At 51.0% G+C, this 213,328-nt stretch overlaps 9 protein-coding genes across 45 annotated transcripts; 3 read left to right on the top strand and 6 right to left on the bottom strand.

Moving 5' to 3' along the window:
• Nucleotides 1–349: 349 nt before the first annotated feature.
• Nucleotides 350–6,405, top strand: GPR173 (G protein-coupled receptor 173). 2 transcript variants are annotated; one of them, XM_072626179.1, is made up of 2 exons: nucleotides 350–438; nucleotides 3,228–6,405. In XM_072626179.1, exon 2 carries the CDS (start codon nucleotides 3,303–3,305, stop codon nucleotides 4,458–4,460), a length of 1,158 nt encoding a protein of 385 aa, XP_072482280.1. In that variant the 5' UTR covers nucleotides 350–438; nucleotides 3,228–3,302; the 3' UTR covers nucleotides 4,461–6,405. The 2 variants fall into 2 exon arrangements, with proteins under 2 accessions (XP_072482280.1, XP_072482279.1); XM_072626178.1 differs by lacking the exon at nucleotides 350–438 and adding an exon at nucleotides 1,485–1,573.
• A 6,271-nt stretch (nucleotides 6,406–12,676) lies between these two features.
• Nucleotides 12,677–25,523, bottom strand: KDM5C (lysine demethylase 5C). Of its 2 annotated transcripts, none has more exons than XM_072627353.1 (25): nucleotides 25,374–25,523; nucleotides 24,393–24,470; nucleotides 22,414–22,536; nucleotides 22,103–22,273; nucleotides 21,619–21,750; nucleotides 21,324–21,447; nucleotides 21,064–21,245; nucleotides 20,723–20,881; nucleotides 20,494–20,613; nucleotides 20,236–20,394; nucleotides 19,621–19,802; nucleotides 19,361–19,523; nucleotides 18,802–18,921; nucleotides 18,512–18,706; nucleotides 17,238–17,419; nucleotides 16,911–17,035; nucleotides 16,540–16,820; nucleotides 16,051–16,409; nucleotides 15,631–15,769; nucleotides 15,316–15,495; nucleotides 15,084–15,224; nucleotides 14,328–14,918; nucleotides 14,158–14,221; nucleotides 13,874–14,073; nucleotides 12,677–13,789 (listed from the first exon to the last, which is right to left on the bottom strand). In XM_072627353.1, the coding sequence occupies exons 1-25, from the start codon at nucleotides 25,521–25,523 to the stop codon at nucleotides 13,382–13,384; spliced, it is 4,728 nt and encodes a 1,575-aa protein (XP_072483454.1). In that variant the 3' UTR covers nucleotides 12,677–13,381. The 2 variants fall into 2 exon arrangements, with proteins under 2 accessions (XP_072483454.1, XP_072483453.1); XM_072627352.1 differs by having other exon boundaries at nucleotides 21,619–21,753.
• LOC140516409 (uncharacterized) lies at nucleotides 25,522–32,177 on the top strand. 9 transcript variants are annotated; one of them, XR_011971349.1, is made up of 5 exons: nucleotides 25,589–25,998; nucleotides 26,265–26,702; nucleotides 29,259–29,619; nucleotides 30,666–30,842; nucleotides 30,969–32,177. XR_011971349.1 is itself a non-coding variant. In XM_072627363.1 (2 exons), exons 1-2 carry the CDS (start codon nucleotides 25,522–25,524, stop codon nucleotides 26,271–26,273), a joined length of 486 nt encoding a protein of 161 aa, XP_072483464.1. In that variant the 3' UTR covers nucleotides 26,274–26,987. The 9 variants fall into 9 exon arrangements, 1 of the variants encoding a protein (XP_072483464.1); XR_011971351.1 differs by having other exon boundaries at nucleotides 30,671–30,846; XR_011971346.1 differs by lacking the exon at nucleotides 26,265–26,702 and having other exon boundaries at nucleotides 25,522–25,998; nucleotides 30,666–30,846.
• IQSEC2 (IQ motif and Sec7 domain ArfGEF 2) lies at nucleotides 26,518–61,111 on the bottom strand. 5 transcript variants are annotated; one of them, XM_072627351.1, is made up of 16 exons: nucleotides 59,916–61,111; nucleotides 54,344–54,373; nucleotides 47,873–48,079; nucleotides 39,880–40,192; nucleotides 39,227–39,622; nucleotides 37,753–38,768; nucleotides 37,245–37,406; nucleotides 36,762–36,884; nucleotides 35,212–35,378; nucleotides 33,152–33,291; nucleotides 32,876–33,001; nucleotides 31,592–31,691; nucleotides 31,300–31,461; nucleotides 30,174–30,347; nucleotides 29,678–29,727; nucleotides 26,518–29,140 (listed from the first exon to the last, which is right to left on the bottom strand). In XM_072627351.1, the coding sequence occupies exons 1-16, from the start codon at nucleotides 61,037–61,039 to the stop codon at nucleotides 28,067–28,069; spliced, it is 5,364 nt and encodes a 1,787-aa protein (XP_072483452.1). In that variant the 5' UTR covers nucleotides 61,040–61,111; the 3' UTR covers nucleotides 26,518–28,066. The 5 variants fall into 5 exon arrangements, with proteins under 5 accessions (XP_072483452.1, XP_072483448.1, XP_072483449.1 ...); XM_072627347.1 differs by lacking the exon at nucleotides 47,873–48,079 and having other exon boundaries at nucleotides 59,916–61,109; XM_072627348.1 differs by lacking the exons at nucleotides 47,873–48,079; nucleotides 54,344–54,373 and having other exon boundaries at nucleotides 59,916–61,109.
• A 9,891-nt stretch (nucleotides 61,112–71,002) lies between these two features.
• Nucleotides 71,003–75,663, top strand: RIBC1 (RIB43A domain with coiled-coils 1). Of its 4 annotated transcripts, none has more exons than XM_072627355.1 (8): nucleotides 71,424–71,604; nucleotides 71,841–72,232; nucleotides 72,997–73,125; nucleotides 73,502–73,583; nucleotides 73,661–73,987; nucleotides 74,661–74,779; nucleotides 75,058–75,449; nucleotides 75,518–75,663. In XM_072627355.1, the coding sequence occupies exons 3-8, from the start codon at nucleotides 73,009–73,011 to the stop codon at nucleotides 75,597–75,599; spliced, it is 1,119 nt and encodes a 372-aa protein (XP_072483456.1). In that variant the 5' UTR covers nucleotides 71,424–71,604; nucleotides 71,841–72,232; nucleotides 72,997–73,008; the 3' UTR covers nucleotides 75,600–75,663. The 4 variants fall into 4 exon arrangements, with proteins under 4 accessions (XP_072483459.1, XP_072483456.1, XP_072483455.1 ...); XM_072627354.1 differs by having other exon boundaries at nucleotides 71,468–71,604; nucleotides 72,095–72,232; XM_072627357.1 differs by having other exon boundaries at nucleotides 71,481–71,604; nucleotides 72,131–72,232.
• Nucleotides 75,664–75,681: 18 nt separating this feature from the next.
• Nucleotides 75,682–77,987, bottom strand: HSD17B10 (hydroxysteroid 17-beta dehydrogenase 10). Of its 4 annotated transcripts, none has more exons than XM_072627360.1 (6): nucleotides 77,771–77,987; nucleotides 77,325–77,489; nucleotides 76,992–77,156; nucleotides 76,702–76,830; nucleotides 76,502–76,610; nucleotides 75,682–75,985 (listed from the first exon to the last, which is right to left on the bottom strand). In XM_072627360.1, the coding sequence occupies exons 1-6, from the start codon at nucleotides 77,801–77,803 to the stop codon at nucleotides 75,795–75,797; spliced, it is 792 nt and encodes a 263-aa protein (XP_072483461.1). In that variant the 5' UTR covers nucleotides 77,804–77,987; the 3' UTR covers nucleotides 75,682–75,794. The 4 variants fall into 4 exon arrangements, with proteins under 4 accessions (XP_072483461.1, XP_072483460.1, XP_072483463.1 ...); XM_072627359.1 differs by having other exon boundaries at nucleotides 77,586–77,785; XM_072627362.1 differs by lacking the exon at nucleotides 76,702–76,830 and having other exon boundaries at nucleotides 77,771–77,951.
• Nucleotides 77,988–81,854: 3,867 nt separating this feature from the next.
• On the bottom strand, nucleotides 81,855–90,170 carry LOC140516214 (uncharacterized). 3 transcript variants are annotated; one of them, XM_072627249.1, is made up of 13 exons: nucleotides 89,977–90,170; nucleotides 89,575–89,749; nucleotides 88,815–89,059; nucleotides 87,744–87,889; nucleotides 85,923–87,654; nucleotides 85,652–85,823; nucleotides 85,115–85,383; nucleotides 84,708–84,841; nucleotides 84,400–84,628; nucleotides 84,104–84,239; nucleotides 83,619–83,866; nucleotides 82,565–82,698; nucleotides 81,855–82,382 (listed from the first exon to the last, which is right to left on the bottom strand). In XM_072627249.1, the coding sequence occupies exons 1-13, from the start codon at nucleotides 90,032–90,034 to the stop codon at nucleotides 82,110–82,112; spliced, it is 3,951 nt and encodes a 1,316-aa protein (XP_072483350.1). In that variant the 5' UTR covers nucleotides 90,035–90,170; the 3' UTR covers nucleotides 81,855–82,109. The 3 variants fall into 3 exon arrangements, with proteins under 3 accessions (XP_072483350.1, XP_072483349.1, XP_072483351.1); XM_072627248.1 differs by having other exon boundaries at nucleotides 89,575–89,996; XM_072627250.1 differs by lacking the exons at nucleotides 81,855–82,382; nucleotides 82,565–82,698; nucleotides 83,619–83,866; nucleotides 84,104–84,239 and adding an exon at nucleotides 83,873–84,068 and having other exon boundaries at nucleotides 89,575–89,996.
• A 134-nt stretch (nucleotides 90,171–90,304) lies between these two features.
• Nucleotides 90,305–94,399, bottom strand: LOC140516215 (uncharacterized). 2 transcript variants are annotated; one of them, XM_072627252.1, is made up of 7 exons: nucleotides 94,229–94,399; nucleotides 93,765–93,956; nucleotides 93,166–93,374; nucleotides 92,552–92,807; nucleotides 91,263–92,116; nucleotides 90,938–90,984; nucleotides 90,305–90,770 (listed from the first exon to the last, which is right to left on the bottom strand). In XM_072627252.1, exons 1-7 carry the CDS (start codon nucleotides 94,307–94,309, stop codon nucleotides 90,367–90,369), a joined length of 2,043 nt encoding a protein of 680 aa, XP_072483353.1. In that variant the 5' UTR covers nucleotides 94,310–94,399; the 3' UTR covers nucleotides 90,305–90,366. The 2 variants fall into 2 exon arrangements, with proteins under 2 accessions (XP_072483353.1, XP_072483352.1); XM_072627251.1 differs by having other exon boundaries at nucleotides 94,196–94,399.
• Nucleotides 94,400–95,471: 1,072 nt separating this feature from the next.
• HUWE1 (HECT, UBA and WWE domain containing E3 ubiquitin protein ligase 1) lies at nucleotides 95,472–204,629 on the bottom strand. Of its 14 annotated transcripts, none has more exons than XM_072627235.1 (84): nucleotides 204,533–204,629; nucleotides 198,838–198,962; nucleotides 180,068–180,132; nucleotides 178,526–178,624; nucleotides 177,615–177,821; nucleotides 174,502–174,654; nucleotides 168,915–168,977; nucleotides 167,432–167,509; nucleotides 166,610–166,657; nucleotides 166,432–166,500; nucleotides 166,013–166,112; nucleotides 163,368–163,468; nucleotides 162,676–162,826; nucleotides 162,435–162,562; nucleotides 161,879–162,019; nucleotides 161,582–161,687; nucleotides 159,728–159,853; nucleotides 158,110–158,211; nucleotides 157,446–157,526; nucleotides 154,742–154,848; nucleotides 154,404–154,581; nucleotides 152,217–152,308; nucleotides 151,348–151,559; nucleotides 145,382–145,439; nucleotides 144,615–144,791; nucleotides 142,573–142,818; nucleotides 141,852–141,985; nucleotides 141,155–141,258; nucleotides 140,374–140,565; nucleotides 137,950–138,166; nucleotides 137,390–137,512; nucleotides 136,490–136,724; nucleotides 135,767–135,997; nucleotides 134,877–134,999; nucleotides 133,552–133,647; nucleotides 133,087–133,356; nucleotides 131,034–131,186; nucleotides 130,817–130,944; nucleotides 130,548–130,629; nucleotides 129,970–130,146; nucleotides 129,465–129,627; nucleotides 128,882–129,240; nucleotides 128,318–128,513; nucleotides 127,344–127,511; nucleotides 126,821–126,966; nucleotides 126,153–126,219; nucleotides 124,815–125,032; nucleotides 123,744–123,955; nucleotides 122,115–122,297; nucleotides 121,383–121,555; nucleotides 120,882–121,030; nucleotides 120,354–120,429; nucleotides 119,639–119,737; nucleotides 118,961–119,094; nucleotides 118,700–118,868; nucleotides 116,710–116,938; nucleotides 114,379–114,557; nucleotides 113,916–114,005; nucleotides 113,671–113,813; nucleotides 113,201–113,246; nucleotides 111,371–111,646; nucleotides 110,554–110,800; nucleotides 110,331–110,464; nucleotides 109,256–109,473; nucleotides 108,446–108,734; nucleotides 108,246–108,348; nucleotides 106,200–106,746; nucleotides 105,401–105,956; nucleotides 104,881–104,999; nucleotides 104,639–104,795; nucleotides 104,034–104,166; nucleotides 103,548–103,750; nucleotides 103,302–103,429; nucleotides 102,552–102,648; nucleotides 102,032–102,187; nucleotides 101,699–101,944; nucleotides 101,238–101,355; nucleotides 100,237–100,377; nucleotides 99,286–99,573; nucleotides 99,071–99,176; nucleotides 98,343–98,460; nucleotides 97,937–98,118; nucleotides 96,142–96,332; nucleotides 95,472–96,044 (listed from the first exon to the last, which is right to left on the bottom strand). In XM_072627235.1, exons 3-84 carry the CDS (start codon nucleotides 180,110–180,112, stop codon nucleotides 95,942–95,944), a joined length of 13,188 nt encoding a protein of 4,395 aa, XP_072483336.1. In that variant the 5' UTR covers nucleotides 180,113–180,132; nucleotides 198,838–198,962; nucleotides 204,533–204,629; the 3' UTR covers nucleotides 95,472–95,941. The 14 variants fall into 14 exon arrangements, 13 of the variants coding, with proteins under 13 accessions (XP_072483336.1, XP_072483338.1, XP_072483341.1 ...); XM_072627237.1 differs by lacking the exon at nucleotides 204,533–204,629 and adding an exon at nucleotides 204,392–204,472; XM_072627240.1 differs by lacking the exon at nucleotides 204,533–204,629 and adding an exon at nucleotides 204,035–204,170 and having other exon boundaries at nucleotides 159,728–159,847.
• Between the last annotated feature and the right edge of the window lie 8,699 nt (nucleotides 204,630–213,328).

Raw genomic sequence — 213,328 nt, forward strand, 5'->3', positions numbered from 1 at the left:
CTCGGTTTCCCTCTTTCTATTTCTATGCATATTTTTTCAGCCAAGTCCTGGGTCTGTTTCCTTCTGGTCTAGGACAAAAGGGAGGTAGGAGCCAGAGCCTGGGTATACTGGTCTCAAGCGGAGTCCTTCTGGACTTGGGCAGAGCTGGAGCCTGGTATAGGATCCAAGGCCTGTGGGCCATGTGGGATCCATGTGATGTACGTGTAATACCCATGTAATGTTGTGATATATGTGTGCCCCCCTCCCCACCCTGTCAAGAGCCGAGCAGCCCCCTGGTCTCCGGGACAACGGGAGGGGGGGGGGGGAGGAGAGGCTGGTGGCCTTTGAGAGCCCTTCCCCCTGGGGACCACAACAAGGAGGCAGGAGATTCAGCTGCTTCTGCCACCGCCGCCGCCATCTCGGTCCGCGTAGCCGGAGTTGGGCGCCCAGAGCTGCCAGGTGAGAGGGATCCCGCTTCTGTCTGCCCCCCACCCCCGCTCCGGCTGGGGGTTTCCTTCCTCTCTCCTCGCTCTCCCGACTCCTTCCCTTTCCTTTGTCACTCTACTCTGCCCTCCCACCCCCCACCCCCACCCCCTCCCTCACCTCCCTGCCGCTCTCTCGGTTTCCCCCAGCTGTTCGCCTTCCATGGCCGCCTCTGGCTCGTTCCATTTCGGCCTCCGGCGCCTGCCGTCTCCCCTTTCTCTCTGTCTCCACTCTCTTCCTCTTCGTTTGTTTCTTTATCTCCCCACGTCTTGGCCTCTCCTTCCTGTCTGCCTTCTGTCTGTCTCTCCTGTAATGCAGGTATAGCCCCCGCCTTCCTGGAGCTGTCCCCCTCTCAGTCCGTCTCTTTCACCTTCTCTTGTGTCGGTTTCCTTTGGGATTCTCTGACTCTGCCTCCCTGGGATTTATGGCTTGGTTTATTTGGGCGCTTTCTTGCTTTGTCTTGTCCTGTTCAACATCTTGGTCTGCGTCTGGCGCCCGCTCCCTTGTGTCTGTCCTGGGTCGGACTCTTCTTCTTTCGTTCCCCCACCCCATCTTTTCCTTAATTCTCATCTCTATTTTCGCCTTTGACCGTGTTTCTTCTCCCACTATCTTTGGGTTTTTCTTTGTGTGCCGCCAACCCCATATGTCTCTCTGGAGTGCCCCCTTCTTCCATCTTCTCCAGAGCTTCTTTGTTTTATGCCCCCCCCCCCCCCGTCCTTACACTCTCTGTCTCTCCGTTTCCTTCTTTCCATCTCTCAGTCTGTCTCCTTCCTTCCTTTTCCCCTCCCTCCCGTCTCTGCATCTCCTTACCATTTATCCCTCCCGACTCTACCCATCCTTAGAGTCTACCTCAGTCTCTCTCGCTTGCCCCCCACCACCCCAAAATGGAGTCCTGCAGAAACTCTTGGTCATCGGTGCCTCCTCCCCTTCCCCCACCCCCCTCGCCCCCGCCCCCCATGTTATTCTCTGTCTCTTTATCCCTGGCTGTTCTCAGTGACTGTGGGTGGGCAGGAAGTGGGTTGGGGAAGGAGACCAGATTTTCCCTTCGACACAAAGGCTCTGCTGCCTGTCTGACCTCAGGCCTAAAGGACGGGCGCATGTGTCTGGTCAGGTCTGTGATCCGCAGCTGTGGGGTGATGGTGACTGAGGTGCCCACGCCAGAGTCACAAGCTGGGGGTGGGAGTGGGATGGGGGCTTGGCTTCTGTGTTGTTGTGTGGTAGGAGGCGGGCAGAAGCCCAGAAGGTCCTCGCGGGGCTGTTTTGAAGGGAACCCCAGGCTTTGGCTGGCCCAGCTTTCTCCCTTCCTCGCCCCTCTCTGGCTCCATTTTTCCCTCGGTGCCGGTGTCTCTACCACTCTCTTTCGGTCTCCACTGAGTGGGGGAGGAGCTACCAGCTTGTGGGACAGGATTGGGGAAGGGGGGTATCCAGTCCCTGGCGTTGATTGAAAGGAGAGATGGGCTAGGGGTCGGGCAGGCCGACTCCTCTCCCCTTTGGAACCTCCTAGCCCGCTGCTTGTGCGCACCCAGGATGGCTTGGGAGTCGGGTCTCCTATTGTGTGAGTACAGATGGAGGCAGACATCGCAGTGACAGCCGATCTCTGTATTCTGTGTGTCTGGGCACTGGCTTTGTGGGATCTTTGGCACAGTACTGCGTGTGTCCTGAGGTCGCGAATCCACTGTGTCGTGTGTGTGCATGTGTGTGTGTCTGCGTGTGTGTATATGTGCGTGTGCATGTGTGTGCGTATGTGTGCGTTTGCGTGTGTGTCTGCGTGTGTGTGCGTGCGCGCGCGCGTGTGCGTGAGCGTGAGCGAGAGAATCTCTATGTCTGGTCTGGTTTTTTGTCTCTTACAATGGGGAGCCTGTGCGCCTGGCAAGGGCCAATATGCCCACGGGGGAGGAAGGGGAAGGAGGAAGGAGAAGATGAGAATCGGAGGGGAAATAGGCGATTCTTGGCTCCAAATGGTTGAACCTCTTCTAGAAGGTTTACCTCAGGAGCTCACAAAGACACACGTGGAAACTCACATCAGAGAAATACAGGCTTGCACATACACTCAGGACAGCTCCCCCTCTCCACAAAGAGCCAGACATGGTAACACAAACATACTGGAGTCATCACCACAAAAACAACACAAAAAAAGCAGCCCAGAAACACACATACTGAAGATGGAGGGAGCTGTGGCTCCAGGACCTTAGGTGGGGCTATGGGGGTCGAGAGCTGAAGCTTGGACTAACCTAGCTCTACCCCATTTCTGTCTGTCCTTTCCCTGATGCACACACCAAAGTCTCTGTGTCTGACTGTTTGTGTCTCTGGCAATCTCCACCATTCTCTGCCTCTCTCTCTCCCTCCCTCTCTCTTCCTCCCTCCTTCTCTTTTTCTCTCTGCCCTCTCTCCCCCTCTTTCTTTCTCTCTTCTCTCTGTCTCACTGTATCTTTCTCTTTCCTTCTCTCTTCCTCCCTCTTTCTCTGTCTCTCTCTTCCTCCCTCCACCTCTCTTCTCTCTCTCTCTCTGTATCTGTCTTTGTCTCTCCTGTCTTTCTATCTCTCTCTCTTCCTGTCTCCCTCTCTTTTCCTTCTTTTGTCTTCCTCCCTTGATCTCTCGGTCTCTGTCTCTCTCTGTCCCTCCCTCTCTATGCCTCCCCCTGTCCCTTGTTTCACTCTCTCCCTCATCCTCTGCCTCTCTTTGGATCTTTGCTCCTCTTTCTGTCTGGGTCCATCTCTCATTTTTCTTCTTTCTCTTTTCTGTCTCTATCTGTGATGTCTCTGCAGGAGGAGCCTGCTCTCTCCAGCACATGGCAGCCCAAGGGACTCTCTGATCACCAGCCCTTGCCTCCTAGTGGCATAATGCCCAACGCCACTGGGCCAGACGGCCTCAGCGGCAGCAGGTCCTCCCTGCCTCCTACTCCAGCTGCCACCACTGCTGCCTCCACCTCTATCAAGTTGGTTCTCTTGGGCGCCATCATCTGTGTCAGCTTAGTAGGCAACACTCTCCTGTCACTGCTAGTCCTCAGGGAACGGACCTTGCACAAGGCCCCATACTACTTCCTGCTAGACCTGTGCCTGGCGGATGGCGTGCGGGCTGCTGTCTGTTTCCCCTTCGTACTGGCTTCCATCCGGCACGGCTCGGCCTGGACCTACAGTGCACTCAGCTGCAAGGTGGTGGCCTTCATGGCAGTGCTGTTCTGTTTCCATGCTGCCTTCATGCTCTTCTGTATCAGTGTAACACGCTACATGGCTGTGGCACACCACCGCTTCTATGCCAAGCGCATGACCCTCTGGACCAGTGCAGCAGTCATCTGCATGGCCTGGACCCTCTCTGTGGCCATGGCCTTCCCACCAGTCTTTGACGTGGGCACCTACAAGTTCATCCGTGAGGAGGACCAGTGCATCTTTGAACATCGCTACTTTAAGGCCAATGACACACTGGGTTTCATGCTCATGCTGGCTGCTCTCATGGCTGCCACCCATGCTGTGTACGGGAAGCTACTTCTCTTTGAGTACCGCCACCGCAAGATGCGCCCTGTCCAGACCATCCCAGCAGTCAGTCAGAACTGGACGTTTCATGGGCCTGGTGCCACGGGCCAGGCCGCCGCGAACTGGATAGCTGGCTTTGGCCGAGGCCCCCTGCCTCCTACCTTGCTGGGCATCCGGCAGGCCACCGGAGGGGGAGGTGGTCACGTAGCCAGCCGGCGCCTCCTAGGCATGGAGGAGTTCCGGGGGGAGAAGGAGCTAGGCCGCATGTTCTACGCCATCACTTTGCTGTTCCTGCTGCTCTGGTCTCCCTATATCGTGGCCTGCTATTGGCGGGTTTTTGTGAAGGCCTGTGCTGTACCTCATCGATACCTAGCCACTGCAGTGTGGATGAGCTTTACACAGGCTGGGGTCAACCCCATTGTCTGCTTCCTCCTCAACAAGGACCTCAAGAAGTGCCTGAGGACTCATGCCCCTTGCTGGGGCGCTGGAGGCCCCCAGGCCCCTCGGGAGCCTTATTGTGTCATGTGAAAACACACCAAGAGACAGGAGGAGGAGGAGTAAAAGGGAAAAGAGGATGAATGAGGGCAGAGGAGGATTGGAGTTGAGGGCATGGAGAGTGGGGATCCAGGAGTGGGTCCCTAAAGTTACCTGATTCTCTGTGCTCCATCAAATGGCGCTCCTCCATTACTGGTGGTATGTGGATGGGGGTCCCCTGTGGCCTGGCCCTGTTTCCAGTAGCTTTCAGGGGAAGAGTGAAAAAGCCCCTTCTGATCTGAGGGATCCATACACACATATGCCAGATTGTTGGGTTTTTTTCTTTTTTAAAAACTAGAAACAAAAACCCAGGGTTTTCTATCAGTTGTGAATGTTCTGGGTTTTCATTTACATTAATTCCTCTCTGTTGGATTTGCTGTCTCCAAGGAGAGATATTGTTATGTCCTACATAACTTCTGTCCCCCAAACCCAGTAACACTGACTTAGTAATGAATGTCTCCCCCAAGTGGGCAAACGGAGGGTGACAGTCCCTCCAATACTAGAACCCATCCAGTGGCGCCCCTGCCTGAGGCCTGAGAGCCAAGCCCAGGAGGCCAAAGGGGAATGAGGCCAATGAGGCCTCTGGGGGGCGCCAGCAAGGATGCTCTTTAGACTCAATCATTCCTCTTCCCACATTCTGTTCCCACTGGGAATTCCAATTTGCCCCCCTGTTGGGGCACGGGGGTGGCCGAGGACCAGCACACACACACACACACACACACCCCTTGCTTCCAGGCTCCCTCCAGTTGCCTCCTTGGGGACAGGCTAGGTGACTCTCCTGCTGTCATGGCAGGGGACTTAGCTTCCTGGTTCTCCAGGGGCCTCATGGGAGCCTCAGTGGTCCTTAGACCCCAGCTTGTCCATGCTGAGGATGGCTTTTCATCCTCAGTCTTCCTTTTTGCAAACTGGCCAGCCCTGTCTTTTTTTCCAAGGTGATCAATGGTCCATTACATGGGTCCCAGTGGTTCCAGAACCCTCATGGATGTTTTATCACCTTGTCCTTCCATTCTCCTCTCAATCCTCCCCTTTATTCACTGACCTGGCTCAGTGTGTCTCAGGGACCCTCCTCCCTTCCCTAAGAACATACCTCTCTGGAGGTGCCCTGTAGTGGACCTCCTCTCTCACATGACCCCTGGGAGCAAACAGGCTGCCATGGGTGCCCCTGCACCAGAGAGTTAACTCCAGACTGTCTTGCCCTCTGTTTTGGAGGAAGACAGGCCCCCCCCCTCCCCCCCCAGTTTCCCAAGGAACTGCCATCTGCAGGAGGTTAGAGAGGAAGGTGTGGGCTAAGAGGAAGGAAAAGACTTGGAGAGGGAATTCAGGAGAGAGGCCAGCTGGGTCTAAGGAAGCTTTCCTGGAAGAGGTGTTATATGTGAATGGGTGAGGCTCTGAGAGGGCCTGAAGAGCTGGCGGTATGTGTTAGGAACTGCCTGAGGCTACAGAGAAATGGGGGGGGGAGGGACTTTAATGCCAAGAGGAGAGGATCAACATTTGATCCTGTGGCAGCTGGGAAAGCTGTTGGGTCGCAGAGGAGAAGGAAGGGGTAAGACCCTGAGGTCCTGCAAGTTTTCATGTAGGGGACTTGCCCTTCTGCCTTTCACCTCCTGGCTGGGGAGCACATTGGCTGTAGCTGCCCTGTATTTGCCAGCCCTACCCGCTGTCCTTGGCCTCCTTCCTTCTCAGCGTAGACTTGGCCCCTCCTAGGTCAGTTGGAAGAAGTTGAGGTCCAGGGCTGGACGAGGTAAGGAGAGCCTTGGAGGTCCTCCTGGGGGAGTCAGGGCTCTTTGGGGCTGGATGTGATGGGAGGAGGTACAATGGGAGGGATGGGATAGGAGCTCGTGCTGGGCCCATGGGCAGCCACCCTTCTGAAAGGGCCTCCATTTTGCTGCCTGTTTTTTGTAAACCAAGATACTGAAGTAAATAAAATCTCTCAGCCTTGTTTGTTTTCTTTGCAAGAGCTTGATGGGGGTTGGGTTGGAGTCTTGGCCAGGCCAGGGTCGGGAATGTGCTGAGATGTGGCCAGGAGACTTAGGGATCTGGCTTAAAAGTTTTCCCAAGATTCCCTTTCCATGCCTCCCTTCAGAGCACGTGCCTGGGGCAGGGTTTGCTCGGGGCTGTCTTGGGCTGAGGATATTTTGCTCCAACTTTCACAGTAAGTTGAATGAATGAAGCATTTATTAAGCCCCTACTGTGTGCCAAGCCCCGTGGATCCAGGCAGAAGAATGGAGCCACACCAGCTAGGGTCCTTACGGGGAGCGGCCCTGCCCTGGAGGACGGCTGGGGGGCCTTCTCTCTGCCCATGTCACGCAGGGTCCGAGCTGCCCGTTTCGGACGGGGTCAGAGGCAAGCCCCGCAGGGGACCCAGGACAACAGGGAAGGACTGGCGTTTGGGGACTTGGGGTACTCGAGGACCCAGGCGGGAAGAAGCAGGGGATGCCCTGGAAGGGTGAAGAGGCCCCTCCTCCCCACCGTTCTCTGATTGGCCGCCTCCGGACCGGCTCCCAATAGACTTCTGGGGGTGGGCCCAGGATGCGGGAGGAGGAGCTAGAGGAGGCGTGCGCGAGGGCTGGATAGGCGGGGGGAGGGGTCCAGGGGTGGGGCGGCCCGAATGCGCATGCTCGGGGTCTGAGGGCCTCAGGTGGGTGACGCTGGTGCCTCCGGGAGGACGAGCGGAAGGGAAGTCCGAGGGCTGCGCTCTAGCCCTTCCTCTGACTCCGCCCGTCCGCGTGCTTTCCCCCTCTTCTGCTCCAGCTCGAGCCTTTCCCTCAGGGAATAAGACACCTGGGAGAAGGGGGGACGGGGGGCGGGCGGCGGGCACGGCGTGAGCACAGCGAGGGCGGGCTTCCGGCCTCCCCCGGGCCCTGGATGAAGCTCGGCCTGATCACACAAAGTGGAGGAGTCAGATCCCTGGGGAGAGCTTGGAAAAGACGAAAGAGCCCAGCAGCCCGCTCAGGAAGGGCCCCCCCCCAAGGCCAGGTGCGGGCCTGGGGCTCTCCCGGGCACTTGGAGCCCAGTGGGCACCGTGTCCTCTGGATCCTCAGGGTTTTTATTGCACAGCTGTGTCACGTGCTCCCTGAACTGGGCACAAAGTGAGCCAAGTCCAGCCTGGCGAGGAGAGGGCAGAGACCACGGTCACAAGCAGGCCTGATGGGGTTCAGCGAATCACCAGCTTCACACCTGGGGGGGGGGGGGTCTTCCCAAAGGCTTTTATAACGTGGGGGCTAGAGCCCAAAACAGGCCCGAGGGAGGGCAGAGCTCCAGGCCCCTCGGGCTTCTCAAGGGACTGTGGACTCTGTGGACTGCCCTACTAAGCTCTGTGACCCAATTTATCCAGCCCTCAGGTTCTCCCTGGCCCCTGGCAAGAAGCCGACAATTGTCTAATTCCTCTCCTCTCCCCCCTTGTCTCCCTCCCATATCTTCTCCTGTCCCACCCCCTCCCCACCCAAGGACTAGGGGGAGACCTGAGGCAGGCAGACCCCCTCCCCAGCACCTATTCCAGTAGTGTAGACATAAGGAGATGAGGGGTTACGCTGGGGGGGGCCATGTCAGATAACCAAAGGCTACTGGCTCCCAATGCCAAGAGCTAAGCCCAGGGCTTTGCTAGAGCAACACTGTTTTCCTAGAAATTCGACTTCTCTTTGGAATGACAAGAACTTAGAAACTGAGGGTTCAGAGAGGAGAAACTTGACTCAGAAAGAAGAGACTTAGGAAGCTAGCTCTCCCCTTCTCTGGGCCCCAGATTCCCTTCCCGTGTGATTTAGGAGATAGGGTGCTTTCTGGCTTTAGAATCATACACCTGGGTTCACATCCTGACTGCCAACTACTACACAGTTGACCCTGGATCATTCATTTACTCTATTGGGATCTCAGCGGGCCCCACATCTCTCAAATCCAGGGGCTGCAACAGATGACTGGGAAACTCTTCATCTCGAAATCTAAAATCCTGTGAGTTAGATGTAATGAAGGCCCAGGTGCTATGGAGACAATTCGCTCAAGTCCTGTGCTCTTATTGACAAAACAAGAGACTGAGGCCTTGTTGTCTAAGGCTACTTCTTCACAGGGTGGGGAAGATTAAGGCAAAGGCCTTTTCCACACTGGGCCTCAGCCTTCCCCTATAGCCACAGAAACAATTGGCTGATCCCTCCCTAGCCCAAAGACTTCCCCAAATCCCTGGAGGCTACATGTGTGTCCCAGCACATAGTAGGCACTAAACAAATACTTACTGACAGATGCACACAACCCAGAGCCCAGAGGATCAAAAGGGCAACTCCAGGGTGTCTGGGGATGCCACAGGCTGCCACCTCAGCAGAGACAACAAGGCTTCTGGAGACTCTTCCCCCCAAACATAGGCCACAATGCTCCAGAAAAGCAGGCAAGGCACCTAACCTTTTTGGTTGAAAATTTTCCTTTTTTTTCTTCTTTTCCCTCAATTTATTTTTATTTCATTAAATATTTCCCAATTACATGTAAATAAATTTTTAACGTTCATTTTTTTAAACTTTGAGTTTCAGATTCTCTCCCTCCCAGCCTTCGCCTTGCCTTAAGAAGGCAAGCAATTTAATTCCAATAACACATGTGCAGTCATGCAAAACATATTTCCAGATTAGCCACATTGCAAAAGAAAAAACAAGAAAAATAAAGTGAAAAAAAAAAAAGCTTCATTCTGCACGCAGAGTCCATCCATTCTCTGTCTAGAGGTGGAGAGCATTTTTCCTTATGGCTCCTTGGGATGGTCTTGGATCATTGTTTCGAACAGAGCAGCCAAGGCTTTCACAGCTTGTCATCACACAGTGTCCCTTAGTGTTCTCCTGGTTCAGTTCACTTCACTACATCGGTTCATGTAAGGCTTTCCAGGTTTTTCTGAAATCAGCCTGCTTGTTGTTTCTTATAACACAATAGTATTTCACCACAACAATAGACCATAAAACCATTCCCCAATTAAAGAGTAATTTCCAATTCTTTGCTACCACAAGAAGAACTGCTGTAAATATTTTTTATACAGATAGGTTATTTTACCTTTCTTGATCTCTTTGGGATAGAGACCTGGTACAGTTTTTGCTGAGTCAAAAGGTATAAACCGTTGTATAACCCTTTGGGCATAGGTCCAAATTGTTCTCCAGAATGGTTGGACTAGTTCACAACTCCACCAACACTGCCTTAGTGTCCCAATTTTTCTACATCCCCTCCAACATTTGTCATTTTCCTTTTCTATCACGCTACCGAATCTGGCAAGTGTGAGGTGGTATTTCAGACTTGTTTTAATTTGCATTGTTCTAATCAGTAGTGATATAAAATATTTTTTCATGTGACAGTATATTTGATTTCTTCTGAAAACTGCATTCATTTATTTATTGGGGAATGAGTTGTATTCTTATAATGTTTCAGTTTCCCTGTATAGCCTTTATCATAGAAATCTGCTGTAAAATGTTTTATTTCCCAGTTTCCTATTTTCTTTCTAATTCTGGCAGCATTAGTTTTATTTGTGGAAAAGCTTTTTTCATGGAATCAAAATTATTCATTTTACTTCTTGTGATCCTTCTATTTCGTTTGGTCATAAACTCTTCCCTTATCCAGAGATCTGACAGGTAAAACATTCCATGTTCCCTTTATTCATGTTTAAATCCTATATCCATTTTGACTTTCTCTGGGTATACAGTGTAAGATGTTGGTCTACACCTAGTTTCTTCCAAACTGCTTTCCAATTTTCCCAGAAACTTTTGTCAGATGTTGAGTTTTTACCCCCAAAGTTGAGATCTTTGGGTTTATCAAACACAAGCTCACCATGGCCATTTACTGCTACGTACTGATCTGCCACCCTGTTTCTTGGCCAGTGCCAGACTGTTCCGGTGATCACCGCCATAACAGGTCAGGATTTGGCTTGGCCAGGCCACCTTCCTTCAGTCTTTTTTCCCATCAGTTCCCTTCATATTCCTGACCTTTTGTTCTTCCACATGAATTAATTTTTTTTCTAGCTCTATAAAATAACTCTTTGGTAGTTTAGCTTAGGTAAGATTGTTATTTTAATTATATTAGCTCAGCCTACCCAAGAGCAATTAATATTTCTCCAACTGTTTAGATCTATATATTGTGGGAAGTATTTTGTAATTCCGTCCATCTAATCCCTTACCAGGTTGATTTCCAAGTATTTTACATTGTCAACAATTATGTTAAATGGAATTTCTGCACCTCTTCCTGCTAGACTTTGTTGGCAATATATAGAAATGCTGATGACTTACTTGGGTTTATTTTATATTCTGCAACTGTGCTAAAGCTGTTTACTGTTTCAGCTAATGTTTTCAGTTGATTCCCAAGTATACCATCATATCATCTACAGAGTTAGTTTTGTTTCCGCATGACTCGTTTTTATTCCTTCAATGTCTTTTTCTGATCTTATTGCTATGCTGGGCATTTCTAGTACAATACTGAATAGGGGCAGTAACGGATATCTTTGCTTCACGACTGATCTTATGGGGAAGGATTCTACCTTATCCCTATTGTGAATAATGCTTGCTGCTGGTTTTAGATAGATAATACTCATCATTTTAAGGAAAGCTCCATTTGTTCCCATGCTCTCTGGTGTTTTACATAGTAATGAGTGCTGTACTGTCAGGGTTTTCTGCATCTATTGAGATCATCAGATGCTTCTTGCTGGTTTTGTTTTGGTCAGTTATGATGATAGCTTTCGTAATGCTGAACAAGGCCTACATTCCCTGTATAAGTTCCATCTGGTCATAATATATGTTTTACTTAAACTTTTTGCATTGATATTAAAGAAACTGGTCTCCAGTTTTCTGGGTTTTGCTCCCCCTGGTTTAGGTATGCAAACCCTATTTGTGTGGTAAAAGGTGTTTGGTAGGACTCTTTTACCTAGTTTTTCAAATAGATTATAATGCAGTATTGGATTCATTGTTCCTTAAACATTGGGTAGAATTTACTTGTGAAAAGGAAGTTCATTGGTGGATGGCTTGTTCAAGATTGGGTTATTTAAGCATTCTCTTTCCTCTTCTGTTAATCTGGGCATTTTATATTTTTGTAAACATCCATTTATTTCACTTACATTGTCACACACTTGGGCAAAGTAGCTTCTAACCCTTATTTCACCTTCATTTGTGATGCAGTCACCCTTTTCCTTTTTGAAATTGGTAATTTGCTTTTCTTAAAATGAAATTAACCAATGGTTTGATTTCAAATTGGGGATTTTGAGAGTGTGTGTGTGTATGTGTGTGTCTCTGTTGCATCCCCAGCTGATTCATCTCATTTTTCTCTTTTGTTGCCATATTCTTCACACAGGTTCCCCTTAGTGCTTTGACTGCAACCCCCAAATTTGGTAATGTTGTCTCCTTGTCATTCTTTTTAATGAAATCTTGTTTCTATCATTTGTTCCTTTGACCCACTTGTTCTTTAGGATTACTTTCCAATTAATTTTCAATCTGCACTTCCACAGCCCTGAACTGGAGTTCTTATTACATTATGGTTTGAAAAGGGTACATTTCATATTTCTGCTTTTCTGCATTTGTTTGGCAAGTTTTTACGTCCCAACATATGCCATGTACAGCTGAATGTAAAAACCAACTCCAGACAGGTATGCATGAGAAGGCAGGGCCCGAGTGGGTTGCCTGGCACTGCCTGAGGTTCAAGATAGGCAGCAGAGAGAAAGGCACCTTCCCTAACATTGTTGGCCTTGGGGAGATTTGAATCCTTGCCTTGGGGGGGTGGGCCTCTTCACCAGCTTGTACAGTACACCTGGGTGTATTCCCAAATCCCAGTGTTGAGCAGATCCCAAGCCATCAGTTCCTCTCCACCAGCCTTCCTGGCCTTGCATTTGCCCATGGCAGTCAGAGGAAGCCCAGGATGTGGAAGGGTACTGTGCTCCCAGGTGAGAATCTTGGTGTACTGCAAACCAGGGGGTGGGGCAGCAGGCAGGCCTTATTCCCTATCCCAAACCCACATCACAAGCTGTGGCGGGGAGGAATCCCCCAGTGTTCCTGGAGCTTCCCTGTCCCCCTCTACGAGCAGTGGAGGAGGCTGGAGGCCAAGGGTCTCATCCAAGGCCAGTACAGGGAGATGAACCCCCTATCCAAACAATCAAACCATCAGTTACACCTCCTGGGGCTTTCCTTCTTACCTCCCAGGGTGTGACCAAAGGAGTTCTTTCCCTGCCCAGCCCCACCCTCAAGGGCCAGAGAAGGAAAGGCCAGGGCAGAGGCAACTTTCCAAAAACCATTGCTAAGTTTTATTTCTAACAAGAGGAAAATAATAAAATAAAATTAAAAGAGGCAACTGTGGGAACATCATGTTTCCTGTTGGTTTGCTTTGTTTTGTGGGGGAGGGGCAGTTCATTCCATTCCTCCTCCCAACCAATAGATGAGGTGGCGGCAGTGCCATCCCTTGTCCCCTTACAACATAATCTCAGGGTGTGGGGGAGGGGAAGGAGGGGATCAGAGGGCAGGCTGCTGAGGCCTGTGGGAGCAGCACCAAAGAAGCTTTCTTTCAAACCCCCTCAGTTTAATTAAAAAGATAACCATGAGGGTTTGCTCACCAAGGGCTAGTTCCCCCAGGCAGGGAGCAGAGGGTCAGTGGAAGCCTAGCCCAGAGGAGAAGGGGCCAATGGCCCAGGCCTGCTGGCCTCTGTCCTTCCCCACTCTTGGAATGGTGCTGGCTGGGGCCAGAGGAAGACGGGAGGGGGCAGACCACAGGCCTGCCCATCCGAGGAAATGAATGCTGGTAGGAGGCCGGCCCCCTGGGGGGGAGCAGGAGAGGAAGGCCCAAGACCCCTAGAGGTCAGCCCTGCCCCCCACCCATCCCCAGACTGGCAGGTTGCAACCCGAAGTTCTCTCTCCCTCTTCCAAGTGGGGGGATGGGGACCAGCAGGTGGGAGGGGACACGGGACTGTGCACATGTCCAGCTCCAAACGGTCACAACTGTTGTTCAGAGGGACAGGGGGAGGTGGGAGGGGGGCAGCCGGCAGAGGGCCCACCTGCCTGGCTCCCAGGTCTCCCCTCTGGCCTATTCTGGCTCAGGGGAGGGCTGGAACTCTGCAGGCCGTTGCCACCACCAGGGGGAAGGGCGTCGTCCCCAGCTCTGCTCCCCTCAGCTTCCCCTTCCTCTTCTTCTTCCTCCTCCAGCATCTCCTCCACCTCGGTGGTCACTGGGCCCCGTGCCCTCTTTGGCTCCAGCTCCTCTCTAGTCACATCGGTGCACTCGCTGCTGCCGGCACACTCACCACCAGCGCACTCCCCACCAGTGCGCTCCCCCTTCCGCCGCCGCCGCTTCTCTGGAGCCCGGCTCCGCCCACGAGTGCCCTGCCTCTCAGCCTTCTCCAGCTGAGGATGTGACAAGCAGTGGGGGTGGGTTGGTGGCTTCGGGAGACCCCGCTCCTCTAAGCTCCCCAGCCCTGTGAACCTCACCTCAATCAGTGTGCGGAGCCGGCTCAGATCTGGGGGGCGGCCAGCCTGCAACAGCTGCCAGATGCTGTGGTTCTCGTCCAAGGTCACCTCGAGCAGATCCCCCTCCATCATGAGCTCCTCCAGGGGGCCACGGGCTGCCTCAGGCAGCTCAAGCACAGGGCCTTCCAGCCGGGGCAGCATTAATGCCAGCAGCTCCAGGTCTGCAGAGATGGCAAGGCAAAAGCTCGGCTTCCCCGGGCCCCCACCCCAACTCCCTCTTGCCACCCAAGCCCAGAGAGCCCTACCTGAGCTGCCCCCAGGGCTGGTCTTCTCGCCACTTTTCACATCATCTCCATTCTCCAAAGACAACTGAGGCCAACGAGGAGCAAAGGGACAAGGTAGGAGGGAGAGAAAAGTGAGCAAGCCAAGGCCTCCCCTTGGCTCCCTACCCCAGGGGCACAGCACAGGGCCTCACCTGAAGCTCATTGCTGCTACCTCTGCTCTCCCTGAGTGGGGGTGGGGCCAGGCTGCCAGGTTGGGGGCGAGGGGTGGCCGAGGACCGGTACAGTCGCTGCCGGAGCTCAGCTAGACGACTCAGCAGCGCTGACACGTCCCTGGAAGCCAGGGCCCTGCGGGCCCTGCCCTGCCAGCCAATGGCCCGCTCAGTCAGACACTGCAAGGCCTCTCCCTCAGGCAGTCGAACTGGCAGCTTCTGCAGAGCCACCAGGAGGGCCAAGATGGTTTCCAGGCGAGGTCGGCGGGAGCGCATGCAGAGCGGGCAGAGGAATTTAGTGTCCCATTCCCACCAGGCCAGGGGCCGGAGCCCACTGAGGCGCGGGGCCGACACACAGCAACCATGGAACCAGTCCCTACACAGGTCACACTGCAAGGCCCCCTCGCCCACTGGCGCCTGCCCACACACACAGGATGGGGCCTCCGGTGAGGGCACAGCTGAGGGGGGCCCAGTGAGTTTGGGAGCCGATGGACAGGGCTTGGCTGCATTGGCACGGCGCAGATGTAAGATGCCCTCTTTCTCTTTCTGTTCGCCCTCCTTGAAGGCCAGGATCTGGGCCCCAGGGAAAGAGATGGATGGCCCTTCAGGAGGCTGAGCCAGCCCTTCTGTCCATCCCAACCCGTCCCATCTTCTGGGCCACAGGGAATCAAGAGGAATAGCTGGAGGACTGACACAGGTGCCCTGCGCCCCACCCCCACCCCCAGCTCCCCTCCTCACCACAGAGCCCGGGTCTCTGAGGTCCTGGGCAGACAAGCCCAGAAGCTCAGTGTCTGATCTGTAGAGGCCCTGTTCCTTCTCTCTCTTCCATCGGTCCCTCTTCATGCTCTCCGAGCCAGCATCTGCACATGGACACAGCACCTGGGCGGGGGGAGGCAAGGGCAAAAAGTAAAGTGAGGCCCACCAGGTGGGTAGCAGGCTGGGAGGAAGAAGAGCCCAGGGCCTGCCTCACCTCGAGCAGGGTGTAGCAGGAGTTCTTCTTGAGGAAGGTCTTGGAAGCTTTCTCCCGCCAGGAGTGGGCCATGAGTACCTGCAACTCCAGCTGCCTTAGCTCCTCCAGGCCCACAGGCAGGTCCCGGCCCACAGCCACCAGCCCCTCCAAGTCATCCAGGCATGGGTAGTGATCGCCATTCTGAGGAGGAAGAGAGGGAAGCCCAAGCCCTTGTTGGACCCCCTTGCCACCACAGGGTCAAAGTGCTGCCTTCCTGACCCATCTCCCTACATAGCAGGCCAAGGGGTGTGGGGGGGGGTTCCCAAAGAGCCTCACCTGGATCTCATCCACGTCCGCAATCCAAGCTCGGGCTTTGCCAAGGGCCTCCTTCAGGGCCAGGATATTGGGCAGGTGGACAGGGAGGTTTTCAGCTTCTCGGATTATGGCCTCAAGGGTGGCAGGAGGATGTTTTTGCCTGGCATGGAAAGGTGAGTTGTGGAGGTGGCTCCCTCTCAAAAGAAGGCCTGGGGTTCCTGGCGCACAGGGGCTGGGGGAGGCAGCAAGTGCCTGATCTGGAAGCTGGGAGAGACCTGCAGCCCAGAACAAAGTGAGCAGGAACTTGGAAAGGCTAGGGGAGACCAGGAGGTGGTTGAGGGAGCACTGGACCCCCAGAACCATGGGCCCTCTCCCTGCAGTGCTCAGTAGGGCCGAGTGGCACAAAGGGTAATCGGGGAAGGCTGGGGGGCAAGGGAGCACCTGGCCTCGAGACAGAGATGGGCCTTCTCCTCCCAACGCTCAGCAATGGCCAGCAGCTCCTGCAGTTCGGCCCGGGCTTTATCCACAGCAGGGCTGGGTGCCACATCAGCCCCAGAAGCCAGCAGCCCCCGCATGACAGCCAAAGTACCCCGCTGGGCAGGGGGCGCCAGGGCCCTCTTCACCTCATCCAGCCAATGGGCCTGCTGCACCTGTAGCTTAAGCTGCTCGGCCTCGGGCACCCCCACACCCAGGCGATGAGCCTGTTCCAGCAGGCCTGGTAGGTGGCCCAGGCTGGCTGGCAAGGAGGCCAGAGCTGTTTGAGCCTGGGCCTGGAAAGCCTCCACCTGCTCCAAGATGTCCTAGGTTTGGAAAGGAAGGGGAGAGGGGAGGGAGAAGGGAGGGGCTGACTCCCCAGCCAGGCCTGCCCCCCTCCCCCCAGCTGTCCTCAGGTCCAGCCCCAAGGCCCACCCAGGAGGGCTCCCTTCTCACCTTGACTTCCCCAATCTGGTGCATGGCACAAGGTAAGCTGCTCATCTCCTCAATGAACTCCCGGAGCTCCTCCAAGGTCAACTGGGGGGGCAGCACCCTGGGGACCCAGCGTTCCCCACTGGGCTCCACGCCCCCCGGCTCCCGGCTGCTGACCAGCCTCAAGGCCCGAGAGATGCAGGCCTCAGCCTGACGCAGGCAGTCCTTCAGTCGCTGCAGGAGCTCACTGTGGGGGAAGCGGCGCTCCCGGGCCTCAGACTCCAGAGCCCTGAGCTCCTCCAGGCCTGAGGAGAGTGCCAGTCTGTGAGCTCCTAGCTCCCAACCAAAGCCACCTCCCCCCCCCCCACCCCCACCCCCAGCTGCCATCCACTTACTGCGCTTCCGCCCATCCTCCAATTCCAGGGCGGTGCGCACTTGGCTGGCCCAGGTATCGAAGGACTCAGCCCGCACTTTGAGCTTATGCAGCATGGCAGGTAACTCATCCAGTGTGTATCGGTATCTGAGGGAAGAATGTGGCCAGAGCTGGGCATCCCATCCTGGGCTGGTTCTCTGGCCAGGAATTCCCTCCTCCTTCCCCAGCCCCGCCTCTGCTGAAAGACTTTAGCCAGCCTTCCCCTCACCCTGACCCTGCTCCACTACACTGCAGGCAGTTTCTGTGGATGCTCTCTCCACTGTCTCCCTGAACCCACCAGCCCACTGACCTCAGATACTGCTTGCTGGTAGGGCATTTGCAGAGGTCATCAATGTGGGAGAGGCAGACAAGCCCATCAGGGCAGTCATAACAGGCCAACGCGGATAGGAAGCACGTCGTCTTACACTTGGCACACTGACGCTCATCATCGGGGAGCAGTTCAAAGGCCTCCCGCTCTGCCTCTGTGATGCCCTGTGCGCACATGGGAGTGGAGGTGTCATAGGGCGCTCAGCTCCCAGGGTCTCACATGTTCTCAGTGAGAAGCAGAGAACATATGTGGAAAACTTGCAGCAAGGCTTCAGGAAAGAATTGGGACCCACGGTGGACAGACCAAGAATGGAAGTGGGGGGAGGGGGAGGGGGGCAGGAGCTTCACAGAGCAAAGTTGCTGAGGCCCACCCTGAATTTCGCTTGCTGCCAAGGCCCAGTGAGGTCAAGAGAAAGTGTTGTTGAACCAAACCAAGCCATGCACAGAACAGATCCTCCCTAGGCCCAGGTGCTCAGGGTGAATCCCACCGACCTTGACACATGTATTATAAAGGATGTAGAAGATGGAAGGAAGCTGAAGGCAGGGCCCTCCAAGACTTACAGGGCAGAGGATAGAAAAGGAGAAGCCCCAGCCCTCCCCTATTCAGCACCAACACGGGCAAGGGGGCTGGACAGGTTGGTGCAGAAGCAAGGCCAAGCATGGCCCCCTCCACAGAACACCAGCAACAAGGGACCAGGCAATCTCTCATAATGTCACTTATTTGGGTCTGACTTCTGCTGTCAAATGTGGGGGCATCTGTCCTTTCAGCCCCTGGCTGTCAGGGGCAGGTGACTCCACTGCCTGACACTGGGCTGAAGCCCACACAGCACTCCCACCCTGAACTCGCCCAGGGTCTCAGACCCCTTGCTTTAGAGACCCAACATTTGCACCTGCTCTCAGAGCTTGTAAATCCAGCTGCAGGCCGGAGATCTCCCCCACCTCTGAGCTTACAGACCCTTGTAAACTTCCAAAATGACACAGTGAGGTTAACATTTGTTACCACAGCGAGATGCCACCCATCCACCCCCACTCCCAAACTTCACAAACTCAAGGTAAGCTTCTCCTTTCCCTACAGGTGGGCCCTGGGCCTCCCCCGCTGGATGGCCATGGACCAAAACCTCACTTGGAGTCAGAAGGTGGGGACCTGTGTCTAGTAGGCAGATTCTTGGCCTACGGGCTCACCCCAGTCTCCTGGATATTCTCAAGGTCTCCTCCAAGATTCCCTGCTCAACCAAGCCACCACCCCCTAGTTGTCACCTTCTCAAGCAGAGCCTTTCGTAGTCGGCGCTCCTCCTGTACCATGATGAACATTTCCTTGTGCACTGCTGCAGCCAGGTTCAAATCCAGCTTCTCAGGGCAGGCTGCCATCTTGCAAATGAGCTCTTCGTGGGAGAAGACACAGTAGCGCCGGAGCCGCCGATAGTGCTCAATACACTGACGCCCTGCAGGCAGCTAGAGAAGGGGGAGGGTGAGCCTAGTTTGGGCCAACTCCCCACCCTGCCATGCCCATCCCACCCTCCTTGGAGCAGCCCCAGGCCCCAGCCTACCCAGTCAGCAGTGCAGAAGTTGACTGCCTCGGCAAAGTTGTAGCCCTGGTTGAAGCCGCTGTGGTAGGCTCGGGGAAATGTGATGACAAATTCTCCTGCGCACTGGTTGGTACGGACAACCTGAGGACAGACTCATGGAGGCAAACACTCAGATTCTGGAAGGTGAGCCCAGCCCTAGCCTCATGGAGCTGCCTTCCTGGACCCCAGAGTGGCAGGGCCAGAAGGGCCAACTGACCACAGAGGAATGGGGCTGGAGATATCTGGGTTCAGAGAAACTCAGGCAGAAGGCATCCTAAGGATGGTTCAGCTTTCCCTTGGCTTCCCTGGAGGCCGGCAAGGATGGGAGTTTACCAAGAAGGCTCTTCCAAGAAGCTCAAGGGAGGAAGTAAGGGGAAGACTGCTCTTGGTGAGTGGCATAGGCCAGCAGCTGGGCCCTAAAGGGAAGCGTTCCTACCCTCGACCCCCACGGAAAAAAGGGCAGAAAAGATGGTCCAAGATGACCAACTCGGGATGGAGCCCAGGCACAGGGGAGACATGGGGAGGAAGAAGGGGCACTGACCGGCACACCATGCGCCATGAGCGTGTTGGGGTTCATGAGTGTGACCAGCTGATGGAGAAGGTCGGGCTGGCTGTCAAAAAGCTCAGGCGTCAGCTTTTTCATCACCTCCTCCAGGTGCTCGGCTGCGAATGACGGGACACCGTACCACGTCTTAGGCTCTCCCCTGCCCACAGGGTAGAAGGTGGTCAAGGGCAGGGCACAGGCACTCAGGGACAGCCTGGCCCTCCCTGAGCAACCCTGCTGGGTGCCTGCCTGCTCACCAATGGAGGTAGTTAATGGAGTAGCTCCAGTGATCCTCAATGTGCCAGCAGAAGGCTGAGAAGACCATGCCCACATATAGCCAGGGCACCTTCATGCCAGAGATGTCAGCATTGATGTGGCACAAGACCGACTGTTCCAGGACGGGCATGACGTTGAGGTTCCAACCACTGGCCGCGTACTCCTGGAGTGGGCCAGAGATGGGCTAAGCCCCAGGGCCTCCCCAACTAGAGGGTCCCAGAGGCTTTACTGTGGGCCTCTGGGCTGGCCTCCCTTCCTTCCCCAACCCTCCAAACTCTAAGGGATCCAGCCTCACAGATGGTATGACAGTGGAAAGCTTCAGAAAGCCCTGAGACAAAAGGAATGCATGCGGCTTCCCCATTTTTTCCAGAGGCTTCAAGATGAATCAGTTTGTGTTGGAGTACATGTACCCGCTAGGTAGGTGGCAAGAAGCCAGAATGTGCCCCCAGGGCCTTCTTGACTCCCTGGGAGCAATCCCAGCCTGGCAGCACTTGAAAGAAAATGGCCGCCAGCTGGGAGGGGGAGAAGCCCAGTCTGGGTCAAGGGAGGAAGAAACAGTGAGCACAGTGCAAGTGGACCCAGCCCCTGACCCGCACCTCCTCCTCAGGGGACAGGCGCCTTGTGCTGTCACTAATGGGAAAGCCACTGCCAAACTCCTTGGAGTGGATGTCTGCCCCATACTCCACGGTCACATCCTCCTCAATGCTGTTCACGAGGCGCCAGAACTCCTTTTCCACTAGCTCTGTGGGTACCATCTGGGGGCACAAAGTGGGGCATGTGTGTGTGCGCTGATTCTGGCCTTTGAGCCTTGTGCCCAGAAACAGCCCAGGACCCACCCAGCCCAAGGCACGTACATGCACAGGCATGTTGAAGTAGTCAGCCTTGAAGGAGTCAGCCATCTCACCAAAGCTCTGCAGCGTGTATTCCCGTGTGGCTTGCTCAAAGCCAAAGGCCTCTGGAGGGCGTTTACATTCCTACAAAGCAAGGCACAGCCATAGGCTGTGTGGCTTGGGGGCGAGGATGGCAGAACCAATGGCAAAGGGCCCAGCCTTCCTACCTCCCCTCCTGCGTGGAGCACCTTACCGCCATGACACACTTAGGGCAGCGCCAGATGCCCTTAGGGATCTCTGGGAGGGGAGGCAGGAGGCAAAAGATGTGGTAGTTGTCATCACAGCCATCACACAGCAGGAGCTTGTCATCCTCATCCCCTCGGGTACACATCCGGCACACATAGGACTCAATCTAGTCATACGGAGGGAGGGCTCACCACTAGGCCAGGCCTCAACATCCCCAATTCCCTCAGTCCTTGCCAACCTGGATCATTCATCCTCTGCCTGAACTCCCTTTTGCTCATTAGGCATACGTCTAGCACGGCCCCCCTCCTTCTTAGTGTGACCCCAGGGCTGGGGGATGCTCTTCCTTACAAACTGGGCATTGCTATGGCTCCTCCTCAGACGCATGGTCATCTTGGTGCAGGGCTCGGGGCTGTGGCTCAGCTCCTCTTTGCCATCCATGAAGGCTTTAGGGGAAGCTGGCTCCAGCTTTGGCTCGGTGCCCACCTCTTCTTTCACCACCACTGTTGGGGGGCATTCAGGGCCATCCTTATCTGTGGAGGACAGTGAGTCAGCAGGTCCCAACAGCAGCAGGCTCCCCACTCCCAAGGTAGGTCCTGATGGCCTCTCACCCTTCTTTCGAAGACTCTTGTCCTTGGCCATGAGGCCCAGCCCCATCATCTTAGGGCCGGCCCCATAGATCTGCAGCTTCTTAAGCTCCGGGTTCTTCTCTATGTCCTCTTCAGTGGGTTCCGGCTGAGGCAGTGGAAGGAACGGATAGCAGAGGGAGACATATCATGTGAGAGAGGCAGGGAGAGGAAGGAGGGAGAGAGAGAGAAGGGAAAAGAGCAGGCAGACCCCTCCGGACAATGCCCAGGCCAGCAGCCCCAGTGGGCCGAGCCGCAGGTTGGCAGGGGTGGCACTCACATCAGGCTGCAGCCTCTTGGCCCGCCGTCCATAGCTATTGAACTTGGAGGGCTGCACCGACTGCCGCAGGGGGATACTGTGGGGCTTGTATTCCTTGTCTTTCTCTTCGCTATCAAATGGACGTGTGTTACACTGCTGGGGGAGACCAGGACCTTGGCATCAGTGACCAGCAGCAGCCCTTCTCCCCTTCATTCAGTTCCCTCAACACAATCAGAGTAGAGCCCAGCCTAACAGGCCAGGGAATGGTGAGAGTGGGGAGCCCCTGGGTGACACTGGACGAGGTAGGTCAGGAATGGCAAAGGCTCTGAGCTTGCCAAACCAGTTCCAGGATGGGTAGGTTTATACCAAGCTGAGGTGACTTCCCCACCCATTCCATCCTTTAAGAGCAGAGCCTAGCTTCGGCCCAATGAGATAACAGGAGGTTAGGGATGGGTGGGGTGTGTGTGGGTGTAGTTGTACTATGTGGACTCTCTCCCTCCCTTACCACCAGATTGGCTCCAGACTGGTACATCTCATAGGGGTAGACGATACGCTCATAGTGAGAGCGCAGCAGGGACCCAATGTTCTTGCCGGCTGGGTAGTTGAGACGCTGGGCCACACGAGCCCAGCGGCGGTCCTTGCTGATGGCTTCATAGCCCCCCTCCTCTACCACAATCTGGAAGTGAAAGTATGGAGGAAAGAGAAATCACAGGCACCCACAGACCCAGTGGAGCTGAATCCCCTCCCACCCCACCTGCCCACTATGTGCCCACCCATTTTCACACCCAGAGACCCAGGAGGAAGGATTGAGCCTACTTTGCTGAGGCTGTAGAGGTCCAAGATACGTCGCTCCACATTCGGGATCTTCAGGGAGGAGCCCTGGATCTCCCAGAACTTGGCAATCTGGTCCAAGTAATTGAGCTTCACTCTGGTCTGGGCCTGGAAAAGTGGGTTAGAGCCACATGTGACCCACCTGTCCTGACCTCCCATGGGCACATGTGCCAGCCTGTGGGCCACAAAGGCCACAGTGATATGGCCTCCTATTCCTAGGAAGCTGCTAACTAAGGAATCCTTGTGAGAAGTTCCCTGAGTCCTCCCCTCTGAGCATAGTGGCATTCACAGCATGCCCTTCTTGAACATGAATCAGAGCAAGGTGGCTAGAAGGTGCTGCCTGTGTTCCAGGAAGTACGAGGCTGATGTATATACTGCAGCACCACGTAGCTGAAGCGAGGGATAATGGCAAGGTGATGAGGGATTTGGGAATAGGGCTAGAAATGGGAAGTCAAGCATCTGCCCATCTGAATCGTTTCCCCTCCATCCTTGCCTGGGGTGCTCTACCCAAATACACTTCCATGGCCAAAAGCTGCCTTTTTTCCATTGAGTTTACCAGCTAGATTTCTTGCTCAAACACCAGGCCTTAAGCCCAAATTCACTCTGGAGCTCAGAGACTGGACGCCAGGTCCCCACCCTCCTAGCGCAGAGTGAATGTAAACACTAAATAGTGACTGCTTCTCTTTTACCCAGGAATCATGAGGCTCTTCCCCTCCCAGTTTGATTTTTTTTTTTTTATCAAAGGGGCTATGCCTAGAGTAACTATTTAAAGAAGCATATTCGTCGAATGGGTGTATCTCACTCAAAGTGAGAATGTGATAAGATCTTAGCCTGAAAGGGCCAGGGTCTCCCATTGAATCCTGGGCCATCTCCAGTCCTCCTGATGAATATCAGGCTAGTGGACCCAGATGGCTCAGGAGAAGAAAGTGAGGCTGGTAACCTTGCACAGCCCTTCCTCCCTCAAATCAAAGTCAACTGCAAGTCAAGTCATCATCTTGATGTCACGGTCCTCTTTGAGAACGAAGGACAAACACAACCTGTCAGTGAGCAGCAGCTCCTCTTCTCTCCTAGGACTGCCCATGTTGCTCTCTCTAACTCTCCCATCCTATATTAGCAACTGCCCCTACCCCTAAATGCGTCACCTCGTTTTTTTCTCAAAACATATTAAATGTACTAAAAAATATGTTGTAATCTAAATATTAAAGTTTGATGAAATTATATCAAATGGATTCTTCTCTTCTATGTTAAAAGCGATTCAACTTTAACACTTCCTCATGTACGCAAGACTAGGATGCCCTAAGCACCACCCATGCTAATTAACATAAACAGTCAATTACTGGAGATAAGAAAAGGAAAGAGATGCATGGAAAGCCAAAAAAGGAAAACCTCACTGGATATCATATTCAAATCACTTAAACAACAAAATCTCATTTGTCAAAAAAAGAAAAAAGAAAAAAAAGCACCACCCATTGAATACTACGAGAAGTTATTCACTGAAGGGACGTTATATCACTCAAAATGAGGCCCTGAAAAGGCTTTAGCTCCAAAGGGCCAGGGTCTCCCACTGCCTCCGGGGCCATCTCCACTCTACAGGACTTAGGAGAACCCCAATGCTGAACACCACCTATAGCTTGTTCTCTGAACCCGAGTTTTCTCAGCCAGAAAATGATCTGTGAGATTCACAGGTAGCTGTCAGAGTACCTCTATTTAACAGCACTAAGCTGTCCCTAGGTCTCCCTGGCCACCCCAAGAGGACGGGAGGAGCTGGTCCAGCAGCCCTGCCAGAACCATTAGAAACAAGGGCTAAAAGGCCAGGAGTCTACCAGATTCCCCCCCAAGCAAGCAGGCCTGTGCTGGGACAGCACCACAAGGCATTTACCATAAACCTAAATATGCACTGCCCAAGGCATCTAGGACCCTCCCTCTTTTTCTCTGCCTCCGCAGCCCTAACCCTTTCTTTTTACCTCCAGTTCATTCAGCCTCTGGATCCGGGGGGTGAACCTGAAGTTGTCCACTTCCACAGCAAAGGGAGGCTGCCAGTCCTGCAGGAAGACAAGGCCCAGGTTTAGCTGGGTATGGCCCACCACGGACAGGGGCAGAGACAGCCATGGGGCAAACCCAAGTCAGGGTTCACCCCATGCTGAAGAGAATACTTAAGGGTTGTGTCTGGGTACAGGTCAGACTGGGGAGCACTGGGCAGTCTGAGGGCCTGGAGGCAAGTCTCTGGAGAAGGCACCTTTGGGGAGAGGGGGGCATTGAGCGAGCTCACCCGTCAGGTAGGAGGCCCCTTCAATAAAGTCCAACCCCAACCCCAACCCAAAGTGCCGGCGACGCTCTAGCAGTACGATGAGTTGTTGCTTCTAAGGCTGGTTCCTGCTTCGCTGCCACACTACCCTTCTGAAAGTAAAATTAACAGGGGCCAAGACATGGGTGCGAGGCACTTCCCAGGTCACAGGGCCCGGGGGGCCCAGCATTCTACTTGCCAAGGTCAGCGGGTCACGGCTTTACATCTGGAAGAGCCTTCGTGTGACAGGTGAGGAAAGGCCCAGCCCTGCGCTCCGGGCCGCCCGCGGGGAGGGGGCCTGTGATGGCGCTGAGTGCGCCCCCGGAAGTGCCAACCCCAACTGGAGGGGCTTCCACCTGTGCCGCCCCCCCCCCCAAGGGCAAGGCGCTGCCTCGACCTCCCTTCCGGAACTTGTCAGGAGTCAGGAGAACTCCCCCCCCCAAGCCGGTTCCGGGGGCGCACGCGCACACGCAGGCCCCGGTCCCGGGGGAGGGGGGGGCCGAGGAGGGGCGCCACGCGCGCACGCGCACACCCCCGGACCTGGGCTCGGGCTGGGGCCTGGCCTAGGCCCTAGGCCCCAGGCCCGAGTAGGGGCCTAGCGCGCGCCGGCCCGGCCTAGCCCATCGACCTCAGGCCCGGCCCGGCCCGCCTCCCCGCTCACCGGCGGCGGCCGGATCTTGCAGATGCCCGACTTCTCGGCGATGGGCCGGATCTTGGCGATGTAGCCCAGAGGGTCCCTGAACTCGGCCCAGCTTGGCTCGAAGACGGGGCACTCGGGCGGGGGCACGAAGTCCTCGGGCCCGGCCTCCATGGCGGACGCGGACGCGGACGCGGGGGAGGACGCGGACGCCGACGCCGCCGCCGCCGCCGCCAATGCGGGCGCGGACCAGAACGAGGCCTGGCGTGCGCGCGTACGTGCGTACGTGCGCGCTACCCGGAGCGCCCCCGGGCCGCCACCGCCGCCGCCGCCGTTGTCGCCGCGCCGCCCCTGGTCCCGACCACTGCCGCCGCCGCCGCCGCCGCCGCCGACGACGACGCCGCGGCTCCTGACGCCGCCGCCGCCATCTTGGGTCGGGCCGTTCCCTTCTGAGCGGCGGAGAATCCCTCCGCCGCTCTGGCTCGCGGCCCCGACCGCGCCGACTGGCCCTATCGGGGCCTCGGCGGATTCCGGGGCAGGGGAAGCTGAGGGATTCGGAAGGGGCGGGGCCGTGAAGCGGCCGGCGGCTCGAGCTTGTATGGGGAGGAAAAAGTCCCTGAGGCGAGACGGCGGAAAGGTACTAGGAAAGGTAAACAAAAGCCGGATCTTCTTGAGCCTGTCGCTGGCCGTGCGCGTTTAAAGGCCGATCTGCGCAGGCGCACTGGAGGCACGAGGGCGGGAGATGGGAATGGGAGAGGCGGGGCCAGGACGGAAGAAAGGGGCGGAGTAAAGAGGGATGGATGGTTGTCTGGTGGGGCGGGGAAGAGGAGGAGGAGGGATCCCAGCGATAAAAGAAAGTGTTGCGCTCTAAAACTGGATCCTACAGTGACAGTGTGGCCCCTCCCCCCCATGCAGTGGCAGTAGGTGAGGCAGGAAACCTGGCCCGCCTCCCAGTGTCTCCTCTCCAGTTTGGGAAGGCTAATGCTGGACTGTGTCTGGACTGAAGAACGAGATGAAAGAAGGAAGGCCAGGCAACCAGCAAAATGACAAATGATGCAGTGATCCCAACGGGCACAGCCAGCACCTGGCACAGCAAACCTGGGCAAAAGTCAGGTCCCCGACAGTCCCGCCCACCCAGACCCAAGAAACACACAGGAGGCAAGATGCGCACAGGCCAAAGACAGGAGCATTTATAAGACATCAAATATACATTCTTATGTACAACAAAGAGAACCAGACCCAACCAAGACAACAAGGCCCCTCCCTTGGGCTTGGGACCAGCACTTTTCCAGCCCCCCCATGCAGAGAAGGGGCTGGGCCCCTTGTCCACTCCCTGTAGGCAACTGGGGCCAGGTAGGCAGGGAAAAATGGTGAGGGCTGCAAGGACATGCGGGTAGGAAAGGAGAGAGAGGGCACACCGGGCACCGGGTTTTGTACCAAATAGACGAACATGGAGGAGGCAGCCGGGACTGAGGCCATCCAGGCTGAAAAGCGAAGGATTGTGATAGCTCCCCTGACTGAGCCTGGGCCTGGAACTTGCCTTTTCTCCCTTTCTGCCTTAGCCTGGCCTGCCCAGTCTTGCCCAGCCTGTAGGACTCAGACCTTGCTTCAGCCATCTCCCACCTCAACCATCAACACACACCCACACACACATACTCTCCCACCTTGCTCCCCAACACATACACCACACCCACCCACTCACTCTACTCTCCCAGGAGCTCGCACGGGGTGGGGGGTGGGGGGGTCTCTGAGAGGCCCTGTTTCAACATGGGGGGGGGGAACTGCAGTTCCATTCCCCCCGCCCAGGGCTATAAAGTGCATCGGCTCATGGGGAGTGAAATAGTGGGGTTTAGTGTCTCTTCCTGATCGGCATAAATCAGGATTCCTACTCTGGGTGGGGAAGGAAAAGGCAGACCCAGAAGCGGAAGTACCAGGAGGTCAGCCCAGCTCCAAGCCAGTAGCTCTTACCTTTTGCCAAGTGTATGTGGGGGGGGGGGGGGGGGGGGGAGGGAGAGTTAGGAGGGTGCTTCAGAAGGAGAAGGGGAGTAGGGCCAGACCCTAAACTCCTATGGCCCGAGGGATGGCCAGGCTTCCTGGGGGCACCCGAGGAAGAGTCCAACATTCTCCAGTAGTAAAGTCTAGAAGTCTAGACCATACCCCCCCAGTTTACACACTCTCCAGACCCGGATGAGTCTCTCTAAAAGCCCTAAATAGAACTTGGCTAAAACCCTCCCATGACTGCTCAGGCACTGCAAGGACCCAGGGATTGAAGACTGGTCCCTCCCACATCTCTTGCTCAGAAATTGGGTAGTTTGGGGGGAGCCCTGAGACCCTGAGGAGAACTCTGAGAAATGTGGATCCCAGGTAAAGATCCTAGGTGGATGCCAGATTGATTTAGATCCATCTAGGTGAACCTTCTTGTTTTACAGGAGAAACTGAGCCTCATAGCGGGGGGGCGGGACAGGACACTGAAGATTGTAGACTAGAAATCTGGCAGTAACCCCCTCATTTTACAAAGGAACTAAGACCATGGAGGGAAAGTGTGGGTTCACCCAACAGCCCCTAGGAATGGGACCAGGGATGGGGTCAGTTGGTGGCCACATCTCTCGTGTTCTCTGTACACGGATATATATATGTATATTTTTTTTTTCCACGAAGGGCAGGCAGAGAGTGTCCTAGGAGGATCCAAGGCCAACCCAGAAGGTTCTGCTTACAATTCAAACGACAGTGCTGATCCTACTTGCTGGCTTGGGCTTGGGGTTCCCATGACCATGGGGGTGGCCATGACTGTGGCTATGTGGTGGCGGGTGGGGAGAGGTGGGTGGTGCAGGCGAATGTGGGGTAAGTGGGGTATGGGGTGAGGGTGGAGGAAGTGGTGGGTATGAAGGGTGGGGTGGTATCACAGGGGAGTGAGGTGACAGTGGTGACTGAGGTGGGTGCCCTGGGCCAGAGTGACCCCCACCACCACCTCCACTCCCATAGGGCCCTCCAGGTGCTGAGCGAGACATCATTGGTGGGGGGTGCCCACCAAAGATAAAGTGCTTGGGGCCCTGTTTGGATGCACTGGCCACATGGTGCACTCCAGGTGGTGGTGGACCTGGTGGGGGGTATGCATGGTGGACCAGCCCATGGTGTGGGGCTGGACTATAGAGGGGCAGGGGTGAAGTGGGTTGGTGCAATGGGTATCGGCCCCCCATGGAGGCTGCCCCAGCTGCTCCTCGTTTGGCTCGGCCCCCAGCCCGGCCAAGTGTAAAGTGCTGAGGCCCGTGCCCACCTAGAAAGTGACGGTGTGGCCCCACAGGTGGTGCTGAGGCAGGTGGTGGTGGGATAGTGCCCACCTGGGGTAGAGGGGCTGGCTGAGGTGGGGGTGGGGGTGGGGCAGGCTGTGGGTGGTAGGGTGGGGGAGGTGGGGCTGGTCCCCCGGGCACATGGCAATACTGGGCATGGAGCGCCTGAAGCTTGGAAGGACCGTCAGCATGTATGTGGTGTGGGGCTGGGGCTGGGGTTGGCGGTGGGTGGTGGGGTGCTGTGGCTGCAGGGGGGTGGTGGTGGTGGTGGTGGTGGTGATGGTGGTGGTGAGAGGAGGAGGCAGAGGAGGAGGAGGCAGATGTAGGCCCTGGAGGGGTCTGGAAGGGGCCTTTGCCCCTTCTACTGCCGAACAGTGAGCCCAGAAAAGAGGATGAGTTGGATGCGGGGCGCTGTGGTGCCTTATACTCCTCAGGTGGCGTTGGCGCTGGAGGCAGGGGTGGAGGCATCCGCTGGTGCGGGCGCGGGCTGCTAATAATAGAGCCCTGGCAGGATGGGGGACACCAGGAAGTAGGGAAAGGAGGAGGGGAGAGGGAGAGGGGATCAGGCCCAGCTGGCCTCCCCACTCACGCTCCCATCTGACCTCCCTTTTTCTCATTTCAGCCTTCTTTCTATGGACTCATCAATCACTGGCTTCCAGAGTGGGGAGAGACACGAGGAAACAGGCTCAGTGTCTTCCTGCACCTCCCGATTTTCTCAACTGCAGCCACCACCTCCCCCTTTCCCTTATGCTAGCCCTCCTTCTCCTTCCTCTCCTCCTCTGTCTCCTCCAGGAAGACCCCCCCCCCCCCCCCCAACCCCATCACTTGGACATCACCAGAATCACTTCCCTGGAAAATTGGAGCAGAAAGAGAGAATGGGAAAGAAGGACAGACGGACAGACAGAAGGAGCAGAGACAGAGAGGTCTCATGTCTCGCCATTGTTCCTCCTCGGAAGGGGCAGCTAAGGGTCGGACAGGCACAGGTGGGCAGGCACTTGGCCCCATGCAGATGGGGGGGGGGGGTCAGGCCACCCCACTTACTTCGATGGTGCTGTCCAATGATCCCACGCTGTTACGTCGCCCCCGCTTCCCTGTGCCCGCAAGCAACGAGGGTCAGGGTAGGGCTTCGCACAACTGGAACCCAGGGCCACCCCTGAAGGATCATCTCCTCCCCCTTGGGCTCCCCTCCCTTCTTCTACCCCTCCCTTCTAGGAGGCATATGGAGACAGCAGAGGAAAAGGAGAGAGGCAAGAGGAGGTAGAGAGGACAGGAGACGAAGCGAGAGAGCACGTGGCCCATCCTGGGTCCCTTGCTTTGCCCCCTCACTCCCTGTACTGTTCTGGCTGCTAAGCTTAATTTCCGTCAAACCTTCTGTGGGCCTGGCTCTGGCTCTAGGCACCTAGATAGCATGGGACCCTCGGCCCTAGGCCTGGGTCAGAGGAGCAGGGGAGAAGAACAGGGGAGGAGGAGAGATAGCCCAGATGAGGAGGAGGGGATTCCTTCCCCCTTCCCTGCCCTGAGGAGGGGCAATCCTGACCTGCATCAGAGAGGTCGCGTAGGGAGCTGCTAAGGGCACTCCGCTTCAGGCCGTCACCAAGGCCATACGTGTCCTCCAGGCTGGACCGAGGCAGTGTGCCGTTCACTGCATCCTTGGAGCCAGTGGGCTGGGAGGTGTTGGGGCGCATCACCCCCTTCTGCTTCTCTAGCTCCGCTGTGTATATAAGAGCAGGCCTCTTCATTAATAACCTTGGACCTTCCCTCAGTCTCCAGGTCCCCTGAGGGCTGCCCTCCCTGAAGCCTTAACTGTCCCAAAGATGGGGGAAACAGGTCTCTATCCAAGTAGGGGGGTGAGGCCTGGGCCGGAATCTCTTAGACACAGAATTACAAATTTCAAGACGGTCAGACTTGTGGGCTCTGTGTCTTTCTTTCTCCGTGCATTCTTTCTCCCAATCGCTAGATGCCTTAGATACTTCAACCCAAACACCTGAAGCCTTTGAAACTTTGACAAATTCATCTTTGACTTGCTTAGCGCAGAACTCTTTCCACTCCACTCCAAGGCTAAGATCAGGGCGCCAATCCGGCTCTGCCACACTGAACAAGAGACTGTGCCTCAGCTGCCTGAGAATATGACTTAGACTCCTGACCTCTGGGATCCTGTAAGGGAAGAGCCTTCTGACTCTTCAGACACCTGAGACTTACTCCCCAGGCAGGTAGACTGTATGGCTGCTGTCCCAAGGCCCAACCTGGCTAAGTTTAGAGAGATTCATCACGTATTTGCCTACAGGAGGCATTTTTTAGCCCAAACACTAATCTCTCTCTCTCTCTCTTCCAGACTCAGAGTAAAGAGATCACATCAGTGATTCCTCCTGCTCCAGGAAAGCAGGTTTTAAAAGTGATTCAGCATCTATGATTTGAATCTGCTCTGCTCTCTAAACCCTAAAATTGAAGCACTTTCCCCTCAGAACCCAAGGAGGAAAAGGAGGGGGAGGAGACCTTCAAGCTGAGCTTGGCTCAACTTGGCCCAGTTTACCTCCTGCCCTGTTCAGGACCTTCCTTGCCAACTATTTGAAGGTACAGATGCGAGAACTCCATCAATGGCTGCATATAAGCTCGAGGCTGGCTAGCCCCCTGAAGGGTCAGACTTGGGGGGGGGGGTCACTCACATTCCACACGGTATTTCTCCATCTCTTGGACTTCAGCTATGGACTCTCGGAGGTCAGACGTGAAGCGCAGCCGGTCTTGGAGGCTGGGTGCATTGAATGTGATGAGCACCTTCCGCTCCCCGCCTGGCACTGCAGACAGCAGTTTGATGCCAAACTGGTAATCTGTCGGGTGCCAAGGAAAAGAAGGGACATGGGCATCATCAGGGTAGAAAGAGCCTCCAAGCTCAGCCTTTCCATCCTGGGCTGGATCTTTGCCCTGTCCCCTCCAAAGATCCTTCAGCGTAGGACTCACATGAATTCTGGAAGAGCTGTAGGTGCATTTCAACAAGGGGAAAAGACTGGCGGAAACTGTAAGTCACCAGGATCTTCTTCTTCTGGAAAATTTTGGTGACCTGTGGTGTAGAACAGAGCTATGGTAGTGATGGAGGGAGCTCACGGTCAGTGGCACCAAGTCACAAAAAATGCGAGAATGCCCATTGAAAGAGCTCCAAGCCTGGCTTCCTGTAGCCCTCCCGCTTGGCAAAGATGGTTCCGAAATCGAAAGGAGTCTGTTGGAGGAGCTGCAGGACGCTGGACACACTATGCTACCACGCTGGCACAAACTGGCTCCATTTAGCAAAAATGATACCAAGCAGCCTTGTTTGTGGAAGCCCAACACTGGAAACATGGCTACTTGGCTGGAGTATGGACTGTTGCTGCACAGCTTGGAATGAGGGCTGTGAGGGAGCCAGAGTAGAACGAGAGACTCTGATGCCACCCAAAGGTTGCTAATGGTGCTGTGGTCCTCCTGGGGCCAGCCTTCCTTGCTCCCCACTTCCCACAGGTATAGAATTGTACACGTGCTGCTGCTGCTGAACATGGTTGCTTTCTTTGTTGGACTTAGTTTGCTGTTTTGTTTGTTTGAGGGAAGATTCAGTGGGTTGCCAAGGGCATGTTGGTCACTTTTTTGATTGGTCCCAATTTGAGATTGAATGGGTGGAGTGGAAGGAGCTGCTGGTGTTCGAATGCTCCCTTAAAGCTCCAGTGCAGATCTGCTAGTTAACCTTCCTGACCTCGCCCTACCTGCTTGGGCCATGCAGGTCCTACCCCTAGTATGTGCATGTATGAAGCAGCCCCAGGGCTTCCTGATTCCAAGGCCATCCCTCCATCCATCCCCCACAGGGTGTGGGAATTTGTTCTTTTGGGTAAAACTACGTACTCAAGGGTTCTCTGACAAAAGAGGAAAAGAATCCCTGTCTTATACCACACTGCCTCTCATCAGGAGATGGGAGTATGAAAAGCAAAAGACATCCAGTGTTTTCTTAAATAAGAAAGGAAAAGAATCCAAACTGACAATCTCCATAAGACACCCCCCTCCTCCCCCAAAAGTTGGCTTCTGTAATCCATGGGTGTTAAATTTAAGGGAATCAAAAGTCTAGAAGGATACTTAGAAAATGAAAGGCTCACTGTCTGCCCCATCCTTGCCCAGATATGGAAAGGATTTGTCCAAGCAAGTCCACAACAGAACTCAACATATCTACCCCTCCCCACTAGCCCCATCCCCCTTTGACAACCCAGCTACCCCAAATGATCATACCACAAGTAGGTCATTGAAGAGAAAGACTTCACGCTGGTGAAGACCAAGCCTCTGGGGCCTGTTGGGGTCAGGCACCTCATACAGTTGGCAGCAACAGACCAGGCGCCGGTGGGGCAGGGAGAGCACCTGGATGGGTAGGGACCAAGAGGAGGGAAATCAGGGGAACAGTGAACCTCGATTACACTCCCCAGACTCCTCAGTTCAGCTCAGATATTCCCCTTAAACAGAAAGCCAATTTGTTGTCCATTTGGGCCAGGCACAGTTCTCCATACTCACTGGTTTCTTGCCCACGATCATGCGTTCCACCGCCTGCACCTGGGATACGTGATCATCATTGGTCCTCAGCTCTCGGCCCTGGATGCGCTGGTAAATGCCGACCAGCAGGTCCCGGGGGATGTCTTCTCCATTGTCGACTCCTGGAGGGTGCATGAAATGGCAGGATATTTCGCACACTTCCAGGTCCACTCACTTCAAAGCTCTGTTGCTTTTTCTCTCCCTCTTTTCCAATCTTCTGCAGTCAAATGAAGCTACTTTCTTCAAAGTCACCACTGATCTCTGCCTTCTCTCCATCCTCATCCTCCTGGACACGCTTCACTACCCTCTGCTCTTCAACAGTCTCTCTGGGTTTTCCTACCATTGTTCTTACCTGGCTCTCCTCCTACCTGGCTGATCACTCCTCCTCAGTCTCCTGGGCTAGGATCCTCATCTAGGTCATGCCCTTTGACTGTAGGCGTCCCAGAAGGTTCTATCTTACTTCACTGGGGGCGTCTCATCAGCACCCATGGAATGGATGGCCATCTCTATCCTGATGCTTCTCAAATCTGTGGGCCTCCATTTTCCTATCTCCACTTGCCTCTCAGACATCTCAAACTGGATGTCCAGTAGGCATCTGAAACTCCACATGTCTAAAACAGAACTCATTCTCTTTCCCCTAAACTCCCCACCCCCTGCCTTCTCTATTACTGTTGAGGGTCACACCCTTCCCCCAGCCCCTCAGGCTCCCCACCTAGGAGTCATTCTGGACTGTTCCTATCTCTCACCATCCCTCCCCATGACCAATATGGTGCCAAGGCCTGTTGATTTCACATCTGCAGTGGTTCTCCTCTGAGACTGCCTGGACCCAGGTGCAGGCCATCATCTCCTCATTCCTGCAGTATTGTAATAGCTGTGGAGGGCTGCCTGCCCCCAGTCAATGCCCTGGCCTGTCTGTTCTTCATTCAGCCACCAGTGGTTTTTCTAGGGAGCAGGTCTGATTATATCACACCCTCCCCTCCCAAACTCCAGTGGCTCCCAATCACCCCCACGGTCAAATACAGAGTGCTCTGTTTGGCCTTCAGTCAGTCATTGCCTGTTCCCTCCAATCGCATTTTCACACTGTAGCCTCACACATGGCCCTCCCATTTCCCACATGTGTCTGCAGCCTGTGCCTGGAATGCCTTTCCCTCTCCTCTGCTTCAGCCCTAACTCAGAGGCTGTCCTCTGCCTCCCTCGAGCCCTCCCTCCCAGAGCGCCTTGCACTGCACGATTTGAAATTCACTGCTGTTTACCATGAGCATATTATCACTCTGGTCTGTTTTCTCCCTTCTTTTTGTATTCCCAGCTTGGTGCCTAGCACATTGTAGCTGCTCCATCAATGAGCATTTAGTAAATGCTTGCTGTATGCTGGGCACCACCTTTATGTAGTTTGGGGAGGGAGGAAAAAGCTTCATATACATACAAGGTGATGCTTGACCTTAGTAGGGGCAAAGGTGATGAGGTGACCTGAGATGGGAGCTCACTGAGATGGGAGCCAGAGTCATCATAGGGAGGGACCAAGTTAAGTAGGGCTGGAAAAGTCAGACTGAGGCCTACATATTTGATCCCAAAGATACTAGGCAGTCATTGGAGCTTATTGGGATGAGGGGGGTGGGTGGGTATAGTCAGGACTTAGCAGCTGAGTAGAGGGTGAATAGGAAAGAGATGACATGAGGGGGCCACTGCAATGGTTCAGGTGACAAGGGGTGTTTGCAGGTTGACCAAATGACAAGATTCACAAAACATCAAGATCTCAGGCAATCTCCTCACATTTTCCTAAGTCCCAGAGAGGGTAACAACAGTGGGTCACAGGTGCCCGATGAAATACACTCTCCACTCAAGACCTGGCAACCTCTCAGACTTGCTATGCCTCAGAGACAGAAGGAGATTTAGATCAGTTAAAGTGGGAGAAGCTGACACAGGGAGCCTGGGAATGTCTTCATTCAACCTTCCTGATCTGCTACATCCAAGTCATGCTGGATCTGACTCATGGCCCAACAGGGGACTAGGACCAACTCAAGGTCACGGGACCAAACAGGTACCTCTGAGGTTCTTGATGAAGTCTTCAGGCTTCATCTTGCGTTCAGCTTTTACATTGGGGCTGTACATGTCTGTGTTGAGCAAGATGATGGCGAAGGCCAAGATGAAGATGGTATCTGGGTTCCGGAACTGCCTCACAAGGGCCGGGTTGCACACACAATACCGCTGGCTGCTCGAGGAAAGGAAGTCAGATGTGCTCACCACAGAAAGGACACACCGTGTCATGCCACCCGAGAACCTATATCTTCCAGACAAAGCCTGCCCCCCCACACCCCCCACCTCTTCACTCAGCTCCACCTCCAGTGGCCTTTCCATTCCCCACATTCCTTGAGAATAATAACACTTTGGATGTTTCGACTTCCAATGCACTTTCCTCCCTGTGAGGTCAGTCATTCAAGAAATATTATCACATGAAAAAGACTTTCTCAAAGAAATTCCAGCTATCAATAACCATGTGAAAAATGTTCCAAATTATGAATAATTTGAGAATTGCGCAATTAAAGTAACTGAGTAAAAGTAACCCATTAGACTAACAAGAGGTCCATGGAGATTTAGAGTGGGTTTGGCATGACACCTCCAAAGTTAAACTGGGATATCCTTTGACCCAGCGATCCTATTACTACACTTATGCCACAAAGAAAGAGGGAAAACCTCTTATGTACAAAGATATGTCTAGCAGCTGTGTTCGTGGTAGCCATGAGCTGGAAGCTGAAGGGGTGTCCATCAATTGGGGGATGGCTGAACAAGTTATGGTCTATGAATGTCATGGAACACTATGTATGATGTTGGAAGAAATGGGCAGGTGACACACTCCTACAGTGAGGCTGAGACTGCTGGATTACTGGAGCTACAAAGGTGTAAAATCTATCAGGCATCTCCACTGAGTCAGGCATCAACATGGTGAGCACCCAGAAGGAGGACCGAACAAGAACAGGTCAGAAATGGAGCAGGTCAAAGCTTCCTAACTGATTAGTCGTGGCATTGAGCCCATGAGTGCCTGATGTGCTTCTAGCCTGGACAAGATCAGGAGACCCAGCCTTGAAAAAAAAAAAGCCCAAATGAACGGTTCCAGAGTCAGTTGGCAAGACCTCTAAGAAGTGAGGTAGAGAAAAGTGAACAAAACTGGAAAAAATTATCCCCTGACAACATCACACACAGAAACAACTTTGGAAGCCTCTAGAACTGTGCTCCATGCCATGAGAAAGGCCCAGTGCAGAGGACCCAAGATCCAAGGCTCCCCGCCTCCTGCTGGAGACCCGGATATCTGAGGATTTGTTTGGCTGGATGCTGCTGATTTGTTAGGAGGGTTTGCTTTCCCAGGGGTGGGGTGGGGTGTAAAAGTGGGAAGGAGAGAGAAAAAATGACTGTACAATTAAAAACAAGTGAATATCCTTATTTTGCAAAGGCAGAAACTGAGTCCTAAAGAGAGGGAGGGTCTTATCCAACCAGCCTGTCCTTCCTCCCAAATGCACAAAACTTTCCCAAGTCCCCTACCCCTGGCAGCTTCTTACTGGCTCCTGCCTCCAGGGACGGGGAGGTGCCAGGGCCTTACCTGAAGGCCTCGATAAGCCGTTCCACTTTTTGGGCCTCTCCCTGGACTCTAATGTGGGACTGGAACCTTCGCAGAGCGTCGTCCAGATCCATGGAGGAGAAATCCATCTCGTCCACCACGCAGCTATTTGAGGACCCAAGAGAAAGAGGGTGTACGCTCTTTAGCTGGCTGTCGGCCCACCCCCATTCTCCTTCCCTTGGAATCTGTTGGGGAATGGGTATAGTATGGCAGAGGTGGCAGGACCTAACCCTAATCCCCAGTCCAGCCCCTTCACTGACAGGCTCAGAGAGAGGATGAGACTTGTCCAAGGTCAAACTGCTAGGAAATGTCAGAACCATCAAGGACCGACCTTCTCCACTCTCTTTTTGTAGAAGAAGGGAGTAAGGCCTTGAAAGTTAAAGGGATTTTCTCAGTCTGGGGGCACCAGACACCCAAGGGACCACCCTCAGGCCGCACCTTCCCTCCCACCCCACCCCTTCTCACTCGAGCACATCCCTGTTGAACTGTTTTTGACGGTTGCCTAGAAACTCCCCAATCATCTGACGGCTCAGGCCCTTCCGCTCCAGGATGAAGTGGGCCACCCCCACAGGCGTGTCTGACAAGAAGCCCCGCTCTATCAGGTACTGGATGCCTTTCTCTGGTTTCCTACCAATAAGAATTATTGTTCACGTTTGCAAAGTGATTGCCAGCATACCATGCACAGGTGAACATGTGCTACCGAGGCAGTACTCTAGGGCACATGTACACACTTCCAGATGTTCATACCCAGTGTACATCATATACGTATACACATATGACACTCTCGAGCATTAGGTTTCCAGTGTTTGGAGATTGAGGGTCAAGATCACACGGCATGTAATCACATAGGAACCCATGATACTCCCAGATCATTGGAATTCAGGGAAAGGAAGAGGTTGAAAAGAAAGAAGGGAGAGGAGGAGATAGTGGGAGGAAGGAGAGACACAGGGAAGCTGAGGCTAGGGAAACGTACTTGTTAAAGAGGTTGAGGCCTATGCGGTAATGGCGTCTCTGGACCACATCATTGTTGAAGGCTGGGGAGTCCCAACTGTGCCTGGTCTCCCGCTGATAAGTCTGGGATCCCAGCGGGGCAGGGGGCTCCCGCAGGCTGTCTCGTGACGAAGATCCTGAGCTGCAGTTGATGGTCTCGTTTGAGTTGGTGGTGCTGTTCAAGCTATCAGGCTCCCCGTCAGAGTTGTCCCCACCACCGCCACCGCCACCACTGGCCACTGGAGCCGTAGCAGGCTCACACTTGCCCATGAGGATTCGGTTGCCACTACTTCCAGGGGGACCACTGCTGTTGAGGGCAGAGCTTCCAGGGGGGGGTGGTGGGGGCCCCAGGCCACTAGCCTCAGGGGTTGGATAGTGGCGGAGGGGGTGAGGGGGTCTTCCTGGTGGCGGTGGCTCTGAGTGCTGTTGCAAGGTCCCATGAGGGCTGCCAGTCCCACCAGCCTCATAATTGCCCAGCTGCCGGTGAATTGAGCCCCGGTCAGAGCGGTCACTGAGGTCCACAGAGCTATCACTGGGTGGTTCAATGGTCAACAGTGGAAGGTGGGCTGCCCGCAGGCGGAAGTCCCTGCATTCGAGGCAAGGGGGCCCCCGGCGGGCCCCCATGTCCTCCTCCCGAGTATTGGCAGCCCCAGGTGGGGGTGGTGGCAGAGGTGGCTGTGGAGTCTCACCACTGCTGGCTGGGTGGTCTGGGGAAAGGGGGGACACAGGCCCAGTGGCTTCATCCAGGTAGAGGGTGACGTCACTGAAGGAGGTGCCTGTGCTATCCCCATGGTGGTCCCGGTCCCGGGCCTCCACCTGCTCTGGAAGTGGCCCTGACACCTCCACTCTCCCTGCCTCCACTGGCTCCTCGTCCTCGTCCTCCTCCTCCTCCTCCTCATCTTCCTCCTCGTCTTCTTCCTCCTCGTCCTCCTCCTCCTCCTCTCCCCGAAGGCTGTGGCAGTTGAGGGCCTCATCAATCGATTCCGCCAAGGACTTCACCTGCTCCTCGGAGGTTTGCAGGAAAAGGGGTAGAGAAAAGGGTGCAGGCCCCACCAATCAGGCCAAAGAAAAGAGGCTCTGGACTCTGCCCCTTCCTCCTCCTCACCCAAACTCCCACAATTCCTTTCCCAAGGGGTCACTCATGTTTGATTAGGTTGGGGCTTTCTGCAGGGTGGAGCACTCCTGGTATGGAAACTCCTTCCCCACTTGGCTTTCATTTCTGCTCTCAGGATGTGTCAGTGGGACTGGAAGCCAGGTCTGTCTGCCCGCCTCAGGGCCCTGCTCTCCCTCCAATCTGCCAATATTGAGTAACTGTTTGTGGGGGAATGAATGAACCTTGTCTTAGCCCAAATGACCTGGGAGCTCCATTGTTCCTCTCTGTTCCCAGTACAAAGCCCTGGGCCCAGCAGGGAGGACCCACTGAGGGGTCTCGAAGGAGGTGAGGGAAGAGGCCTCACCTGCTTGGAGAAGGAGTCTTCCAGTTCAGTGATGTCATTGGAGAATTCCCCAGAGGTGGTGGCAGAGCTGCCTCCATCCAGCCCACTGCAGGAACCACCGTAGGGGAGGCCATGATCTAGCCGATGGGCCCGGGCCCCTGCCATGGCGCCCTCATCCAAGGAGGCTGGTTTGCCCTCAAAGTAAGGAGCGGTCTGGCCCTTGTCATACTCTTCAAAGGAGAACTGCATACGCATGTTGGAGAGGATGATGCGCCTGGACATGCGGCTCTCTGAGGCTGAGCTACGCAGCCGCTCAAAGTTCTTGTTCATGCGGTATTGGCGGAAGGCTGTTTGGATTGTGCGTGCTGCCCGCCGACTGAGAAATGGGCCACCATACTTCCGCTCCAGCATCTCCACCTGAACAGGAGGAGAGGAAAGAGAGGAAGGAAGGAAGGAGGGAAGGAGGGAAGGAGGGAAGGAAGGAAGGAAGGAAGGAAGGAGGGAAGGAGGGAAGGAAGGAAGGAAGGAAGGAAGGAAGGAAGGAAGGAAGGAAGGAAGGAAGGAAGGAAGGAAGGAAGGAGGACAAAAAGAAGGAAGAGAGGAAAGGAAAGGTGGGAGAGGGAGGAGGCAGGAGGTGCCTGCCAGGGACTGGCCCCCACACCCTCTACACCTACCTTCTTATCCTGTAGGTCTGTGGAGAGCTCATAGCTGTCAGACAGGGCCTTAGATCTCTTCATTTCCTCTTCCTCCTGCTTTCGCAGTGCCAAGCTGGCGGGCTGGAGGCGAGCCCGCTGGGCCCAGGGCAGGCCAGTGGCAGCAGACGGACCAGGCATGTGGACATGGCAGGCAGCCGGGGGCAGGTCATAGGGGTCCGACAACTTGGCGAACTCGCTGACCACAGCACTGCCCCCGCAACGGTAGGGGGCCTGGCTTTCCGGACTGTCGGCCCCAACGCCCAGATCACTGGCAGGGGCATCGCCCTCCACACTGCAGGAGGGTAAGGGATGGATGGGGCCGGGGACCTGAGCAACCTTGCTCTGGGGTCCCTGATGGCCCCCCTCCCACTTCTAGCTGACCACCTGGTCTGAGCTTCCGCTTTCCCAGCACTCTCCCTTACCCACAGATCAGGGAGCCAGGGAGCGGCGAGAAAGGGGGGTTTGGAGTGAGGAGAGACGCGCAGGTACGAGGCCACGAGGCAGGGTGCCTCCCTTCCCTCCTCCCTTCTCCTTCCCTACTTTGTCAATGAGCTCCTGCCTCCAAGCCCCAGGTTCCTCTTTCCTTACAGGTAGAGGGCAGCTCTTCGGGACCATCTATCCCTCTTCCTCATCTCCCCCTCCTCCAGGGTGGGAACCCAAGAGAGCAGAAGGGGCATGGCAGAAGGTTGTCAGGCAAACTTCCCTCCTGCCTTTCCTGGGTCACTTGGGCCCCCAGCACCTTTGGGAAGTACCTGGCCTTATGCTGCTATGGTGACCTGGCTGCCAGGGAACAGAAAACAGCCAAGGATGCAGCCAGCCCAAAATCCTGGCCCCAAGACCGCAAGAATGTAGCCAAGGAAGGAGTGAGCACTCAGAGGGTGAGGGAGATGATCATGAACAAAGCACATGTAGGGAGAGGAGGGGACGGCAACACTGCCTCGTCAGGCCAGGGTAGGGGGGCACGTTGGTAGAAAGGTTGGGTAGACATGGGTCTCAGGCTAACAAGACTGGGGGGCTGAGGGGAACATGGCCTGGGGGGGGCCTACAACCCTCTCTCTCGCTCTTTCTCTCTGTCTCCCCCCTCTTTCTTATATCTCTGTCTTATTTTCTCTCTCCCTCCTTCTGATTTTCTTTTATACATCTCTGTCTCCCCTCTGTCTTCCTCTTTCCCCATTTCCTAACCCCACTGCCATCTTCCTCCCTCCATCTCTCTGTTTCCCCCTAAGTTCAGCCACCTCCCCAAACCCTGGTGGATAGGGGGGTGGGCTGGGGATGGACACAGTTGCCATGGAAATGGAGGAGGGGGTTGGCCAGTTGCCATGGCTTCTAAAGCAGGAAGGAGCCTCTGGATGAGGGGAGGCATCACCTTGGCAACCAGGGACCTGTCAGCCCCCCAGGCCTGGAATGGGGAGGCTGCTCTTCAAGATCCCACCCCCAAGCTCAGAGCTCCCCACACACAACCCAGCTTACACAAGCTCATCTGAGGCCCATGATGAAGTCCCCCTGCCTCTGGCTATCACCCCACACCCCCTGTCCCACACTTGGACTTTCTCTAGCTGGTATTCAAGGTCCCAACCTCTGGCTCCCAATTTCATCCTTGAGTCCAGTTCATGAACACCCCCTCCCACCCACCCCCAACAAGTCCCTTTCTCAGACTTGACAAGGAACAAGCAGCCCTCTGAATGAAATGAGGGAGGAAAGGCAGCCAAAGAGTTCAAAATCAGAGTGTAGGACACTGCTCAGCTCCAAAGAGCTGAATCTTGAAGGCCCCAAAACAATGAGGAGCCAATGGGGGAAATGCTCCCCAAAGCAGGCGGGAACAGGGCGTGCTGGCCAGTAGAGGGGGTGAGAGCCCCCAGGAAGCCTCCCTCAAACTTCAGGGCTGCTGACCCAGCCCACAAGAAGCCCCCATGACAAGCGTCTAGGGCTCATCCCCACCCAGTCCTTGGATTCCCGGAGAAGCAAGTGGAAAAGCGAATTCTGAAGGTGAGTGGCTGGGCCATGCCTGGGATTTCCTGGTGGAACCTGAGGCTCAAAGTTGATTCGCATCCAAATCTCTTTGGTGGAGACTAGACCAGTGGGTTCAGCACCTTGGAGCCTTCCAGGGGCTCAGTAGAAACAGTAGAAACCCTGGAGCCCTGAGTATGGGTCACTCCCCATCTCTAAGCCTCAGGTAGTGATCCAGAACTCCAATTCTGGGGGGATCCAAGAGCCCCTCACACTTCTGTGCCATTTAATGTCAAGGCCTAGTCACTAAGGCCTCAGAAAGGGTGAGCGACTGAGTGAAACTGAGTAATTCAACGAGTAACTGAATTCTCACCAAGGCGAGAGTGCTAATGAGTCTTCAGAACCGCCCCCCATACAGGCACACACACACCACACTGTTTACAGAATGCTTTCCTCACAACAACCCTGTGAGGTAGGTGGGTCAACTAGAACCCTGATTTTACAAATGAGAAGACTGAGGCCCAGACAGAAGTGACTTGTCAAAGATCTCCAGGAAGCAGTGAGTGGCATTTTCAGCCAACCCTAACCCACCTCATTTTACAAAGAACGGAAAGCGAGGCCAAGGAGGACTTGCCAAGGTGGAAGAAGGAAGAAGACAGATTTGTTTTTTATTGAAATGGGAGAATAGGGGGAAGAGAATGTCTGTCCGGGTCCAAGGCCTGGGAGAGGGCAACAGGCAGAAGCTTTGAAGTCAGCAAATGGTAGGAATGTGGGGAGGGGATGGGGTTCCCCGTAAGTGTCCACTGAGCCACCCTCAATCTACCCACTTCACTCCCCCCAAACCAATGGGACCAAGTTCCTAATCCAGCTCCTTTCTCCACCCGCCTTCCCTTGGCCTCTTCTCCTCCAGCCTCCCCTCCCCTGGCCTCCTTTCCCCTAGTCTCATCTCCTCTCCTCTCCTCAGACCAGCTACCTTCCAGGGTTATCGGGCTCCCCGAGTCCATGGGGGACCAGGGCAGAGAATAAGGGTTGGTTGAGATCCAAAGACCAGGCTCATCCTCGTCACCATCGGCAATGTTGTCCCTAAGGCCAGGGGAGAGAGGAGCCAGGGAAATGCAAGAGCCCTGTGCAGGCAGCCTCCAGACCAGAGGCCAACACCGTTCTTTCCAGTTAAGGCTTTAGAGACCTGAGGAGGGTAGAAATGGGGACCCTGATGGAGGGCTCCGGCCGACAAGGATGAAGCCTCCGGACTTCCAGGTTACCTAGAAGCAGGGCTACTGGACCCAGAAGGGGGGCAGCAGAACTGGTGGGCGTCCTCGTCATCCTCCATTAGCTCCTCGTCCCTGGGGTAGGGAGGGGGGGGAGGGGCAGGAAAGGTGAAGGGGAGTGGAGAGAGGTGGGACCATGAGAAAGAGGGAGAGCTGCTGTTAGGTGGGCAGGGAGCCAGTCCTGGGGGTGCTCTGGCCACAGGAAGGTGGGTGGGAACTGGGCTAAGGTAGGGAAGGACATGGCTAGACTTAAGAGGCCAACCCTGAGAACTCAAGGCCTCCCCCATCCTTGACACCCCCCCCTTCCAGGCCTCTTAAAGGGCTACATCCCCTCCCCCCAAAGAGCTTTAGGGCCAGACTGGGCCTCGAGCTCCCACCTACAGGAGTCTGGACACAAATAACAGTGCCAGAGGAAATACAGAGAACAGGATCCTAGGAAGCTCAGCACCAGAAAGGACCAAGGGCCTCCTCCTTCTGAAGGACATGTGAGGCCTAAGGCTGCGAGATGGAGAGGACCCTGCAGCTGATGCTCCCCCGCCCCCAGAGACGAGGCACTCTTTCTCTCTAGCGCTCTCTCATCTTCACCCTAATCTGAGCTCTCTATCTCTCTAGAGGGGTCTTAAAGGGACCCTTTTAAGGAGGGAGAAACAGGTTCAGAGAGAAGAAAGTCACCCAAGGCTACCTACTGTAACAAGCCTAGCTGAGACTAGAAGCCAAGTCTCCTAATGCTCACTTCAAAGTTTTTCCACTGTTACCCCATCTGTCACTGCTTTACTGGACCAGCTATAGCTCTGTTTCTCTGAGCATATGGACTCACAGGCCTGAGAAGGTAACCTTATGGCCTAGAAGCAACTATTCAGCTACTTAGGAATTCACCAATGTATGCCTCTATTCATCCATCCATCCAATCATCCATCCATGTACCCATTCATCCATGCATCCATCCATCCCTCCATGGACCCATCCATGAATTTGTATACCTAACTGTCCTTTTGTCCATTCACATTGCCAGCTTTCTGTGAATGCAGCCACGAGGTGATCTCTATCTGTCCAGCTGCCTCCTCAATTCAGTTATATTCAGCAACCATGCATGAAGCCCGTGCTATGTACTAAGTACTGTGCTAGGGGTCCTGAGGATACAGAGACAAAACCCGAGACAAGGCCTGGCCCTTAAGGAATTGCTGTTGGACTGGGATTGGGGTTAGGGTGAGTGGGGGGAGGGGGAGGGGATGGAAAGGGCACGGAAATTACACAGAAAAGTAAATACAAGTTAGGGGGAACCAGGCCTGTGTTTTCATCAATCAAGGGAAGTTGTAATGAGGAGGTTCACAGGAGCAGGTAGCACCTCCTCCACACCTCTGGGAACTGCCTAAGGTCCTAAGTGAGGAAATGAATTCCCCAAGTCCTGCCAGCAGCTAGTCTGTATCAAGAGGCTGCACTCCCCTCCCCCAAAACAGCCCAAAATTTAACACAGCAGGGGGTTGGGGGGCTGGTAAGGACCTCCGGTGTGCCCAAGCCATGTCTTAGAGAAAGCAGCAGATTAGGAGGGAGCAGGGAGGGGGAGGAATCACCAGCTAGTCTAATGGGACACAGAGCTAACATTTCAATAGCGCCTACTATGTGGCAGGCACCACATTAAGAATTTTACAAATATCTCCTTTGTTCCTCACAACGACCCTGGGAGGGAGGTGCTGTTGTTACCTCCATTGCACTGCTGAGGATACTGAAGTAAACAGAGGTTCAGTGACTTGCCCAGGGTCGCACAGCTAGGAAGGGTCTAAGAGCTGGATTTGAACTTAGGGCTTCCTGACTCCAGGCCCAGTGCCCTATCCATTGAGGATACATGGAGCTATCATAGGAAATAAGTGGGGAAAGGTAAATGGGAGGCAGTCTGTAGAAGGCCTTAAATGCCAGGCTAAAGATTCTGTGTCTTATCCTAGAAGCAATAGGGAGCCATGGGAAATCTGTGAGTAGGGAATGACACAGTCAAATCTGTTTTAAGAGTAATAATTTCACAACTTTAGAGAAGGGAACGGCTGAAGAAGCAATAGTCCAGGCCCTACCTGTCCCACAATCCATCCAGCCATCTATCCATCTACCCAACCAACCATTTACTTAACACTCAACCATCTATCCCACAATCCATCTGTCTGCCTAGCCAACCATTCATCAATCTACCCATCGAACCTTACTTCTATCCATCCATCTATCCATTCATCCATCCATCTGTCCATTTATCCATCCATCTGTCCATCCATTCATCCATCTGTCCGTCCATTCATTCATCCTTCCTTCCATCTACCTAGCTGACCATCCTTTCTTCCTTCCTTCCTTCCTTCCTTCCTTCCTTCCTTCCTTCCTTCCTTCCTTCCTTCCTTCCACCCACCTAGCTGACCGTCCATTCATCTATCCATACAGGCATCCATTCAGCAAGTATATTCCTAGATGCTGAGAACGCAAAGACAAAAACAGGAACCCCTCCCCTAACCAAGAACTTCCATTCCGCTGGAGGGAACCGGGAGCCATACATACATGGATGAGTCAAAGCTAGCTAATCTGAGGAAGGAGAAAGAACTTAACAATGGAGAGTACTCAGGATGCCTTCCCATGGGAGGTTGGGCAGAGCCTTGAATTTGAAGATATGGCAGGGGGGGGGGGCAGGAGCAGCCGCCTGGGCAATGGGGGCCACTGGGGTGAAGGCAGGAAATGGAAGGCTAAGGTTGGGGAATGGGGAGTGGCTTAGTTGGTGCTAGTGTAAACAGGGCTAAGAGGAGTGATGTCAAGTTAGTCTGGTAAGGTCATCAGGGGTCAGACTGGGGAGGCCTGAGGAAGCTAGACTTCATGCTAGAGGCCAAAGAGCATCCCTGAAGGTACATGAGTAGGACAGTGACCTAGTCAGAATTGTATGGAGGAGGCAGGGAGCCCAGCAAGGAGTAGCTGATTGCCATGGTGTAGGGGCTGAGGGCTGGCAAGTAAATGGGTATGGTAGGAGGAAGAGGAGGGAAGGGTGATGATGCTGAATTTGGGAACCTGAGAGATGGAAATGGGCAAATCGAAAGGACAGAGAGTTAGAAGCCAAGAGAATGATTTGGTCTGGACTTGTTGGGTGATGTCCAGGAGGTAGTACAGGATTAAATCACTGGAGCTTGGGAAGAGACCTGCATCTGAGAAACACATTTGGGAATCATATTCCTAGAAGTGAGAGGGAACTATGGAACCAAGGAGGTCACAGAGTCAGAAAGGAAAGTGGTGCAGGACAGAGCCTTGGGGGTTGCCCAAACACAGGAAAGCAGAAAGTGAGTCTTGATCCCACTGAAGTGGTTGAGAGGACGTGGTCATTCCAGTACGACAAGGGAGGGGAAGAAGGACTGATTAAGTGCCTCCAATGTGCCAGGCACTGTGCTAGGTGCTTGCCAAATATGAGCTCATTTGCCAGGAAGAGACTGAGGACAAAGGACTGTCCCAAAATCATGGGGGGAGGAAGGGGAGGAGACCAAAGCCTGGTGACTTCAGGACTGGGAGGGGGATGAGGAAGCAGAGGCCATAAGTGGGCTGGACTTTTCTAGGAGTAATCACTTGAGGGCTATTTCAGGATGCTGAGACCCAAACAGGTTTGTGGGGAACAGGGAAGGTACCAGTGGTTAAGGTGAAAGGTGAAAAGGGATTTAGGGGATGACAAGAACACTGCACACATTTCTATGGCTCTTTACAAAGTAATCATCTATGTGCCAGGCACCATGTTTTCAAACACGATCTCATCAGACCCTCGTAACAGCCCCGGAAAGTAGGTGCTATTATGACACCCACTTTACAGTCGAGGAACTGAAGTAGACAGAGGTGAAAGGGTCACACAGTCACTGTGTGTAAGGCCAATTTGACTTCAGGTCTTCCTAACTGGGCCTGGTGATCTATCCACTGCAGCACCCCCTAGCTGCCTAGAGGAGATCAGAGAAAAGAAGGTGAATGACCACCTCTTCATCACAGCATGGAGCAGAGGAGAGAAGGGCTTGGAGCTGAGGCTGAGTGACTCCTGGGAAGTGTGGGCCACAGCTCAACAGCACAGGAAGATGTGCAAAGGCAGGAGAGAACATGGAGTGGGGAGAGAGAAGCCAGGATAAGGGGCAAGGGGTAAAGACTTCAAGGAGAGAAGCCAGCGTCGACTTGAACTGGCTAATTATGGGCTCCAGACAGTGAAGCTAGGCCAAGAGCCGCCATCCTGAGAGCTCCCCACTCGTGTACCCATCTGTCCATTCGGTAAGCCTCCCACCCACAGCCCTGTCATCCACTCTGCCAGTCATTCACCCATCTGCTGGTCCATCTGGCTGGCCGTCCAACTATTCAGACAATCTACCCTTACCATACATTTCATTCACCTCTTCATCATCATCTGGCCATCCATTCCACTATCTGTCCATCTGCCCAATGAACAATCCAGCTGCATTCTAGTCTGTCCCTGCCTCCCTCTGCTTCAACCAGATTCATTTTTCTAAAGGCCTGATCACTTCTCCTTGTTCTAGCACCTTCCATGGCTCCCCACTGCCAACAGGGTACAATCCCTACTCCCCATTCTGGTGTCTGAGTTGGTCCCTTCACATGCCTTCAGCTCATGTGGTTCCCTCTCCCCAGCTGAGCTCAAAGGCTAATTCTTCTAGGAGCCTTCCTAGACATGGACTCCTCTGAAGCCTCCCCAAAGTAGGGCGTGCCTGGCAAGGTCCTGGAGAGCAGCACGGCAGGCAGGGGACAGGACTAACTCTTACCTGCTCTCAGTCGGCCTGCCTGGGGGGAGTGGCTGCATGGAGAGGAACACCCGGGCAGGACAGCAATACTGGTGGAGGGTGGGAGACTCTGTGGACCTGAGAGAAGACAGAGAAATATGGGGGAGAGACAGAGGGGGCGGAGACAGGGAGACACAGAGAAAAGGAAAGTAAGGTGGAGGTGACAGGAGGGAAACAGAGGCAGAGGAAAGAGAGCAAAGGGGAAGAGTGAGGCAATGAGTGCCAGGATAGAGAGAGACAGGGAGACGAGCAAAACACAGCCGCCCCCAAGGCAGATGGAGGAGGGAGGAGGAGAGCCGGATCAGGGCAAGGATGAAGGAGATGGTGAGAGGATGAAGGCAGCAGGAAGGAGGGGGAGACAGAGGGACAGAGAGGGGCAGAGTGAGAGATAAAGAGAGAAGAGGAAGGGATGGACAGAGAGAAAGAGGGTGAGGGAGACGGACAAGAGGAAGGAGGGAGAGAGACAGAGAGAAGAAGAGAGAGAGGGAGAGGGAGGAGAGAGAATGGAGGAAAGGGAGGGAAATGATAAAAGGAGAAGGAAGAGAACAGAAGAGGAAGAGAGGAGGGAAAAAGAAAACAGGAAGTCAGGAAGGGAAGACAGCACTGAAACCACAAAGAGACAACAACACCCAGGCTGGCCAGGAACACACACAGGGCACGCGGACTTGGCATCACCTGAGCCCAGGCAGCAGGGGGCCCTCTATTGCCACACCAGGGCCATGGGTCACCACAGAGTGAAGGAAGAAAGAGGAGACAAGAGAAGCAGAAACTCACAGACAAGAGAAACGGAGACAAGGAAGAGACAAAGAGATGGGGGGGGGGGGGGGTGACAGAGAAGCAGGAAACAAAGTGAGAGACAATGGGGGAGTGGGAGGCAGAGACTGACAGATGGGGGAGGGCGGGGGAGGGTCAGAAGGTCTCGGGTTCTTGGCTGGGGCTCAGATTGGGGCTGGGCACAAGGCCTATTCTTGGCTTCCAATGGAGGGAAGGCGGCCATCTAGACAGTACAAAGGTCCCTTCCCAGAAGGGGCCATTTGTGACTCAAGCCCAGGCAGCCCAGCTGGAGGCAAGGCCAAGTCAGAACTTCCCTGGGAGCACTGGTTTTGTCCTGAACCTGCCCCGCTATCTACCCCAGGGGAAAAAGGCAAGGACAGGGCCAGTACCCAGCGAACCCCAGGCCCATCCCCAGACAGAGAAAGGTGGAAAGACAGACCTGGAGAAGGGGAAAGACATAGTTAGGTATGGGGGGGAAGGGGGGGCGGGGTGATGGAGGGAAGAGACAGACACTAGGGAGAAACAGTGGGAGCCAGAAAGCACCAAAGGCTCTTGGGAGCCCCAGGCAGAGGAGGACCTGCTCTCTGATATTCCAACCCATCCTTTGTCCTTGACAATCCAACCTTCCAGTCAGAGAACGGCGGAGCCAAATGGAAGCTTAGAAATCATGTGATTCTCCCCTTTCCCATTTCACAGAGAAGGAGACTGAGACTCAGCGTTTATCTGTTCCTCAGGTCCAGAAGTCTCCCAGTTGGAAAGGTCCAAGGCAGGTTTGGGGAGAACTAGGGAACCAGGTATTGACTTACCTGCCCCTTCTTGGGGGCTCCATGGGGCTTACAGCCCCAAAGACAGATGAGGCCGGGCCAGGAAGGAGGAATCAGGGCGCTTGAAACCGAGGCTGGGCGGGGCTGAGGCCCCAGAGCAGGGCAGTGAGCCAGAAGGGAACTGGAAACTGCTCTGCCCTGCCTCCTTCCCTCCCTCTCTCACTCAGCCCCTCATTCCCTTGTTCAAGGTCAGTCCAGTTGCCTTCCCCCAGTGCTTCCTCTGTGAGCCAGATTTAAGTGGCCCTGGGTCTCAGTTTCCTTTTCTATACAAGGTTCACTAGAATCCCAGGAGCCCTAGACCCTTCCTTTAGGGCGGGGGGGGGGGGGGGGGGGGGGGGGGGGGGGCCGGGGTGTTGGCGGCGGGAAATGACACATCTCCAAGCTAGAAGTAGGATTTGGTGATTCCTTCCCTCCCAGAAGGGAAAGCCTTCAAATGGGGAAGGTGAGTACCAGACAGAGCCCCATTCCTCTTCCTCTTCTAAGCCTTCATTCCCTGCTGAGGAATATGGGGGGCATACCTGCTCCCCAACCATGTAGCCCTGAGGGAGGGGGGAAGGAGCCTGAAACCTTTGGACCTGACTGGGCTAGATCCCCACTGGATGGCTGCCCTCTTATTTACTCTTTTCCTCTCCTTTCTCTCTTTTTCTCCTCTGCTCTGTTCTCTCATCTGGGCTCCCTCTCATTGTCCTTCCCCAAGACCTGTCATGAGCACAGCCCCAACTTCTCTCTCCAAGTTCCAAGTCTCCAGTTCTCGACCTTCCTTCCACAAATCACCCCAATCTCCCTGCCCAGCATTTGCTGCCCATAGCTCCCAGACACACCCATGTCACCTTCAGGGCCTCCTTCCTGATGGAGGCTGGCCTTCAAAGTTCAGCTCTCAGCCTGGCCTCTTCAGAAAGCTCCATTACTCTTGACTCAAAGCTTTAGTCTCATCCCCTCACCCCCCCAAATGTATCCACATTCCCCCCTGCCCAGCTCACATGGTGACCAGCCTAGGCCCTTCTTAGCCTCTCAGCTTTGCCACATGCCCATACATAAGTTCACTCATCTCAGCTGGGTTGATCGGACACTCCCCATAATGTCTGTTCCAAACTTTCTTTCTCTCCCCAAACACCCCAACTCATCTCCAATTTTCCTGAAGTTTGGCATGGGTGGAGGAGAGTGGCCACCATGCCCCCAGTCCTGGAAGTTGCTGTGTCCCCCAGCACCGCCCCCCGCCCCAAGCCCAAGACCCCAGGAGCCGGTTGGGCAGCTTCCCCCTCCCCCAGACCATTTTCAGAGCAATTGCTGTCCAGTGATGCCTCATCCCAGATCTGTGAAGTCAGTGTTTATGGGAAGGCAGCTGTAGGCCTGGAATCAGGCAGGAAGACCAGAGTTCACAAATGGCCTCAGGTACTTCCCAGCTGTGGGATCCAGGGCAAGTCACTTCACTAATGCTGTCTGCCTCTGTTTCCCCATCTATAAAAAAAAAGACTAGTAAGAGCACACCCCTCCCAGGGTCGTTAAGAGATATTAGCAAAACTTAAAGCACTAGAGAAACATCAGCAATGATCAAACTGAGATTTGCCACTCATTCCTAGCAAGTTTCAAAAGGGCTAGCCTGCCGAGATGCTTCTGGATTCTGGCTCTGCCATCCCGTGTCTTCATTCTTTCTCCCAACTTCTTGTCTGACGATCTGATGAGCAGGCCCTAGGTAGGCCCTTATGGAAGGCACGGATGCAGAGCCATGGTACACGACTCGGGGCCAGCTGCAGATCCCTGGAGCGCTCTCCCAGAGACCCCCTTCTTCAGGCTGACGCGTTCTCAGTGACTTGATTTCTGACCATGGAAGTGGTTCCAAACCCATCTCCTTGTACTGTCTGTCACGTAGCTGATCCATCTTGTCCCCAAGAATGGGACGTGAGATTTGATCCAATGTTCTGTGGAAATCTAGGCACCCTGGTGCCATAGCACCTCCACCTCCCATCCTAGAAAAGCAAGCTCATCCAAAGAGGCCTGGCCTGCTCTGGAGGGAGGCTTTTGGACTCCCTGAAATCACCACTCCTCTCCTTAATAATCCTTTCAGGGATTTCTTCCCCCAGGAATCAAAGGCAAACTTCCCAGCCTAGAGTCTGTTCTCTTCCCTCTTTGGAAAACCGGGACTCCATCTACTACCATCCTGCATTCTTGTGGGCACTCTCTCATTTTCTCCCATTTTCTTTCGAATCCCCCTCCATAGTGCTCTGCGGCCCCATCTGCCAGTTCTCTCATGCTCCAAGGGAGGAGGGAAGATGTCCATCTCTCCTCTGGACCAGGTGGCTTGCATTCACTAGGGGTGGCCTGGCACCCTCTCCCTCCCTATCCAGGACATCAACTGCATTTCTCTCCTGTCACATCCAGGTCAAAGGTCATTCTTCCTCTTTGTCTGTGGTGTCTGGGAATCATGGTCCCATCCATCCCAAGCAGTAGTCACATACCTCTTCCATTCTCACCTTGGCCCCAGCCTTTTTGTCAGCCTTGGCTTCCCTGGCAGGCCTCAGTGCCCTGCTCCTGATTTTTCCGGTCTTCTATCTTACTTCCACTCTTGTAGTCTGGGATCCAGTGATGCTGGCCTCCTGGCTGGTCCTCAGGCACGTTTCCTGGCTGGCCCCCAGGCCTGAACGGCTCTCCCTCTTCCTCTTTGCTTCTTTCAAGTCTCAGCTAAAATTCCCACCTTCTCCAGGGAGCATCCCTCCAATTTAACCTGGATATATTTCAGTTGTATTGTTTGTATATTTTCCCTCCTCAGATCCCTGATTGTACCCTTCTTTGTATCCCCAGTTCTTAGCCCAGTGCCTGGCACACAGTAGGTTTGCTTAATAAAAGCTTGTTGACAAATGCATTTAAACTTTGACTTTCCAAATACTGTGTTTACACAGCCATCCTCCTCTGTTATCTGCCCTGGCCTCTATCTTCTGTACATGTTTCTTTAAAATCTCACTTGGCTGGAGAGCTCCCTGTGTAGCCATATTGCTTTCTTCAGGCAAGTATTCTTTCTTTTTTCATTAGACTTCTGGCCTCCTGGGTCTTCAGAATTTCCTTCGGGAGAGCTTCCTGCCCCTCCTGGGCAAACTTGCTTTGAATTTTAGTCCATGGGATTCTACTCACCTTTCCTCTGAAACCTTCAAATTTGGGTGTAGTCAGACCAACCCTATATTTCCTCTCCTTCTCTAGCACTTACCCTCAGGGTTCCCATCATTTCCTTTCTTTGGGTGAAAATCAACTTGGATCCTCACTTTTGTCATCTGCAATATGGTGATAATACCCCCCCTCCTCATAAGCCGGAAGTCAGCATGAAGGTAAAGTGCTTTACAACTAACTCTCTTCCTCCTTTCATGGAGATCATTCTGAGGTTCTAGGTTCTCTTTGGGCCTGGAGCCTTGTGCAGACATGAGACACCCCCAGATACCACTCCCACAGCAGCTCGGCCAGGAACCTGGCCAGACACAGCCCCTCACAACGATCCACTGGCACCTGACCCCCACGGGACTCCAGCAGGGCCAGGGCTATTCTGGGTATTTCTCTCTCTCTCTCTCTCTCTCTCTCTCTCTCTCTCTCTCTCTCTCCCTCCCTCCCTCCCTCCTTCCCTCCCTCCAGCTGCATGGTTGACTCATCGCCAGAGCTACTAATTACAGCCGTCAGAGAAGCCAGGGATGGGTGGGGAGGGGAGGGGGAAATGCAGGCGGCCTCAGAGGTTATTTTGGAAACTGCCTGACCTCCCTCCCCTCTGCCCTCCCTGCCCCCACCCCAGGGTCATTCAGCCAGACCCCTGTAGCAGGGACACACTTGAAAAACCTAAAAGGCAGACTTTCAGAGGAGGAAGACTGAGGCCCAGGATCCCACAGCTCCACCCCAAGGTCCAGCACCCAAAGGAGAAGCCAGTCAATGTAAGGGTATGTGAGAGAACATTCAGAGAGAGGAAACAGTTGGCTGTGCCTTCTTCTCCTCTCCCTAGCTTGGAATCCGAATTGTGGAGAAGGTCAGAGCTGGAAGAGGTCTTGGATGAGGAGGGGGGAGCTGGGAAGGGGGCCAATTTGCACCGAAAGTAGCCTGGGAGACTCCTGACCCAGCCTGCCAGGCCTGTAAGCCTTAGGGCTCTTTCTTTTCTTCCCTGCTTCTCCCCTTTTCCAAACTGGCATTGGGAAAGGGGTTGGGACCATCCTGAGAGAAGAGGGCAGGCCAGGGAAGGGGAGGACAGCCCCCCAAGGCGTAATGGAGTCCCTGCCTTTCTCAGCCCCTGGAAGCTGGGCTTTCTCTTGACAACATGTTTCTGTTACCAAGGGAACTCTGCAAGGAAGGGTCAATATTTATACCCCCCACCCTGCCACACAAGCATTCTCTCCCTCCTGCATCCCCTTAGCAACTCCCCCCCTTCCCCCAGCCTGGCTTCTCCCAGTGTGACCTTGGTGCCCTCCAAACATTCCTGAAGGTCCACCTCAGTCCAGCTTCCCACCCTCTCACTTTATAGCTGGAGGAACTCAAGGTCCACAATGGGCTAGAGACTTGTCCAAGGTCATAAAACAAGTCAGGAAGAGCCAGAGGTCTGGGGCCCTTCAGGCGGAGTCCACAGGAAGGATGCCTAGGGGGGCCAGGCCTTGCCCTGTCCCTCCCAGATGCCTGACATGTCCCCTGGTGCCATACTTCACCCTCACCCCTCCCCGTCTCCCCTGGCGCCGGATCTCCTTCTGTCCCTCCCCAGTACCAGATGTTTCTCCCCTCCAATCTATCCTTCCCAAATGTAGACCTCACGCTGTCCCTTCCAGCCATGCCTCACTCCACTCCACCCCACCCCCCTTCCCATACTCTCCCTCCCATCCAAAAGTAAACAGGGACTGACCTGACTGTTCGGGAGTTCTCCCCATCGGACCTGCAAAAGGGAGTTGGGGAGGCAGGGAAAGGGGGGAGAAAAGTAGACAAGGAATTAGGGTTATATTGGGGGAGTAGAGACCTGGCCCTCTCCCTGGGAGCCCAGCCCTAGACATTGGCTCTCAACGTATCCAGAGAGGCAGATTTCAGCCCTCTCAGAATGGCTGTCCCACCAGTGAAGCTAGATGCCCACATGTCAGGGACTTGGGTGCTTTTCAGTTTGCACTCTGCAGTTCTATCCCTCTGACTGACCTTTCTGTCCACCTCTCCCTCTCAAACAAAGATCATTGCCTTCCTGAGCTAGAAGGGACTTTCAGGGATCCATTCTGGGAATGAAAAGACTGAAACCCCCAAGCAAACCTCACAGTGAAACAGTTTGTGCTGCTGATGAAGAGGGAGGTGAAAGCATCTCTGTGAAGACACGAGGGACTACGAGAAGCTACGGACAATATGGGGCTTGGTTTCCTTGGACCGTTTTTATTCTTTCTTATAAGGGCCAGCTCTCCGATAGGCAGGGGAAGGTTATATTGAGAGATGGAGGGGAGGCAAAAAGAAGAGATACCAACCAAAAGTTGGCAATGAAAAAAACAAACCCAGAATGGCTAGGCAAGAGAAAAGCTTTGAGACCACAGAACCCAAGTCTCTCATTGTCCCAGGGAAGAAATGGGGCCTGGGAAGGGAAAAAGACCTGAGATCCTCGAATGTCTGAGAAGGAAGACCCCCTGCTCAGCTGGCATTCACCAGAAGGCATATTGGCTGGTGCTGCCAAGGAGAGGAGCTGGGGGCTACACAGCTTCCAGTAGCTGTGGAGGGGAAAGGGGTACACACAGGGTACACACAGCAGCTGCCCCAACCCCACACTTGCAGAGTCAATGACAAGTAGAAGAATGGAGAAAGACAGCCACCAGTGAGCAGAAAGGCTGATGGCTGGACAAGGAGGCCCAAAGGAGGCCTGGGCATCATCCTTCAAGCAGGAAACCACCCTCACTTCTAACTCCCTTTACCCCAGGGCCCACCCTCCACCCCACCACATGTGTCTAATTCTTCTCTCCCGAAAGGAAGCCCACCTACACCCACCCCCGCCCATGCCCAAGGCAAAGACCAGGACTCACTGGGACCCAGATCTGCAAACTGAGCAGAGCCAGCACAAGGATCACTGGCCTGGGCGTTGGGGGGCAGATGGAGCCCAAAGCAGAATCCTCAGCAGGAAGGGAAGTACACTCAGAGAACCTCAACTCCAGACAGACTGCAGGACTTGAGCTGAATTTGGGTAAACTGGGACAAGGCCCTTCATTGTCACTACAAATCCTGGCCACTTAACTGGCTCTGCTATGCTTCTGTTTGGGCTGGGTTTGAAGCCACTTTCACCCTCCTTAGGGTGTTCAGCACCCCTATTCCTGGGGGCTCACCATGTATACTGGGTACCAGACAGTGCAGATATGGGAAGGGAAGGGGATAAGTACCTAGATAACACTTTCTATGTGCCAGGCACTATCTCATTTGGTCCTCACAACACCCCTGGGAGGGAGGTGCCACCATCATCCCCATTTTACAGTTAAGGAAACTGAGGCAGCCAGAGGTGAAGTGACTTTCCCAGGGTGACAGATCCAGCAAGTGTCTGAAGTTGAATTTGAACCCTGCTCTTCTTGCCTCCAAGGTAAGTGCTCTGTGGTGCCCCCTTGGGCTTTATCCCAACTATTGCTCAGAGCTCCCCCAGCCCAGTGGCAGGGATGGTCTGACATGGTAGGCGACTTTCCCAAGATGCTGCCACTAGGGGGCAGCACGGAGGCTGGAGTCCAGGCTGTATCTCTACTGGGAGTCCAGCAGCCTTCCCACTGCGGTGGTGGGCGGGAGGGGGGGTCCCCATCCCCAGCTGGGAAGCCAGGCGCTTCTCCTCCACTGGCCGCCAGCCCCACCTAATTTAGAATTTCAAGCAACGACCTGAGACACGTGGAAGGCTCTGAGTTCTGTCTCTGTCTTGGTCCAGGGCCAGCCCTTCCCCATCTCTCTCCCTGGCCCCCACTGAGGCGCAAACCGCCTCCTTCCTGGAACCTCCCGACTCGCCGCCTGCACACCAGCTTCCTTTCCTTGGCTTCCTTTCCGGAGGGAACAGACTTGCCTGCCACTGAGGAAAATTATGTAACAGGAATAGTGCGACAGGCCCGCAGGCTGCCCACGTGCACCTGGGAGGCCCAGCAGTGGGTTACCACGTGAAGTGGCCCAACCGGGGGAAGGGAGACAGATCCCATTCACTCCCCTGAAACCAGGACAGAAAGGGGAATGAGAAGTTCCCATTCTCTAAGCCCCACTCACTCGGCCACCTTGGCAACGGCGCTCCCCCTCTTGGGGCTCTGTCTTCACCATCTGTCAAATAAAGGTGTCGAAGTGATGGAATATTTGCTAAGGTGACATCCTTCAATGCTAAATCCCCTGATGGGCCTCAACTTGCTTTTCACTCCAATGAGCAGGATCTACAAGGTCTCTTCCAACTCCAATGTCCTGTGTGTCTCAGCCTAAAATAGTCCTAATCTTGGCTTAGATTCCCAGGAACCACTGGGGGCCCCCCACTCCCCATCTAAGCAGTTTCCAGCCTCTCCTGGCAAACCCCACACTTGGTGCTGGCGACATGACTATGGCTCCTTCTGTCAAGGATCCAGAGTCCAAGACCAATATGTACTGGAGGAAGAGAGAGCAGGGGAGCAGGCCAGCTTAGCCCTCTCCCCACGGACCTGCTTGATGCCCACTCCCCTGGCCACTCAAGGGGTCCAAGGTGGGCACAGCAGTGGCATTCCAGCTCTTCATCTGTGAGTCCTCTGGTTTACACCCAGTGGGAGAGTGGTTGCAACAGCCTCTGAGGTCCTTATCAAATGGCCATGAGACTGTCACTGAGCAAGACAAAGGGGGAGTGGCCTGATGGAGCATCACCCCAGGCTCCCCCCCCCCATAGCAGAGACCGGAGGAGCCTTCATCTGGTCGAACTCCTCCCCCCATTTTACAGATGGGGAAACAAAGGAGCAAAGAAGGAAAAGGGCTAGTCCAAGGTCACTTCTGCTTTCTCTGCCTTTCTCATCCTCCTCTATGCCCGAACTTGTACCTCTCCAAGAGCTTTTGCTCAAACACTTCCAGTGGGCACTCATTCTTAGCTAGCTCCCCTCTAAAAAGTGGCATTGAAGGTCTTGGGCTTAAACACTGCTTCTGCCACTGAGCCAATGGTTCGGTCTGTCAGTTGTTCAATGAACATTGAACCTACTATGTTACAGCACCTCCTGCATTACAAGCTCCCTAGTGACTTGGTCCAACAGCCCTCAGCTCAGTGCTCCAGAGGGAAAAAGAAGTCTGTTTGCAATGCTTTCTTGAGGCATTCTGTCTTCAGCAGACTCATTGCCCAAACCCTCCCTACTCTTAATTCTGAGCCAGTTTCTCAGAGACAGGTCAGCAGGACCAGCCCATAGTAGGCTAACTACACCTCTCTTTTCCATAGGTGGTCTGTGTGTCCAGGTTTAACTCCAGTGCCAAATCTGAGGATCACAGGGATTTAGAGGGGTCTTAGACCAAAGATGACGTTGATGAGGATGACATTGAACAGGCCCCAGAGGGAATGGCTGCCTGCCTCCCCAGCCCCTGCACCCCTGGCTTGCCCTCTCTTCTCTGGCCAAGTGTTCCCAGCTCACTCCACAACTTCCAAAGAGGTGGTTTCTCAAACTGTGGCCTCCCTGGGAAAGTGGCTAAGCTGTTCTCCCCTCTTCTAGCAATGTCACTGCCAGGCATTTATCCCAAGGAGGCCAAAGCCAGAAAGAGAGGCCCGAGATGGATCCAAGTATTCATACTAGCCCTTTCTGTGATCACCGGGGAATGGCCAGACAAAAGTGTGAAGCCTGTGAAGGTAATCCAATGTTGCGCCAACAAGAAACAATGATATGAGAAATTCTGAGCAAGGTTGGGAAGACTTGTATGAACTGAGCAACCACGAAGAGATCCCATCGTCACCATCATCACTGTGTAACCAGCATTTCTATGGCTAACATACCCAGGAACCCCAATCGGAATTGCACAGGGCTATACAATAATCGACAACAGGAAAGAAGAAAAAGACAGGAGGGCTCACAACAGCCCTCTGACTGTTCCACACTCTGTCAGACCAGGTGTCTTTGTTTTTCCTTTCTAAGAGAGGGGACTGTGGGCACAATGTACAGTCAAAATCAACATGCATTTTTAATAAAACCTAGAAAATGCAAAAGCAAAAAAAGGTGGCTTCCTCTCGATATTGGATGCAGTCCTCAAGCAAGGGCTTGACCAGTGCGGAGGACAGTGGAACTATTCCCTTCCTTTTCCTTGATAGGACTGGGGACCCTATTGTCCCGTAAACCCCAGAGCTGCCACCCAAGCCTCTTGGGCTAGCGTTGAAATGGCAGGTAGATTTCCCCAAGACACAAGGCTTCCTGACCCCCAGCCCTGCTCTGGGGAGAAAGAGGGAAGTCAGGCAAGGCAGACTGGGAGAAGACCAAGGAAGCCCTCCAGGGTTTAGGGTCCCCCTCCCCAGCCTGACTGGCAGGGCAAACCAAGAAGCTGACCCAAGCTCAAAGAGCCCCTAAGAGCCAGAGCTGAGGGAGCTAGGGCACCAGCTTGTGTGGGAAGCTCCAGAAAAGCCCCCCACCCCCAGCCTTTCTTATTTTTACTCTCCCGTCAGCACATTAACACATCCCCTGCTTTTCCACCAAGACATACCTGTCTTGGGCAGTGACCTCTAAGAACCCATGTGAGCTCAGCTGCCATAACCTTCCTTGCACTCAGTATCAGATAGACAGACCAATACAACCAGAGACACACAGAGCAAAGACAGAAAGTTGAGGTCGAGAGGCCCCAAACACATACTATCTTTGGCTGCTGCCAGGCCAGATGGAGAAGGCCCTAGAGGGACCATAGCCAGGGCTGCCCATCCCCAGAAGCCATCTCCCCTACTCCCAGCAAAGGAGGAAATTTGCAAATCGACCCAGAGTGTCTCCTAATCTCTTAGCAGAAGGGAGACATGGGCTCCGGAGAGGAGTGGGTGAGGGTGGGCAGTTTCCGATCCTCTGCAGCCCCTCCTCCGGGGCTGGGGGCAGGAAGAGGGCCATGGGGCTCAGAGCTGAGGGCTCAGCCTCCCTCTTAGGGTCACAGACGCTTAGATCGAGAACCGAAAGGGACCTCAGAGGCATGACATCCAATCCCCTCATCTTCCAGACATGGAAACTGAGGCTCGGAAAGGGAAAGTAACTTGCCCAAAGGCACCAAGGGAGTAAGCAGCAGGTTTCCTGACTCCAGCCAAACGGGGCTGGGCAAAAGGAGGGGGGAGGAGGCTTCGGGGATCAGTGCCTAGGGGCCAAGGCCACCAGAGGAGCAAGGCCCCCAATCCATCGGCCTCCCCGCATGCCTGTGTGATCCTCGGGTCCCGGGCTGAATCGGGGCCAGCTCCCACGTGCGCGCAGGCACAGCCCTGTCCCCCGCACCCCCCAGCCCCGCACGGGAGCCCCGCACCCAGCCCCGACTCCGCCGGCCTGCCTTACTTTCTCCGAAGCGTCGTGGCCGGGCTCGTGCTTCCGCTGGTGCTGTGGCCCCCGCCCGCCCCCGGACTGGAGCTCCTGGAGGCCCCGCGGCTCATCTGGCCCCGGGGCGGTTGCGGGGGCTGCTGCTGCGGCGGCGGCTGCGGCGGCGGCTGCGCCTGGGGGGGCTGCGGCGCCTGGGGGGGCTGCGGCTGCGGCGCCTGGGGGGGCTGCGGCGGCGGGGGAGGCTGCTCCCCCCGGGCCCCGCCGCCCCCCGCTCCCGGGTACGGAGAGGGCTCCTCGCAGGGGCGGTGGCGCCCGCCGGGGCAGTCCCGGCCCGCGCGCTCGTGGTGCAGGTGGCAGGGGGCGCCCCCGAACGGCCCGTCCCTCTGGGGCTCGCCCCGGGCCGCGTAGGGCGCCTTGGCCGCGGAGGGCGGCGGGGCCCGGGGCGGGGGGCCCAGGCGAGGCTCGCGACGCAGGTGCAGGCGCTGGGTGTCCCGCAGGTTCTGGTAGGGGCTCTCCCGGGCCTGCAGCGGCCCCGCTCCGGCCGCGGCCGCCGCGCCGGCGCGCAGGTCTCGGTTCTCCCGGCTCAGGCGGTCCACTTGGCCCTCCAGCTCCTCGATGCGCCTCCGCTGCGTCTCCAGCAGCTGCTGCTGGCCCTCGATGATGTTGTTCAGCTCCAGGAGGTATTCCACGGCGCGGCTGGGGCTCTCCCCGGCGGCCCCCCCCGCGCCGCCCCCCGACTCGTCCATGGGGGCCCCGCGCCACAGCCCCCAGAGGCAGCCGCCTCGGCCTCCTCCTCCTCGCTGTCCTCCCCCCCCAGGGCCCGGCGCTGGCGCTGGGGCCGGCCCAGGGGGAGGGGGCCGCCGGGGGCCGCGGGCGCGCACGGGGGCTGCGGGCCCGGGGAGGGGGGGACGGAGGCCGGGGGGGCGGCGGGGGGCCGGCAGCCGGGCCTGGGCCGGGGGGGCAAGGAGGAAAGGAGGACCGGGCGAGGGATCGGCGCCGCGGAGCTCCCGGCTCGGCTTCGGGCTCCGGCTCCGGATCCGCTGCGGAGTCACTGCGCAGTGCCCCGACCGAGTCCGCCCCTGGGCCCGCCCCCTGGCGCTGGCTCCGCCCCCTGGCCGCCTTCTCGGCCCTCCTCCGTCCATCAGTCCATCCCTCCTCCGGGCCTGCCCAGAGCGCTGGACGCCGCGCCCGGGGCCCGATGAGTGGGGCGGCGCTCCCCCTCGGCAGAGCTTCCGGGGCCCGCCCACCGCCGGCCCTGCTCCTCCCCCTCGTGGGTCTCCCTGAGCCCTCCGTTGCCTCCTCCCTCAGGCTCGGTTGCACGGATCCCTCCCCAACTCGGCCACGGGACTGGAGGGGAAGCAAAGTTGAGCGGGCCGGGGATGGGGGGTGCGGGGGTGCCCAGATGCACCCCTCCGGTCTTCCCCTTCCTTCGACCCGGGCTTCCGGGCTGGGTCTTGGGATCCTGGACAGGTGAGAAGGGGAGGGGGGGGGGGCAGATTGGGCAGCCTGGGACAACTGGATTGAAAACGGGGATAAAGCGCCCACTCCGCCACCTGGCCTTTGCTCAGGCCCGCCAAGAGTGCCCTTCCGAAGTACCAAGTGCGGGGTGGGACCTTAGCCAATGAGTCGGTCAAGAAACGTGTTAGCACGCACTGCGTGCCAGTGCCAGGCACTGCGATCGCTTCGAGGGGTACCTAAAATACAAATAAAAACACAATTCCAACGCTCAAGAGGCTTATAATTTAATGGAGGTAGAAGCTGAAGGGAGGGCACAAGGTGAGTCCCCCCCACCGTGGAACTGGTGGGAAAAGAGGACGAAACCGTGGGCAGCCGGAGGGGCCAATCCGAGAGACAGAGGGGACAGAGGACAGGTGGCTACACAGGCACAAAAAGTCTTGAAGGATAATGACAAGTTACTTGGGGAAGGAAGCTGTGATGGCTCAGAGCAGTGCAGCTGGTGGGAAATGGGTCTCAGTTTCCCCAGAGGAGTTGGCAGAGATGCTCTGAGAATCAAAGCATCAATGCCTCCAGAGGGAAGGAGAGATCGGTGTTTAATCTGGAGGTCCGACTCAGCTAATTAGCCAGCTATCCTGAGGGCCCCCAATGGGGGTGGGGTTACCCACAGCCCGTCACAGAGGCAGGCTCTTATTTCCAGCCCAGCTCCACCACCTGCCGCCACTGCCGCCGCCGCCCGCCGCCGCCGCCGCCACCACCACCACCACCACCACCACCACCACCACCACCAAGATCACCGCAGCCACCACACCTGGCTGCCTCGGAGCATCCCAAGCCGGGGGAAGTCTTTTCTTCCCCAAGCCCTGAGCCTAGCCTTGGGGTCCCTCCACCAAAGACCAAACTCCCACATTACTCCGAAACCCCCAAGCAAGAGAGAGCGGAAGGCAGAGGAGAGGGAGAGACAGATGGACTGACAGACAGAACTCAAGTAAAACAGAATCCACCCATGAACATGACTAATGTGAAAATGTGTTTAATAAGAATGTATGTGTAGAACTCATATAAGATTGCAAGTCATCTCAGGGAGGGAGGGGGAGAAAATTTAAGACTTATGGAAGTGATTGTTAAAAACTGATAACAAACAAATTAAAAAAAAAAAGATCCACCCATGAGCCTCCACCAACTTCCTGGCCAGCTTTTTCACCTCTGTGCTGCACCCCAATCTAGACCCCCCTCCCCCTCCAGTCCAGCTCCCCTGGCCCTGCTTGCCCTTCCTGGTCTGTTGAGAGAGCCAGGCCAGACCCAGCCTCCACCTCCCCTCACCACATTCCCAGCCCTGGCCCTCACTTTTTCCTCAACCTTCCATGCCTCACCCCTTCCTTTGGAGGTGGGGTCAACATTGGGATCCCCTGGAATCCCCAGGAAGGGGGGCAGATCAGCAGGGAGAACTCCAGAGACAGAGTTCCTAGGGCAGTGAGCAGCAGACCAGCTCTCTACTGCAGTGACCATTTAAGCCTGAGATGGGGAATTGCCATGCCCTCAGAGTACGAGGTCCCACCCCTAATGGGGCAGACAGAAGGGGTAGTTAGCAGTGAGGATGAGGAGGGAGCTACAGGAGAGGAGGATCCGGCCCCACCTTTTTCCCTTTAGTGAGTCCTGGCCTCTGACTCTGCCAAGATCTTTCCCTGCAGACTTCTCCCTTCCCCTCCAGAAGGTGGGAGCTCTTTGGTAGTGGGGCTCCCTGGCTCATTGATCTCCATCTCCCTCTACTGGCAGGACCCAAGAATCAAAGACTGGCAGAGAACTGAAAGAGGACTTAAGCAATCACTCTCCTAGAACCAGGGCTCATTCAACTGCACAGAAGAATCCCTGGGGGCTGCAAAGTGACTTAGAAAACCACATAGCAACATTATCTCTGTTCAATTGTATGTTTTTTTAATTTTGTTAAATAATTCCCAATTACACTGTAATCTGATCTGTCAGCTCAGTGTTACAGGCAGCACACATGAGAGCCTCTTTCCTGGCGGTCGTCAATTTCTTTTGCTTCATCCTCATCCACAGCCAGATTCCTCCCAAATCTCTCTCGAAGGCCCTCCTCTCTCAACACTCTCTCACTTGGTAACCTCCTCAGCTCCCATGGGTTCAAGTCTCACCTACCTATCTACGGGGTCCTAATCTCCCTCCCAAGGCCCTATTCCACATCACTACCTAACTGCCTGTGGGACATCTCTTGGATGTTCTGTAGCTGGCATCTCAAATCCAATGTGGCAAAACTGGGGCACATTCTCTTTCCTTCCTCTGGGTTTCCTTATTTCTGGTGATGGCTCCACCTCAACCCTTCCAGTCACCTCAGCCTCAGGGTCATTCTCACTAGAGACCTAACTCGAAGGTCTATATTCCTCTTCTCTCCACTTACAACCCCCAAATCGCTCCTCTCTAACCCTAAATGCCTCATCCCTACTCACCTTATTCCTCCTCACTGAAGCCTCCAGTCCCTCCATCATTCCCTATTCTTCCTACTCTGGCCTCTCTCCTCTCTTCATGGCCTTGATGTCTAAAGGACCTCTTCCCTTGAATCCCCCGCCCTCTGGCCCCAGGACACAAGCCTGAATTACCCTCACCATCCATTTTCTCTACTCCTGCTTTATGAGAAAATCGAGCCCATCCATTTTAACTCCCTCTCCTTCCCCACTTTGTACAGCCACTCAGCCACGTCCCAATTAGTGCAAACAATGAATTCCATGGTCACATTATTCAAATTCCATTGGGCTAGAACCAATTACGAGACTGTACACAATCAAAACTTTGAATAGTCTAGATTCAAATGTGTGGGACCACTTCATGGCATTGACTGTTGACATCAATCAGGACCTGGCTATGCTTCAAACTACCTTGACATCATCCCCCACCTCTCTCCTTTTTTGCTCCAGTCTCTCCTCAGTGACGTGACTCTTCTCCTCACCAAGGTCAACCACTTGACATGTGCCCTTCATCCCATCTCCTCCAGATGCTTGCACCTTTGGATGGTCCCCACCCCTTAACCCAACTTCAGTCTCTTCCTTTCTCAGCCAAACTCCTAGAAAAAGCTGTCTACAATTGGTGCCTCCACTTTCTCACCTCCCACTCACTTCTCAACCCCTCACAATCTGGCTAATTCCGACCTCATCACTCCACTGAAACTGATCTCTCCAAGGTTATGAATGATCTCTGCTTAATAGCCAAACCTGATAGCCTTTTCTCAGCTGTCACCCTGACTCAGTTTCCTCAACTACAACAATGATATCCACATCCTAAAGTTACTGTGGAGTGTATCGAGGGAGATAATGTGTGTGAAGCACTATAGAAATCATCCCCACCTCTAAGACCTCTTTGCAGTTTGGGACAACCATAATGGTCTCCACCCTCTCCTGCTGGCCACTCTCCTCCTGCTTGTCTGCTCCTTCTCTGTCTCTGCTGGAGATGTATCTATCTCCTGCCCTCTCACTGCAGGCACCCCAATGCCATCCTGGGCACTTCCTCTGTGTGTGTGTGTGTGTGTGTGTGTGTGTGTGTGTGTGTCTTGGAAGCAGTTCCCACTTTCCTTTTGAGCTCCAGCTTTATGTCACCATCTTCCTCCTGGACATCTCCAACCTGACATGTTCATGAAAGCTCACTATTTCTGCCTGGATTTGGAACCACAATCATCCCCCCTCCCCAGGTCCTCCCTCCTCCATTTAATTCGCTGTCAAGTCCTACAACATTTCTTACGCCCCTTCTCCCCAGACTTTCAGCACTTCTCATCTGGTTCCCCCATCCCAGTCTCATCTTCCCAAGGCTATTTCCTTGCTCCAGAAGTTTCAAGTGACTCCGTGGGGTCCCTAGGGCCAAATCCAAGCTCTTGCCCTGCTTTCAGTGACTGCCTCTTCATGACCTATGTAGCCTGGCCTATTGACTGTTGACATCTTGCCATTCCCCTTCCCCAGACCCAGCCTTCTTCAGGATTCAGTTGAGGTGCTGCTTCCCACATAGTGGGTGGTCGTGCTGGTCTTGGGATGCAGCAGGTGCAGAAGAGATATGTAATACATTGGTTAGAGGGCCTATGGAGGCCAGAGTCTGCTTCCTGGTTTTCTTGAGGTCTCTAGCGCCTGTCAAAGTGTAGACGCTGAAGTCATGTCTGCCAATGCGCTGGAGGAATGTTTCTCTTCCCAGGTGATCAATTCCTGTTCCAGCGCTGGCGCTAGGCCTGGGGTCAGGAGACCTGAGTTCAAATAGAGCCTTAGACACTTACCATGTGACTTCAGGCAAATCACTTCCCCTTCTGCCTACCTCAGTCTCCTCAACTCTAAGATAATAATAATAATAATAGTACCTACTTCCAAGGGAGAGATTTGTAGAAGTGTTTTAGCACGGTCCCTGGCATACAGTGTGGGTTCGTCCTTCGTTGCCGAAGAAGACTGTGCCATCAGAGAAATAATGGCATGACTTGCACTTGACTTTGTTTTGAGTGAGGGAGGGCTGTGCAGGTCACCAGCCTCACTTCTCCAGAGCCATCTGAATCCAGGGACCATTCCTCAGGATGACTGGAGATGACCCAGGATGAGGCAATTGGGATTAAGTGACTTGCCCAAGGTCGCACAGCTAGTGAGTGTCAAGTGTCTGAGGTGAGATTTGAACTAAGGTCCTCCTGACTCCTGCACTGGTCCTCTATCCACTGCACCACCTAGCTGCCCCTCTGGCATACAGTAGGTGCCACATGAATGATTATTCCCTTTCTCCCTCCCCCTCTGTTGGGAGGAAAGCTAATGGCAGCCTTCAGTCCCTTCCATTTTTCCCTGCTTCCTTACCTCAGATTCCCTCCTTGGAATTGTCTGCTGACCTTCTCAGCTCAGGGTCACCCAAGACACCAGAGCACAAAGCTCACCCCTTGGCTAAATCTCTTAACCTCACTCAGGGCCTCAATTTCCCATCTGCCCAATGACAGAGTTGGACTTGACCTCTGAGGCCCTCTCCAGCAGAGCAGACTCAGCTGAACTCTAGGTATGGGGTGGCAGTGGCTGGGGAAGACTAAGAAAAGAGGGCAGGAAAATCTGCCAGGTGCCCACACAGGCAGGCATAAGGTGTGTGATCAACAACTGAGCAGCCTCCTCCCCTTCCAAAGCCAGGGCTCCTCTGGGCACGAGGCTGCCCAGCAGCAGCTCTCCCTTCCCTCCCACCCCCCAGCCTCAGACACACACATACACACACACACACACACACACACACACACACACACACACGTGTGTGCAGGCGTGACAGCCTCCCTCCTGGCATCCTAGCCTGCCCGCCTGCCCACCCACACGGCCAGCTCTGTGGGGGGCAGTAGCAATGTTGCTGGCTTTCGGGTGGGTTCCAGGGAGTTGGGCAGGTGACTTTGGCCCACAGCAGGGAAGGCTACGGGGGTGAGGAGCCGTGGCACAGGTGAGGCCAGGACAGAGCTGTGAAGGATAAAAAGGCAAGACGACAACAAGAAGGTCTAAGGTCTGTTTCTTGAAGGCTCCAATGGCACTGAACAAGCTATAAGCAGGAAATCCCCAGGAAAGGAGCCGAGTACAGGCACCAGGCTAGGCTCAGCTCAGCCACCTGTTCACTTGTGTGACTCTGGTCAAGTCCCTTCCCCAAGCTCAGTGAAACCCTTTCTTGATCAGTCAGTGTATTCTGAGATTGTGCCCAAGGACTACCACGCTTACTGAGGTGATGACTATGGCCTGGCTTCTGCAGTCCTAGGCAGAGCAGCAAAGAGCTCCAGCTCACAGGTCCTAGAGAAGAAACCCGAAGCCACCCACTGCCTGCCAGCCTGCCAAACAGACCCTCCAACCCCCACCTTAGCTCTGAACACCGTCTAGGCTGCCAAACTGGTTCCCATGACAATGGGTTCCAAAGAACTTGGCAGAGGGATTTTTAACTCTGCAGGTGCCAGACAGGAAGGCCCTGAAATCTCATTCCCTGAATCCCACCATTGGGCCCTCAGCCTAGCAGGAAAAGCTGTGGGCCTGGTTCCTGCCCCCCATCAGAGGAGGCCTTAGGACCACCTAACTTGCTATAACCTTAGAGAAGACTGAGGGCTTCAGATAGCAATCTGGCAGAAGCCTAGCCCCGAGCCTTCAAACTTTCAAGGTCTCCTGATTCTCTGGGCAAGGACCAGGCAATGGCTTCTGCTCTTCAGGCCTCTATCTCAATCCAGGCTGATAGGGCTGAGAACCTGCCAAGCCCAGATCCCAGGCCTCTGGGTAATCCCACCCCTCTCCTCCTTCTCAGATTACAATCTAGGCCAGGGTTCCTTCTAGGAAGGGCCCAGGGTTTAGGAGGCCAACGCCAAGCAGTTCAGGGCTGACTTGGGTCTAGGAGGTGCTACCTCCCATCATGGTCTCAGAATCTCCCTGATCAATGGGAATTTGTCTTCCATCCAAGTGGTCATCAGACCTCATCTTTGCAAACCTCAGGGTCAGATATGCGGAACTAGCCACTGCCTCTCATTTTTGGACAGCTATGAATGAAACTGGCATTGGATTTCATCTAAAAGAAAAATTTCCAACTTTATTTCAGGATAGACATGACCCTCAAGGAGACCATAGGCTCCTCCCACCCCATGCCAAAACGGACAACTTCAGCACAAAAGCCATGATTCTCTACCAAATGAGAGTGACAAGGCTGGAAATCTTGGTCTATAGCTTGGAGGCCCTGGCCTCCCTTTCCCGAATTCAGGTCTGCTCGGCAGTCCACCCTAAGCCAGGGCTGGTATCTGGGTAGCTGATGCACCTTGATGATAACACAGTCCACTTGCTGGAGGAGAGGAAAAAAACTAAAAGCAAAAAGAAGCCAGTGGCTTCTTCCCCCACAGGCCCTGGAAACGTGCTCACTCTTGAGGCCCCATTCTCTTCTCAGACTATCGAAGCTTCCTTCTGATCTGCCTTTTTGGCCAGCTCTGGAGATCCTTGTGCACTGGGGGCAGGGCTAAAGATATGGAGGCACCACTCTGAAATTCTCAAGGCCAACCCAGCTTAAACCCTTTCTAGAAGGTCCACCGTCTCAGCTGGCCCTGCCCTTGAGCCATGGCTTCTGGTCTGGCCCTCCAAGGCCTTCAGCTCTTTGGAGGCAGTGCTCTGAGCGGGCTAGCTGATGCCAATGCCCACCTCACCAATTGATGTCTCTTGGAACTTGTCAAACAGTCCAGGTCAGGAGCTAAAATGTGGCCAGTCAATTTCTGCCGCTCCAAGCATTCCTCTCCTCCTCGATCCCTTTGGTTCAAGCATCTTGCAAGCTCTAAACCCAACTGGCAGAGGCAAAAGGTGAGCCCTGGCCTCTCTGGTGCCACCGAAGCAGCTGGGCTGGGCCGAGCCCTGGCTTCTCCGCCCAGAAAGTACCCTGGCTGGCTGGCTCCACAAGGCACTGGCTGCTTCCCACCTTCTGGAAGGTGGAAGTACCTCAAAAGAACTCCCAAGTTCTTAATCTGGTCACAGCAGAAGGATGGGATGGGGAAATGGAGAAACACAGCCCTGCTCAGACAAAAGCAGGTATGTAGGAAGCCACCTCCCAACCCAGAGGCCCTCCCCTTCAGGTCCTCTAATCAACAGAATCAATCTCGATGGCTTCCCAAACATACATGTTGGACAATTGCTGGGAGCCACTCCCTCAACAGGGGGTGAGAAGGCAGAATGCCATGGAGAATGCAGAAGTGGCAAAGAGCCCTTTGAGGTGATGATGGCAACGCTAGGAGAAGGGGATCCAGGCAGGGCCGAGGCAGGCCAAGGGAGAATCCTGTGTGAAGGGCTTCACTAAAGAGTCCAATATGGGACCTCAGGAGGTCACTGAACATCTCCTCTCTAATGCCATGATAAGCCCTCAGCATTCCAGATCCAGCCCAGGAAGTTTCTGTTCCTGGGGCCCAGCCAAATCACTGTAACATGAGGATCAGAACGACAGCACCCACCTCCCACCTCCCAGGGTTATTGGGAGGACCAAATGAGACCTTATTTGTGAAGCACTTAGTAGGATGGCACATAGTAGGTGCTCTACCAATGCTTTTCCCCTACAAGTCTTGCCAACCAGATAGCTTGGCTTCATGAGGAAGCTCTCTCAGCCCATTTTCCTCCATCTTCCGCACTTCAGAGGTGCAAGTAAGACATTTTGGGAAAGGGGGCACCCAGGTCCTCTGCTTTGCCCAATCCTAGCCACCCTCAAAGCCCCACCTTCAGGTTCTTTCTCCATTCTGTCTATCACCCACAATTACTTCGGCTTCCTCTAAGTTCCACAAAATCCTTAGTGTCTAGCCGACATACGTGGCATATTATACATGCAGCATACGTTTAGGGTTATTTTTCAGGTAGTTTGGGTGTACACATAGGCACAAGCACGCACACACACACCTGTGTTCTAAAGAGACAGATGCGGAGAATGAGAGAATGAACAAGATAGAAGGGACCTTTAGACATTTACTAAGTTCAATCACGTGCTTTTACAGAGAGGGCAATAGGGCCAGAGATATGGGCAACTGACTTGGAACCCTCCAATGTTTGAGGCCCAAAGGACCTTGATTCCCCTCTCTTGGCTCATCCAGGCAGGGCAGGCCCAGCCTCGCTTGACCTCTTCCTTTCTCCACTCACTCTCTCTCACCTTCTTCTCTTTCAGATCAGCTCCCGCATTGGCCATGTTAATCTGCCAGGTTGCTGTCCATCTCATTGTGGTTCTAATTCTTCCCCAGCCAGAGGAACCCGCCCCTCTAGACCCACAGCACAGTGGATGGTCACTACCCCTCCAGCCTGGATCTTCGGATGCAGCTGCACTGAGCGTCTTCCTCAGCCTTTCCCACTGAGCCTTAAAGTCAGGCCAATGTCCCAAACAACTGTGGACCGGGACCAAGCTGGCCCCATCCTGCTTTCCAAGAGCTCCACGGTGGAGCTGAGAAAAACCTCAACAAGGCTCTCAAATTCTTGGTGTTCCAGGTAAGGGGCGCATGGAAAATGGGAACGAACCGGGAGTGGGGGTGCTGTGGCCGTCAAGGCAAGGGTCTGAGTGCCCTGCTACTGACAGGGGGCCAGGAAATTTGTGGCTATGAAGATGCCCAAGGATCACAGTGGCCTGAACAGAGAAGACAGGGGTGGGGGGGAGAACAAGGCTGCGGCCAGCTCGAGGTGGGGGGTGGGATCCCTACCAAAATGCCAGGCAGGACCCGCCTGCAAAGGGGAGGCTTTGGGGGAGGAATCAGGGCCCCCAGATGCCTGGTGGGAAGGGAGCCCAGGAAGCTCGGAGAACGTGGCGGCTCTGAGCCCACGACCTCCCGGTGAGAACCAGCCCTCTCCACCCCCCGCCCCATCCTCCCCTCTCTAAGCTTAGTCTCGGGGACCGTCAGCACCCCACGAATCATGTCCTTAACAAAAGCCAGGTGTGCTCCTGGGGCCCCACAGCGTCCCCCTCCGCTGCTCCAGAAGTGACCCCGTCCCGAGGGCAGGCTTGTCCCTCGGCCCGAGCAGGCGCAGAACTCCGGCAGGAAGGGAGGGGAGAAGTGGGGAAGGAAGGGAAGCGGGGCCCCCGCCGCTTTCGGCCGGGCCGTACCACTTGGGCCAGTCCCGGGGAGGGGCGGGACTCCGGCAGGGAGGCAGGACTCCTCCCCCGCAGCGCTTCCGGCGGGCCGGGCCGTACCACCTGGGCCAAGTTTGAGGGGGGGAGAGGGCCGGACCATCTGAGACTCCGGGCAGGGGTCATCTTGTGCCATGCCCTACCTGAGCCGTTGGGTCCGGTGATGACGGCGAACCTCTGGAAGGACCGGGTGACCTGCTGACCCTCGTGGGCCTTGGAGTTCTCCATGTGGAGCAGTTTCAGAGAGCCCACAGCAGCAGGGGGATGACGGAGGGGGCGAAGCCCGCGCAAACACAGGCCCAGCAATCGCGAGCGCCGACAAAGCAGCGCGAGAGGAGCTGCGCGCGTGCGCATTCGGGAAGTAAAGAACAGGCGAGACTCCGGAACATTGCGACTCCAGGACTAGCTCTCGTTCTGCGCGTGCGCAAATTCGCCGCACGAAGCCGAGGCACCTTCTTTCTGGGTTCCAACTCAATTCGCTCTTTGCCTTCCCTGCGCGCATGCGCTAGAGGGCGGGCCAGAAGGAGGGACTCCCCGGTTCCGGCCCCAGCGCACGCACGCGCTATCAGCTCGTTGCCATGGCAGCGAAGAGACGCTTAGTCTCTGTTCCTTAAATGAGGGGGATACCCGTTCTTGGCGTCGGAGCAAGCCCACTAAGGAGGTGAGGGCGTTGCTGGGGAGGGGCAGATGGATGAGCTGAGGGCGAACACACAGGGGAAAGGAGGAAGAGAGAAGGGGAGCTGGCCTGGGGGCCCCGAGAAAAAGGGATGTGTGGATGGGCAAAAGCTTCCAAGGCTGGACCTGGGGGGTGGAGGGCAGTAGAGAAGCAAGTTGTGCCCCCTGCGGGGTCACTGCTTATCTGGGGGCCAACTTCCAACCAGACTCTCCACTCCACAGAAACAGACCTTCCACCATGGGGACACTTTCAAACAGATCATAAGAGGCTAGACCTAGTGCTGAAAGGACCCTCGGAGGGGCATTGGCTACGGGAGGGCATCGAGGGCTTGCCCAACACCACAAAAGCTGTCAAAGAACTAGTCAGGATTTGAAGCCGTTCCCCCTCTCCCCCGCCATTCTAAATCCAAGGCAAGAGGACTGGGTTTTAGAGGCAGGAGCTGGATCTCAGTCCCCTCTACTGCTTTGTCTTTTAGTTTGGCCTCACCCCTGTCACCTTCTCTGTAACACAGACACTGGACTAAGAGTGTTTTTAAGACTATCTGGGAAGGACATTCAGGCAAAGATTTACTAAGAAGTTTGCTCCTAAACTGAGCCTTAAAAGATACAAAGAGGTATGATTGAGGACAGGTACCCAGTTGCAGCCTGTGCTTCCTTTCAACCTCACCACTTAAATGAAATTGCCCCATCCAAAGTTAGCCCACTGAACTCAGGGGCATTTTCTCCAGTCTCAGCTCCCTGCTGTGCATCTTGGGCATCCTCTTTCCTTGGCTCATTCCTTCTCCCTCTTGACTTAGTGGTGACCCTTCTCCAAGTCCATCCCAAGGGAGGGCCCCCAATGCTCTGTGCTGGGTCCACTACTCATTCTCAGTCTTCCTCTGGCTTTGGGGCTCAGTCCTGCACTCCTAATGGCCATCAAGTCATTGCCAACCACAGGCATCTCAAACTCAACAAGTCCCAAACCCTGCCTCAATTCCACCTCCCTTTCCTTCAAAGCACAGCTTAGAGATCACTGCCTTCAGGCAGCTTAAAGGTACTGGGTCTACCCCTGAGGATACAGAGAAAGACAAAACCAGCGTCTCACATGAAGGAAGTCCCATTCTAATGGCAGACATTGGAGCACCAATTAAGGACAAACAAGGGGGAGTCTGATCCCCATCTTGTGCTCTCCCTCTTGAAATGATTCGGTATTTCCTTACATTGTAAAAATTGTGGCCCCTGAAAGAACTCCAGTTCCTCAAAGGCAGAGGCTATTTGTTGAGTTTGAATGATGATCTCAAAGGCTTCTTGCAGCTTCTCTGACCTCCAGTAGCCAGAAGCTTGAAAGTATGCTCCTGGGGTAGCAGAAGAGTGGCTAAGTGCTCCTTGTATCTTTCAGTCTGAGGTCAGGATGTATAAGGTAGACATCCAACCGGAGCAGAAACAGTCTGTGGCCATCGAAGCCCGAAGGAACCAAGAGAAACAGAGGCAGAGCCGAATCTTTAATGTTCGGAACCGAGTCATTGGGGTGAGCTTCCCTAAGGTGGCAAAAGTGAACCCATCCCAAGACTAGGAATCAGGTTCAGGGGTGCTTTTTCCCCCTTCAACCCCCAGAACAGTTCAGCATCTAAACAGATTCCTTTATTTTTAGAGACGGAAGCTGAGGCTTAGAGAGTGACTTGGCTATTGTCTCACAGACTAGAAGCTGGGCCTTCATTTTTCAGTGACTCTTTGCCCTGCTGCCTCCCCTTCTGTCCAAGGCCCAAAGCTCCCTGGAGAGAAGGACCTGACCTGGTCCACCTCATCCTAGCGGGTGGAGGGTGGGGCAGGGCCCATCCAAGTCCCAGCAAGCATTTCAAAGTGGTGGGTGTTGTTGGGTGGGGCTGCCCCACGATCTGTGGCAGGTGAATGTAGAAGCCCTGAATAGTCAAGTGCAGGAGCGGAAACTGCGAGAAGATGTTGAGAGGGCTCGTGACACGGCCTTGGGTAAGAACCCTGGAGGGGGTGCCCAGGGAGGGTCTGGCCCACGGGCCCCTTGTCTACCAGTAACCCTTCCCTTCCAGATGCCAAATGGGGCCAGTGTGGTGCAGTGGCCCAGCTGCTGGAGAAGGAGGAGTGTCTGTGTGCCCGGCAGGTAGCTCAGCAAGTACAGGCCTTTCGTGAGTGGGAGCAGCAGCCCCAGGCCTGCCAAGACTCTGACCTGTGGAAGAAAAAGTTCCCCCAAGCGGGTGGCCCAGACTACCACCTGGGGCCCTCCAGCATGCAGTTCTTTGATGGGGAAGACTTGGGCCAAGCTACCCGCCAGCGCCTACAACGGGAACAGATCCGTTGTGAACTGAGCTGTCAGCAGGAAGAGCGCCGCCAGGCTAGGAGAGATGAGAGGTACTCAGGTGAGAGTGCTGCAGCAGTGGGCAGCTAAAGTAAGCAGGTGCAGCCCCTCTCCATCTGAGGAGAGATCGGGAAGCAGATAGGGGCCTTTTCTTTCTCTCCGCCAGCACAGCTGGGCCCTGCCTCCTGGTACAGGGCCCAACCCTCACCATCTACTCATTGGCCCTTTGGAGGGTTATAATGGCAGTTAGTATCCTGCCCATGGGAAACTGAGGTGTGAGATGCCAGGTAACTCGCCCAAGGTCACAGAATTAGGGCTCTCCAGGATTCTGTTCAGGGAAGACAGAGTGGGCCAAGGCCCAGTCTACTTTACCCTTTTTGGGCCTCAGCCTTCCCTAGCTGTCCTTAAACTCAACTGAGCCCATGTGGCCACTAGGGGGCACCACAGTGTATGGAATCAGGTCCAGTGTACAAATCCAGCCTCAGATATTTACTGGCCAAGTCACTTCACCTCTGTCTGCCTCAGTTTCCTCAACTGTAAAAATATAGGAGAGTCTTCACTAGGAGCCCTTCACAAACTGTGAGGCCCAAACCTGGGGGCTCACTGGCCCCTTTCTCTGCCAAATCTTTTAGGGGTTTTGTAGTGTTTTTCGTTGGGGCCCTGCCCCAGATCTGTGTTTGTGGAACAGCTGCCCTGGGCCCCAAGTGACCAGCACATTTTCTCTCTTCCTGCAGAGATTCTGGATGACCAGAAGCGGATCGAAATGGATCTGCGAGCCACTCACCTGCAGGGTCTGGAAGCTGTCTGCCGTAAGGCCATGGATGTAGCTGTGGCTAATTACAACAGGGCTCAGGTGCTGTGGCTCCCCCTCACCCCTCCAGGCTGGCTCCTCTTCCTCCCATGTGGGAGGCATGTGCCAGCCTGATGCTGCTTGGCATTGGCAGAAGAGCAGACCCTGCTACAGGAGGGTTCCACACAGGATGCTCCAAAGGGGCCTCAGTCTAAGGAAAAGGGTGTTCCCTAGCTTTGAGGAGGATTTGGGCAAGAGTGCCAATTTGGGGGCTGCATTTCACATTTCACCCTAGGTCCCTCTCCCAAATCCTAAGCCTGAGCTGCCTCTTTTCCCCCTAGGCCATAGAGGTTGGGGAACAGAGACGCCTGGCCCGCCAGAGGGAGCAGGATGACAACCTCACTGAGATCTACAATCACCTGACCAGTGACATGCTGACTGAGAAACCTATCTCCTCGAACCCCTTGGTCTCACATAGGGCAATGCTGGAGCGCTGGAAGGGCATGGCCCCTGAGCAAATAGCTGCCATCCAGAAGGAGCAGGTGGCTCAGCGCCTTGAGGCCCAACAGCAGCGGCAGGCTGAGCAGCGCCTGGAAGCTGCGTGGGCCCTCCAGGAGCAGCTTGTGGCTCAGGCCACTTGCCAGCTGGAACATGAGCAGCAGGCCCATGTGCGGAAACTGCGGCGGGACCTAGATGCATGTAACAAGCAGCTGGCCCAAGAGCAGCGGGCACGGTGAGTGACGAAGGAAGGGGTGAGGGCTGGGCCTGGGGTCTGGAGTCAACACCAACTTTGCCTTTCAGGAAGGACTTCCTGGACAAAGTGGTGTACACCAATGAGCCCACGGCCTGCTTCCATCTCCAGTTCAACACTAGCAGCCGCTGATGTGGGACTTCACTAAGGGCAGGGGAGCTGAGCTTCTGTGGAAAAATAAAGTGACTTTAGGTAATCACACTGTGTCACTGGCTTGTGCACCTCCTCAGCCCTGCTGCCCCACAGAGCCCAGAGAAATCATCTTTATTAGGCAGCAGAGGTTAAGGCATAAAAGGCAGAGGCTCTGGTGCCCCCAGGCCTCTGGCATCAGGGCTGCATACGGATTCCTCCATCCAGACGGATCACCTCACCATTGAGCAGGGGATTTTCTACCACGGCCTGCACAAGGTGGGCATATTCTGTTGGATCTCCTAGGCGGCTGGGGAAGGGTACTTGACGGGCGAGGAAGGAGCGGACCTTATCAGGGAGTCCCAACAGGAGGGGTGTCTCAAACAGGCCTGGAAAATAATAACAGCTACCTTTTATTGAGTGCCTACTGTGTGCCAAACACTTTATAGATAGGACCTCACTTGATCCTCACAATAATCCTGGAAGGAAGGTGGGTGCTGTTATCCTCATTTTATAGCTGAGGAAACAGGCAGACAGAGGTTCAGTGACTTGCCCAGGGTCACCCAGATTAGAGTTGTTTGAGGCTGCATTTGACCTTGGGTCTTCTTGGCTCCAGGCCCAGCTCTCTATCTACTGCAGCACCACCTAGCTGCAATACTCCAAGACAAGTGAGTTTCAAAACAGGGATGACACAAGTTTGAGGCTAGTTAGCCCCTGTCCCACAAGTTCTGACTTTGGCCAGGTCCCTCTCTTGCCTTGATCCTTAGTTTCCTCACTTGTCAAATAGGGGGTTGAACTACCTGATGACCTCCTCAATCGTCTGAGACAGGTTTAGAGATGGCTTATCTTGGGGGATGGAAGATGGGGAAGCAAGAAAGGGAGCTTGGGGGACACTAGAGCCCTACCTGGAGCAATTGTGACCACCCGGATCCCCATGGGAGCCAGGTCCCGGGCTGCAGGCAGGGTCATCCCCACGATGCCCCCCTTGGATGCAGAATATGCAATTTGGCCAACCTGGGAACAAAGGGGGAAAGTGAGCTGGATGTGACCTGGGAGTCCTGGGCTTCTAGGCTCATCTTGCTGGAGATGGAAGTGGCTGACATACCTGGCCCTCAAAGGCAGCCACACTGGCTGTGTTGATGATAATGCCCCGGTGGCCACCCTCATCTGGCTCATTCTTCCCCATCTCCCCAGCAGCAAGGCGGATCACATTGAAGGTGCCAATTAGGTTTACCTGTGGCAGGGGAGGGGAAGAATTCAGTGGCCATATCTTTGGGCTTAAATGGCTTCCCTTTGATAGTTAAGGAGCCTTGACTGGATTTATGGGCCCAAGAAGGCAGAGCAGCAGAGGCCCTGGGGGTGGAGAGTTGGGATCCTGTGGGTGGGACAATGTACCTGGATTACTTTCTGGAAGGCTTCCAGGGAATGTGCTTGACTGTTTTTGAAGTTGTAAGTCTTGGAGGCCACTGCGATGCCAGCACAATTTACGGCAATGTCCACCCGGCCAAATTTCTCCTTGGCCAAGGTCAGGGCCCCCTGTACATCTGCTTCAGAGGTTACCTGGCCAGAGAGAAAAGGGAGGGGAAGCATCAGGGAGCTGCCCAGGGCAGCCTTCAGGATTTCCAATCTCTCCCAACCACCATGAGCTGGGAAGGGGAGTGAGGCATACACCCTTCCGCCTGGCGGGGGGGGGGGGGGGGGGGGGGGGTGGGTTAGATGCAGACTTACATCGGTGGGGGCGAAGGCGCAGGAAGCTCCCAGCTCCTTTGCCAGGGCTTCGCCGGATGACTGGGGCAAGTCCATGATGACAGCCCGAGCCCCTTGCTTGATCAGTCTTCTGATCGTGGCCTGGCCCAGGCCCGACGCCCCGCCTGTCACCACTCCAACCATACCCTGCAGGAATCGGGGAAAGGAAGTGAGCTGAAGCGGGGGTAGCTCCAGCTGCCCCTTCCCCATCCCTGGCAGCCAGAAGGCTCTGATCACACAGACCCTCAGAGCTCCCGGCAGACGGGGGAAACTGAGGCAAAACAAGGTCATCGAGCCGGCCAACGACGCGGCGGCCGTATGGGACACGCCCCCGAAATAGATGTGGTCTGAAGAACTTTAACTGGGGGAAGAGGGTGTCTTCATCTACTCTTCCCCTCGGCCCCTGGGCACGAAGCCACGCGCGGTACCTGCAGGTTCCGGATGCCTCGCGCCGCAGCCATCCTGGAGCTACTGAGGGCCCTCCGCGTTCAGCAGCAAGTCAACCAATGGCTGGGGGGGAGGGACGGAGCGCCCCTTGCTGATTGGGCCAGATCCAGGGCGGAGGGGGACGAAAGGAGAAAGGTCATGTCTACTCCCTGTGGCCCTCCTCCCACTGTAGGAAGTCGCGGAGGCCAATGGGCAGCGGAAAGGCCGTCAGAGCCACCGCTGATTGGTCCATATCTTGCGGAGGCGGGGAAGACGATGATCCCTTCCTGTGGCCCTCCTCCCGCCCAAAGAAGTCGTGGAGGCCAATAGGAGGGGAGTGCCACAAGAGCCGCCGCCAATTGGTTCAAACCTGGGCGCGGACGCCGTGGTCTGCCAACCTAGGTGCGGAATGGAGGAAAACGCGGAGGAAAATCGGTGATTGGACAGGCTCCGCCCGTTCCTCCCCCTTCCCCGCTCCCCCTTTGGCCCCGTGCCGCGTGCCGCGGGTTCTGGCCCCCCCACGGCTGGTGGCTTTGTGCCCCAAGGCGCTCTTGGACTTTGGGCGTTGGGAGGTGTCTCCGCCCCTTCTAGTTATAATGTTTTAGCAAAAACAACTTGGAAAGGCTTGAGAACAGTGATGAGAGCTGGGATAAAGGTCGAATGCCAAAAACCAAAGAAGCACCCAGGGCTTCCTTCCGCCCAGGGAGGCCGAGGCACGAGCCATTGGGGCGCATGCGCGATCTGGGCACACAGCCAGTTTTGCTGAATTTCTACGTTCTCTTTCCCTCCCTCTTAACTACTGCACTCGTACTGGAAAAGAAAAAGTAAAATACACGCCATGATCACCCTCTCTTCCAGTCTGCCTCCATCAGAAGGCCGGATCATTGGCATGAGACCCCAACTTTCTCAGTCTCCTAAAGTTGTTTGTTTTTAAAATGCTTGTAGAAATTGTTTCTAATTATTAGTCATCAATAGCATTTCCCCCCATATTGCTATTTATGGCTTGGGTTTGTTCCTCAGAAAACTGCGTGTTCATATCGTTTGACAAAGTATCAACTGGGAAATATACATTTAAGTCATTTCCTTACACGTCTTGGAAATGTGACCTTTATCAGAAAAACTTTCCTGCAAAGATTCCCCCTCCCCCACATGAAGCTTATCTTGAAATGATATGAAATGAGATAGGATGTTAGGTACTGGTCTTTTTTCCGCTTTGAACCTTGTTTTCCCTACAATTTTGATCGCCAAGTGAGTCCGTACCCCAGTAACTGGTATCTTTGGGTTTATCAAACACTAGGTTACTACGTTCCTTTTTCCCGTGCATTTATATGTAATATAACAAATCGTTTTGATGGTCACTGCTTTGTAGCATAGTTTAAGACCTGGTACTACTAGGGCCCTTCCTTCATGGTTTTTTTTTTTCCCCCTCCATTAATTCCCTTGAGAATAAATAATAAATCCCTGTCTGGCATAAAGTACGTGCTATATAAGTCTTTATTTCCTTTTCCCCCTGCTAGGTTATTTATTGGTAACATGTAGAAAAGCTGATGATTTTTCATGAATTTATTTTCTATCCTGCAACTTTGTTGAAATTAATTGTTTTGACTACTTTTTTTAGTTGACTTTCAGAAAACCATCTTATCATTTGCAAAAAGTAGTAATTTTATTTCCTCTTTGCCTATTTTTATTCCCTCAATTTTTTTCATGTCTTCTCACTATAGCTATTATTTTTAGCACTATCAAACAGTAATTGTTATAATAAACATCCTTGTTTTACTCTGATCTTATTGGAAAGACCTCTAGTTAATTTCATTACAGATAATGCTTGCTCTTAGTTTTAGATAAATTCTTCTTACCACATTAAGGAACTATCCAATCATTCCTATGTTTTCTATATTAAAAAATAATAAGATTTTTGTTGTTATTAATGTGGGCTATTACGTTGATAATAAAATAAATATAAAATATATGATATAAAATTTAAAAATAATGAAAACTATAAAAGTGGAAGATCTCCAATGTATCTCTTTCAGACCTAGACAAATCTAACCAAAAATAAACAAGAAAGGAACAACCTACATAGAATTTTAGAAAACTTAAAAATAATAGACTTCTGGTGATCACTCAATGAATACACACAGGAATATACATGTTTCACAAGTGCACACAGCAGTATCTTTACAAAAAGTGACCATATACTAGGGCATAAAAATCCCACAAACAAATGCAGAAAAGAAAAAATAGCAAACACAACTTTGATGGATTATAACACAAGAAAAATTGTATTCAATAAAAGGCTATCAAATAAAAAATAAAAAAAAATAATTGGAGACTAAATGATTTAATCCCATAAAAGGAGTGGGTCAAGAAACCAATCAAAGACACAATAGATAATTTTATTAAACATACTAACAAGGAGACAACATATAAAATTTTGTGTCTCAGGCAAACCATTCTAAAGAGGGAAAATTTATATCTGGAAACATTTTCATCAACAAAAGAGAGAACACAGATCATCAAATGGAGCATGTAACTAAAAAAAAAACTACAAAACCAACACATTTGAAAAAAAAATAATAAACTCAAAAGTACAAATGGTGAAAATCAAAGCAGAGATTAGCAAAACTGATAAATGAAACTAGTTTTCTGAATAAAAGCCCAAGAATAAACCATTAGCTAATTTGTTTACAAAAAAAACAAAAACCAAATTAGTATCAAAAATGAAAAAAATGAAGTACAGTATGTTTCCTTCTCTGTCAGCCCCCTCACAGTGTTTTACATGTACACACACGCACACCTCGCCCACCCTCTACACAGACACACACACCTTCCCCTCTCCCCCTCTCCCACTCCCTGTATACAAACACACAAACACACACACATACAATGATGTAAACTCAAGTCAGTAGTGCAATGGAGCTGCCAAACAACCTACATGAGAGGCCCAATTTCCCGGAACTTGGAGGACTGTGGCCCTCCAGAAAAGACCCTAAGCAGGACTGATAGCTTTGTTCAAGTATTTGATGGCCATTTGCAGGTGGGCCCCAGGTGCCTTCTACTCCCATCCTTTCCTTCACCCCTGTCCAAGGCTAACCATTCCACACTGCCACCAGTTTACCCAGTGCCTTTACCTGAACTATTGCTATTTCGTATTTGATCCTGGAGTTTACTGAATCCGTGTGTGTGTGTGTGTGTGTATGTGTGTCTGTGTGTGTGTGTGTGAGTGTGTGTGTGTGTGTGTAACATGATCACATCTGGGGTTTGGGAAAAATCCCTTTGGTGGCTAAATGTAAGCTGGACTGACACAGGCAGACTCTCCCCCCTCCCCTTTCCCCACCATCTTCCACCTCCAGCAGCTGCCACAGCAGACAAGGCGTGAAGGTGATAATGCTGCATCAGGTGGGGGTAGGTGTCACAGGAGAGAAGCAGTGGATTTGACAGATGCAGCAGAAGTGACATCCATAGGCCTTGGAACCATATTGGATACGGGGAGGAGGGGGACGGGGCGGGGGTAGGGGAATGATAATGGATTGAGAAGTCCAGCAAAATGCCTAGGTTGGGAGCCTGAAGAACTGGGAGGATGGGGGTGGTGCCTTCCCCAGTAAAGGGGAAGGTACTAGGGGGCAGAATTTACAAAGATAATGAGTTCCCTTTTGGACATGTTGAGTTTAAGATGTCTACTAGACATCCACTTCAAGATGTCGTGAGCCCACTTGTCTCCATAATGGAAATCCATCTGGTGAGTAGGGCAGGTCAGGAAGGAATCCCAGGCCAATGTGTGCGGCATCAAGAGAGGAACAGCCTGGGCCAGTCAAGTACAAGATTTGTCACCTTTTCCTAACTCATGGAGGGGATACAGGGGAAATCCGAGTCAATTCTGGCTATTACACAAGAGGAGCCAGGAAAGAAGGAAGATGTTGATGAAGAGGCCATGGAAAGGTCATTGGTAATGTTGGAGAGGGCTGTTATTGAAGGTGTCAGAGAAATGGGTATATTTGGGTGTAGCTCCCTCGGCCACAAGGACTTGCTCTATGTAACTGCTGGGATCAACACACAAGAAATTCAATTTCCCAAGAGGCCTTTACAGAGAATGTAACTATTTATTTTTGGTGAAGGAAAGGGGGTCATCTAGGGAGGTCAAGGTGCATGTGGAGTTCCCTACTGGTATGTCTCTAGCACACTCTTGCCCCACCTCTCAAAGACATTGGAAGTAGGAGATAAATGATGGGGGGAAAGGGGATGGCTTCTCTCCTGGCCAATTCTAATGTTTCAGTGTCCATTTTGGCTGTAGACAGGATGAGCCCCATGGAGACTTGGGTGAGGTTGGGTGGTGTGGTAGCCCTATGGTATGAGGAACTCCTGCCAGAGGGTCAACAGTGGAAAGAGAGTAAGAGGGCCCCTGGCCCCTGCCGCAGACACAATAGGGACACGCCTCCCCACTGACTGATTGAGTGACATGTGGTCAGTCTGGACAGAAGAGGTGTTGGAGATCCATGGGAAGTAAGGAGCCAGGAGAAAGGCAAGAGACTTGATGCTGAGGAGTCCAGTCTGCCTCCAGGTCCCATTCACACCTCCTGAGCGGCACAACAGGGCACTGCCTGGGCCCATGAGATCCTGCAGCACAAGCCGAGCACCCTGAGACCACGATTGGGGCCCTCCCCTTGGTTCTAGCCCAGCTCCTCTCTCTAACCCCTCCCCCATCCCTGAGCCCACCAATGGTGAACCTGGCTCAAGTTCCTGACCTCTTGCCTTTGCTTCCTCCCCTCCACCCCCAACGCTGAGTATGAACCACTCACCAAAGCCATTTGGAATTCTGGCAACCGGGGACCTAAGCAGAGCACAGAGCTCCTGACACCAGGGAAATGCTGTGCACAGGCCAAAGCATCCTTCACCTGAACCTGGAAAGCTTGTGGGTATCGGTCTGTCTCACCTGCAAACAGCAGGGGAAATCAGTCTCCCTGGCCCTGTGGCTTGGGGGTTAGTGGGTGGGGTAGCGTGACAACAGGAGAGGGGAGTCAGGGGCAGCCCTCAGCCTTCTTGGTCTCATCTGCCTAGATCTGTCTTGTTCATTATCCCTACTGTGCGCTCTGATGCAGAGCAGTGGGATGTACTGCTCTAGTCTGACTCTGTGTTTGGGCCCCAACCTGCTTATCTAGGGGATGGGTCCTGGGCTGAAGGAAGCAGAGAAGCAGCTTTTATGACCAGAGGCTTCCCCCTGGTTATAGCTTTGCTAGAGAGCCTCTCTGCTCATATACCTCTATCTGCCTCTCCGTCCCCCAAGAGACCCTGGGAAAAGGACCAGTGCTGTGAGCTCTCTGAGCATCTGTAAAGTGAGGGGATTGGCTCTTCTGGTCTGTCAGGGCCTCATTCCATGTCTAACTCTAACCTTTTGCTCTCCTCTTCCATTGGACTGTGATCAAAAACTCACTCAAGAACCAGACAGCCTGGAGTCAGGAAGATCTGAGCTCCAGTGTAGCTTCAGACACTTTGTAGGTGGTGACCTGGGGCAGACTGCTTTGCCTCTGTCTACCTCAGTTTCCTCATCTAACAGCCCCTCCTTCCCAGGGCTGTTGGAAGGGTCCAGTGAAATTCTCTTTGCAAAGCGTGAGCTTTAAGCCAACAGATGCAGGTGAACAGGCAAGTGGGCTGCATGTGGAGGGCTGATTACCAGAGACAGAATTTTGGAGGGTCCACCATCCACAACTCAAAAGGCAGAACAAAGGCTGATGCTGCCAAAAGGGTTCCCAAGACCTCATCCAAGGACAACTTTCTAACTCAGGCCTGACTGGAAAGACAATCTGGCTGCCCTCCTGCAGTGCTTAAGGCAGTCACTAGCTGAGTGCAGCTCACCCTCTCGGAGTTCCCGGGCCCCCGTGAGCCAGCATTCAGCATTGTGCACGTCCTTCACATGGCCCACAGGGGCCAGGGGCTGGGTAGGCGCCAGAGGCTTCTGCAGGAGGATCAGAGCCAGATCATTCCAGGAGACCCCATTCACCACCTGGTACTGCTCATGCAGAACAACACTGGAGACCCGTGCAGCTGTCATGTGGCCTCCAGGCTGTGGAAGCCCCAGGAACACTGCCATGTTCTCTGATCTCCTATCATGGAACAAGAAATGGTGCCAGTGGTCCCACTTGTCAGTCCTTCTTCCCTCATCCCGCCATGCTCAGCCTTGAATGGTATGACTGGCTTTGTCCAACCATGAGGGAACAGCTAGTATCTCCACCTCCCCTTCTCCAGTGGCCTCATCAACATGTGGTTGGCTCCGCAGCTTCCCCATCACATATGAGCCCTGATTCGCTGTGGAAGGAGCCTACTGTCAGCTAAGTGCTTACATGTCCCGGATACAGTGGGCTGAGGTGAGGACCCAGGAAGGGCTGAGGATGGACCCACTGCAAATGGTGTTGTCACAGGTCACGATGAGAGCTTGCCATGGCATGGCAAAGCGCAGTGAAATTCGATTCACCAGGGCTGGAGATAGGCACCAAGCTATGAAGTTGGGCCCTTCCAAACCCCATCCAGGGAACCCTCCCCCCCTTCCTCTCCCCCTCCTCCTCCCCTTCCTGCTTTGGTTTCCCCAAGGGTCAGGTCCAGGGCCCCTAGTAGGAGGTTAGGAGGAAGGGTCACTCACCTTCAGGATTGGGCAGGGAAGAGAGGGTGGGCCTGGGGGCAGGCTTGGCCCAGGGTGGGTGCTGGGGCTTTGTGGAGGCCCTGAGCCAAGAGCTGAAGGGGTGGATTTGACTGAAGACATAGGGCCGAGTGCAGGTCTCATCAAAAGCAGTGAGGGCACCCATCTGTACCCAGGGGGTCTCCTCTGGGCACAGCTTCGGGCGGCACATCAGGGGGGCTCCCAGGTCTCCCTGCCAGGGGAGAGATAAGATGAGGTGAGAGAGAGGGCCACGAGGGCCAGAGAGCCCCAAGGGTAGGGGTACTCCTCACCTTGCAGCTGCTCTGGCCTATCACCTTCTTGGCTTGCACACAGAAAGCCTTCAAGTTCTTGATGGGCCAATAATGGGCACAGTTGCTAACCTCAACCACATCCAGTCGCTGCTTCTGCATTGTGACCAGGTTCCCTGGATGGGATGGAATGGAAGGCACCCTCATCCTCACTGAGCCTTAGACCATGATCAAAGGGCCAGCTTGGGGGGCAGAGCACCTGCTTTCAAACCCTGACTCCACCATTTCGAGCTGGGTGACTTGGAGGGAGTCCTTTGAGGCCTCAGTTTCTACATCTGAAAAATGACAGGATTGGTCTCCAGAACTCCTAGCCCTCTGGGTCTGCCTCATTGACCTCCTAGCACCATCTTCTTTGGCTTGTACTCCCAGTTTCTGGGCTCAAGACTCACCTTTGATCAAGGTCCAGCCAGGGATCCAGCAGTCATAGAGATGGAGTTGAGACTCTGCTAATGGCTTTTCCGGGGACTCCTCTAGGCACACAGCCAGGACCCTGGGCTGGAAGTGCAAGGGCTCCTGGAGGAGGATGAGACCCAAGCCCATGGGCCCTTCTATCCCAAAGTATGGCAGGGCCCGGTGGATACCCACAAGTTGGGCCCGAACCTGGTCTTCAAGGTTGTTGACGCCCGCCTGCACGCGGGCCAGGCTTTCTGAATTTCGTCTGCAGGAAGATGCAAAGTGTGTGTATGTATGTGTGTGTGTGTGTGTGTGTGTGTGTGTGTGTGTGTGTGTGTATGTGTGCGTGTGTGTGTGTGTGTGTGTGTGTGTGTAGATGTGGGTGATGTGCATGTGGTCAGCGAGCCCACAAATGGGGGAGAGTGGCTATCTTGGGTCCCATCAACGGGAAGGATGGTGGGCAGAGAAAGGCAGGAATGAGGAGACCCTCTGGGGCCCTCCCTCCCCCCTACATTCAGCTTTGGGGCACTCACATGATGTTGGCACAGCTGGCGGTGGTTAGGACCCACCACTCATTCAGGATGGAGCCCGAACAGAAGTGGGACAGAGAGAACTGCAGTGACACCACCCAGGGGAACTCACCTTCCTCTGCCTCCCAGCAGTTGGGGCACCGAGCTGCAAAGCCCGGCCGCATCCCACACCCAGCTGTTCAGGAAAAAGGTCAGGCCAGACTGAGCCTGGGAGCTGGGCACCCCACCCCAACCCCTGCCTCTGGAGCTACTGTTGAAGGATGAGCTAACTCACCTATCCCTTGCTGGGAGGACAAGGCCGTCTGGAAGAGCCAATAGGCTTGGAAGTTGCTCCTCCAACCCAGGCCCAAGCGACACTGGGCCAAGGTGACCCCGAGGGGCAGCTCCTCTGGCTGCTGGCGGATGTCAGGGCCCCTGAACTGAGTGGTTTCTACAGAAGGGGGCAGGGGGGAAGGGGAGGGGTAGGGGGCAGAGGAAGATGACAAGGAAGGGCCAGGCCATGATGGAGGCATTGATGGTCTTGAGGGGCCCCAGGCCAATGCCTGCATATCTCCAGGGAAGGGAGCAAGGTGAGTCTGAGAAGGGTCTGGGGACAATGACTGGGATGAAGGGAAAAATCTGGGGGAGAGGAAAGGGCCTGGGTAGGTGAGGGAGCCTGAGGACAATGGAGCTGGTGAAGGCAGGATGGAGGGTGCCAGGGCTCTGGCTGGAGCGGGGCCAGCCCATGGGATAATAGCTTTGGAGGCTCTCCCAGTCACAGGCCCGGCCCAGGGCATGATGGCACCCACAGCTGGCGTTGGCACAGCCCAGACCCCAGCTGCATCAGCCACTGGCTGGGGCACAGGTGAGGCAACATGGGCTGGATTGCTCTCCCGCTGAGTCTGGGCTTTAGCAGGCTCCTGCGCACGCTGAGGCTGAAGACCAGCTGCTTCTGCCTCAGATGGAACCCAGGGCCCAGCTATCTCTTGTGCTTCTGGTTTAGGGACCATCCAGGGCCTGGCTCTCTTAGGTGCTGGCTGGGCCTGGGATCTGGCTTCTGGGGGAGCCTCTACTTCAGCTGGATTTGCTTTGGCAAGAACCCAGGGTCCAATAATATCACTTGCTGACTGACCAGGAGATCCAGCAGCTGGATGAGTTTGGGGCCTGGCTGCATGTGCCTTAGAAACCCTGGGGAATCTGCCTGTTTCAGTCAGCAGATGAGGCTGTGATCTGGATGCCAATAAAGTTTGAGAGAGAGCCCAGGGACTCATGGTGTCAGCCACCCACTGAGGAGGCCAGAGTCCAGCAAGGGCTGTCTTGGGGACATTTGAGGGCCCAAGTGGATTGGCTTTAGGATGAGCCTGGGGCCTGGCTGGCTTCTCAGCCTGGTGAGTCTGACCTTCATTGGCACTCTGGAGAGTCTTTGGTCTGACCGCGTTCTGAGCTTTCCTGAGGCCCAAGTAAGCTGATTGAGGCTTTGGTCCAGGCACGTGCTCACCCTGCTGAGGCTGGGATCTGGCTTTGTTGGGAACTGAGTGGGTCTGAACTAGGGCTGGCTCATGGACAGGCTGAAAAGGCCCAGGCTGATCTTGGGACATCTGCACCTGGGGCTCTCCAGTGGGAGGGAGTGCCTGGAACTCAGCTGTCTCATCATGGAGGAGCCAAGTGGCAGCTCCAGGAAGCTTGACCTCTGAGGGCGATCGTACAGCCAGAGAAAGCTGCTTATCCTTCCCGCCACCCCCAAGCCCAGGGGCATTGTGTACGCGGCTGATTTCTTCTTGGGAAGAGGACAGCCGGGGAGTGACCTGCAACCCCAAGCTGGCGATGGGACTGCTGTCTGGATGGCTGCAGGGGAATGTCAGAGGCTGCTTCTGGGTAGCCTGGACCACAGCATCCATCCAGCTGAGGTATGGAGTTATGCGGACAGCGAGGACGGGGACATAGCAGATCTTTGTGGGCGCACTGACCAGCCCCACAAGCTCCCAGCGGTTTCCAAAATGGCAGAGGACCGGGCTGCCAGGCTGCACCTGCATAGGGCAGGGGGAGGGGGAGGGATGACTGTATGACCTCTGGGGGATGAGGGAGACCCTCCCCCGCACCCTGGGCCAAGCATTACCCAACAGTCTGGGCCTGGCCAGGAATCGCTCCAAATGCAAAGACTTTCAGGCTCAGGAAGTTGGACTCCCAAGTGACGGCAGGCCCAGGACCCCAGGAACTTCACCATCATCCTCTTGGCTGGTGTGAGTCCAGGCTCTCGGGGATCTAGAGGAGATATGGGAACAAAATGTGAAGCCTGTTTCCGCCCTCTCTCTTGGACTCTGAAATCAGAGTGAGAGAATCCCGTGGTGGACCCTCCCAGTGCTGACTGTGAGAAATGAGGCTTTGACTGGGATTTGGGGAACAGGCCAGTGCTGCCACTCTGCACAGGGTCAGTAAAGGGAAGGAGGGTGAGAAAGGGAAGGAGTGAGCACCAAGAGCAGCCACGGCTCTCTCCAGGCCGGAGAACAAGGGAATGCTGTGCAATTTGCTAAAACAGTGACAAAATCCATGTCATGCTGTTATCACGAAGAGATGATGAAATGTGGCTCTTCCAGGAATGGCCTCTGTGTCTCGGGCTCTTATTCCTATGAATGCTACAATGGCAGAAACGGATAATGGCTCATCAGCTTTGCAGATGGGACCAATGAGGGAGGAGCACAATTTTCTGCTTCGGTCAGGACTAGTGGAGAGCTGGGAATCTGGGTGACTCGTGAGCCCCTTTGGGCTGCGTTACTAGAAGGGGTGAAGCGATGAGCTGGGGAGTGCCCAGGAGGGCTGCTGGAGGGGAGGGCGCTATTTCAGGTCCCAAGAGAAGGCTTAGCCTGGAGATGGGCCATTTCCTGACAATGTGCCTCCGGCATCCTCTCTCTTGCCAAGCCTTGCAGGACCAGGGTTAGGGTTCAAATGTGCCCTTGATTTGGAGCCAGAAGGATGACTTTCTGTTGGAATACCAGCTTCACCCTTGGAGACTATGAGCAGCTGCCAGGTCCTTCCTCCTCAGCCATTTGCTGAGCTGATTGGAGGCCTAGTTCCACTAGTTTAAGGCTCAATCCTTTCTAGTTGGAGAATGTTTTCCTTTGGTCCTTCAAATTTTGGGATGGGGTGGGTGGGAAGTAGCAGCAAGCTCCATCTTCCTCAAGGGACTTACTCTGATGCTGATAGACCTCACATGGCTGATGTCCACAGAAGGGGCAGGTTTTTTTGGCCTTGCTAGTGTCTCGGGCCAACTGGACTTGACCCCCAACCAGTCTGGCTGGCTGATGAAGGAGGACCATGCCCAGGTCACTCTTGGCTGCAATGGCCCTGGCTGGGGGCACAAAGTTGGGGTGCAGGCAGATCCAGGAGCCGTTGAGCCAGGTTCCTGAGCCCCTCATAGGCAGGAGGCCTGGATTTCTGAAGGGGGATAATGAGAGGAATTCAGCTCCCTGGAACAGGAAGAGGGATGTACGAAGACTAATCGTCATCCAGCAGTCGAATGATCAGCCACCAAGTAGTTATTAACTAGGCATGTGTGTGCATTCCAGGGACAGGAGACAGCTAGTACAGTATAAAGACATACAGATGGGACATGGGGTGGGTGCCACATGGCTAAACTGGACAACGTGGGAATTGGCTACAGCAGGAAGGGGCCAGTGTGAATGTAGTATTAGTAAAGGCCTCATTCAACCAATACGACTGCATCCCCACATCCACTGGTGATGGAGAGTCCATATTAATCTATGCAGAGAATTGACACACCATCCCCCCAATCCAAAATATACTCGACAGACCTCATCCTTCCTTCCAAGGGACAGCTTTGCATGTGTTGCCTCCCCTAGGGCCCATTTATTCTACCCTACTGTGGCAGGCTGGAGAAGGCTGGAGTCCCATCCTCCCAAATCCCTCTGCCCTCTTCCTTGGGCACGTACACATTTTTCAGACAGCTGGCAGTGGAGAGGACCCACCAGTGGTTCAGGAGCACCCCCTGGCAGACCCCAGCCACAGATACCAGCCACGGCACCTTCTCATGGCTGCCCACGACCTGGTTGTTTCTTGGCCTTCTTAGGGTTTCCCAGTCCTGCTTTGACTTCTGAGGGCTGGAGACTATAGATGTGGGAAGGATGGAGAAGGTGGGGTGGCCAGGGCCCATGAAGCATAGCCTCCCCCCAACCCCCCCACCATTATGTCCCTGGAATACATTTCCTGTTCTGTTTTGTTCTAAGAGGATAGAAAGAGAGGGAGAGTGAGGGGAGGGCATGGTCAGGCTTGGGAGGGAGAGGAAAAGAAAGGAGACCTCAGCTATGGTATGTTCTGTGTTTCCTGGGACTTACAGCCAGCAACACAGGAGAGAACCAGGCTTAGCCCCCAGAGGCCCAAAACAGCCTTCATCACCCTGGAATGGCGTCCTCAATGCCTAGGATGCTCAAGCTCTGCCTGCTCCGGAGCTTGCGGAACCTTTGAGGTCACAGGGCCCCCCCCACTGTGACATCGGCAGTGTCGTTGTCAGTCACCGTCCAGCTCCTGCTCCGGCCCAGCCCACGCCCCCTTTTCACCCACACTCAGTGTCAGCTGACTCAGCCAGAGGCGCAGAGGAGGAGGAAGGCAAAGGAACAGAGGAGAGAGGTCTGTCCAGGGCTTAAAGGATGGAGAATTAGCCAGTCATGGGGCCAAACATGATTCTTTAATATCCGAGCCCACTGGCTTTTCTCTGTGGCCCTAGGCTAATGCTGGGACTCCAGGGAGGGGACAGGGCTTGGCACAGGCCCCTTGGCATCTCCCATTGAGTCCATCGGCAGGCTGAATAGTTGTTGCTGCTCCCCCTCCCCCTCCCCCTCCTCCTCCCCCTCCCCCTCCCCCTCATCCTCCTCCCCTTCTTCTTCCTCCCCCTCCTCCTCCTCTGCTGACATCGGTGATAGTATGTCTGCGATGGTCTCCATCTCTAGCTCAGCACTCTTCACATTCTCCAGGATAGTGCTTATGTCGATCTCAGTGGTGAAGGCCTTGCAGGCTTCTGCTGCATCCCCAACATTGGTGAGGACTGAGGTGCTTTTGGTGCTCTGGCTAGAGCGGGAGAAGCTGCGCAAGAAGGAGGCGATACGGCTGGGCTTCTTAGTCGGGGCAGTGGCTGGAAATGGGATGCGAAAAGAAGCCAATGAGAGACTAAAGTCTGGGGATCACACACAGCATCTTTGTCGTCCTCCCTCCTTCGCCTCCCCCTCCCCCTCCTCCTCCCCTTTTCTGGAAGATGGCTGTCAGCTGGGAAAGACAGAGGATGAGCAGAAAGTGGCTTACGGGGGGCACTGGCTGAGCTCTTACTCTTCACCGATTTATGAGAGGTCCTGGAGGTGTGGGACAAGGCAAAGAAAATGTCCAAAGTTAGACTGAGGGTGAAAGCTCATCAAAGGGGTGATAATGATCTGAGTCTTGAAAAGAGAAGCCCCTCTGCCCCTTCACATTTTGTTTTGTTTAACGTTGGAATAATAAAGAGAATTCAACTCTATAAAAAAAAAAGACCTTTTCTAGGCAAAGTGAAATCCCCTGTCAGGATCCTTCTTTTGGGGGGGGGAACAGTGGGAAAGGGGGAGTGCATGGCCAGCTGACAAACGACTCCTCTCACCTGGAACCCTTTGCAGATGGGCTGCGGCTGGTGGCTTTGCGGGAACATGGGCTGTGGCGGCTTCCCCGGGGTCGGTGGCTGGATTTCTGGGTCTCCTTGGGAGTCATAGCCCTCCGAGATGACCTGTGACCACTGCTGCTTTCGTTCTCGGCCCCTTTGTGGGGTTGGCCTTCTCTGTGCTGGGAGTGCCTCCGCGATGACTTTCCTTCCTTGGGTGCCTTGGGGCTGGCCATGGTCACCCTCTGACTTCCATCCAGCTCACTTATGTAGCCCTCACTCTGCAAGGTGGACACGAGGCGGGACTCGGGCCCAAGTGGGGTGATGGTTCCTAGGCCTGCTACAGCTATGCTCCCAGGTCCAGCAGAGGCCATGCTTACGTGGCCTGAGGGGGTGGTTAGGCTATCCGTGCCCACAGAAGCTATGCTCATCGAGTCTGGTGACATGCTGGCAGCACCAGCCAGCCCTAGACTCACACTGCTGGCAGATATGGTCTCTGTTATCTGCCCAGTTGCAGTCCCAGCCAGGGCTACACTGAGGCCTGGCCCCTCACCTCCTGCTGTGGCTGCCCCCATGCCTGGGGAGCCCCCAGCCATGGCCTTGCTGGTGGGACCCCTGCTGGCAGCAGCTACCACGGCCATGCTTGGGATGGATGGTGTACTGGGTGGGGACATGCTGGGCACCCCTTGGATGGTGTAGTGATGGGTCATCAGGTCCTTCTCAGTGACTCTTGGGCTAGGGAAGCCTTCCCCAGCTGCAGCTGCCATGTTGATTTTGTGGCTGGGCCTGTCAGGCATTATGTGAAGACTCTGGATACTCACTTTATCCTGCTCCTCTTCACTGTGGAGAATTGGCTCCTGGGAGTAGGGCCGAGGAGGAAAGAAAGAGGCAGGGGTCAAGGTCAGGTCATAAACTGCCTAGGTTAGTAGAATGGAGGAAGAAACTAAGGAGGCTTCAGGGAATTCCGTGGAGTGTTGTGTGTTGTTCCTATAGAAAAACACAGCTTTGCCAACTCTCTCCATCCCCCCAATCCCCCACCTCCCATTTTCCTGACTGGGCTTGGGGTTGGTAATCAAGGCCTTCCCTGTGAACCCTAGAACAGAGGCCAAAGCAGGAAGTTGGACACTGTCATCAGCTGAGAGGCTTGGCCAAGAACACTAATCAAATTGCTCATCACTTTCCCTGCCCCCCCCATTCTCTAGCCTGTGTGATTAGAGAAGACAGGGATGTGGGGAGGCCCTGGGAGGCCCGGCTGGACAAGACCCAGCTGGACAAGACCCAGCTCGACTCACAGGAGATTTCTCTTCAGCCATGAAAACAGGCACTTCGACCCCATCCCCAGCAGGAATGGCATGGGTGCTGCTGTAGCCCTCAACCGGGGGCCGCAGGAGGTAGATGAGCTTCTCCCAGTAGGAGAAGAGGTCCTCACGGGCATCGGAAGACGGGCAGAGTTGCAGGTAGAACGATCGGCCGCTAGCCAGCTTCAGCCGAAGCTGCTGCTTGTCACGATCATGCAGAGAAATCTTCACAAATTTCAGGGGGAGTAGCCTGCAGCCCCCCACCCCAGGAAGTAAGTATGTTCCGCAGTCCGACCTCCTCCTCCTCCTCCAACCCCCACCCTCCCCCAGCGCTGGCTGCTTGAGACCTTAAGTGGCACACTGGGGGTGCAGGCTCTGCTGGGAGCTGACACCTCATTTTCCAGGTGAGAGAGAGATGGAAATGGGGGATCTTGAGAAGGTCTTGTCATTTAGAAGTCCATGGGTTTTGACCTAAATTCAGTTACTCTCTAAGTGACTTGGTTAAGACCATGTTGGCTGGCATGTTTAGCAGGTTATCTGAGCTGACAACCAGGATGCTGAAAGGCTGTTCTGGTAAGGGATGGGACATGTGTAGTGGCTGGGCTCACCTGGTTAGCTCCAGGGTTTTTGAAGGGTGAGGGTGCTGCATCTTGGTCTTGGAGCTGGCTTTTGGAGGGGGCTGGTCCTCAATGTGTGCAACAGGCCGGGCCAGGAGCATGACATTGGGCAAAGGCAGAATGGGGCTGGTGGATGCAATGCCCACAGTCACCATGCGTACCCGGTTATGCACGTCAATCACTTCCCCTCTCTTGCTGATCTGCAAGGGGGAGAGACCAGAAGCCCAGTTCCCAAGAGATCCTCTTCCTCTTCCTCCTCCTCTGGATGGACATTATCTAAGACTGCCAGATGATCAATCCCTCACCAAATTCAAACCTCCTGGTTCACTATTTGAGGCCCTCCCCAGCCCACTCTCAAGTGGAATCCTCTCAGACCTCAATGTGTCCTGCTCAGCCAAGCCTTGTCCTTGTGTCTTCATTCAACCCATGGACAGACCCGGGATTCATGGACCTGCCTCACTTAGGCACCAAATGGTGCTGCTACTGCTAGCCACTGCCACCATCAGACTAGGACAGTCAGTGGGCATGAGGAACCTGGGCCCAGAGCTAGTGTGAGTTCCTGGGGGTGGGAAGTTTCCCAGGGGAGGCACCTGAATGAAGTCGCTCTCGAACATGGGGGCATACTTGAAAGCATCGTATTCCCCCTTGTACAGCTGCTTCTGCAGCTCCCCCATGGATGTGTTGAACATGCCCACAGCGTGCCCGCTGGCTGCTGTATAGTAAGGGAGCATGGACTCGCTGCTCACGGTCCTCCCTTCCTTTCTTTTCTTCCAAATGGACAGCTGCACTCGAGCGGGCAGTAGCGGGCAGAGGGCAGTAGGTGACAGCAGGCAGCAGAAGGCAGAGTGAGCAGCAGGTGGCCAAGTGGGCAGAGGGTGAGCAAAAGGGCAGGGCAGGGCAGAGCAAAGAAAGGTTAGGGCTTAAAGGATTTTCCTGACACCCCCCCTCCCCCGACCTTTGGGAAAGGGAGGGGCCCACAGCCGCTGGGTGGGGGGCAGGCAGGACTGAAGGGCTGCCTCACCAGGGGCCCTGCCACCCCATGGGGGGGGGTCACCTCTGCTAGATCAAGGTCGCCACCTCCGTAAGAGGGAATTTCGGAAGCATCCATGGTCACTGTCCCCAGTGTTTCTTCCATCCCTCCCCCCTCCCCCCCTCCGTCCTCCAGGCCTTTGATAATTGTGGGGGACAGGCAGACGGGCGGCTAAGTGGGAGTGCAAGCGCAGCGGCTACACTGCCTTCCTCCCTCGATTTGCGCTCCAATCCTCGAACCCTCGTTTGCTAGTTCAGCAGCTCGGTCAGAGGCGGAGCCGAGGAGGGAAGGGCCCGAAAGAGGCGTGGGGAGGGGGGACGGCGGGGGCGGGATGCCGTTTTTCCTCCCTCCCTCCCTCCAACCATCTGCGTGCAGCCGCGATGTCGGGTTTTATAGCGGCGACGTGAAGGGGGCGGCCCTCTGTGACAGTGCCCCCCCTCTGTGACCCCCTCGGCCCCGCCCCCAGCCGACGATCACGCCCCCTGGGGTAGGCGTGTGCCCACACACAGGTCCACACAGGTATACACGGACACAGGAGTAGCGGTACACACGCAGAAACGTACACGAACACACACAGGCGCACAGACACACAAAAACCACCCACCGCCCGGGCCTCTTTCAAACTAAAGCTTTATTGAAGTGTTTGGGTCCTTTCATCCTCTTCCTTCTCCTCTTCTGGAGCCTGGGGGGGGAGGGGAAGGGGCGGTAAAGCCAAGTGGGTCAATACTGATTAGTCCGGCAACGACGGTCAGGTCAGACTGAGAGGCAAGGAGAAAATGGCGCCCCAGCCTGGGGAAGCGCTGGCCCCGACTCCGGTGCTGATTCTGGTCCTAGCTCACGGTCCCTCCCTTCCTCCCACTCCCCCCACAGCTTCCAATGAATTCGATTTTCTTTTTTGAGTTCATTGAATAAATATAAAAGTGGAAATAAAGGCCCAATAGTCTCCAAGAGCTGCAGTTTTTTCTCCCAACTATTCCCAGACCCCTCCTCCCACCTGCAATGGACCGGCCTAGGGTGGTAGGGAGTCCACCCACCAGACCTAGAAGGGGCTGGCCTCATCTCTTTGGGATCCAAGCTCTTCCTTATTTCTAGAAGGAGGCCATGATCAATGAACGTTACACCTGGGGCATCCTCGGCAGATCAAAGCTTGAACCCTCTTCTTTTGAGGAAAGCCAGGATAGAACAACTGGCAAGCCTTAAGAAAACCCCCTTTTCCATAGGCTGGTGGCAGAGAAGCAGAACAAACATAGGCTTGGGGAGAGGGAGGTCTTGCCAAGAACGCTTTATTGTAACCCTCACCTGGAGCCAGGGAGGCCAATGCCCATCCCCTCCCACTGACTCATTAAATGTGCGCACCAACACATTCCAAGCAGGAATTAAGAAATGCAAACAGAACCAAAAATATATATATATGTATATATATATATATAATTTTTCCGCTTCTTCCCCCATCCAAATGCTTCAAGTTTCAACACAGCTAATTTTCCAAGGAAGTGAAAGGCCCGGGGGTGGCCGCTGCCAGCTTTTCCACTCTTCGAATGGGGTGAGCGCACTGGGGAAGGGGCAGGACAAGGGTTGGGCGGTTGGTTGATTACTGGTTAAGTTTCTTTCTGAGGTGTGTAAAACGTTTTTGTGGGTTCTTGTGTGTAAGGGTCTCCCCCTCCTTTTTATCCTCTCCCTATCCCCAAGTCTGACAGTAGACAAAAGTTACAGGGCGGCAGCGGCAGCCCCTCGGGCCTACGCCAGCCCGAAGCCCTCTGAGCACTCCTGGATGGCCAACAGCAGCATATGGCGCAGCTTCTCGTAGCTCTCATAGGCCGGCAGGTCCAGCTGATTGAAACTACAAGGATGGGATCACAGAGACTCAGTCAGTGATCACTAACCCTTCAATTCTGTACACACTCCTCCCCCTCCAGCCATCATGCTGCCCTTCTCACCATGTGTGGGCTGAAGGCAACCGGTCTGTGGATCTGTCATCTCGGTGGATCTGGAACTTCTGAATGCCATTCATGCCCTCAAGTGCCGCAAAACCCTGGAGAGGCACCTTGGAGGTGCCTGTCACAAACTGGAGGAACTTGGCACGGTCAGCCTGGTCAAAAGAACGCAGGGCTCTCCAAAACCACTGAATCTAAAGAGAAAAGATACCTAGGCTGAGCACCGAAGTGTGGGCTGCCTGGCTTTGGTACTGCCCCCTGGCACAGCCTGGGGCCAATCCTTTTTCCCCACTTCCCAATCTAACAAGAGCCAGACAGCCTCCAAATCTCAGTTCAAATTCTACCTTCTGCCCCCTCTCTGTGGAATGATCTCTTCCTCATCGCCACCTCCTGGCTGTCAAGTCAAAGTCAGGCCAGCAAATAAGCAATCAAGGGCCTACCATATGCCAGGAATACGCGCAGAGGCAAAAGACAGCCCTTGCCCCCAAGGAGCTCACAATCTAGTGGGGAAGACAACAAGCAAACAGATAGGAAGCAGTAGAACACAGGCCAAATGGCAAATGAGAATGATTGGGAAAGATCTCCTGGAGGAGACGAGATTTTAGGTGGGACTTGCCAGGAAGCAGAGATGAGGCAGGAAGAGTGTTCCAGGCATGAGGGACAGCCAGAAAAAAATGCCCAGAGTCCAGAGATAGAGGGTCTTGCGGTAGAACAGTCAGGAGGCCAGGGTCACTGGATCAAAGAGTACAAGGTGTAAGAAGACTGGAAAGGGAGGAGGAACCAGGTTATGGAGAACTTCAAATGCCAAACAGCATTTTCTACTTGAACTTAGAAATGATAGGGAGCCCCAGGAGTTTTATCAAGTAGGAGAGTGACATGATATCAGTCATGTGCTTTGGCAGGATCATTTTGGAGACTGAAGGATGGACTCAAGTGGGGAGGGAATGAGGCAGGCAGAGCCCTCCTCCCCTTAGCAGCTACTCAACAGCCCAGGAGCGAGGGAGTAAGGGCCAACATCAGGGTGGGGCCAGGTCAGAGAAGAGACGTTGCAGAGGTGAAATGGCTGGGCCCTGGCTGTCAGGGCCAAGGCACGAGGAGGAGCCCGGTAGGACTCCTAGGCATGGGTGAACGACTCAGAGAAAAAGGCGGCCAGTACTGTTTTGGACCTGCTGAGTTTCAGATGTTACTGGATGTGCAGCTGCAGATGGGAGGGTGGGGGTGAGCCACGATGAAGAAACAGGGTTAAGTCGCAGCTAAATAAACCATTTTTATAGGGGTCCTCTCCTAATTCCTGGCTTTTTTTCCTGATCTCCACCTTCTCACATGAGCTCCTAAGAAACAGGATGCTTTTGTCCCCTTGAAGGACTTAGCACATGTGCCTGGCACACAGTAGGCACTTCCTGGCCCCTTTCTCAGTCTAACCCACTCTAATCCAAAGTCACTAATGACCCACATTTGATCCCATTTCCTTCTCTTATGGACATAAGGCTCTTCAGGTCAGGAGTGTCTAACTTCCTTGCCAGAACAGCAAAAGAAAATGAGGGAGGATGAGGGAAGTGATGTTTGTTCCCAAGATTTTCTTTGGCCATCAAAGGAAGATGTCCTGCTCCCAAAGGTAGACCATGAGTGTGTGTCAGGGAGGCTCAGTCTCTCAGGTCTAGGAGGTTGATCATTTCATTGGGGTCTCAGGGCCTGTCTTCCTCTTTGCCTTGTGCACTCATGATCACTGGCAATGCTATTGAGTAATTTGAGAAGCTCCCAAGGGATGAGCTGGGGCATCTATGGAAGGGTCACTCACCTGGATGGAGTTGGACTGGTACTTGTGATACTCTGTGTTGGATTTCAGGTCATCAATGTCTATGGTGGGCAGCCCTGAGATGAGAAGTTCCAGCTCTTGCTCCGTGAAGATGGAAATGAGGCGTTTTGGGATAATCTCATAGAAACCCTCCAGGAAGGCTGCCAATTGTTTGCGGATAGCCCCTGTTGGGAAGAAAAGCCCCAGCATCACCCTGGGAACCAGATTGCCCCCATTTCCTTTTCCCTATGAGGGAACCCCTTGTTTCTATATTTCGGATTTCCCCCAGTGCTGAATTCAACTGGGAAGGGGCTGTTAAGTTGATCTACTCCAAACCTTTCATCTCTAAGGAGACAGGGACTTTGAGCAGGCTGAGGGTACGGCTATTGTGCCCACTCCCCAGAAGTACCTGTCATCCTCATCTGGCACACGAGGTGCACGTATTCCTTCTTGTTCTCCTCAGTTACCAGGATGTTGGCTCCATTAGGTTTGAGGTCCCGAACCTCACAGACTCCAAACTCCTGAACCTTAAAATAAGACCACAGACCTTAATCAGGACTAGCAGAGAACAGACCCCCTTGCCCACCCCTGCAGATGGATTTATGCCTGGTTCAGATGGGCAGGGGCCCTGATGCTGCCCTGTTCAAAGACCATTGGCTTTTTTTTTGGCTTTCATTTCTTTAAATTGACCGAGGTCTGGAGAACTCTGTTTCTCTTGAGGCATTAAGATGGTGCCACAATGTACAGAGGATTGGACCACCAGAGTGCAAATCTGGCCTCAGACACTGACTGTGACCCTGGGAAAGTTACTCAGCCCCTATCTGCCTCAGTTTCCTTAGCTGTAAAATAAGGACAAGGACAGTATCTCCCTCCCCGGGTGGTTGTGAGGATCAATTGAGAGCATATCTGCAAAAGCTTAGCACAGGGCCTGGCACATAGTAGGTGTTAATAGTTGCTTGGTCACTCCCTACCCGCCCAAACTCTTAGGGTCTCATGGGGAAAGCTTGGTTTACCAATGTCACAACCATGGGCTGGGGGAGATGGAGGGCCTCCCCCATGGGTGAGGAGGGGAACTGTCCCAGACATGGGATCTCACGGGCTCAAAAACAATCCCAGTGCATCTTTCCACCCAGTTACCTCAGTGCTGAAAGTGAGGTCATAGCCAAGAGTGGAAACATCATTTTCCAGCAAGTAAACCAGGCCCTGGTAAAAGTGGTAGTCCTCACTTTCCATATCTGTGTACCTAAAGACAAGCACAACCCGCTATGAAAAGAGGGTGAGAGGGGCTGGGGAGCAGGGGAGCAGCATTGGTCCCGGCTAGGGCCGACGGGGCAGGATGCCCATTTCCTCACCGGACTGACTTTCCCAGGATGTGCTTGTAGAAAGATCTGGTGAAGTAGCACTCTAGAAGTCGGTTGTCATAGACAGCCTTGGCCACAATGCGCCCAACAAATTTGAAGTAGCTGAGATGGTTGGGATTGCAGTGGGAGGAGGGATTGATGGTGTAGGTCACCCGGTCACCGGGTGAGGTCCGGAACAAGGCATACATGGGGTTAAACATCTCTCGGGAGATGATCATGTACCACTCTCGGAGGAGGCCCCCAGCATCTTGACCTTCTTCTCCTTCAAACACTATGTACCTGGGGTGGGGGAGATGGGATGTGAATGCCATTTGTGCCCCATCCCAGCAGCAAGCCCCAGAGAAAGTCCCCAAGCCTGGCTCTGCTCCCATGCCCATGCAGGCCATTCTGAGTCTCCCCAGGCCACCACCAAATAACATCATGGGACTGCGAGTTGGAACTCTAAGAGACCAGGGAGATCACCTAGACAAATTCTCATTTGCCAGGATTCAAACCCAGGTCCTTCTAAATTCCCAATCTAGTGTTTCTCTGCTGTCCAACAAAGCCTGGATCTCTTGCAGTGAGGTGAAAATGAGAATACGGGGCAGAAGATGCCACCTGAACAGCCAACTCAAATGAGATCACTCTGGCAGAGCATCTTTGGCTAAAGGTCGAGTGGGCTTCTGCCAAATAGGGCAAACCTCTTGCAGTTTTGGAGGTAATGGTGCTATGATGAATGTGGAGGTTGAGGCCTGAGATAGCAAGTTCATCTCTGCTATTTAGGAGCCAGCATGGAGTCAAGCAAGTAACCTGACCTTTTTGGGGGGGGGGGAAAGGGGGATCATGAGAAGCAACATCCTGCAGGTTCCCCCCAGTGTTCTACTTCAGATGGCAGCTGGCAAGGGAGTGGGGGGGGGGAGGTGAAGAGCGAATTTGCCCTCCACATTCATTCAGGGCCCTTACAATCGATTCTTCATTTCCTCTGGGGATTTCCGATGCAGCTCACGGTAAGAGTCTTCAAACACGTGGTCACGGCGGACATGTACAGCCATGTCTTCTTTCCGGAGCCCCTCATCGAGGCGCTCAAGCTCTTGACGGAAATACCTGGGGAACAGGGAGGGGGAAGACTGAGTCTGATCATCCTATGCCAACATAGGAGGGCAAGGGGTGTGGCTGGACAGTAAGGCTGGACTAAGCTAAGACAGAGAGCAAAAGGAACCCTGAACAAGTAGCTGAGGGCTTAAGAATCTATTCCAAGACCCAATTTGTTGGAGCATGAGGGTATGCAGGCACACCCTCTCATAGCAACCATTTACCATTGGTCCCCACAGTTCCCTCAGGGGAGGCAGCAGGCAGTGGAGCTGCACTAAGTGTAAAGGGCTAAGGCACCGAACTCTCACCCACAGTTACAGGGCCCAGACCTGTAAGCTCAGACTACACCAATGTATATGCAGACTGGACAACGATGGGCCCTTGAATTAGCTACTTTAGGCCCAGGGTGGCCAGTAAAACTCTAGACATAAGATGGTGGCATTCTAGGCCTCATGCTATGTGACAAATAACAGAACTGAAATGGAGTTCATCCCCCCTTCATTATATAGATTGGGAAACTGAAGTCTAGTGGTCTATTCTAGGATCCAGTGACAGTCAGGATGGATCTGCCAGGGAGCTGCCTGTCTCAGCACACTTAGCCACTGATCAGGTTTCATCCCCAGGGATCAAATGATGATAAAAAATGCCAAGGTGGACTTGGGGAGTTTGAAGCATCTGCCTCATGGCAAGGACATCTCATGAAACCACCAGGGGCCTGAGCTCTTTGTACACATGAAAAGGCAATCAACAAAAATGTGTCCTTTGTCCCCTCCTGCACCTTCCAGCCAGGGGGCTGTGGTGCCCCAGGAGGGGATCAGGCTCAGTGCCCAGAGTGCCAGCAGCAGTCCACACTTCTATACCACATCACATACTTGCGCTTAACATCAAAGTCGAGCACGCGGATGTAGTCCACCAGGACAGCAAAGGGCCCGTCTGCGAGATGGGTGGTGGACTGGCGTAGGATCTGATTTAGCACAGTGCGGTGAGTCTCTGAGGACAGGGAAGAAAGTGGGCATCAGGCTGGGTGCTCCAAGGCCAGGCCCATGTGCAGAGTGTGGTGGGGCCCCCCCGCAATGGAGGTATGTGGTCTTTGGTCAAGTCTGAGCTTAAGCCCCTGCTGGGGGTGGGGTGTGTGTGTTGCTCATCTCCCTGCTCGCCCCCCCCCCCCCCCCCCCAGCTAAGCAAGGACAGGCCAAAGTTGGAGACATGGGATTATGCTGGCTGACTCTTGAGGGCAACTTTAGAAGCTACCCCAGGTCAGCGTGATCAACTAGATCCCATCAGTCCATTCTGAGGGTAGTCTAGGGAAGGATAGCTCTCCTCTCCCCCTCACCTGCAAAGCGAAGAAACTTCTGTGTGTCCGGGGGCAGGCTGGAGGAAATGTGCATAGATGAGGGCTCTCGGGAGAAGAATGGGTCCAGTGAGGAGGGGGTGGCAGGGGTCAAGGGAGCAGGGGAGAGTGGTGGTGGCTCATCCTTGATGTGAGCTAGCTGGCTTTCCCGGGTGTCCCGAACAGGTGGCTTACTCTCACGCTCAGTGGCATGGACCAGGAAGAAGGCTTCAACAGCAGGCTGTAACACTGGGGAGGGAGAAGAAAGGATGAGCACAGCAGATGACACCTCAGCCTGTGAGGGGAAGGAAGGATGTCAGGGCACTGTAAGCTCACCCAACACTGCGTGCTGATCATGAGATTCTTCTAGCTCCTTCAGACACTCGCCCAGCATGTCCCAGAGCTCATCGAGGCTCAGCTGTTCACTCAGTAGGGGCAGGTCAGGGGGTCTCTCCTCTTTGTCCTTCTCACTCTGTTGGCTTCCTTCAGAGCCTGTGGGGGGTGGGGGGGAGAAGAGAGAGAAACCCACGAAGGTCAGTTGCTTCTAAAACCCTCCTGGTGACCCAAGTGGCCACTGTTGCTGGGCTGGGTAGAACAGGCTCCCTGAGCGCAGCCTTCTGTCCAACAGGCCAAGTGCCAACTAGATGGCTGTTTCTCAGTGGCTTTTTGGAGCAGAGGCTTTTCTCTAAAGGGTTGGATGCACGGAGATGGGCGGGTGGGAGGTAGGTCCTCCCAAAAGGAGAGCCCTGTGGCCACAGCCAGTCAGGCACTGCCACATTAGCCTGGGAGTAGGCTACTCCCTACAGGTTCCAAGCCAGGTCTTCCCATCTCCCTGGGACAACAGCATGACACTGACCAATGGACTGCGTATCTTGAGAAGCAGGTGACGGCTGGTCTACATCCATGGGGGACTCATCTCTCCGGGAAGCAACCTCAGACTGGCTGGACTCCGACTGGACAAAACGGGAGACAAGGCAAGTCACCAGGAAGTCTGGGTCCCTGCTTCCTCAAGCAGGGGCCATTCCCATAGGTCACAGAGAGTACAGTAACCCTTCATCAGTCCTATCCACACTCAGGACCTGATACTGCAGGATGAGAACAGAAGCTAAAGTTGCCTTGCTCTGCCTAGGGAAAGGCTTGGTCTATACTGTGGTACAAAGCCTTCCTAGACACAGGCTTCAAAGTTCTCTTCTTTCTGGGGTGAGGGCTGCTCAGGTGTTTGTATTGGAAGCCACCACCTCTCACCTTCCTGAGTGAGGCCCCCAATCATTTCAGAGCCCTCAGGACCCAGGGCTGCAGCAGGGTGCGTGCTCAAGTGAGCCAGGGCCCCAAGGGGTGCTGCCCTGGGGGACCAAGGTGGCTCCCTCCCCCTCCTACTCAGAAGCCAGAAAAGAGATCTGACGAAGGGTTAATACACAGCTAAGGTGCTCAAGGCTGAGCCCAAAGGAGGGAGAAAAAATGGAGAAATTCAAACTTAACCCCCAGCTCCCTAGAAGCATTTGGACACAATGCTCATGGATAACTGGGGAGGGTGAAGGGTGGGGGGGAGGAGAGGAGGAGAAAAACATAGATGAAGAAAAAGAAAACTAACAAATGAGAGGCTAACCGTTGCTGCTTGCTGCTGTCTCCGCGCCCTTTGACCCTCACGTACCATTTGTATAATGGCATCAGCCTCAGCCTCCAGCTGCCGAACAGCTGCCTGGATGCTGGTAGCCGAGCCCAGGCTGGAGGTACCTGGGAATGGGGATGAGAGGGCACGTCATTCAGGCTGCAGAAGAGGACAGCGGCAACCCCAGGGTGCTGAGTGAGCTCTCACCCCCTCCCCCTGCATTCCCTTGGCTGCCTGGCCTACCTAGCCTGCCTGTCTGCTTGGCCTTCTTGTTAGCTCTGCGTGTGTCATCTCGGAGTTGAATGATGACCTGCAGCACCCTCAGGAAGAACTTCTGTGTGGACGTTTTGGATGTTAGCATGGACATGGATGGCAACTGAAGCTCTCGACCACCCAGTGGACGCTTCTGAGATGCCACAATCACCACGTTCTCAGCAGTGTCAAACCTAGGGGGCCAGGAAGAGGAATATTTTGCTGTGTGTATGTGACAGGGAGAGAGCAAAAAAAAGATAGTGAAGGAGACAGAGGGGGAAGGATGGAGAGAGACAAGACATATATAGAGAGGAGAGAGGGAAGGGTGAGAGAGAGAAAGGGAGGGAAAGGGGAGAGACAGAAAAGAGAGAGGATGGAGGGAGAGGAAGAGAGAGCGGAGGGTTGGGGGAGGAAAGAGACACACACAAAGAACAGTGGGTGAGAGCAGGAACACATGCCCCAAGTGCAGTGGCCCACCTGCTCTGCATCTTCCCTTTCAGACGGGTGGCCTGGGGTTGTTCTTCAGGCAGCCCGTCTGGGGACAGGATCTCACACTGGGCTTGCCGCTGCTGCTCCAAATTGTATTCTCGCAGCTCAGCCAGAAGGGTGCCTGAGAGGAGCAGAAGCAGCAGAGGGTAGTCAGGGCCAGCTCTGGGGAGCTGGTGCTAAGACAGCAGAGGTGCAGCTGCTCCATGGCTTCCTTCACGGCCTTCCTCAGGTTCCCACACCCACTGTACAATCCTCAGAGAAGACAAAAGGGGCCTGGGGGATCCCTTGAAGTAGCCAAGAGGACTGCAGCTCCAAAAGTCAACCCCACCCCCAATGGTTCCATTTCCTCAAACGGTCTCCAAGGGCCCTGTTCAAGGCCTGTTGGAGTTGCAAGCGGTGTATGTAGCTCCTGAGTTTTTCTCCAACACTTGAGGAGGAGTGGAGCTGAGAGAAGTCAGGTGCTTTGGACAACCTTTTCACAAGGCCTGGGGAAGTGGCAGGGAGTCAACGGAATGCCCTTACACCACAAACCCAAAGTGAGGCCTTTGAAGGACCTGAAGAAGGCATCCAGGATGAGAGCCTTCCCCTCTTACCAATCTGTTTGCATAGGGTGTAACCCAGATGTCTGGCTCCATTCAACAGTAGCTTAAGAACAGTGTCTCGGGTTGCTGGGTCACCCCTGGACAGCTGGAGCAGAACATTGGCTGCATCTTCCAGGCCTTCTTCTGAACACGAGTGTGAGGTCAGCACCTGGAGGAGAGGAAGGGTGTGTAACTGGGACAGCTTCCAGTCAGGCACTATGCACTCTCACTCCCCTCCCTGGCCCACTGCTCACCTCCACAGAGAGCTGGAGCTGATTCTCGGTCAGACCTGATGCTGCCATCTTACTCTCTGCACTGCTCCCACTGCCTCCCTCACCAGCCTTTGCTGGGGATTTGCTGCTCTTTGTAGCACCTTCAAAGGAACAGCAGTAACAGGAGTGAGTGCCAGGGAAACAGGATAAGTAAATGCCAGTTCAGTGGCACAAGGATGGGTGCTACCCAACTGGCAATGCTGGGCCTCAGCTTCCACCATCATCTAATGGGTGGCCAGGCCTGACCGAGGAAGTTCGAGCTCGGGACTGAGGACCAGGTCTTGACACCCTGACAGCTCCCAAGCCTGTCTTCCTGTCCCGCAGCCTAGCAGAAGCCTCAGCATGCCATCCTTTCTACTCTCACAGACCCCCTAACCAGTTTCCCTTGGCCAGCTAAGCACCATGCCTTCCCCTGTCACTGATCGACTGCTAGAGATTCAGCTCCTGTGGCAGGTGCCTTTCAGCCCAGCAGGCAATCCAGAAACTCCCCGCTCCAACTTACTGGCAGCAGTGGCTGGGGTGGCTGCCACAACAGCCGTGGCTGAGGCTCCAGCTGGGGTGGGGCTAGGGGGTAGGGGGCCTGGGGTGGTAACTCCAGTACTGGTCGAGGTGGCACTTGCTGAGGAGGCAGTGGTGGTGGAAGGAGTGCCGGTGCTGCTGCCCGGATTAGCCAGAGTCTCTGGTGCTTTGTTCTCGGGCAGCGCAATGGAGATGAGGGACAAGAGGCGCAGCAGTTTCTCAGTGAGGAGGGAACTCCGGCGGATCACCGGATGGGACAGCATGTTCATGAGTTGCCCGAGGGGAGAGGCTTCCAGGCTGTACAGAGAGGTCTCTCCCTCACTGCCCACGTTGATGGGCACTGACTTGACAGAGTTTTTGCCTTTGCGGCTGACGTTCATGTTGTCCAGTTTGACTAACAAGTCCCAGAAGTCAGTGGAGATGCCGCTGCTAGTGGACTGGCTGGGACAGGGGCTACAGGCCTGTTTGGTACTCCTCTCCCGATCAGTGTCACAACCTGTCTCTTTGGTCCGCTGCTGTGTGAAATGACTGGGGAAAACCTGTAGGGAAGCAGGGATAGGTGGGTGGCAGCAAATGGGTCACATTGCCAGGCTGTTAGGGAGGGGCCCAGGCCCACAAAATGCACCCCACATGCCTAGTCCAGTTTCCAGGGATTTCAGACCACCTCTGACCCATGATTGTACCAAGCCATCCCCAAGGTTGGGCCTTGGTCACTAACCCTGAGAACGTCAGACCCTATGATCTGATCTGACTTGCTCTGGGAGCAAGGGCCCTGTCCTCACCTTGGCTAACTGGATGAGGGTATCCAAGACATGCCTACACACCACGGGAGCAGCCTGGGGGTGAATGTGGACTGTGGAGCCACAGCCAGCATGCTTCTCGGTGTGCTTGCGTCCTGCTGCCCGCTGGATCTGGAATATGTTAGTCCGGCAGCCCAGCGCTGCATCCATGGACACAGAGAGCCAGGAGAGCTGGCTAGAGCTCTTGGACTCCATCTTGTGCAGCAGGTCCAGAGGTCGGCTATCATGGCTGCCTGCAGGGCAGCCCTTGGCTGCCTTCTTGCCCTTTTCCTCAGTGGCTGCTGCCTTGGGGGTCTCGATGCACAACTCACTCTCACTGCTCCGCTGCAGAATGGACAGCAGGCTGCGGATAACCCAATGGCGGGTCTGGCCATGATAGCACAGGTTGCGCAGAACGCGGTGGAGGCGGCTTGTGTTGAGTTTGGGCTCATCCACAAAGAGGAGGACTAAGAGACACGACAATGCTTCGTGGTCCAGGAGAAGGCGGCCCCTGAGGCGTAGGAGGCTGTCCACATTACTGCCTGAGGGCCTGCAAGACAGAGGCCCATCAGCTGCTCCTAGTCTGCTTTGCAACAAGCTCAGCAGAGCAGCCAGCTCATACAAACTGGGCACAAAGACTGGGAGGTGCAAGAGGGGGCCTGAGCTCAGCACCAATGGAGAGAACCTAAAAAGGCATCTCTCCCACGCACACCTACCCCATGATCTACCCACTCAGTAGTGTTAAGGGGAAGCTTACTACCATTCAAAGGGCCAGGCCCAAGGTCATTAGCAAAGCCCCTGACCTCCACAGACACCATTTAACTCAAAATGATAATGGTGTACAGAGCAGCTGGGCAGAAGTGGCTCCGAGGGACTTGTCTCATGTGGCCCCTTGCCCATTCCCCTGGCCTCAGGTCCAGCAAAATGGGGCTGGGCTGGAGCAAGCTTCTACCTTTGTCTCAACCTGGGCTTAGTTAATCCTTCTAGAAAAATGAGAAAGGAAGAGACAGGGAGAGGAGCTGGGCTATACCCTAACATCCCTCCAAAGGGACATCTCCTAATTAGGGAACAAAGAAGGGGCACATACAAGAATGGGTGTGAGGGATTCATGGACAGCCCAGCCTACTGCCATGCGTGTGCTTGTGCATGTGCATGTGTATAAGACACATGGCTTTTATCTCACAAATACTACCTTTAACCACTGTGGAAACAGGGCCCAAATAAAGAAATTGTCTCTATGTTCAAATTCTGCCACTAGCAATGGATTACAGAGGTTCCTGCGGGTGGGAGTGGCATGCTGCCACTCACTCCCTGCTGAGGGAGGCTGGCCCATCCTATTCTGCTGTTGCTGATCTGATTAAGAAGGATTTCAGGGAATGCGTAGTTGGGTCTTCACTCCTTAGGATGACAGGGTTTAGGGTGAGGAGGGTCCTCAGGTATCCTTTAGTACATGCCTAACTCCATTTCCCAGACACATTCTTCATGGTATTCATGGCCTGCCATCCCTTTCCTCTTTGGAATTCTAGTCTAATCCTAAACAATGATCACGTGCCATGGTTCTGGCCCTCTGCTTCTGCTCTGTTTCCTGTGCCAGGCCCCCAGTCAGGTAAGGCTGTCCATCCTGCTCCATGCCACCTTCGTTACTCCTTGCAGAGTTTAGCATGGCCAGCCAAGTCAGATGAGATGAATAAGCTCCAAAGTCCTATCCTTACAGGGAGCAGGGCCAAGTGTTAGTGAGAAACTCTAGCCCAGTCTGACCCATGCCAACACTGGAAGGGTCCAGAGGGGAAGGGAGTTGTCTAATAAATGCTGGAGGTACTTGGTTGTTTTGGAAAGTCCTGCACTGGAAGATGTGGGTCCAAGCTGCATACCCTGCCACTCTGTGACCTAGGCAAGTCCCCTTCCTACTCTGAGAAAGCCATCATGACCAGTTGAAGGTTGGCTGCTTGTCCCAGGCCCAAATGAGTGGGAGACAGAGACAACGCTGTTGCCTGTTGTGCAAAGAGGCAAGCTGGCATTCAGAAAATGGGGCCCTGGGAAGGCACATACCTGGTGTGGCTACTGCTCCCACTCATCTGGAAAGTACCACCCCTCTGGACAGCCAGGCGTGTGTACTGGACTCCACGGTTGCCACTCAGGCGACTTGTGAAGGCTGCCAGGGACAGAAAGAACATCAGAGGAAGAAGAGATATGCCAGGCCTGGAATTTGGCCCCAGAGGCCCCTACCCTGTCCCTACTTTATCATGTACCTGGGCTCCTGAGGATAGCAGAGAGGGCTGATGTGCTGCTGTGTCCAAAGAGCCTCTCATGCATCAGCTGTCTCTGCCGGGCCTCCTGCTCTCGTCGAAGGGCTTGGGCCTCCGCGGCAATGTCAGGAGGCATCACTGCCAGCACACTGTCCTCCATGTCCTCTAGTACGCTGCGGCGTAGGTCTGATGGCAGAGTTTGGATGAAGGTCACTGGGTCCATTGGAGTGTCCGAACTGGCATTCTGGGCCAGCTCTCGCCTCTGCTGCTCAGCGCGCTGCTGGGCAAGGACCTGAAGCACAGAGAAAAAATAAGGGTGAAGCGTTCAGCACTCAGTACAATCTTCTCACTTTATGAAGGTGGGTGGGGTCCAATGTAGCTCAGGGGAAAGACAAAGGCAAAAGTTTGTTCAGGGCAGAGAAATTGAAAGAACTTGGCCACGAAGAGCTCGAAGCCCTCAGGTCTGCCACAAACATGCTTGATGAGCCTTGGTTGCTCCGAGTGCCACCATTCCCCTGGTGACCAGTGAGGAGTAGTCCACAGCTGGTGCCTAAGAGACCTGGAAAGTTTGACTAGCTGCGGCAGAAGAACTGGGCTGAGGGTACGGCTTCTGCCACCTTTCTTTTAGGCATCCCTTGTGTGTGTTCTTCCCCAAGCAGAAAGTAAGCTCACAGGGCAGGTGCTTGTAGGCCTGCACTCAATAGGTACTTTATGTCTGTTGAATCAACTGAAGTGAACAGGAGTGAGGAAGCAAGCAGGAACCTCCCCCCACAAGGAATTCAGGAAAGAAGGTATATCCCTCCTGCCACATACCTCCTCCTGAATAGCAGGGGGCAGAGCTGCAAGGAACTCAGGGCTCACTTCAGTCACCCCAGGGTTCCCCACCACAGGGGGAGGAGTTGGGGTGGTGGCAGCAGGGGCGACCCGGGCAGGGGGCCGGATGCCCAGTTGATTCTGTAAGACCTCCCTGCGGATATCATCAGGCAGAGCAGCCAAAAAGGAGGGATCCACACCTTCGGGCAGATTGATACCTAGGGAAAGTGAGGCCAGACAGTCAGCTCTACAGTGGTACCTAGAAAATCCCTGGAGAAAACTAGCCCAATCGTGTGGAGCCTGTGCCATGGATCACAGGGCAAACACGTGTGCATTTTCCATGTGGCTTAGACCTAGCCAAGGAGTGATCAATGGAAACCACCCACAGACTGGGGAGCAGTTTGGCATGGTGGCTGTCTGTCAGGCCAAAAGTAGACTGGTTGTGCCTTGGATAATCTTCCTGTTCAAACTCCTGTCTTTTAAAGTCAGGGTCTTTTGGTGAATGTTCCCAAGCCCCAGAAAAAACTCAGACAGCATCCCATCTCTCCACCTAAAGAGAGACCCTTGGCTACAGCTGCTCTTCTCAGTGGCTGGCAAAAAGGGGAAAAATTCACTCACATCGTTCCTGCCAAGGCACTCCGATGCCTACTGTGCTCGGACCTGCCCTGACGAAAGCCAATAGCATTGCTCTCTCTTTCCTACTTTTGTTCTCTCTTAAGCAATGACTCAGGTTTGTCTAATCTTGTGATTATGGTTATTAGCCCTACTTTCTAAAGATGAGGAAATCAAAACAGTGGCCATCTGCCCAAAGTCACAGAACCAAGCAGCCACTAAAGTGACTGGGCTGAGAGCTTTGACCTATTCCCGCTGTCACACTGCTCATCTCCATATTTTAATACTTGTGACTTAATTTCCTTGGGACTGGGAGCACCTGGTCTGTGTTGGGTCTGAGGGGCATGGATGGCCAATAGCAGCTGAGCCTCTTGATCTGCAAGGTGCCTAGCCTGTGTGACCTTCCCCCGGTGGGGCTGGCCTCAACACAAAGCCCAGGCACCTTCCCTGTCCAGAGCCTCACCAGCCAGAGGGTCATCTTCTTCACTGCTTGTTGAGGGGAGGGGCTCTTCCAGGAGGCCCCTGGAATCTGCTCCAGAAATGGCCACTGCAGAATCTCGGGTGGAGGAGCTTTCTGAGGATGAGCCAGGGGGAGAGCTAGGCAAACACAAGGGGAGGAAAGGTCACTGAGTGTCTAAGGAGGAGCATGCCCTGTGAAAGGAAGAGGCTGCGTTCCCAAAGCATACCTGTCTTCAGCCTGCTGTGGAGACTCTTCCGGGGACTCTCTGGGCCCATCACCACTGCCCTGTGTTTCTGTCTCAGCCTGAGGTGGATCTCCGGGAGTGGTGGGAGCTGGCCCAGGAGCTTCCACACCACTGGCCTCTTCCAGGTTACAGGATGCTAGGCTGCTGGTATCCATAGGGGAGCCCTCCAGCTGGCTGCTCACAGCTGTCAGGGCATCTGAGTCCTCAGCCCTTTCTGGAGACAGGGATGCTGTGCAGAAACCAGAAGGAGAGAAGTCAATGCCTGCCCGCCTTTGGGGGTGGGGGGCAGATGGAAGTAGCAACAAGAGGGCAAGAAACGTCAACAGAATTGGCCCCAATCCTCATGGGCACCAACTGCCATGATCCCTTTCTTCCAATCAAGAGAAGGTTTTCTCCTTTATCTGTCCCACTTCCTTATCAAAGTCCACTGTAGAGTACCTGGCCTCCTAGCCTCCCTTTGGAGGCTACCTTTACCTTCCTCACTATTGGATCCCATTGGCAGTTCATGGTGTGCCCTCCACAGGGGCAGCGGAGATCTTTTTTTTTTTTTTTTTGACATTTGTCCTCTCCCTCCCTACCCCTAGGCTGGCAGGGTGGGTTCTAGGAGCTCCAAAAGCTTGAATTCATGGGGGTGGGCAGAGAATCAACTTTCCCTCATGGCAGCTGAGTTTACTCTGAAGGTCTTGGTTCAAATTTGGTCCAGGATATGGGGCAAAGACTAGATGGTCTTTAGAATCCTGAGCCCCAGGGATGGCCCTTGCTAGCCAAGGAATAGCACTGGTTTGCATTTGGTGCTTACTTATTGTGGGAGCTGGGGAGAACTCCATTTGTGTGGCTTCTGTTTCCCCACTGGCTCGTCCAGTGCCCAAGTCTTCATGCTCTGCAGGCATCAGTGGCTGGGGGGCAGCATCTGGGGCTGGAGCTGGGCCAGGGAGCTCCTGGTCAAGGTTGCTTGTGGCTGCTGGAGGTGGCTGTTGAGAGGTTTCCAGAGTGACCAGGGTCTGTTTGGGCCTGGTTGAGGTGCCTTCAGCTGAAGATGGGGTTGTGGGGCAGCTGTCGGATCCAGGAGTCTGATCTTTCTCGGAAAAAATAGGGAATGGGTGTTAAAGCCACTGGCTGAGGATCATATGCAGCCTGGCAAGAGGCTGGCCAAACCTAAGCAGGAAAGGGGGAGATGCTGGGGCTGCCCTGGGCTAGCCAGCCCAGAATAACTGTTGCACATCTGGCTGGAATGGGGAAATGGTGCCTTGTCAGGGATGTGGAGCTATACTAGGGCTTCTGGCCCCTGGGCCTGCCACCCTGCAGTTACTGCACCTGCTGCCGCTCTATCCCCTGGTTGCCTCCCAGGGCTCTTAGCTCCTAGCAGGCCCACTGCCACTGTTTCCTGGGTCAATAACTGTGGCAAGGACAAGCTGCAGTGCCCTTTGTTTTGGCTTATGTATCTTTCCATCAAACTCAGGAGGAAGAATGTACCCCTTTTACTGGTAGCAACTTGCCTGCAGGGGTAGCAGTACCTGTGGGACTGGGCCACCTGGTAAGAAAGGAGCAAGGGGATCGTACCACATCACCAGGAAGGAAGGTGTATAAGCTAGCTTCTGATGGGGCCAAAACAATCCCAATCCCCAAAGAATACAATTTACTACCTCTTGATCCTAATGGAGACCTGATTCCTCTAACTATAGAAAGGGGAGGGGGAGGAAGAGAGACAGGACAAAGAGAGAGAGGAAAAGAGCAAGAGAAAGTAGAGAGTGAGAGATAGAGAGAGAATGAGCATGTTTGCACGCACACAAGCCTCAGACAACCACTACTGGTTCTGACCGTGGGAGCACAACAGTTTCTTAGTGCTCTGAGATCACCTTGGTGAAGGGAGCTCGCCACGTAAACAAAAGCCCACCAACCCTAAGTCTAATGTCCATTGTCTCCAGATGGTAAATTTGGGGCCCAAAGACATGGGCTCAAAGCCTCGATCTACCCTAATTCTAATCCAAGTAGGCAGCACAATGGGCAGACAGCTGGGTCTAGAGTCAGAAAAGGCTTGAGTTCCAATATGGCCTCAGACACTTAAGAGCTGTGACAGGCAAGGCAAATCCCTTCGTGTCTGTCTGCCTCATTTGCCTCAATTGTCACATGGGGAAAATAACAGCACTGGCCTTTTGGGGATGCTAGGAGGAAGCACTTAGCTAAGTACTCTACAAACACTGTCATTGTTATCATCATCACCCCCCAACCCCCCACGCACCCCTCCCTGTGGCCCAAGTGCCATCAGCCAGGGGCCAAGCAAGGTTGGCAGGGTCAGCAGAGGCCCCTTCCCACCTAGATGTGGCTGCCCTGGTGCCTCCATGTGGCTAAGTAGGCCGTAGCAGAAGGTGGCCTGCAGCGTTAGCCTCGTGCCAAGAGAGGCTGGATGTGGTGAGAGTGAAGCTCCGTGAGAAAGACAGTAGACTGTATAGTTATCTCCAAGATCGGGTGTGACCCTAAAACTATACAATCTACTACCTCATCCCGCGGGGCACAGAGATTCTTCTGTGAGATTCTGCCCACCTAGAGCCAGTTACTCAGAACAGAGAAAAGGGTGTTAAAGAGCCAATAGCGCGACAAGGTGGAAGCCAAGGGAGGAGGGGCCAATTACCTGAGACGGTCTGTTGGGAAGAAGTATCCGTTTTGGATGCAGTGTCCTGTGGAGGGAAGCAAAAGACCAACGTGGGATTGCTCTGAGTGAGAGACCCGATGCTGCCAGGAGGTCACCAAGCCGCTGCTTTCTGTGTCAGACTGACCTCCGGGGTAGAGGCCAAGCACGGCTGGTGGGCAGCCGGATGGGTCTGTATGGACTCTCCTCCCTAGACAGCAGAGTGCCCCGTAACAGGTGTAGGCATTGCCAACCAAAGTGAGGTCGACTTTAGGACCATATGCTGGTGGGCCATGGCCACTGCACTGGTGATGACCAAGGGACACCTTGCTACCTCCACTGGTGAGTCCCAGTTGGTGGCTAAAAGGTTGGGGAGTAAAGCTTCCTCATGGGTAAAATAAAGGGGGCCTGGCTCACCTGTGTGTCCCTCCCCGCCCTTCAGGCCCACATCAGCTCGGACCACGCCAACTGACCTGAGGGCTCTGGTCCTTACTCTCCTTCTCTTCTTTCCCTTTGGACTCTCCATCGGCCAGCTGCTGCCTCCGTTTTTCTCGCCTCTCTTCCAGCTCCTCGTCCCTGAGGGACTCCAGTTGATTGAGGACAGGCACTTTCACCACTGCAGACAGGAGATGGCCAGCAGGAGGCCACAGGCTGGGTTAGAGATGAGGCGGCCTGGGCCAAGGGAAGCGATAGCCCCGTGGCCCTGGCCCCAACTCACCAGACACACAGTCATGCATACTCTCAGCATCCAGCACCTTACATTCCTCTGTCCAGCGAGTCAGGGCTGTGGGGATGCTCGAGAGAGTCCCTGTGGCAGGAAGCAAAGGAGGGATTGGCATCTGCTGCAGGCACCAGCCCCTCTGTCCACCCCACCTCCTGCCTAGCCCTCAAGTTCGGTAGAAGCTTGTCACCCCAGTAGGTGCTAGGGGTGGAACAATGAGGGCCACAAACTGAGGCCAGTCAAAATTGCCCTAAATTTACAGTTGAACAGGAGTGATGACCCCAAGGCTTGTTGCTATAAGCCACAACAGGGCTGGGATTTGGACCCAGGGGGTCCTTCCAATGCACTGCCCCAGGCACCAAGTCTCTCAAAGCCCAAAGAGGAACAAATGAGTATGGAAGCCAAGAGAGCTCACTCTTGGCAATTTCCTCTGTCCCCAGGGATCTCTGGGCTAACGCACCTGCCTGGCTGGTAGCTGTGCTCTGGTCATGGAAGAAGTCGTCAAGCAACTCGTCATCAGAGCGGGCAATGATGTGCACATCATCATTCCCCACCAGCAGGCGGGCCCGACCTCGACTCTGGAGGGGCAGGCTACTGCTCAGCTGAAGGATATCAGCTGCGGCGGAAGGGCCTAGCAATCTGCATAGAAGGAGAGAGTCACAGGGGAAGCCATGGGGAGGAAAAGCCAAGTACCTTGACCTGGCCCTCCCTCCTAGGCCCCAAGCTTCTTTCCATCTCTGGTTCCCCCTCCTGTGCTCACAAAGAAGCAGTGACTTCTCAGGAAGAACCATCTGGCCACATGGCCTCTGGCTTCTGTTCAGACTGTCCCAGTTTACACCATGGCAGCCAGCTCTTACTGGGTTTGGGAATCAGGACATCTTGACTAAAGGGATTCAGAGAAATCCTCCAACATCACTGTTATTGTACAGGCTCCCATATTCAGGGCCACACATGTCCTGACTGAGGCCAGCAGCGTGCCACTCACTAGGCTGGAGAGAAGTAGATCGCACTCCACTTCCCTGGCCCCCACCACAGCCCTTCTTCAGGCATCCAAGTCACAAACATTAAAAGTTTCTCTGGGCCAAACAAACTGATATATCATAAAGCAAGATCTGGATGACGTGGGTTTCCAGGCCTCTTATGCTGGGTAACCAGCTTGAGGCTCCCAGATGGGATCTGACTGGCGCAGAGAACATGGTCTTTGTTCATGGAGCCCATGAAATCACATGGCTACAGAAACCTGTAAAAGTTGCTTCGACCATTTTCTCACATCAAAATGTTTTCACCATCCCTCCCTTCTTGATATGGTGTATCCTTGTCTGCTGTGAACCCCCACCCCCAATTCATTAAAGAAGAGGTGAGCAGAATCCATTGGAAGCAACATTCCACAGCAAAAGCACATGGCAAAAAGCATACAAAAGAATTCAAGAGATCAGTCAAAGCAGCAGGATGAGGAGAAATTGTCACAAGTAGGAGCCGGCTAGGCTGCTAACCAGCGTGAGGAAGAAAGAACCGCTCACTCCTGGAGAGTTTGTCTTGCATGAGGACCTGTGTCTGTGGTAGCCTGCCTAGGTTCAGCGGATTTTCCTCCTTTGAGACCTTTGTGGGGTCCCATCCAATCTTCCTGAACTCTTAGCAGTGGCTGTCCTTCCTCACCCAACCCACCATCCTCAACTTGGCCTTTTGAACTGGCTTTTGGCAAACCCTCTTGCCACCCCCAGGCAGCTTCCTGCCAAGGCCCTGCTAGGGCCTAGCAGATTGAGTCCCCTGAAAGCCCAACTAATTGGCTGTCTGTGCTGTCACACATATCACTACCACCAATGGTGGGCTGAGCAGCACAAAGCTCAGCTCAGGGGAGATCCCTGGGGCTCTCCACTAGAGACATTCCTCTTCAGGCCAACAGTCACTTAAACAGCTTACCTGTTAAACCCCTGGAGATAGCTAGGTGACAGTGGCTACAGTGCTGGGCCTTGAGTCAGGAAGACCTGAGTTCAAATCTGACCTCAGACACTTCCAAGCTGTGTGACCCTGGGCAAGTTATATCGCCCTGTTTTGACTCAGTTTGCCCAACTGTCAAATGGCAAACCACTCCAATCTCTTTGCCAAAAACAAACAAAAACCACCCAAATGGGGTTACAAAGAGTCAGACGTGACTGGGGTGACTGAAAGACAACAAACAACCCCTATCTCCCTACAGCCTGAGCATCCTTTTAATGCCCCGCTGAAAACAGGCCAGTGTGGAAGCCAAGAGAGCTTACTCTTGGCAATTCCCTCCATCCCCAGGGATCCCTGGGAAAACTTTCATCAATCTAATTAATCTGCCAAAACCAGAGGCAGTGGCAATGCTGGACAGACTGGAGGCTGCTAGAACACACATCGGGGGTGGGGGGTGGTTCCAGAGTCTGGTCAGAAACAGAACAAAATTGCATCATGCAAACTCTCCTCTGGTCTCCCTCCCTTGTGCCCCCAGCCCTGCCCTGGCCTGGCAGTGTGGCAAAGTGGAGGCCAGAAAGGCTGGCTTCTATACCAGGAAGTCCTGGGTTGAATCCCTGCCTTGGACAGTGACCACGGGAACCTGGCTGGTCACTTCAGCTGGTGTTCCTCCACCCAGAGAGAGAAGTCACAGAAAGAACAGCCTGGAGTTGGTGGGGGGTGTTTCCCAGCTGGGGGAGGGTCTCTCTATCAATGAAATGTCAAGCTGAGCTGCTCCCCCTTTGCACCCAGCAGAGGAAACTTGTACCTTGAGCAGGCACAGAAGGAACAACAGGGAGGGACTTCCTGGTCAACTCACCTCTGCAGTATGAGTGGTGGGTTGGGCTGCCGATTGCCAGGGTAATGCACGTGGATTGTATGCCCTGTATTGGCTGTCAGCTGCCTCAGCGTCCTCTGGCTGCGGCCCATGCCCTGGGTGAGGCGGGTGGTAGATGAACCACTGCCCAGGGTGAGAGAGCTGTGGTCCGCGTGCCGTACCATTAATGGGTGGGTAGTGGGGATGTTCCCTGGGGACGGAGGGATATCTGCTGTAAAGAAAATAAACAAGGTGTTAGGGCAGACAGGGCATATTCTTGAGCTACCTGTTGCCTCCAGGGACCCATTTAACCCAGAGGCTGGACTAGAAGGGCTGGTGAAGTGCCAGACAGTCTACAGTGAGAGAACTGAGGTGGGAACAGAGGAAGAGATGAAACATAAGCCAAGTTTTTGCTGACTTGGGGCAGACTTGAGGGAAACAAATGGGCACAAGCTCCCTCCCACCCCAAAACTCCTTTCCAGCCCCATCGGCCATTGTCTTCTCCAGAATGCCTCTTCTGCATTCAGACACCTCTAAGAAACACTCAACAGGAATTCCCCACCCCACACTGGTCTTTGAGCTCACCCTACACTAGGCACCTCTAGTCATTCTAGGCCTTTGCTGCCCAGCTGCCTGATTCCTCATCTCATTGTTAAGTTCTCCCCTGAAAGTCACTAAGGAACTTTCCACTGCCAATTTTTCTTTTCTTTTTTTTTTTTTTGGGGGGGGGGGGGGGGGGAGCGCAATTCTTGCTGCCCCTAACATGGTCCCTTTCCTAGGCCACAACTCTCCTGTCTACACCTGCTGCTGAGGATTTCAGGAGCACCTGGGGCTTTAAGTGTTGTTTCTCCATAGATAGTGGCTATAGACACCCCCAGTTTCAGGCCCCATTGCCAACTGCATAGCTGATACTTCCCAGACTGGCTGTTCCTGTGACATCAACAACTCAGCTTTCCCACCAAAGTCAGCTCATTCAGAAACCGCTGCTCCCACTTTCCTTAGCTTCCTCACCATAGCCAGCCAACTGTGACACCAAAGTGTCCAGCCCAGCAGCCTCTCACTCTTCCTGTGCTGGGCCAGGCCATGTCACCCCTGCCAAACTCTGAGTCTCTGGGTCCTACTGCCTTGAGCATACACAGCAGTTCCTGGCCTCCCTTCACCACCTTAGCCAGCTGCCCTTTGGTCCTCCCACACAGCTGAGATGTCTTGTCTATGCCACCAGGTCTTCCTGTTCTGCTGTGCCCTCTCAAGATATGCTGTAATGAACCACTTGTGATTTACTCTCAATGTGGCCTTGCACCGAGGGCCTCTGTAGGCCTCCTCTCCACAGTCTGGTCGTCTCCCCTTAGAATGGCAGCTCCTTATCAAGGGTTGCTTCATTTCTTGTCTCTGTAGCCCCAGGTTTAGTTCCGGGCCGGCTCAGAGGAATTCCATGATCAGGATGTTTCTAAGCACACAATTCCTTTTGTGCCCCCTTGGAGGAGGCCCAACCCTTCCCTTGTTGCATTTTTTTGAGAGGTGGGGTGAGGGTATGTGTGGCAGTGTTCATGGTTACCCTGCCTCCCACTTTGGTGTACAGTTAGACTTAATATTTAGGCAGAAGATGGCACACTCCTCACAGAAGCATCACACTCATCTGGGGCTTAGCCCCCCAATATCTGCTTAACCAAGAGGCACAGTCACATGGGCACACAGGGCTCACGTCGAAGAGGCTTTCTCTCAAACCCAAACCAAGATGTCTTGGTTACACAAGTTAAGTTGGCTTTGTCATTGAAATCTGCAATGCCCAAACTTCCTAAGGAAGAGGAAAGAGATGTGCCTGCCAGCCCCCACCTAAGTGTTCTCGGGCACACTGAGGCGGATGGCCGCCAATTGTACAGTTAGCCAGGGGAGGACAAGCCCATCTATGGCCTTGGCGATCCCCTTCAAACAAAGGAAGGCCACAGGACGGGGGCAGGCCCAGCTCCCTTGGGAGTGCTGGTGTGGGTCTTACTGGCACTGGAGAACATGTTGTCAAATTCAATGATAAGGTCGTCCTCTCGATCGAAGCGCTCAAAGCGGACTAAAGGGGATGCGTTCATGTCGGGGTAATCCTCGTCCAACTCCATCTCTGAGCCGTCATCGTCGTCATCCTCATCCCCCTCTTCACCTTCCTCATCATCCTAAAGAAGGAGACAGATGGCAACTCAGCACGTGAGATGCTCGCAGGAGAGGGAAGGCGCTGGCCAGGGGCAAGTGGCATGCCATAACCCACCTGGTCGTCTTCCTCATCTTCCTCCTCCTCTTCCTCCTCATCCTGACTCTCGTCCTCATCCTCATTGCTGCCGCTGCTGTCCTCCTCTTGGGTGTGCTCCTCCTCATCCTCAGCATCCAAGAGATTCATTGAATCTACAACGAAGAATCACACCAGAGGGCTGTGGGGCCAAAGGCGGTAGGTGGAAGGGAAGGAGGGATGGGGATAGAGGAGGAATGAAGGCAAGTCCTGGAGGCCTCCAGCTGGCCTAGGCTTCCTGAAAGCCCCAAGAGGCCCCTATCCTGAAAACAAGCTGCACAGGTTAGTAGCGATGAGGAGGCTGGGGGAGGGGGGGGGGGGGGGGGGCGGAACACACTTCTAGATGCTGGACCCAAAGCTGCCCACCCATCCTCCTCTCGGCTTTCTCCCCATATCTGTCACAACCTTCTTACTGAGAGCTTTCGGAACCAATGGGAATGGGTAGATGGAGGAGAGAACTTGAGGAAAAGTGAGTCATGCCAAACCAGTAAGTTGCCAACTACCCCAGGACACACTGGGCCACCTGTAGCTGTATCCAAACGTGGTCTGGGAGCCATATGCAGACCAACAGAGACCCCATGACTTCATCCAATTGGGCAGGGTGGAGTGCCAGGCTTGCAAGGGCATGATGGGAGGGTTCGTTCGCCTTTGCACTCTCACCTTCTCGGTTGGCCTGCAAGGTGGAAGCCTGGCTGAGGTTGGAGGGAGCTTCGTCCATCAGCACATCCTCTTGTGACTCGTCCTCTCCACTCCTGCCCACTGAAGGTTACAGAGCAGAACCCACCAGGCCACTGAAACCGGAGGAAATGGCTTCCCCTTCTACCTCAGGTCAGCCCAGGCTACCTCCGCACCCTGAGCCTGGACACACTCTGGTCCCAGGACTTTTCCTTCTTGGTGGCTCAGAGGGTAAATGCCTACCCTCCTCAGCCCGTCCTGCAACATAACTGAACGACAACAAAGGAGTTCGACCCCTTCCGTGATCCTGTCACCGTGGGGTAGGGCCACTGCCATGTCAACACTGCTGAGGCCTGAAGTCAACCTCTCTCTTTCAACCTACAATTCATGCAAAACCCCCAGGAAGAGCAAGAACTTTGTACAAGGAGAAACACGTCTGCTTTCCTGATGGTACCACAGGCCAGACCCTAGGCCCCAACATGCGACTGAGACACGCATAGGTCGAGCTGAGCAAGCAGGGGCTGAGAAAGGAACTGACATTCTCTCAGTCGTGGGGGTGGGGAGAGGGAGAAGAGGAAAAAGAAGGAGGGAAGTGAGATGAGAAAGGAGATAAGAGAGGAAGGAGACGGAGGGCATGTGTGGGGTGGAGAAAAGAGATCCAGAGGAATTGAAAGACTCTGCTTAGTCCTACACTGCTCACCTAGGATTGTGCTGTTCCCAGATCCACCATCTCTCTCAAGCAGCTCATCTATTAGGTCTTCAAGCTCATTCTCAACCTGAGGGAAAACAAACAGCAACAATAAACCATGGCTCTTGTCACACTAGCCCCAGGCCCAAGGCTCCGAGTGCAGTTAGTGGAAAGCACCAGTCCTATGAGCCTTGCTCCTGGCCAAGGCACCATCTCCAACTTCCGTTGGCCCAGCCAGCATTCAGCCCAGCTTCCTTAATGGCTCAATGAGCTTGGGAGAAGACCATCTGTCACTGCTAAGCCAAACCCCACAAATTTCTGTCTAGCCTTGGTCCAAGAGAATCCCAACTGGTCCAGCTTTGTTGATGCTGAGCTCTTAGGTATTACTAAACCCAACATTTTTTTTCACAGACAGGAAAGTGGAGACCTAGAAATGTTGTGACCTGCCGAAGTCACACAGGGCCACAAAGCCAGCATCTATCTGGCTGTCTCCCTGGAGTTCTGGGCAATGGTTACGAGCCTGCTGAGCAGGGGCCATACCTGCATCTCCTGAGTACTGAGCACCTGGGGCTGCCCAGCAATCACTACGGTGTCACTTTCGGCTTCTCCATCCATGATATCACCATCTGCCACCTCTGTTTGAGTGGCATCATGATCCTCCTCTTGTACTTCTGTCTCCCCCGTCTCTCCTGAAACAATGAACATGCATTTCATGACACTAACATGAGGAACACAGACAAGAAGAAGAGGGAAAAAAGACTGGGAGGGGGGCATTTCACTCAATGAAGGCAGGGTCCAGCGGAGGAAAAAGCAGCAGCAGCAGCAGCAAAGTGAGTCCTCATGAACAGCGGAGCCACCCTCAGGTAGCTCTGTGGTTTTGCTAGAGGCTGGACTTGTGGTGGCTTGACTGAGAAATGCCACCAGACTTAGTGGACCTCTTTGGAAAGCACTACTCTCCACGTGGCTTGTAAAGTCCTTGTGCACTCACCCACATGAGCACGCCACCTGTCTCCCAGGCCCAACTCCCTTGCTCTCCCCTACCTGGGTCCTGTGTGTTGCTGTTGGCATCTTGAGATGCTCCTGGAGCATCCTGCTCAGATTTGGTTTTTCCGGAGGCACTCTTGCTTCCAAAGAGGCTGCTGGGTTGGTTCACAATCCGTGACAGTGTCTCCAAAGGCTTCAGGGCAGCATTGACAGTGTTGGCCATGTTGGGACTGACACATAGGGAGAGAGAAAGATGAAATGAGCACAGGAGATCCAGCAAAGCTCTCAGAGGAGAGTCACCATCTGTATGTATCACGAGCATGCGGTGCTGGAGGCCAAGAAAATTCCTAGAGTAAAGAAAAGGTCACTGGACAAATGAGAACCAGGGAATTGGAGCCTGGGCTTCCTGCCCCAAATTCCTGACCACTGTATTTGAACAGAAATACATTTCCTCTGCCATCAAAAGTATGGTCTTTGATCTATCGGAGCACATAGTTCTAAAAATGGCATCCATCATTGGCCTTTTCAGTGACCTAACACTGGGATTTGGGGACAGAAAGAGAAGCTAGCAGTGCTAGCCAGGAAGAACTCAGGACATGAGCTCTTCGGTTGGCAGATGAAAGGGGTGGCAGGCCCCCCAGTCAATCACAAAACTTTTGTGAACCTTCTAGGATTGCCAAGTTGAAGAACTCTGTTTCATAGGCAGTCAAGAAAAGTCCAAAGTTTGAAAGGGAGGAAAGAAGGAGCCTAGTGGGGCTCACTCTGCCACCATGTGGGCTGAGCTCTTACCTGGAGAGGTCCAGACTATGGGGCACTCGCGCCAAGTCATTCACGAGGCCTTTCTTCAAGAAGAGCCGAATAATGTTGTTCATGCCGTTGTGCTGGGTCTTGGCCGTGGTGCTACTATAGAAGCTGGAGGTGGAGGGGCATGACTCCATGATGGTGCTTATGATGCACATCACTGCTTGGAGCCTGTGGTGGGCAAGAGAAAGGGCTGCTAGGGCCTCCTCCCCCTACCCCGAATTCCCAAGGCCACACAGGAGCAGCCTGTAAGGGAACGCATGAGATGACCCAGTCTGATACTCCCAACACAGACCTAGCATTACTGCCTAATTTACTCTGACATGACAGAGGTGTACTTTCTGTCCTCCCGTGAGCCCTATGGGGCTGCCAACGTGGTCATTCCACAAAAATTACTTTCTCCAAAGAGACCAATGATCTCTTAGCTGACAAATCCAATGGTCTTTTCTCCATCCTCATACTCCTTGACCTCCCTCTAGCTTTGGACACCGCTGAACACTCTCTTTTACTCAATACTCTTGTCTCTAGGTTTTCGGGACAGCCTCTGCCCTGGTTCTCTTCCTCCCTCTCAGACCACTCCCTGCCCTGTCTCCTTTGCAGGACATGCTCCTGCAGATCACACCCTCACCATAGGCATCCCTGAGGGGTCCTGTCCTGGGCCCTCTGCTCTTACCCCTCTAGACTAACTTCAATGGGGGACCTCCCTAGCTCCCATGGATGAAATAACCATCTATTTGTATGCTGACAATTCTCAAATCTACCCTCTCCCCCCCACCACAACCTCCAATTTTGCCTGTGCAACTGCCTTGCAGACATCTCAAACTGGATGCCTAGCAGATATATTAGACACCTTATATCCAAAGCAGAACTCAAAATCTCCCCCTAAACTGTACCCCACCCCCCTCAGGCTCATAACCTAGAAGTCATTCTGTACACTACTCTCTTTTACCCCCCTGTATCCAATATGGTGCTAAGGCCTGTCTATTTCACCTCAGCAGTATCTATCCAATCCACTCCCTGCTCTTGGCCCCTGCCTGTCACATCTGGAACAGTCCTTCAGTCCCTCCCACCTGGATGAATGCAGAGTCTATGGTGGCTCTGCCTGCCCCCAGTACATCCTCCATTCAACTGTCAAAGTAATCTTCCATGTAAGCCCAGTCCCTACTCCAGGAGAAACTCTAGGATCCACTAGAAGATTCACTGTTGGCAGTCTAAAGTCCTACCTTTCTAGTTTCCTCAGGTTACACATAACTCCATGACACATTCTCTTTGAGCCAATGACACCAGCCTCCGGGCTATGACACAAACATCTAGACACTCTATTTGATTCTAATGGTCTCCCCATTCTCTGTTCTGCCTGCTGACCTCTCTGGCTCCCTTTAAGTTGCAACTCAAGGTCAACCTATTACAGGAAGCCCCCCTATAACTCCTCTCAATTCCTTCCCTCTCTTATCTACCTTCAACTGAGTCTGTCTAGATACACACAGGTTGCCTCCTCTGGTAGATGATTAGTTCCGAGGGGAGGGAATGTGTCCAGTGGTGCCAAGTGCCTGGCACATAGTAGGCACTTATTGGCTGAAGGGCCAGACAGGGCATTTGGGGGCCTTGACCACTCACCTGGCATGTTTCTCTGTGCTCTCAGCCATTGCCAATGCTCGGCTAAGGGCAGCCTTGACTTCATTCACCAGGGCCACTTGGGCATCTGTGCCACTGCCTGCGGCAGCCAGGCTGGCAAGAAAGAGACGGGCTAATGCTGGGGTGTCTTTGTCCTCAGCATTCTGGGTATGTGGGAGAAGGTGGTCCAGCACAAATGCCAGCACGCTGCAGTCCTAAAAAAGAAAAAAATCAGCCATGATGTCTGATTAGAAGGCCATCTCGCAATGGCTCCCTCAACCTTCATGCCAAGAAAGAGAACTTCCAATTGTGCTATCCTAAGCCCTTCTATGAGGTTGGCACTTACTTCCTGAGAGCCTTACAGTATTCCCTCAGGGAGGAAGGAATCATCGATCACATTCCCTATAGAGGAAATGCCTTGGCCAAAATCAAATGGAAAGTGGACGGAAGGGCTCAGAATGAACACCAGCTCCTCTTGCTGTTACAATATCCTTCCAGAGACCACAAAATAGAAGGTGAGGCTCAAAGCCCTCCTGTCTCTGTAGCAGTGATGGGACTTGGTCTACTCAAACACTTATTAGTAACCAACCTGGAATGGCCAATGGGGGAGCTTTGGCAAAGGTGAGAGGAGGAAGGCAGGCTGGCTTACTTAGAGGTAGGACCTGCCTGGGGAAACCTTGCCCAGTAGGGCTGTGACTTTTTTTTTTTCACCAGAAAACAAGTGAGAAAGAGCCCTATGGGGCTGTATAGAGTCAATCTCCTAATGGCTGAGATGGAGAAATAGAACCAGAGAGGAATATGGAACAGACTCACGGAAAATCACATCACTCTGCCAATCAGGAGAACCTTGGTCTCCAATCTCAACACAGAACATCCTATGATGTCCATGCTCAGATTTTGGGGGTGAGTAGCCTCCAAAGGAGGAAAAGACAGAGATTTCAGCACTACAGATGCCAAGAATGGAGAGCAAAAGAGCCCTTATCTGGCATGAAAGCCCAGGTTTGATCACTCCTCCCATCCCCTCCCCTGGGTGCCCTAGGAAGGGGCAAATGACACGTTTCCAATGGTAAATACCTCTTTGATAAGCTCTGACTGGCCCACAGCATAGTTGTAGTTGGCAATCAGCGTGGCAATACCAACATAGGACCTGACCAACTCAGCCAGCAGCCTCAGAATGGTGGAAGTTGGCATCAAAGGCTTGCTGCCTTTGGCTTTCTGCTTGCCTTCTTCGGAAACTCTTTCCCCTTCCTTGTCTTTCTTTCCTTCCCGAGATTCCTCTGGAGTAGAAGCTGCTGAGACAGAGAGAGGGAACCAAATCACCATTCTTCCCCTTGCCCTCTGGACATCTCATACCAACAGTGACCATCAATAGAAGATCCACCTCCAGTGGGAACAGTGAATTAGTCCCCAGGCAGGACCCCAATAATGTCAAACAGCCTTTAGTACATAAAGATCCAGATTCCTCTTCTGTCAAGGGCACCACAATCATCCCCCTAGAGTGCCAAGCAGTGGCCAAATCTTGTGGTTCAAACATCCCTTGTAAACATCCCCTTCTCTGCACGCCAGCTCCTACTGTCCTCAAACCTGGAGTTCTACAGTGGCCTGTTGGTTGGTATCTGTTCCTCGAGCCTGTCCAAGATGCACACTGAACTACATTCTGCCCGTACACAGTGGCTCACGACAACTAGGAGCAAACATCAACTTTGGCTGGATTTCAAGCCAATCAGCTACCTTTCCAACCCCCTTAGCCTTCCTTCCCATTCCTGGCTCTGCAACTGAGCTCTGTGGTTCTCCATACCCTAACTACCCTCTCAGGGCTGGGTTCCAGCAGGTCTCCTCAGGACTGTATCCTTCCCAGTCAGTTTTCTTACTTCAAACCTGAACTATTCTCTTCCTCACCTCTCCTGTCCCCCAACTACCACTCTCTTGTATCGATTCTGAGTGTGCTTTAAGTCTCCACATTCTCCACCCTGTTAGAATTTAAGCCACATGAGGACAGGAGCACTTGAGTTTTGTCTTTGTTCTGAGCCTGTCAGTGAGGAGGCAGCTGAATAAGTGCTGAGTGATTGGTGTGACATGAAACCGTGAAGAAAGAAACTAGGAGGCCTGGAAGAAAATGACAGACATGCTACCACACTCCTCGGCAAGAAGACAGAGCAGCGAAGTACCTGCCAAGTGCTCCTGGCTCCAATCAGGAGCTGCACCTCAGGCCACCAGAGAAACCAGCAGTTCAGGAGCTTCCCAGAATCATTTTTTTTTCTAGAGGATAGTCATGGGAGCTTGGCCTGGAGAAAGCCAAGTGAGGAGACTTGGCGAAATGTCCCCCCTACACACACTTGCAGCCTCACTGCCACCCTAGGCCAGTGTGGCAGGATAGTCACAGACTCAAGGAATAGCTGGCTTAACTGTTACCTCCTCCTTGTGGGGTCCCTGACTGAGGTGTCTCAGTGGATGCACCATCGGTGGCAAAGACTTGAGCCTGCACACAGGAGAAAAAGAACACAAAGCCATGAATTCAAGATTGTGCTTCTGGGGACTCCAACTATAGTCTGCTAGACAGGGGAGTAACCTTGTTTCTCCCAGGAAAGGAGAAATGTCTGGAGGATTGGGGATGGGAGGCAAGCTGGCTGCTCCAGACATGGAAGAAACTGTCTTCCTCCACACCCAGCACCTCTGTTTCCTCACTACCACTATAGGTATTATGGGGAGAACACAAGAGACCTGGGTCTGAAGTCCATCTCAGAGTAGTGGCCTGGAGCCATGCACTTTATGACTGATGCCTCAGTGCCCTGATCTGCCAAATACGGATAACACCAGGTTGTTGTGAGTGAGGAAAGGGTCAAAAACAAATGACATAACTAAGGACCGAGAGCTGAGCTCCAGTTACAATGTACGCCCCCTTTGTACTACTCTCCACAAATTCAGCAACTAAATTAGGAGGAAATCCTTTTTACAGCTGAAGACAGGTCGTTCCAATAGAGAACAAGGGATGGCAAGGAAAAAGAACTTTCTAGCTACAATAATTAAACATAGCCAAATGCTCTGGGGTTCACTCAAGCTCCCAGACACACCCAACTTACGTTAATGGCGAAGCCAGTCTGAGCATCAAAGTCGCTGCCTTGGCGTGTCAGAGAGCGATACTGCTGGTATACTTCATCCCCCATGTCTTGAAGGATCTGGCTTACCTCCTGAGTCATCACTCCAGGTTTGGCGTCTGATTTTTCTACTATAAGACAACCCCACACCCCCCAATAAACGTACAACTTTAGTATCAGGATGCCCTGGGACCAGGTGATGCTCTAGTCTGTCCAGGATATAGCTGCCAGGCCCATGGCATGATGATCACAACAGGCAGGTAATCAAAACGTTACCAAACACACCAAAAAATTCCAGGTGGACATTAGTGTCTCCTGGATCACAGCTCTCAACCCAACACAGGATGTATCTTGTGTTACAAATGGCCAGAAATTCAATGTGACTGCATGAGTAGGAGACAGATATTTATGGCTCCATGGGAATTCTAAAGTTTCAGACACTAATCCACATCCTTCTATTGCCCCTGGTCCCTGCCCAATTTGTTCCATTGCTGCTCAAGCCACACACCTTCTTCTGGAGCATGGTAGGCAGCCAGAGCATTAAGCATGTCGTAAATCACTTCCTTGATGGTATCCGGAATGAGAGGTAGAGGAGAGGGCTTGACTGGGGTTGTCTTCACCAACTGAACAGCATTTGGACCTTTGATCCTCAAATTCTCAAACTCATCATCTGATGCTGAGCCAAAGGGAGAGAGAAAAGAAAAGTGAAGGTTTCTTGGTCAGCAAGCATGACAATCCTTTGCCCCAAAGACAGAGCCAGAGCCTTACTATGAAATTGGAAATTCTTGGCACTTCTAAATCTCACAGAGTTTGATAGCATTCAAAAAGGATAGGAAATGACAAGGAGTTGGGCCTGGAATTCCCTAAAGAAGTCCCCAGCAGTTCCCCTTTGGCCAAGGGAAGGGGGCACAGGAAGCAGGGGTAGGTCCTCTTTCTTTCCAGCTCTCTAATTGGATGGAGTTGGAAAGAGGAAGCAGGGTCACAGCCAGGGTAGTCCTAAGGTGCTGGCACATGGCATAGGCCTCACTCATTGGGGAACTCAACCTGACACAGGATTGGGCATGAGGACTATTGCAGGCTCAGGTTGGAATCCAGGCTCCTCCAGCCTGATCTGGGCCACTTTCTTCATATATAAAAGTGAGGTAGGAGGAGATGACTTCCAAGGGGATAAAGGATGACAATGCCAGGTGGAGACAAGGCTGGGCCCCCTCCCACTTACAAATTTCATCTCTATTTGTCCAGTTTGGCTTTCCTTCTGTTTTCTGCTTGCACCGAGCCCACCTCCAGACTGCCCCAGAAGAGCTCAAAGAACTCGGACCCTCTGTCTGTTGCTGCTAATGTATTCCCCAGCTAAATAAAAGTACTCCAAAGGAAGCAGAAGCATACAAACATAATGCCAAGCATGTGGATGTATCAGAATCAACACCCTTGGAGACATCCAAGTCCATGGCACCTCGAAAGACATGTGGTCTTGAGACTCACCGGTCCCTGAGCCTCGAGGGGCTGGAAGAGCAATGCGGATACAGCCATTTGCCACCTCAGTGAAGATATCTGGATTACGGCATGCAGCTGGCCCAAGGACACGGAGGATATAGTTGATCTCCCGGGAGCCTAGGCTGCCAGATACCACTCCAGATGTGGTGCTTCCAGCCCCACTGGTAGCTGCAGAGCGTACAACCTAGAAAATGATGCACTATCAAAAGCAACCCTGGCAAACTAGAGCTGTCTCCATTCAGAGTATGCCCGGGATCCTCACAGGGAAGGTCAATAGGAAGAGCTCCAAAAGTATTCATGTCACAGTGAGATTCTCCTAATGCTTAGCCTCGAATCCTAGGTTTAAACTCAGCTCCCATGCATTTCCTTCATTTTGAAGCTAAGGGGGATGGGGGTTGGGTTGTCATCACACAAAGAGTCCCGAGCACAAGGCTGGCACATGACTGCTTCCACCATCTCATGGTAAGACACAACTAAGGTCACACTGAAGGGGAAGAGTAGCAAATGGGGTGCTGAGGGCTCAAGGCTTGAAGAGAGGCACCGGCCACCTACCTTTTCCATGGTATGCTGCAGGGTACATGGATCCTCAATGATGTGCCTCAAGAGCAGGGTAACCAGAGGGGTAAATCCATTGAAGCCTGAGCTCTGGGTCAAGTTTAGGATCATGCGAGTGCTCTTCAGTTCAGCAAACATCAGGGCATACTTGTGGTCTCGGGTGAGCCGGAGGCAGAGGCGCAAGGTAGCATGCAGTGTATCTGGGTCCACTGGGACACCCAGCATGCTCACGCAGGCCCTGATTAGGACTGTCACCATCTCTTCTGTCAGGCCCTGGATCAGGATCTCCCCTAGTTGGGCCTCCTCAGTAACAAGCTCCTTCTCAAGGCTTGGACTCTCAGGAGCCAAGGGGCATTCTGGGAAAGGGGATAAGAGCATATTAAAGACTCCTGGAACAGCTCTGGTTCCCTGGAATAAAGGCCTAAGCTTTCTACGAACATAGAGCAGCCACACTCCCCCCTCTAGCCAGGGGGAAGAGTTTAACAAGAGATGAGTGAACAAAACGGACTTAGGCAAGCAGGGTGTTCATGCCTGATGGAGGGTGGGGGTGGGTGAAGTTGGGGACGCAGGAAGCTCATACCACTGGAGATGCTCTCCTCTGTGGGCTTGGCATCAACCTCTTTGGCTTCATCCAGGGTCTTTTCTGGCTCCTGCTCATGGCCATCTCGAGTGTTCTTGCTAAGTCGTGGCACTCGCAGGAGGGTCAGCATCACAGGGCGCCGGTTACCAGTTTCCTCATTGACCTGGATGTTGAGGGGGACAGGACACAAGGCGTGATACCTGCCATTTAAGAAATGAACGAATCCCCCCAAGTCTTGGTGGTTCTATGCAGGTAAAAGCCAGCTGCCAATCAAGAGCTGGACAGACTGAGTGCCAGCCCTGCTGGGCTTGGGCCAGATCCTCCTTCTCTTACTCTCAGGCTGAATTTAGAAAGGCTGACCTTTCTAAATTTCTCTGCTCTGAACTTGGCCTCCTGGCTCCCAGATCACCCTAAACCACCGGCTTAGCAAACACAACAAGAGCCTGTTCAAGCCCATCACCCCCAAACTCTTCAAGGCTGTGGCGAGAAGGGTGTCTTCACATACCTGCACCATGGTGGTGAACTGCACGGTGTAGCGCCGTCGGCTGGCTGTGAAGCGGACGCTTGTCTCACCAGCTTTCCAAGCAGCATCAATGGTGCTGTTGTTGCCTGCACTGTAACTACACCAGCGCCCGGACCGGTCATCAAACCAGCGCCAATTGTTGTTGTTAGCCTGTAGGTACTGGTGAGCAAAGAAGCAGGTCACCTACCCTCTGCTGGAGGGAGGTGGGCAGTCACCTCTCCCCAAGTCAGGTGTCTAGAAAGATTTCCTCAAGAAGACCAAGTTCTTCTAATAGGGGAGAAGATTAAGCCACAACCAAGCAGTATTTTTGGACAAAAGGACAGCTACTTGGAAGGCTGTCAGTTAATGGCAACACCCACTTCCAAAACATCCAGGAGGCCTCATCAAACCTTAGGGAGAAACTGTCCAACGTGCAACTAAGGTTCTACGAGCAAGGTCACCAAATAATGACTTTGCCCCAGTTCCTCAACATGGGCCACAGGATCACTAAGAAGCCAAAGTCTGTTTTACCATGTTGGGGACCTTGGCTCCTTCCAAGTGCCAGCACCTTGCCCACCTACCTTGTTCATCTGGGCTCTCCTCTTGGAGGAGATGGCTGTCTTCTCATAGAAGTCAATCAGGAGCAGCACTGGGGTGATCCATCTGAAAAGGGAGTCAGCAAATGCCCTAAAGGAACCCTGATAGGCCACCAGGACACTGTTCATCCCCAACTGAGCGATCAGTGCATCTAAGCTCTTCACAAAGCCACAGCACAAGGGTCCACAGAATCCCTACGAAGGTACTTCCCCACCTAACAAAGAGACCTTGGCAGTCGGCAACTGTCACTTACTTTGGGGTATGGACCTCCTTCTGCTCTTTGGCAGCTTGAAGGCACGGCTGGACCACTTCCAGAAGTTTGATGAGGACATTGAGGATGCCACTGGATTCAACCACCCGAGCACATGGAAGTTTCAATTCCTGAGTTGGCAAAAGAAGGAATGAAATGCTGCCCCCTGTCCATGGATCTGGCTCTCGGAAAAGCCCTCATACACAGCACAGAAACTCACCTCGAACAGCAACGTCAACAGCAAGATCCTAGTTGCCAAGTTTGAGGCCTGAGGAAGGGTCACCATCTGACTGATCCATTCCGAAACTGTTTTGGTGTCACTGGTTGTCAGGGGAAGAGCTGCTTTGATCAAAACATCAGCAGCTTCCCAGACCTAGAAAGGAGTAAAGACACGAGAGAGATGTTCGTGGACTTCAATGCGCATGGTTACTCTGCAAAAAGGCCAGTAAATACCAATAAGAGTTCTGCTTTGTGCCAGTGGCTACTCAGGGCATGTACCTCTCATTCAGACTGGAAGTTACCAGTATTTGAAGAATCTCACCAAATTCACACGCTCTCTGCACCCCGCCCTCCATGTTTTCTGAGTAGCTCCAAGAAGCCAAAAGCAGACTGAAGGGAGTCCATCAGGAGGGAGATTCTAGTTCAGTGCGCTAACGATTCAAATCAAAATGGTTTGCGAATGGAAAGGGGTAGCAGGGTTAGTAGTGAATGCCTTCTAAAGGGAGCTATTCAGAGAAGATGGAAGGAAGGCGAGGGTCTAGGGACACTGACCAGGAAGCTCAATTGCAGAATGAGCCCAGGCCTGCCAGGGAAGCCAAGACTGACAAAAAGGCTGGGGCCAAGGTGAGAATGGAAGAGGTATGTGACTACTGCTTGGGATGGATGGGACCATGATTCCCAGACACCACAGACAAAGAGGAAGAATGACCTTTGACCTGGATGTGACAGGAGAGAAATGCAGTTGATGTCCTGGATAGGGAGGGAGAGGGTGCCAGGCCACCCCTAGTGAATGCAAGCCACCTGGTCCAGAGGAGAGATGGACATCTTCCCTCCTCCCTTGGAGCATGAGAGAACTGGCAGATGGGGCCGCAGAGCACTATGGAGGGGGATTCGAAAGAAAATGGGAGAAAATGAGAGAGTGCCCACAAGAATGCAGGATGGTAGTAGATGGAGTCCCGGTTTTCCAAAGAGGGAAGAGAACAGACTCTAGGCTGGGAAGTTTGCCTTTGATTCCTGGGGGAAGAAATCCCTGAAAGGATTATTAAGGAGAGGAGTGGTGATTTCAGGGAGTCCAAAAGCCTCCCTCCAGAGCAGGCCAGGCCTCTTTGGATGAGCTTGCTTTTCTAGGATGGGAGGTGGAGGTGCTATGGCACCAGGGTGCCTAGATTTCCACAGAACATTGGATCAAATCTCACGTCCCATTCTTGGGGACAAGATGGATCAGCTACGTGACAGACAGTACAAGGAGATGGGTTTGGAACCACTTCCATGGTCAGAAATCAAGTCACTGAGAACGCGTCAGCCTGAAGAAGGGGGTCTCTGGGAGAGCGCTCCAGGGATCTGCAGCTGGCCCCGAGTCGTGTACCATGGCTCTGCATCCGTGCCTTCCATAAGGGCCTACCTAGGGCCTGCTCATCAGATCGTCAGACAAGAAGTTGGGAGAAAGAATGAAGACACGGGATGGCAGAGCCAGAATCCAGAAGCATCTCAGCAGGCTAGAGCACTGGGCTGAAATTCACTAGGAATAAATGTCTTCCCTTCAAAGTAACAATAAAATTAAGTTTCAGAAATATCAGATGAAGGAAACTTAAGGTCACTAAATGGTCAGCAATGTGCTGGGGCAGACACTTGGCTCCCTGGACACCACCCTTGACAAGCCTCATCTAGACAATCATGTTCATGGGTTCTGGGTACCAAGGTTTAAAAAGAAGCCTGATAAGCTGGAGAGGGGACAGAGGAAGTGAGCTGGTTTAGCCTACAGGAAGGAGGTTTGTGGAGATGAGGGCCTCAGGGAGAGTAAGGGAGCTAAGTTACGGGAGGAGAGTGTGCACTGGACCCATGGCAAATGAGGCTCTTCAAGCAGATGGGGGAAGATGAGCTAAGAGGGATTCCTTTCCAGATGAGCTCGCTACCCTGCACGATGAATAATGAGGAGGCTTCAGAACTGAGGATTGTGGTCCAAAGCTATAGTTGGGCACCAGCAGCGACTTGAAGAAGGCTAGGCCCTGGGGCTGGCAGAAGGCTGTCCCAGTGGCACTCTAGCGAATGCTCACCTGATTGACCACCTGCTTCAGAATCATGTCCCGGTAATCGGCCCCATTGCGCTTAATGGCGGTCATGATCAAGTCACACACACGGTATACGGTGTCTGGAAGCTCATCCAGGAGATGGAAGCAGCCAGGCAACATGGTGTCTGTGAACCCGTGGAGCTCTTCCTGCTCCAGGGGCTCAGCGTCCTGGAATTTCTCCAGGCACTTGGCCTCCTCCTCTTCTTGCTTTTCCCGGGCTTTCCGCTCTTCTTCCTCCTTCCTGCAAGCTGCTTCCTGAGAGTTGGGAAAAGTGAGGACACATTAGGGCACTCAAAAGCAAGACTTCCCAAGGTATGGCTCCTTTCCGTGTCCGCTTCTAACATAGGAGAAAGCCTACAGAAAACAGTAGTGGCAGAAAAGCAGAATAGGCAGTATTCCTGTCTCCCAGGGAGGCTGCCCTCAGGCAAAGTACTTTGACCTTGAAGTTACCTCGGGGGACTCTGCTCTCTGATCCATTGGGATATCCTGTCCCAGAGACATGGCAATGGCCCTCATCATCTGGTCCTCTTCAGACATGCTGAGATCCTAAAACAACGAGAGAGAAGCAAAGTGAGGCCAAGGCAACAGACCAAGAGGCATGAAGATGCTGGAAGAATTGCTGCACAAAGCCACCCAAAGTTAACGATGCCCAGCTCCAGAGACAGACACATCAAGACCGTCTACCGAGGCAACGGAACGAGCTGTGCCCTATGACTTGACCCTTCAGAGGCAGGAAACAATTTGCTCATTTGGTACATGAAAGACAGATTTTTCACACTTTCCCAATGTATTACTTTTGTTGATTTTGTTCTCAGTCTTTTCTTTAAAAAATGTCATTCGTTAGATGGGACGGCTATCTGGGAAAGGGTGACATATTAGGGAAATAATAACGAGAGAGGTTTTGGTGATACATAAAAAAATCCCCAAAGCTATCAAGAAATACATATATGGGAAAACAAAATTAGCCAACAGAAAGCATCAAATAATCATGTGCCTTTAAAGAAAGGAGGTTCCCTTCATGCCCTCATTCTCCATTCTGAGGCCCTGCTGCTTTTGAAGCTTGGCTCGGAATATGCCCCACGCCCCCCCTTCTTCCTACCAGCTATGACACAGCTGTGAGTGACTTAGGCCTGGTGTCCACAATCTTAGGAAAAATCTGTTTGGTAGAAAGCCATGCAGCTTATGGCAAATGGGCATGGGACACAGGACAAAACTGGCATTTACTAAGAGTGAAAAGGGGTGACAAGCTCGACAGAAGGCTGCAACTGCCACACTTGTACACTCATATTCAGTTCTTGGGGACCTGATGACTAGTGTTTCAAGGTGGACTACAAGAATCTTGGATGCTTCTGGGAAATGGTGGAGGAGGGAGAAAGAACCGCAGACATGATGCAGCACCAGTTGATACCTCACACTCAAGAAATGGCCTATGGTGTCACCAACAAAATTTCTCTACAGAAAAGTCAGCATGGTAGTCTCATGACAAGAGAACAAGGAAATGGCCAGTTTGCTAACCCCACTGCCCTTACAATGTCAAACTAAATGGCATGGGTGGTTGGGGGTGGGTGTAGCTCTCCTTAACAGGGCCCACAGAAGTAGGGTTGGCTTCTCCTTGGGATGATCCAGGAATGGCTAGAAGTTTCCAAATTGAAGACTTGGTGAAAGCCAATGCTCACACATGCTGAAGGCCAAAGACTACACTCAAAAAACCAGGTCAAGTGGGAGAAAGCAGGCTGAGAAGGTATTAAGCAAGAAGGAGGCTGTTGTCAACTCACCCGGACGACTCCTCCCATGAGTGGAGGAGGGTGAGTCAGGAGATACTCAGTAGCCTGCTCCATGGTGCTGGTGTTCAACAATGCCTCCATGGCATGCTCTCTGGTGAAGCCCATGTCCATTAGCTGGAAGGAGAAAGACCTCTTCAAGCCACTGGAGTGGAGAAGGGCTCAGCCTGCAACAGTGGGGTGCCCAGGATGCCCCAGGTCTTGGCATTCCCAGAGGAGAAGGCAAGTCCAACACAGCTTTCTGATGGCAAAGCTCAGTGTCTGCGGGAGCCTTGGAACTACACTTCCAAGTGAGCCTGTGGACTGGCCTTGGTGACTGAGCAAGGGAGGACCAATGTTTAATGCTATTCCCAGAAGGCCCACAACTGTCAGCTATCACAATGCCAGGCTAGGGGGCAAGGCCTGGATTGATGGGGACTCCCAAGCTTTTCAGAAAAAAATCAATATTCCTTCCTTCTCTCCTTTTGAGAGGTGAAGGGTGGCAGCAGCCATTTTGAAAGGCAGCCTTTATTTAAATGACCTTATTGCTACATGGTTGGCTTGGGGTTGAATATAAGGCCTCATTGTCAGCCTCCCTCCAAGGCTGACACTGTCAGTTTCCACTCCACTCACATCTCTTTCCCATGGGTATGTGCCAAGCTTAGGCCACTTTGAAGGAAACAAAAAACACAGAGAAGGTGTAAAGTCTGAATGGTGTTAAAAGCATAACCTGGCATGAAAACTGTGAGGACAGCCATCATTATGATAGTGACTCTACCTGTACCAGTGAAATGGGGGCAATGGTACTTCTTGGCCCTTGAGCACATCCAGAGGCCTCTGGTCTAAGGGAGAGGCTTCTAACCCAGATGTGCCCTAGTACTAGGACCAAAGGGCGTGCATGCTACCTGCTGGAGTTGCTGCTGGTTGACTTGAGGGTCCCGGCGGGAGCCACTCTCCTCCTGCCCTGATTCTTCTTCTCCTCGGGTCCCTTCCTTATCCTTGCTCAGTCGCTCTCGGATGACAGGTTCACCACGAAGGATATGGCACAGAATGGCCAACATTGATTCAGCCATACGCCCACCGTACACTTTCAAGGGCTTGCGGTTCCACAGGTTCTTGATGCAGGTGAAGGCTGCCTGCAAGGGGTAGAAGGGGTCCTGTCAATAGCACACTCATTACACCCAGAAAGCCCTGAGGGCAAAGGGGACTTAGAGACTAGGCTTTGACTGGAAAGTGGAACCATTATAATGCTTCAATTATATTCAATTCTGCCCCCCCCCCCCCCATCCCATGGAACAAAGTATAATTCCTAGAAACAATGAAAAAAGACTTCTCAGTGACAACAATGATGTAAGAGAGAAATCAACTTGGATTAGGTGTACTGAGAGAGGACACACTGTCCAATAAGGGAGCTTGATTCAGCTTAGTTTGGTACAAGGCAGAGGATTCCCTGGGGAAGGGCCAGTGGTCCCTGATGGAGGGACAAAGAAAGAAACAGCAGAATTTAGTGCTAGGCACCAAGCAGGGTCTGGAACCATATGAAACAAGAAAGGTGCCTAGTTGCAAAGAAAAGGCTACCACTTGAAGCCACAGCAGAGAGAAATCCTTCTGGGCAACGAGTCACTCACCTTCTGAGTTACGACAAGGAATCGCAGGGCACTGAACTGAGGGGGGCTCTGGCCCCCAGGAAGCTTGGCCGGCAAGGAGTGGGGAGATTCTAGCACAGTGGTTGGGTTCACCATCTTCTCTGCCAGCATGAGCCAGGCATCTAGGAACTCTCCTGTGCCATCTGGCAGGTCAGGGTGTTCAAGGCCCTCAGAAACAGGAACTTTGCCTCCCATGGAGAGAGCCCAGTTGAAAGTTCTAGGTGGGGAAAAGGGAGGCAAGGAAGGAACATGTACACAAACCTCAGTGGGAAGGAAGGAAACAATTCAGCATCTCTATTGGCACATGTTGCTTTCTCGCTGTGCTCATGCATGGGCATTACTTTCTCAAAATTACAGGGTCCGGGTGAGTTTTGGGGCTTTCTTCACCAAGGAGTCACTAATTTTTGAGCTCAAATGCATAATGCAGGCAACTCAACCAAGGGTCCAAGAGGAACCAGTGGCTTTGAAAGCTCTCTTTAGTTACTTTTGTAACCCTAAGCATTTTGCTTTATGTACTCAACAATCTTCTGAGAAAAATTCTATAAGGCTTCTATCCCTCACCACCCCAGGGGTCCTTGAGAAAGAACTCCCAGCCTAATAAAAGGGCCACCACTCAGGAGGGGTAATATGATATCCTTTCCCACCCCCACCCCCATCAAAGTAACAAATGTACCAAGAATCACCAACTACTTCCTTTCATCAGAGAAGAGGAAGACTAGGTGATACAAACCAAATGATGATACTGAAATGGCTGCTGGTTGGGCTTTTTGCTTACACCTTCTCCCATAGTACAGTGACCATCCTTAGGGGATCACTGGGGCTGAACACCCTTGCCCAAAAGCCAAGACGCCTGATTTTTCACATATACAGGGTTGTCCTTACTCAAAAAGAGCATTGTGACCTCCAGAGCAGAGAAATTTTTGCAGCATGAGGTGGTATGGGTACTTCCTTTCATCAAACAGCATGGGGGAGGTGAAGCCAACTGAACAGATGAAGAAAGTCAGCCTGTACAAGAGAAAAATGGACCTAAATGAGCCCCATGTCAATAGGACATAATAAATAGCATGCTGATAACTCTTTAGTGAGGGAGCACATCCATAAGATGCTAAGGAAGACTGTACCATAAGGAGGTGAACACTAATTCCTGCACTCCAGGGTAGGCAGAAACTAAAAAAAGGACAGCTCCAGTTTGGTGGTCATTTCTTTAGATCACAGAAGGCACGTCAGAAGGAGGTCCTAGACCACTGAGGTCAAGGCTCTCCTTACACACAGGGTAAGGACCTCCAAGGACTAGACAGCAGTAAGTTGGTGGCAGATTTGAGACCACAGAATGGTCATTTCCAACAAGATTTTGCTATAGAAGCCCACCAAGTCAAGGCCTTGTTCTCACTTCTGCAGATGTGCCCGATGCTAGGGCCAAGCAGCCTCTGTGGATGGCTCACCTGAATCTGGGTGTGGGTGTATATGGTGGGGGCTGCCAGGACAAGCCCTTAGTGAGGAGTTTGGTGAGAGCAGAAGCTGTTGCCCGGGCCGCAGGTGTTGGTGCTGTAGTGGTACTGGTTGCATGGTGACTCCTCCGCTGGCGAACAGGGGATCCCACACAGAGTTTAACAAGGAGCCCAAAGAGCTCAGCAAGAGCTCGGCCTAATCGTGAGGAGGCTGAAACACAGAATTCATCCCACTCAATTGTGAAGCACTGAAAAACATGTTAGGTACTGGACAAGGACCCGGGACATAGAGGCAAGAGAAACAGGCCTCCCTCCACTGTACAGGGCTATCCATGTTCACAGGTCAAAAAATACAAAAGAATTGAAAGAAGGCACCAAAAAAGATAGCAGAACATGAATGGAGCCTTTGAGGTGTCAAAATTTTAAAGGATCAGAAAGTTGGTTATTCATTCATGCAACAACACTGTGACCATACCACGCAGTTGTACTGGCGGAAGGGGGAAATGGTCAGCTTATTGGGAAGGATGATCGGTCCACATGACATCCAAGAAACACCCTGTGGGGTGTGGGAATCCACCTCCTCCCCCTCTACAGAGTGCCTCCATGTTGCTCCTTCCCTCAAAACAGTTCCAGGTCCCTCCCACCAAAACTGGGACCTGCCCTCTCTTCTCCCACAATCCTGCTTCAGGTCAATGAGCTCCATTACACAATCTCTATGCCTGTTGTTTTCATATCTCTTTCCCCGGCCCAAAGCTCTTTCATATTCTCACTTTACCAACTGCCCTTTAGACACTGTAAACAAGATGTCCTCTGGACATTCCAAAGCACAGTTCATTCTGTCCCTTCCCTCAATCTGGGGCCTCACCAGCCTCCCAGTCGCCAAGGTTGTCAAGCAACCTTGATTCCTCCCTCCCACACATCCCACAAAGCTAATCAGTCATCACATCTTATTGTTGCTACCTACAGAACATCTCTTTAATATGTCTCCTTAAGCAGAACCAGGAGAACTTTGTGCACAGCAATGACCACAGTGTGTGAGTTTTTTTCTTGTAGACTTGGAACTTCATTGCAATGCAAGGACTTAAAAAAATTCCCAATGGTCTTTTAAGGTTTCCACATCCAGAGAAAGAACTATGGAATTCAACTGCAGATTGTAGCAGACCATTTTCTTTTGTATTATGTTTTGGTTTGTAATATGATTTCTCCCATTCATTTTAATTTTTCTACACAGCATGACTATAGTGCAAATGTATTTAATAGGAATGTAGGTGTAGCACCTACATAAAATTGTATGCCGTCTTGGGGAGGAAGGGGAAAAAAAATAAGTGATTGTAAAACACTGAAAAGAAATAATATAATTTAAAAAATAATATGTCTCCTTAGTTTCTGTTCATCTCATCTTTGCAGCATCTCTCATCTTACACTGGGACCCAGTGATGTAGGCCCTCCTCATTTCACACTGGGACTACTGGCACAGCCTGCTGGTGAGTCTGTCTTCTAAAGCCCCGCTTCACTCAACCTCTAAGGTAATTTTTCCTAAAGCGCATGTCCAATGATGGCCCCCAAAATCAAATACAAAAAGCTCTGTTTGGCATTCAGAGTCCTTTATGACCCAGGCCCCCCTCCCCACCCCCTACCACATACTCTTCCATCCAGAGACACTAGCCTCCTGGCAGTTCTACACACACAAGACCCTCGAAGTTGAAGCTCTGGGCATTCTGTCTGGCTGTCCACAAAACAGAAAACTCTGCCTTCCAGCTTTCTTCAAGTCTGTACTAACACTGCACCTTCTGCAGGAGGCCTTGCCGAATCCCATTTCTTCCCTCCCTCCTTCCCCACTACTAGTGACATTACTTGGGGATTTACTTTGCATATGGTCTTGTATATAGAGAGATGTTTGCACCTGAGGTCCTCCAGGACAGAGACCAAGTTTTGGCCATTCTTGGCATTGGCAGCATGCCAAGATCAGTACACAGTAGGTACTTAATACATACTGCCTAACTGGAGTGCTAATTTGGTTCATTTCTATGTTCTGGTAGGCAAGTGATGCGCTTCAGATCAATCTTAAGTAACTAAAAAGAAGTCAGTGACTAGCTGGAATCCCCCACTGTGGTCTCAGGAGAGACAGAAGGTGCATACACTGAAAGCATGTAGTTCAGGGCTCTGTGATGCTTCGTTCTCTGCTCCAAAGGAATGCTGCAGACGAGGGAATGACAAGGGATAGGCAGAGACGATGGTGATGCAAAGACAAAAAAATTCACTTTCAAGAGAGAAAATGAAGGGAAAGGCACAGCAGACTCAAAGTGACTTTGAAACACCCTGATCTGGCCCAAACTGCCAAAAGACAGCCAAAAGGTAAAGCTGGGCCAGCCAGACATTTTTGTCCATCAGGCCCAGGGAGAGACAGCAATCACTCACCAGAAAGCAAAGGCTTAATCTGTTTGATTCGAGCTGCCATGGCAGGGGTAATCTTAGACTTGCCCTTGGCATCTGAGGCACTGGGCTCATCAGTCTCCATGGGAGCCAAGGTGTCACCATCCAGGCCAATGCCTTCCAATAAGCCCTGGGCGGAGGCCTCCACAGTGGCTGCTGTCCCATCACTTTCTCCTTCTGCACAGATTGAAACACAGAAATGATGAAGAGTGTGACTGGAAACGCTCTGGCTCCTTGAGCCTTTAGGGCTCATATTAATCTCAACCCCAGTTTCTAGCACTCAACTCTGCACACAGAGCAAATGGATTCTAAATGAAAAAGGCCACTGACCTCAGTAGCCCTAACTCTAAATGCACTGACAGAAGTCTGTTTGGCAGTTTGCTATGCTCCACTGTGTGTGTGGGAAGGACTACTGTGGCTCAAAATGAGTATTTAATGAAGGTTTGTAACACCCATGTAAGTAGAAAGATGGGGTGGGGTGTTCAACTACATTTGAAGACCTTTTATCTACCCACTTCTAAAAAGAAACATCTTCCAAGTTCCACTGAATCCCAGATAGGATTAAAAACTCAACAAGGACCAGAGAGGAAAATACCTAGTTAGTTACTAAAGAAAATCGCAAATAATGTCTCTGATTAAAAACAGAAGAACAAGCCAGTAGCTCATCCTCTGATTGAGGTTCAATAATGGCTGTCACTTGCCTTATTTGTGACCAAATAGAATTCAGGGCTAGAATCTGTACCATTAACAAGCCTTTTAGAGTTACCAGTTTTCTTGGTTCCATGAGTAGCTGTTGTGGTGACTGCCTTCTCCTCTTTTGGGACCAACTTCTGCATGTCTGCTTGACCAAACTCGCACCCAGAAGGGAGGCTGAAATCACACAAGAAATGAGACAAAGCTCTACCTTCTTGGCCACTAACTATACTAGCAACTTCAAGGCCCCAGAGCTAAGTGAGATCAGAAGCAGCTGCTAGATCAAAGGAAAAGTTGCATTCCCAAGGGAGCATGACCATGAGCTGACCAATCAGCCATTGGAGGACCCAAGGTGACAGACAGGGAGCTGCACATGTCCACTCTACGGCCTGGCAGGATGTTGCCGGCCACTCTCTTCTAAGACTTCTCAGATGAACTAAAAAGCCGGGAAAGGGACCCTGAAGGCAAGTCTGGAGCATATTTGGGGCCATGGAGGCCCAGAAGATTTAAGATTCTGCTCTGGGATCATAGATTTAGATAGGAAGGGACTTTGGAAACCAAGTCCTCATCTTCCATTTTACACTTCAACAAATATGGGGAAGGAAGTCTCAAGGACTCAACTAGGTAACATAGCTCAAAGTTTTGGATGCAGGTTATAAGCAGATCTTTATGATCTTTTGGAATTCAACGCTATGGATTGGGCAACTTAGTTGCCTGTCTGATAGAAGAGGCTTGGGGAGAAGCCCTTCTCCACATCCCTCTTCCCTTACCTGTTTGGTGTACATAGTGAGAGCAGAACTGTGCTTTCCCACACAAGGGAACAGTAAAGCTGGCTCAGCTTGCTTAGGACACTTAAACCCAGCTGGGAACCCCATTGGTTTACTGAGATGGCACGGATCTCGCTCTAGAACAAAGAAAGGAGACAGTGCTATCCCACAGACAGGTATCTCCCAACTTGACATGGAAAAGATATCAATCCCTTGATACTCTGCCATACTCATCTACTCTATAGCAGATAACAGTCTGGGGAAAACAATGGTGGATCAAATTAAGGGTACCTCCCATGTCCCTTATTCCGTATGTCCCTTTTGGACAGGGAGGTAGCTACCCAGGGGAAATGAAGCCTTTACTAGATTCAAAGCAAATGACCCAATATTGAAGGTCTGAAATATTTTCCCATGTCCCCTGATGACACATCACAATTTGAAGCAACCCACTTGCCACTGATAGAAGTGAAATGTTGGCTGATTTCATCAGAAGAAATTCAAATAGACTAAAGGGAAAGAGCTATGGAAAGAAACTGGCCATCAGGAGCTAGTAATTCTGCTGACTTTAACCAGGAAAATTAGCTCCTTCAAGGAGACACTGCTTCCCTTGTGGCAACCTGCCAAGAAAGCAGACATCCTGGTGTTCCAAGAAAGCAACCTTACAGGGATTGGGAGGTATTCCTCAGTTACAAAATGGCATATTCATCTTAAAGAATCTCATTACCTGGCCAACCCTGCAAGTGTGAACAAACATCATGATGTAGGCATGAGCAGCTGTGAGGGCATGCAGTAAAGGGGTAGCCTGGGCAGAGAGGGTGGCGTCTGCGACATTGCCAGCACAGGCAAGTTCTCGCAAAAGCACAGAGCCCCCAGGGGCCTCGATTGGCCGGTGCAGAGGATCCAGAGAGGAGAGGATAGAGTCCAACTGCAGAAGGCCCTCCTGCAGGACCTTGGGTTCATGGGACAGAGTCTGCAATAAATGATCCCAGGATTACAACATTGCACTGACCTTTCTGTTTTTAACATCACTGTTACATGCAAACAACTTGGCCCTTGGTTCCCTCCCCAAATGTCCTTCAGAAGGAAGCCAAACAAACCATCATAGCAACGGCAGGCATAGCCTCCACTTCTCTCCCAAGGAGGGAAGCAGATTTGCTCATGAAGGCCTCTAGAACCATAATAGTTTGCTGTATTCTCAAGCCTTTTAAAATGCTGTTGTGATCAATAAACATAGGATTCTCCTAGCTACTTTCTTTCCTTGTTATACCGCCTCTCTGCTTAGCAAATACTAAAAAGGAATATCCTGGAGGGGCCTAGACCTGCAAGGTCAGAATGAGTAGCTACAAGGGCACCATCCAAAGGAGAGGAGGCTGCCATGGCTGGGATTCCACTCAACAGGAAATGGCAAGACAAGGCTGAACATGGCCAAGTCATCGCATTCTCCTTTGGGATTCCCAGTGATCCACTAGCACCTCCCAACATTCTCTTGTCCTGTCCGCATGTGAATAAGGAAGGAATTTATCCATCTTTTCAAGTTTGCTTGCTTCTCTCACCAAAAGCAAAATCAAAGATTGCTCACTGTCAAAGGGCTTGAATAAACAGAACAGAGCCACAGACAACAAAGCCAGCTGAGGTGAAAATGTCCCTGATTTACTATGTGTAGATATGATTACTTTGGATGTTTTCTCCATGAGACTGAAAAATGGGAGCAGGCTGAGTGATCCGCTAGCCACAGCACACCCCACTGTTTCTCCTTAACAAGTAGAACAATTCCTGTCTCGATCAGTGGTACATTAATGAGCTCACATTATTCCCAATACTGATGGTTTGGATCTTTAAATAGCCTTGCTGGTTTCATAGGAGTGATAGGAAGTCTCAACACATAGAGGGGTTAATTTCTGTTTCATCATTTTGCTTGTTGGGTTGCCTGGTTTTTGGTTTGGTTTTTTTTTGGTACCACAGAAAGTACTTGAATGAATATGTGACCTTTACTTCTGCCAAACATCTAGCTACCCCTATGCACCATGCAGGGACACTGTCAGGTCAAAGATACTGAACAACTTAGTTGCTTTTGCTACATATGCCCAAATGGTTTTGCATGAATGGTTTGACTTGCTGAAGGGCTTCTAATCATGAAAGGCCACCAAGTGACTCATGGTGGGGGCATCAGCACTGAGTACAATGTGAAAGAAATCTCCCTTTTCTAACAAAGTCAGATCATTTCTGGACAAATCTCAAGAGCAAAAGAATTAGAAGAAGAGAAATGAGAAGAAAGGGAGATAAGGAGGAAAAAAAGATTTGGAGGTGGAATCCAAAGATGCCCTTTCTTAAGTTGTCATCAGTGTTGCGGTATTCTTTTCTGCCTATTCTGAGGCTTAAGCCTGAGGAGCTGGCTGAGATTCTAAAGAAGCACGAATTCAGAGGAAACTACAGAAAGAAAACCAGAACCAAACAGCAAATGGCACTTGGTCTCAGATGAAATGGAATGACTAAGCTTGGTTCTGAAAGACAGGACAAAACTCCAAATGGCCACCATTGGACCACTTCATTTTCCATTGTTAGAAGGGAGAGGATTTTGGGGGAACGAGCGCTACTATGGGGAAATGAACAATGTGCCCAAACCAAAAGAAAGCCATAGAAGAGAACTATCATGGAGAAAGCCAACATCTCTTCTCATTCTTTGACACCTTACTGGACAATCGACTACTGGGGCTCCATCTCTCTTGGCCAAGTGGGTTGGCGGGTGGCTGTTCTGCCGGGCCTTACCAGTATAGACTTGCACACCCCTGCCACGGCCTGACAGGCAGCTGAGGTGGGAAAGTCGATGGGCAGGTTGGGGAGGCCCAGGATAGTCACAAGAGGCAGCAACCCCTTCTGATTCACAAACTCCTGGCAGTGGTCATCTGTCGTGTTATTGCTTAAAATGGATTCCACAAACTTCATCTAGGAACATAAAAAAAAGCAGAGTTACATCTAGAAACAAAGCAGGGAAGGTTTTGTTGAATAAATCTGGCCAGCCCTAGGCCAATATCATTAACTCATGGGCAATCACACCCAAGTCCAGCAACCCATAACCCCAAGGGAAATAGGCCAATGGTGTCCATAAGAAAGCAAAGAAAATGAGACCTTAATGTGACTCAAACTAAGGTTATGATTGGAGAGCTTGGCCAATATAAAGCCCCAAATCTTCTCTTAGTATTTTAGGACTGCTTACCAGCACCCCCACCCCATGACCAGTCATAATTATAAATGTGAAAACAAAGGCCAAAAGGATTTGGGAACAGGGCTCACTTGAGTTTGGGAGCCCACTAGTCTGGCATAAAATAGATGAAACGATTCCTTCACTACCAGGACATGGAATCTGACTGATGCTGATAGAAGCAGGACCCACTTCCTTGCTATCCCTTCTCCCCTGACCTTTTCTTTGCTCTTCCCCTTACTGGAGGATGGGGCTGTGGTGTCATCTCATCTCTTTCCTATGCTTTAGGCATTCCCCACCCTCCATCTCCAGCAGCAGCACTGGGCCAGCTTACCACATTGAGGATGTAATCCATGAGGGGAATGGGGACTCTCTCTTCTGTTCCAACAACCCTGGAGAAGGGGGTGAAGAAAACACTTCAACAATAAGAAGAGGGTGGAGAGAGAAGAGGAGGCAGAGCCAGATTTCAAGACCTCTTCATAACCACACATTAATCCAGACAAAAACTTAGGAAACAATTGGAAATAGGAATTGTGGAGTTATTCCAAAAATGATTATTGAAGTCGTTGTACTACTAGGAATAAAACATTTTTCAAAGGGATAGAGAAAAAGAAAGTTAAGAATTTCCTTCTCAAAGGAGGAAACAACGTAACACAAGTGTGTGTGCGCATGCGTGCACAGCACATTGTCACTTCAGATTTTAGCGCAGATGGGACACAAAGGAAGATTGTCAAATATTCCCACCACAAAGACATGGATTTATCCATAGACAGACTAGAAGACTGGAAGAAGGGTGCCAAGGCTCCAACTCTCCCAACCTCCCCTGCTTCCTTCTTAGCCCCCTCCCTCTACCTGCTTCTTGGTCTTATGGACACACAGAACAAAAACCGTCTGGCCATTTATTTCATCTGTCTGGCAAAGAGGCACAAGGGCAAAATGAAACTAAGCAAGAACCAGACTAGGGCCATAGGGAGAAACTGAATCAAACAAAACGTGGACATGCATGATAAAATGAATAAAGTGATGACCAATGAACCAGAAATAATCTGCAGGGTTGTGTTCCCTGAAGGGGCAAAACAAAACTTTCGATTGAGTTGCCAAAGAAATAGCTGTGGACAAGCCTGCCAATGATGCTCAGTCAGGGGGCCCAAGAAGGTCCACAATTGGTTAGAAAACACACACTGGACTTAAACTGACACCCAGGACCTTAGGGCAATAAAGGATGCCAAAGTATCAGCACATCTTTACCAACTGGAGAAAGAAGTCAAGAGTCAATCTCGATAGACATCTGATGGAGATTGGGAAGACACAAGATTTCCCCAGCTCCTCAAGTCCCTCAGTCATCCAACTCCTATATACAGACAGAAAGCATTATCCTTGCTGTGTATACACACACTCATTTATTAAAGTGTGGGAGTCTTGCCCACAGTTTGTCACCCCTTCATTTCAGAAAGAAACCTTGTCTTGGAGCCTTGTTATCTTGATTCCTGTCTCGCCAATCACATTACCACCCCATAACGTATCGTCCCTTATTCCCTTTTCCGGCACTGCTCCCCTTCCTTCAACATGAGCCATAGATCAAATCATAAGTTGCTTTGTTACTGCTATCAAACTATTTGGCACCAGTCCCACTCACCAGGATTGGAAAGGTCCTGGCTTGAGTGCGTTTTATTGGTTACCATCCCCCTCCATTAGAACGTATGCTCCTTCAGGGCAGGGAATGCTTCCTTTTATTTTTATCTGAAGCACCTGAGCCCAAGATGGAGGACTAAGGAATCATGGGAGCAGAAAAGGCCTTCAATAGTAGTTGCCGCTTGAAGACATCTTTTGCTGAGTGGGATTTGAAGAGGTTAAGGAGGGACAGAATTAAAGGCAAGGGGTTCAGTAAGTATTAAAGGTATGGAGGGAGGAAACAGATGCTATATATGCCAGAAGAGATGAAGGCCAATTTGGTCAGAGAGTAGAGGAGATTGAGAAGGAAAGAAAGTGGAAAATGGAGCTTGGCTCCAGACTGTGGAGGGTTGCAAATGCCAAACACAAGAGAAGCAAGAGGGAGCTGCTGTAATAGCTGCTTTTGATCCAAATAACAGAATGAGAGGTGATTTACTCTAATCCAGAATGGGGCGTTGGAAAGGTCCCTGATTCAGCAGGATGTGATGGCAAACACAGATAAGAGAGAAAGAGTTCAGCCATGTTCTTCTCAGTTCTGGTCTGGATGCCAGCAAAAGTTCACTGAGCACCTGTCATGGCGCAAGGTTCAGCAGAGTGAAATGTGAATGATGCCCCTTGAAATGAGGAGATGGTCTGACAGGAAGGAGAACCAGGGCAGCCACCTCAGAATCCTTCTGCATGGCCCCAGGTACAGTGGCTAGAGTGGCAAAGATAAGCTTCAATCTGGAAACAAATTCCTAATCCATGAGAATGTCTCCATGCGAAATGAGTGGCTGATTTCTCATGGAGATTTCTTTTTGGATACACTTGGACTAGTTGGGTACTAAGGAGCCTTTTGACTCTTAAATGCTGTTAGCTCAATGTGGGGAGATGAGAATGGGTGAATGCATGGTACTCAATGACATCTGATGAAGAAAGGTAGGTACAAGGGCTCTGGAGCCCATTTACCCAGAAAGGCTGAAGATGAGAGGCAGAAGAAGATTAGGACAACCAACACACTGACAGTGTACACAAAAGCATGAACACAGGTGGAGCACTGCAGAATGTGGACCTCAAGAAAGGTGGGAGAAGGCTCCTTTCTACCTTTTCTTTGCAAGAGAAAGAGGGATAAAGAGCATGTGTGCGTGCACATGCACGTGTGTGAAGAATCACATCTAGACTTGATGAATGAAAAAAAGAAAATGTGTGATATACTAAATATATTGAAAAAAACCAAACCACTAACCTGGAAACCAGGTCCCATCTAGTTCTTAAGAATACTGGATTTCCTGAAAATCAGGATACTCTATTTCAAGAAATTATAAATGAAAATTACCCAGATCTATTATTAGAGGACAAAGTAAAAGCAGAAAGAAACCACTCATCAGCTCAAGCCCCAAAGGGAAAAGTTCAGAGTTCCTAACAAAGAAAAACCATCCTGGACGTCCAGAAGAGGAGCTTCAAAGAGCAGGATGCTCCTCCCCCCAACCTGGTTATTTCAATGGGCTGATAAGCACAAAAACTGAACGTCATGGGGACAGGCAATGGGTCTAGAAACGAGAAGAATTTCACACATTCCTGATGAAAAGACCAATAGGAAAGCACAATAATTGAGAGAAAACTATAAAGAGTCAATTTTTCTGAGCAACTTAAAGGATCTGATGAGGCCAGGCTAACACTCTACCAAGGGAGGAAGAAACAAGGCCCTCAAGGTCTCTTCAAAGAGTACTGAAGGAGTGCAATGAGAAAATAGAAGCCTGGGGAGGAAGGGAGGAAAAAGAAAGGAGGGGAACAAGACAGAAGGAAGAAGAATGTGGTGGAAGGAGTTGTTACTTCTTATACTTGGGGTCCACAGAGAGAGGAGTATCCAAGCTGGAGGAAGGGGTAGAGGGAGCAGGCCTCACACGAGCAGGATCCTTTATCAGAGATGTACAAAGCAAGATAGGACAATGCGAGCACACACAAAGCTGGGTACGGAAGAAACAATCAAGTTGGGGGGGGGGGGGGGGGAAGGGTAGAATAATCGCAAGCCAAACAAAAAACCTATGCACACACACACGCACGTCCAAGTGTGCACACAGACACATACATGTCCAAGCAAACATGCATGTGCACAAAGGGAGGAGGGTCAGGAAAGCCACACAGAAAAATCTGCAAAGCTAGGTGAGGGCATCAATGAACAGAACGGATTTCAAAGCATCCAGAAGAAGGTGGTAGTTAAGAGGCGATTTGAGCAGGGCTCCTGCTGGTCAAGATCCCAAAAAAGCACCAAGCATTCTGGTCTGAGGTGGCAGAAAGTGATGTGCTTAGAGTCAGGGCTCTGTCACCTCATCTCACTGCATTCTTCCGTCAAAGAAAGCCTGCTTTTCAGGTATCTTCATGAAACTGGTTTCCTTTGCAAGTCTTTTATTTAGCACCTGAGAAAGAGGCCTGGAACATGTAGCTAAAGGTGAAGCATTCCATTCGGCTAGAGGCCGGAGTTGGCCACAGAAAAATCACTGAAGTGGGGCAGAGGAGAGTGCATGATGGGGAAAGGATCACAGCATAAAATAAGAACCCAAGTCCCTTGCTTCCCTCTAGGACCTTACATTCTAGTGACATGAGCTGAGCATGTGTGGGCATGGCCAAGGGGGTTGGGCCTCCATCCCAGCCATCCACTGGAACCTTAACTATGTCTAATTCTCCACTCCAAAGCAGCACACATGTTCCATAACAGAGAAACCTCTCCCTTTCCTTCGCATTTCATTTTCTGGATCCATGCAGAAAACACAGCTTCCCTGGTCAAGCTGCATAGCAGTCCCTGGTCCCTCACTTCTGGCCTGTTCCTCTACCTCCAACACTAACCAACCCCGTCCTCTTCACCCAATTTCACACCATTTCTAAATAGCAGTGCCCAAGCCTGTCAGCTCCAGAAAGTAATCATTTTCCCTCTGACCCTGACCCTAAACCCCTCAACTACCTCATCCATCTTTCCCAGGTAAGCCCTTGTGATGTGCTGCCTCCACTCACTTCCCCCCACTCTCTTCTCCAACCCTTACAATCCAGCTTGCAATTTATGAGTCACTCTCTCCAAGATTGTCAGTGATCTCTTCTCCACCCCCACTGTCCCTGACCTTTCTGTGGCCTCTGACACTGGGTCACTGTCTGTCTCAGTGCTCCTCCTCCCTCTCTGACCACCCCTCTTCTGACTCTTTTGCTGAATCCTCCTCCAGATCATGGCCTCTAATGTCGGTGCCCCTCAGGGTCCTACCCTGGGTCCTCGGCTCTTCCCCCTCTAGACTGCTTCACGTGGCGAGCTCCTATGGGACTCATTTATCATCTTTGTACAAAAGTTTTGTTGAAGTAGCTGGAAAGATCGTGAGCTTCTGTAACACAACCCCATTCCTCATCCCTCTAATCTAGAAAACGTACCAGGCTGAAATCTGGGGAAAACTCAGCAAGTCATTAGTCCAGAACAAGTTAGTACAGAGAGACAGTGAGTTGTGTGGACAATGGATATAAGGCTTGACCAGGAACCAGAGGGGACACTCCAGCACAGGTAGAGGCCACGGACCAGGGCAAAATGACAAGATCCACATTGAGTAAAGTGCCATCTAAACTTATATAGAAGAAGTCAAGTCCTGGAGTGCCTGGCTTTGTACCCCATGGTTACCACAAGTGAATGGGGAGAACTACACACACCCTGACAGACCAGCAGAAGCAGAGGCCTGGAGATAAAAAGTTGGGAGTTAGTGGTGTGGGTTACCCCCCCTGCATTACTAATTGGAAGGCAGTCATGTTTCAAGAATTAGGCGACCCCAATTTTCTTATGGGAGGCCAGAAGGAGGAGGCAGCTTAAGACTTTCTTCTCCCTCTTTTCTTTGAAACAATGACCAAAATTCTTCTAAATCAATTTTCTGATCCCCAATGGATTCCAGACATCGACACTATTGCCTTGGGGTGCCTTCCTGAAGCCTCAGCTCCTAGGTAGGCAGTGGTCCTGCTACCTCCTGGATATTTCTGGCCTATGACAGGCCCTTCATCTCCCCACACCTTCCCCCTACCTGCTGCCTCCCCTCAACTTGGAGAGTAACAACTCTACATGCCAACAGCTCTTTTAGTGTTCTACAACTGGCCATCTAAGATCTTACTGGAGTTCGGCAGTATGGGCTGGTTGTTAGGAACCCATCTCAATTTCAGAGAGACCTGTTCAAGGCCGCCTCTTGACACAAATCAACTGGGCATATAGGATCCTCCAGGCAGCTCTCTAAGAAGGGCCCACCTGTGTAGGCATAAGGGCATCAGGATTACATCGTTCCCCATATAACTGCCTCCTCTTGCTATGCCAGCTACCCGAAATGAAGATGTCTCATACTAGGCCAGCTGAGCAGCCCCTGGTATTTGGGAGCTCAAGGACTGCCTGGGCGCTAAACCCTTCCCACAAAGCCCTCCTGGTCCCCTCACAATAAGATTGACTCTAACCCTAACCCTAAATGCGCTCAGCTTCACACCCTCTTTCTACCAAAGGTGCCATTGGACCCTGGAAGGCAGAGAATCAGCATCCAGCAGGTGAGAGGGACCTTCAAATAATTTTCCAAAGGAAAAAAAGTTCCCATAGAGAGAAAAGCTGGCCCCAGTGGGGACCAAGTTGAAGGCATTGAAGAAACTCACTGCTGGGTGGAGTCAGCATCACTCTGCGCAGGGGGGTTAAAGCTCTGCATGGCCTGCACCTCCTCCTCTTCTTCATCCTCGCTGGAGGCCTCTTCTGCAGCATGGTTGGCTCTCTGAGGAGGAGCGGTACTGGTGCCATCGGCCTTCTGAATGGAGGGCTTCTGGCAGATATATTTGGGGTCCCTTCCAAGGTTACAGATCTCTTCTAACAGCTAAGGGACAGGAATAACACAATTGGTAAAATGAACAGAGAAGCCAATCCCAGAGGCAGCACAGACGGCTGCCAGGGCAACTGGGAATATCATGCAGGGACTGCATTAGATAGAGAGCCCCAAAGCAGGTAGCATGGAGAGGCTGTGTCAAGTTTCCTATTGAATGCTCTTTTGTGTGTTCTGCTGAGGATGTGGAAACTGGTTTTTCAGGGCTGGTGAAGCCCCGAATTTTAACAACAGAAAGTGATCCACAGTGATGAATTCTAGAGAGTGGCCAAGCCACTTGGTAAAGAGGACTGACGTGAAAAAAGGGAGGTGTCATGGAAGACATGACACATGCAAGGACTGAAAGGGGGACATTCTACCTGACTTAGCTCTGCCCAGGAATAATACACTGCCTCAAGCTGAAGCTCAGCAGGAGGACGAAGTGCTTTACAACTAACTCTCTTCCTCCTTTCTGGAAGGCTCCTCATCAGGAGGAGAGAAAGTCATCATTGGGGGATCATTCTGAGGAGTTTGGTTTCGGCTTCTCTCTAAGCCCTCAGTCCAAGAGGGTTTGTTTGCAAACATCTGGAGTCTCTCCCACAAAGCTTCAATAAGGTGTAAAACAACTTTCAAAAGAATGTTCTCTGCCCTGGCACGAAAGCTGCTTCCTACCTTGATGATGGCAGTTGTAGCATCAGTCTTCAGGGTAGGCTGGTGCCTCATGAGTTCATCCACAGCACTGCCCAGGTTGGAAGCAGTATCACCTAGGGAAAAGGAAAGGCTGTGGGACCAGAAATCGGCCCCTTTCTCCTGGGCCATCAACTGCTGGTAAGTGACCACATGCCCGCCTGCGCGTGGGCTGCCTTAGGGACTAATGGTGATGCCTAGTGCTGTACATCAAGTTCTGAAAGTTAAGTTAGCTGAATCTATGTAGCAAATCATTAAAATGCTGGCAAAGGACACACCAACAGTAACCAGCCCTTCAGCTGGCCAGTCAATGGACGTTGGCTCCTTCTAGAATGGAAGCCAAGGGAAGTGGGAGCCACGTCAGCATCACACCTTTGGCCTACACTGGCTAAACAGACACTGCTCCCTCCTATCTTCCTAGTGCTAAGCAATGCCACAAGTCCACTAATTCTGAGAAGCAGGGAGAGGAGGCCTGTCTAGGACACGACTAGGAGGGCTGAATTTTGCTTTTGTTTTCATTGAATGGTTCTCACCCTGCTCAAATGACATGTTTAGAGATCTGTAGCTCAATCATCAAACTATTTACCACCAACAGGGCAAGGAAGTCAAAAGGAGCGTCCATCCAAAATAGCAGCAAAAAAAGGAGAACTATACAAAACAGCATATAAAATACTTCCAAAATTGTTCTAAGTACTTAACAATTATTTTTATACTGAAGCATGCATACATTTTGTTTTTTTTTGGAGGTAATCAGAGTTGAACTCAGGTCCTCCAGACTCCAGGACTCTCTACTCACTGTGCCACCTAGCTGCCCCAACACTCCAAAAATCATAAAATGACCAGGGATATTCAGTGCTCAGAATGGGTTACATCAATGAGAAAAATTACAGTATTATGTAAATTAGCCTACCAATTTCACAGAACTAGACAAAGTAATGTCAAGGCTGCTTTAGGGAAGGGGCTTTTCTGAGGGGATTCAGGAACCCTAAGAGGATCTCTGCCTGACATGTAGCATTTTCTCAAATGACTTAAAAGTATTATTTTGAGAGTCAGTTGGAGGCTTCTCAGACTGCAAAAGAGTGTCATGCATGAGCCACGAGGAAAGGTTAAGAACTGCTAATTTAGAGGCACTCAAGGGCTAGAATGTCATGGGAAATAATTTTTAAAATGAAAGGAGAAGAGTATATCCAGATAGCAAATTACATAACAAGGTAGTAATTATCAAGATTCTTTAGTATTGATTAAAAAAGTCAGATGAAGAAGAGAAACGAATCAAACAATTCCCAAACCCAAGCCAGGATGTGACGCACTCCTCCGCCCATTGGACAACCACAAGCAGCTGGACAAACACCTTCTCATTAGACCCCAATCAGCACCAAAGGGATGCACTATGGCAAGATTATACCCTAAAAACCTTAGAAGACAATCCCAATGAATCTGAGAACTAGGGACAAAATGGAGAATTGACACCCAAGTTTCAAAAGCCACAAACTTGATGCTGGCTTAATGCTAAGGTAACCTTTCAAAGGAGAAATAAGCTTGGCATCCAACAGTTCCGGTAAGAGCCTACTCTCCAAGATCCGCAGGAAATCAAAACAAATCAATCTTTCAGACAAAAGTAATTCTCCAGAAGGCAAGTGGCCAAAGGAGATGAACAAACAGTTGGGAAAAGAAGAATTATAAACTGGGAACCATCATGAAAGGGTTAACCCAACACTTGTGTGAAAAGAACTTACTCCACAGCAAACTGGGGAGGCTGAGGCTGCTGAGGCTGGGACTCAGACATGATTAGTGGAGCTGGCAAGTGACCCAACTGACAGGGAAAGAGAAGGGCCATTATCCCAAGTGAGCAAACACATGCCAATAAGCCCTCATGCAGCCAAAGGAATACCCAAGCAGCTCAAATGTAGAAAAGGCATCTCACAAAGCAAATTATGAGAAGCAGCCCTTTTTCTGTCTTTGTTTTAAATCCTCATTCGTTACGACGAATGGGAGAAGAATCTAGAAATGAATGCAATATAAAAATAAAAGGTCAAAAATCGAGGGGGGGAAAAATCAAACCAATCAACCAACTACCAAATGTGGAGAACCAAGTGAGCTTTGGGGAGGGTGTGCCTATAAGTCTCTAGCTAGCTGCCGTGGTCCACTGAGACCCTGGCAATGGGAACTCACCAAGGGGATCCGAACTCCGCCTCCTGCGCATGGCCGGCAGGTAATCAGGAGAAAGCAGTACTTTGAAGAGACGTTCAAAAGGCTGGCATTGCACAAATGACTGGAGACCCCGAGCATTTAAGCACAGCGCACTGAACACATTGGGCAGGGAGCCCAGGACTTCTCGGGTTGCAGGAACCTCCAAAGAGAAAAAGGAAGAAGATATGGAACCTGGTAGGGTGGGGTGTCTCAGGGGGGATTCCTGAGGAACAACCCAAGTCTTACAGAATTGAAGCAAGAACAAAGCCCAGCAAGATGCGTGGGAGATAGAGGTGGAGGAATGAGAAAGGGGCACTTACATCTTTGATGAGCAGTGCGTGGAGCATGACATCCGTCAGCCCATTGTCTTGCAGAGAGGATAGGAGGGATGGCTCTTGGAACACAAACACAGTGACCACTTCAGTAGCTGAGGAGAGAAGTGTTCAAAAGAAGTGAGACCACATGAGACAAGGGAGGGGAAGGGAGGCAGCTTTAGGAGAGGGTGCCTACTTGGTGCCAGGGACCGTGCTAAGGGCTTTTTAGAAATCACATTTGATTTGATCCTCCCAACAACCCTAAATTAGGTTCTGTGTTCTAGCCCCATTTTACAGTTGAGAAAGCTGAGACAAGCGATATGACAACTGAAAAACAAGCCCACTCTTCCAAGCTTGCTGCCTTCCTCACCACACCCCAAAGATTTCGAGAAGTCTCCTGACATAATTGGCTTTGACCATCAAGTCAGTTCATGACCTGTTTCCATGGTAACCATACCAGCAAATGAACTGTTTTTCTTTTTCTTCTCTTTTTCAGAGACAATTGGGGTTAAGTGACTTGCCCCCAGGGTCACTTAGCTTCTAAGTGTCAAGTGTATGAGGCTAGATTAGAACCCAGGTTCTCCTGACTCCAAGGATCCAGTCACTGTACCACCTAGCTGCCCCCCACTGTTTTAAAGAGAGGCACTCTGGGTGTAGGGATTTTTGGTTTTGAAACCTTTTGTTTTCACCCTCAACACGACTCACACCCCAGGCCTCTGCTAATCCCTCCAGGCCCCTTGGGTCCCCATCCCTGGAGATTTGGCAATGTCTCAGAAGGGCTGAGTGAATAATCTTGGAATCCAGCACAGCAGGACTGGAGATAGTCAAGGTATCTGATAAGAACTGCTCAGATGACTCGAAAGACCAGAAGCTTAGGGGCAGTTCAAGCTATCCTCCCAAAAGCCTGGGGAAGTGGTGAAAAGTAGAGAAGCGCCCAGCTGCCAAGATTGCCAAAGTGAGAACTCTCATCCTAGTCTCATCCTGGGCTACTCTATATTCTGCTGGCAAAAAAGAAATGATAAAAACCAAGGATGGGAAAACAGGGAGAGGTGAGTCTTTCCTAACAATGAGGCTGGGTTGGAGGCCAGGTATCTTCTACGAAGGCTTTTTTTCCCCTTGTTATTTCCAGTACTTGGCACAGTGCCTGTCATACCCACATTCCCAACTGAAATTAAAGCACTCAGATCCAAAAATCAAATTCTTATAATAAATGACAAAATTCTTCATTTAACAAGAGAATTCTGGAAAACAAAACAAAACAAAAACCAATCAATTCTTGTAAATACAGAGCCAAGAGAAGTAAGCAGGACTCAGAAGGGGTGGGCTGGGCGACAACACAAACATCAGAGGCCGTATTAGTTATTTTGCTTTTTCTCCTTACAAGAAAGGGACAGGGTCTTTGGGAAGACACAAAGACTAAAAAATAAGACTACTCATGTAAAGAAGTTCAAATTGATCAGAATGATAAGAATTCCAAAGACAATTTGCAAATGAGCTGAATACAATCGATGCTAATGTAAAGGGAAAGTAAGTGGAGCAGGGCAAACAGTGAAGGCGAATGAATTCAACCAAATAACTGAGGCTGAGAATGCTGGAGGAGGCAGAGTCAAGATGGCAGAGCAGCAGGAAGCAAGACAGCAAGTTCTGCCAAACAAATCTAGAAAATGTACCAGAGCCAAACATGATTGGGAAATCCAAGAAAAAGTCACCGTAAAGCGTTGGAGACAACAAGATTAAAGGAAAGATTAGTCCTAAGCAAAACAAACTCTAGAGAGGTACAAAAGTATTTCTGCATCTTAGGACCTCGATTTGAGGGTTGCCCAACAACTAGGGAACAAATGACATATGACTGTGCTGTAAGAAATGATAAAGGGGGTGGTGTCAGAGGATCCTGGGAAGACTTGCATGAACTGATGCACAGGGCAATGAGCAGAACCACAAAGACCACCTGGATGCTAACAGGGTTATTGTAAGGAGAGCCTCAGGAACTCTAACCCCTATAGTGACCAAAGACTCATGGCAATGCCTGCTCCCCACATCTAGAGAGAGAGCTGAACAACTCTGAATGTAGGAAGAGGCAAATATTTTTCAGGACATGGCCAATGCTGAAATTTGCTTTGCTTATTGATGTCTGAAACAAGGGTTTTGTTTTTCTTTCATTGTCAACTGGTAGAAGTTGGGGTAGAGAGGGAAGAGAAGGTAGATTTTTGCCGATTTAAAAATTTTTAATTAAATCTAAAACACATGAATGTTGCAAAATTACAAAGAACAAAACTTAAGCTTGGTCCAAAAAAAAGAAATATGAGAGGATAATTCTCCTAACTAAAACGCAGAACAAGGGAATGGGCAGGTATGGAACATGGTATATAATGTCACATTTTTTCATTGCTTAGTTTTGCTGATTAATTTCTTTTCTTCTTCCTTCTTTAAAAAAAAAATTCATTTTCCTCAGAGATGTCTGCCTAGAGTAGAAAGGTTACAGGAGAAATCGATGCACAACGTAGACACAAAAAACATCAATAAAAAACCTATTTTGGAAAGTCAAGCAATATCTTCTGTTTCATTACCAAGATTAAAAAAAAAGTGAGGGAATGAAGTCTTTGAAGGCCCCTTCCAGCAGTAAATGCACTAATGCACAATGACCAGGGCTGTGAATTCTCCCAGAAAAGACCACCCAAATGCAGTCCTATCAGGTACCAACTTGTCTTACCTAGCAGAAAAAGCGAAGGCCCATAGTACTCGGCATTACTGATGATGTGTTTCAGGGAGGTAGGCAAAGAGCCATCCATCACTAAGACAAAACAAATAGGATGCATTTATGATCATCCTCTAAAGTCACAGAGAGTAAAAAGTGTCAAGGCTCAGTCCAATCCCACAGTTTCAACCTTTCTGTGAACATAGTTCATTTTCCCTGTTCCCCCTCTCCCACCGAAAGGCAGTGCAGTGAGTCTGAGCACTTGGTTCCCTCAGCCCATTGCTGCTTCATGTTGGGGGATGAAGCAATACAGAGGCCCATCTCCTGGCCCCAATACTCTTCCCTATGTTTTCTCTTGTCTTTAACTACATATCAAAGGACCACTGGCATCCAGGCCGACTCCCTGACTATACACTGAGAGTCCAAAGCTGGCTGAGAAGAAACGAGCGACACCTAAGCCAACAGCCAAGATAGCCACACTCCCACCCATAGCAACCCTCTGTCTTTCCAAGTGTCGCCCCAACTCTGACCCTGATTCCGTTCTTTCTGATGCTTGATTAAGTCACTGATGTCTGCCCTAGAACAGTAGCAAACTAATCAATCACTGGAAATGAGCCACCCTTGGGGATCTCCAGTCACTATTCCCCACCAGACAACCCGGTCCAAGTGGAGCCATTACCATGACGAATGCCATCAGAGAAGGCTGGGTCTTGGATGGCTTTCTTAAGAAAGTTCAGCATAGACTTGAGAAGTGCGGCACGTTGAGGAATGCACTGGACTCCTGCCAAAGGCAAATGAGAGGAGAGTGGTTACACACAAGGTACCCAACGACTATTGCATAGTCCAAGTGAAACGACACTGTCCAGGCCAAAAGCAGCTGCAACGAGAATTTCTTTCTTACACAGTTGGAGGAAGAAACCAAGGGGAAATTTTGTTCAGAATGATTCTTACCAATAGGATAGAAGCGATGAGAACCTTAGGGAGAATTCAAACGTTTTGGAGGAAGGCTATGTAGGTACAATTACCTGAATGCGGCAATGTCGAAAATGACACAGAACTAGTTCTAATGACTAAGCTTAACTCCAAAGAACTGAGAAAATGGCCCTCCCACCACCTCCAGCGGAGAGTCGGAAGGAAGGGGAATACGTGGATGTGGAAAACTTCATTCTGACACAGACAGCATCGACTGAAATGGTTTTTCTTTCCCCTTGGTAGTTCACTCTTTCTTAATATAAAGCTGGGTAGCTAACAGAGCGAATTCCCAAATATCTTGACAGCTTAAAGTATTTGATTTTAACAAGAAAAAAGTCAAGGGGAATAAATTTGTTTTTTGACTTCCTAAGCACAAGACAGAGATGGTGGTGGTGCTTCTGAGTAAACCTGGCAACAGTGTGATATGGCAAGCCAAAAAGCAAATGCCAGGAGGTTAGGTTAAGAGCCATATAGCATCCAGAACTCTAGTCTGCCTTAGCCAGAGTTCACCTAGAATAGGTACTCACAGTTCTGGGTACAACTGTTTAAGACAGACACTGACATGACAGGTAGCAATCAGGAAGGTCATGAAGAGGGTTAAGAATCTTGAGTCCAAACCATATTAGGGTCAAGTGAAAGAAGTCCGGATTGTTTAGTCTGGGAAAGGGGTTGGGGGAGCCAATCCCTAGGAGTCAATGTACAAGAGGAATAAGACTTTCTGTTCGGTAACTAGAAGGTAGAACAGGAACATTTGGGGGGAGGGAAAGGAAAGATGCAGATTGAAATTTTAATATAAAGACCCCCCCCCCCCCCCCCCCCAACCATTAGAACTGGCTGTGAGTGGAATGGGCAGCCTCCTGAGGTGGCAGTTTCCCACTCATGGAGAAATTCAAGTGAAGGCTGAGGATCACATACAGGACCACTGAGGTACTTGGCAATTCTTAACATTCTATGATTTCAAGATGCATCAAACAGAGAGGACAAAGTGAGCTGCTAAATAATTGTACTAAGGAGGCTTATCTATAGTGTCCTGGCCCTCAAGGGAGCACATTAGGAAGATGAACTTTTGAAGATGTGGAAGGATTTTGATGTGCCCTGATGGGTAGATGTGCAGAACTCAGGCACAGCCACTGCAGAAAAAATCTTCACCAACAGGCAAGAGTCTTCACCTCAGCCTCAGCTGATCCAACTAGAAGTTGAGGTCAGGGAATCCAACAGCCAGAGTCCTCAAGTCTCTCGCAGCTTGGAGATCCCCAATCTTAATGACCAATTCCTCTGCAAACCAATAGCAGCTGTGCCCAGTGATACCATTTCAGACTACACACCAGTACGGGGAGGGAGCATGATGCTGCCGCTGATGCTGGGAGCCCGGGACCTTGTATCCACATCGGGTCGGGGATCTACCGAAGCGGTGGATGGGCCTGGACTGCTTTCCATGGCTACATCTGCAACTGAGGAAGAAATCAGGAGGGGGAGGGGGAGGGAGAGGGGGAAGAGAAAATAAAGTGAGAGAAAACTCTCAATGTAGAAAACTAAGTTTTCCAAAGCAGATGGACTAAATGAAAGCCAGATCAGAGGCAAGGAATTCCTACACCCCTTGTAAACATCGTTCTAATGGTTCACAGTGAAAAATTCTTAGACCATCCCAAAAAGTGATTGATAAGGGCAGGCCTGGGAAGTTTGAGAAAGATTTATGTTACAGTAACATCTCAAATATCCAGGTTCTTTATGTGGTGACTGTGACAATCCAAGGCAATTTAGTGCATCGAACAGGGGTGGGGGTACAAAGAAGAAAAACAGTAGAGTCCTAACATATTTGCAAGTGTAATAAGAGGCAGAATGAGATCCATGCAAGATGCTCTAAAACTGATCTGAGAGATGGGAGAGATCCCGTCCAGGTAGTGCAAACAAGAGAGAGGTCATAGAAGACCTGGACCTGGCCTGAGCCAGCAAAGAAGAGCCGACTCATTAATAGATGAGAGTGTGATCAAGGCCTTGCTGCTGGGGTTGAGAGAAGGCAGAAACAAGAACCCCCAAGTCAGAGCCCAAACAGAGGGCCAGAAGTTGCATTGAATTGTAATGAATGCCGTATATCCTTAAGCCTCGTGTGTTTTAGTCACTAGAGAGCTTGCTGAGAACACCATTTAAGAATTCGACTCAAATCCAACATGAAACCATCTGTCATATGTTGTAGGTTTAAGACAATAGAGATTATAGATTATAGGTAGTATAGAATATAGTATGACCGAACAAAATCAGAAGCCAAGAAAAAGTGAACAAGTGCCCAAGGGCATTGTGAAGAAGGCCTGGTCCATCTATTAACTGCAACTATGTAAATGGAATCAAATGCTGCACACATCTGAATAAAAGCTTTCTAGCCAAGAGCTATGGAGAGAGGATTTTCTAACAGTGAACAACTGAGCCACCTCAAAGGAAGAGGGGGAGGAAGGAGACTCTCTAGGAAGGTCATCAAGCAAAGGCTAGAAGATGCTGACCCCCATTATGGGGTATTGGGGGATTCTTTTTGTGCTAACTATTGATTTGTCCAAGGAGGTTCCTTTCAGCTTTGAAAGGCTGTCATCTCCATGCTGAACAGTCCCAGTTCCATCAATCTAGCCTAGCACCTTCTTGGCCATGGCCTAGCTTATGAAATCCTTCCTAAAAAGCGGTACTCCATCCAAGTGACAGTGCTCCCATGGAACTCAATCTCCCAACCTCCCCCACAGCATAGCCCAAAAGATCACATTCTCCACCGGGATTTCCTAGGCCATGCCTATAAAGACTCACACTGTACTAAGAGACTTACCCCCACTCCCCCCGACTGGTGCTTACAACATAGATTTCTTAGAAGACAACTATAGACCTTGATAAGACAGGTCTACTTATACCGACTAGTCTGGCCATATCATTTTTGGCTGTTCTCTTCATTCCTGTCCAGTTAATTCTTCCTCTCAGCTGTGCATTCACTGCACATTTGATAAAATATTGATAAGAGATGTTCAACAGACCAGCTGAAAACAATGAATAACTTTCTGTGGCTACAAGGAGCAAAGGATAAATAAAGGAGGCACTGCACATCACACCAAAGGGCCAACAACCGCAAACTCTCCCAGAGGTGCTGAGTGGGCAAAGCTCACTCCCCCAAGGGTGTGCTGCTGAGTGCTAAGCAGTAACTCTACCGTCCGTGTCGGTTTCCATTTCTTCTCCTTCATGGGCAGTGCTGGGCCTCTGGATCTTTGGCTTGATCACAAAAGGACACTCTTTTCGGCACAAGTCAACTTCATGCTGTATTAAAGGAAGAAGTAAATTCCAGGGAGTGTTTGATAACAAGAGCTTTTGTGGGCAACTTGGGGAGAAACTAAAGGGAAGAGAGGACTCACTGTCAGCAAGGAGGAGTCTACAGCTGGCAACGAGACAAAGGCCTTGAAAATAGCCTGTGTTTGACTAACTGGGGCAAAGAATGCTTATCTAAATACCTCCAATCTGTAAATGAAGATTGATAGCCCACTGTGGGACTGAAAAGCTGCCATGTCAAGGTTGGTGATGAGGTCAACGACTCGGACTGCTCGGGTAACAAAGGTTATCTGGTCCTGTTCATCTCCAAGGAACTTGATCACCTATGCAGAGTTAAGAGTTTTCCATTAGAAATTGACACATGGCTGAACAGCACATGAGGGTCAGGTCAGCTGAGGATGCAAAAACATAGAAGTCCTCTCATGAAACCCTTCACTTTCTAGATGGGAACACAGAGTACCCCCCTGCTCCCCAAGTGACTCAAATGTTATACAGCTAGCCTGGCTTGGTTAGCAGGGTTCAGAGGCCCAAGTCCATGCTTTCTGGAGTACATCCAGCGAGTTTAAGAGCTAAACCAGTATCACAGAAAGGGCATACATATGGGCAGATTAACACAAGCCAAAGTGAGACAAGTACAAGTACAGTCCTGAGGATTTCCGTCCCAGTTGGCTCTCATGCTCATCACCTCATGACTCCCTGGAGCCTTGCTAGTCCCACCAACATTAACAGATAACATACCTTAAGTAAGGCCTCCATCATTCCACAAGACACCAAGGCTTCTCCTCCAGCATCATAGCTGGCCAAGTGGTACAAGAAGGAGAAGAGAGCAGTGGCAAACTGGTGAGGGTATGGGTCCATGGAAGGATCTGGAGAAGGAAAAAAAAAAACAAGAGGAAGGAAAAATTCAGAATCAGGTGACATCACTACCTGGCACACTGCCAGAAAGGATCTGGTGTTCTGGAGAATAATCCAGTCTTACCAATCATGGCTTGAATACAGTTTCGTACAAGGACAGGTAAGAATCCATGGTAGGAGGCGGTCCCAGTGCAGTCAATAATGCTGCTGAGCTTGGGTGTCCTTTCTAAGTGTACAATTGAGGTCAAAGTCCTCAAAGAGGCTGCCTTGATGTCCTAGAAAAGCAAAAGAACACAGAAGGACCACCTTTCTCAACCTGCAGCCATAAATCAATCAGTACATAGCAGGGCCTTTGGGAATTTTTCAGTTAAGTAAAAAGAACTTCACAACAAGAAAAATGAGAATGATAGGATATAAATCTTGTAAAAGCCAAAAGCTTGTTTGACATGGGGAAAAGCAAAAGGAAAGGGACAAGTGAATAACTAAGCTTCCTTGGTGGCCTGCCCAGGAAAACTCATTCCAGATCCCTCCAAATGGTCTGCCTTCCACTAAAGGAAGTCAAGGGCCTGCTGGACTGAGAAGCAGGAACATGGCCACTGTCACTTTGTTTTTGTATCATCGTGCCAAGTGACTCAGCAGCCTTGAAAAAGACCTGAAGGTCTCTGAAGTCTTGGCCAGCTCCAAATCAACAATCTGTGACTGTCGTCTTCTCAATCTTGATACGTTTTCTGTTTCTTTGGGGCACCAGAATAGGAGGAGCAACTGGATGCCAAGAATACAGATGAACAAACAAAAATAAAGAAGATGAAAGCCTACCATGAGTTGTTTATCAGTTATTTGAAGGACATCTACCAACTCCTCTATCAGCCCATTATACAGGATACTGTTTGCGGACTCCTGTAAGGCATTGGAATATACTGCAAAAGGAAAAACACAAAGTCAAAAAAGACTGAATGGTTAAACTGCCCAAAGTAGAATCAAATGATATGAAAGCATTTGACAGATCCACAACCATCACAACCATCGTTATTTCACAAACGATGAAACCAAGGCCCAGAGAGACGAGGTCCTACCTCAGCTAACACAGTATCTGAAGCTGTGGCAGGCTCTTTAGCTGAGGTCAGAAAAGAAGCTCTGCCCACAACAGGGGAATGGCTCCATTGCTCACCCTACTTTAACGCTGGCGATCTGTGTGCACGATGAGCCATCCCAGGACAAAGCCACACTGCCAGTTGGATGGGGACAGTGTGGGAAGCTGCATGTCTCTGACTGCAGAGGAGTCAGGGTCACCTGCAGATGCCAAATCATGCACAGCAGTGAAGGCCCAGGAACAAAGGAGAAGGATCAGAAATAGTGACTATGACGTGAGAGTGAGAGAGAGTGTGTGTAGTGAGAGAAAACTTCGATCAACTGATGCAGAGTGAAGCAGAACTAGGAAAACATCCTCTAGTAGGACTGGAAGATGAAAAGGAAACCAATGTAAAAGCAGGAAGCTTAACAACAGGAAAGAAGGGCGAATGAATACGGGCCTTCAGAAAAGTGAAGGTGTGTGTGTTTTGGGAGGTCCAGTCCTCTGACCCTTGTACTTCTCCTGGATGGCCTCAATGGCCAGCTGGGCAGACATTTAGAAATGGATGGCAATAGAAGTACCAGAACCCTTTTCAAATACTCGACCACTTACACTTCACAGAACAGCTGAATTTCTCTGTAGATTATCAACACCAAAATCACTAACTTACAGCATTTTGAAAGTTTGAAATTCTCATTTTGGCTTTTTTTTTGTTCTGGGCTCTCCAGATGAGAACGCAGAGTAAACACACACCAGCTGATATACCTACTCTCATGTGCTGAATGGAGATACTTCAGTCACTCTGAATTTATGGTGGTTGATGGTTGAAGGTGGCTGGTTAAACAAGTCTGCCACCTCCCCACCTTCCCAGGGTTCTCCTTTCTCCCAAGACACTGGCACTCCCTGGATTCTCTAACAGGCATGCCGCACTCACTTGCAACTCAGCTCTGCTTAGCTAAAGTCAATGACCAGCTTTTCTACTGTTTTTGTTCAGCACCAACTCTAGCTTGTTTCATTCTCTCTCCTGAGATTCTGAGACATCCCTGACCCTTCCAGGAATTATTAATGAAACAAAAAGAGCTGGTACTCTCACTTGAAGGTTACAGAGAAGATATCACTGGATTCCTTTCTCTCCTGTCTAATTCTGCAAAGGAGCCCACTGGCATCTTTGCACCAACAGAGCATTCATTTTCCCGGCATTAGCAACACCCTGTCCTAATAGCTGAGGCAAATGCTGAAGGACAGTTTAATTCAGAAAAAAAGGCACTGCTGCCTCCTTCTTCCCCAGTGACCGCTCCCCACTCACCTTTCATTACCCAAGTGAAAAGACATGCAATCAAGTCTTACTGTAAAGACCAGCTAGGTGATCTGGTGAATGGACAGCTTGGCCTGGAGTCAGGAGGACCTGAGTTCAAATCCAGCCTCAGACACTTCTCTAGCTGTGGAACCCTGGGAAAGTCAAGCCTCCCCACTCTAAACTGAGGATAACAAATGCATCTATGTCCTAGGGCTGTTGTGAGGATGCAATGAAATCATCTTAGCCTGACACATGGCAGATTATTAATAAATGCTTGCCCCCCCCTTTTATCAATCAAAATTGATTAAGTGCCTACTATGTGCTAGGCACTGGGCTAAGTGTTGAGAATGTGAAAAGAGGTGAGGGGCCCTTGAGGAGTTCACACTCTAAATGGGAAAGATAGAAATACACAAGCAAGCTGTGCACAGGACAAGAATTTAGAGAAGGAAGGCAAATGGCGGGATTTTAGTGGAGCCTTCATGGAAGCTGGGGAAAGTAGGAGGCAAAGCTGAAAAGGTCGAGATGTTCAGGCATGAGAGACATCCTGAGAAAATCCCCAGAGCTAACAGATGGAGGGCGCTGTCCTGGACCAGCACCAGTACCGTGCATCTCTGGCATCCTCAGGACTGAATGAAATGCCTGTTTTGTCCCCTGGATAATAATTCCATGATTCCAACAAAAGTATCTAAGACAACACTGACCCTGACCAGTCAGCTGAAAGCCTGTGATACAAATTCAGTCCATGACACACTCGTGGTTATGATTGTAAATACTCAGTAACTAAGCCCCTGGTGGATAGCAGATCAACCAAGAACGAAGTGATGAGAAATACGATCCCAAGGTCCAACAGGACACAGAAAAGCATCTTCTCATCCCTGTTCAGTCCTCCAAAGGTCTCAAAAAGCCACCAGAACCCTCTTCCTAAGGTCTTGGCAAGCAGCCCAACAATGACTTCACTGCTTGGATTAACAATGATAATCAATCCACCAAGGCACGCCACAAACCAGACAGTGTTGTGGGAGATGGAGAGTGGAGGAAAGGGGCGCAAGAGCAGTCACTGATGCCCTTACGCCATCAATCACAGAGTAATCATACCTAATATGGAGATTGCATGGAGTCTGGCTTGAACAGCTTGTAGCCTCTTCTTATGATTAGAAAAGCCATGGGCCAGGCGGATGTGCGTGAACAGCAGCATCTGTGAGGAGGTAAGAAGAATGTCTTGCCTTCTGTCTTCACACAGGCCACAGAGTCTTCTCATATTTCTCTTTCCCTTTCCAAAGAGGTCATAAGGGATACAAGAGTGGGTCCAATGCCACCTTGGGGTAGGGAGCACTAACAGATTCTAATGAACTTATCCCTCAGAGAGCTGGCAGGAAAATGACATCCACCAACAGACCATTCTGTTGAAAATGTGCCAAAATCACCACACAACAACTCATGTTTATGAGGTCCCTTGGGCATGTAAGCATGACCTTTGCTAACAATCCCTTCCCCGTTCTGGAATAATACTGTACCTGCTTATCCTTTGGGATGCTGTACATTTTCGTGAGGGATTCCATGATTTCAGAAGGACTTTCTGAAATCTATATCAAAGAGAAATAGGGGGTGGGGGGGTTAGGATAGACAATATTTGAGATCCAAGTAGTCAGCAAGTCACAATTGGACCGTGGTCATGGCAGGAACTTCTCTTACCTTGTCCAGCTGCTCTATATGGATGTAATGTAGTGTATTACTGGGTGTCTAAAAGGAAAAGGAGGATGAAGAGGAGAGACTGGTAAGATGTTGTCTTCCTGTCCTACTTTGCCACCTCTCCCTACAATGAGGCTTTGGTATTCTAAATTTAGAGGACTAGGGAATTGGTTTTGACTTACAGTACAGTCAACAAGGCATGACCTTGACAATGAATCAAGATTGAGCAAAGACCAGAAAGGGCCTATCTCAGGGAAAAAGGCTCCTGTGGCCCACAATCTAGGCCACTGGTTAGCTAGGCCGGCACAGAGGAGGCCAATACCACTCTTATCCCTTAAACTTCCTGCTTCTAACCCAACATTGACTGTACCTGAAACATACTCTTAACACCCTATTTGTGGGCTGGACCAAGCAAATTGGTGTTTCACTAAACATTCATAAAGGTAGCTTTTAGAAGGCAGTAGAGAAGTATGAACCATAGGGACATCATTTGATTTTATAGGTGCAAACAAATTGTACCAATTTCATAGCTACTTCTAATTTTGACTAGCCCAATAGGCAGGTGGGCAGGAGCTTAACAGTCCTTGTTAGATACTCTTTGCTGACTTCCTGGAGAAAGTCCTGGGTACAGGGGAGGGAAGTGGCCCTACCATTTGAAGCTATGACCACAGGCAGGCCTTGTGGGATGGTGATAGCAATAACACCTTTCACTGGGGGGTCAAGCATATAAGCTGGCAGTTGAACTTGGGACCTCTTCCCTAGTTCTAGTCAACTGTACTCACCACAGAATTCTACAGACCCTACCACAACAAACATAAGACTCACCCTTTTCTCAACTTTGACCTCAGGCCCTGGGTCTGCATAGAATTCAAAGTGTAGTGTAGTAGCACTGGGTGGGTATTTCTGTGGAGAAAGCACAGCACTGAATTACATACTGAGCTTGGCAATAAGGAGTGTGACCTAAATGCATCCCAAACCTGGCATCTTATTCTTGACAGCTGGGTAGGGTGCAGTGGCAGCAAGGAGCTGGGGGGTCCCCAATTATTCTGGCTTCTGGTCAAATGGGGTTTCTGCCTTTTGTCCTCAGAGGGTATGACCCTGGCTAGGCCTCCCTTTGACCAATCAGCTTGACGGGCAGTAGGAGAATGACCAAGGACTCGGCTGTTAGGACAGAGTGTGCCAAGGCTTTGTGCTTTCCACGACCACTGTACTGTGAAGGACCTTCTCTTCAGCAAATCCCCTTCCACAAACTGGGCTTTAGTGCAACAAGCTGAGATTCCTCGAGTCAATAGGCAGGACATGGAGGCACCCACTGCAGGTGGGATAGGAAAATCCTCACCAAAGACAAAAGGAGGTGGTTGACTGTGTGTACATCTTGAAGCCAAAAGCATGGCACACAATGCCCTGGGGAGGAAGGATCCCAAGCCACATCAATAACCTCCAGGGCACAAGACTATCCCAAGAACACAGCTTGAGACCAGCATGGAGAAGTGAAAACTGGATTTGAAGAGAATTAGTCTTTAGTATGAGCTCAAACCTGCCCCTGAGGGAATCACTAAGCTCCCACCAGCCCGACTCTGAGGATGCCAGGGAGAAAAAGTGTGAACAGCAAAGAGAAAAACAGTATTCTTTTTTTTGATCCATCTGAAGATGCCCGAATTTATCTGTGAAAAAAAGAGTTCTAGAGAGAAAGCGGAAGCCAACATACGAATGGTACACAAGGGAATGAAGAGTGGCACAACAGAGAGGTGAAGAGGACAAGTACTGCCCCTCCCCTCAACTACAAAGATGGAGGTAATGACTGAGCTCAGGCCAGACCTAAGCTAGGGTAAAGATCTGTGTTAAGCTGAGGCAACCCAAAGCATTGCCATACTGACAAGAGACATGAATGTGGGAGGGGGCCAAGTATTCTGGGGAGCACACAAGTCTTGGAATACAGATGCTTACAAAGTAACAGGCACCATCTACACTGGGAGAGGCTTGACAGTAGGCACTGCAAAGTTAATACACAAACCTCGAAGGTGCTGCCAAAATTACATCAACGGGACACTGTCAAGTGGGCCTTGGATTCCTGGCCTCTCTTCCAGGTTTGACTATCAAACAAATTCCACTGTAGGAAGAGCTGTGCACAGACAGAACACAGCACACCCATCCCCATGGGCAAGCATGAAGCAGGCCAAAGTGTTTGCTTGATTTCTGCATAACTCATTTTAGTGATGGTCACTCCATTTAGACCCTCCTCTTTGGCTCAAGCTCCCTCACAGCCAGGTCAGAAGTGGGGGTATCCCAAATGGAAAGACTGACTTACCAACATGTGCAGGTCTCGGCAACACTCTGCAAGTCCAAAGCCATTTTCCTTGCCGCCCCAGCTCTACAGTGAAATAACAAAGCACAGTTATGACTCCCTCACAAGAGCGGCACTTTTTCGTGGATCCAATCAACAGAGACACTGACTAGGACTTCATGTACACCCCCAAGGAATGGAAGAAAAACCACTGAATTTTAAGGACAGTTAAATGGAATAAAAGGTTGTGCCAGTGAACTGAAACAGAAGCATCTCCACGTTTTCTGAAGCCATGTCAGTCTTTGATTGAGAAGCAAATCAAGGCTTTGTCCTTCCATGAAGCCTAAGGCCACCTCTCCAAATCACCCCCCAATCCCCCAACTCCCACCCCAGAGCCAAGCAGTCACCAGGGGCTTTCAGACAGCTGTCATGGGTGGTGTCTCCCAAGTGCCCCCACAGTTATTGAACTAAATGATTACTATAATCAATCCCTTTGATCCTCACAACAACCCTGGAGCTAGGTCTTATTATCCTCATTTTATAGATAAGGAAACCAAGGCAAACAGAAGCCAAGTCACTTGCCCAGGGTCACACAGAGTAAGCATCTGAGGCCACATGTGAACTCAAGTCTTCCTGACTTCCAAGCCTGGTGCTCTGTCCCCTACACCACTCACCAGATGATCACCACATTGACACAAAACTAGCACACGCTTGTAACTCCTCGTTTCCTTTGATGAAAAGAGGTACACAACATTACAGTAAGACCGAGATGGGAGTTCTGGGGACAAGGATCCAAGGCATATCCCCTAATCTCAGTGTCATGGGCCAACCTGGGATCAACAGAGTGGCTCCTTTTGGTATCTAGAGGAAAACCGCTGCCAGGCTGCTAATCACAGGAGAAGCACTCTGGGAAATGCTGCCTTACACATGTCTTGATACTGTTTGTCTCCTTGAGGGTTTTTTGAGGAAATCGTCCAAAAAAGTGGGAGACGGGGCCTAACCTAAGGGTTCCACTCCAATCCTCATGCACCCTCATCACGCCTCCACACCCAGACCTCCTTGCTCCAGGTCATGGCATGCACTTTGGTGTAGGCCCCCATTGCTTCTCTCTCACCTCTCTCACTGCTTCAAGTTTCTCTTCCCTCCAGTACAGCCAACACATGGTGACTGTCTTTATTAGACAAGGCTCAGTTTAGCTTTTCACATGGACTCCACCTCACTTGACCCTAATCTCGCTTTTCCCAGCTTCACCTCCACCCTAAAGGCTGAATGGGCTCCTCTCTGCTCATTCTGCAGCAGCTTCATCTCAGGGCCCTTCAGACATTAGAAGTGACTGTCCCCTGGGCCTGCACCCCACTCCTTCCTCCCTTTGGAGTTCCTTTGAGATGCAGGCTGGCTCCTCTCAACTGTCAGTGCTGCCCTCTCTTCCAAACTCATGGCCTTGTATTTCTTCCTTTTCTATTTCCACTCACCAGACTCCTACAGGTTATTTCTTACCTCCCCCATTACACTGCAAGGTCAGCAGGGGAAAGGATCAGTTCATTTTTTGGACTTTGATCTCCAGAACTCAGCACAATGCCTGACACACAGTACCTACTTGAAAAACGGTCATCTTGGGAGAGCCAAGAGGGGGCAGCTGGCAGGGAAGTCAAACCACCTGTGCTGCACTTGGCACATAACAGACACTTTACTAAATACTTACAACAGATCCCTTAAACACACAGTATTTGTTCTCACAACTACACCAGAGACTTTAGATGAGTAAATGGGCAGCGAGGTGGCACTGGCCCAGGAATCAGGAAGACTTGAGTTCAAATCCAGCCTCAGATGCTTACTAACTAGGTGACCCTGGGCAAGCCACTTCACTGTTTGCCTTACTTTTCTCATCTGTAAAATGAGCTGGAAAAGGACATGGCAAACCACTCTACTCCAATATCGCCACCAAGAGTCAGATACAATTGAAAAATGACTGAACAACAATAACACATACCAAATAGCACTGACCCCAATATCTTTCTTTCCATGGATTCAAGATATCTGGAGATGGCACTCCCCCAAGGACAATATTTAGAAGACACAGAGAGAGCTCCACTTTCATCTAAGTACTAAGTACAGGTTTGTTCATCCAGCCCTTCATCTCCTGCCTCTGACTCAGAGGACGGGGCCAGGGCAACACTCAAGAGTGGTAAAATCTGACTCCTGAAAGAGCTAGGGCCCACTATGCCACAGGGTCATCACCGACAATCCAGCAGTACCTGCCTGCTAGTGGTCAGACTCCAGATGCAGGTCAAGCCAGGGAGACTAAAAAGTGTTAGGGTTAGGTAGAAGGAGAAGGGGATGGACTCAAATAGGAATAAACTCCTGAAGTAAATTCAGGCCTTGGGGCTTGTGCTCAGTTGGTCCCACAACACAACCAAAGGGCTTGATAAGACCTTCAATCAGGCACAGAAGTTGGGTTAGAGAGGAAGAACTCCAATGGAGGAAAAGCTCCAAGGCCCAGGCCACTGGCACTAGGGCCAGTAGAAGAAAGAAAGGCTGAGATTTTGAAAGCATCTCAAGACTTGCTGAAGCTCAACACTCATCTGACTCATTTCTAGGCCCATCAACCTCTTGGTCCAACACAAATTTCCCCACTTCTTTCTCTGTGGACATGGCCTAGCTTGGAATATTGAAAAAGGTTAACAAAGCAGCTGCCATATAGGCCCCTATTTGGGACTCACAATCAGCCTATGGAAAGAGCAACATGAAGGGAGTGGAAGAGATAGCAGACCTATAGCACCTGCAGTAAGGAAATCCTCAGACCCAGTGCAGACAATCGTCAGGGGAAGAGACAGGTCAAAAGGCTTGGCCAAGGAAAGTCTTGAATCCAGTCTCCCTCACTCCAAGGTCTGGGCTATTTAGGAGGCTGCACCACAGCTTAAGTCATCAATAGTCAATAAACATTTATTAAGTGCCTACTATGTGCTACATACTGTGCTTAGTGCTGGGGATACAAATAGGGAAAAGAAAAGACAGTTCCCACCCTCCAAGAGCTGTCAAAGTAGTGGGGAAAGACAAGCTACACATGCTAGAGAGGTACCACAATAATTACTATGGCCACGTTCCACACGGGGAAACAGACTCAAACAAGGGCAAGGATTTGGTTCAAGGTCACACAGCGAGAAGCCGCCCTCTACAAACCAGAAGTTTTCCAATCAGAATTGAATGAGGGCTACAAATCACCCAGGGAAATGAAAGCATAAAAAGAAAAACCAATTCAAGCGATCCACTGACAACTATCAGCAGGATCCTCAGTTTTCAACAAGGACAATGGAGCAAAGGAGAATGAAAGCAGCAGCAGCAGCTCTAGAGGAAACAAATGGTGGAGAAAAAGTGGCCCATCAAACCCAAATAATGAAATTTCTGAGAAGAATAGATTGAGGAGAAATCAACAACATTGTGAGGTAATAAGCAGTAACAGAACAAAACTGAAAAGAGAGAACACGAAAGGTGTGAGTTCTGAAAAACAGGACAAGTAGAGAGCAGCTAGGAATTACTGGACTACCTGAAAACAGATTGAAAAAAAAAGGGGGTATGGCATCCCTTGAGTTCAAGAAATCATAAATACAAACTGCTTAGGTCTATCGGAGCCACAGGACTAAGTAAGGTTAGAGAATCCACAGATCAGCTCCTGAAAGTTGCCCCAAAAGGAAAAGGCCCAGCCACTGTCCAGAGCTCCAGCATCACAGAAAAAAGCCTGCAGGCATCACGAAAAACAGTGCACAGCACCAGGAACTTGGGCAAAAACAAAAACTAAAGCTTTAAATCCCAGGATGATTTCCCTCACAATGGTGAGTATCTATCACCGCACAGGTGGGAAAACTGGAAACTTTCACATACTAGAGAAACTTGGAAAGGAAAATTTCTCAGCAATCAGAAGGAGGCCTGTGCTGAGGTCCAGCTAACTTTCTACTAGTGGATGAAGAAACTTAATGTCTTCAAAGGGCACTTACTGAGAAGGAAACGGGAGGCCTCAGGCAAGACATCAGTTTTGAGAGACACAAGGAAGGAGGGGGTGGAACGTACTTCTCAAAAGTGGGGCACATGAAAACATTGCAGGAGCATCAGATGAAACTTCCCTCCCAAAAGAAGGTTGGTCATATACATGTCCCAAAACAGCAAGCAGAAAGGGCTGGGGGTGTGGGGAGTGGATGGACACATACATGAACACAGTTTAGTTTCAAACTCTATCCAAAGGGAAAAAAGTGGGGATGGAGGGATTAAGAAAGAAAATAGTCCCAGGGAGAGAATAGCTGCAAACAAAGCAAACTTACTGGAGGGTAGAGGAAAAGGGGGGAGAAGAGAGAAGAAAAGCAAAGAGCCAGAGTATATAGGAGATGCCTTTAAATCATAGCAACTATGATTGTTCCTCACCAAACAGGGCCATGGACATGGTTTGCTCTTTTCAGTAACAAAGGGAAGAGAAAGAAACCCAAATAAGCAAAATAATTTTGAGATCAATGTGCAGAATCTGTGACAGAATTTTTAACACACAAGTGGTAGGAAATGGAGACCACCAGATTCCTAAAATCCTGGCTTCTACTACATGAACCCAAGTGCTCTTTTTTGGTATTTAAGTTCAGAACACAAACAGAAAGCATGCTATGAAAGTAGAAATGACAAGATCTGACAGGATAATCTGGCAGAATTTGGGGTAAGGCAGACAAAGGCAAAGTGAAAACACAAGTTAATGATTCTACTAGGAAAGTACGGAAAGGAGAAGGGTTTGGAAGGAAAGAACAAGAATTATCTTTGAGATGCCTATGGACATCAAGCTGGAAATGGCCAAGAGGCCACACTGGAGTTGAGGAGAGAGATTTTGAATGGAGAAATTGGCCCGAGAATCATCTGCACAGAGCTGGGGAATTATGCAAAGATGATGGAATACTATTGTGCTGGGAGAAATAGCAGGAGAGAAACCTGTGAAGACATGTAGAAAATGATGCAGAGTGAAAAGAACCTGAGCCATTGATTTATACAACATGAACAACAGTATGAAGAAAACCAGCTTGGAACGTGCAAACTGGACTGATTGCTGCCATGCCTCATCACAATTCCAAATTCTTGACAAAGAGGTGGTATTCTCAGGTATGTAATCAGATGGCTATCTATCCCTATATGGGGGGAGATATTGGACATGACCAATGTGACAGTGTTTGAACTGATAATGCCTATGTTTTTGAGGTTTTTGTTTTTCTCCCCTCAATGGGGGAGAGATGGGAAAATAAAAGATTTTTAGTAACTGAAAAAAAAATAACAAATTTTTTAAAAGATGAAAGAGAGGGAATGCTGCTAATCTAGAACCAGCGATCTTCTGATGAAAAAAACAGAACCTTCACTTCCCATGCCCATTTTAGGGGGCAGAAACCCTCCAGATTTACCTTGTTTTTCCATTCGGTCATCAATGGAGCAAGGAACGTACCAAATGTCTAGGGCAAGTGCTTAGGGCACCCACACACTTCTTCAACTGGATTAGCAGACAGCTATGTGGAAGTTTCTGGAGCTAGCAGGTGCTAGGCCCTTCCCTCCTCGCCAATCCCCTTGCCCCTCAGTATCTACTACCAAGACTGACCTCTGCCAAGTGCTGCAGACGGGACAGCAGCGGAGTCCTCTTGTCAGAACCCAGGCGGGTAATATAGTTGGACCTCTTGCTGAAGACATATAGGAGATTCAGCACCGCGAGTACCACTTGCATGTCAGAGGAGGCCAGTAATGTAGTCAGATGCTACAAGGACAGAAAGGGTTGGTTATAAGAAAAAGCTAATATTCTGTGGTAAGCTTAGAAGCTCCAAGAGGCTAGCAATCAGAATTTATCCCAGCAAACCAGAAGCTAAGTCCTTATTTCCTTTAGAAGGGGCCACTGACAAACACACAGACACACACAGGTGCACTCCTGTGCGCCGGCACAAAATCCTGGAAAGAGGTAAGGGGTGGGACTACACCAGCATTGGTAACTGAAAGGAATGAAGGGTAAACAAGGCCTCATGGAAGTGAAGTGTGAAGGAAGCTTTGGAAGGTGCTGGTGTGTGAAGGACAAAAAAGGATGAATCAACTGGGAAAGCTGGGCCAGAAAATGATAGTCAAAGGCTAGGCTTTCCACAGAGAGCCACGGCAGTCTTGATCAGGACAAGATCATGTGGGAGATGACAAAATGATTACAAAAAAACCAATGAAGAGTCCAGTGCAATGGGCTTGGTGTGAAACCGAGGGGCAGCAACAGGAGTGAAGGGGACACATGGGAGAGAGATCACACAAAGGCGGGAAGACAGAACGAGGCCATTTCAGGAAAAGGGTGGATTCTGGGGAAGAGTTTCAGATACAGAAATATATCTAGCTGGAAATGTGTGACAGGCAGTGGAGGATGGAGCTTAGGACAAAGAGGAGGAGGCTTGGCTACACAGACCTCCAGGTCCTTCATCTGGAAAATGGGAATAACCACTTGGCAAATGACTTGGTGTTAAAGAAATGTAAGCTCTTATGATTTACTGCCTCACAGATGATTATGGTGATGGCCCTAAGCTGGGTCTAAGGTGAAGGGAGGGATGGGCAAGTGTACAGGCACATGCACATATATGTGTACATACATATACTTACACACACGCATGTGCATGCATGCACACACCCCCCCCCCAAGCTGGGCCAAGAATTTTGTATTCAAAGGGTTCCATAACGCACACAGCTTCCCCTTCATCTAGGATAACTGCTCACATTTATGAGCTGAGTAAAAGCAGGTTCTAACATCTCAACAAAGAGGAAAAGATGAGGGCTCAGAGAAACAAAAGGAGCTGATCCCAAAGCTGTTAATGTCAGATGTCCAATCAGCCCAGATGTCCCCCACACCAGGAGCACACATTAGTCTGGCCCTCAAGGCCCCAGTACTTCCAACAGAAAGCACAAGTTTCCAGAGCAGTTGGTGCTGAAGATCATGGCCAGCAGAGGGCTAAATGCAGGTACAACAGGCCAAAAACAGGCCCAAGGCTCCTGCTGCCTGTTTTTCCCAGTTTGGTCTTACAGATTCCTGTGTTGTGGGGCTACCAGGCCCTGTGGAGTCCACACTGAAGTTTCAGAATGAGGTAGAGGATGCTCTCAAACTTGTTGACTTGGTTGTTACATAGGCCCGTCCAACCTTGTCACAAAGGCAGCAGTTCTACTGCGCAGACTACATAAAAGCCAAGGGCCACTAGTACACAAAGGCCCTCAGCCTACATCTATTACGTTACAAAAAGAAATGTCTAAATAGTGGCTTTCTGGGGTGGAAATGGGAGAAAGAGGAACATTCAGGAGATAGGCAACAGGAAAAATGTATTTAAAAACCCCCAAGTTCCCATAATCGTTCAGAGTGGCAGCCTCTATCTCTGCTAACACAAACTCCCTCGTGTGCCAAACCTCCTGGTTTTCTCTTCACTGGGTCTGTCTTGTCTCATATCCAGCACTTTCTGATATGACTCAACTATGAGATGTGGAACAGAGAAAGTGTAATCTTTTCTCAAGTCTACCCCATTTGGGGCAGCGGCCCTGGGCCCTGACACTGCCCGTTGTGTGGCTCTAGATGAGCCACTCTGCTGCTTGGGGCCCCAGTGTTCCTATCTGTAAAATATAGAGACTGGACTAAATGACCTCTAACATGACTTCTAGGCTCAATTCTACACTTGTATCTTCTTCAGATTTAACAATCAGGAAAGGGCAGCGCTCCCCCAAAGACACAGTTTGCCACGAGCTGGGCTACAGTAGAGGGCAATGCTTGCCTGGAAGTGGCTGCCATTCATTATTGCTCAGACTCATGTTTCTCCCAACCCAATCTCTTAAGACTTGTCTGATGTGCTTTCATTTTCATTGTTTTCCTTCAAAGACTCGGCAAGATCCCTGCCCAACTCAGGCTCAGTTCTAAAGGGGAAGGAGGATAGAACAAAGGTGGATGCTAAGGTCCATGTCTTCCCAAGGGCTGCCTCTGAGTACAATGTGCACTCTCAGCGCCCTGGAAACATATACCATCTAAGGGGTGAAAAGGCTGAGCCACTGGTAGGTGCAAAAAACACTATGCTTTTAACAGGCTGAGAAAAAGAAGTAGTTTCCTCAAAGTATTTTCAGGAAGGCTGGGAAAGCATCTTTTGGGCTCTGTCTGGTTTTTTAAATACCTGGGATAAAAAAAAAAAGACCATCAATTCCAGTCAGGAATATTCCTAGATGCACTAGCCCTTTTGCACCATGGGCTTTGCTATTTGTTGGCAGCAGAGACCATAATAAACCTGCCCCCAAAGCCCGAATTAATAGACATCCAGCGATCACCACTTAAAACCTCACTGAAGCAACAAGGGGCAGACAGAAGGAGGCATGTGTCAATTCAGACAAGGCTAACCACTAGCACCCCCACCCACCTGTAGGCCAACAGCCACCCCGCAAAAGCAGTCAACATTTAGGAAAGTTAAAATTTTTTTTGCAAGGCCAGGTAACTGAAGACAAGGGAAGGAAAGCGGATCACCACCAACATCCACAGCACCATCAAATGACACAAAAAAAGATGCTGGCTTTGCCCCTGCACCCTACAGACTGTGAGGATTTTTCATCAGGTTGGCAGACCGGGAGCTCTTGCTTTTGGAATCATACACCAAGCGTTAGGCTCAGTACAGAGTAGGTGCTTAAAAAATGGTTTTTCATTTGTCCATTCCAACACGAAGGGCCACGTACCTCTATGGAGCTGTACAAATGCCGAGAAAAGCTGTATTCGATGAGCAGAGCGGTAAAGTTCAAAACTGCCAAGAGCAATAATTTCAGATGCTCCTTGTCAGGCACATCACACATGAGCATCCAAGCCATGTTTTCCACAGTCTGTCCAGCATCAGCCAGAATCCCATCGAAGCGATCCAACAGGTCCACCCAATGGTACAGCTCACACTGGAAAAGCAAGAGGGACAAGCACATCCTGAACCCTGGCAGCCAGGCCTGCCTCTGCTCATCCCCATCACTGTCCTGCTCCTGTAGAGGCTCATGCCCCAGGACGCCTTCGTGGGCCTCGCCTAATGTTGGAACCTAGTACCAAGTCACTCTTTTTGACCCAGGTCATCTCAGGAGGAAATGCAGAACACCTGAGTGTCTTTTTGACAAAGTGAAAGGCTCTGCTTGCTTCAACTTCAGGGGAGAAAGGTCTATCTTTCTTACCCAGGATTCATTTACTTGGAGCAAACAGCAAGATTCCTGAGGGAACTCAGGTAAACAGAGCAAAAAGCCTTTACACACAAGCATCATCAATGTTTCTCAATAGTGTCACCCTCTAGTGTAGCTACTATCACCCAACATGTACTTGGAAAATGGCATCAACCAGCATTGGAAGCTCACAACCAACCAGGTTTTTGTCATCAACAATGGGTACAATTTCATCTTAGCCCCATCTCTTTCTTAGTGGTTCATAAAACCAGCTGCTGTGGGTCAAAGGGCATGTTATATGGAGGGCAGCAAGGTGCTCCCTAAACTACAATTGCTTTTCGTTTCCCATGGTAAAACTGGCCACAGTTGATCCTGAGGGAAGTCGAGGCACATCATATCATTCCCCCATAAGTCTCCCTTGTGTGGAAGAATAGGGTCCATGCCAGCCTACCCACCTTTCCAATATTCCAGGTTTTGATCTGCTGCAGTTCCAAGAGGAGTTGCTCATCATTACAACCCTTAAGTTTGTCTATCAGAGCTCGGCAGTCTGCAGGCTGGAAGAAAGCACCAGAACCCTCATTAATGGAGGTACTGGAGACCTATTTTCCCAGTAATTCCCCTCCCCCCAACATGAACCTGGGGTTCATTCAGATCTATAACCAGGCAGTGTGAGTGTGATCATATAACAAATTAAGAGGCCAAAAATGCCCCCCCCCCCCTTTTTTGAGGAGGGAAAATGCAAGACTTCTGCACTCAAGGTCCTACCCAGAGTGGCCTCTGTTGCCATGGAAGCAGGGATGGGCTGGATGGGAAAGGCACCATTATTTAAGGGCCCTCCCTACAGCCATCGAAACACTAGGAAGAGCCTCACAATGTGACACAGGTCCCAGCACACAGAGCCCTTTCTAATTCCTCTGTGGGAGACTTAGAATCAGATGAGCAGGTTTCAAAGCCCAGCTTGACCGTTTTCTTCCCTGGCTGACTGTGGACAATAACAACAGCCTGGGGCCCCTCTCTCTCCCTCGACATTCTTCCTATTTCTCCTTTTTTTTTCCTCTCAAGTTGCCTCACACTGAGTCCTGACATCTCTGGCACTGAGTGCATACTTTGTCCAGCCCTCTTAGGATTCTTTAGGAGAAGCAGCTGTGGAAGGAGCAGAAGATCTTCTGAGGGGTTTAAAGTTACATCAGTAATAAAGTACTTCAGGCTGTCCCAGCATCGAAAGGGCCAGGATGTTCTCACAGACAGTCCATGTCAGCCTAGCAAGAGCACTACTTTTTAGGGGGTGGGGGGCAAGCTGTTAGTACACATAAGGTCTAAAATCTGGGGCCTGCTTACCCCTAGTGCCCTAGTCTGATTCTTCTATGGTAGATGTGGCCCAAGGGAGGCTCTTTCTACGTTTCTAGGCTGAGCCTGTGGCAAAACTGACCTTTTCAGAGCCCTCTCACCCCTACCTTCAAAGGCTGCCTGGCCTGGTACCACTGTCTCTGATGGAGGGAATCCTGTGCTAGATAGATAGCTTGCTGGCCAGCCAATAACAATAATTTTATCTGGCATCTGGGGCTACCACAAAATTCACTGGGCCATTCTCATAATTTAACATTGCAATTCAAATCTGGCTAACTGCTAATCACATGGCAGGTTTAGTGAAACTAGAAGTGTATACAACTGGCCCTGGGTTACCAAAATATGCTGAAAAAGAGGCATTCACGCAGCATGGTAAGCCAGGGCTACACTTTGTCTGACCATGGAGTTCTGGAGCATGGCTCATTATTTCAGACCCACTGATGTAGGTAAGAGAAGAGGAGTAGGTAAGCTCTTAGTTGTGGTGTACATGACATAAGTGGGAGGTCATTTGCAGTGATACAGGAAGTCAGCCTAACATCTCAGCCTGGGCAATGGGGGGTGTGTGTGTGTGTGTGTCATTCAGGGACATGGCCATAATCTGCCTCTGGTAAAGACTCTAAATGAAGCCAGCCCTCCCTTCAAATACTCACAGCCTCAGTAGGGGTCTTCTTCAGTTTAGTCCTGTCCACCTTCATTTTGAAAATTTTCTGGGTCCCTTAAAGAAAATCGTATAATTAGCAAAATTTAAAATGCCAAGCCATGCAGATCCCAATTCTGGTCTATGCGTTATGGGGTCAAGTATAAGTAGCCTCTACATTCATTGGGTAAATTCCATGCTGGCTGGGAGGAAACAGTGACCATGGGAAGGCCTGGGCATCTATCACATGGACCACTCCAACTGGCAGCAAATTTATTCCACCATTCTGAAAATGGGGTCATCATCCAATGATTTAAACACTGATATACCTACACACAGACAAATGCTACTCTGCTTAGCAACTTTCTAGAAAACTGTTCCATTTTGGAGCTGATAAATGAGAATGAGCTTGGTGAGGGGAAGTCCACTATCCTATCTAAGCTATTTCAGGGTCTGTCCAAACTCCCCTCCCTGACCTTGAATACAAGTGTTCAAAAACACAAAGTGCTGCCAATGGCAACATCCTATAAACCCAAAGGATAAAGACTCGTTATCATCCCCCTTTCTCAGTCCACTGGAGAAAACTGAGTGAAAACTGAGGTAACCATTTTCCCTGTCCAGTCACTGAGGAGAGACCACTCACACACCATTCAAATGGAAAAGAAGGAACAACTTGTTCCCACTTTCCATTAGTAATGGGAACAAATGAGCTTTCTTTTACAGGATCCCAGCAACGAGAAACACTGAGGTCTGGAAAGAACCAGGTTCGACTTTTCCAGATTCATAGCCCCTGGTCTGTTAAAGGTGGTGACTGAGTACGTGCTCTTTGCTTCTTGGAAACAAGCAGACAATGCTCTGACCTCCAGTGCGTGGGAACATGCCCCACATGAGACTGCTCGCCCTTCTGCAATCCAGTAACATGTAATAAGCAAAAACCACCAAGAAGTCACAAAATCCGACTCACACAGGATTCCAAGGCTCATCCATTTAGAATGCTGGGCTTTCAGGGTACCTGGCCACAAGAACTGATCAGTGAGTGACCATATAGCAAAACTTCTGGCACAGTCCCAATGTACTCCAACTGATGTACCAGATATTCAGGACCTCCAGGGAGTGATGGAGAATAACCCTCCACTTCCTGTTAAAAATCCAAAGCGCTGGGGCAGTTTGGGGGCTCTTAAATGTGGGTAACTAAGATATGATTCCCAAATAACTGTACTGACCCCAAAAAGAATGATAAGGGCTCAGTCTACTGTGCTGTCAGTGGAATGGCAAATAGGTCAGTGCTGGCAGTCAGAAGGGCAGTCAACAACTTGTTGCTGAAATGAAAAAGGCAATAAAGGAAAATGGGCTGCATGAATGTTCAAGTAAATATCTCCACTCCATCTGGCTGTTCCAGTTTCTTTATTCAGAGTAGAAGCTTTAAACCATCTTGCTGACAGACTCAAACTAGGGTTTGAAAGACTCTAAGGTGAATTTCATCTAGGTGGCACTGCCGTGAATAGACTCATCTATCTGAGTTCAAATCCAGCCTCAGACACTTCCTAGCTGTGTGACCCTGGGTAAGTCACTTCCCCCTGTTTGCTTCAGTTCCTGAATCTGGAACATGAGCTGGAAAAGGAAATAGCAAACTGTTCCAGTATCTCTGCCAAGAAAACCCCAAATGGGGTCACAGAGTTGGACAGGACTGAAACAACTGAACAACAACAGCAGTTGTGCTTTCTCACATTCCCATACTGCTTTCCTCTCCAGCCAGACTAAGAAGGTATAGATGCAGCCCCTGTCGCCCCACTGGAGACGTCTTCCTAGTCTGCCTGGGTCCTCAAAGAGCAGGGCACTGCAAAGCAAGTATTGTCCAGGAGGAACAAAGGGACTGAGGATCAGTCAGGTTAACTAGCACTGATGAAGTGCCTGCTGGGTGCGAGGCACTGGGATCAGGTTGAGGACATAAAGAGAAACTCAAATGTGTCCTGTCCTCATGGAGTTCAGATGTTTTAATAAGCTGGCAACACTCATGGTTTAAACCTCGTTAAAGATCTTCCAGGAAGAAAATGTGGAGTCCCATGGCTGGAAGCAGATCGAGCAGCGGAAGCTAAGAAATCGTCAGTTCCAAGGGCTCCAAGCAGATGAGAAGCACTGCCTCTATTACTGTCAGTCACTAGTCTTCCACAAGCATCTGAGAGATTCTCCTACTGGGCTTACACCCCAAGGAGGCCACAGATAAGACCAAAGTTTACCCAATGGTGCTAGCAAAGAACTATCAACTGGGGAACAGCTGGACAAATGGGGATATGTGATATGGAATAAGAAAGGCTGGGGTAAGGTATGCAGAGAAGCATGGGAAGACTTTCACGAACTGACGCAGAAGGAAGAAAGCAGAGCCCAGAGAACAATGTACACAATAACTACACAATGTACACACCACACACACACACAAAAACACCCCAAAGTGAACGTTGCAACATGACAAAGGATGAACGTGGCCCCCCACACCATAACAGATGTGGAACACTGAAAATATTTTCAAACTTAGACTACTTGTGTTGATTTTTTTCCTTTAAAAAACATACTATGTATTATATGGGATGACTGACAGAGGAAGGAACCTAAATGCAGTAACCACGTTTGAAAGTGCATGCCATGTGCCATATCTACAACAGCAGCCCCTAACCCCTCAACTTCTGCATCTGCTTTTCCCCCAATGAACACAAATCTATTTTCTTTCTTCCCCATTCTACTGGAAAAAAAGAAAAAAATTGACCGTAATAAATATTCATAGTCAAAGCCAAACAAATTCCCTCAATGGCTCTATGAAAACATATAATGGAAGTGAATGATGTTTCATCATTGGTCCTGTGGAAAGACAAATGGTCACTGCATTGATCATAGTTCTTCCAGCTTTCCATTTGTAAACCTAATGAAGGAAACGTGAGATTTCTCTAAAAACGAATTCTTTCCCGCCACTCCATCCAAATTAAGCTGCTTTTTACTGACATGATTCTTGGGTATTGGGTTCCATCTTGGGATCCAATCTGAAATTCTCCCCAAAAAAGAAACAATTATCTTAAAATAACATTTGGGACACACTTGGAAACTACAACTGCCAACTGAATATAAGACTACATTCCAATTGGAATGTTTTCACCTCTAGCCCATTTTGCACATAGTATTTAATAAATGTATAACCAACTGAATTCCACCCCCCTCTTCCCCAAACATGGACAGACAAAATGAAGGCCAAACCAATTAAGTCTCCTGGACCACCTGGCAGATCTCTTACCCTGATGAACCGATGAGAGAGAGAGAGAGAGAGAGAGAGAGAGAGAGAGAGAGAGAGAGAGAGAGAGGAGGGAGGGCAGTATGTGTGTATGGCAATTGAAAGGTTTATTTTCTTGGCTCAGCCTACCTATGGTCACCTGATAGTTTCACAATTCTTTAGGACTGTCTTTATTTCCAAAGAGTATTTCACAGTTGTATTTAGACAGTTCTTTTGGGCATGACTTGGTAAGTGGACTCTAGTTACACAACTCTGTAGTTTGCTAAAACAGAATTTCTCTTTCTATCTCTTCCTGCTGGGATTTATGTAGATGAATTTCACATTATCTAACTTTGCTGGACTAATTTTTCACATTAATTTTAGTTGCCTTTAATTATACTGTTTTCAAAGTGTTTTCTCTCCTTTCTGCCTTTGCTCATTCCTTTCATTTCATTTTCTTGTCTTACTGATGAATCTAGCACTTCAGAAACTAACCCAAGTAACAGGAATTAGAATAGACACCCTTACTTTACTCAGATCTCACCTACATAAGATCTTGGTTTTAGATGTAGCAATTTAAGGTATTAAGGAACTATCCACTTACTATGTTTTACGGTATTTTTAGAAAGAGAAATGGGTGTTGCATTGTGTCAAAGCCTTTGCTGCATCTACTGATAAAATAATAGATTCTCTAATGTTCTCATTATATGTATGGTCTGTCATAATTATTGAACATATGTCTGTTATAGTTATTGAACCAAACCTGAATTTTTGGTATAAATCCAACTTGCCTATAGGATTTTCTGATATCAGTTTTTCTCATATATGTCTCATTTCCAAGATATAGAAAGAATATTCAAATCTGCAATAAGATAAGCCATTCCCCAAATGATAAACAAAAAATATGTTCAAGCAAATCACAAAGGAAGAAATCCCAGGTGCCAACAAATAAATGAAAAATGCCCCAAACTGTAATAATTGGAAAAATGATGAAAATATTCAACCAACTCTAAGGTTCTCTCTCAAAATCATCACAAGGGCAAAGGTGACAAAAACAGAAGTGCCAACCATTGGAAGTGTTGCAGGAAAACAGGCACAGGAATGCACTGCTGGTGGAGCTATAAGTGGGCCTAGCCATTCTGGAAAGCAATAGGGAACTATGCTCTCAAATGTCACCAAATTGGGCATTTCCTGTGACCCAGTAACAACATGAAACTAGGTCCAAACCCCAAAGAGACCAAACCAAGAGAAAAAGATCCCTATGTATGATAGTATTTTGAGCAGCTCTTTGTGTGCTAGCATTAATTGGAAAAGTAAGATGCCTACAAATATTCAGAAAGCAGAATCCTTCTTCCCAGGTCCTAAATGGTTATCCAAGTAAGGCAGAACTGCAAAGACAAAATGATACTGAAACACTTAAGAGCTCTGATTCCAGAAAGCCCAAAGACCTCCAGACGGAGGCGATGGATTCAAGCAGTAGAATGGGACATGTGTTTGAGGAATGGGTATTTGTTTTGCTTCATTATGTACATCTGTTAATAGGATTCTGTTTTTGTTTTCTTTCAACGAAGGATGGGAGTATTAAGAAAATAAAGTTAAATTGTGTGATGATTAATTTTAATAGACTTAGCTCTTCTCAGCAATGCAAGGATCTAAGAGAATTCCAAAAGACTTATGATGGAAAATGCCATTCATATCGAGATAAAGAACTATGGAGTCAGAATGCTGATGGAAGCAGACTATTTTCTACCCTCCCTCCCCTTCTTTCTCATGGTTTTTCCCTTTTGTTCTGACTCTTCTTTCAACAACATGGCTAATGTGGAAATACGGTTAATGTGGTTATACATATATAGCCTATATCAGATTGCTTGCTGACCTGGAGAAAAAAATTTGGAACTCAAAATCTTATAAAAGTGAATGTTGAACACTATCTTTACATGCAATTGGGAAAAAAAATACTATTAAAAAAGGAAATAAAGTTAATAGAAAAAGATAATAAATTTTAAGAAACATTCTCTACTGGGTAAAGAAGGCTGGCATCTATGCCCATCACTGCTATGAGAGGTTTTAGGTAACTAGGTAGAGCACACTGGGAAACAAAGAGGATGATAAACTCTTAAGTCTCCCCCTCCAGGTACTGACTCCTCAGTGAGTTCACTGAACAATAGGGTTTGATAAACCCCAAAGTATTAAAGGAAAGCAACAGATGAGGTTTTCTTTCCATCTCTGCTAATTTGATGCATGTCAGGTGGTACCTCAGAATTGTCTGATTGTTAGACAATAGTTTCGCTATGTGACTCCATTCTAAGGTGTTATGGTGAAAGAAGGGAAGAGATGGAGCATTTATCTAATGCCGAAAGGCAAAGTGACCAGAGAAAGAACTCACTGATCAACTCCAGAAAGCAGTCCCCAAAGGCCCAGAAATGTCAGCCACAATCCAGAAAAAAAAAAAAAAAGTGGCACTGCAGTCAGACTCTAAGACTTGTACAGTTACTATTATAAATGAGAGGAGAGCTTGGAATGCAATATTTCAAAAAGCAAAAGATAAGGGCTCATCAACCAAAAGTAAGAGCTAAGTTATCAACCTACAACAAAAAAAAATGGGTACCTTTAATGGTACCAAGAAATCTCAAGTATTCCTAATGAGAAGAGCAGAGCTGAGTAGGAACTTTGAAATGCAAATACTAGAATCAAGCAAAACCTAAAAAAGGTCAATGTATTTGAGCAATTTTAAGTAGCTGATGTTGTGCTAGCACTCTGGTAGTAGAAGAAACAAGTATCCCCTTCAGACCCTAAATGCTTTTAAAGGGTTGGTTGCTGTCCTTCATCTTCAAAGAGGACCAAAATGACATCACCATGATAAAGTGAAACATCAGTGTGTCCGACTGTGGCTGATCAGATCAATATGAGCTTGGAATGCTCTACCACAGGCTAGGCACAAGTAGTCTGTGTGAATATTTGGGATGGATACTCCAAATTTGCCCACCCTGCGTTTACTTCGTGCTGTCTCAATTCTGCTTTGCTCAAAGAGCACAGCACCCTCTCTGATGTGGGCATGCCATGCTGAGTGGTCCTGTGCCAGTGTCTCTCATGTTGCACAGTCAAACCCAAAGTTCTTGAGAGCGTCCTTGCATCGTTTCTTCTGGCTGCCACATGATCGTCTGCCCCATGCAAGTTCTATGTGACTGTCTGAAGGTGGATTAGTTCTGTTGTGAGGAATTTGGGGGGAGCAGGGGCGGGGGGGGGGGGGGTTAGGGGGAAGAAAGGAAGGGACACTAAATGGAATACACTAACATGGAAAAGACAAAGAACACAGAAGCTGTCCTAGTTGGGACATCTAAGAATAAAAGGATACCAAAATATTACAAAACAAACAAAAACATGAAGAAACAGGGAGAGGGAACAGATATCAGATAACATTTGATATAGATAGGGTAAGTTTTAGAGGGGATAACATGTGGGAACAACCACAAGAAAATCTTCCTAATCCTGAAGAGGGGAATTATAAGGAAAAATCAAATAAAAATTTGGAAACCCTTAGTGCTCAGTAACTCAGAAATGGCAATACACACACACTACAAATGTAACGGAATATTATTACAGCAGAAGAAACAATGAAAGAATAGATCTCCAAGAGTTCTGGGCAGTAGAGCAGAACCAGAAGCACAATTTACACAACAGGAACACTTCAAAGACCATGAACAAGTATGTCTCCAAAGGATCCATGGAGAAGTGTGTCAGGGGTGGGGCCAGGGGGATGGATTATTTTCGTGGCCATGGCCCTGGGTAGATTTGGTTGGCTGGACTCTGCTTATTTTAAGGGTCCAGCACCTCCCCCCTCTTTTTATTGGGGAGGGCACTGAACCAGAAGGAAGCACAAACAGGACAGTTTTGCAAGTATTTATTACAGTTAAAAAAAAAAGTTGTTTGACACAGAGACTCATGATTTCACATACAATCCTCTTTTTTGCTGTTCAAGTTCAGGATAAAAAAAATTTAATGAAAAGATATCTTGATGTGGAAAGTATTCTGAATTAGGAGTCCAGGTCCTCTGCCACTACTCTAACTCTAATCCTTTGTGTACACACTCTGGCACGAGGTGGGTGGCCACTAAGGTCCTCGCTTCAAGTCTAAATCTGCAATTTCTCTTGACAGAAATATGATAGACTAGGGACACAAAGGATCAGTCATTGTAGGACATGGCTAATGTGAGGGATGGTTTGTCTCCATGACACTAACTTGTTTTTAAAGGAGGATACTGCAGAAGGGCTATGTCTGTGCTGATAACGCTGCTCAAAAAACCTCACGTTCTGTCCTTTCTAGAGGGCAGGGAGGTAGAGAGAGAGGGAATTCAGAAGTTGGGAGCATTGTACACAAGGTTCATTTTCCCAACACCAAGATGGGTCACTGGAAGGTAGCAGGAAGAAGAATGATACATGGGAAAACATGGGTAAGGACAAAAGATATCAATAGAAACCTCTTTGAGCTGCTATCTCAAAGTAGACAAATAACCCTGGACACAGGGCAGGGAGTCCAGATGCCAGAAGCTTCATCTCATCTGGACCCCTAAGCTGAGTCCTGTATTTCCTGCCTGTGCCACCTTATTGGTTGTTAGGGGGGAGGGGAGGGAGGTAGGAATGGGTATAACAGATGATCGCTAACGTCCCCTTTAACTCTAAATCCCTGGGGCAATGTAGTCCCTTAAAAGATAAGTTATCCAGAAAGAGATCTATGCAATTACTTCTCCTTGGTGACCCAAACTGAACTACTTAATTAAAGAATCTGATTTGGGTTTTTGTTTTTTTAATGACAGCTCACTACCTCTAACTAATCTTTCTCAAAATCTATCCATCATTCATATGCTTCTGCCATTGTCCTCTCTTCCAAACTTCAACTTCTCTTTGGAATTCTAACAGCAAGAAAGAGGAACTGGACGCAGGCTGGGTCAAAAGAGGACGCCACTCTGGGGCCAATAACAGACTCAGAGATTGGGCCAAGGAAAGCCTGCACACCCAACTCTACTGACACCGAACCTCCCAGCTTTGGACTTGATTTTCATCAGCACCATCCAAGTGAATTGAGGCTGGGTCTGACAGGGCTGAGATGACCTCTGTAGTCTCACTGTGCTAAATTCTAAACAGGATTGAGGAGAGGAAAGGGAAGCACTAACCACGAAGTATGTTAATAAGGGATTTCAAAGACTAGTTCCCCAGCAACCATCTCAAATGAACAAGGACAAACCCAGGACCTTTGGAAATGGCTGCTCTATTTCTTTCAGGGATTCCAGTGGGCCTGCCAGGGCTATACAGAAGAGGATTAGTTTCTCTAGCAAAACAGCTACTTGAATGGAAAGGATTGTACTCCGATGCCCACCAACATTCTGAAAACAGAATCCCTCTTCCCAGGGCTTAGGTAGCTGTAGTGAGTGTGCTATTCAAAGTCAGGCTGAATTGTAGATTAAAAAAAGGGAAAGCTGTAATAATGTAGTCAGTGAACAATCAGGAACAGTTCCAGAGGACAAATGAACTCTGTTACCTGCAGAATGAGCCATACAGGCTGGGGGATGGACAATGTGGAGATTCGTTGGAATCTGTTCCCATGGTTCTACCCCCCCCCCCCCCCATTTGGGGATGGGACAGGAGAGAAAATAATTACATGTTAAGTGAAAGTTCAAATTTAAAGAACTAAACAGTCAAGCTAAATAGATTTTTAAAAAGCAGATTTCCACATCCTTTCTGATGGCCTATATTTCAACATGTCTATGTTTGACATGATCCCTGAAGGACCAATTAGAGGGAAATGAAAAACAAGTTAAAAGGGGCTCTCTCTAATGGTGGAAGCAGATTCTAGATCAAGTTTCTTGACATTGGACATTCAAGGCTAAAGACTTGAAAGAGACAAAGGGTATATTTGCCTCACACAACAGCCAAGTCCAAAGATGTGCCGTCATTCACTGGGTGGATTCCTGCATACTTCTGCCTAGTCCCAAGTCAGAATGGGGAAGGGGGGTGTTGGAAGTAGGGAATCCTATGGACTCTCTTTTCACAAAGGAGGCACCAGAAAAACACCAAGCATGGTCACTACTTAGCTATCTGAGAACACAAAGCAAATATGGCCTCAATTTTGCATTTTTGGAACAGCTGGCAAACTGTCCTAGATCTCCTGTTACCAGGAACTCGATTCTCTAGTCGTGATATTTGCTGCCAAAAGCATAGCCATCAAATAAATGTGCAATGCTGGTTGTATTTCAACTCTTTTCCCTTAAGATGGATAAGCACACAAAGTCCCTGTCTCTAAAGCCCCCACCTGGCTGGATTTGTACAGAGATGGACACTGGCGTTCCCCAGACACCAGGGGAGAACATGCCTCTTTCTGATGAAGAGTGTGAATCTAGAACAGAAGACAACCAGATCAAGGTGGTAGGCCTACCACTCCAGTCAACCAGAAAAAGGAGGTCCTGAATCAGGCCCCGAGGAAGCTCTTGCTAACCAGCCCACTGAAAGTGGATTATGGAGGACTAGGATAATAGGAGAAGTGGTCAAATGGGGGAACAGGGAACACCTCTGTGGCAAATTTCTGAGGTAAAGGCTGGTATCAAGGCTATGGAGAGGAGCAAAAGTCATTCCTCAATCACTAAGTGGCCAAAACACAGAAAGAATTGTCAACTATTTATTACCAAAAAAAAGAATGCTCCAAATGACTAACAATATACAAATCCCAACTTTACCCTCAGGTTTCCTGTCACACCCAGATGTCAAACACACTGGAGTCAATGCTGGGGGAGCAGAAGAAAGAAGTCAGCCCAGCAGAGCAATGAATTGGGCTTCCCAAGTGACCAGAATGCCTTCCAGCTTTGGTCCAAAGATTACACTGCTAGGTTATATTCCCCACAGAGGCTAGACACAAAAAGGGTCTAAAGAAACCAAAAGTTTCAAAGCAGCATTACCGGTGGCTGTAAACAATTGGAAAGAAAGTAGATTCCTGCCGCACTCCCCCCCTCCCCCGCCTAGTTCCTGAACCTCTGCTCCCTTAGCACGCCCCTTCTAGCTCTATGCAATAAAGCAGCACATAAATGTAACGGGATATTATTGTGCCACATGAAGAAAACAAACTGGCAGATTTAACAAAGTGATGGAGGGTGAAACATATCATACTAAACCTGGCTAACATTTAAAAGCACCTATTATGCATCAGGATGTGCTAAGTGCTGGGGGCGGGCGCAGAAAGAGACCCAAGACAGTCCCTACCCTCAAGGAGCTAACAATCGCATGGGGGAGATGACAGAAACAAATATGGACAAACAAGCTACAGACACTGCAAAAGGCAGGCTTCCTGGAGAAGGGGAGATTGGAGTTAAAACTTGAAGAAAGTCAGGAGGCACAGAAAATGATTCCAAGCACAGGCTGAGCCAGAGAAAATTCCAAGAGTCAAGACTTGGAACAGCAGGAGGCCTGTGCTGCTGGATGGAGGCCCTCATGGCAGGGAGCAAAGTGCAAGAAGGGAGAAGACACTGGGCACAGAAGGCCTTTGAACACCAAAGACAGCCATTTGGGATTTGATCTTGGAGGCAATGGGCAGCCCCTGAAATGGGGCGGGGGGAGACAGGTGACCTGGTCAGACCTGTGCTTCAGGGTAAACACTCTAGGAGCTGAATGGAGGCTGTCTTGTAGCTTGAGGCAGGCGGAGCCATCATCAGTGACCGGGTGGGAACATCGTCTGAGGACTAAAAAGACACTGAAAAAGTGAAATCCATAGGCCTTGGCAAGAGATGGGATAATGAGGAGTCCAGCATGACTCCTAAGTTTTGAGTCTTGAGGGGCTGGGAGGAGGGGGTTACTCTCTATAGTGGAAGGTAGGAGCAAGTTTTGGGTTTGGGGGAAAGAGAATGAGTGTGTTTTGGACAAGCTGAGGTTAAGATGTCTCCTGGACATCCAGTTCAAGATGTCTGATAGGCAGATGCAGATGTGAGAATGGAGGTCAGCAGAGCTGAGGTCACCGTGTGAAGGAGTGCAGAGGGACCTGGACAGAGGCATTAGAGGGTGTGATCTGGAGGAGGAGCCAGCAAAGGGGTGGGGGTGGGAGCAGCCAGGAGAGAGGCATCCCATAAACCTAGAGAGGGTCAAGGAGAAGAAGGTGAACCAGTGTCAAAGGCCACAATGAGGTCAAGGAGAATGAAGATGGAGAAAAGGCCACTGGATTGCACAACTAAGAGATGACTGGTAACTTAGAGCAGTTTCAGTGCAATGATCAGCTCAGACCTAGATTTGGATGGCTTAAGAAGAGAGATAGGGGAGAGGAAGTGGGGGCAGTCATTATAACAGTCTTTTCAAGGAGATTAGCTATAAGGGAAAAATGAAAAACCAATAGATTAAGGTTGGCACTTTGGACTTCTTGACCAAAGCACTGTTTGTTGGTGATAGCGAGATCAAGGGCATGACAATCCTTGTGTGTGGCTGAAAAGGATGGAGGAGCAGGTCATGGGAAATGGGTAAGATGAACAAACAAGCAGTTAGGGTATATGAGAGAGAGTCAATATAGATCAAGTACACAAACAGGAAGGTAGGACTTGGGGAAAAGGGAAAAACTCAAAGTCAGGGAGTAAAGTCATCAAGGAAGGAAGGGATGTAAGCTGGCTGTCTGCACTGGGTACCAGGATTTGGATTGGATTGGATGGTAGAGCTAAATCACGAAGGGAAAGGATGGGTAAAGGAGTGGGGGTGGGGAGCACTATAGAGCCACATCATGTACTTGTGTGCCCAAGTTGAGGAACCAGAAAGATGCAGCAGGATGGAGAATATCTGGGTGAAGGATAAAGATCACAGCAGACACAGCAGATCGAGTCCGGGAACATGATACTGCAAGAACGGGGCACTGGAAAGGCCCTCTTCCAGCTGGCAATGTGGAATTCTTTGGAACTTGTCCATGCGCTTTCTCAAGAAGGTAAAGCATGGAAAGGCAAGCTCAATGGCTCTCCCAAGATTCCTTTGCACCAATGCTTTGTCAGAGAGCAAAGCCCAGCAACCCAGTGAGGGAGGAGTGGCCAAACAAGTGGGCCTAGGAACAGAATGGCATGATGCTGTAAGAAATATGGGATAGATCCGGTTGAACTGAAGAAAAAACACTGAACACACAACTGTCATGGCAGAAAGAAACTGATTCCAGAACAAACTAAAGGAAGGGAGGCCCAGCTGTTGACCAGGGCAGCCCGTGCAGACTCTGCCTTGAACGCAACTGTCCTGGGTTCTCAGGTCCTCAGAAAGGCTCGAGTCCCCAAATCGGGAAACCATCAGCCTGGATGCTCTGTGCTAGGCCCGCAGCCAGGAAAATTTCACCCTGGTGCCATAGTGTAGAAGCTCCCAGGGTAGAGAAAACTCTGCCACAGAGGAGGCCCCATTATGCCTGTATAACAAGAAGTAAACAAATCAGAGAGCCCCACCCCCACCCCCGCCACCGGACAGAAGATCATTGGTAAGGCAGGGATTTGGCAAAAGAGATACTAGACAGAGGCCACAAAATTTATAAGCCTAACCCTAGAGTTCAATCTGGAGGAGAGGAAGGAACAGGGATCATTAGAGAAGGATTCAAAACTCAAAGGGGGAATTTCAAGGGGACGTGGCAGAGAAAGCCACTCTCTGGAGACCAAGACAGAACCCTCCCAACCATGTTCCTGGCTAGATCACACTCAAAGAACAGGAATACAAAAGCTGCTTCAGGCCTTCCCTAGGTGATGACCCAGTTTGAAGACAATCTGATGTCCTCATTCAGCTTTGCCCATCTCCAGGACAAGGTCAAATCACCACCCTTCACATTCAAATTGCAAAAGCCAAGCTGGCAAAGGGCTGGTCCTGGGTAAGTAGTGAACGACAATGCCAGGCCCACCCTGGAGGACCCACACCATGGGCCCTCCTTTCCTGTTCACTAACTCATTGGAATTTGGCCTTTATCCATTTCTAGTACCTGTATTGTCTATCCGATTCTTTCTGACTCATTCCTCCTTGCATAGCTTTTGTGTTTCTCAATCCCAACAGCAGGCTTTCATGCCATAGGGCAGAAAGTCAGCATGTAGCACTGGGATGGTTTGGGAGGAGGCTGAGGACAGTGCCCAGAACTCTGCTGCCACTCCATTCTGACTCCAGCCACACAAACTGGGGCAGCTAGGGGGAGTCACAGGGCACAGAACAAGGAAGACTGGAGTTCAAATCTAGACTTAGACACTTAGCTAGCTGTGTGATCCTGGACAAGTCACTTCCCCTCTTCAGTTTCCTTAACTGCAAAAATAGGCATAAACTGACTTGAGGTTCAAAGAGCTCAGCCCATACTTGGCACAGAGTAGGGGTCCAGATGACAATGATGGGCTTAAAGGTCGATTCAGAACCCATTGGGTGCTCTGCCAGCTGTCCCTCATTACCAGCCTCCATACAATAAAGCAAAAAATCACCTGGCCTAATGGCCAAGCAACAGACTTGTAAGCAGCAGTCCAAGGCAGGGGACAGCCAGGTCTTCCCTCACCGTAGCAGCAGTCTAACTCTGAAGAGCAAACAAAGAGAAAAATCTCTAGAGTGAGCTGGCGGAAGGAAAACGAGCATTTTGACTTTGCCCACTAGATGAGAACTGTTAAAATTCATGCTTCCTTCAACACCATCACTAAGCCTGTCCCTTGAGAGAAGAAAGATAGCTTTCACCTTTCTGTGCAGAGGAAGGGATTGATGGGGCTGGGCAAGAGGAGGGCTGAATGTAAAGGAAGGCCAAAAAGTGGCCCAACTCTGCTGCACAGGTGGGCAGTCACCTCAAACTGTAACTGTTCACCCCTGAGATAATCTCATTCAAGTCAAGAAAGCTCAGTATGGGCCTACTTTGCACAAGGCCCCCAAAAAGCAGGCCTGGCTTCCAAGGCCCTCCCATTCTAATAGGGGAGAGGATATGCCAGCAACCACGGACCAATGCGATCCTATAGGATAAGCCAGAGAAAATTAGGAGAGGGCAGGTACTGGCATTAAGGGGCACCTGTAGAACGTGGAATTTGAGCTGGGCCTTGAAGGAAGCCAAGAGGGAGGAGAAATGCATTTCAGCTATGAGGGCCAAGAGTCAGAGTGTGGAAGGCAAGGAGATCAAAGGGGAAGAAGAGGCCGGCTTCCCAAGGCTGTGCCAAGCCCATCAGTGCAGGTCAGAGACTCACTGGGAGTTTCCCATCAGTTTAGGCTTCTCCAGTTTGTCCTACAATTCCTGTCCTTGTCTGGGCCCTGCCCTCCTGTGAATTCTGACCAAGGGCCAGTTGGTAACCCCCATTTAGTTTGGCCCCTAACTCCCTGTTCCTCTTCACAACCTTTAAGCATGCTTCTTTTGTCCATGGACAGCGGATTTCTGGGAACCAGCCTGACAAGTCTGCATTTACCTGACTTCACTCTATCGTGTTAGCTATGGCTCATCATGGTAGCCTGGCAACCTTGTTTCAGATCCTAAATCCTGCCAATCCACTCTTGGACATCCCTAGAGACCCAACTTTCCAATCAATCCCACTGAGAACCTAAGAGGGAGAATAGGACAAGGAAGTTGACAAACAAAATACCAACTGCCCTCTGACACCATTTGGGTTGTCAAAAAACACGACTATTCAACCACCAACTACCACCAACGTCACGGCTTGTCATCAGCAGCACCTACCATTTGTTCATCCAATGCTTTCATTCTCTCTACAAGAAGCTGAGAGGCCTCATGCAGGTTAAGAAAGCTGGAGGGGGGGGCGGGCACACCACATGACACACACCCAAACAGGCTACTACATTCACAGTGAGTCACTTAGGATGATTCCCTTCCTAGTCAGTCCCCAAAACACAGTTGTGAGGCATGGCACTTAGGCCTTCCCCCAACTAAAAGGGCAGCATTAGGGGTTGGCCCAGCAGCCAGCCCAGAAGCAGTCTTGGTTCATTTGGTCAAATTGCAACAGGATCTTGAACCAAACCTGGTCGACAAATTCACCCAGTTTTAGCCTCACGGAACATGAAAGAACAGGCAAGGAATTGATGAGGTCTAACTGGCAGAGAACCACCTGCTTCCCAAACCACCCCTCATCAGTGGGGATAGGATGGCATATCTGCAGACAAAATCCCAGAACCATAACATCATGGGTATTTCTGAGGGTGAGGGACCAAAGTTTTCAACAGAACCAAGTTCAGTTCGAACCAACGTGAATACCAAAGTCTTCCCACCCACCCAAACTTAGTGAGCTCCTATGTACCAGAGGCTGGAGAGAAGGGAGACTGACCCTGCACTCAAGGAAGCTTCCATTCAGCCTCTTCAAGCCAGGTTAGTGATGGAGAGCATGCCTGGTTGGTGGACAATCAGGAAAAGCTTCATGAAGTGAATTCTGGCAGGAGACCATACCTGAACCTTATTTCCAGACTCCTGCCCAAGGGAACAGTAAAGAAAGGGTTGGAGTCACAGCAGCTGGCCTTGCTGGGGTGGACAGATTGGTCTACACTTACTCAATCATTCAACACTTTCCCCAGTGCCCCTTGCATGTAAGGCCTGGGACTAATTCCTCAGATGCTCTATTCCATCAGAAGATCAAAAAGTAGCCTCCCTGGACTGGAACGCCAAAGTTCCCTAAAGAAAATCCTAACATCCCTAATTTTGTGGTTTTTCTGAATCTATCCACCCTCCTTCCCAAAGCCAGTAAGTGGTCCTTTTAACAAGGATCCAAGAGAAACTTCCAGACATCTGCCACTATAAGCAGTCCTCATTCTCCCACCTTTTCTCCACACCAAGCTTGGTCACTCTAATTAAAGGGCTTCTGGATGAGTTTCGGCCATTCATGTGGTTGGAGCTGTTGTGTAAATTACTTTTTAAACCAAAATCAATGCCTGACCAACAGGTCAACTATTCTTCTGCCAAGGGAAATGCAAGGGCATGAAGAGCAGGTCTAAACTTTCCCCAAAAGCAGAGTATCTGAGGTGGAAGGGATGTCCAACCCACACCAGAACAACCAAAACCCAACAAGGATGATCTCTGCAGGACCACTCCGGAGGGGGAACTGTCTTCATTTTGGGGCAGGGTTGTGTTTTCTTTAGGTGAATTACCCCAACTAAACTTTTGCCCAAGCCCAGCACAGCTCAGGTTACCTCAGTTTCTGACCTGGACACTTAGCAGCTCTCAGAGTGGCATCTTGGTGCTGGACTCAGTAAGGACTGATTGTTCAATCCACTGCAGCCCAGCACTCTGGAACTCCACCTCAGTCTCTCCAGTAGCTCCACCTGGCAATGGGGTTCCACAAGTTCTGCTCTCTGCAGAACAAGTCGGATTCTTCCAGCTACTCCCATGGGGGCATTGTATTTCATGCCACCCCCCCCTCCCCCCACCTTTCTCTTCTCCAACCCTGTTGAATGATCCCTGCAATATCTTCAGGTTTTTCGTTTTAAATTTCTCCTCCTACCTTCCTTCTTCCCTGCTGCTCACATGCAGCCAAATGGTACTGGAGAACACAAACTACAAACTTATGTGATCTAATCTCAACTGGGCTTAATGGTGAGTTTGCCCCCCCCCAGCAATCTCTTCTCACTTCTCCCAGGCTCCCCTGAGAGGAAGCTGAGCTCTCTGACCTATCTCCTCTCCTACTCTATATGATAATTCCTTGTCATCCTCCCAGTTCTCTCTTCCTTTACCCCAGTCTCAATCATATGACCACCATTCTCAGGTCTTCTCCCCAGGACAACTGCTTCTCCCCAACCCTCATTTTTACCGAGTCATCCTGGACTCCTCAGTACTTCTCCCCTCCCCTCCCCCCATGTCCAATGTGTTTCCAAGGCCTAACCAATCTACCTCTGCTGCTATGGCCCTCACCCTGGAATAGGAGCTCATCACCTCATGTCTGAATTATTGCAACAGTCCATAAGTGAGTCTCTCTCTCCTCCATTCAGCCCCCCAAGTGCTTTTCCTAAAGCACAGGTCTGACCACATCCTGCTCATTCCAAAGTCCTCAGCTTGGCATTCTGAGCCCTTTACCACCTGGTCCCTCCTACCTTCCCAGTCTTCTTCCACTTCCCTCCCTGACACACACAGCCCTCCTGGCTGTGCCACCTCTTAGCTCTGAGCATTTTCTCTGACTGTGCTCCATTTCTGGAATGCTTTCCCTCTCTATCTCTTGCCGTCTGGTTCCCTTTCCTGACCCCACTGAATTCTGGTGCCTTCCCAGTGCTGCTGGTTATTTCCTATTTATCTTGTTTACACAGCTTGTTTGTACATAGGTCTTTGTATGCTATCTCCTCTCACATTGTGAACAGGAAGGCATGTGCATAATAAATGCACACTGACTGGCTGCCTTCTCGAATATAGCCTCCACACTTAGCAATATCACTTCACAGCTCCAGAAATTTCAATAGCTCCCTATTACCCAGGATTAAATACAAAATCCTGTTTGCTTTCCAATGACACCTAAGATCACATTAATGCTTTTTGATGAAGAAGGCAATTGCCTGGTACCTTAATTGTTCATTAATAAACCCTTCACAAATGCTATAGGCAAAATGAGAAGGCTAGGAAAAAAGCAGCACCTCCAGCCTCTGAATCCTTATGGTGGGCCTGTCCTATGGGAAGCTTTACCTCCAGCCTCCATACCCCTTATCTGGCTACCACTCAGGTTTAGAATGCCTTCTAATCTCTTCAGAGTTAGAAACACCTCGATGCCACCAAAGATAGGCCAAATGAACGAGGACATCAGATTCTCAGAGTAGACCAGAAAGAGCGACTGTTAATGCTGTTGGTGAGGGCTGATGTTCTTCAGAATGCAGAACCCTGGGACAGAGGCAGCAGATAAGCCAGTCTTAGAGCAACATGAACAAAAGCCAATCTACTGACATTTTAGTCACACAGTGAGGCATCAGCTGGAATCCAAAGCACCCACAAGGCCCCAGACCTTCAATGTTTAGTGAGCCATTAAGCTGCACCAGCATCAAAGTGAGGCCTCAAAAATCCTCCATTAATAAGACTTACTCTATGTCAAAAGGGACAGATTTTTTATTCAAAGAAAAAAAAGGACACAAAAGAGAGGCACTCTGGTGGGGCTTTCAAACATCCCAGCTTAGGTAAAGTACTTTACGGAAGCCTGCAGCTCTTAATTCCTCGTTGGCTGCTCTCCTGGACAATGTACAAGGTGCTATGGACACGGCAGTTCTCAGTTCTGTAAATTGGCTCTCCTGGGCTGAGGGACCAGGTGCCCACCCCCCCCACACACACTTTGTTGTCTCTCCCTTGGACTGTGGGCTCCTCAAGGACAGGGATTTTCTCTTATCTTTGCATCCCCAGAACACAGCACAAACTTAATAAATGTTTACTCCTTTGACAAAGGAAATTCGGGAAAAGACTCTGAAAAGTGTGGACTCACCCCTGTGATCCTAGGTCAGATCCCAGGCAACATCAACCTTTAAAGCAATTCAATCAATGGAGAAGCCTGGTGCTCCCAACCCTCACATCTTTTTCTCCAGAAAAGGGACAGACACACAAACACTGACACACCAAGAACTGTGGAAACAAACCTAAAATCACAGCCAATCCATAATGGGCTCAGACTGAAGTGCTGAACGAATTCCCAAGCCAACACCTTCCAGAGACTTCTCAGGCCCAGTCGCTAATGTCTGCACGGTCCTCTACAGTTCAAGGCCTACAAGGAAACAAACAACATTCCACAGTTATACCAATTTCAATATTACTGGGTTTAAGGCAATGTCCTTAGTTTTAGAACTGGCATCATACAGTAATTCAACAACTCAATTCTACCCAGTGCTACAAAAATCATAACCCCAGCCCCTCTCAGTACCTGTGGTAAAGATCTCAAAGGTAATATGTTGGGCAGAGCCAAGATGGCAGAGTAGGAGCAAGGACTTGCTAGAGCTCTGCCCCCAAGCCCAGCCAAATACTTGTAAAAAATGGCTCTAAACAAATTCTGGAGCTGCAGAACCCACAGAATGACAGAGTGAAGCAAATTTCCAGCCCAAGACAGGCTGGAAGGTTGCCGGGAAGTGTCTATTGTGCCATGGTGGGAGCAGAGCGCAGTCCAGCATGGGCCGGGACAGCACAGACAGAACCTGAGCAGGCCTTAGGGAGACTGAATCTCTCGCACCTGTGGCAGTTTCCAGACTTCATGACCCCAAAGACAAAATTGAAAGGTCAGTGGAAAAAGTCTGTGGGACCAGTGTGGGAGAGTGGAGTGGTCTGGCCCCAGCCCCAGGGTAGCAGAAGGGTAAGGGGGCTGGGGAACCTCAGCAGGGGCAGCAGCAGCAGCAGCCACTGTTTCTGGAGCTCTAGGCCTACAGATTGTGAGGGAAACCAGTGGCTGATAGCACCACCACCCCCCAACTGGAAGCAAAGATCTACCTTGACAAAGAGCTCAAAAGTCAAATAAATGGCTGGGGAAATCAGCAAAAACTGGAAAAAGAATCAGATTATAGAATCCTACTTTGGTGACAACGAAGACCAAAACATGCAAACAGAAGAAAACAAAGCCAAAAGCTCCTCCATCCAAAGCCTCCAAGAAAAATATGAATTGGTCTCAGGTCATGGAAGAGCTCAAAAAGGATTTTGAAAATCAAGTAAGAAAAGAAGAGCAAAAATTGGGAAGAGAAATGAGAGTGAAGCAAGAAAATTATGAAAAAACGAGTCAACTGCTTGCTAAAGAAGACCCCTCAAAATGCTGAAGAAAACAACGCTGTAAAACATTGATGAACTCAAATGACAAAAGAGATCCAAAAAGCCAATGAAAAGAAGAATGTCCTAAAAAGCAGAATTGGCCAGATGGAAAAGAAGGTCTAAAAACTCACTGAAGAAAATAATTCCTTAAAGATTTAGAATGGAGAAGATGGAGGTTAATGACTTTATGAAAAATCAAGAAATTATAAAACAAAACCAAAGGAATGAAAAAATAGCAGACAATGTGAAATATCTCATTGGAAAAACACCTGACCTGGAAAATAGATTCAGGAGAGACAATTTAAAAATTATGGGACTACCTGAAAACCACGATAAAAAAAAAAGTCTAGATATTATCTTCCAAGAAATTAGCAGGGAAAACTGCCCTAATATTCTAGAAGCAGAGGGTAAAATAAATATTGAAAGAATCCACCAATTGCCTCCTGAAAGAGATCACAAAAGGAAAACTCCTAGGAATAGTGTAGCCAAATTCCAGAGTTCCCAGGTTAAGGAGAAAATATTGCAAGCAGCCAGAAAGAAACAATTTGAGTATTGTGGAAATACAATCAGGATAACACAAGATCTAGCAGCTTCTACATTAAGGGATCGAAGGGCTTGGAATGTGATATTCCAGAAGTCAAAGAAACTAGGATTAAAACCACAAATCACCTACCCAGCAAAACTGACTATAATATTTCAGGGGAAAAAATAGAATTTCAATGAAATAGAGGACTTTCAAGCATTCTTGATGAGAAATCATAAGGGACTTACTAAAGTTGAACTGTTTACATTCCTACATGGGAAGATAAAATTTGTAACTCTTGAGACTTTTCTCAGTATTGGGGTAGTTGGAGGGATTATATACGTATAGATAGAGGGCACAGGCTGAGTTAAATAGGAAGGGATGATATCTAAAAAAAATAAAATTAAGGGGTGAGAGAAGAATATATTGGGAGGAGGAAGGGAGAAATGGAATGGAGCAAATTAATTCTCAGAAAAGAGGCAAGAAAAAGCTTTTTCAATGGAGGGGAAAAGGGGGGAGGTGAGAGGGGAAAAAGTGAAGCTTACTCTCATCACATTTGGCTTAAGGAGGGAATAACAAGCACACTCAATTTGGTATGAAAATCTATCTTACACTACAGGAAAGTAGGGGAGAAGGGGATAAGTGGGGTGGGGGGATAACAGAAGGGAAGGCATATGGGAGGAGGGAGTAATTAGAAGTAAATACTTTTGAGGAGGAATAGGGTCAAAAGAGAATAGAATAAATGGGAGGCAGTTAAGATGGAGGGAAATATAGTCTTTCACAATATGACTATTATGGAAGTTTTTTTGCATAACTACACGTATATAGCCCATATTGAATTGCTTGCCTTCTCAGTGGGACGGGGTGAGGAGGGAGAAAGGGAGAGAAATTGGAACACAAAGCTTTAAAAATGAATGTTAAAAATTGTTTTTACATGCAACTGGGAAAGACATACAGATAATGGGGTAGAGAAATCTATCTTGCCCTACAAGATAATAGAGGAGATGGGGATAACGGAGGGGAGGGCTGTGATAGAAGGGAAAGCAGATTGGGGGAAAGGGTAATCAGAATGCACGGTGTCTTGGGGTGGAGGGAGGGAAGAGATGGGGAGAAAATTTGGAACTCAAAATCTTGTGGAAATGAATGTTGAAAAACAAAAATAAAGTAGAATAAAAACATAAAAATAAATTTTAAATAAAATCCTATCAAATAAACAAACAAAAAACAAGTGTTTAAGACAATCCAGAAGCTCTTAACAAGCATTTCACTTCTAGGTGAATACAGAGAATGTCAAAAACACTGTCAATAAGTCAATGCTTGCCCTGCAAACATAGTGGACATATTCTTTCACTGACTGATATTATGTGATAATAAGGACCAGTAAGACCACCTAAATGTTTTCAACACCTTTAAATTTCCTGCCAACAATAACATATCAAACTGTTAAAAATAAAAAAAAAATTTCAAAGGTAAATTAATCAAAGCACCCTCAGAAGTACATGTGACTCAGCCCTTAGTCTCAATTCAATTTGTTGTGACCTCACAATACACGGAGACCATGGTCTCCGTGCAGCTTTGGAGAAAATGGAAGATCCATCTTACAGAAACAATTTCTCCACTTTACCCATCATTCATCACTAAAGGCTGTGCTAAAAGCTCAAAGTTGAGCTCTAGGACAATGAAGTCTCAGATATGATCATTTCAGTTCACTTGACCCTGACCACCTAGTTCCAAACTGATCTTAGTGCAGCTACATTCTCTAGGACAAATTCATTGTAGGTTCCCTCCCAGACTGCCACACTCAACCTAGAATACCCACGTTATACCACATCCACCTAGGCCCAGTGTACCCGAATTGCAGATGATGCCTACCTTGAAGCTGCCACTCAGTTGTTCTCACCTTAAAAATCAATGGTTGGGCCTTCAAAATAGACCCCTAGGCCATTTCTATCTTCATTGCTTAGGCAGAGAGGCTCCAAGAGGGCCTCTTCAATTCCAGCCTAAGCACTTTAAAATAGAGGCTCTCCTTCTAAATTCAAGGCTTAAGGCACCCAGAGTAATTTATTTACATCTACTTCATCTTCACCCTCCAGATTCCCCAACAATGCCTTATATCTAAAGAAGGGCAATTTGAATTTCAACCCCAGACATACACAATTAGAAAGCAACACAGTCACCCCTACCACCACACCTACTCGTTTCCATTTGTGTAGTATTCCAAGCCTGGCCACCTCAATTGCCCCAAACATCTTGGTGAGACAGGTACCACGGAGGCAGTCTGGCAGGAGCCCCTTACATTCCAAATAATCAAAGGACAAATGCATTTGAAAACACACAGAAGACCTTCTAATGATTACAAAGAACGAGGAACTTTCAGATTGAAAGGAAAGACATTATTGGCTCACGGTGCCAGACGAAACAATGGGAATGATTTCATTCCAGAGATTCTGATGGGAGATTGGAGAAGATTCCAAGAGAGCTGACTAAGGGAGGGAGGTTCCCTGAAACTGCATGACAGGCAAACCTATCAGTACTTTAGGCCACATGTCAGAAAAGGCTTCAGGATGGGGCGCCTGGAAGGCCCAAAGGGCCAGGGAGCTTCTGTTCTAGATCAGGGGAGAACAGTGGGGAATGATAAGAATTAAGTCAAATAGAAGACAAAATGGGGAGAGCACCTCGCTGAGGCTGCCATTCTCAGATACCCCAGCCGAGATGCCCCTGCCCCGCTCTCCTGGGGGCTATTCTGAGAGTCGTGGCCACCCTGGCGGTGACTGCCAAGGACTGCTGAAGCGGCTACGGCTGCCACGTGCCCGTGTGGGGGTAGGGGGCAATGGAAATACCAGGAAGTGCCCCGCCCCCCCCCCCCCCCCCGCACGTGGCAGAGCCAACCGGGGTAGGGGCCCTGACTCCAAGAAAGAGGAACGGAGGAGGAAGGGCGAGGAAGAAGGGGGGGCGCGAGGGGCGCCAGTCGCCCTTACCTGCCTTGTAGGAGGGACCCCGGGTGGGAAGAGACCGCGCGGCTGGGACCGCAGCGATTTTACTCCGCGACCTCGCAGCCAGCCGCCGCCGCCATCTTACCAGCAGCCGGCGCTGGTTCAGGCGCTACCTTCGGCCGGCCGTCCTCCCTCCCGCCCTCCTGCCGGATCCCGCGAGATCTCACCCAGAGAAGGAAGGGAGAAGGGGCGGGGGAGGGGACTCCCGCGAGATCTCGGACGAAGCCATCCCCCTCCCCCCCAACCCCTCCCCCCAACCCCCCCAACTCCAGCGCGCCGCCGCCGCCCTCGAGCTCGTAGCGACACCAGGCCTGGGCGGGGGTGGGGCTGAAGCGCGCGTCTCCCCCCCCCCCCCCCCCCCGCCGCTTCCCGTTCTACCGCGCCGCGCCGCCCGCCCCCCCCCCCTCGTTCGCCCCCACTAACCCTCGCCTGGGACCTCGTGAACTAGGAAAAGGAACTTGGACCCCCCCCACCCCCGAGGGCAAGGGAGGCGGCAATCCTGCGAGTCCTTATCCGCGCTCGGCCACGAACCTTCTCGATGCCTAAATGCGCGCTGTCGCACCCCCAGGCCTGCACGGTCTCTCGAAGCTTCGGAGGACCGGGGAGAGGGCAGCAGAAGCTTCTCCCGCCCGGCCCTTCAGGCTCTCACAGCCACCGCTAATAAGAGGTGTCGCGAGACCTAGGAAGAAGGCGGGGCAAGAGAAGCAGGAAGAAGAGAAGGGATTCCGCGAGAAGTCAGCCGCCTTAGAGCTTCCTACGGGCTTTCCCTCAACACTTTGCTCGCTGAGCCTTTTCTCTGACGAATTCTCGCGAGGTTTGAAAAGGCGGAGCAAGGGGGGAGGGGGGCTGAGAACGCGAATACAAAGGTATCGCGAGATGATAGCTCACCCTCTTAGGTCTCTGCTCCTTCGGGGAGGGGGAGGGGCAGGAATTAAAAAAAAAAAAATCAAAGTGTCCGACCAAAGCCCATTCAGTTCCCCCTGGGCACGGAATCGGCGAAACTTCGCGCTGCCCCGCCGGGCCCCTCACCTGTGGAAGAGGCCCCTCCAAAGACGTAAGTGGAGAAAGTCCCGAAGCAGAGCTCCGTGCGAGCGCCGCCGCCAGCGCCACCGCGCCCCAGCTACCAGGCGCCCCGACGAGATTGGCCAGCCGGCCGGCTTCGGAAGATTTGGTTGGTTCCGTAGCTCACGCGAGAAGGCCTCCAAGTCTCGAGAGCCATCCCTTGGCTCGTCCTCTGTTTCCCCCTCCCTCGAGAAGGCGGAGGCTGAGGGGCGGGGGTGAAAAGGGAGGGGCCAGACGGGCTGGGTCGGAGGGCGGGGAAAAGGGGAGGAGCCAGACAGGCTGGTCCGGAGGGCGGGGAAAAGGAGAGGATAGTAACCTGTTCCCCTCGGGCCTAATCGTCCGGCTCCTGGGAGTTCCTGAGGGCTTTTCCTGATCTTCCGGTCCGCAGAGGCCTCCTGCTGCGGGGCACAGCGTTGTGCTAGACCCAGTGCCCCTTGTCCCCTCCCCTTGCAGCTCCCGAGATCGAACCACCTGCCAGGCCCCGGGCCGGCCCGAGCGGCCCCGGCTGCTGCTCCTGCGTCTGCTGTCCTCTAGAGGGCGCGTCTCGTACGCAGTAGGGTGCAAGACAGCCTGGCAGTCAGGCCATATTGATTAATTAATTAATTAAGTGCCCGGCCTTGGGACCCTGACGGTGTCTTTCGTGTTGAGGACACAAAGAAAAGCAAAAGGCAGCCCCTGCTCTGGAGAAGCTCCCATGCTGAAGGGGGAGACTACACGCGAACATCCATCTAAGCAAGGTCTAGGCAGGACCAATGGGAAATAACGAAGGGAAGAAGGTCTAGAAAGAGGAGAGGGTGGGGAGGCTTCTTGGAGAAGGGGGATGGGGACAGTGCGAGATCAGATGTCAGCGGGGAGGCTGGGGCAGGAAAGGAAAACGGGAGAATCCTCCGCTTCGAGAGAGATACTCATTCAGTCCTGGGGAGCTGAGGAGGTCCCTGTGTGAGGTAGGCTGGGGCAGGGGTGCTGGAGCAGAGGGCCCAGGCCAGAGCCCAGGGATCTCTATGGTTAGAGGAAGGTCTGGAGGAGACTGAGATGGGGCGGTCAGAAAGGGAGGCATGTCCTGGAAACCTAGAGAGAAGGGAGGATCCAGGAGGAGACGGAGGCCACCCAGACGTCAAAAAGGATAGGGATTGAGAAAAAGGCGCTGGAGCTTCATGTTAGGGATGTTATGCAAGCACCTCTAATAGGGCTCTTCCCATTTAACAGATGGAAAACTGAGGTTTAAGAAGACTGAGCGATTTACCCAGAATTCCAACTACCAAATACCAAGAAGATCTGAACCTGACCTTCTTGTCTCCCATGTCATCATTCTGTCCATTCCCCTGCTGCCTTTAGTTTTAGAAAACAAGTTGCCCTGGACACCCACTAAACTTACATATTGATAGAGAAGGGCCCAGAGCCAGCTTAGAGTCATTGAATTGGAAGGCACATGACAGATGATCAGACATAGTGGAAGATTGGGCTCCACTCCCAACCTAACCCATTTGTTTAATTCAGCCTGGGAGGTAAAGCTGAAACAGTGGGGGACAGCTTCTACATCCAATAGGATCTTGCCATACTCCATCCAACATTGGGCTGAATGCAATGATAGGAAATTCTGTCTGAATCAATGTGGGCACCTTACACTTGGAACTAAAAGTACAGGATTAGGGAGACCCAAATAATAGAATCAGAGAACTGGAGCCCTACAGTCCACCCCACTCCTTGTTAGATTGCAAGTTCAGATCCAAAGTTGTTGGGGTGTAAGCTCAGTTTTCACATGAACGGTTTCAGGCAGGTAAAAGTGAGGGCTTCTAAACCTCAGAGTTCTCACGAGGCCCCCCAGGGAACAGCTGGGGATTGAGGCATGAAACACGAGCTAGCCTATCTTTCCACTTCTTCTCTGTGGGAAACTTGCTGGGGAGAGCATCCCACCCTTGAGATTGGTCCATGGTCTGAGCACACCTGTTGTTAGTTAGCTAGGGGCTGAGAGCAGGCACGGTATTCACATGCAAACTATGCGGCAGGGAGAGCTTAAGTAGGGACAGGAAAGCCTGAAGGCCCTCTTCTTGCTGCGGGGTCCCCTCTGGGGGTCTCTTCTTGCTGCGGGGCCCTTAGAGGGAAGAGGATCCCTCCCCTCTTCCGCTCCCATCCTCTTGCTGTATGATCCTTGCCCCTTGGGAGGAGGAGGATTCCTCTCTCCTAGGGAATAATTCACCCTGCATATGGATACGTAACTAAGACCCTGAATAAAGCCTAACCCTTGTTTGACTCTGGAAAGTCTCTTCTCTCAATACGTTTATCTGGTTGGCCACCGAAGACCTGGACAAAAGGTAAGAAGACTCAGGTAGCTCATCGGCCTCTAGGCTGAACACACTCTTTGTAGGGGTCTTACCCCCTCCCTCTTCCAGCCCTCATCATATTTTTGGCACCCAACATAGGGCACTGTCTGAGGTCTCAGGCATTCTTCCAGTCAAGGTAAGCTTCCCCTCTCTTTCCCTTTCCCTTAAGGTTCCCAAGCTGTCTCCCCCTCCTAGCCCTGTAGTTGAGGTTCACCCTTTAGGCACCTGGGAAGGCTTACTGGGGTTTGAGTGGAGCCTTCAATAGGCTCTGGCACAAAAACCCCCCTCCCCTGACACAAAGGGCACCTTTTCGGTATCTCTCTGGGTTGGCTCAATCCTGGGACACCCTGAGACAAGAATATAAACTGTAGGTGCTCTATTGGTACCTCTTCCCTCTTCTACACCCATCTCTGAGGCTTACAAGCAAAAGAATGGGCCAACCCCTCCCCCCCCCATTCATGCCTAGGAAACTTGGTCTCTAAGACCATAAAGAACATGTTACTTAGCCTCCATTATGGTCTGGAGAGCCAAGCAAAAGGTCCGATTTGTGCAGAGAATTTCTGACAATCCTTTCTGAGTTTTTGAATTCTTCTTTTTGTTGTCTGTATATGTTCTGTGTCTGTGTCTGTGAATGAGAGTGGGTTAATCCAGCTGGACTTTGGAATGCAGTTATCTCTTTCCCTCCCCCTCTCCCCCTCTCTCAGATTGCAGCAGCATCAGAAGAGCAGATGGATGGGGGAAAGAAAGAGAGAAACAAATCTTATGCTATTTAGTTTATATCACTCCTGAAGGCAGTATCAGGTCAGAAATAGAAAGAAAAAAGGTATGTACAGTTTTAAAGGGGCTTTGATGAAAGCCCACCAGAAGAAAGTCAGAATGTAGGAAGGATAACAGCATGAGTACAAAGTTTAAGGAAAGCATAAAAGGTCTGGAAATTTATGAAAAGTTGTTGGTAAAATTCTCTCTCTCTCTCTTACCACCTTCTAACCCTGGCCAGGTTTTGGAGGTGGAAAGACAAGAAAGAAATTGGGGAAACTTTTCCCCTCATATCAGAGAGGCAGACTGACTACCATTTAATCATTTCATGCTTCACCTAAAACAGAAGTTTTTGTGTAATGGGAAACAACCAAAAGGTAGTTATTCTGGTCATATTTTAAGTGGAATGTGTTGCTCCTAATTTGATGTTTAAGACAGGTAAAATTTGTCATACTATTTGGCACTAAGGCAAATTGGGAGAATGCATGGATCTGAAAAAAAGACACCTCAGAAACAAAGCTTTGAACTCTCCAGTAGATAGGAGAGGACTAGGCACCACTGGATCTTTTTCCAGATTCTCCCTCACCTCAACTGGAGGATTCATAGCCCTCTCTTTCAAAGAAGCTTTCAAAGAGTGGACACAGAAGTGAAGTTTACTTGAGGAAAGGTGTTTCACCCTGTAGTCCCTGGCTTGGACCACCGAGCCAGGGCTGCGGTAAATAGTTAGAACTGCTAAAAACATCTTAGCACATTCTTTTAATTCCTCTCATCTCAGAACAGATTAAGGGAAAAGAGCGCTAAAGAATAGTAAAGAACTTGAGATACCCTCCCCCACCTGGCAAAAGGAAGGAGGGGGGAGGCTAGGCAAGGGCATTTAGGGTGAGAGGCTCTCCTCTCAAACCCTCCAGTCTTTGCACCCATACTACTGGAGCCTGGAACTTCTGCTCCAAGTTCCCAAAAGCTGAACAACCCCTATCAGGAAGCTCATAGATTCTTCAAGGACTCTCCCCTGTACCCACCAAATCTCCCTCTTCAATGGCCCCCCTGCACGTTTCATTCAGGTACTGGCCTCCACAGCCTCCCAGCACTACCAGGTCCTTAGTCCCTCTTTCTCCCCCTTCCCAAATCCCTCAATGTAGGATGGGATCCTCCTGGCTCAGTTTCCCCATTGTGTTCCTTTAAAAGGAATGCTTTCCACCTGACTATTTCTGAGTCTAGCTATGAAACATACTGCATGATTGCAGAATTTCATTCTTATCTGAATTCAGAGTCAAGGATGTTTTATCCTGTCATATTTGGTATGTCACATGTCCCTGCTTTTTCCTTCTATAGCAAATTTCAATGATCAGAGCGAATACTCAGTAAAACATATCAGCCCTTTTGTGTAATCTTCCTGGGAAATCTAATGTTATTTTTTATCTAAAATTTGAACATGCACAGAAATTTATGTAAGCTACTTAAGACTCACCATAAGATGTTCCCATTGTTTAAAAGGATTTTAAAAGCAGTAGTATTCTGAGTGAAAGGAGCAGAACCAGGAGAACTTTGTACACAGCAACATCCACAGTGTGCGAGGATTTTTTTTCTGGTAGACTTAGAACTTCATTGCAATGCAAGGACTTAAAAAATTCCCAGTGGTCTCTTAAGGCAAAACTCCTTCCACAAACAAAGAACTATGGAATTCGATCGCAGAATGTAGCAGAACATTTTCTTTTGTATTACGTTTTGGTAATGATTTTATGGTTTCTCCCATTCATTTTAATTCTTCCTTGCAACATGACTAAGGTGAAAATGTAGTTAATAGGAATGTATGTGGAGAGCCTCTATAAAACTGTATGCCATCTCAGGAGAGAGGGGAAAAATCCAAGTTTGGTGGAAGGGATTGTTGAACACTGAAAACAAGTAAACTAATAATAATTAAAAACCAGTAGTGTTTTTCTGTGATCAGTCTCTTACTGTTACCAATGTGAGATTCCATTACAACACTTTTTGACTAAAGCATTTTGTGACATCTAGAAATTCTGCAATAACTAAGAGTTTAGTTTGTTGTAACACTTTGGGAATTCATGTTACTTAAGGATATTTTTACACCAACTAAGTTTTAATGAATTTTAATTTTAAAAGTTTATTTTTGCTTTAAGGTGAAAAGAGGGCTATCATTTTAAAAGTTTTCAACTAATTTTATTTATAAAAGTTTAGTGATTCTCTTATCAGGATAAATTTTAAATTGTTTTAAAAGAAAAGGAAATATTTTTAGAAGAAAAATTTTTTTAATCTCTCTTGTAAGGCCTAGTAAATTTTAATTTTCAAGATAATGTATTGCTAAGTTAATAGGTAATGATCTATACAGTAGAAGAGATCTTGCTGTTTTGATATGAATTTGTAGCCATTCCATGGCCTCAGCAAGAGTTAAAATTAGTGTTTGAACTTATATGTAAAAAAACCCAAAACTAATTTCTAAAGTTACTCTTCCAGAGTGAATATAATTAGAGAAAGATAAACAAGCTTGTGAAACAAAGATGTACATCTATTCAGTTGTGAGGTTCAAGTCAGAAACCTCTTTTGTTTAAGGCAGCACAGCTATGCTAGTGGAGAGTAATAACATGTGAGCTATCTTGTCTATGGTAGAAATATAAAGGAAAGTGAAGCAGTCTGAATAATGGGTTCAAAAGATTTGGAAAAGTAAATAAAGGCTCGATCAAAAATATGGAAAGCAGATAAGAAGGTTGGGACAAGTGGGGGCCATCCAAGCCCCTCCTGTCCCTGGATAGTTACTAAGTATGTTGAGATGGTGGGAGGAAGTTTGACAGGATCTCACACATACCCCACTTCTAGTCATTTTCTTCCTACTCCATTTTGATCCCTGTTTGTTTAATCTCTGTGCCAGATTTATGTCTTCTAGGTTCTGTACCCTCCACTTACACATGACAGTTCAGGCTGGGTACCATCCTCTCTCTCCATGACTATGACCCATCACCCCTGGACCCAGTGTCACACTGACCACGGACCTAACCCCTCCAATGGTGGGACCCTGTGAGACAGGGACAGCTCTACATCCACCCTCAGCATGAAGCAGTTTCAGAAGTTGAGACCTTCGTCCCTTGCCCCAAAATATTTTGGGTCACATCTGTTTAAAGGAGGAATGATGGAGTGTTTGGGTACATGTGCTTGGGCCCCAATTCTAAAATCACATTTCTCCCTAGCCTCAAAACACTCTCCCAGGCAGTTTCTCCCCAGCCCAAGGACACAGCTTGCCCCAGCAACAACTGTTTTCTTCCTTCCTGCTATAGTAGCCAGCTGTGCCTATAGAATTTGTTAGTCTGAACCAGCTGTATACTGGCTGAGCTAGCTGTGCACTGGGTCATAAGGACATGTACTACTCACTGACTAATCATATGTGTGTTTGTCCTTCGTTGCCATCAGAGAAATGATGATGTAGCTTGCACAGGTCCTCCTGACTCCTGCACTGGTGCTCTATCCGCTGCACCACCTAGCTGCCCCGAATCATATGTACCCTAGACTTAGACATATGTATACTTCCTTGCATTTATCTTGTCTAACAAGGCATTGATGAGAGAAGCCTGATTTTCCCTGGTCAGCCCTGATCACTGGTTGACTTGGTGATGTTTCAGGCCTAAAACCACACCTCCAAGTAACCCCACCTTGGGCTATTTCCCCAATGAATTTTGGGTAAAATACCTGCACAGTAGATACTAAAAGTGCATGTTCCTTTAAGAACTGACCACTCTTTAACCACTCCTTAATCCCATCCCCAAACACTCAGTTAGCATATTTGGCACATGCTTCACTATAGAATGTCCTATATAAACATTACCTGTACCCCTCTAGGGTTGCAGGTTCCCTAAGAACTCTTCCCTGCTGAAAAGTGTAATAAATCTTTATCTTGACCTCAACAATGCTTGAGTCTGGGAATTCATTCCAGGCTCCTTGCCCCTGGTACTCCAATCTTTGTAGGGTCTCTCCCCCTCCCCATTCTAGCCCTCATCATATTGCCACTTCAGATCCATGGCATACTGACTTGCCCATACTTACTGCACAACTGGTGCGTGTGTGGGTCAGGATTTGAACTCTTCTTCCTGCCTCTGACTCCAGGACTCCCTGCTGTTTCCTTGTCTGAAAAGGATCTAGGGGTTTTGGTGGACAGCTAGCTCAATGCATGTAAGCAGTAGAACATGACATGGCAGCCAAAGAGACTCCTGGAACCTTGTGGCAAGTTCAGGCATGGGTGTCTTCCAGCAACAGGGAGAGATGGGTTACATTTTAGGAAGGATGTTGCTGAGCTGCACATTGTCCAGAAGAAGCTGATGATGGTGGGGTCTGTACATTAAGACAAATCCTCAACCATACAGCCACTGCTACTGGATGTTGTCTGAACTAGAAGGGGGTGCAGGGGGAGGAAGGCCACCTCACATGGTGTCACTGAGGCATCTCTGAGGTAGCTGATAAGAAAGAAGCCCACTAAGGAGCTAGGCCATGGTCTCTGGCCTGAGGAAGCAGCAAGGCCACTGACAGAAACATGGTCAAGGCTGGCTGAAGGAAGGGGAAATTTGCAATGGACCTTGGAGCTGGCTAGTGGCCGAAATGTGATGAGCAATGGGAGGAAGGTGGCAATAGACACACTCTCAAGTGGAATGGCCATCCCCTCTCCTTCATGTTTCCCAGCATCCGCCAGCCAGCCAGCTGCTAATGGGCATGTTACCCTGGGAATGGCTCAGACTAGTCACTGAGGTCTCCTTGAACTTGAATCATGTGCTGACATCTCTCTGCTCTTATGTAAGGAAATGCTTTGGCAACTTTAAGGTAATATGAAAAATGAAATGATCATTCCTCTCTTCCTCCTGACTGGAACCACTACAACTTTATGCTCCTAAGATCGTAGATCAAGGTTGAAAGTTGGAAGAGACTCTTTAGAGGCCAACCTTCCCATTTTACAGATGAGAAAACTGAGGTGCAGGGAGGTAAAACCACTCAGGCAAGGTCACACATATTATCAGAAGGGACAGGTGAAGCCAAGGCATCTTCCTCAATGCTATTGAAGTCCAGGCCTTTTACTCTTCCAGAATGGGTAGCCTATGCTCCACTGGCAGCTGTTTCCAATTTATGCCCCCCTCCTTAGGTCCTTACGTCACACTTGGCTGAGGAAATAGAAATCATTCTCTTCATTTCCAAACTCCTTGGCATCCTCCAGTTTCTCCCTTTCTCCAGTCTGACGTGGTGAACTTTGTCCTGGCAAAAGCCAGACCCTCCATGTGTGCCCTCAATGACATCTCCAGGTACTTGCCCAAGCAATCATTCCCTCTTCCAATACATCCAGGGTGCCCTGAAGGAGACACCCCCAGGGAGATGGCCGTGGAAATAGATGTTATGGGGGAGGGGCGGCCAAAGGGGAGGAGCATGTGGACCAGGGAAGGAGGCCATCTCAAGATTCTGAGGGTTTGGAGTGGCCTTGGGGGCAGCTGTCTGTCTGTGTGTGTTGTGGTGATTTTTGTTGCACTGGCTTCCAGAGCTAGGGAAAGGCCTTGTGGCTACTTACTATTCAGCTAGTTGGTCTAATCCAGCGGTGGGGAACCTGTAGCCTCCAGGCCACATGTGGCTCTCTAGGTCCTCAAGTGCCACCCTTTGACTGAATCTAGACCTCACAGAACAAATCCCCTTCTGTAAAACT

This window comes from Notamacropus eugenii, chromosome X, assembly GCF_028372415.1.
Source record: "Notamacropus eugenii isolate mMacEug1 chromosome X, mMacEug1.pri_v2, whole genome shotgun sequence".
Classification (NCBI taxonomy): domain Eukaryota; kingdom Metazoa; phylum Chordata; class Mammalia; order Diprotodontia; family Macropodidae; genus Notamacropus; species Notamacropus eugenii.

Excerpts from the sequence above, each read along its gene's own strand:
- GPR173 (XM_072626179.1), top strand. The coding sequence starts at position 3,303 with ATGCCCAACGCCACTGGGCCAGACGGCCTCAGCGGCAGCAGGTCCTCC.
- LOC140516409 (XM_072627363.1), top strand. The coding sequence starts at position 25,522 with ATGGCGGACGCGGACGCGGACGCGGGGGAGGACGCGGACGCCGACGCC.
- KDM5C (XM_072627352.1), bottom strand. The coding sequence starts at position 25,523 with ATGGAGGCCGGGCCCGAGGACTTCGTGCCCCCGCCCGAGTGCCCCGTC. Across the intron at positions 22,274-22,413 it reads ACCTCTACAGCCTCAGCAAA|ATTGTGGTAGAGGAGGGGGG; the intron begins GTAGGCTCAATC and ends TTTCACTTCCAG. Across the intron at positions 14,919-15,083 it reads TCAGAGACCCGGGCTCTGTG|ATCCTGGCCTTCAAGGAGGG; the intron begins GTGAGGAGGGGA and ends CCTGGGGCCCAG.
- IQSEC2 (XM_072627351.1), bottom strand. The coding sequence starts at position 61,039 with ATGGACGGAGGAGGGCCGAGAAGGCGGCCAGGGGGCGGAGCCAGCGCC. Across the intron at positions 48,080-54,343 it reads GAGAACTCCCGAACAGTCAG|TTCCTCTGCCTCTGTTTCCC; the intron begins GTCAGTCCCTGT and ends CCTTTGCTCTCT. Across the intron at positions 31,692-32,875 it reads TCTTCAATGACCTACTTGTG|GTCACCAAAATTTTCCAGAA; the intron begins GTATGATCATTT and ends TCTACACCACAG.
- RIBC1 (XM_072627358.1), top strand. The coding sequence starts at position 73,009 with ATGTATAAGGTAGACATCCAACCGGAGCAGAAACAGTCTGTGGCCATC. Across the intron at positions 73,126-73,501 it reads TTCGGAACCGAGTCATTGGG|GTGAATGTAGAAGCCCTGAA; the intron begins GTGAGCTTCCCT and ends GATCTGTGGCAG. Across the intron at positions 75,450-75,517 it reads GCCCAAGAGCAGCGGGCACG|GAAGGACTTCCTGGACAAAG; the intron begins GTGAGTGACGAA and ends TTTGCCTTTCAG.
- HSD17B10 (XM_072627359.1), bottom strand. The coding sequence starts at position 77,633 with ATGACCTTGTTTTGCCTCAGTTTCCCCCGTCTGCCGGGAGCTCTGAGG. Across the intron at positions 77,490-77,585 it reads GTCTGCCGGGAGCTCTGAGG|GGTATGGTTGGAGTGGTGAC; the intron begins GTCTGTGTGATC and ends CGATTCCTGCAG. Across the intron at positions 77,157-77,324 it reads GCGCCTTCGCCCCCACCGAT|GTAACCTCTGAAGCAGATGT; the intron begins GTAAGTCTGCAT and ends CTCTCTGGCCAG.
- LOC140516214 (XM_072627248.1), bottom strand. The coding sequence starts at position 89,903 with ATGCCCTCCCCTCACTCTCCCTCTCTTTCTATCCTCTTAGAACAAAAC. Across the intron at positions 89,060-89,574 it reads GCCAGCTGTCTGAAAAATGT|AAATCCAGGCCTCCTGCCTA; the intron begins GTACGTGCCCAA and ends ATCCCCCTTCAG. Across the intron at positions 87,655-87,743 it reads GGCCAGGCCCAGACTGTTGG|GTGCAGCCTGGCAGCCCGGT; the intron begins GTAATGCTTGGC and ends TGCCCTATGCAG.
- LOC140516215 (XM_072627251.1), bottom strand. The coding sequence starts at position 94,309 with ATGGAAGAAACACTGGGGACAGTGACCATGGATGCTTCCGAAATTCCC. Across the intron at positions 93,957-94,195 it reads ATGGGGTGGCAGGGCCCCTG|CTGTCCATTTGGAAGAAAAG; the intron begins GTGAGGCAGCCC and ends GCTCGAGTGCAG. Across the intron at positions 92,808-93,165 it reads AAAACCCTGGAGCTAACCAG|GCTACTCCCCCTGAAATTTG; the intron begins GTGAGCCCAGCC and ends GGGGGGCTGCAG.
- HUWE1 (XM_072627235.1), bottom strand. The coding sequence starts at position 180,112 with ATGAAGGTGGACAGGACTAAACTGAAGAAGACCCCTACTGAGGCT. Across the intron at positions 162,020-162,434 it reads TGATGGAGGCCTTACTTAAG|GTGATCAAGTTCCTTGGAGA; the intron begins GTATGTTATCTG and ends AACTCTGCATAG. Across the intron at positions 119,095-119,638 it reads CTTGCAGGCCAACCGAGAAG|ATTCAATGAATCTCTTGGAT; the intron begins GTGAGAGTGCAA and ends TCTTCGTTGTAG.